Source organism: Podarcis cretensis (genome assembly GCF_951804945.1).
Source record: "Podarcis cretensis genome assembly, chromosome: 2".
Lineage (NCBI taxonomy): Eukaryota > Metazoa > Chordata > Lepidosauria > Squamata > Lacertidae > Podarcis > Podarcis cretensis.
In genome coordinates this window covers 7289577-7577934 of record NC_137171.1, presented here as the reverse complement: position 1 = coordinate 7577934, position 288358 = coordinate 7289577, and the positions used below count along the sequence as shown (strand labels likewise).

Below are 288358 nucleotides of genomic sequence, written 5' to 3'. Positions count from 1 at the left end.
TTAAAATGGTGTGGAAGGGGCGGAGACTCAGACGGGACTTCGCCGGTCTAGGCTTTAAGACGTAGAGCTGCGCGCTCCGGCTTTGAAATGGAAACTAAACCTCAATAAAGACTTTTGTACATAACGACAAAAGTCTAGGTCCTCTGTGAGCTGGGACCTAGAGGCAGCTCTGACAGCCACTGGGGCCCAGCCAGACGAGTCAGTGAAGCAGTCCCCAGGAATCTTACAGCCCACAGACCCCCCTCACGCCCAAACCAGTGGTGCAGCTCACTGCAGCACTCCAGCTTCCCAATGGGCTCACCATGGAAGTCCCTATTACCATTGACTCTGGTAGCAATGCAGACTTTATAGGAGTGGATTTCATCAAGCAACATAGCATAGCGCTCCTGCCTGCCACGATGCCCCTGAAAGTAGTGACAGTCGATGGAAGAGAATTGCTGGGGGGGCAGGTGGTACAGCAAACGCCGCCAATGGTGATGCGAATTGAAAATCACCGCGAAGTCATCAGTTTCAATGTCACCCACCTGTCAGACACGCCCATAGTATTGGGCATGAGCTGGTTGGACAGGCACAGCCCGGCATTGGCATGGTACCAGCGTAAATTGACCTTCTGCTCCTCCTACTGCACAGAACATTGCATCATGACTAACCAGGAGGACGAGGGGCAAGAGGATGACCCACAGCTACAACTGGGCATGCTGCAAGCGGTACCCGACAAGTACAAGGCGTTTTTGGAGGTCTTCTGCGAGAAGGAAGCGGACAAGCTGCCTCCCCACAGACCCTACGACTGCAAGATTGACCTCCTGCCGGGGGCGACGCTGCCGACGGGAAAACTGTATTCCATGTCTGAAGACGAACTGCAAGAGCTCAGGGAGTTCATAGATCACAACTTGAAGCGGGGATTCATCCGGGAATCCAAAGCAGTGGGGGGCAGTCCTGTCTTCTTCGTGAAGAAAAAAGACACGCCCCAGAAGAGGTTGGGAGTTGATTTCAGAATCTTAAACTCGAAAACCAAGCCCACGGCTTTCCCGATGCCCAAGATCGACGACTTGATCGCGACGGTGAGGAAGGGACGCATCTTCACCAAGTTGGATCTACGAGGGGCGTACAATCTTATACGCATGCGGGAGGGCGACGAGTGGAAGACGGCCATGTTTACGCCCTTGGGCATCTATGAATATAGGGTTATGCCGTTCGGTTTACAAAATGGCTCCCACTGCTTCCAAGCCTTCATGCATCACGTGTTAGCGGGGCTCCTCTACAAGAAGTGCGTCTGCTTCCTGGACGACATTCTGATCTTCTCGGAATCGCAGGAGGCTCACGAGAGAGATGTCAAGGAAGTCCTGCAAAGACTACGGGAGCACAGGCTTTACGCCAAACTGGAGAAGTGACAGTTCGACATGACGGAGGTGGATTTCCTAGGCTACAAGCTGTCCGACAAGGGAATCGCCATGGACAGCGCCAAGGTACGATCGGTACTGGACTGGAAAAGCCCGCGCAATCAGAAGGAGGTCCAGAAGTTTGTCGGCTTTGCCAACTTTTATCGCAAGTTTATCAAGGGTTTCGCTATGCAGACGGCGGCCATCACGGACACCCTCAGCTCCAAGAAGAAGTTCATCTGGACGGAGCAGGCGGAGCAGTCCTTTCAGAAACTCAAGCGTCTCTTCGCTTCCGAAGAACAACTGCTACATGTGAACCCCAGCAAACCCATGAGGGTTGAGACGGATGCCTCCGACAGAGCCGTGGGGGCAGTCCTGTTGCAGCAAGACCCGCAAGGGGATTGGAGGCCGTGCGCTTTCTACTCCAGGAAACTCAGCAAGTCGGAGCAGAACTACACCATCTGGGACAGAGAGTTGCTGGCCATTCATGCAGCCTTCAAGGCGTGGCGGCACTTCCTCATCGGAGCCAAACACACGGTGCAAGTTCGCACGGACCATAAGAACCTGGAATACTGGCGCACGGCGCGGTTCCTGAACCAGAGACACATCCGCTGGGCGGAGTTCTTTGCGGATTTCGACTTCAGGATAGAATATATCCCCGGAGACAACAACATCATGGCTGATGCGCTATCCAGGAAGCCGCAGTATCTGGAGGAAGAAGCACCGGTAGCGGCCAAACACATTTTCGCACCTAATGCGTGGGCATGCGCTTCGGCCACCGTGGACCTGGAAGCAATACGACGCGAGCTTCGAACGGATTCCTTCGCACGATCCAAGATGGAGGAGGTGTGCAGCGGCACAGCGAAGGACGACGAGTTCCAGATACGCGACGGACTGCTCCTCCGCAAAGGGGCCATCTACGTGCCGGGAGATGAACTCCGCGCGAGAGTACTGCAACAGCTACACGACGCACCCAGCGCCGGACATTTCGGCAAGGACAAGACAGTGGAATTAGTAACCAGAGACTTTTGGTGGCCCAAGATGCGGGGAGAAGTCGCGGATTACGTCACAAGGTGCGACACATGCCAGAGGGCCAAGCCTGTACACAGACCACCAGCGAGACTGTTGGAACCGCTACAGACCCCGTCAGAACCGTGGGAGAGGGTGGCCTTGGACTTTGTCACTGATCTGCCCAGCTCGAGGGGCAAAACAGCAGTACTCGTGGTGGTTGACATGTTCATCAAGATGGCGCACTTCATTCCTTGCGCGAAGGTGGCCACAGCGGAACAGACAGCCAAGCTGTTCATAGACCACGTGTTCAAGGTGCACGGCCTGCCACGGTCTATCCTGCCCGACAGGGGGCGCCAGTTCATCTCGAGTTTCTGGCAGAAGCTGATGGGGATCCTGAACGTCAAGGTCAACCTAGCGTCGGCGAGACACCCGCAGACCAACGGACAAGCGGAGAGGGTCAACGCCATCATGCAGCAGTACCTGAGATGCTACGCTAACCAGCAGCCCTCGACCTGGGTGGACTATCTACTGCTGGCCGAGTTTGCCTACAACAACACGAAACACGTGTCCACGGGGGTGACACCGTTTTTCGCCAACAATGGGCGACATCCCAGGACCTTCCTGGGTTTAGAGAAAGAGGGGGAGGGGGAGCCGCAGGGAGCAGAGGCATTGGCAGAGGAGTTACAGGAGGTCCATGAACAGCTCCGAAGGCAGTTGGAGCTAGCTAAACACGTGTACAAGATGCAGGCAGACAGACACAGGAGAGTTGGGGAGGACATACGGGTAGGGGACTGGGTCTGGTTAGCAGCCCAGGCAGTGCCGGCCAGATCCTTAGCTAAGAAGAAGCTCGGACACAAGCAGCTAGGCCCTTACCAAGTCGAGGCACAGATCAACCCAGTGGCCTTCCGGTTGACACTACCGGAGGGATCCAGAATGCACCCGGTCTTTCATAGATCGGTGCTCATGCCCTACAAGGCACCTCACAGGTTTCAGGCGCCAGGGACAGCTCCTAGTCCGCTTAGAGACGCACCCACGACAGGGGGGTCGCCGAGGGCGGGGCCGCTCAACGAGGTCACAGAGATTTTGGACTCGAGATGGGGGGAAGAGGGGGTTGAATATCTCCTCGCCAGGGAAGACACCCCGGCCAGCGCCAACAGGTGGGTACTGGACTATGCAGTGGAGGAGCAATGGCTCAAAGACGAATTCCATGCACTTTTCCCGCACAGACCCATGCCGGCAGATTATTTTGATGAATATCTTTTCACCCCCACACTCTCAGCCAGCACGTTTCAGGGGTTCTCATCAGCTGAGGAGACGGCGCCAGAGACTACCTCGCCGGAGGGGTCGATCTCAGGCTTTGGTACGGAACGCTCTTATTGGTGGGACACTCAACCCGAGGAGGAGTGGCGCAGGGAACTGCTAAGAGGGCCCTGGCACGCAGACTCCCCAGAGGAGATGGGGGGACAGGAGGGCATGGACGGGTTGGGGGAGGACCCTGGGTTCGAGCACACCGACAAAGAGATGGAAGCGGAGGAGATCGACGTCGATGTACCCGTTACGGACTGGCAGCACGCCAGGGGGGAAGAACTGTATCCGGCATGCACCCCCACAGCATTGGAGCAGCCGGAACCCACGCCAGAAGAGGGAGAGGGGGGAAGGGGGGCTTCGAGGGGGGGATGGATGTCAGGGACTCAGCGGGAGCGCAGGGAGGGGAGGAGATGGAGAGCGAGGGGGAGCAATCCGAGGGCAGCGTAGGAGAAGATGACAGCAGCCCGAGAGATTCCATGAGCCTCTCCAGCGAATCGGAAGATTCACAGAAGGGGGCGCCTATGGCCAGGGCAAGGGGGGACCCAAGGGGGACACCCCAGAAGCAAGGGGCCAGCGGGGACTCCCAGAGCAGCAGTTGGAAATCAGGACCAGCTTCCCCACCAGAGCGTAGTGGGGGGGAGGAGTCCCAGATATCAGGGCCAACGTATTCACCACCAGAGAGAGAAGATGAGTCAGGGTTGGCCACGCCTCCATCGGAGAGCGAGGGAACGGTCAAGAGGAAGGTTGCCGGCTGGGCGCGCGCGCCAAGTTCAAATGTACAGGCGAGCGGCACAGCAGGTAGCCCGGATAGGGAACCAGGTCCTAAAGCCCACCGGAAGGAGGGGGAAGAATCAGGGGGGTCAGCGTCAGAAGAGTCCAGAAAGGATGAAACCCCAGCGGGCAGGAGGGCCCAGAGGAGAAAGGAACTTAGGAAGAGGTGGAGCAAGGCGAGAGTCTTAAACTGGTGTGGAAGGGGCGGAGACTCAGACGGGACTTCGCCGGTCTAGGCTTTAAGACGTAGAGCTGCGCGCTCCGGCTTTGAAATGGAAACTAAACCTCAATAAAGACTTTTGTACATAACGACAGTCTGGCGTTGGTCCTCTGTGAGCTGGGACCTAGAGGCAGCTCTGACACCAAGGTACTATTTCTGGGTTAGCAGAGTCTGTAACCTGAAGCGTCTGTAACCTGAAGCATCTATAACCCGAGGTACCACTGTATAGGGAGGGTTTTTTATTTTTTTAAAAGGAATGTTTAATGTTTTCTTATGTTTTTATATATGTTGGAAGCTGCCCAGAGTGGCTGGAGCAACCCAGTAAGATGGGTGGGGTATAAATAGTAAAATTATCAGTATGGAATGGGATGTCCGTATTTTCATCTGAGAAATGTTGGAGAGGATGAGAGTGCACTTCTAGAGCAAGAAGACCAAACCCCGTCTTGGGCTCAAAGGGGAGAAACAAAGTGTATTGAACTGAACGTATAAATAACAGAACTTGTTAAACCATTGCCATCCTGAAAGGTAAATATTCATCTTGTATAAGGAGTTTACTTTATCGCTAAAGTCTGAGGGTGAAACTGCTGCATCACTCTGAATGACTCAAAAATAGACAACAATTTACAGGGGTGAAATAGAATGCAATAGTAGTATTTTTTTATGACACAGCAGTAGCTAAGTTATAATGCACTGTGCCTATACCTTTAATAAAATAAACTCCTAAATTTCCAACTTTGTTCTGGCAGCATTCAAGAGCAAAATGTTTTCTGGACTGTATAACTAATTAGCAGGTTAAAACTATAAACTGCAGGTTAATTGTTGAAATAAGTAAGTAAATAAGTAAAGCAAATCTTGTCGCAACATCAGTAGTACTTTTTACAGTATCCTAGCAAATGGTCAGGACCGGCCCTACTGTTAGGCAAATACTATGGCAACTGCCTCAGGCAGAAGATGTTAGGGGGAAGTGGTGGCCATCTGTCCCGGCTATTCCTCTCTGTTGGAGGACAGAGCTGTGTGGCTCAAAGGTTGTTCTTGTCTCTTCTAAGCTAGTCTGCTGCCCTCAGATGCAAGGGAGAAATGGGCTATGCTATCACCAGTGTCAAAGTAAGATTACACTGCCAATGGAACAACCCCCAGATTCCCAGCTTTCATTTTCTTTAAAGAATCCCCCCCCAAGCATTTGTAGAACCTGGGATATGAGGCAAAATGTACAGGAGCTATTCTTCTTTTCTCTTTCTCTCTCTCTCTCTTATCTTTCATCTGCTCCATCCTTTTGGTACTCCTCCCTGCAACCTGGAAAAATTTCTGCAGGATGCCCTGCAAGTGGGCCCCTTAGCCATAATGCTTCAATTTAGTTTTATGTTATTATATTATATTATGTTATAATTATATTTATTATATTTTTATCCTGTGTTTTAGGTGAAAATGGACTTCCAGTAATTAAAATTCAGTATGCAATGCCACATAAGGATGCGGGTGGCATTGTGGTCTAAATCACTGAGCCTCTTGGGCTTGCCAATCAGAAGGTTGGCGGTTCAAATCCCCGCGATGGGGTCCCATTGCTTTGTCCCAGCTCTTGCTGTTCGAAAGCAGTTTGAAAGCATGGCAGTGCAAGTAGATAAATAAGTACCTCTCTGGCGGCAAGGTAAATGGTGTTTCCGTGCGCTGCTCTGGTTTGCCAGAAGCGGCTTAGTCATGCTGGCCACATGGCCCGGAAGCTGTCTGTGGACAAATGCCGGCTCCTTGGCCTATAGAGCAAAATGAGCGCTGCAACCCCAGAGTTGTCCGCGACTGGACCTAATGGTCAGGGGTACCTTTACCTTTACCTTTACTTTTACCTATGCACTGCCACTGTCAAGCACCATCTAGGAATGCCAGCGGGGCACACTCAGGGCTCTGGTTTGCGTGCAGAATATAAGGCACACAAAGGGGAAGGCCAAGAATGTGAGTCTTGCAGCACTTTGAAGGCCAACGTATCATGGGCACAAGATTTGTAGTAGACTACATCACATGAATCCTACCACAATAAATATTTGTGGGTGTTCCACAAAAGCTTGTGCTCTTACAAATTTGTTAATATTTAAGGTGCTGCTACAGGGACGCGGGTGGCGCTGTGGGTAAAACCTCAGTGCCTAGGACTTGCCGATCACATGGTCGGTGGTTCGAATCCCCGCGGCGGGGTGAGCTCCCGTCGTTCGGTCCCAGCTCCTGCCCACCTAGCAGTTCGAAAGCATCCTTAAGTGCAAGTAGATAAATAGGTACCGCTTTATAGCGGGAAGGTAAACGGCATTTCCGTGTGCTGAGCTGGTGCAGGCCCGCCAGAGCAGCTTCATCACGCTGGCCACGTGACCCGGAAGTGTCTTCAGACAGCGCTGGCCCCCGGCCTCTTAAGCGAGATGGGCGCGCAACCCCAGAGTCGGTCACGACTGGCCCATACGGGCAGGGGTACCTTTACCTTTACTTTAAGGTGCTGCAAGACTTGTTGTTGCTACATAAAAGTGACATGCGGCTTCCCTGTGGGGGAGGAACAGAGGAGAAAGATCTGTCATGGATGCTTTAGTTGAGAGTTCTACATGGCAGGGGGTTCAACTAGATGATCCTTGGGATACCTTCCAACTGTACAATTCTATGAATCTTTGACATGCCCAAAGCTTGCACCTCGATGAAACTGGGTAGATCTCCTGCTAGTGTGCTTGCTGATGTGCATGTGGCTTGTGATTGTTTTTTTTAAGAGCACGACAATAAAACAGTAGTCTTCAGGGCTCAGCAGTTAAGGCAAATAAAATGCATGCTGAGCTGTATGACCCATTAAAGTTTTAAGAGCGATGAGAATAGTCCTGTAAGGCACAGGAATAGTCCTGTAAGGCACCTAGGAATACAGGAATAGTCCTGTAAGGCACAGGAATAGTCCTGTAAGGCACCTAGGCCATAATGCACACAACATATAAACGTGTATGTATTTTAAAGGAGAATCTGACAAGAAAGTGCAAAGAATAATGAAGGTTCTGCGTGAAACACACTCCAAATCCTGGGAAGTGTAGTTTTCCCTAGGAGAGCTACATTTCCCAGCAGCTTCAGTTCTCAGGATTCTTTGGAGGGGAATTGTTTTAAATATGTGGTGTGTCCACAGCCCCACAGCCAGCTGTTCAGGGAGGATTAAATATGTGCAAAGCCACTGTGTTGTTTTAAATGATTTTCATCAGACAAGCACTTTTAGTGTTTTGAATTGTCCTATTGCTTTATTTTTAAAAGGTATTCTTTCTTTAAAATTCTTTATTTTTAAAAGGTATTGAATTTTATCATTGCAAATCTCTTTGGGATGTCTTTGGATGCATGGAGTGATATATGCATACCTGATAAACTATCTAGCTGACTATGTGAAAGTCAGAGTGGAAGCAAGGGCGTCTTTCCCTTCTGATGTGCAACACTGTGGTTCCCCAAGCTGCTCTGCTGCTAATCGCTCCCTGGGCTGCTGTTAGTAACGCAGCAAAGTGGTGCATTTAAGTCTTAGAAGAGGATCATTCCCAGCTCTCCTCTGCATCACCTTCTCTCTTTCACCTCCCCTTTTGTTTGTTCACTGCGATTCTGGTCCTCCGCCGTTAAGCTGCATTCTGACGTTTGCTGGGTTTCTCCCTCTGTGTGTGACACTGCATCACACTCTGAAAGAGGCTACGTCAAAAGCTCGCACTGTCCTTCCTCAGAACCCCCACCTTTCTTTCTTGCATCTGCTTTTCTCAGCATCCCCCCCTGTTCAGCAGCTCAGGAATGGTAGATTCCCACCTCCACCACCAGAAGGGAGATGAGATCTAGATGTTGCTGGAATGTAAGAGCATCACCCGACCAGGCTGCAGAGGTTGAAGCGACACACCAGGGAAAGAGCCAGCAAATAATACGTAGCCAGTCAGCTGCTGAGCAGAGGGGAGAGAAATAGCTTTCCTCGCTCTCGCTTCCTGCGAAGTGCCATTCTCTCAAGCAGAGGAGCATCAGTCCATAGGAAAACATGACGCAGGGAAAGGTAGGTGGGGAGCAGAACCAAATATGCCTTGCTTAATTCTAATAAATCAGGCTGGCTTGTAGATGCTTGGCAGAATTAAGCGTGGTGTAAGGACAAATGCAATTGTGATGCTGAATTAATGCAACCTCACCATCTTTGTGTGTTTGTGTACGAGAGCAAATCATCCATCTGCTTGTTCTTTGCACCAAATCCCTGTTGCGAAAGAGAAAAAAGGGGGGTGGGGTGGGAAGAGGTTTATTGCATGTCACCGCAGGGCTAGTGACAGGATTGCTGTCAATCACCTCCACTTATCCCCTATCATCTCCCCTGGGATTTGTGTTGCTGCCAGCCCTTAAAAAGTGCTCTTGAACCCTTGCAAGAATAAGAAATCCTGTTCTTACTCATTGCCGGAGGTTGAACTGAAGGAGATTAAATTTCATCCATCACACCCTCCTGGCCCTGGCCTCCCCAACCCGCCCCTGTAAGAAATCAGTTGCCATGCAAAAGCAGCATCAGAGGGGCTTTAAATGCATGCTTTAGTTTTTAGCCCCCTGTAGGTGTTAGAACCCTGGACTTATGGCTGTGATGTAAGCAACAAATCTATGGCGGTTCAATTTTGGATGCTGCTGCAATCGCTTATGTCGTGTGTTCCATAATTCTGGGTCTCACCTGTGCGCAAAGGAAGTTATGTAATAGGGATGAGTTATCCCAAATGCTCCCTTGCTTGTGGAACTGGAATGTGGCCAGCAGGGTGTTGATGTCATGCAATGAGAGTCTACTCCCATGCCCATACTAGAGGATACGTATGAAATGCTAAATTTCTTGCACGAAGCTGGACCTAAGAAATCTCCTTTGCAAAGGTCCCCCCCTTCTCTTCTGCCCCCCCTCACCTTCTAGGCACTTGCTCCCTTTGAATTAGGTCACCTCAATCCAGATGGCACCACACTGACGCAACTCCTGGACAACTCCACACACCTCTGATTCATTTTGGCACTGCTGCTGATTGGCTCAGATTGTTCAGCTGCCATGTGTTGAGCTGTTATAATTATAGAAAGCTTTTGTGGGGTGGCTGCACTGCAAGGCGGCTCTTGCTGCTGTGAAACAGCCGGGGGGGGGGGGGTTTCATTAGCATTGTTTTTATGGAGCTGTGCTGTTGATTGTACAGGGTTGGAGTTGGGGACGCCAAATTGAGTGTCAGGCTACACCAGGACCTAAATCCTTTTGAGGTCAATAGGGCTTATTTTGAATCTGTTATTCAAGATAGTGGTGTCAAGTGATGCTGGATCACAGAGTGTGTTGCTTCTGTTGTTTTAAGTATTTTTAACTGCTGTGAGACATTAGGGAGGACATGTGTTTTTTGTTCAAGCCACAGAAGCAGAGGCATAATTTGAAATGCTATGGTAGCAGCAGGCTGGATTATCCTGCAGTCTACAGGGGGGCGGGGGAGCTTAGATGCTGCTGAACTACAACAGTGTTTCCCAACCTTGGGCCTCTAGCTGTTTTTGGACTACAACTCCCATCATCCCTAGCTAGCAACACCAGTGGTCAGGGATGATGGGAATGATAGTTCAAAAACAGCTGGAGGCCCAAGGTTGGGAAACACTGAACTACAACTCCATCAGACCCAGCCAACGTGGCCAATGGAAAGGGATGATGGGAGCTGCAGTTTGGCAACATCTGGAGGGCCACAGGTTCCCCACCTCTGGTCTACAGATTGAACCTCCTAGATGGCAAGGCTGAGCTTACAGTCTCACAAAAAGCTAGTGGATCAGTCTAGGGGCAAGGGTAGGCAAACTAAGGCCCGGGGGCCAGATCCAGCCCAATAGTCTCTAAATCCGGCCCGTGCACCATCCGGGAATCAGCATGTTTTTACATGAGTAGAATGTGTCCTTTTATTTAAAGTGCACCTCTGGGTTATTTGTGGGGCATGTTGTTGTTGTTGTTTAGTCGTGTCCAACTCTTTGTGACCCCATGGACCAGAGCACGCCAGGCACTCCTGTCTTCCACTGCCTCCCACAGTTTGGTCAAACTCGTGCTGGTAGCTTCGAGATCACTATCCAACCATCTCGTCCTCTTCTCCTTGTGCCCCCCATCTTTCCCAGCATCAGGGTCTTTTCCAGGGAGTCTTCTCTTCTCATGAGGTGGCCAAAGTATTGGGGCCTCAGCTTCAGGACCTGTCCTTCCAGTGAGCACTCAGGGCTGATTTCCTTAAGAATGGATAGGTTTGATGTTCTTGCAGTCCATGGGACTCTCAAGAGTCTCCTCCAGCACCATAATTCAAAAGCATCAATTCTTCAGCGATCAGCCTTCTTTATGGTCCAGCTTTCACTTCCATACATCACTACTGGGAAAACCATAGCTTTAACTATATGGACCTTTGTTGGCAAGGTGATGTCTCTACTTTTTAAGATGCTGTCTAGGAAGCAGGCGTCTTTTAATTTTGTGGCTGCTGTCACCATCTGCAGTGATCATGGAGCCCAAGAAAGTAAAATTTGTGGGGCATAGGAATTCATTAACCCCCCCCAAAATAGAGTCTGGCCCCCCACAAGGTCTGAGGGACAGGGGATCGCCCCCCTGCTGAAAAAGTTTGCTGACCCCTGGTCTAGGGAAATGGACACATCTACAAAACAAAATGGAATACAACAACTGTGGGGAACCCACTGAGGCCTTTGAGATGTCATTGGACTACAACTTCCATCAGCCACAGCCAGGGATGGTGGGAGTTGTTGTCCAGCAACATCTGGAGGATTTTGATATACTCACTTGATATACATGAGGAAACAATGGCTTTCATGAAAAACGTAATGAGGAGCCTTTTGCTATAACCCTACTAGTTCCTCTCTTGCTTCTTTAAAAGCACCACAAACTTGAGCTTCTGGGTCAGGGACTGGCTGGATGAAGAAGAGTGGTGGGAGGCTCCGGAAGAACCCCCATGGGAAACCACAGAGGAGGAAGGCTGTGAACCAGGGGACTTGTGGTGGGAGATGGAAGATGGGTCAGAGGAAGGAGGAGGGTGGGGTGATGTAGAAGCAACAGGCTTGAGGGCTAGAGAGGAGCCACAGGTAGAAAGCCATTCAAGGGCAGGGCAGGAAGCAGAGGGAAGAAATTCAGGTTCAGGACCTGAAGCAGAGGAGGAAGGGGACAGGAGCTATGGCAGCTTCACGGGAACTGACAGGTCCCACTGTATTAATCTCCCCTCCCACCCTTGTCTCCAAGGACACACAGAGCTTTGCATGTAGCCAAACAAAGAGCACACAGAGAACAAGAGGTTAAGGTTGTTTGGAAGACATACAGCTAATGAAGAGATTTGGGCTTGCCAATCAGAAGGTTGGTGGTTCGAATCCCCGCGATGGAGTGAGCTTCCATTGCTTGGTCCCTGCTCCTGCCAACCTAGCAGTTCGTAAGCACAAAGTGCAAGTTGATAAATAGGTACCACTCCGACGGGAAGGTAAATGGCATTTCCGTGTGCTGCTCTGGTTCGCCAGAAGCAGCTTAGTCATGCTGGCCACATGCTGTCTGCGGACAAACGCCAGCTCGCTCAGCCTATAGATCGAGATGAGCGCACAACCCCAGAGTCGGTCACGACTGGACCTAATGGTCAGGGGTCCCTTTACCTTTACCTTAGGAGGTGCAGACAGGCAGTCTTGGCCACTGTGCTCCTGGAGGCAAGCTGTGCCCTGTGGTGCTCTCTGGATGTACTGTATGCTGTTTATCCTAATAAAAAGCTAACTTTACTTCAAGTCTCTGAATCTCCGTGCTGACCTGCATATGAACCACCTCTGGCATTAAGGTTCCCTCTTATGAGTGTTGGCTAACATGCCATCATTGACAAGAGGTCTTAGGAAAAAATCATTTTCCAAGACCTTACTTGGTGTATATGAGAAATGAGCATGTCCTAAATCTGGGCAGTAGTCAATTTAGTTTACTCAAGGTGGAAAGACTCAGCATTTAGTTCAACCAAGGTTCACCACAGATCCATTGCCATTCTTACTGGACATGGGAAAGCTGAGAAGGTCAGACCATTCTCTGTATATATGCCCCACCTCTTCTAGGCTAAGAGGGCTGCTGAAGCTCCCTTGGCCATGTGTCCCCTTAAAAAAATACTGGAACTGGAACTTTGTTTTGGTTGCCTCCTCTTTGTCCCATATAAAACACATGAGGGTTTTTTATTTATTTTCTTAAAAATAAAAACAAAAAAATTAATGTTCAATTTCCTATTTTGCTCTGCAGCTCTCCGTGAATAACAAGCCTGCAGACTCTGAAGGGCAACAGGCAGATGCAGACAAAAAGGACAACACAAACGTACCATCAGCTCCTCCAACATACGAAGAGGCGACCTCAGCAGAAGGATTGAAATCAGGGGCATTCCCTCCACCTCTGAACGTTCCTCTCCATCCAGCTTGGGCGTATGTGGATCCCAGTGAGTTTCCGCTTTCTCTTAGAATACAACCCTATGAATTTAATCAGGCTCACTTTTGAGTAGATACACATAGTCTTGCACTGCTATTGACTTCTTACCCTGCATGAGTATTTGAGTATTTGTGGTGTCATTATGCAGTTATATGCAATTATTTCTTTATAAAAATATTCATATCTATCTATCATCTATCTATCTATCTATCTATCTATCTATCTATCTATCTATCTATCTATCTATAATTAAAATGTCTGCATTAATTCATAGCTTTGTGGATAAGTTGGGAGCTCCTCCACTGCTACCTTTGTGGAAACTCTATAAATTATGTACTAGTTGTTAAGAGAACTGGGAGATTTGATTTCTCACAGCTCCATATAAACTTGCCATTCTCGCTTGTTTCCCTGACTGAGGAGTCAAGAAGGGACAGTTTAATATCTTGTTGATATTTTGCTCTATGTTTGCTGGATTTTCTAAATTCTACAGACATTCTTTTTTACTCAGTTAACATATATGTTCTTTTTATTGCATCATCTATTTCATAAATGTGTATTTACCATGGAAAATGTTCGTGGTCATGTGCTTGCTGAAACATTACACTCAAACCAATTTAGGTTTTAAATGTTTTAAATGTTTGCAGTGAACATGACTTTGTGTTTGAAAGCTTGAAATCCTCATTGTGTGAATGTATTCCTGCAATGAAAATAAAAATAATGTCCAGTTTTAAAATTCCCTGCACAGTACAAAGGGAACTGAGTAGTATCTAGGAAAGTACAACAAGCTATAAATCAACAAAACTTGGTGGTGGTAGTGGGGGAGAAAAGTACATTTAAATTAAATTTTGGTTTGAAAATAAAGATTTAGGGGATGGATTGTAAGTAAAAATGAGCAGTCAAATCCAGATGGTTTTCCCCAGTTTGACAAAGGGACTCTGAGTAACTGTAGAGCACAGATAAAATCCACAGGTAACAAGAGATAATTTCCTTCCATGTGAAAAAGCAAGAATGAGTGATTCATTCCACTGGTTTTTGAAATTCACAATAGGAAACAGATTAAGGTCGAAATCCTAACCCCCACTTACCTGGAAGTATGCCTCATTGAAGTTTTGGGATTTACTTCTGAGTAGAACATGGTTAGGCTTGCAGTCAATGCATATAGGCTCCCTCTAGCAACAAACACTTCAGAAATTTAAAAAGCAGAGAGGTATCTATTGGGACACTGGCAATTCTACATCAGTGATATGTAAATAATGTATATTGCAAAACAATTTATGCATCTATATATGTATCATGCGAGCATGTTTAAAAAATATTTTCAGTTTCATGAGCTAAGATGAAAAGCATTTATATATATTTTTTATAATAATATTTATTAAGTTTTACAGAAAAAAGGTTTACAAAAACAGAAAAAACACATACACACACAAAAAGAAACAAAACCAAAACTTAAAAAGACAAATTAAAAAATCCCTTTTTCAAATATCATACCATTCCTTAACTTATTTTCATGACTTCCTCACATCTCCCTTTTTTGTATCCCATTTCAAAATTTAAACAGCAAATTCATATCTTCTTAATTTTACCCTTAGTTAATTATCCTCACGAATTTTAACTTCTAATCATATTTGCTAGAACTACTTCATTTCATTCCAACATCATTCGCATTCCAAAAATTTTGCAATGTTTCTGTAAATACATCTTAAATTTCTTCCAATCTTCTTCCACCGACTCTTCTCCCTGGTCTCGGATTCTGCCAGTCATTTCCGCCATCTCCATATACTCCATCAGTTGCATCTGCCAATCTTCCAGAGTGGAAATATCTTGTGTCTTCCAATGCTTTGCAATGAGGATCCTTGCTGCCGCTGTTGCATACATAAAAAAGGTTCTATCCTTTTTTAACACCAATTGGCCGACTATGCCCAGAAGAAAGGCCTCTGGTTTTTTAAGGAAAGTGTACTTAAGTACCTTTTTTAATTCGTTATATATCATCTCCCAGAAGGCCTTAATCCTTGGGCACGTCCACCAAAGGTGAAAGAATGTACCTTCAGCTTCTTTACATTTCCAGCATTTATTATCGGGCAAATGATAAATCTTAGCAAGCTTGACTGGGGTCATGTACCACCTATACATCATTTTCATGATATTCTCTCTAAGGGCATTATATGCCGTAAATTTAATCCCGGTGGTCCATAACTTCTCCCAGTCAGCAAACATAGTATTATATCCTATATCTTGTGCCCATTTTATCATAGCTGATTTTACCGTTTCTTCCTCCGTGTTCCATTTCAACAGCAAGTTATACATTTTTGACAATACCTTAGCATTGGGTTCTAACAATTCTGTCTCTAACTTTGATTTTTCCACCTGGAAGCCCACTTTCTTGTCTTGGTTATAAGCTTCTCTTATTTGAAAATAGTGTAGCCAGTCTCGCACCTTATCTTTAAGTTTAAGATGAAAAGCATTTATAGCAGGTTTCCTCAACCTCGGCCCTCCAGATGTTTTCCCTACAACTCTCATGATCCCTAGCTAGCAGGACCAGTGGTCAGGGATGATGGGAATTGTAGTCTCAAAACATTTGGAGGGCCGAGGTTGAGGAAGCCTGATTAATAGCAAGAGTCCGTGCTGCGATAGGGCTTGAATGGGTGGACAGAAGAAAATCTGTTTGATAGTTCATTTTCAATGGATTCCTTGGACATCCCTAACCATGCCCCAGGAAATCCTCAGTGAGGAACCAAAGGCCCCCACAGGGATGGGTGAGTTCATCTGCCACCTGAAGGTTCCAGTCCTGTGCCATCACAATGATGTCACCAAGGAGGGGCATGCAGCCTTTCAGAATGGTTACTCTCTCATTGATCTTCACATCTGCTTCTGGGTGCTGGAGCCTTCAGAGGACAATGGACATGTTTTTGCTACGTAAAAGCAGCAATAAGAAGAATACGCTAGAGAAATACAGTAAATGCGAATTTTCAGCTACTTAATTTATAGCTTAATGTTCCAATGGGTGTTGGGAGTTTAATACAAGGTCCAACTGAGTGACTATGAAAAGGTCTCAGTGAACGTTGGCTTTGGTTCAGGCGCTTATTCATTCATTGATTCATTCCCCTCCCATCACCCTAAGGTCCCAGGCTGGGTTACGTAACACAACAGTAAAGCACAATATTAAAATCAGTTTTAAACAATTTACAGTCACAAAAATAAGGTGGGTCCTAAAAATATACACCGTAAGTGTCCCCTGGGGCGACAGTGTCATTTGATTGTTCTTAATATGAATGCCCTGATTCCACAGGAGTTTGCTGCATAAAGCTTGCAACACAGTGGTGGAATCTAGTTACCAGCAAACCTGGGTTTAGGGTTGAATAGCGGGTGATAATTCAGAAAAGCAAAGGTATATTATTCACCTTTATCACATGTCTCATAATCCAGGCTCCCCCTCTCAAAGCACTCATTCTGGGTGACCAGCATTAAACCACTCCAACAATTCCAATATACACAGAGCTGGAACAAGGCATTTGGGTACTGGGGGCAAGCAACCAAACAGCAACCCCAATGGCTGTAAAATGATGTAGAACCATCATAATGTTAATAATCCGGATAATCCGAATGTTGCTGCTATTTTTGGTATCCCCAAATCAGGTGATTGAGATGGGCTGCCTCACTCTGCCTAATGCCAGGGGTGGCTTTGAGTAGCATTGTGATTAATGAATATTTTGTTTTGCTGCGGTGGGTTAGAAATCTAATGGACATCATTCTTTTTTATTTGACATGTTCTAATCTTCTTCCTGAACTATTGCAAGAGGCCAAGAGGCCTAGTTTCAATATTTCCCCTAATTGATTCTGACCGAAATGAACCCTATTTTGTGGATTGACTAACCGTAACCAAAGTATCCTATCGTTTTTTGAAGTCCCTTAGAATTAGGAATGTACGGCAACTCTAGGAAGGGGGTATTAATGGGAGGGAATTCTGTATGATACTTCCTCAAAAACTGCATCTCTTGAATCTCTGTGACGTTGGTGAAACATCATTAGGGAGAGACTGCCCGCAAGCTTGAAAGGGTGGTTTAGAATTAATAAGTCCCTAAGCTCCTTATGTGCAGCTCCCTTAAGACACTTAAACCTTGTTCATCTTTGCTTTCAGCCTGCTGCTTCACAACAGTTAAGTGCATCTGGAAATGAACTTGGGCTTAGTAACAAAGAGCAGCAAGTTGCAATAGCCTATATAAATTCACAGAGGGATTGCATCATGGGTTGTTGACCACTAAAAGCCTGTGCAATTAAATTTTTACAATTCTACATGCTTGACAATCCAGGCTCCCTCTCTCAAAAATCTGGCATCTTTTATGGAAGAGAAGGGACCAAATGTCCAGTTTCCTCCCTGCCAAAAGTAGGAGGCCCAGCCACACCCTCCTATACCTACTCTTGCAAGTCAACTTATACTATGCAGAGCAGATCATAACGTACTACAAGCATAAAGGCAACCTACACATGAAATAGAACCATATGGCCAATAGTTCCTAGGACACTACCACTTTAGACTGTGGGTGGTTGGGGACTGCATGTTTGAAGCTTCCTTGCAATTTAAGAGTCTTGATAGAAGTTCTGGACCAAATGATTCATATGGAAAGCTTGGTCCAGGACAGCAAGTGAACCACAGAAAGATGTAGCTCCAGGGAACAGCATCATGCTAGCAAAACTACAAGGTAGCGTAGAGCAGGTCTGAACAGAAGGTAGATTGCAAACTAATGGTATGGCTTACAGTATACCAGATGTATGGTATAATACTACTACTGGCATTATTTCTGGATGGCTTGCAGTAGATGGGCAAGGGTTTCCTACTCCCTTGGGGGACTCAGAGGAAATGGTGTGGCGGTGGGGAGCTACAGCTGCCTCACTCTGCCTAATATCATTTGCATTCTCTGCTGATCCATTTCTAAGTCCAGTTCAAAGTCCTGTTGGTGATGGTGAATGCCTTAAGGGGGCTGGATACAGTGGTGCCTCGCAAGACGAAAAGAATCCGTTCCGCGAGTCTTTTCGTCTTGCGTTTTTTTCGTCTTGTGAAGCAACCCTATTAGTGGCTTAGCGGATTAGCGCTATTAGCGGCTTAGCGGCTATTAGCGGCTTAGCGGCTTAGAAAAAGGGGGGGGAAAGCGAAAAAAATCGCAAGACTCGCAAGACGAAAAGCAAGCCCATAGGGAAATTTGTCTTGCGAAGCGCCTCGAAAAACGGAAAACCCTTTTCGTCTAGCGGGTTTTTCGTCTTGCGAGGCATTCATCTTGCGGGGCACCACTGTATCGTTTTTTTAAACGTAATGTCCAAACAAAAGCTTTTTGTGTTCCACGTATGTCTTAGCGAATACAAGTGTCAAACGTAACAACTTTAAGGAGCGGTACTTGCAAAAGATGAACTTTTCTTCGTAATGTTCCACATCTGCCTTTGCAAAGTAGTATGCACGTTGTGGGTATATTTGTTAGATGAATTTACGTAACTATCGATTTGACAGTGTTGTGTTGCTCTTGCTGAATCACATTGGAGTTTGCTGGTGGCTGTTTTATTTGTAGTGCTTGAATCTGAATTGTTGTTGTTTTCAAATGATGGATTGTTAGCTATCTTGGAGTCCTGTATGGATGAAAACATGGGGTAAAATAATTTGGCTAAATTGCAGAGCAGGGAGGGCTAGTGTGGTGCCCTCCAAGTGTTTGAGGCCAGCATAGTCAATGGTCAGGAATGATGAGAGCAATAACTGGAGAGCATCATACTGGATGCTTTGGCTATAGTGTAGCTACCTGGTTCAAATACATTTGTACAACACAGCAATAGAAAACAGAGTGAGCCTTGCACCAAACAAGCAAATCTTTTACCATTTTAAGACGAATAACGTTGGAACTTAGGCAATGCAGCAGCTTGAATTCAATGTTCTCATTGTGTAGTGGTGCCTTGGGTAAAGTACGAACTCTGTAAATGAAGCAAACTGTTGTATCTTGGCCAAATTTGTCCCAGGTGTGGATGGAGTTGTCATAATAGGTGATGTCAAGACAGTATAGTCTGAGACAATTAAACCAAGCGGAGGGATTTCTTCTGCATTAGGCGTAAAGGAGAAATATTCCCTGGGAGACCCACCTCATATGCTCACAAGAAGACTTAATGCTCTGTAATAGGAAAAGCCTCGGCCCCACAGCTGAAAGATAAAGGGCTAACCTGAGCCCTAATTGCAATATCTATATAGCCCATGATATGTATAGACACATATCATTTTGTAGCAAAATGTCTGTCCTGATTGGCTATGGTGGAGAAGAGGCAACTGTACTGCAGTATTTCCTGGAGGCAGTAAATTGTATCTCTGCATTTTCTGCACACATATATGTATTATTACCTGCTATCACTCAATGATAGGAGAAGGGATTTCAAAGGTAGAGTCACTGGAGTGCCTTTAATTTTATCAACCTGCCCATGTATTAAGATCTTTAGAGTAGTTATAGGCGGAATACAATATGTATACAGTGGTACCTTGGGTTAAGTACTTAATTCATTTTGGAGGTCCATTCTTAACCTGAAACTGTTCTTAACCTGAAGCACCACTTTAGCTAATGGAGCCTTCCGCTGCGCCGCTGCTGCACAATTTCTGTTCTCATCCTGTAGCAAAGTTCTTAACCCGAGGTACTATTTCTGGGTTAGTAGAGTCTGTAACCTGAAGCGTATGTAACCCAAGGTAAGTAAAGGTAAAGGTACCCCTGCCCGTACGGGCCAGTCGTGTCCGACTCTAGGGTTGCGCGCTCATCTCGCTTGAGAAGCCGGGAGCCGGCACCGTCCGAAGACACTTCCGGGTCACGTGGCCAGTGTGACGAAGCTGCAGCTGGTGAGCCAGCACCAGCGCTGCACACGGAAACGCCGTTTACCTTCCCGCTATAAAGCGGTACCTATTTATCTACTTGCACTTAGGGGTGCTTTCGAACTGCTAGGTGGGCAGGAGCTGGGACCGAACGACGGGAGCTCACCCAGCCGTGGGGATTCGAACCGCCGACCTTATAATCAGCAAGTCCTAGGCACTGAGGTTTAACCCACAGCGCCATCCGCGTCCCATGGTACCACTGTATTAAAAAGATAGTCCCTTTGCTGTGCTGGCACTTCAGCTATGGAATGCTCTCCTGTGGGAGGTATGCCTAGCATCAGTTCTATATTCTGTTTGGCACCTTAAAAAAAAAAAAAACCTTAAATAAATAAATATCAAAGACATTTTTAAATATTGTTGAATTTTTGGTCCTCTCAATTTTATTATAATTTTGTTGAATTTCTTTTGAGTTCATTTACACAATTTTAATACTGCACTGCATATTTCAAGTGTTTATCTATACTGCTCTGTAATCTACTTTTGGATGAAGGCATGGTTTATACATTCTTAAAATTAATAAGTATGTATTTTAATTTTTTTTTCTAATCTCCACCATTATTTTCAAAAGAGATATTGGGGTCATGGTGAATGACAATGCTCAGTGAATCTATCAGCTCAGCTCAATATATGATGGCAATTAAAAAAGGGAACTTCCATGCTGGATGTTAGAAGAAAAGGGTTTGAAAATAAAACGAACCACTATCATAATGGCATCATATAGATCTTTGGTGCAGTCACTTTTGGAATACAGTGTACTGTGCTGGTCATTCCATCTCAGAAAAGATTATTGTGAAGTTGGAAAGGGCCAAAGGACCTTCCTTATGAAAAAAAGACTAAAGTGTGTATTGTTTTCAGTTTAGAGGGGGGGAAATCACAAGGGGTACATGGTAGAGGTTTTTCACAGTGTAACAACACTGAATAGGTGTTGGTATCTTGTAGTTACCAACTACCAACTCTTTAAATGTGGGTTTCATTAACAATTATCCAGGGATAACAGCAAATCAGAATGTTTATTCAAGGAACAATGGAAAATTCACATTAAATCAAAGTCTGCGACAAATGAGATTTGAGCTAATGATCTCCTGAGACCATTCCCACAAAGGATAGGGGGGAAATCTAATCCAGTTCACATTAAAAAGCACACTTAGCTAATTCACACTTTCTGAAAACAACACTCAAACTAAAGCAGAGCCTGCCTTCAAAATTCGCACTTCTCTGAATTTTGCAGTGCAGTTGTCCAGCTAAGTAATGTGTACAAAAAGGCATACACTAGTGTAAAGTTTTTACACACACACACACACACCAAGCACATTTTGTTCAGAACTGGAAAGTCCTGTGAAATGTCCTCTTTCTTGAGACATTCACATGATCCTGAGAGTACAAAGTCTACCTGGGCTCCCCAGGCCCTGTGGCCTTTTGATCCTATTTTTTGTTTGTTTGGTAAGAACTGGAACATGCAATTTTCATTGTTTTGCTGGGTTTGCTACTCTCCCCCCCCTATATCTTTGATCTATGATACTGTCACCTGTGACATCTTTTTAAACTGTTCATCTTGAAGATGGTAACTTTCCATTCACTTCACCCTCAAAAGGGAATCAATATGTTGGCCTTTTCCCCCAGCCTGCAAAGAATTTGTTTTGTTCCCCATTAACCAAAGCCACAATCTAACCAAATACTCCAGCTTAATACACTGGCGCAGTTCACACATCATACATGTTTTCTATTAACATGTTCATCTAGGCCACTCTTATCCCTGCTAGCACATGGGAGAGACAAACCATGATCTCTAGCTTAGCATCACATCTAAAGCTAGAGATTTGACTTGCTTTGCTCAATGAAGAACAAAGTATTGTCTTCTCAGAGACAAATTTGGCAAAACGTGGGTGGATCTTTATCTGATCTACTGATACAGAATCCATGAAATATACAAGTCTCATTCAATGTTGCTGGCTAAATCCAGGGAACATAAATGTTAACCATTTTATAATGGTTAATGTTAACCATTTTATAATGTCTGAAGAAAGCTTACCGTATTTTTTGCTCCATAGGGCGCACCGGGCCATAGGGCGCACCTAGTTTTTAGGGGGGGAAATAAAGAAAAAAAATTATTTCCCCCCCCCAGCCCCAAAGAGCAAAGAAGCCAAGAGAGCGTGTGGGATCCATCCCGTTGGCTGTCTTGGCTTCCTCTTTAGCCACGTGCAACCTCTCCAGCCGGGAGAGGCTGTGCGTGGCTTTGGCAGAAGCCAAGACAGCAAGCGGGATGGATCCCACTCGCTCTCTTGGCTTCCCTTTTTAGCCGTGGGGCTGGGGCGGGGGAAGCCCGAGCTTCGCTTCACCTTCGCTGCTGCTATCCGCAAGCCCAGGGTGCACAGTGGCTGCAGGCTGCTATCCACAAGCCTTCGGAGCCCGGCGGGAACTCTCCAGGCTTCAGCAAAAGCCTGCATTCACTCCATAGGATGCACACACATTTCCCCTTCATTTTTGGAGGGGAAAAGTGCGTCCTATAGAGTGAAAAATATGGTATGTATCAACAAGATGTAAGTAAGTTTGGGGGTTTTGTCTATTTTTGTTTTGTTTTGCAAAGGCCTTTGGTTTTATGCCATAAAGTTCATTCATACCTGATCCTTTTTGTGTGGTAGCACATTCAAAAAAGGTAAAGGACCCTTGACAGTTAAGTCCAGTTGTGAACGACTCTGGGGTTGTGGCGCTCATCTCGCTTTACTGGCCGAGGGAGCCGATGTTTGTCTGCATACAGTTTTTCTGGGTCATGTGGCCAGCATGACTAAGCCGCTTCTGGTGAAACCAGAGCAGCGCATGGAAACACTGTTTACCTTCCCGCCAGAGTGGTACCTATTTATCTACTTGCATTTTGACGTGCTTTTGAACTGCTAGGTCGGCAGGAGCAGGGACCGAGCAATGGGAGCTCACCCCATCGTGGGGATTCGAACCGCTGACCTTCTGATCGGCAAGTCCTAGGCTCTGTGGTTTAACCCACAGCTTTCAAACTGCTAGGTTGGCAGGAGCTGGCATTGTGTTTTTGTTAATGGCAGTTGAATATGCAGATACTGACATAGAAAACATCATCTGACATGCTGCAAACTTTAGGGAAACTAGTGACAGAGTATCGTAGTGGTGTTAAAATGCCTGGAAGAATTTGTGCTGGTTTGAAGAGTCATGGGCCCTACTTGCCCCCATGAGAGCAGTGGGTCAAAACTTGACTTGTCTTACTTTCCATCCTTTTCAGGCTCCAGTCCCAACTATGGCAGTGGATTTTCAGGGGACACTGAGACACTCACAACTTTCAGCTGGGATGACCGCAGTGTACGCAGGGTGTTCATTAGGAAGGTAATGTCTGAAACAGTCAACCTTCCTCCATACTGTATGGAACAAGGGTGTCCAACATGCTTCTTGCTCTAGGCTCACTTATAAGAAGAAGAGGAGTTTGGACTTGATACCCTGCCTTTCACTCCCCTTAAGGAGTCTCAAAGCGGCTAACAATCTCCTTTCCCTTCCTCCCCCACAACAAACACTCTATGAGGTGAGGCTGAGAGACTTCAGAGAATACCCCAAGTTCACCCAGCAGCTGCATGTGGAGGAGCGGGGAAGCGAACCCGGTTCACCAGATTACGAGTCCACCACTCTTAACCACTACACCATGCTGGCTCTTATCCAGTTTCCCCCCCATCCAGTTACATGTGGGTGGGGGTGGAGACCTATGGGTATGATCCCATATAGGCCACAGGTGTGTGGTTTGTGCCACTGGTGTGTGTATGTGTGTCATGTGAACCCCCTTCAAGAAACATAGCTGATGGACAGGGCTATGCAGATTGCTTTGATTCTCAATGGCTCACATCCCACAAGGAAGGACTGTGTCAAACTATGGGCTGAATTCAACTAAGTTGTTGCACTATTGGAAACCAGCACAATTAGGCCCACTGTTGCAGCAGGATTTGCCCCCTCCCTGTGCAGTTGCTCAGGAGGTTCGGGAGAACCTCCACAATGGGCGGGAGGAGGAAGAGGGAGAATAATTTTTGCACTAATGGAACCTTAGCACAGTGTTGAATTCTACCTTTTGTTTCTAAGCATCAACCATGTTGATTTGATCCTTTCCCCCCAATTTTAGGTTTACAGCATCCTTTTGCTTCAGCTTCTTGTTACAGTTGCCATTGTGGCCCTCTTCACCTTCTGGTAAGTCTCTGGCCCACCAAGAAGCCTTTTGCTTTAGGTGCCTTTTCTGCTTTGGCTAATGTTTCCTAATGGTAGTACTGCTCCCGTATTATTTCTTCCTGTGCATGGGGAATAAAAGTAGCAAACTACAGTGGTGCCTCGCAAGACGAAAAGAATCCGTTCCGCGAGTCTCTTCGTCTTTTGGTTTTCTCGTCTTGCGAAGCAAGCCCATTAGCGGCTTAGCGGATTAGCGCTATTAGCAGCTTAGGGGCTTAGCGGATCAGCTGATAAGTGGCTTAGGGGCTTAGTGGATCAGCTGATAAGTGGCTTAGCGGATCAGCTGATAAGCGGCTTAGTGGATCAGCTGTTAAGCGGCTTAGCGGCTTAGCGGATCAGCTGATAAGCGGCTTAGCGTATCAGCTGTTAAACGGCTTAGGGGCTTAGCGGATCAGCTGATAAGCGGCTTAGCAGCTTAGAAAAAGGGGGGGAGGAAAAAACCCCCGCAGGAACTCGCAAGACATTTTCGTCTTGCGAAGCAAGCCCATAGGAAATTCGTTTTGCGAAGCACCTCCAAAATGGAAAACCCTTTTGTCTAGCGGGTTTTCCGTCTTGCGAGGCATTCGTCTTGCGGGGCACCACTGTATGCACGACTTTCTGACTTGTGGACTATCCTGCAAACGTCTAAGTCCGTGGACTTGCATTCAAGCTGACACACTTGATTGAAGATATATTATTTGTTTGTTTTACTTTGTGTCTGGAGCCTTAAAATTTATTATTAGCTGACCTCCACCAGAGCCAGGGCTTTTTCGGCTGTGGCCCTGATCTGGTGGAACGCTCTGTCACAAGTGACTAGCGCCCTGCGGGACTTGACATCTTTCCTCAGGGCCTGCAAGACAGAGCTGTTCCACCAGGCCTTTGGCCAAGGCACAGTCTGACCCCCTCCTTCGGCAATCTTCACAGAACTCTAAGCCAATGGTTGCCATTAATTTGATTTGAATTAATTTTATAATGAAATGATTTTAGAATGTTGTATTATTTTATTGTTGTTAGCTGCCCTGAGGAGAGCTTTGGCTGGGGAGGGTGGGATATAAATAAATAAATAATAATTATTTTAACTATTAAACAGAATGATAGCAGACTACAGGAAGATATTAATAGCTTCCCTCAAAATTCCTGGGATATTTTAACCAAAGAGGAGCATCCACAATGGCCTTGAACATTGCTTTCAGGAGCAGCCAGTGTGGTACCCACCAGATTCTGTCAGACTGCAACTCCCATTGGCCCCATACAGCATGACTAATTGCAAAGGATGATGGGAGTTGCAGTTCACATTTGGAGGGTACCATCTTGGCTACCCCTGCTCTAGGTGAGAATTGGTAGCACCTAGGGATGGATGGATCTGTCTGTAATGGGATATGGGGTTGCTTGTGCGTAAGCGCTGAACCGCTCCAAGTTGAGTAGTTGGCTTAAAACTTTCCCTGACCGGACAGCCCTGACTTCGTGGCTGTCTTAATCACTGGCAGAATCCGTCAGTGGGCGTTTCCTGAATTTCTTCCAACATAAAAGCTCCTTGACACTGAGTCTCCGCCTAGATTCCCTGCGTGAAAGCTTTCTGCGCAGAGTGGGCGTCCCAAGGGGAGGTCCTGAGCTCTCTGCACTGGTCTCGCTGGAAGCGTCCCTGAGCCTTCTCTCCGACGCCCCCTCCACCTCTCCTTCTTCATCGGAAGCTCTCCCTCTCCCCCTGCTGGTTCCCTCTCCAGCGTCGTCTGGGAGCCTTGCCACCACCCTAGGCTCCGATGGCAGTTCCCTGACACTGTCAGTTTCTGGTTCTCTCAGTTTCTCATTTCTCCAATCATAAATTCACATTATTCCTAACAAATATATTTTTGTATGCAGTTTTGACTAAGGTACATATTTTCTGCAGGCAATTTCTCCTAATATAATGCATTTTTGTATGTTACTTTCACGAACATATTCATTTTTTATGTACATTTTCCCATAATATATGCCTTCTTTTGTAAACATTGGGTGCTTGGAGACCTGCACTGCAAATTTTGCCTAAGTGCAAATTTCAATGGGCGACTTGTGTTTCGCTTCTCGTATTGTTTCAGAAAGTGTGGATTTGATCAATGCAGCTTTATATGCAAACTGAATTGAATTGCTCCTCCATCCTTAGTGGCAGCTCTGTTCAACAGCTATATGTTCCACCAATATGTATCAAGAATGACGGGAATCTCATACATTAGAGTCTGTGGAATCAGTGAAATTTGTTGAAAACATTCATAGCCTGTCTTTCTGTATGCTCAAGCTGGCTCACAAAACTAAGATAAAATAAAAAAAGAAAGATGGGTGGGTGTCCTTTGTGCTTTTGTGAAGGGAGCACCCCTGGCCTTCATACCATACTGTTCAGGGCCCATGAGGTGGGGTGAAGCAGCTGCCTCGGATGGCCAAAACCCAAGAGGTGGTGCCTCCGTGAGTGCTTCCTTGCCTCTGCCACTGGCTTCCGGTGAGACCTTGCTGAGATCTCACGAGATCTCGTGGAGTGCATGAGATCCCCCTGGAAACTGCTGCCACTGCTTCACAGCCACTGCTGTACCACCCTGGTAAGGGCAGCTTAAGCAGTGGGGCAGAGTGACAGCACAATGGCACATTCCCGTTTTGTCTCAGGCAGCAAAACCCCCTCCCTGGGCGAGATACATTGGAGATCACCCTCTCTTTGTCCCTAGCAGCTGTATCCGGAAGAAGAAAGCATTAGGACTCTGCAACACAGTTTGGTGCGCTTTTATTCATAGCCTCGGTTTTCAGCGGCCACCTGTCTGATGCTCAAATAGCAGAGGTGGTGGATGCAAAAGCTTACCTGCATCAAATTGCATGTCACATGAATAATACATTGGTATCGCTTGAGACTTTTCAAGCCATTTAATCACCTGGCTACAAAGCCAACAGCCATTTCCCTGGAGTAGAATCAAGCAAATAAATTGATGGCATTATGCTGATTGTGATGCCCTCTTCAATTATTTTTGAGGCTGTGTGGAAACTGAGAGCATTGACCCCACCCCACCCCTTTCCTCAAACACTGGGTGGTTTCAGCGGTGCTTGCTGTTTGCAGGGTCTTCTCAGTAAGTACATGAAGCACTTATTTTCTGCAAATCGGTGTATAGCTGCACAGAAAAAATGCCTCAGAATAAGCCCCTCCTAGCACTGTCGATAGACCATTCCTTTGCACTGATGCTGGGGTGAGTGACCCAGTTCTCCAGTGCTAACACAGCAGCAGCCTGTTACACAAGATACTAAGAACATTCTGACTAGATCCAGATCTGATACGGCCCTGTAACTAGACTCAACAACAGAGTGGCTTGCTTTTTTTGTTGTTTTGTTGGCCAACCTTCCTGAGGTCACATGGCAGCAGTGGGTGTGGCTAATCATATTCTCATGCAAACTGCTTACATGCATGTACACACAGTCAGATGCACACCCAGAACCCCTTTTTCAGGGAAACCATGCAGATCACCTGATACTGCAACCTCTCTGCTCATCAGATGATCGATCTGATGACTGGAAAGAGGATACTTTTCGTTCCCATCAGGGTGCTGGGCTCCACCCAGCCCAGCATTGTGTCTACTTTTATTTTTGTTTCGTTTTAACTTTCTAATACTGAATTCTAAATTTTTGTAACCTGCCCTGAGATCTGCGGGTGAAGGATGGATAACACATCTAACAACAACAACTTTTTAAATCTGATACTAAAATTGGTGGGGCCTTGGGAGAGCCAAAAAAATTGCTGGGAAGAGGGTGGTGGATCAGGCTCCTTCTAGTTGTCCGTATTATACACCAGCGTCAAGATTTAGCAGCAGAGGACACAATGTTACAGCCACAGTGTGGATGGGGAGGAGAGGGAGGCAAGAGGCAATGGTTGGGTGGAGGGTGTTTGGTTTGGTGTGCCTCCTACAGGCCATCGACAAGCAGTTGAGATGCCAGGATCACAGATGCTCTGCTCTCTTTGAATTGCTCTCATGTGCCTTGACTTTCTCTTTCTTTACTGCAGTGAACCAGTCAAAACATATATCCAAGCAAATCCAGCCTGGTACTGGGCTTCCTAGTAAGTACTGGCTTTATCTCAGAAATAAGCTTTATCTCTGTTTACGTTCTTATTTAATATATAAGGCAAGTTTAGTTATTTGTAGGCCCAGTACAAGAGTTATTGATGGAAAGGCTAACATCCAACTACATAGGAAAACAAAAGCAACCTTAAGAACAAGCTAAAGGTTAGAGTCTGGGCTCCAACCCATAATAACCCTGTTCAAAATGACCCTATGGCTTCAGTGACACTGGGAATAGTCACACAGCTGGGGCTCACCCAGTGAATGTGATGCTAGGCAGGAGAAAATGGAGGTTCATTTCATTTATAAATTCTCTAGAAAACCAAAGACCCGTTCAAAAGGTTTATACTAACTTGTGGATCATTTAATTGGGAACATGTGTTACAGATGTATACTGTTATTAGTTGTGGTGTATGTATGGTGTATGTATGGAGAGCGCAAAATATGATCTGAAACTCAACATCAAAAAAACGAAGATCATGGCCACTGGTCCCATCACCTCCTGGCAAATAAAAGGGGAAGAAATGGAGGCAGTGAGAGATTTTACTATCTTGGGCTCCATGATCACTGCAGATGGTGACAGCAGCCACGAAATTAAGAGACGCCTGCTTCTTGGGAGGAAAGCAATGACAAACCTAGACAGCATCTTAAAAAGTAGAGAAATCACCTTGCCAACAAAGGTTCGTATAGTAAAAGCTATGGTTTTCCCAGTAGTCATGTATGGAAGTGAGAGCTGGACCATAAAGAAGGCTGATCACCCAAGAATTGATGCTTTTGAATTATGGTGCTGGAGGAGACTCTTGAGAGTCCCATGGACTGCAAGAAGATCAAACCTATCCATTCTTAAGGAAATCAGCTGAGTTCTCACTGGAAGGACAGATTGTGAAGCTGAGGCTCCAATACTTTGGCCACCTCATGAGAAGAGAAGACTCCCTGGAAAAGACCCTGATGTTGGGAAAGATGGAGGACACAAGGAGAAGGGGACGACAGAGGACGAGATGGCTGGATAGTGTTCTCGAAGCTACCAGCATGAGTCTGACCAAACTGCGGGAGGCAGTGGAAGACAGGAGTGCCTGGCGTGCTCTGGTCCATGGGGTCACGAAGAGTCGGACACGACTAAATGACTAAACAACAACAACCTGTATGGCAGTGTTTTAGGAGGTCTTTGGGAAAATAAAATAAAGAGGAAAAAGAAATAGGCAAACACTGTCAGTCCTTTTTGGCCAAAAATGGGCAGTCAGGGGTGGAGCTTTCATTAAGCCCCATCCCATTTTAGTGGAGCACTGGAGATGAGGAGGAAGGAACCCCCTTAGTGTGCAGTGGGAAAGAGTACAGGGAGAGGAGGACCCTAGAGATCTTTTCCTCTACGACTGAGTCCCTGGGAGGAAAGAGTTGGGAGACAGCGGACCTAGAAGCAGACCCCTGACCTGCTGGGTTGGACCTACAATAAACAATGGTTTATTGAAACCTCAGAAGGCAGAGGGGTTCATCATTCCCTCCCCCCTCTCCATGATCAGCAAACAATGCAAAATAGCAGAGAAATGCAGGATCAGTGAGACAAAGTAAGGGAGATGGTGCAGGTGCATTGGCGGACGAAGGTGGGGGCAGGGTGGTGGTCCACCCCGGGTGCCTTCCGGGGGTGTGTGACATCACGGCCGTGGCTGCCCCCATGCCTGGGGCACTCAGTGCTTGCCAAGCACCCTGGGATGCTCGGCACTTGCTGCGCACACCCCCAATACGTGCCACGCCCCCTGGGATGCGTGCCATGCTCTCTGGGATGCACACCAGCCATGCCCCCAGATGTATGCCCCTCCCAGTGCCAAAGCAGGTAGCTTTGTCACTGTGCAGGTGTGCGCAGTTAATGCCAGCCTGGCTTTTCTTGGCACAGGACTAGAGAAGCAACAGGCAAGGTATAACCAAGGATGGGTAGTTGGAAAACACCGAAGAAAAGCTCTGGGGGGAGGGCTGTGTATCTTACCTAGGTGCAAATCTGCCCTCTGGGAGTGGAGGGTTGGAGGGAGTTTTATTCGTTGTTGCTATGCAAATCTGCTTAGGTTTGCAAAATAAATAAAATACGTTTTCATTTTAAAAGAATCAGATTTAAGGCGTGGGGCATGGCAACTGCAAGTACTTCCACCCCCTCCCCATGGCTGTTTTTATTTCCCAGCCTGACCACATGCCTCAGCCTCACTGTTGCAAATATAAGTGGAACCTGTCTTCTCAGTCACAAGCCATCTCCCCACCAGGCAGAAGGTGACAGTACGGCAAACAGTTTAGGGTTACACTCTACAGCCCTTCACATAGTGGAAAAATACTTGGAGAAGTTTTCCTCTCGCACAGACTCTCTGAAGGTTGACCTCCTGTTCCCTATTCAATCAGTTGTCTGGAGTCACTAATAATTCTCCACCAGGTTGAACTGGTTGATTGTGTGGACCATTCCCTCCCCCCCCCATCCCATTATGAAGGGTGTTTTCTGTTTCTGTTGTAGCCCTTAGCCCTCTGGGATGTAGGCTGGGGTTCAAGGTGGAACTTGAGAGGCTTGAGCTAAAGTGCCAAGTAAGTCACAGATCCTCTTCTTTCTCCCTATTAGACCACAGATGGGGAGCCTGTGGTTCTCCAGATGTTGTTGGACTGCAACTCCCATCAACCCCAGGCAGCATGGCCTAATGGTCAGGGGTGGGAGGCAGTTGTAGTCCAACATCTGCAAGGGTTCCCTATCCCTGCATTAACCAAACATCAAGAAGGGCCATAGCTCAGTGGTAGAACAAATGGTCCCAAGTTCAATACCCTGGTATCTCCAGGTAAGACCAGGAAAGCTAACATAAGAAGAGCCTGCTGGATCAGGCCAGTGACCCATCTTGTCAAGTATCCTGTTCTCACAGTGGCCAACCAGATGCCCTTAATGGGGAATCTGCAATCCCACCCCACTTGGTTCATCTCTCTCTCTCTCTCTCTCTCTCTCTCTCTCTCTCTCTCTCTCTCTCTTCCTCCCCACCCCTCTCATTGCAGTGCCGTCTTCTTTATTACCTACTTGATCCTGGCTTGCTGCTCTGGACCCAGGTAAAACTCTACTTTTAGTGCATTTGATAGAGAAAGGGGATTTGGGTTCTCTGTGCATCTCCCTTTTTGTCTTGTTTGTGGGAGAGATCTGCGTCACCTTGGAAGTTTGGATATTCTCATATCAGTACAAGCTTTTAGAAGACATCTGAAGGCAGCCCTGTTTAGGGAAGCTTTTAATGTTTAACAGACCACAGTATTTTAATACTTCTTTGGAAGCCACCCAGAGTGGCTGGGGAAACCCAGCCAGATGGGCGGGGTATAAATAATAAATTATTATTATTATTATTATTATTAGCTGGTCTTCTAGCTGTCACTCTGGTGTAGATCTTCACTCATGCCTTCTTCCCTGGCAGGGGTGGGTGGTGCTGATGCAAGTCAGAGATAATGGCTCATCAGTTTGCCTTGTGGTGCATGTAGTGAACTAGGCATCACTGGCCTGGATTCTGGTTTTGCACAGAGAGAACAGACCTTCTTTTCTGAATGAGGCATGCCACAGTGAGGAAAATGCTCTGCTATAGTTATGCATTGGAAAGAAGAGGAAGGGAGGAAGATCTGATTTCCTCCACTGAACATGCCAATGCTTTTCAGTATATTGATGTCCTTGGGTATTATTCCCTCCAAATCCCTCTTTCCATTCAGATCCTAGCTTCTGTGCCCTTTTAGCAGATACTATACTCACAAGGGACGTGGGTGGCGCTGTGGTCTAAACCACAGAGCCTAGGGCTTGCCAATCAGAAGGTCGGCGGTTCAAACCCCACGATGGGGTGAGCCTCCGTTGTTCGGTCCCTGCTTCTGCCTACCTAGCAGTTCGAAAGCACGTCAAAGTGCAAGTAGATAAATAGGTACCGCTCCAGTGGGAAGGGAAACGGCATTTCCATGCACTGCTCTGGTTCGCCAGAAGCGGCTTAGTCATGCTGTCCACATGACCAGGAAGCTGTACGCCGGCTCCCTCAGCCAGTAAAGCAAGATGAGTGCCACAACCCCAGAGTCGTCTGCGACTGGACTTAACTGTCAGGGGTCCTTTACCTTTTTATACTCGCAGCAGCAAAGGAGTGACATTGTTCATTCCCATGCCAAGAAATGCTTGCTTGATATAAACCACACCTTGCAAGCCACTGTTGAAAAGGCACATCTGAATAGGTGGCATAACCCTTAGTTAAGTTGAATCAGCAAGAGAAGCATTTGTGCTCCAGAGCATCTCTTGAGCGATAGTTACCCAGCAGAATTGTACGCATGTTATTGCCCTGCTGCTCTATCCGCCCTGCTTTAATTATCTGATTATGCAAGATGATGTTGTGCAATTTTCCTTCTAGTGGTTATGCTCTTTGAGTAACGACAGTGTTTTCTTGGCTCCCTTTCACTTAACCCACAGGAGGTACTTCCCATGGAACCTGATCCTCCTGAGCATCTTTGTAAGTAGTCTACCTGGGGCTGTGATTTGTGCTAAGCTAAGGGGGAATTTTAGGGATGCGGGTGGCGCTGTGGGTTAAATAGATAGATAGATTCTTTATTGTCATTACACAAGTGCAACATTGCACAAGTGCAACGAAATTGGATGCCATCCCTTAAAAACAACAAAAGCAAAACAACAACAACAACCAAACAAACCACATTCCAGCCACACCCACACCCACACCCATCAAACTCCCAGGTCACACTATCGAGTTACAGCATTTAAAAAGGCCACAGCTCTTGGATAGAAACTATTTTTCAGTCTATTTGTCCTTGACTTGATGTTTCTATATCTCCTGCCAGAAGGCAGTAGTGCAAACAGACTGTATCCCGGGTGAGATGCATCCTGCAGGATGTTGTTTGCTTTCCTAAGACAACGGGAACCGTACAGTTCTTCCAAAGATGGGAGAGGATGACCAATAATCCTTTGGGCTGTGGTTATGACCTTCTGGAGCACCTTCCTCTTCCTAGCTGTACAACTGGAGAACCAGGCACAAATACAGTATGTGAGAATGCTCTCTATGGAGCCTCGGTAGAAGGACACCAGCAGTCTCTCACTCAGATTGTTCTTCTTTAAAAGTCTGAGGAAATAAATTCTCTGCTGGGCCTTCTTCACCAGAGCAGTGGTATTTGCGCTCCAAGTCATGCCCTGATCGATAGTCACTCCCAAAAACCTGAATTCCGCCACCCTCTCCACCCGTTCCCCTTTGATATACAAGGGCTGAATGTCCGCCTTTTTTTTCCTGTAATCCACCACCACAGAGCCTAGAACTTGCCGATCAGAAGGTCAGTGATTCGAATCCCCACGACGGGGTGAGCTCCCGTTGCTCGGTCCCTGCTCCTGCCAACCTAGCAGTTCGAAAGCATGTCAAAGTGCAAGTAGATAAATAGGTACCACTCCGGCGGGAAGGTAAACGGCGTTTCTGTGTGTTGCTCTGGTTCGCCAGAAGCGGCTTAGTCATGCTGGCCACATGACCCAGAAGCTGTACGCTGGCTCCCTCGGCCGCAACCCCAGAGTCGTCCACGACTGGACCTAATGGTCAGGGGTCCCTTTACCTTTACCTTTAAGGGGGATTTTACAGGAGCATCGGACCGCATGTTCAACAGGAAGCCAAAGGAAGAATAAGGGCAGAAAAGGAAAGTGTTTATTGATGCAGCACATAGTTAAACTATGGAACACAATCCCACAGGAGGCAGTGATAGACACCAACACAAATGGCTTTAAAAGAGGATTGGACAAATTCATGGAGCTATTAGCCATGATGGCTGTGATCTGCCTCCATATTACGCCTCTGATTGCCAGTTGCTGGAAACCCAATGGAGGGGAAATGTTCTTGTGCTTGATTCCTGCTTGAAGGTTTTCCACAGGCATCTGGCTGGCCACTGTGAGAACACGATGATGATACACCATTGGCCTGATCCTGCAAGACTCTTCCTATGTTCTCACGTCACGTTCTTAAAGTTGTCTGTCCATTTCCAGTGGCTGAAAGCCAAAGTCTGAAACCATTGACTCTGTGAAGCAGCCTTGGCCAACCTGGAACCCTCCAAATGTTTTGGACTCCCAACTCCCATCGGCCCCCACCAATGGTCAGGAATGATGGGAGCTGTAGTCCAGCAATATCTTTGGATGATTAAGCACAAATCCCATCATCCCTGACCATTGACCGTGCTTTCTGGGCTGCTGGGAGTTGGAGTCCAACAATACCAGGAAGCCCCCAAATCAGAAAGGTGTAGACCAGGGGTAGTCAACCTTTTTATACCTACCACCCACTAATGCATCTTTCTTGATGGTGAAATTTCCTTACTGCCCACCAGTGCTCGATGGAAGGAGGATTCAGCTTGTACCGTAGAACCCCCCACTGCCCACCTAGAATCCTGAAACACCCACTAGTGGGCAGTAGGGACCAGGATGACAACCCCTGGTGTAGACAAAGGGTACTGTAATTTTTTTGGGGTAAAACAGTGCCTTAGTTAGAGTGCCCAGCAGCAAAGAAGGCTGGGGGGTCCTGCACCTTCAAGAGTTGAATAGATTGAAGGATTTTGGCAGCACAGCTTGCCATGCAGGGGTGAGGAAAAAATTGCACCATCTGAAATTCCCCCTGCAATGCAACTATTAAATGAATAGTTCTCTTTGGCTTTTGGCCTGTTTGTGACACCACAGAGGAAGAAACTACCCAATGTAAATCCATCCTTTATGTACTATTATTGCTTGGTGGGTCACAGGTTCTTTGAGTTTGTCTTCAGAAAGGACAAAGAGCATGCGCTTCTGGTGACATCTGGTTGCGCCTCTTTCCCTAACACTCAGCTCCAGCTTCTGAAGTTAACTAAGTGTCTTTCCTTCCACAGACTCTTTCCATGGCCTATCTGACTGGGATGCTCTCCAGGTAGGTTGGTCACAAGAAGAGACTGCATACTTGCCATATTTCTTCTATGTGGGAGATTTCATTCTTTGGCCTCACCCTCTGATGTTTCATTAGAAAGTCAGAGCATGCTTATTTACACACACCCCTCTCTATCCCAAAGTTGGCACGTTCCATTTTGCTGCTTGAGGTTCTCATATTGTTTTGGGTAATGCAGATTTGATAGATTCAGCTTCAAGCATGAACTGAATCATTTCCCCCCTCCATCTCTACTTGTGGCCCAAGTCATGTACATTTGTCATTCTCTGCCACCATGCTGTAACAATCTCATGCAGAGGTGCATCATGAATTTTCATTGTTTTATTTTTGTCTGATGGCCTGTCAGTGGTACTGGAAGGACAAAACAAAGGCATTAGTTGGTCACAGTATCTAGTAGAGCAATCAACACATTGCAGCAAGATATTCTGCTGTTGTAAATACTAAACAAAAGCCTAGTATGCCAATTTTGGCTGTTCTTGATTAAGGCTGCAGTCCTAACCCCAATTACCTCGGAGTAAGCACTGAATTAAATAGGACTTTCTTCTTCTGAGTAGTCGTGTTTAGGATTAGATTTCAATAGGTGCATTCTTCTTAGTTTTTATCACCACATTTGAAGATGGGGAAATACCTTTGGAAGCAATTGCTTTGCTGGGTGCAGGCTAAAGATTCACTTAGCTCAGCTCCATTTCTCCAGCCATGACCAACTTTATTATCATTAATTATATCTGTGTCTTTGGAAAGTTCACAAGGCAGGTGGGAAGGTGATGTTGGGCATCCCTGTTATGTTATTTCCAGCATGTGGTTCTCAGAGTCCCTGTCCAATGAGATTCCTCTGAGGTCAGCAACTGTGGCTCAGTGACATAGCACCTGCCTTTGCATGCAGAGGGATGCTAGGATCCCTTCTTGACCTCTCCAGTTAGAAAAGCTTGGGTGCCAGATCTGGGGAAGACCCAAGTCCTTGAATAAGCACCACTGGCTGCCATGTACAAGGCAGGTTTAGATGGACCAATTGTCTGACTTAGTATAAGGTAGCCTCATAATTGCATATGTAGAGGTTGTCAGGAGCTCATCCTACACTCGAGTAGGACCCTGGTAGCAACACATGCCTGACTGGCATGTTTTCTCTCTCCTGGTCGATCGTTCGGGAGCTTCAAAAGCTTTCTTCAGCCCGAACATCACAGCGACCGATGCCAACAGACATCGGCACACTTAGAGATCCGCAGAGTCTTCGCAGCTTGCGTAACAGACCTCAGCAACTCAGCATTTTGGCTAATCTACTTTATTTACATGTAAATACACACGGAGCACTGCAACATGGCTCCCTCTCTCTCTAGCATCAGACAGCAAAGAGAAAAAACAAGGGACAATAGTCCCACTTCACAGAACGCAGTAACACAAACATATTGTCTCCATCACTTTCTACTCTGTGGAGTCAAAACACACACCATCATGTGATAGACAAAAACCCCATGACTGCAATCATGGATCAGGAATTCTGACATCATTATGAGGTATCATTATGAGGCCTTATTCCTCAGAATGCGGAGAATTCAGATATTTTGACAACATCTGTTCCTTGTGCTCCTGAGCAACATATACAAGTTGGATTCCCTCTTCCTAATTAATGACTTTATCAGAATCCAAAGTTTCGAGTTAGTTTCTAAACCAAATGTGTCCCAGGCTTCTGAGAACTATAGCACATGTCCTTTCCGAAAGCGGATCTCTTAGTTTGGATCTCTAAAACCATTCCATTCCATTTTTCATTTTGCAGCTACTACAACACCAAGTCAGTCCTTCTGTGCCTGGGGATAACAGCTCTCGTATGCCTCTCTGTCACCTTATTCAGCTTCCAAACCAAGGTGAGTGAATGTGTCTTAGTAGGGTTGGGCATCCTAAATTTTGTCACTCCGTTTACAGGTGAAGGAGAAGTTGGGAGGATCATTCTGGCAATTTTCAGGTGGGTGGGGGCAAAACACGGCAAAAATAAGCTACAGTTACAATTAGTAAGTCCAGAGCCAGGAGCAGGTAGCTTTCATTCCCCACCTCAGATGTATTCCTAGAATAACACCACATGTTAACATAGTATTGTTCAAGGAGACATCTGGATATAAAAAATGGCAGCTACCTGTCACTGGAATGAGCACCATTGCCATTTCTACTGAGGAGAGGGCCACCACCAGCAAGATGCAGCAAAATGAAATGTTTAAAAAGGGAGCTGAGGTGGTTTTGGGGCACCTTCAGCCTCCGAGTTTGCTTATATTTTCCTTCCTTTCAATCCATTTTTCTATTGCGTTAAGCCTTTTTAGACATTACTGAGGACTGCCTTTTTTCATTCGTAATCTGCAAGTCACTCTGGGAATCTTAATGGTTGAAGAACAGAATTTTATGCTGTGAACCGCCCTGAGATCTATGAGTATAGGGCAGTATGCAACTTAAATCAGTCAATCAATCAATCAATCTCCATAAAACACGAACAGCCCATTGAAACTCTGAATTTTCTATAAACTGAAGTGACTGGGGCAAACACCAATATGAGATACATTATTTTCTAATTTGGAAGGGTCTGAGTTTGGATTGTATTGGGACGAGGCTTCCTGAAATCTCTTGAAAGCTCCCCAACACATGCCGAGGTGGATATTGCGGCTCATATAGTCAAAAAGCTAGATGTGATGGAGAGCTTGTCTAAGTCTAAGACAGTGTAAGTGAAGGGATCTCAAGGCATGAGATATAACTTGAGAAGGATGAGCGTCCATCTGCATACAAGATTCAGTAGCAATTGCCTGGCAAAGGCTGTATATGTTTGGTTATGTGAGTACCTCGTGCCATTCGTTGGGTGCCCTTGAATATACTCATTTGTGGCACACAGATATAGTGATAACCTTTTTCTTTCCTCCCACAGTATGATTTCACCTCCTGCCAGGGTGTGCTGTTCGTGATGCTGATGGTGCTGTTTTTTAGTGGGATCATCCTGGCCATTCTGCTTCCTTTCAAATATGTAAGTCTCATCTTGCTTCTACCAGCAAAAATATACGCACATGGGAATGTGTCATTTCACTGGGACAGTGAGATTCAGAGCACTCAAAATTGCTGAAAGCAGGAGTAGTCAACACGGTACCCACCCAGATGTTGCTGTACTAGAACTCCCATCATCCCTGACCACTGGCCATGCTAGCTGGGACTGATGGAAATTATAGCCCAATATCTTCTGGCGAACACCATGTTGGTTACCCCTGGTTTAAAGCTTAATCTACACGGAATCGCAGCATTGGGACAGGAGTCAAATGGGCTTTTAAGTCAACCCTCTGCTTGCTACCAGTTCTCTGCTGCCCAACCTTCAGAACCTAAACTACAAAGCAAAAACAGGAGAAAGTTGCATGGGCCTGTTTCAAGAAAGTGAAAAGGGATAGGTGAATCTGTCCTTTTTGGTTTCTCTCTGCTTCTCATTTTTCCAATGTTAAGTTCAGTTCTCCACATTTCTGCATCAGTGTGCAATGAAAAAGAAGAGGAAATCGTGGAAATTCATTGGCATTCTAGCCTAAACGTTTCCTAGCATGCACATTTTTGTATGCAATTTTGCCTAATTCACATGTTTTTCCTAGCCATTGTCACTACTTTAGTGCATTTTTAACATGTTGTTTTCAGTACTTAGTGTGTTTTATGCACACTAATGTACACATTTTTGGGGTTCCAGATTAAAGAGGTGTCAGTTTTGAATTTGGGGAAGTGCAAATTAGGTAGGTCTGCTTTAAAATGCAAACCAAAAAGAATTTCTCCTCCATCTGCACATGGGATGGAAAAACCAAATGGTATTCACCGCTTCCCCAAGATAGCATGGGCCATATGAGAAAATATTGCATGAAGGTGCATTATATAAGGCAAAATTGTGAATAAGAATGCATATGAATTTCCATGCAGACAATTTTAAAAAACACTCTCCCCCCCCCCCCGAAACTGATGCAGGCATTGAATAGCTGAACCTAAGACTGGGAAAATGAGAAACTAAGAAAAACAAAAATCGACAGATTTATCCATCTCTATTCTTAGGCAAAATTGTGACTGAGGTGGCTCTGGGCATTCCCCTTTCCTTTTGCAGCCTATGGAATCCTACCTGCAAGACCACTAAGCTAGACTGGCTCAAAAGTCTTCATTTTTGCCCTCACCTTTCTTTTCCAAACAAACACGTTCCCTCCTGCTAATTTCCTAATCCTTATCTCCATTTCTATTGTGGCACTGTGGTCTCCATTCCCACTCTCCCCTCCCCTCTCTGACACACACACACACAACTGCAAGGTTTGGCACCGGCTTGTGTTTACTGTTCCTGACCAGCAGTTGCTCACGAAGCAAAGACTGATTATGACAGGGAGGAGGAGAAATGGAGAAATGGGAAAGAGGGCAAAGATGCCAGAATCTCTCAATCATTCTCCATCAGGGAGTTTTCATTCTGCAGTTATCATGAGAGCCTGCTAGATATGGACAAAAGAAGGAGTGTTATCCTGGGTTTTGAAGCCCCCATTAATCACTGCGGACTTGGCTTGTTTGCTTGATTTCCAGGGTGGGCTGGGCTTTCCATGACCTCAAGTGGCTGGAACCATACTGAGTACCTGATTATCTTGCCTTAAAAGAACAATCAGTCCTTTGATTCACACCCTTCCATGATTCAGGCCTGAATAAGCCGAACGTCAACGCGTGTGAGAATGTTGTGCTTTGCAATAGAGAGCCCCAGATTTCTCATCCCTGAAGCAGGTTCTATGTGACACTATGTACTTCTCCATGGCAAACACCAAACAGGTCCGTCATGGCCTTGCTTTGATGTTGCTATTTTAATTTGGCATAGTGTTGGATGGTTATCTAAAACCTGACCCAGGTGAATACGTGTTTCCATCATCTTCCCCAGGTGATATTCAAAGTGTGGCGCTGTGGTGTAAACCACTGAGCCTCTTGGGCTTGCAAATTGAAAGTTCAGAGGTTCGAATCCCCATGATGGGGTGAGCTCCTGTTGCTCTGTCCCAGCTCCTGCCCACCTAGCAGTTCGAAAGCACACCAGTGCAAGTAGATAAATAGGTACCGCTGCAGCACGAGGGTAAACGACGTTTCCATGCGCTCTGGTTTCCGTCACGGTGTTCCATTGCAGCAGAAGCGGTTAGTCCTGCTGGCCACATGACTGGGAAAGCTGTCTGTGGACAAACGCTGGCTCCCTTGGCCTGAAAGCGAGATGAGCACCACAACCCCATAGTCGCCTTTGACTGGACTTAACCATCCAGGGGTCCTTTACCTTTATTCAACTAAATAGCTGTGCTTGTACAAGGATTGACATTAGTACAATGGAATTTTTCCACTTCTTTTTCCCCTGCATGTACCCCACACCATCCCCAAATCTATGATTGCTATATTTCAAAAAGTAGAAATCTTTTTTGGGGGGTGGGGGTGGGGCAGTCATTGTTACTACTCAAACACACACACTTCCTGGTTCTGTTGGCAAAAACCTGGATATTTTGCTGATTTTTTTTGAATTTTCCCCTGGACACTAATTTTGCTGTTGGAACCCCGGGAAAATCCAGACGTATGGCAACCCTACCCAAATCTGCTCCAGATGATTAGGGGAAACCCCAGAACAGGTTTGTTTGTTTTTTTTGAGGTGGGGTAGAATGGAGGGAATGTTCTGTTTTGTGCAAGGAGAAATCCTCATATTGACAGAACATTCTTGATATTATCAAGCTGGGTAGGAAATGTATAACACATTCCTGTCATACATTTATCTTAAATATTAACAGGGAGTAGAGAATAATGCTTCTATGTAGTTCAAGTTAACTGTTTCTGTCTGTCTGTCCGTCCGTCCGTCCCCCACAGACTGCAGTCCTAACCCTCATTTCTTGGGACTAAGTCCCATTGGATTCAGTAGGACTTACTTCAGAGTAGACATGGTTACGATTCTGTTGCTGACACACTACAGGAGTCCCTGCCAAAAAAGAGAGCTTTATTCAGCTTCCAGTTATCATCCAACACCCTTCATGCCATTATCAAGTGATGTTTGGTCCCAGCCTGTGCTTGGGAGCCTGTTTAATGAAATGAGAACAATGCAAAAGTAATTTCTCTTCCTTACACCTTGTTGGTTCATTTTCCATCTTCTTTCTGGAGGTGTCTCTTATTATTGTTGTTGTTACTATTTTACTTGGAGCCAACCTGTACCTTGAACCTCTGCTAAGAGAAGGGCCATAGCTCAGTGGTTAGAACATCTGATACCCATGTAGAAGATCTCTGGTTCAAGACCTGGTGTCTCTAGGGAAGGCTGGAAATGGAACCCAATAGAGCTGCTGCCAGCCAGTGCAATCAAAATTGATGGTTTCAGTCATTACAAGGCAGGAGCTTGTCCTACACTCGAGTAGGACCCTGGCAGAGACACATGCCCAACTGGCATGTTCTCTCCCTCCTGGTCGATCGTTCGGGAGCTTCAAAAGCTTTCTTCAGCCCGAACATCACAGCGACCGATGCCAACAGACATCAGCACACTTAGGGATCTGCAGAGTCTTCGCAGTTCGCGTAACAGACCTCAGCAACTCAGCATTTTGGCTAATCTACTTTATTTACATATAAACACACACGGAGCACTGCAACATGGCTCCCTCCCTCTCTAGCATCAGACAGCAAAGAGAAAAAACAAAGGACAATAGTCCCACTTCACGGAACACAGTAACACAAACATCCTGTCTCAGTCACTTCCCACTCTGTGAAGTCAAAAGATACACCCGTCATGTGAAAGACAACAATCCCATGACTGCAATCACGGAGCAGGAATTCTAACAGTTCTCAGGTTTCAATACCTGGCATCTTCAGGAAAGGCTGGAAATGGAACCCAGTAGAGCATCTTACTATGCACAAACATCCAGCCATTCATCCTCCCACGTGGATAGCATTGTTTACATCCTTCTGTCTTATGAGGCTGACCAATCTCTCTTGCCTCTTTCCATGTAGGTGCCGTGGCTCCAGGCCATTTATGCTGTGCTGGGTGCAATTGTATTTACAATGGTAAGTAAGCTGAGCTCAAGACAATTCTTTCCTCGACTCACTGCAACCAGATGTGAGAATTCACAGAGGTTAAAATATCAGCTGTGCTTTTCACTTGTAGCCATGCAGAAGATGCAAAAGATGTGGGGGAATGACACTGGGGAGAAAGTGCATCTTTTAAAACCACCACCACCAATTGAGTCCATATAAAACAATTAAAGGTCCAATGTGTTCAGTTTCTCTTGCTGTGCCATAGAAGAAGGTTGTCATCAACCAAAAGGCATTGGGTCATTTATTTATTTTTTGGTCTCCTAAAGACTCTTATTGTTTTATACAGAACCACCACCAGCCCAGGTCCATTTTAAGCCTTTGCTCCTTCCTTTGCTTCCTTTGATTTTGTGGGAGAAGAAGGCTCCCCTAATCCCACTCCTTCAAATACACAAGCTGAGTCTCTCCTTGTATTTCACGAATCTGTGCTTTATACAATCCAATCTGCAATCCAAGTCTACACTGTTCAGGATTTGGTCTCAGTTATGATGAGCAACACACCCACTTGTCTCAGTTCAGAATGGGAAAACCAAGCTATCCCCTTAGAGACCTTGGCTGTGGACACAGCATAGATTTAATGCAGATGATTTCCCCTCAAAGCATCATGGGAACTGAAATTTACTCCCAAAGAGCTGCAATCTCTAACCCCCTTAACAAACTACAGTTCCCGGGAGTCTTTGGGAGGGGTGCTAGGTGCTGTGTATGTACTTTAAACTTACCTTGCTATTGCTGCCTCACCATCAGAGTGCAGGGGTGAAAAGATAGGGGCAGATAAATCTGTCAATTTTGCTTTTTCTGGGGACTTTTTTCATATTTCCAATCTTCGGTTTGTATGTTACTTTCATTATTAGACACATTTTTTGCACAGTTTCCCTGAATATACTTTTTTTTTTAAAAAAAGGATTGCATCAGCTGAGAGTGTTGTTTATCTATCTCTTGCTATCTTTGCTCTCTCCCTTTTCACAGCTAATTGTCCTCAGGGCTTGAGGGGGGCAATTGGCCACTATATAAGTTAAGAAGCAGAGATAAGCAGTGGGCTCGGCCTACAACCCCTTGGGCTTGCATAGCATTCCCTGCAGCCTTTTCCGCCAGTCTCCCAGGGAGCTGCAGGAGTCTCAGAGTCTGACGCCTGTGCTATATATATATATATGCGCACGCATGAGAATGTATACAACATATGTGAATGTAGCCAGGCTCTAACTGTATGGTGGAAGTTGGTAAGAGGCGACAGCCATCCATCAGTGAGGGGAAACTCAAAGAGATGCTAGCAAGTAGGGACATTTGGCCTGGTGCACAAGGGCACCAGCGCCTGCATCTGAAGCTGGTGAGGCTGGGCATATATTGAGGGCACAGGGGCTTGGAAAGGCTCATCACTGATCCTGCCAAGCCCACCACCATTTTTTTTTTATAGAATATTTATTAAAGTTTTCAAAAAAATAATACAATGTAAAACAAATCAGAAAAAAACAACAAAAATACAAAAATACAAAAATGATTAAAAACAGATAGCGTTTTCATTACTTATTTTCTTTTAACTTATTTTCCAGACCTCCTCATACCTTCCATTCTTGTATTCTAATTCATAATGTTAGTTCAGCAAATCCTCACCATTAGTTATTACTTATTTCTAAGCCTTTTTTTCATATCTCTTAAACATTACAGCTGGAAACCACTTAATTTCTATCCAACATCATTCTAGCATTCATTAATTTTACAGTATTTCTGTAAGTAGACTTTAAATTTCTTCCAATCTTCTTCCGCCGACTCTTTTCCCTGGTCTCGGATTCTGCCGGTCATTTCTGCCAGTCCCATATAGTCCATCATCTTCATCTGCCATTCTTCCAGAGTGGGTAAATCTTGTGTCTTCCAGTATTTTGCAATCAGTATTCTTGCTGCTGTTGTAGCGTACATAAAAAAAGTTCTGTCCTTCTTTGGCACCAATTGGCCAACCACCATTTGGAGCCTCCCCACTACCAGAGCTGCAGCAGAGCATGGCTTCTTACCTCTGCCACCGTCACCAGCAGCTCCTCGTCTTGCCTCCCTTCTTTGCCGCAGGCATATGTATCTCACAGCAACGTAATAATAATAATAATAATAATAATAATAATAATAATAATAATTTATTATTTCTACCCTGCCCATCTGGCTGGGTTTCCCCAGCCACTCTGGGAGGCTTCCAACAAAAGATTAAAAATACATTAAAACATCAGTCATTAAAACTTCCCTAAACAGTGCTACCTTCAGATGTCTTCTAAATGTCATATAGTTGTTTATCTCTTTGACATCTGATGGAGGGCGTTCCACAGGGCGGGCGCCACTACCAAGAAGGTCCTCTGCCTGGTTCCCTGTAATTTCGCTTCTCGCAGTGAGGGAACCGCCAGAAGGTCCCTTGGCGCTGGACCTCAGTGTCCGGGCCGAACGATGGGGGTGGAGACCCTCCTTCAGGTATACTGGGTCGAGGCTGTTTAGGGTCTTAAAGGTCAGCACCTTTAAACTTTGGTAGACTGAATGGTGCAACTGCATGTACCTGTGTGTTAAAACTAATCATGTGGTTCTTCTTGCCTGAGCTACAGCATGAAGTCTTAGTGTATATCCTCAGAACATTGCTGCATGTCTCTTCCCATGTTAGAAATGTGTCTCATCAATGAAACTGTGTGCCACCTTCTCAAACTGCACGCAGAGTTCAGCCGGTGCTTAGCTCAGTGCATACAATAATTCAGTATATAGGAAGAAGGTCCCTGTACACTGTAGTATTCTCCTTAAACCTCCCTATCATTGACACCTCGGAAAGGCTTATTCCCTGACCATGGAAAAGTCGGTTTTGGATGTCACTCTGTGTGGCTGAACCTGCAGGCCAGATCAGGCCTTCCCCCAAACCATTTTTAGTCAGCCACCATGTTACCTTTCCAACATCAGGGAGAATATTGCCTCAGATATGCCTATTTCTAATGCAGTGCTGAATGTTGTTTGTCGAGGTCCCTAAGCCACTCCCCAATAATTCACACATCACACATCAATTTTGGTTTGGGTTTTTGGCACGATTTTGGCCACAACTTTATTTAAATACATCCAAGTGAGTGGTTGCTTAGGCATTGGTTCCGACTATCTGTCCTTGCCCCAGGGACAGAACTGACTTCTGGATTCCAGCGAAAGCCAATGCGGGAAACAAATTTTGGGGAGAAAATGAAGCTGGGCCTCAGTCCCTCACTTCTCACCCTCATGCTCCTGGTGGCTTGCACGGCCCAAGTCCGATGCCAGGGACAAGGACAAAAAGAATGGCAAGCCCCTGGATTCCTTTAACGGAATTCCCTTTCCGCACCACCATTGGAGGGGTAGGCACTTACCCCTCCACCAACCAATTTGAACCAATGCCTAACTGCCAACCTTACAAGTTGTGACAATTTGCTATGCAGTAGGCAAAAACCAAATGGCCCCAGCCAATCAGCCAAATGGACAAAATTCCAACCAGGCCCCTGCCTCAAAGCAGACGACCCCATGACAAGTATAGCAAGGTCAAGCGAACAACCCCCCCAATACAGGGAGGGTGGGCGAGTGATCCGGTGCAAGCAGCCGAGAGGACGCCCAAAGTTGGGCGTCCAGTATTTAACACCTCTGACCCCTCCTTCAAAATTGGCAACAAGGAATTCTCCCCAGCGACCCAAATTAACCAATTCACTGCCTGGGTCACTTCGCAAATCCGCCCAGCAACAATGGGGTGGCTTGTATCCCCCACCACAACACGTGCTCTCTGTTAGGGAGAACACGTTTTCTCCCATCCTGCTTTTAATCAAAAAGGTGTGCTTTCAGGGATGCCAACATGTTCCTTCAAACACCAACCTCTGGAGAAGTTTGCCATCTTCACTGACTAACTTTGGGATATTTGAAGCCTGTACTTAGGTATTTGCCCACTGGTAGGGAATATAGGTTAAGATATAGGCCAGTCTAAGGGAATGGCCCAGTGCCCTTGGCTAACCAGGTGATCCCGCCAGTGTTTCTGTAACCATGCTAACCTTAGTGGAACAAACCTGCCTGGAGATTCCGGTTCCCAACAAAAGAGGGTTGTTCTCCTGGAGCTTTCTAACAACTGCCCTTTGGACCTTTGATAACCCACAATTTATCATGAAACTAAACCACAAATCTGAACTGCAGTCCTTGGCAAGCATTTTAACCGGGCTCTGTGACGCAAGAAAAAATGGGACGCAAAGCGCTGTTTACATTAGAGTAGACATTTTGGGCTGAAGGTCACATTGCTTCTGAGCACCCTTTTCCAGGGGCCACAGGTGGGAAAAGCCAGAAGCAAAAGCGGGTGGGGGAACAAATGCAAAATTTGTCCCCACCCTTGAATTAAAAACCAAACATGTAGCATAGGGGAAGGTTGCGTGATGTTCCTTGTGTTCCTCCTTTGGGAAGAATGCAGTAGGCCACGTTGGTACATAGCTGTCAACTTACAGATTTGAAAATAAGGGAGCAGCAGCCTCGAAAATAAGGGATCAGCAGCCAAAATAAAGGATTTTCAGAACATAGGTATGTTCAACTTCTGAGCCCCTCCGAGCCAAAGGCAGAAAGCCTAGCCAGCAGCCAAACGAAGCCTCAAGCGGTGGTTCCCACAGCACAGCAAAGGGGATGCAGCAAGGAAAACCACCTTTACCTCTCCGCTGGGAAGCGCTGAGCAAAGGCGAGTCCCCAGGCAAAGCAGCCAATTTGATGCAAGCTCCACCCCCCAGTCATTCTTAAACTCCTTATTGGGTGAGCAACGCAGCCAAGCAACACAGTTGGACCCTCCCTCCTCCCTGGCCAGCAGGGAGGGAGGGAGAGGAGCTGCTTCCTTTGAAACCCGGGAACATCATCAATAAGGGACAGCAGTGGGACATGGCGCTGGGATAAGGGACTTTCCCACCAAATAAGGGACGGTTGACAGTTATGTGTTGGTAGGTCGTGGTGGTGGTTGTTTAAGCAGATAGTGGGATGCAGGGAAAATCTACTGGATTCTGTAGACCACTGTGAGCCTTTTAGTTCTTTTCTCCTGTTTCCATTCGCTCAGAGAGCCACAGGGACATGGGTATAGTGGAAATGCATTGAAGCATGCACATTTTCAGTTCTGTTTATGGATCTCTTTCCCCCTCTGTACAAGGCAGGAGAGTGAGGTGTTGCATGTGGGCAGCGAGATCTTGATTACACTGGCTCAGGCTGGCAATTCAGGCTGGCACCCACCCAGCAAGGATCCTCCCTCTTAATCCAAGCCATGGGAGCTGCCTTAGCTTTCCCGGTGAGGAGCAGAGCGAAGGAGGTTGAGGCTGGATATGGGTGTGGACTTGACCTACCAGCAGCAAGGGAGGTGGCTTAAGTATCATGCCAATACTGTTATCACCATAAGCTCTGAAGGTCAGAAAGGATGGGATGAAACTCAGTTCAGTCCCCATCTTCATCTGGGCCAACTCATTTGCCCTTTCCAAATCAATATACAAACCAAAACACCACCAGCCTTCAAATGTTGCCATTCTCCAACCCAGAATTGTGTACATCAGGAGAATATGCACATAAAAGTGTGTGTATTAGTAGGAGGAGTCGTTATATTTTTAGCCCTCCATTCCTCCCCCAAATGCTTTATCTTAGGGGAAATTGCTTGCCCAAATATGTTTAATGGGCAAGAGTTACATACAAAAATAATAAATAAACGTGTATTAAGGGGGAAATGTGGGCACAGTAAAATGCTAAGGACTTTTTTCATTTAAATGTAAACAGGCGTGGAAATGTGGCAAATTGGAATTGTAACAGAGAAAACAAGTGAAACTGATTTGACAGATTTCTCCAGAGAGGTTACCGGCACACTTAGCAATCCTATACTGCAATCCTATACTCGCTTCCCCTGGAGCAAGTCTCACTGAACTTAGGGGGACTCAGCGCTGAGCAGACATGTATAAAATGGCAGCACTGACCTTGGCCTGTGTTTGGTTTTCTCTCCTCAGTTCCTGGCCTTTGACACACAGCTCCTGATGGGAAACCGACGCTACGCTATGAGCCCAGAGGAATACATCTTTGGGGCTCTCAACATCTACCTAGACATCATCTACATATTCTCCTTTTTCCTGCAGATCTTTGGGTCTAGCCGAGAGTGAGCTTGGCAAAGCTGCTCGGGCTTGTGTCTGATTTATTATTATTATTATTAAAAAAAAGAAAGGAATATACATCGGATGGCACAACAAGAAAGAAAGGAGAGAGGAAAAAGTTATCCAACCTCTCTAGCCCTTTAGCAAGCTCCATTCCATCAGATGGGCCCCTGTCTACCCACCGGCCTCGTTGAGCTCCTGCAGCCTGTACATATATACATATAGATGCTGTTAAAACTTTTGTGACTCAAAAAGCAAACTGGGGTGTAAATGTACTTGCTCTGGCAACTGCCTTCAAGCTGTAAATTGAACCTGGAGTTGCAGGACCAGAATGGGCACTAGAGTGAAGGGGAGGGGGGCCATTTTTGCGTGTGTGGTTTCAATTGCTGAAGCAAAGCAATTGGGAATTCAGAAACGATCTTAATCAAGGTGGTCACAAATGTTTGTGAAAATCTACAGAATGGCTGATTTATTTATTTATTGGTGTTCTTCATGACAATTGTTGCGCAAGCCTCAAATTCAACTCCCGGCACACATTTAGGGCCAATCTGTTCATTTGCTTTCTAGCCACTAGACGCTTTTCCTCCGAAGAGCTCAGAGCAGCTTACAATGTCCATCTCACTTAGCTTCATTGGTAGAACTTCTTCACATGCCCTCATGCTCACTAGGATGTTTTGGGGGGTGGGGGTGGTTCCAGACTCTGATCCTCTTCTGCTCGGTTTTGAGTTTTAATTTGCTGATTTGAAGTTGCAGGGTTCAGTTCCAGTTCTTTTGCCCATTTTCTTGTTTGTTTGTTTCAGCACTATTTCCGGCATAGCAAGAGGAGCAGAATAAATGGTCACTGTGTTCCTGCTCAGTCAGTGATGGCATTTCTAGTCCCAACCACTAACAAGAGCAAACATGTCCTCAGATCTGGGATAATACCTCTTGCCGCCACTTTAATGCTGCGCTCCCATGCACCAATGACTTCACCTGTCTCTCCATCCCTTTCTTGGGATGTGGATGACATTAAGACTTCTTCCCATGAGTGGATCAGGGCTTGAAAGGAGAGGAGGCAGAGAGAAGGAGGGAGTGACAGAAGAATGCTTTCTGCTTTCATAAGTCTAGCTAAGCAAGTCTTTTCAGATTTAGAGAGGATGGCCACGGCATTTCTCATGGCCTAGCATTTCTTTGCCAATTGTTACAGACAGAAAGATGGAGAGAAACACACCCCAGCACTGAGAAATCCATGTGTAGGAGATTCCAGAAATCTAGACAGGAGCCTACCATTCTCATTTGTATTCAGATCACCTTTGCATTATGACACTGCATCTGTTTAGAAATATTGGGTGCATGAATGGAGGCCCCGTGTCGCCTCTAAATCTCATATATAGATAGATCCTTGCAAGTGAAGACATTCCAGCCTCTTAGCTAGATCCCTTCACCACCTCGGCTAGAATAGCTGCCTAAATTAAGCCTAAATTCCTGATTGGAGTTTGAGGTCATCCCTCTGCTGCCAGAAGTGGATGGGTCATAAGAAGAGTGCTGAGGTTGGGTTAAAGGGTTCAAGAATGAAAAAACTTCAGCACCACTGGACAAAGAATGTGAATAAATTCTAAAATCCCAAATTGACCAGATTGTGTGTGTGTGTTAAGGCAATGAGGTCATATCTAACCCCTGCCTAACCAATGGTGTATTTCTGCATCAGTTGATAACATACAATCACCCTGTGTAATTCAAAGTGTGCCCTGCATTCTTTGCATATATATAAAACTGCTGGCACAACCATGATGTAGGTGTTTGCACTTTGTTCACCTGTGTGATCTAATGAACTTTTACATTATTATTTGTGCATTCATGGCATTGATACCCTTCCTCCCCTGAACTCAGTGGTGCATGTGTGTGTGTGTGTGTGTCAAGATAAACTCTTTGTGAGATATATTTGTGAGATATATATATGGGATATATTAGAGCAATCTTCTGAAACCTGGCACCCTCTAATATGCCTATCAGCCCCAGCCAGATAGATTGGGTGTGCTCTCTCGGGCTGGTGGGAGTACTGGTCAAAACATCTGCAGGGCACCACGTTGGGGAAGGTTTGGTAGGACTGAGATGACAACTATTTACTCAGGGTCACCCAGGGAGTTTCACAGATGATAAAGAACCAAAACCCAGGTCTTCATGGTCCCACACTCTGTCCACCACCCCAGGCTGGATCTGTAGATAGTGATGCTATGTCATATGATGCTTTGTGTGTTTATCTCTTTATTGGTTTGTGGTGCTGTTATCCTTATTTTGATTCCTAGAAGCTCAGAGCACCTTACATGCAGCTCCCAGACAGTCTAACATCCAGCCAATCAACAAGCTGAGACCTGCTTTGATTTACAGCATAACAGCATTCTATGTCATCAGATGATTCAGTTATTAAAACAAGTGTATTCTGTCCCAGGGTGATTTTGTTCTGTTACAGCAAAGGTACAGGCAGAGGTGTAGATAGATCACCACCACCCTCAGATGGACTCTATTGCTTTAGTCCACCCGATTCTTGGATTACGTGGACATATAATGAAGGGGCTCCAGCCCACTCAGGCCTGTTTGGCCTAAAGGCTGATTCTGAGACCAGGAAAATCTCTTGTCTTCACGGTTTCCATGGGAAACTTCTTTCCACACTGATAGGGGAAGCACTCCACGGCAATCTGCTTTCTCCACTGGAAATCTCTCTAGGTTCCTGAAGAGGGCAGGAGAGGGCAGAGGAACTGGATTTGCACCCACTCCTTGGACTGGGCCAAGTCTGTTGTCTCCTGAGTCTCACAGTCATTTGTCAGTGTTGTCCAAAGAGCCTACAGGCAGGATGGCAGTTTCTTGACAGACTGGGGTCCGGGTGTTTTTGAGAAGCTTTTATTTGTTGACCAGCGATCACATTTCCTCAGAGCATGATCTCGGCCTGGAAAGGGCAGACAGATTGTCTCCTGCCCCATGCCCACCTCCTCCTCAGGCTGCAGCTTACATGAACTCCAGAGCATACCCGAGTATCTTTCCATCATTGCACGTGTGGTATTAATGGTCCCCATGTGGAAATCAACCAGTTATTTTCTAATGGTGGCCCCCAGGCTGCAACAGCCTCTAACTCTTATTTAAAAGATGATGCTTCCACCCGATAGGGGCGGCTTATCTGAAACCTGCCTGGGAATGCTGAGGAGTCTGCGTCACTCCGTTGCCTGTGGCATTTCTGACCAGTGGAGAAAGGGGAGGGGATCTGAGCAGGCCACTGCCAAGCCCTTTGCTCTGTATGTTATCCTCCTCTTCCTCTTCTTGCTGCTGTCCTCCCCTCTTAGCACTCAGATGTTTGCACAGTCATTGCACACAGATTCAGTTTACAAGCTGGTGGTGTCCCTGAGCGAGTGAGAGGAAAGTTACTGTGCACATGTGGAGTAGCACTGTCCTGTGCAAGGCACCTGCCTCCCTCCCTGCCTGCTTCTTCTATCAGAAGAGTTTTGCTCTCCCTGGTGCCTGATTTATGCAGTGAACTCTCTGATTTTGTACCCAGGCTGTAATGCAGAAGAGGAAAACAGGCCTTCTGTAAGAGGGGACAGATAGAAGATGGAGGTATACCCCCTGGTGAAAGTAAATGGACCTGGACAGATAGGAAATGCCACCATATTTTTCATTGTTACATATCTAGCAACTGTGAGAGGTGGGGACACAATAAATTAATGTATTGATTAAGCAAATAAATGGCCCATCAAGTTGGACATGTTGCTGTGGTTGTTGTGGGACGCCTGTCTAAGTCAACTGTTGCAGATGGCAGCCAGGCAAGTTGCTTTTTCAAAAGCTGGTCCCACCCCAGATCCGCAAGCCAAACATTGCTGCAAAGCCTTTAGACAGAGGCAGGGGATGCACCAAGCGCAAGAACTCAGGAGCTGCGATCTGCTTCATAGAAATGACTAGCTGCCATTTTCTCAATGCAGAGGGAAATCTGAGGCAGAAGAAGCTCACCACATGGTGAGCTAGCTTCCCAAGAAGTGGGTCTCTGCTAGAAAGGGCAAGGAAGCTTGACATGGTGGAAGCACACTGGCACAGTCAATCCAGCACTCGTGCTGGTGCATTTTCACTGTGTCGATATCCCTGCCTCTTTGCCACTTCTCCCCTTTCTCTCACTAAAAACAGTGGCCTACCTGCCAGAAAGCTAGCACAGCAAATCGGCCCTTTCTGGTGAGCTGCTTCTGAAATGAGGCCCATCCCTTACACCACTGAGGAGCTCCCTGCTTCTGAGAACTGAGATCACTCCTTCCTGCATTATTCCACCCACTTCATCTGCACCAGTCCATTCTGAGTAATGTTTATTGGTCACACTATAGAGGGAGGGAATGTTGGGAAATTGGCTTTTTCATGTAGTGTGATCCAGTGGCGTTGCAAGGTGGGGTGGTGGGGTGCCCCAGGTTCCATATCTGGGGGGGGGGGTGACAAGAAGGCACCCCGCGGGGTGCTTGCCCTGTTGCCCCAGCCTGGGTGTGGTGGCGCGAGCAGCCATCGTGCCGCCGCAGCTGCATGTGGAGGATCCTCTGTTTGTGGCTGCAGCCACGAGCAGAGGATTCCGCCACTGTCCGTACGGCGTCCGAGTGGTGCTGGCGGCAAACCGCTATATACAACACATGCACGATGTCGCACACATGAGCTGTATGTAGTGACGCCACACATGTGCTGTACATAGCTGTTTGCCCCTGGCGCCAGTGGCGTAGCGTGGGTTGTCAGCACCCGGGGCAAGGCAAGTAATTTGCACCCCCTAACCCATGGATTTGCGCCCCCTAACCCGTGGATTTGCGCCCCCTAACCCTAACCCCCAGATGTTGCGCCCAGTGCGGCCGGCCCCCCCTGCACCCCCCACGCTACGCCACTGCCTGGCGCAGCCCGAGTACCATACAGACGGTGGTGGGATCCCTCTGCCACTGGCAGGAGCTGCTTACGGCAAACCGGGACCCCCCTCCCTCCCTCCCTCCCTCCCCAGTTTGCTGTCTTTACAGCGAGCCAGGGAGGGCGGGAGGGGAATAGACGGGAGCCATGGCTCCCGAGAGGACAAGCTGCACAGCTTTGCCAGCGCCCCGGCATAGCTCCCCCCTTCCCCTGACGGCTCGGGGTACTTGGGAGTCATTGGGGTGGGGGCCCAGAGGCATAGGAAGGGGGGTGGACCACCCCTAGGTGTCATCACTGAGGGGGTGACATTCGGTTCCCACCCGCGACTCCCAAGCCTACCCTGAGCTGTTGATGGGGGGGGGTGTGACAAAAAAAATTCCACACCGGGTACCACTTGGGCTTGCTACGCCTCTGGTGTGATCACAACGTATACTCACTGAATGAATTGATTATTTGATTGATTATTTAATTTCTATACCGCTTAATGTACATCTCTAAGTGGTGTACAAAAGACAGAAGCAACAACAAACAACAGAAACATAATATTGCAAAAATACACTGTTACATATAAAAATGTTGCATTAATACAAAGGTACTAACATCAATTCATTTTCCTTCTGACCTACACCCTCCCCCTCAGCCCCCAGGTTCTCATGCAGGGTCCCTACAAACTTTCAGTTCACACACAAAAGTCTCACAATGAGAAGAGTTCCTGGAAAGAGCAGACACCACCCTAGTCTCTCACTTTAGCTTTGCTTGTTATGCGCAGGCCCGAAGTACTTCCTCAGGCTTCCCACAGCTGTGTCCCATTCAGCTGCACTCTCCATACCCAGTTCCAAGGTTTGTCGAGTCCCCTGGGGGGGTCCAATGAATAGCATAAACCTACTTAATGGGTGATGTTGAAAGTGGATGTGGTGAGAGGAGGCTACAAGACCAGCAGTACCTGCAAAAGAAGATCTCTGAAACCTTCCAGATGTTGAGACTCCAAATCCCATCATCCTGACCATTGGTCATGCTGGCTGGGGCTGATGGGGGTTGTAGTTCAACAATACATGGAGAACACTACATTGGCTACCCCTTTCCAACAGCATCTGGATGACTGCAAGTTTCCCATCCCTGTGCAGGAGATGTTTTTTATTTGCGTGGTCAGGCGGAGTCCCCAGATCCCGAGCGGTCCCCCCGTCATGTGGGATAACGACTCAAGACAACGTGCTATGGGATTAAATTGGCCACAACTTTATTAAATTTCAAATGTGGGTAGACTTTGGCTCAGGCATTGGGCGTTCTCCCTCCCCAGTCCCCAGCTGGGGACCTAGGGAGCATCAGGGTTATCCAGTGGGGAGGGGATGGGCCGGCTCTGGAGAACATATGTTCAAGCAGAGATAGCCGCCCCCATTACGCCGCCGCAGGGGAGAGCAATGACGACCTTTCGGCGTACGGTCAAAGCCTCCCTTCAGAAACCCCTTTAACGGGGAACCCTGGTATCGCCACTGCAAAGAGGAAGATGGACTAAAGGATTCCGCCCAAGGCCTGATACTGCCAAAGTTGTGACGTTTTGCTACGGGAAAGGCAAAACCTGCCAATGCAGGGGAATTCCTTTCCGGTCCTTTGACAGCGACCTTAACGTAGCAGCGCCCGCATACCTGTGAAGAAAAGTTAACCTTCAAAATAATGCATTAACTGAGGGTGGGTAGGGTGGAAGAAACTCTGGAGCCAAGTGAGGATTCCCAGGTAAGATCCTCTCTCTATTGTGTGGGCAGGTAATTCCTCCCCTACCTTGGCAACACTTCCCCCAGGTGGGATTGGACAGCTGACTGGGATAGGCGGAGACCTCCAGGTATCCCACCTGAGGGAAGGCAAAGCCAAGCCTATGCTGATGGAGCCGCTCCAGATCCAGGGGCTGCGCGCGTCCACGCAAAGGTCGCCCCCCGTTTTATGCGGGGAGCGGTCATTATACCACCCACTGGTGAATGCTTAGGCCTTTGCAGTCCACAGCAAGCAGGAAGGTTGCATATTTGTGCAGCCATAAACTGAGAGAGTGTCCTTGCATGAGATGGGACAACTGTCAGAATCAAAGGACGTTTAGTGAGCAGGAGGAACCTCACAGGGACACACTGAAATAGTAACAGAAGGGAATGCTAGTTCCACATGAAGGAGCTAGAGTTGCCAGGTTAGGAACATCCCAGTCTTTGAGATTTCAGGGCCTGACCTGAGGCATGAGGGGGCTGGTGATATCACGGGGGCAGGTCCTGGATACTGAGGCAACTGGGAGAGGGGAGTGAAGGAGAACAGACCCCCCCCCCAAGTATCTATGCTAAAATTTGCAGCTAGTTCCTAGTGGGTTGAAGCTTGCAAGCAGTATGCAAAGGCATCATCATCATCATCTAAACACTCTTACCTACCTGGGGAGGGTCAGGCAAACCTGGAGACTTCACATCAGACCTGGAAGTCTGACAACCCTAGAATAAGGTTACCAGATTTTTCCAATGAATCCGAGCACACTTTTCAACTTCAATGGATTTTGTATGGGGACTGATTTGTAAATCTGGGGACTGTCCCTGGGAAACGGGGACGTCTGGTAATCTTACCCTAGAAGGAACACAAGCAAGTGAATCTACATGGCTGACTCAGGCAGCGTTATTATTTTTTGGGTGTTGCCACGGAAGGTGGAAAAGGTTTCCCTACCTGGTACTACAGTGACCTGCGTGCTGCTTTGCCCAGGGCAATGGTATATTTGTGTGTGGGAGGATGAGGAAAGAAACGCTAGTGCTTTGGGGAAGGCCAGGAAGGGAAAGAAACACAAGAAGGGAATCCTTTCTTCCTCACACATCTTTAAAACTCCATGCGAGGGTCAGGCTGTCTTGACTCATGGAAGAGCGCCTCCCCTTGTCTGCAATTTGGGGTCATTTGCGAATAAAATCTCCTTAAGCCTCTTTGATTAGCAGCAGATCATAGCTGAGCTGTGTGAGGCCACTTCAAAAAGGTGTTGAAAGAACAACGTGGGGGATCTCCCTCCCCCTTTCCAGCATCATCTTAGGGACTTCATTTTAATAGATATGGTTTTTGACCGCTAGTCTCTTCTGAGAACAAGAGGAGCCAGTGGTCAGCTTTCGATTCCCATACTTTGCTCACCTCTCCCTTTTCCATGATCATCACTCTGGGACACAAACCATGTCACCAGGAAGAAGTTCAGGGCAATTTATCAATTAACAGCCCCCCACCCAACACAAAACTTTACCCACAGTATTTCCCCCTGAACTTTGCACCATTTTCTTCCATCCATCGTGTATCAGGGGGACATGGCATGGGAGGTGGGCCCATGTTCCCACTCCTTTCAGCCACACTTGAATTCACAGGTTCTATTTGTGTGTGTGGGGGGGGGGACGGACTCCTGGCATGCCGTTTCAGTAGGAGTGACTCACCTGGTGGGTAATGTGTAGGGGAAAAAACATGCAGTGCCCATAAAAATGTGCCCATTGGCAAAATCATTACAAATGTGTACTATGGAAAGTTGCTTTGCAGAAATGTATATATTATGCAAAATTCAGTGGGTAGAGCATGAGACTCTTAATCTCAAGAGTGCAGGTTTGAGCCCCACATTGGGGGGAAAGGATTCCTGTATTGCAGGGGGCTGGAACCTCATGGTCCCTTCCAACTCTACAATTCTATGATTCTACAAGTAGGTGCATAATGGGAGAAATTCGCAATAAGTGCAAATAAATTTTCAGGTTTTTTTATATTAAAAAAAAAAACCTCATGATGTGGAAATGTGGAGCACTGGATTTAAGATTGGAAAATAATAATACAAAACTGACAGATTTGCTCATCCCTAATCACTGCCACTTATTGTAGAGACATGTGTCTGTGTGGAGAGGGTAACAACGTTCAGATTCTTGGGTATTGAATTACAAGAGGATCTGTCCTGTAGTGTCAACACAAGGGGGCTTGTGAAGAAGGCGCAGCAGAGACTGTACTTTCTGAGAATCCTAAGGAAAAACCATCTTCCGCAGAAACTGCTGCTTGCCTTCTATCACTGTGCCATTGAGAGTGTGCTCACTTATGGCTTGTGTGTGTGGTACGGAAGCTGTACTACCCAGGACAGGATGGGGTTGTGCAGAGTTGTGAAGGCAGCAGAGAGCATTGTTGGCTGCCCACTCTCCACCTTAGAGCAGATCTATGCCACAAGGTGCCATAGGAAGGCACTGGACATAGTAAAAGATCCATCGCATCCTGGTCACTGTCTCTTCGAGCTCCTGCCGTCGGGACGGAGATACAGGACGATGAAGACAAGAATGAGCCATCTCAAGAACAGCTTCTTCTCCAGAGCAATCTCGGCCCTGAATGGGAAACCTGGACTTTGAAAGTCATCTAATCTTTCTTGCTGTATTATACTGTATTGTTTTAATTAGTGTTTTTATAGTTGTTCTGATTTTGTGTGGAGTGCCCTACCTGGGTGGATGGAGCAGCCAAGTAATTTTCGTTGTCCCCGAGAGGGGGCAATGACAATAAAGATTATTATTATTATTATTATTATTATTATTATTATTATTATTATACATGGAAATAGGAAGAGTGAATTGCATGTTATAAGGGGACATAAGCAGGGGCACTGAATTGGCACCAGCCCAGTCCAGACCCCACCACCACCTTGCCATTCCCAATATGGGATAGTGATGCCATGTTGGAAGGCTGTTGCAACAGCTGTGCCCTACTGTGTGAGTCACTCTTCCATCTCACAAGAAAAGAAGGCTGTGCCTGGAGGGAAAGAGGAGTATCTACCCAGAGAAAGGAAGAGCATATACCCAAACAGGATAACTGGGTGGGTTGAAGCCACAAAAAAGATTCAAGAGCTCCAAACCCAAAGGGCAATTCTCCAAGTCCATCAGAAAGAGCCACACCTCTAGCAAACAACATCCCTTGCATTCATGTTGCAGATGGAAAAAACCAGTTATGTGTGATCCCATGTCAGATTGCCACCCTGTATGGATAGGGAACAGGGAGAAACCAAACTGGGTGCTGGGGACAATCCCCAGAGGAGATACCTCTGGGATGAGGATGTCCTCCGGGAGCAGATTCTCAGAATCAAGGAAAGTCAAATGCCCCTCTAAGCACATCTTTATCTCCTCAGCCATCACACTTCTGTTGGAGATAGGGGCCATCAAACCAGTTTCTCTGGACCTCACCCTGCTCTAGGGTTTACCAAACTTTTGCTTTACAGCACCCAAGATGCCCGGGAACGTGCAAACAAATTTAGATGTGAAATGCTTCAGCTGGAGAATGTGGAAATGACATTCTGGAACTGGAATGTTTCATTTCATGGCAGCAGCCAGCAGCCACACAGAGTTTGTAGATCTCCCTGAAGCATTATCTAGCACTGTCAATTCACCCAACAGGCTGGAATCAGTGTTGTTTTGCTTGTGCCAGGAGGCACGTCTGACAACAAGAGTGTTTACAGGGGTGGCCAGGGGTGCTTATGGCTCATTTGGCATTTCAAAGATAGGGTGCAGGAGCTTTTTACTGCATCTCCCTGCCCCTAAAAGGAGCTGAGCATTTGCAAGCATGATAATCAAAACACTCTGAAATTTTTGAATTCTTTGATGCATGGGATGACAAGACCTACCTTTTATGAGTGAGAATATAAGATCTGGATTCAAAGTTCTGGAAGACCATGAGTCTCACCTAACAAAGATTGTGAAGGATGCTTCTGTCTTGCCAAAAGATGAGGTTCTACACAAAATCTCTCCTAAAAGCCATGGCAACTTCTTTTTCAAGAACAGAGAGGCCATCAATCTCACTTTCCAATAACCCTAGTGGTGATGATAGTTGTCACCATAGAAATGCCACTCTAGAAAATTATCTTGCCTGCCGATGGTCATGATGGATGTCAGTCTATTCAGCTAGGGGAGCAGGGAATAGAGGGCTCTTTTGCAGGGTTTATAAAGGTGGAACATATTACTACAGCATTGAGGACAATGGTAGCATGGCTCAGCAAGAAAGCTTTCAGTCAAATGGACACAGGCTACATTTAGCAACATTCAGATTTGCAGCTGGTTTAAAGGCAGCCCAAATGACTTTTGCCTTATGAAAACTTTTGCCTGAGCAAATTCTTTGCTTGGTACTGGTATTCACTGGCCAGTGAGGTGGATGCCTTAGGAGCAGGAACCATATTGAGCCAGTCTACATGTGTGTGAGACAGATATTTCTTCTTCTTCTTTCTTCTGCAAGAAAGAAGATTCCACCTAAACATTAGGAAGAACTTCCTGACAGTAAGAGCTGTTCGACAGTGGAATTTGCTGCCAAGGAGTGTGGTGGAGTCTCCTTCTTTGGAGGTCTTTAAGCAGAGGCTTGACAACCATATGTCAGGAGTGCTCTGATGGTGTTTCCTGCTTGGCAGGGGGTTGAACTCGATGGCCCTTGTGGTCTCTTCCAACTCTATGATTCTATGATTCTATGATTCCCATTAAGGCTGTTCTCAGAGTCATACAGATGTTAGAGAGCCAATGCAGTGTAGTGGTTAGAACATTGTTTCCCAAATCGGAAGATTGGGTTGATGCAATCTTAGGAAGATCAGATCCTAAGAGAAGAGGAGGAGGAATATTTGCCACCCACTTTGCTTCCAGCGTCTCTAGAAGCAGGGAGACAGGCAGACACAGAAACTGCACAGTTGAGAGGGGAGCTACCCAGCTTTGAGATAGTAGCTAAGCAACCAGAAGGGAGGGAGCAGCTGGGTGATACATCAATCGAGAGTGTGTGTGTGTGGGGGGGACACCCTCCCGGTGGGAAAACACCCTCCCTCCCCCCAAACTCGGAGGTCTGAGCGTGTCAGAGAACAAAGGAGATGCTGGGGAGGCACATCCCATTGGTGCGCTTCTTGCTGCAGAAATGGGGGGGGGGGAGAGTCAGAGTGAGCAACTGCTATCCTTGCAGAGATTTGCTGGTCTGTGTTCATTCTTATCGGTGAGCTACCAGAAAGGAGAGGGGAACTCCTGGACTTGACAGGTAGGATAGGAGAACTGTGTACACTTTGAGGTCCTTGAAGCCAGTAGTGGATATAAACGTATTAAATAAATGGTCACCCTGTAGGGCCCAGAAGACTATGATGGGAGTTCTTGTTATATATTAGTTCAGCATTCATTGTAGGGATTGGGGCCTTTTCCCAGGAGACCTGCATGGCCTATAGGTCTAGGAGTCAAAATAAATGCCTCCCTTCACTTACATGTGACGTTGACCTAGGTAACTGTCAGGGAACTGCCATTGGAGCCAGAGGCGGAGGGAAGGCTCCAGAGGGATGCCGGAGAGGGTCCCAGTAGGGAGAGAGGCAGCCCATCCGCTGGGGAAGGAAATCAGCGTAGCACCAGTGGAGGAGGGGGGCAGATGGGGAAATTGGAGAGAAGGCTCCAGGACTCCTCGCAGGAGACCAGCGGGGAGAGCACGGGTCCTCCGCTGCCCACACCCTCCCTGCGCAGAAGACTTCCGCGCAGGGAAAGTAGGAGGAGACTGGGTGTCAAAGAACTTCTTTGCTGGAAGAAGTTCAAGAAACACCCACTGACGGATTCTGCCAGCGATTGAGACAGCCACGGATGGGTGGCTGTCTGGACAGAAAGGGTTCACCCAGGTAACCCAGCAAGGTGTGGCGCCAACTTACGCACGAGCAACCCCCTAGAACCACTACAGTAACCAAGAGGAAGAGCTATCCTACTACTCAGGACTCTAGCCTCAGCACTCCTGAAAGTGTCCATTCAACAGTAAATCACTTAAGTGACTATGGTAGCCCGAGTCCCATTGACTCACACTTTGTCCATTGCCCATTCTTGCCCTTGCCTATTATCATGCTCATCTCCTTGTGCAACTGCTGGTTTGAGGAGATTGCAGCATCTGGTGTGCTGCAGAAGTTTGGGTGGGAGAGGGGCCTAGTGGACAGTAGGCAGGTGTGAATCAAACAGTTACTGCTACTTTTTGGCTTCTGTAATGAGCAAATGGGGAGGGGGCAGAAGGAACCAGAGCTCCGAGAAGCAGCAGCAGCATTTGGTCCCCTCCAGCACCCTCTTTTTCCCCTACTCATTTTTCTCTCCAGTGTCTGAAATGCTGGCCATACGAACCCTCTTCTGATTTGGAGAGCAGAAATGGAGCGGGGGTATTTCAACATTTATCACCGGCTCTTATTTCTTCATGAAGCAGGTGTTTGTGTGTGTGTAAAAAATCCAGTTAGCTAAATGTATATGATAATTTATTGCCCCCTTGTGTTTTTTCGTGAAACTGCAGGGCATCATATACTTTTGCCTGCATCCATCCTTTGATTGTTCCCATATTTGCTCCATCTGCATTAGCTTGTGTTGGTCTAGTGGCTGGCCAGAGTCTTGATGTTGTTTTCAATGGAGTCAGTAGTAAAAGGTCCAAGTGCTCAGCTATCACTGTGTTGAGAAGAGACAGTGGGGATGGTTTAACTGAGGGGTAGGAAGAAGCAGCAGTTTTGGACCTCTAGGTAGATCTCTTTGTGACTTGCAGTAGATCACCAAGGGTTTCTGACTCCCAACTGTATAATTGTAGCAAAACAAAGCAACCTTCCTCACCTAATTAGGCTGCTGAAATGAAGGAAAGCCAATCAGGAATAGACTTTCCTGTGAAAGGCTTTTGAGCTCAGTTCAGTTCTGATACTGACATCAAATTCCCAGGCTCTAAAGATGCTCAGGACTGCAAGAAGATCAAACCTCTCCATTCTTAAGGAAATCAGCCCCGAGTGCTCACTGGAAGGACAGATCCTGAAGCTGGGGCTCCAGTACTTTGGCCACCTCAGGAGAAGAGAAGACTCCCTGGAAAAGACCCTGATGTTGGGAAAGATGGAGGGCACAAGGAGAAGGGGATGACAGAGGACGAGATGGTTGGATAGTGTTCTCGAAGCTACCAGCATGAGTCTGACCAAACTGCGGGAGGCAGTGGAAGACAGGAGTGCCTGGTGTGCTCTGGTCCATGGGGTCACGAAGAGTCGGACACGACTAAACGACTAAACAACAACAACAACAAAGATGCTCAGAACCACCCTGCTCTTTCATTTCAACTTATTGTCTTTTGCACCTTGGTTCTGGTTGGTAGAGCTCGGGGTTCTACACACACACACACACACACACACACACATTGAAGTTTTCACTGTGGGCCAGCAGGGGGATACTGTAGATAGTTTTCACTCAGGTCCACATATGCAAATAAGGGATTGAAAGTGACGTTCAGTGATTGGATAGTTACAGAAAGTGGTTACTGTTGCGTTGTAGTGGACCTCAATATAAGCAGACTGGCTGAACCCTTCAGTTCAGTTCTGTTCTGGCCTGTGAATAAACAAGAGCTGTCTGAAGAATAACTGTGTTGTCTGATATGTTCACCCACAACTTTTATATATATATATATATATATGAAAACACAGAGCTGGTGAGATCACAGCTACCAACCACCAGAGGCCTACATTTGCATCTACTGTATACATAGGGTTGCCATATTCCCCAAAGTGAAAATGTGGACAAAATTGTTGAGCATTTTGGGAAAACATCTCCCCCCAAAAACAAAGGTTTTTGGCCTTCATTTTTTTTTAATTGATTACACACACACATACACACACACACACACACGTCATACATCCAGGTTTTCCCAGACATTTTCCCGATTTGGCGAAAATCCAATTTTTCCAGTTGAATTCCTGGAAGAATGGAAAACCCAGATGTATGGCAGCCCTATGTATACATATAAATTAGCAAATACAGTACTTACGCGCACCTCTGGTTCCTTTGGGATACGCACGCGGCAAACCCAGAAGTATTTTTCCGGGTTTCACTGCACACGCATGCATGCGCAGAAGCGCTCTACCGCGCCACGTGCATGCACAGAACAGGCGCCTCTGGTTGCGAAAACTTTGGGATCTGACCGAAGCTCCAGAATGGATGCCATCTGCAACTGTAGGTACCACTGTACCCTAACTCTTTTAAGTGCTTAGCAACACACTTGCCTGTTGGAGCCTTATGGTCCAAGCGTCAGTTCTACCTTTAGGTAGAATGAGGCAACTGCTTCAAAATAGCTAGTTTTGGGCCTCATGAATGGGAAGCAGAAAGCTTCTTGTTGTACCATTTTCACTGCCAGGGAAATGTGAGGCAATTGCAGGATTTTGTGCCTTAGGTGTCAAAATAACTTGCACGAGGGTTATGCATCCTGTCTAGACAAATCCCAGATCCAGAACCAATTTGGTTGGTTTTATCAAGGTCAGGTCAAGACAGCTCTGCATTGCCACAGATGAGGTCCACAGTGAGCCTTCAGAAGCTGTCAAAATGGTGTGTGGGGGTGGGGGGGAGGGGTAGTAAACATGCAGTCCAGAGGAGAGCAGGGAGAGAAAGAGGCGATGCAGCTGAGACTATCTGCTTACATCCTCTCCTCCAGCCTCACTTCCTGACCCATAGGCTGTGCAAGGACCCCAATTTGGTGCAGGATCCAGATCACATTCAGGAGGGCCCAGAATGATCTAGTCTTAATTGGGGTCAGATCAGGATTGTTGAATTGGGTTCCAAATCGGATTGAGTTTCTGTTGCTTGTCCTGTGTTTTTATATTTTATTATCCATTTCAATTGCGTCACATACAATCCAAAGCATAAGTCAAAACATGCAATACCAAGTTTATAAAGTCTCTCCTCTGTTTTTGTACAATACCATACTAGAAGCCATTCCCCATGCCCACTTTGATCACCATCCCCACTTCCACCAACCCCTTTCCCTTTCCCTTACTCCTTACTCTTTTCTAAAGCCCCCTTACTCTTTATGCATGCCTCCTCCCCAAGCTCGTCTCCTTAAAGGTAAAGGGACCCCTGACCATTAGGTCCAGTCGTGGCCGACTCTGGGGTTGTGGCACTCATCTTGCTTTATTGGCCGAGGGAGCTGGTGTACAGCTTCTGGGTCATGTGGCCAGCATGACTAAGCCGCTTCTGGCGAACCAGAGCAGTGCGCGGAAATGCCGTTTACCTTCCCGCCAGAGTGGTACCTATTTATCTACTTGCACTTTGACGTGCTTTTGAACTGCTAGGTTGGCAGGAGCAGGGACTGAGCAACGGGAGCTCACCCCGTCGCGGGGATTTGAACTGCCAACCTTCTGACCGGCAAGTCCTAGGCTCTGTGGTTTAACCCACAGTGCCACCCACATCCCTGCTCGTCTCCTTACTCCTTGCTAAACCTCCACAGCTCATCTGTGTCACAATGCTGTCCCCTTGCTCAACCTGCGGCACTGCTCCAAGCCCAGGGTGCTCACCCATCAGTGGCGTAGTGTGGGTTGTCAGCACCCGGGGCAAGGCAAGTAATTTGCGCCCCCTAACCTGTGGATTTGCACCCCCTAACCCGTGGATTTGCGCCCCTAACCCTAACCCCCAGATGTTGCGCCCGGTGCGGCCGGCCCCCCATGCACCCCCCACGCTACGCCACTTCACCCATGTCACCCTCCCACCACGCACACTCAACCCACCCAGCACCAGATGCCCAGCTCACTCACCCGCTTCAATCCCCCCCACTGGAATCCCAGCTTGCTCACCTGCCCCCCCACTTGCTTGCCCCTCCACTGTAAGGAAGTTTTAAACAAATAAGTGACTGACTGTAATGTTAGTATTAAGTATCCATGGAGGCATGTCAACTCCCGTCAATTGTACATTCCATTTTCTACTCCATCATCACCTAAAAAACCCTTTCCATGCTGGAGGAAATGTGACATTGCCTAAGGGTTTAATCAACACTGTATTTTGGCTCCTATCTCCTTCTCTGCATTCATGACTAATATAATAATTCCACACTGATGAAAATTAACTGTTTATATTTCCGGTCCACCTGCCAGCCCATTTGCAGGCAGTGACCTGCAGTCTATCTGCATCTTCACCGCTTGTGACTAACGTACGAAGCAAACAAAATAGATATTCAACACACCGTCATGTACCCTGCAGATACACAGAATGGTTGCTTCCTGTTTATGAAATTCATAATCTAGATGGACTGTGGTCTGAGGTCATGATCTTCTCAATGTATGATGTTAAAACAAAGAAATCCCTACAGCAACGTGCAGTCCAATCTTGAAGATGTCTTCTGCCAGCAAAGAAGCTGAGATCTACTTCTCAGGGACTTCATGGGCATCTGGGCTGGTCACTGTGAGAACAGGTTTGCTGGGCTAAGTGGACCACTAGCAACATCTTCTGATGTACCTCGGGGTTCCTGCTCCAAGTTCCCCAGTCATCAGACAAAGCAAGGTGGGCAGAAGACAGAAGGCCTTTTTTGTGATAGCTCCTCTGGTACTTCTGCACAGTTTCAGCCTCGCAACTGTTCTATTCCAGCCCCATTAAGGTAATCTGCAGAGATGCCAGTGACATTTAAAGCACAGTCAGTTTAATGCACATGACTCCCCCCGCAATGAATCCTGGGAACTGTAGTTCTACCCATAGAGCTAATTTGAATTACTGCTGTACCAAAAATTTCCCTTGTGTTTTCTTCAGAACATTCTTCATCAGTTAATGAGAACTGGGGACAATATCAGGGTTGTTTGTGACTGTCCTTTCTTTCATTTGAATCCTTGAATGAATAAAAGAGACAAGTATTGCAGGGAGAAGGGAAAGAGACAGAAATGGAGCAGAAAGAGGCTAACATCACTGGCATCTTCAGCCAGCATAAAGTCAAAATTTGCCACTTTCTCCAGGCTTTTGATACACTAAGATGATGTGGCAAACTGTGCTGCTGAAGCTTTTTGCTGCTGTTATTAGGGGTTATTTTGTGGACTTTAAAGAAAATGAAATGTGTGGATGGAATTCAACATTGCACCAAGGTGATCATCTCATCAGCACGATAATTTCTGTAGGTAAGACTGAACAATCTTCCCTCTCCTCCCAGACCCCCACGCTCTTCTGTGGGGTTCTTCCCTTGCAGAGCCACTTTGACCTTCTTCTTCAGTATCCTGTACATTTTTAATACGTTGCATATATTGGGATAACTGACAACTACTAAGCATGCTTTTCTTAATTAATTATTAATTATTATTATTAATATTAAAGAGAGGCAATGATACAAAGCTGCCTACATTTAGGTTCTGTCTGTCTGTATTGATTCCCCACCCATACCCTTAGACAACTTCAAAAAAAATAAATTCCTATGAGTTTGAGGAAGAGAAACTGGCTCCAACATCCTCCTCTCCTTTATAGGTAAAGGGACCCCGACCATTAGGTCCAGTCGTGGCCGACTCTGGGGTTGCGCTCATCTCGCTTTATTGGCCGAGGGAGCCGGCATACAGCTTCCGGGTCATGTGGCCAGCATGACTAAGTCGCTTCTGGCAAACTAGAGCAGTGCACAGAAACGCCGTTTACCTTCCCACCAGAGCGTTACCTATTTATCTACTTGCACTTTGATGTGCTTTCGAACTTCTAGGTTGGCAGGAGCAGGGACCGAGCAACAGGAGCTCACCCCGTCACGGGGATTCGAACTGCTGACCTTCTGATTAGCATGCCCTGGGCTCAGTGGTTTAACCCACAGTGCCACCCGCGTCCCATTATATTAAATGGCAAATTATGTCCTTGCATAGACATGCAAAATGCATAATATGGCAATGCAGACCTTTATATCCTTGGAGAAAATTTATCTTGTGCCACTTCCATCCATCCATCTCAATGAATATTTAATCTCTTTGACTAAACATTTGAAATGAATCATCTAGAACAGTTTGGTGCTTGATTTGCACCAAGTGGGATAACTATCAGTGCTTTTTTGGGGAGGGGGACGCATACCCCTAAACATTTTGTGAATCTTTGTACTTTTGTCCATTTACTGTATTTATTTCCCCCGATTTGAACTATAAAGTGGTGATTTTCTTGAGTCAAAATGAGAGCACCCCTAAACATTTTTTTAAAGAAAAAAAAGCACTGGGGATAACTATCAATGCTCAGGATCTTATCAAGGAAATTGCAGCAATTCAGTTCTCCACTAGGAGGCTGTCTTGTATTACCTTTTGCACGATCATATCAAGCGTTGTGTAAGTAGTGATACCTGCACTTTCAGCCTTTGACTCATCTACCAGAGAACCTCTGGGCATCTGCCAAGGAACCTCTGCCCATTGCAGGTAATTCTGGGGCATGTTCTAAGACAGACAAAGTTCACATGGAGCCTCTTGGTCAACTTAAAGGTAAAGGGACCCCTGACCATTAGGTCCAGTTGTGACCGACTCTGGGGTTGCGGCGCTCATCTCGCTTTATTGGCCGAGGGAGCTGGTGTACAGCTTCCGGGTCATGTGGCCAGCATGACCAAGCCGCTTCTGGCGAACCAGAGCGGCACACAGAAACGCCATTTACCTTCCCACTGGAGTGGTACCTATTTATCTACTTGCACTTTGACGTACTTTCGAACTGCTAGGTTGGCAGGAGCAGGGACCGAGCAACGGGAGCTCACTCCATTGTGGGGATTCGAAATGCCGACCTTCTGATCGGCAAGTCCTAGGCTCTGTGATTTAACCCACAACGCCACCCACATCCCATTGGTCAACCTACATCACAATTAAAACATGCATATAAATATTACTGTTTCAGGAGCAGGCCACTAAATAATCTTAAAAGGTAAAGGTAAAGGACCCCTGACAGTTAAGTCCAGTCGCAGATGACTCTGGGGTTGCAGTGCTCATCTCACTTTATAGGCCGAGGGAGCTGGTGTGTGTCCAGTCCGCAGACAGTTTTTCCGGGTCATGTGGCCAGCATGACTAAGCCGCTTCTGGCGAACCAGAGCAGTGCATGGAAACCCCGTTTACCTTTCCACCAGAGCGGTACCTATTTATCTACTTGCACTTTTTTTGGCGTGCTTTCGAACTGCTAGGTGGGCAGGAGCTGGGACTGAGCAAAGGGAGCGCACCCCGTCATGGGGATTCGAACCGCCGACCTTCTGATTGGTAAGCCCTAGATGCTCATTGGTTTAGACCACAGCGCCACCACGTCCCCGATGCACTGGGTGACCTGATCTTTTATTTCCCTTCTCTTTCCTCCCGCTCCCCTTTTATGAAGATTACCCGCTCTGAGACCCCACAGCTAATTCTCCCCTGGTCTCCTCACTGGCCCAAGTAGGACTAATTCAGCCAACTAGCCCTGGTGACTATCTAATGTTTATTGGATGGATTTCCCCCAAATTGATTTTTGAACTTTGAATTTTATTGTTATTCATGCTTTTGTACTGTACTTTATGCTGCTTCTATGTTGTATTACAATTAAGTGTTTTAAATTTGTTGTTAGCCGCCCTGAGCCCGGTTTTCTGAACCGAGAAGGGCGGGGTATAAATAAAAAATTATTTATTTATTTGTTTATTTATTTATTTATTTATTTGAAGGTGATTGGGCTGGATCCTGCCCCCGGGCCTTAGTTTGCCTACCCATGCCCTAGGTTGTAATATTATTATTGTGGGAGTGGGGCATGGACTTCTCTGTTTGTTTTTTTCAACACCATGAATAATTTCATACACCTCTATAATCTCCCCCTTTTAATTCTTATCTAACCTGCCTGAATTGATATTATCTCAGTTTTGCCTTTCCACTCCGTATCAGTCCCAGCACCCAATGGATTTATGGTATTGGAGAAAGCACAATATATGTCTCTCTTCTTATTTTCCTTTCGTACTCAAATTTCCAGATGGTGGCAGTAGCACACCGCAGATGAAAGGTGCTCGAAATTATTTCATCTAAGAAAAATATCAAAGGAGAAGTGAGAAGCCATTTCGCATCCATGCACTTCAATTTCTGAGAATCATCCAGAGAGTTTTGCAGTGAGGTGGCTGGTTTAGCTCCTGAGGTAAGAACTTTCTGAAGCAACAAGATTCCTTTCTTAGTGCAGTACTGCACTTAACAGGGTTTGGGGGCTTGTACATACCAGCACAGAGGGACGCAGGTGGCGCTGTGGGTTAAAGCCTCAGCGCCTAGGACTTGCCGATCGAAAGGTCGGCGGTTCGAATCCCTGCGGCAGGGTGCGCTCCCGCTGCTCGGTCCCAGCGCCTGCCAACCTAGCAGTTCGAAAGCACCTCCGGGTGCAAGTAGATAAATGGGGACCGCTTACCAGCGGGAAGGTAAACGGCGTTTCCGTGTGCGGCTCTGGCTCGCCAGAGCAGCGATGTCACGCTGGCCACGTGACCCGGAAGTGTCTCCGGACAGCGCTGGCCCCTGGCCTCTTAAGTGAGATGGGCGCACAACCCCAGAGTCTGTCAAGACTGGCCCGTACGGGCAGGGGTACCTTTACCTTTACCTTTTACATACCAGCACCCTGGGATTTGGAAAAGCTGGGGCCAGCCATTAGGCAGATGGAGGCAGCAACTTCCCCTGCAATGTTGTTTGCTTGTTGCTAGCCTGGGCTGTCCTTCTGTTTTGCCTTGTTGCCTGTTCTCAACAATTCACAGACAGCACCACTGGAGAAAACCCCGTACTGAGCAAGCAGGCAGAGAGGCAGGCAGCCCAGATCACACACTCCAGCAGCCATGACACAGGCTGCCACCGCCACTGTTCCACATCAGCACTTGTCTGGCCAGACAGTGCTCAGGGTACCAGGTGGAGCAGAGAATGAAGGGTAGCAGGCATTGGAAGAAGCAGGGGATTTGAATCAGTTCACTGACCTACCTATTTTGCGCTTTCCAATATGTCAAGCAAAATGCAGCCATCCTTTGAAATTTGCACTTCTCTGCATTTTGCAGTGCAGCCCTTCAGCCAAGTAAAAGGTAAAGGGACCCCTGACCATTAGGTCCAGTCGTGACCGGCTCTGGGGTTGCAGCGCTCATCTCGCTTTATTGGCCGAGGGAGCCGGCGTACAGCATGACTAAGCCGCTTCTGGCGAACCAGAGCAGTGCACAGAAATGCCGTTTACCTTCCCGCCGGAGCGGTACCTATTTTTCTACTTGCACTTTGACGTTCTTTCGAACTCCTAGGTTGGCAGGAGCAGGGACCGAGCAATGGGAGCTCACCCCGTCGCGGGGATTCGAACCGCCCACCTTCTGATCAGCTTAACCCACAGCGCCACCCGTGTCCCTTCAGCCAAGTAACATGTACCAAAATGGCAAAAAGTGTTAGACAAGCTCTGCTTTCTTGAATGCACTGTGCAAGGTTGGGGCAAAGGTCCAGGGAAGGGATATGCCACTCTCTCTCCTTACTCTCTCCTGGCTGCTGCCAAATCCTAGAAGTTCAAAGAACTAAAAATGCCACCTTGGCCAAAACTTTGTTCAGGGTGGGGACCAGCCATGCCCAGAGAACCCTCAACACATTGATGGAAGCCAGGAAAGCTGCCTGTATGGTCAGTATAAACTGCAGGAGAAAGGAGATAGAAAATACAACCAATATTTCCCAGTGGGAGAGGCGTTGGTGGGGGACATGTTGGTTCATTTCCTAAGGCTGGAAAAATCCAAAATCAGATGGCATAGATTCTCATATCCAAACCTGGTCAAGATCCAAGTGCATTATTTTATTCATTATCACATCCCTTCCTTGGGGCAATATAAATATAGGTGGAGTTGTCCCCTTTGATCTTCACAGCAACCCTGTTTTGTGCGTTTGATATGTTAGGGTTAGAAATGTTGACTGGCGCAAGATCACTCATTGCATTTCATGGCTGAGAAAGGATCTGAACTGAGGTTTCCCCTGTCCAAGTACAGCATGGTGTCCAGTACACCAGACCTCAGCTGCTCTCTAGCCACCACCATTTGTTATGCTCCTAATGCTCTCTGGGCCAGGGAAGGGAAGCTTGTCGTTCGACATCCTTGGTGGGGGTCCAAGGCTGAAAAACGGTGGTGCAGGAGATGCAGAACTTTGGTGGGAAGGGGGACAGGCAGTAAATCTAAGCCAAATCAAGCCCACTGAAGGTTCTTCCTGTGGCCACCCCTGAGAGGGAGTGAGAGGAGGAGCATCTGTGGCAACAAAGAACCAGTTTGGTGACATGGCTAGCATGTCAGACGAGGAGTGGGGAGATCCAGGTTCATGCTCCCTCATGGAGACAGCTTAGGCCAGTGACTCTCTCCCTCCCTCAACACAGACCACCTCACAAGGTTGTTGTGAGGATAAAATGTGGAGAGTACAGTGGTACCTCAAGTTAAGAACTTAATTCGTTCCAGAGGTCTGTTCTTAACCTGAAACTGTCCTTAACCTGAAGCACCACTTTAGCTGATGGGACCTCCTGCTGCTGCAGTGCCGCTGCTGCACAATTTCTGTTCTCATCCTGAAGCAAAGTTCTTAACCCGTGGTACTATTTCTGGGTTAGCGGAGTCTGTAACCTGAAGCGTCTGTAACCTGAAGCGAATGTAACCTGAGGTACCACTGTACTTACTGTCTGTCTTTGTATGTATGTATGTATATATGTATGTATGTATGCATGTATGTATGTATGTATGTATGTATGTAGCTCCTTGGAGGAAAAAGTGGGACATAAACATCTCATTCAACAATAGCAAACAAGAAAACCTTCCACCCATGACTCCATTCGTATAGACAGCCTCCTGAGAAATGGTGGCTGACCTGGGCAGTAGGAGGATAACATACAGGGCCTCTGCTGAGTCCAGAACAAGCACTGAGCCCAGTGGAATTTAATTATCATGGGTGTGGAGCAAAAAGCTTTTGGACCTCTCAAGCTGTAATCTTTTCCTCTTGTGCAATTACTGCACCCTAATCAGCAAGTGGCTTTCACAAAAGGCAACTTCGAAAAAATCCTGGAGAGCCATGGCCAGTCGGTGTAGACCATACTCAGCCAAATAGGCCCACAGTCTGATTTGGTATAAGGTGGTTTCCTATGTTCCTAGAACAGCAGCACATCTCCCCAGATAGTCTTGCTCCTCAATTTCTTCAGTGGGAACCACGGTATAAGAGATGACCAGCTTGCTTCCTCAGAACTGTCCTGTGGTGTTGCTACAATCCGATTCCACCCTAGCCATGGGTGTAGTCCTTCTCGAGTATGCACTTTTGCCAAGGTATAGCAAGGTTTTAAAACACTAGCAATCATCTCCGAGTGCCATTGATGACAGAGTTGTGACTCAGCCCTCTTCTCCCACAGGGAGTGCAGTTTGGCAGATTGACCCCAGGATGGTTGCAAAGCCCTTTGGGGGGAACTCAGATGAAAGGCACAGTGAGTTTCATTAAGTGCTTAGCTATTGACATTCGCGGTCATTTGGGTTAAAGACTATTTGCACCTACCATGCATTTAAGATAATTAAGCCTCACACCACGCACTGTGTGGCATGTAATTACCAGCTTGCTTTTTTTCTTTTTCTTTTAAGAGATGGGGAAAAAACCAAGGCAGAGGATGGTTGAGGCAACCAACTGCCCTCAAGGCCAATTGGGGATTGCTGGGCTTTTCCTAGTCCAGGGAAGCTGTGGTCCACAGTGTTGGACTCCAGCTTCCATAAGCCCCAGCCAATATGCCCAAAAGGCGGGTGATGGGAGTTGTAGTCCAGCAACATTCACAGGTTCCCCATTTCCGCCCTAGTTCTTCAGGTATGTTCCCTCCTAAACTTTCTTGGACCATGAACCACATTACCAAGTACATGATGAGGCCTCCTGTGACATCATTTGCCCTTCCTATCAAGCTGGAGGCACATGTTTCAATGGAAACAAGCCAAAGGGGCTGATTGTTCTAGAAACAGGAAGCATACTATGCTGTTCCAATGGATTCCTTCTCCAAATTCAAACTATAAGGTAGCTGGCTAGCCAGGGCTGACATTTGGCAGTGTGTGGGCACACAAGTCCTGTAATAAGTTGGGGTTCAATATATTGAGACAATAGATATTTGGTTTTATTAAGTAGGATTTACAACAAACACTAGTTTTCTGTTGGAGCTCTGTTGGAGCTCTATTAGCAAGCCAGACTCCACCCCCTCACACCATTCCCCAGGGATCATCTGTATTCTGCTCTGGTCAGACCTCACCTGGAGTACTGTGTCCAGTTCTGGGCACCACAGTTCAAGAAGGACACTGACAAACTGGAACATGTCCAGAGGAGGACAACCAAAATGGTCCAAGGCCTGGAAACGATGTCTTATGAGGAACGGCTAAGGGAGCTGGGCATGTTTAGCCTGGAGAAGAGGAGGTTAAGGGGTGATATGATAGCCATGTTCAAATATATAAAAGGATGTCACATAGAGGAGGGAGAAAGGTTCTTTTCTGCTGCTCCAGAGAAGCGGACACGGAGCAATGGTTCCAAACTACAAGAAAAAAGATTCCACCTAAACATTAGGAAGAACTTCCTGACAGTAAGAGCTGTTCGACAGTGGAATTTGCTGCCAAGGAGTGTGGTGGAGTCTCCTTCTTTGGAGGTCTTTAAGCAGAGGCTTGACAACCATATGTCAGGAGTGCTCTGATGGTGTTTCCTGCTTGGCAGGGGGTTGGACTCGATGGCCCTTGTGGTCTCTTCCAACTCTATGATTCTATGATTCTATGATCTCCAGACTCCCACCCCAATGTTTCTTTGTAAGGAAATGTCCACAACTTACTGCAATCACTACAAGTCCTATCTGCACAACAGTCCTAGCAGAACATGGGTGTACCAGGACAGGGTACACATCACAGTTTGTGGTGCTTTTACAACAACTGTGCAGCTTGCTAGACTGTCCTGCTTGTGCAGCTGGCCTTTGCAACAGCTTATGCCCATGAGCGCCACAAATTCCAACATTCCTAGTGCCCCATCATGTTTCTCTTTGTATGAGAAATCAAATGCAAAAGCCGTCCACTTATATACCAGCCGTTCATTCTTCCTCAGAACACATGATGCTATGTCAGCCTTAGCTTGGCTGGCCTATTGCATTTTGGTGCCTGAGATAGGATATCAAATGGAACAGCTTCCTAGATAAACTGGGCAGTCTTCCTTTGCAAGCCAGGATCTGCATAAAAGCATCACTCTGTTCGCTGCAAACCCCAAAACAACAGCTCCTTTTCACTGAGGTTAGAACAGGGGAACATCCTCATGGATTGTGTCCCATGGCTTAAATCTGCCCATCTGCCACAATGCCACCATTCACAGCGTCCCAAATTTGTCAGCTGAGGCAGTTGCTTCACTTCAAAATGTTGTTGTTGTTTAGTCGTGTCCGACTCTTCGTGACCTCATGAACCAGAGCACGCCAGGAGGCACTCTTCAATACAGGACTACTTCAGGATAGGAAACTGCAAGTCAACCCATTGGTTCATCTTACAATATTGTCTAAATGCTGGCTGGCAAAGGCTCTCTGGGTTTTCCAACTGAAAATGCCAGGGATTGAATTTGAGATCTTCTACATGTAGAAAATGTGTTCTATTTTTTTTTTTTTAATAATTTTTATTAACTGGCCAATCACATCAAATTAAATCACATCATATAAATTCCGAATTACAAAGCCAAATTTTTAAATTTTGTTGGGGGAACCCATACTTCAAGATCCAAAGGGGAATTCAGATCATCTTCTTATTACTGCGTTAATGTCCAAATCAGTCCCAATCAGTCCAAACAAAGTTCATAATTCTATCCAGTCTTATCTTGGTGTTGCCACATCATATCTTGTTCGTATAGTTTCTCTTTTTCCTTTACGATCTCTTCTGTTAGTCTCCTTAAGCCGATAGCAAGTGTAATAATCCTGTGTGGATTTCCCGTTCCTTCACTAAGTCCAGATGGTTTCCATATATCTCATTCGTAGATAACATCACTTTATCCATCGTAAATTTTGGCATTTGTCGCTCTTAAGTCCCACCGAGGAGTTGATTCACGATATGTAAACAACTCTATTTCTCTCTTTCTCCTCCCAGACCCAAGAGCTCCCACAATGCCTCACAAAATGGCGAACGGCATTTTTTCCTGACTGCGTCACTCCAAAACTCTTAGCTTTCCAGCTTCATCTTGAAACATTGCTTTGGATCGAAAGTTTATCTCCACACAGCCTTAAATCCACAGCTTAAGTCCTTAATTTCTGACTCATTAGGGGAGGGGGATTCTTGTTAAATCACATAAAAAGGTAGAGGCAGGTTTTCCCCCCCTCCCCCCTCAGTCATTACCGTATCTTGACGTTCTTCTCGTATTTTATTGTTGTCTTGTTATCAGAGATCTCTTCTGTCAGCAGTATTTACTCCTCTTTTTCCTTGATGTATGTGCAATTAATCATGTCCAAATTATTTCTTTTAAAGATCATTGCATCCAGCGGCGCGAATCGGGGACGGCGTCGAGGAGTGCCGAAAATCCCACAGGAGGGCTTTGTGCCTAGTGCCCCCACCCCCTCAAATTCGGGGGTGGTATAGGGCACAGCAGGCAAGGGCCGTCCCCCCCATAATCCTGGGGGGGGGGTTAAGGAGGCTAATTATCCCCATCATAGCCTCCAAATTACCTCGTGTGGGTCGGAGAGATGTTATTGTCAGCCATCTTCCGATGCGCCACCTAGTGGCCCCCCTAGAAAATGTTTTCTACCACCGAGCCACAACTCTTCCATTTTGTTTCATGGCTGAGCTGGTGGCCACCTCTGAGCTTGGAGGGACATTTTATCAGGAACACCACAAATGGGAAGGGCTTTCCTCAGGGCCAGCTCCAAGTCTGAAAGGGCGCTTAGAATGGGAGATGACTGTCTCCCCATCCATGGAGAGTCTCTTCTTCTTATTTATGCCTGTTGGATATCGGGTTAAAGTGGGTGGGCACATCTGAGGAAGAGGTGGATGGTTGGCAGTGACAGCATTCTTGTGGGCAAGCATTCTAATTACCCATAATGCTTAGGGCCAAATGCAATGCTATATGCAATATGGGGAAGGACTGAAAGGTGCAAGCTTGAACTTGCCCATCTAGGCACCAGAGTAGCAAAACCAAGGAAGACACGTTGCAGAATCCAGTGTTGGATTCCATTGTTAAAATCTCTAGGGTTCTCCTTCAGTACGAAACAGTCCTTTGGCTAATTTTTTCCACCTCACTGGGAAGAGAAAACTTGCCCTTGGTTGAGGCTGACAGATCTGCCCTGGCCTGGGGCCTTTCTGATGTCAGCATTGTTCCCTGAAAAAGGCACCGCCCAATGCTTCTCCTTTGTGCTCGCAGCATCCACAGTGTCTTGGGATGAGGAATTATAAAAACAAGGGGGCAGTGGCGGCTCCAGCCTGCTTCTGTACTCCACTCCACCCGTCCCCTACTTTATGTTCACAGGCCAAAGTCTCTTGGGGGCTTTCAAGAAGAGACAGGGCTCTATCATCAAGTGGGACCATTAATCTATTCAGATTGGATAAATCCAAAAGGTCCATTTCACCCTATTGTACAGACTCTACCTAGATAAGTAAAGTCATCCTAAGATCACAACCAAACTATACACCCAAACACTTTTAACAGCCATGGCTTCCCCCAAGGAATCATGGGAACTGGAATTTACTCCTCACGCAGCTGCAATTCACAGCACCATTAACAAACTACAGTTCCCATGATTCCTTGCTGGAATCCAGACGCTTTAAATGTATTGCCACAACCAGGTACCAGTTCAGAATTACCTTGAAAATTGACTGAAATTTCAAGTGAGTGGATAAGAATTGAGTTTGCCATTTTGCATTTCTGCGTCATAAAAAATAAGGGCATTGCTGTGAACGTGTAACATCCCTATCTTCACCCCAAGGACCTCGCCCTAAGTCATCTCCCCCCCCCCCCGCAACTCTACATTGCTGAAGGCTCTTTGTTTGCAATGTATTATATTGTACTGTACCAGTTCTATACCAGTTTTTATTGTTCCTTAGAAGGACAGATATAAATTTGGATACTCTTAATGATGTTGGGTATGTTTCAGTGGATTGTCTTAAAGTATCTGAGGAGTACACTGCCTTGGTAACTTTAAGTTTAATGTTGGCATAGAAATGATTTTAATAAATAAATAAATAGTGAAGAAATACTCATTTACTCTGCAATATTATGTCCCACCCTGGTTTCCTATATTCTTCAACAACAATGACAACAACGCACACACATGCGCCCAGCACACTATGCAGTGTCACACAGATTTTTACCCAAAGATTTTGCATGCACTTGTGCACACACAAAATGCCTATGTTATAAATCATTGGTTTTTCAGCTGGTGGGCCATGATTTACAGCTGGGTCCTACTCTTGAATTAAAATTGCATCACATCAGGGAGATCACCTTTTCTTTTCTTTTCTTTTTTTCTTTTCTTTTCTTTTCTTGGAAGGTGAATAGATGGCAAAAGAATAAATGAGAGAGAAAGGAGGAAGCTGGAAGTTTACTTTAAGTTGGGCCTGTGTTGCAGATTGTGATTGAAAGTCAACACTAAGAATTGTTGGAAGATGCGCTGGCCTCAGTGAAGCATATTTCACACTCCCAGCACCAATGTTTTCTGTCCTTTCTTGGGTTTTCCCTTTAAAACCCATTTGTTCATTTTCTTTCAGCACACAAACTAAGAAACTTCTACAAATATTTTCTATAGTAACCTATAGTAACGCTCTTCAGAACTGCTTTCTCGCATCCCCCCCCCCATCTTCCTTGGGCAGCTGAAGTCAGCACATCTTACAAAACCAGCCAAGGCAAGTCCTTGGAGGAAAAAATGCAAACACACACACACACAAAGCTGAGCAGCTACCAGCCAGGGCCTGTCACCTTGGCATGGAAAGTACAACCTTTCCCAGTGACAACATGGCTCAGAAATTCCAAGCAAGAGAGAACAGGGAGCAGCAAGGAGCTTGCTTTAACCACAAGGCAAGGTCCCCCCACCTTCCTGAACTGCTGGGTTCAGCCTTAGTTGGAAAAATGTGTCTCTTCTACACTAACCTTTTGGACAGAGGGTATGCAGCCTTTAGGCTGAAAAGGTTTCCCCACTCCTGCTCCTTTGAACGTTAATTATCTCCTGACCTCAGATGAGGTACACCAGAGAGGAAGACATGAATGAACTACAGTGGTACCTCAGGTTAAGTACTTAATTCGTTCCGGAGGTCCGTACTTAACCTGAAACTGTTCTTAACCTGAAGCACCACTTTAGCTAATGGGGCCTCCTGCTGCTGCCGCACTGCCAAAGCACGATTTCTGTTCTCATCCTGAAGTAAAGTTCTTAACCTGAAGCACTATTTCTGGGTTAGTGGAGTCTGTAACCTGAAGCGTATGTAACCTGAAGAGTATGTAATCTGAGGTACCACTGTAAAGGGGTTGAAAGCTGCATCAAACTGCCCATGCCCTGTAAAAAACCAAACAAACAGAACAACAAAAGCAACAGCAGCAAAGGATTCCCGCTGATTTAGTTCCACTTAATTTGCAATTCCAAAATCCTGCGAGAACAACTCCAGGTGGGACATTATGTACAAACTCCAGAGACTGGTGTCAACATTCATGCATGAAATATTTCTGGTTTCTGCAACTGATGAGAACAGTTTTCCCCCTCCCATGAGTGAAACTGAACAAGCTTTTTTAAAAAAACCACGCCTTGATTAAGAAGTCACAGGGTCACCAGAGGAGAAAATTGAGCTGTGTCTGGTTCTTGAGCTGCCAATTGGACAGACTTATGTGGAACTCTTGAACTGACCTTGCCAGAACCTTCCCAGACACTGAGCACTATGGAGAACACATTCTCTCCCCTCCCTTCCTACATGGAACCATTTCCCTTTCTTCATATTCGATCTGATCTCTGGAGAATACCAAAGGGCAGCTTCCATATATGCAGGCTCTACTATGAGACTATTTAAATTATGGGGAGGCAATGTGGTGTGTGTCCCCGCCCTCCCCTGATGATACTGGACTCCAGCTTACATCAGCACAGCCAATAGGCAGGGATCATAGGATTTGTAGTCCGTCAACATCTTGAAGACCCCATATTGTTTACTACTGATTTAAATTAGTGAGGGCTTGGCACCCCATGTAACTTTAGGTCAAGAACACTCGCAATATGATCTGACATCATCTGAGGCTACTGGTGCCTCCCACGCAGGAGTGGTGAAGAGGACTTTAGCCTGTGGTACTCAAGGAAGACGCGGGTGGTGCTGTGGGTTAAACCACAGAGCCTAGGACTTTCTGATCAGAAGGTCGGCGGTTTGAATCGCCGTGACGGGGTGAGCTCCTGTTGCTCGGTCCCTGCTTCTGCCAACCTAGGAGTTCGAAAGCACGTCAAAGTGCAAGTAGATAAATTGGTACCTCTCCGGTGGGAAGGTAAACGCCGTTTCTGTGCACTGCTCTGGTTCACCAGAAGCGGCTTAGTCATGCTGGCCACATGACCCGGAAGCTGTACACCGGCTCCCTTGGGCAATAAAGCGAGATGAGCACTGCAACCCCAGAGTCGGTCACGACTGGACCTAATGGTCAGGGGTCCCTTTACCTTTACTCAAGGAAGACAGAGCATCAACACTGGGAATGGAATCCTGCATTGTGGGGAATGCACTCAGGGAGAAAGAGCAGAGTTAGGGTGTTTCCATCTGTGAGCCAAAGCAAGTGACACCCTTTTTTTCTTTTCATCTATGAGGAGAACACTAAAGGGCTGCCTTGGCCTTTTGATGTGTCATGCGCAGGTTTTCCCCTCAGGGAATGGAGGGTGAACCTGTCATAGCTTGATGGATGTTCACTCAGCCACTGTTTTCCCAGCAGGATTTTTCAGCAGCTGTGCAGCTATCCTCACCCCAAGTTTATGCAATGTAGCATGGTCACCACTCTGCTGCTGTTTTTATTTTATTTTTATTTATAAAAAATGACTGGAAATTAAAAATAATTAAAAGTTTGCCCTTCCCTAAATGGCTAGTCAAAAGCCAATGATTGGCACACAAATGTTTGTTGCCTGACTGCAACATGAAGTGATAAGACTTGCCTGGAAGAGCCTCCACATCACCACCTAAGTTCACCTGAAACGCGACTCTTTCCCCTTGAAGCAGTTCACATTAACACAAATTGACCTCCGAGGCATTGAGTAGTAAGGCCTAGTCTAACCAAGCAGCAGAATACTATGGAAGAGTCCTAAGGTGGCAGAGGTGGCCAATGTCCATTCCTGTATTGCTCTCCCATGTGTGGTGGAGTGGTTAAGAGCGGTAGACTCGTAATCTGGTGAACCGGGTTCGCTTCCCCGCTCCTCCACATGCAGCTGCTGGGTGACCTTGGGCTAGTCACACTTCTCTGAAGCCTCTCAGCCTCACTCAACTCACAGAGTGTTTGTTGTGCAGGAGGAAGGGAAAGGAGATTGTTAACCGCTTTGAGACTCCTTAGGGTAGTGATAAAGTGGGGTATCAAATCCAAACCACTCCTCCTCCTCCTCCTCTTCTTCTTCTTCCAAGTTGGCTTGTTGGGAGTTGGGGGAGCTTAGCACTTTGAGGAGAGTGTCTATTCGAGCCCATTCCTTTCTGTGGAGCATTTTCACTTAGGGAATTGTGCTAAGATGTGATGCCTTTCCTTCTGTCTGGAATGATACAGTCCATTCTGCCTTCCTGGATGTCTCTCCCTCATTACCACTTCATTCTGCTGCATGAATAGCAGACCAGGCCCAAGTCACTGTAGGCCTTTTGTAGTATTCCAACTGCCACCAGTCAATAGGGATGGGTGAGTCTCTTGTTTTCAGTTTCTCTCCATTTCTAATTTTTCCAGACATAAGTTCAGTCCTCCACATTTCCACAACAGTTTGCTGGTTTTTGTGTGTGCCTAATATACATACTACATGGGTGGCGCTGTGGTCTAAACCACTGAGCCTCTCGGACTTGCTGATCAGAAAGGTGGCGGTTCCAATCCCCACAACGGGGTGAGCACCCATTGCTTGGTCCCAGCTCCTGCCAACCTAGCAGTTCGAAAGCACATCAAAATACAAGTAGATAAATAGGTACCACTCTGGTGGGAAGGTAAACGGCGTTTCCATGCGCCACACTGGCTTCGGTGTTCCGTTGCGCCAGAAGCAGCTTAGTCATGTTGGCCACATGACTTGGAAAAACTTTGTCCTTTACCTTTACTTTAATATACGTATATTTGCAAAGCCATTTCCCATAATATAATGCATTTTTGTATGCTGTTTCCACTACAGTATATGTATATGTACACTTTACAGTAGTATATGCATTTCATACAATTTTCATACAATTTTGTTCATACAATTTTGCACTGGAAAATTCAGAGAAGTGTGAATTTTGAAGGAGGGTTATGTTTTGATTTGTCTATTGTTTCAGAAAATGTGAATTAGATAAGTTTGTTTTTAAATGGGAAATGAATTTAGTTCTCCCACCCCATCTCTACCAGCTAATATTAGTGTTTATATTCAAAGAAATTATATTTAGAGTAGATCCACTGCAATTAATGAACCTATATTAGTCATGGCCATTATTTTCCATGGGTCTGTACTGAGTAGAGGTAATATGCAGTTCAACACAGTTTTTGTTTTTAAGTCCTCATGAAAATTCATAAGCATTTTAGTGGAAATTTCTCCTTCTCATCCTAATTATTATTGACATTTTTGTATGGCTGCTTCCTTAATATAATGGATGTCTGCATGTTATTTTCACTTATATATGTGTTTTTATGTACACTTTGCTCCAACATATGCAGTTTTGTTCACATTTCCAAGCTGGAGAACTGCATGAGAAAATTCAGACATGTGCAAATTTCGAAAGATAAGCATGTTCTGATGTGCATAATCTTTCCAGAAGTGCAGATTAGATAGGTGTAGTTGAAAATGCGAACCAGATCAAATTCCTCCCCAATCCCTGCAAAACCTCTAATGATCACTGAAATAATAATTTATGAGAATAATAATAATTTATTATTTATACCCTGCCCATCTGGCTGGGTTTCCCCAGCCACTCTGGGCGGCTTCCAACAAAATATTGAAATACAGTAGTCCATAAAACATTAAAAGCTTCCCTAAACAGGGCTGCCTTCAGATGTCTTCTAAAGCAATCATAGTTCTTCCTGAACTGTCACAAGTTCTCCAATTTCATTACGTTCTCCTGACTTAGAGGTATCTGAATATTTGCTCAAAACTCCATAGGAGAGAACTAGTGATTTAAAGCTGCAAAGTATAGAAACTTCAGCTCAAAACCTACACACATACAATTCTTTCCTTACTGGTAGGAGGAGAGGACAGAAGCACACTCCTTCACTACCACACAAGGGAGACAGGATGTTTGCAATACCAAAGTGTCTTACTCAGCACCTCTTAATCTCTCCTTCTCTCCCTTCACTTTTTTCTTTTTGTATTTCTTAAGCACTGGCTCTGTTTTAATTACTGGTATGGGGCTGTTGGAATCACACACTCCCTGATGCTATCATGAAAGAAAAAGTGTTTAGGAAAGCATTGCTTTGTGAGAGATGGTGGGGCGGGAGCCCATACACCCCCTGCTCTGATGTGCCACAAGTTTCCCCACCTCATTCCTTGCATGACTTGGCGTAGCTTAGAAATGCTGCTTTCTTTGCACATCTCAGTGTTCCATGCAAAGGCTACAAACAATGACACACAAAGGCAGAGAGAGGCAGAGAGAGAGAGAGAGAGGATGCAACAGCTCACGTCAGTTTCACATGAGTTCATTTTGTCATATGGTGGTTCCATTTAATGTGGTTATGACCTGTTTGACCTCTCTCAGAACTTGTGCGCATTTTTACCTGAAGTTGCTTCCAAATTCTACCAGCACTCAGCCGAGGCTTAGAGTCTCATGTCCTAATCCAAGAAACCAAATGTATTTATTCATTTTTTTCTAAAAAAAGTAAGATGCACCTCAAAAGCTCTCAGCGGGACAATTTATTTATTTACTACAGTGGTACCTCAGGTTAAGTACTTAATTCGTTTCGGAGGTCCGTACTTAAGCTAAAACTGTTCTTAACCTGAAGCACCACTTTAGCTAATGGGGCCTCCTGCTGCTGCTGTGCCACCGGAGCCCAATTTCTGTTCTTATCCTGAAGCAAAGTTCTTAACCTGAAGCACTATTTCTGGGTTAGCAGAGTCTGTGACCTGAAGCGTATGTAACCTGAGGTACCACTGTACAATTATATACCATCCTTCATCCAAGGGTGGTTTACATCATAAAAACACACAAATACACAGGTGGGGGTTTTTTGAGCACGAACTTAGGAGATCTGAGTTCTCTTACCTGTTTTAAATTAAATATTAATAATTTTTTGTCAGGGCCCCCCTGGAAGGATATACATTCAATGCCTGAGCCAAAAATCCACCTGTATCTGTAATCAATAAAGTTGTGGCCATTTCTAATCCAGATCATTGTCTGCTTGAGTTTATTAACCACATATTATATTTAGCCGCTGCCTGGAGGGTGGCAGCACTATGACTGGATCGACAATAAACAAACAAACATCATGGTGCATTCCCACATCTTCCCCCTCCCCAAATACTCAATAACAAACAAAACAATATTTGTGCTCGCCCTCCGCCACTGCTCAAGAGCTTAAAAGGCCATATCTTGTTTAATTAGTCAAAGGCCTGGGAGGAGAGGAATGTTTTGCTGAATCCAACACCCTGTTTCCAAAAGTGTACAGTGATGGTACAAAGGGTTTATAGGAATCCCCTCCCTTGTTCAACTAGGATACCTAAGGAAGGACTTTACAAAGCTCAGCAGCCGCCACGAGTGGGAGCAGAAAGAAGTGACTCACACATTCAAAAACCGGGTGTTGTCCAGATATTTTGAACTACAGTTCCTGACAGCTGTGCCAGAACAAACAACGGTGCTGGCTGGGGATGGTGGGAGGTGTAGTCCAAAATACGAGAGCTAGTGTGATGTAGTGGCTGGGCTGTTGGACTAGACCTGGGTGCCCAGGGTTCAAATTCCTGCTCAGCTATGAACTGTACTTGAGCTGGTCTCTCAGCGTAACCTATTTCACAGGGTTGTTGTGAGGCAGAGAACTACGTTCACCACCTGGAGCACCTTGGAGGAAAGGTGTAAGATAATTGTAAATAAATAGAACATCTGGAGAGCACCAGGATGGGGAAGGCTGCAAGAGAATAAAAATGTCTAGGTGCAGGATTCACACAGATAGGTATATTGCTATGTCTCAACACTAAGCAACTGAATAGTCATTCTGTATTCCCAAGAGTGCTTACTTGGGAGTAGACCCCATATCGCGGTGTGAGAATTAATTTTGAGCAAGCATGCATAGGCCTGAGCTACCACTGACTCATAGCTGAGTGTGAAAGTGAACTGTCTCTGCGGAAAATAATTGTGTGCGAGATGATAAGAGGTGTTTTTAAAAATCTGTCTGGGCCTGCAGTGGCTGTTTCACTTAGGCAGGTAAGGTAGCAAGGCTACACCTGTTGAATCACTGCCTCTGCTGTCAGGTCAAGGAGGAAGCATGGCGACTCTGCTGCAAGTCCTAAGTACATGACGCCCATGTTCTCTTTTAGTGGTGGGAGCAACTAAATACTGTAAAATTAACTGCCACAATTAGAAATGAAAAATGATTTAGAGAAGTTACAAATGGGTGTAAGCTAGCAATGCAATGTATTTGAAAAAGATCTAGCAGTTTTAGGAGATGGAAGAGATTGCATTTATTTTTAACATGAATAATATCCTTCTTGAAATGAAATGAGACCAATATTTAATAATGTAACAATTGATTACTCAGGAGTTCTTTTATGTGTATTATTTATGCTAGTTATTATCTGTATTCTTAGGTAATCTTAGTAGTTGTTGAAAAGCAGTCTACTCAGAAACACTAAACTGTACATGACAAAAAAGAAAAAAGAAAATGACACATGTCTCTTAATATTCACAAATGGCTCTGTATTCCTAAATTATTTGGGTGTAAAGTATATTAAGATTTTGTAAATATATATATTAAAAAATTACATGGCACTGAAGTACATGAGTGATCAACTCACTTAGGTGGCCTCTCTAGGATAAATAATTGCCCTCACCATTTTATGGTACAGAGGTTAGGAGGAAACTGAGTTCAGATTTGCCACGGTCCAGCTACAACGATACTTAAGATTTATTAATTTTTCAAGATTGTTTATAGTTTTAATTAGAATTGGGAGTGGGCTCCACTTTACTTGTAAGCCATCTAGAGTTTACCTAGATATGTAAATAAACAAGTCTCCAACATTCTGTCACACACCAGTGTGACCAAGAAACAGATCCTGGTTTGAGGCTTTGCAGATGAAGATGTGGGACTATGCAATGACAACAGATTCGATTTTGAACAGTTTGGGTTCTCGGGGAAGATACATGTTTTGACTCATCAGATACCATGAGACCAGTCTTGTCTCCCCTTTACTTCCCCCCATTAGTGAATGTCTGTCATTCACTTCTATTGGGAAGGCGGAGAAAAATTGATGCATTTGGGTCACTGTTGCAACAAAGGTGAAAAAATGGCCCTGAATCCCTGGCACTGGATGGCTCAGCTCTCAATGGCAGGGATATTGGGCGTGTGTGTGTGTCACACTATACAACTACACACACATTTACACCCCCTCTGCCCTTGGCATCATGGGTGTGAGGCCATACAGAAGAATCTTCTAGGTTTTACCTGCCTCCCACTATGCAAGTCAATGGAACAATGTCCCTTGCATGGGGAAGAACAAAGAGAGAAAGAACACAAGCAGACGCTGGGAGACTGGGGGCGCTCCCAATATTTTGAGACTGGCCACACCCCACAGCAGCCATTTTGTGACTAGACGTGTCCTCATGGCAGCCATGTTGTGATTGCACCCATGACACTTAAAAAAACCCCAAATGTGCCTAAGGGCCCCAAATGGGACCAACATTTATATAAAGACCACACATTTGTTAAGACCCAGGCTGTGGGAAATGCAGCTTTAATCTTCTAGCCTTCGATCCTACACAGCAAAAAGTTTCTGGGGAGACTCTGAGCTCTTCCATGGAAACCCAGGGTTGTCTCTCAGATTCTTGCACTACCCAGTGCCTTTTCCTGGTAGGCTATAATTTGGATGGGGAGTGCATGCCAGTGTCCCGCACAGCAAGGCAGGTTGCATAATAACCGGGAGTGCGGCTCTACGTGGGTAAAGGCGCTAGTGAAACCATGGAACCTTCTCTTCAGGTTTAGACATGCTCCTTAGTTGTTTGATGCCACTAATGAGTGTGAGGCATGCATAGGAAATTATGTATATACATACATAGACACACACATGAAGAGCTTCCCAACTTCATCTCTCTCTCCATCCAAGGAGGAAATCCTATCCACTTCGCTGGCCAGGGAGCAAGTACGTAAGATTGCAGGGGTGGCCAAGACAAATCTTACTCAACTAGGTGCCACTTCTTCTTCCATACTCACAATCACTACTGCAGATCAGAAGCACCCACCCCTGCAGGGCAGCAACCTGGCTACCTCAGTATACCGGGTTGGTCATCGTGAGAATTTGCACTGCAGGCTCCGCTGTCCGGATGCAGCTGGATGAGTGCTTTGGCCTGTCCATGTGCACAGGGGAATTTGAAAGTCCTGTGCAATGTGAGGAACAGGTGTCCTCCTGTATTTGTGTGTGACTGTGTGGGGGTGTAGTTTGTCTGCCTCAGCTTGTTCAACCTATCCAATCTGCATCAGCAAATAACTTGCACAGTGAACGCTGTCAACTTGCAGCAATATATGGGGCACTCGTGTAGGGAGAACCAAGGCACAGTGTTGGGGATTTTTCACCTTAGATACCCAAAGGTCTCGAGCAAGCTCCTCTGAATAGGTGTGCACAAGCATGCAAGCCCTAGGATGGGGGTCTCCCTCTTTTAATATCAAAAGAGGCCTCTCTCACTCTTTAAAAACTGGCTTTTCTTGCACTGGGTTAAGCAATTCAACAGGTAAAGGGACCCCTGACCATTAGGTCCAGTCGTGGCTGACCCTGGGGTTGCGGCGCTCATCTCGCTTTATTAGCCAAGGGAGCCGGCGTACAGCTTCCGGGTCATGTGGCCAGCATGTGGTGGGATCATGTGGCGAACCAGAGCAGTGCACAGAAACGCCGTTTACCTTCCCGCCAGAGTGGTACCTATTTATCTACTTGCACTTTGTTGTGCTTTCGAACTGCTAGGTTGGCAGGAGCTGGGACCGAGCAACGGGAGCTCACCCCGTCACGGGGATTCGAACTGCCGACCTTCTGATCGGCAAGTCCTAGGCTCTGTGGTTTAACCCACAGCGCCACCCACGTCCCTAAATCAACAGGTAGGGGTGGCAATTTGTTGACCAGTCGAAGCCATTCCTGGTGTGTGGCAGCTGCCACATGCTGACAGGTGAGAGCTGACTGCAGGGCGGGGACTCAAGGTGGACAACTACCCTAGAAGAAGCATGACATGTCCCACACCAGAGGTACTACCTAACACCCCATATGCCCCACCTTTGTGTAGTCGGTTTGCTTCCATGCATGCTTGTACACCCCTCTCTGTCTTCCAGCGAGGCAAGCAAGAGGCATTCTCAGCACTGAAGGACACATCCTAGGCAGCCCAAAACACTTGGTTTGAAGCTGCGGTAGCTGGTAGCGGCAGCAGCTGGCTAATGTGTGTGGCCTGCAAAGAGTCCCCTGGGCAGATAGAGAGGCTTGGGGGGCCATCCATGGGTCCTGAGGCTCCCCACCTCTGCACTAAAAGGCAGTGACTTTCTCCAGCACATTTCCTTGAACACGATGTGCTAGAGGTGTTCATGTTTTGGTAGTTGGGGTGGACATGCCTTATATTGAGGGTCGAGCTAGACAAGGAGCACATGATTTTAAAAATGTGCTCCACTGAAGCTATGGGACCTCAGAGCCTTTAAACTGCAGCTGCCAGAGATCAGACCATTAGCACATGAAAGCACATGAACTCTGGGCCTCCCTGCACTTGGCAGTGGAAGGAATTTCCTGCGGCTTGTCTTGCTTGCACGAGCCATTTTGAGCTCTTTACTGCACGAGCTTCTGTGCTCCCTGATCACTTGTCTGCACCCTTCTTTGCACTGCCTGTTGCTATCCTATGCACATGCATACAACGTTTGCCCGCCGGTTGTCTTGCATAAGAACTGGATGGGGCACACGAGCTAAGGGACCAAATTCCCTTTCCTGTTGCACATTCTCTTTGCACTGGTTGGAGAGGAGAAACTGTCCTTTGCGCTAGAGCTGCCTAGACCGATTTTCTTCATGGGCCTTCCCTCACCCCAACGCCCCCCCCCCAATCCCAGCTCCTGTGGGCAGCTCCCCACCCTGGGATTCCTCAGCAATGAGGTGGCTCCTTTCAGATATGTTTTCTCTCTCTTCCAAATCCCTGAATCAGAGGGTGTGTCTGCTAGGCTCACAAATACTCGCAGGCTCCAGCAGGAAGAGGGCAGAGTCTTTCCCATTGCTACACAGCAGAGGCAGCCTATACCTGGCCTCCTGCCACCTAGGCCCTTGCCAGATGAAGCAGCCAACTCTGAAGTGCTGGTTCTTTGTTCCACCCATTTTGATAGCGGAGTTCCTTTTAATCCCCTTCTTAGAGTCTCACAATTGCAGCCTTATTTCCCACAACCAGCTGCAGAAGGCGGGGGGAAATGGGGCAGAAAGCTTTTGAGTGTGCCATTTCTCTCTCCTTCCGTCTCGCCTGCCCTGCCCTTTGGGAGTGACTCACCCTTTTACCTGTCCTTCGGCCCTCAACAGTGCTCCTCCACCCTGGACTATGAAATACCACAGTCATGCACAATTGCTCACACAAGGCCTAGTATTTAACAAAGTTGCGGGGGGTGGGGGGTGGGAAGTTCGATTCAGTTCACATTTAAAGGTGAATGTACCTAATTTACCCTTTCTTTAACAATATGCCATCCAAAACTCAGCAACCCTCCAGAGTTCTCAGAATTTTGCAATGTGTTTCTCCAGCCAAGTAATGTGTCCCGAAATGCATATTCTAGGGTTAAGCATGCATTTTTAAAATGTGCATATACCTGAAAGCAGAAACAAAAAAAAAAAAGCATTATGTTATGGGGAATTGCTTTGCAGAAATGAGTAATTAGGAGAAATGAAGATGGATTTTTATGAGGCCTTAAAAACAAACAAAACACAAAAAATTGCAAACTGATGTGGAAGTAGTGAGAGCTGAACTTAAGACTGGAAAAATGAGAAACCTAAATGGACAGAATTGCCCATTCCTAGTGCTTCTGGTGGTGGCAGAAGGCTCACTGGTTTTATGTTAAGTGAACCAGGCCATCACAGACTGGGTTCTGGACTCTGTGGGTGCTCTTGCAGTGAGCTCAGTTATCCCCCCCCCCGCAACTTATTACAGGGAAGCCAAGCTACAAAGCTACCAAACCAGTGCATTCTATTCATTCTCCCCTCTTGCCCTTCTACCTTCTCAAAGAACTGGTTTGCAGTGATTTTTCCGCCTTTCAGCACATTTGCAGAACCAGCCTCTCAGGCATAGACTGGCAAAGCACCGAAGATGCCCATGGCGAGAGGAGTGGTCCATGGGGCAGTTAACAATCCACTCAACCTCAACACAAACACGATTCAACATGGATAGGGCTGCATTTCCTATTCCCAGCACTTCTACCATTTGCTGTCAAACCCACAGAGCCACTTACAAAAGGTTAATATCCTGCACATCAGCTGTGTGCGATAGGGAACTGGAGACTAGACTCAGCTCCCAGCTCACCCTACAAAATAGCTGCTTGGTGGTATTTTTAACTTTATTTATCTACCAGCTGCATTCTTACACCTAACCTGAGCTCAGGGCGTTGCACCACAAGGATTAGAACAACCAGATACAGTCATCGCATATAAATCCATGTAAGAAACTTAAACACAAAGTCTCCAGTAATTATAGGCATTCTCAAAATCATCACGGAAGCCTTTAGCTGGTTGTGTGCACCTCCTTTGGCTTGAAATGCAAACAATGAAATAATGCTTTCTTCTTTTCTCCAGCTCAGTCTGCTTCTAGACAAGCTGTTTACTGAGCATTCACCCTGATTTGCTTGCAGCGAGGTTAGACAGAATTGGCTAATTAATGAGCGTCCATTCAGATTTGTTTGTGGGCAGTTTAGAGAAAGTTGCACCAAACAAGTGTTGTTCCATGCTTTCCTGTCACTTTCCTTACCACAAGAAGTCCAGTGGGTGGGCGGTTGGAGAACAGGCTAGAATCTGCCAGTATGTGATTGAATCCCTCTGTAAAATAGTGAGAGGCTCCATTGGTTTGAAGGCCCAAAGTCACTTAAAGAAAGAATTAATCTCTCTCTTGGATACCTGTGAGGCTGCCACTCAGCGGGGGAAACTTCAGTTGCTTCAATAATAAAAAAAATGAAGCATCTAAGCCCCACCTGCACTTAAAGAATCCTGGGAATTTGTTAAGGGTACAGAGAGTTGCCAGGAGACCCTTCGTCCCCTCATAGAGATACAATTTTCAGAGTGGAAGAATGGCAGATGGAAGAATGGCAGATGCAGCTGATGGACTATATGCAACTGGCCGAGATGACTGGTAGAATTCGAGACCTGGGAGAAGAGAGGGTTGAAGAAGACTGGAAGAAATTCAAGATGTATCTACAAAAATATTGTAATTTGGTTGAATGTTAAGAAGGATGCTAGATCACAAATAATTGCCTACCATTGAATTAGATTCGAATTTGACGATAAGTGAGATTAAGGAAAATATAAATTTTTTGGAGAACTGATAGATTTTATTTAAATGAGCGGACATAAGATTGCAAATAAGTGGATAATTTGCTTGGAAAATTTTTTTTTTGTAAAGATATAAGTGGGAGCGGGAGACGTGAGGGAGTCCAAAGAAGTGATGAAATTATGTTACAATATATGTTATTTTGTTTATTAAGCATTTGTATTCAAAAAACTTTAATAAATATGTATTAAAAAAATAATAATAGTCAATCCTTCTTCCCAGGGAACTCCAGGAACTGTAGCTCTGTGAGGGCAACAGCTGCCTCCCGACAACTCTCAGCTCCCTTAATGAACTACACTTCCCATGATTCTTTGGGGGAAGCCGTGGCTGTCTAAAGTAGCATCATCCCACTTTAAATGTATAGTGCACATGGGGCCTAAGAAACTGGCCTGCTTAGGAACCCGAGAAGGCTTTCACTCCATTGTATGTGCAGCAGCAAACTAAATTTAAAGTCCGTGTCTAAGAAATCCATACTTTGTAGCAAGAAACCTCAACATTTGCACGCAGAATGACCCATGCAAGCCACAGCCACTTTTTACTTCGATGCCCAGGCATTTGATTTTTTGGTTTGTATAGGTTTGGGGTCCCGCCACATCCTGCAAAGACATTGTGTTGCTGCAGGAGGGACAGAATCATTCAGTGTCTTCAGGGGAATGTGAGGGAGCAGTAAGAGAGCACCATATGACCTCACCTCACCATCTAAATGTGAGGTTCCCCCCCCCCTTCTTCTTCCCGTTACTGTCCTGGTGTTTCTCAGTGCATTGTCAACAACATCACGAGGGCTTGGAACTTTAAAACCAAAAAGAAATTGAAATCAGGTTCTCATGAATGGGTGACAGTGGAAGAAAAGGGGAAAGGCAAGATGGCTGCACATCTGTCCTTGGAGCATAGTGTCCCAGAGCCACAGCTCTACTTGCCTGAGTGTTCCTTTGCTGCCTGTCCACAATTTTCAGGAGACCACTTGGTGGCGCTGTTGTTCTAGTTCACTTGAAGCTCTGAGGAGGACGTCAAGTATGCAATTAAAAGGACTCCACCCTTGTGAGAACAGCTTGTCCAATCTGTTTTATTATTGCATAGAGAGAAACGAAACTTAGCCACCCACCTTTTGTGAAGGTGCTGGTGGCGATCATTGGTTACCAGTAGACTTTTTGCCAGTACAGTGGTACCTCGGGTTACATACGCTTCAGGTTACAGACGCTTCAGGTTACAGACTCCGCTAACCCAGAAATAGTGTTTCAGGTTAAGAACTTTGCTTCAGGATGAGAACAGAAATCGTGCTCTGGTGGCGCGGCGGCAGCAGGAGGCCCCTTTTGCTAAAGTGGTGCTTCAGGTTAAGAACAGTTTCAGGTTAAGAATGGACCTCCAGAACGAATTAAGTACTTAACCCGAGGTACCACTATAGTACCAAAGGCAAATAAGAACCCCCCACCTCTTGCATAACAAGTTGGATTTGCTGCAATTCCCTTTTCTACACAATTCTTATAGGTGCAAGCCCTCTTTTTCATTTGGCCATCCATCTGACACTGGGTGCAAAGTTCTTTGAGGCCTTGCAGAATGCCTTTCTGTATGAATTGAGATACATGATGTGTGTGTTTGAGAGAAAGGTAGGCAGGCAGATTTCCCTCCAGGAAGTGATATTCCATGGCGTAATATGCACTAGGCATTTTCTATAAAACACACAAGTCCCTGCCCACAGACTCGCAAACTAAAAGCAACATTTAAGAACCTCTCCTTCCTAGGTTGTCAGACACATGTTCCTTCTGATCCAACCAAGGCTAGATAGCTTTGTAACTTGGAAGTTTAGCAGGGAAGCTATTAGCTGCCTGGAAATTCCCGGTCATGTTTGTTCAGGCACATGCCTTTCAGCTCTGCATGTGCACACATACATTTCCCAAATGGAAGACAAGAGTATACACACAGCCCCAAAAGCAAGACTCCATGATAGAAGTGGATAGAGCTGGAGATGGATTTTGCAGACCTGGTTTCAAATCTCATTTCTGCCATGGACTCATTGCATAGGCTTGGGCAAGTCCCTATAGGTCAGCCTCAGTTTCCTTTGTGTGAAGGGTTGTGTGGAAATGGAACGGAAATAGATCAGCCAGCTCATTTTCCCAGAGAGCTGCTCAGCTGATTTGTGGATCAGGAAGTGGAAGCAGCCACCAGGAAATCTGCAACATTTTGCAGCTTTAAAAGGGATGTACAATTATTGACACCGTGCTCTAATTTGGTGTGGGAGAGACCTATTGTGCAGTCTCCCAGAGCTACTGGGAAAGCTATAGGAGGGCATACATTAGGAGAAAGGGCGGACTTGCAGATTTCATCTAGGGGACGCCTACCATTCTGTACCCTCTCACTGAGCACTGTTATAGCATTGCTTTCCCCTTATCCCTGCCTCTAGGGTAGGGGTGAAGAATTTGTGGCTCTGCATAGGTTCTTGGACTTCAATTCCCATCAGCCTCAGCCAGTGCCCAGAACTTTTGAAAGAGGTGGTATGTCCATTGGCCTGTTGCAGCAGACTCTTCTAATATTCATATGTAAAGACACAGATTTCATGGGTAGTAGCTAAGAACACCGCAAAGATGACCTTTGAAGCACTCAGGGCATTAAAATATGTACTGAAGTGTTTAAAAAGAGAACAGAATGCTCAATGATGTTATTTTATGATTGTGCATTGGGGCCGCTGCACATGGTGTGACTGACACACTCTCTGTGGGGGTCAGCTGTGTGAAGTGGCTCACGCATGGATTATATGAATATTCTGCACATCATCACACACAACACAAAATTGGTGTGGCATAGCATGGGTGGTGCTGTGGTCTAAACCACTGAGCCTAGGGCTTGCCAATCGGAAGGTCAGTGGTTCTAATCCCCGCGATGGGGTGAGCTCCCGTTGCTTAGTCCCAGCTCCTGCCAACCTAGCAGTTTGAAAGCACGTCAAAGTGCAAGTAGATAAATAGGTACCACTCCGGCAGGAAGGTAAACGGTGTTTCCGTGTGCTACTCTGGTTTCGCCAGAAGCAGCTTAGTCATGCTGGCCACATGACCCGGAAAAACTGTTTGCGGACAAACACTCCCTCGGCCAGTAAAGCGAGATGACTGCCGCAACCTCAGAGTCATTCACAACTGGACTTAACTGTCAGGGGTCCTTTACCTTTACAGAGTGGTTGTGGTGGTGGGGAATTGCCTGATTGGTGTGGTGATTGTGGCAAGCCATTTCTCAAGAAGGACTCATCCTTTGATACATGGAAGAAATTGAAGCAGTCTCCATGTTGTAGCTGTGACACGAGCACCAGTTCATAGGCACTCAGGATATCAGGTATTCCACACACCTGAATAAGATAGTTCAGTTCTCACACTGCCCAGTAACATTGCAAAATGTCTGGGCAACTGTTACTCAAGGAATTGGTTTCGGTGGGATTCAAAAAAGAAAAAGAAAAATAGGCACCAGGCCTTGTGTGCTGAATTTCAGCCTTGCTCAAAAGCCACGGACTGAGCTGTTGGGAGTGGTTTTGGCTACCTCACCACCTCCAAGCCTGTGTGTGCTGCTGCCAATGCACCTGGTGAGCTCAAATAATTTTTTTTCTTTTAAGTCCTGGCAGATGTTGCAAGACTCGGTTGAGGTTGGAATGCTGGCATTCCTCTCCTGATTGGTCAGCCGATCAGCGAGAAGAGCAAGAGATGGCCTTATAAGGCAAACAAGAACACTTGCCGTACTTTGCCACACCTATGTAAGAGACTGGACTTGTCTGGAAAAATGGTAAACATTTCCTCTGTTGGGTGGAGCTGCTTTCTCTGTCTCTTCTAAAAAGATCTTTCCTTCTTTCTTTCTTTCTTTCTTTCTTTCTTTCTTTCTTTCATTCTGGAAAAGATCATATGCATGCAGGGGAAATCACAGCACACCTTACCTGCCAGAGAAATCTGATATGAAACATTTATGCCTTACCGTGTTAAATAAAGATCTCTGCTTTCCCCCTGTCCCCAGGACATTGAACCCCTGCACACTGCAGGAATCCCACCTCTTCTCCTGTTCTGATTTCTGCAGTGATGCATAAATATTAGCAATATAAATATTAGGGTTGGGGGGAGAAATTTGATCCAGTTCTAACTCAAAGGCAAACATACCCAATCCATGCTTTCTGAACCAATCCACAAAGTGAAATATAGACAGCCTTCAAAATTCACACGTCTCTGAATTTTGCAGGGTGGTTCGCCAGCCAAATAGTATGTACCAAAAATGCATATATTAGGTGAAAGTGTGGCTATAATTGCATATATTAGCAAAAATAACATACAAAAATGCATTATATTAGCTTTGCAAAATTTGCATGTTAGGAAAACATTCATTAAAGTTTCTCTATTAGGAGAAATTTGCAATGAAATGCTGATGAATTTTCATGAATATTTTTCTGATGTAGAGATGTGGAGAATTGAATTTAGGAGGGAAAAGTGAGAAAGAGAGAAATCAGAACTGACATAGTCACCTACTCCTAGCATTATCCCACTGTTTCCTGCAGCAACCATGTGAAATGTGAAAATAATATATGTTGATTTATCTGATTGGGCCAGGAGATACACGGGGAGTTTAAAAGTACATCAAGTTAAGACTTTAACATTCACTGCAAGAAAAATACACATAGCTTGACCTTTCCTACCCCTTCACTTACATGAGAATGCGATTGCACTTATTCTGAAGTCACCGAGATGCTGTCAAATTGTTTCTGATTGCTGGAAACTCTGTGAAATTGATTTAGCTTTCTCCTTGGCACATATTCTGTCTTTTGATCTGGACCACCAAGAACTTTTGTGATTCCCCATTAAAACTGTTTTATTTGTGGTGTTTTGTTTTTACCGCTTGTTCATCTAGGTCTTTTAAATCTAGTTTTAAGTAATTTTTAAGAGAATGTTGTAGTGATGTTGTAGCCACATTGGAGGTTCTCCCAAACCCTGCAGAGCCAATCTTTTAATCAAATAAATCAATAGCATTATTGGGCTTCAAAGCATTTTACAGACAGTTTTCTAATCACCTATAAACCATCAACTTCCTAAGGAAGGTCAGTGTTATTCTCCCCATTTTGCAGATGAGATGCTGAGGCAGGAAGGAAGTGTCTTATCTTGGCCCACCTAGACAGCCTATGGCTGAGGTGTGATTTGAAACCAGATCACCCTCTTTGCCACTAAAGTGCACCAGCTTCCCGTCTCAGGCAACAAGGAGGCAACAAGTCTTCCTAATTGGAATCCACGCAGTGCAAGACGATTCCTCCAGAAATGAATCATTCAGAGTCAGCTCCAGACAACTCCATCTTTGTCTTCAGATGCAACCAGGTGTGACTGGAGTGGATTCCTGTGAAGAGCTAGGATTGTTTAGATTGCTGACCAAACCCAATAGATGGGGAAAGCTCCTTAATTGACTCATTCCTTCTGCCAACAGGTCAAATGCTAACCACATCTTTACAAAGGACTAATTTATCATTACTAGAATCAAGTGGCAAAGATTTTCCCAGACTTTACAACCTCCTTGAAGGGCAATAGGGTTGGGTGCGGGTATTATTGCATTGAATGCTTTGAACGTATATATATTTGACTTTCTTCTATAATGTTTTATTTGATGTTTTTAAAATGAAATTGGACTAGATGACACTTGGGTTGCCTTCCAGCTCTTCAGTTTTATGATTCTATGATAAAGCAGTATAGAAGGCAAATGAATAATAATAATAAATAATAATATTGCACATATGAATATTCCTTCAAGGATAAAATTTTGCATTCCTATACATTTAGAACATTAGCATGTCTGGAAGAAAATTAGGGTTAGAACCCATCTCCATGGCATGCTCCTTATCTTCAAAGTATGACCCCTTGCCATCCCCAATCTGAAGTAGAGCATTTCAAGATTCTACCACATTATTTAGTGTGTAACATGTTGAGCATATTTTATTCCAAGGTTGGGAATCTTTGGCCTTGCAGATCTTGTTGGACTCCAGCTCTAGTCAGGCCCAGCCACCATGGACAATGGACAGGGATGACAGAGGTCATGTGGCCCAACAACTTGTAGAGGGTCTCAGGATCCCCGTCCCGTTCCTTCCTGTTAACACGCGTGACTATTCAAGTGCCATGAATGTGCTTTAAACATGTGGTGTGGAAGTAACCATTGCAGGTTAATGTTAATGTGCTTTGAAGATGGGGGATAGGGGTGAGGTCACAGCAGTCCAATATGAAATCTGAAAATTAATTCAAAAGGGATCCTAGGTAAAGGTAAAGGGACCCCTGACCATTAGGTCCAGTCGTGACTGACTTTATTGCTTTATTGGCTGAGGGAGCCGGTGTACAGCTTCCGGGTCATGTGGCCAGCATGACTAAGCCGCTTCTGGCGAACCAGAGCAGTGCACAGAAACGCAGTTTACCTTCCCGCCAGAGTGGTACCTATTTATCTACTTGCACTTTGACATGCTTTTGAACTGCTAGGTTGGCAGGAGCAGGGACAGAGCAATGGGAGCTCACCCCGTCGCGGGGATTCGAACCGCCGACCTTCTGATCAGCAAGTCCTAGGCTCTGTGGTTTAACCCACAGCGCCACCCACGTCCCTTAAAAGGGATCCTAGCTAGTACCAAAAAACACACTGGCCATGAATATTGTGTGTATGTGTTGGGGGTTTATTGCCTTGCTTTTGTTTTATTTTATATATTTTTCTGTTGGGAACCGCCCTGGGATCTTTGGATGAAGGCCTGTATACAGATTTAATAAACAACAACAACAATAATATTACAGGATGGTAGAAGAACTAGAAGCTCTCTTCTCAAGGCTTGGCCTCAATCTCAACCCTCTCTCTTCCCACACATTAAATCTTAGCTCTCAGCTCGGCTTGGCTCCTCAGCAAAGCTTTGCTTCCAAGGTACAGTAAGAAAGACAAACAATATGTAAACAAAAAAATAAAAGTGGGTCCCATGTTACGGACTGGGAGACAACATGGCTTATAGAGGAAGAAATGTTTCCTAAATCCTTTCACCAGCTCCACGAGGAAAGAAAGATGACAAAGCTCTTCCTCCCTATCCCCTGTGCTATGAAAGCATAATCCTGCTACGTTTTCCAGCATGAACATTTGGCAACTTGAGATGATAGACAGTCAGCTTGGAAATATCTCTATCCCCAGTGTAAGCAATGCAAAGACCAAACGTTGATGCATGACAGTAACCTTGGAAAGCTCTAGATGGCACCCTGAGTGCATGCTTAGAAGCAGAAGGAGGGGGTGGGGAAGGAAGAAAAAGCACACAGCTCTTGGGCCATGGAATTCAGGCATGATGAGTTAAACTGGAGTGTTGACTCCCCCAGCAACATAGCTGGAATTCTGGGCCTCTTCTGAGCTCTTCACAACAACACAGCGTCCCTTCCAGATAATTCTCTAGTAGGTGGTGATCAGTAATGATCATTTCCCTTAATGATTCCTCACTTGGCCTCATTCTGCTCACAGCGCTGGGAACAAAATTAAGGAGCGCATAGCTTCATCCTAGGAATGTAAGCAGGAACCAATTTCTTCCCTTGTCTTCCTCTAAAACCTACTTCGTTCATTTTGCTTTCCGGGATGGCCAAAATGCACATAATTAATTGTGTAATTAATTGCAGTGCATTCCAGTCAAGGGAGACATAAAAACAAAACAATCCACAATATAATTATAATGTTTGTGGACTAAAAAAACGCTTGCTTGATTGCTGCTTCTGACCTCAGACAAACATGCAAATTGCAGGAATTCCTGCTCCTGATAGAATTCTCCAGCTTCCATATATCATATCTTCTTCTGCACCCTCCTGTCTTGAAGGGGGCAGTTTGAGTACTGCTGTCTTCCCTTCTCCCACAGAAGTCAGTTTTTCTGAAATATTATTATTTTCTAGCTAAGAAGAAGAAGATGAAGAGTTTGGATTTGATATCCTGCTTTATCACTACCCTAAGGAGTCTCAAAGGACGCGGGTGGCGCTGTGGGTTAAACCACAGAGCCTAGGACTTGCCGATCAGAAGGTCGGCGGTTTGAATCCCCGCGACGGGGTGAGCTCCCATTGCTCGGTCCCTGCTCCTGCCAACCTAGCAGTTCGAAAGCATGTCAAAGTGCAAGTAGATAATAGGTACTGCTCCAGCGGGAAGGTAAACGGTGTTTCCGTGCGCTGCTCTGGGTCACCAGAAGTGGCTTAGTCATGCTGGCCACATGACCCGGAAGCTGTACGCCGGCTCCCTTGGGCAATAAAGCGAGATGAGCACTGCAACCCCAGAGTCGGTCATGACTGGACCTAATGGTCAGGGGTCCCTTTACCTTTAAGGAATCTCAAAGCGGCTAACATTCTCCTTTCCCTTCCTCCCCCACAACAAACACCCTGTGAGGTGAGTGGGGTTGAGAGACTAGCCCAAGGTCACCCAGCAGCTGCATGTGGAGGAGCGGAGACGCGAACCCAGTTCACCAGATTACGAGTCTACCGCTCTTAACCACTGCACCACACTATCTCTCACCACTCTAAGTGGTGGAGTGCATGCCCAAACCCCTAGGTTTAATCCATGCCATTTTCATGTAAAAGAATAAGGGTTCAGCTGATGAGATAGGCCTTGGAGAGCTTGTCAGAGCTGACAATACTGGGCCAGATGGAGAAATAAGTGGGACCTGGTAGAAGTCAGTTTTTTCTGGTGCTTCTCAACAGTAATGAGCTGGAGGGCAATTTTAAGGCAGACTTGGTGACCAGAAGGATTCTTTGCCTCCCGAGCTGGGTTTATTTCTGGTCTTGGAGCATTGGGGGGCTGGGGAGTAGATTGGGAAGAATGTGTGTGTGTTTTTAATGGGACATGGCTGGCAGAGCAAAGCTTAAGCATTCAATTTGCTCACCAATTTCTCCTTGCCAATGGACCCTTTCTCTCCTTCATTAGCCAGCTTCAGGACTGAGAGCACCGTGGCTCCTGCAGTCTCCCCGCCTTGCTTAAAATGAACTGCTTTGCAAATGCAGCCCTGCAGCCCTGCTCTCTACGTGTAAAGGTAAAGGGACCCCTGACCATTAGGACCAGTTGTGACTGACTCTGGGGTTGTGGCGCTCATCTTGCTCTATAGGCCGAGGGAGCCGGCGTTTGTCTGCAGACAGCTTCCGGGTCATGTGGCCAGCATGACTAAGCCGCTTCTGGCAAACCAAAACAGCACAGGGAAACGCCGTTTACCTTCCCGCCAGAGTGGTACCTATTTATCTACTTGCACTTTGACGTGCTTTCGAACTGCTGGGTTTGCAGGAGCAGGGACCGAGCAACAGGAGCTCACCCCGTCACGGGGATTTTAACTGCCGACCTTCTGATTGGCAAGCCCTGGGCTCTGTGGTTTAATGCACAGTGCCACCTGCATCCCTTGCTCTCTACGTGAAGGTTCCACCTATGATTTCAACCCCTTCACGTTGCACTACAGATGTAGAAAAAGCTCTTTGCTTTGGTCATTCCTCATGCCCATGCTGAGCCAGCAAGGAATATGATAGCAGCGATGGCACCTCTTAGCCCCACACCTTTTTAATCGCATTCAGGGCAACGAGTGAATACAGCGCCTGCTCACATCTCAGTTCCGTCCTAGCTGCCAGGTTGCTGTGGCCTGCCCAGCTTCTCTGTGTGGTAACAGCTAGGAGGTAAACAGTGACTCATACAGGCCTCAAGGACTGCTGGGAGCTGGAATGAGGAGAACATACCTGGACAGCTCATAGCAATGCTATGAGAAGCAGCCCTGAGTGCCTTGCTAGCAACCTGTCCCCCTTGTCTACAGCCAACTGCTATTTTTCATTTCAATATTGGCCCCAGTCCTGCCCTGCTAAACTAGTTCAAATATTTAGCTTGTCTATCTGGTGCCGAATTAAAACGTGTCCACTGCTCCCCCCCCCTTCCCAGTTTCCCAATAATTCACTGTTTGATTTGTGGAAGCATCACCAGCCCTCCCTCCCTCCCTCCCTCCCTCCCTCCCTCCCTCCCTCCCTCTCACTTCAGTTCCTCGGCCCCACCTCTCAGTCTACAGAGATGCTATTCAGAGCTTAGTCTCTAATCCTCTCGCTTTCATGCCCCTTTTCATTTCAGGAAGTGTCTCGGCAAGACAAGTCCTGCTTTGTTCGCCGTTGGAAGGGAGCAAATGCCCACTTCTCAAGGCTAGAGGGCACTGTAGATACGTGCGAATTTTCATTCCCATAGGCTGAGGTGTATGGCAGGGTGGGTGAGGAGAGGACTGGCACACTTTATACAGTGGTACCTCGGGTTAAGTACTTAATTCATTCCGGAGCTCTGTACTTAACCTGAAACTGTTCTTAACCTGAAGCACCACTTTAGCTAATGGGGCCTCCTGCTGCCGCCGGGCTGCCGGAGCACGATTTCTGTTCTCATCCTGAAGCAAAGTTCTTAACCTGAGGTACTATTTCTGGGTTAGCAGAGTCTGTAACCTGAAGCGTATGTAACCTGAAGCATATGTAACCTGAAGCGTATGTAACCCAAGGTACCACTGTATAATGTGTGGGGTGTGTGTGTGAACCTGTGGTAAAGGGAGCAGCAAGCGGTTACTTCAATGAGCACAGACTCCTGCTCTGCCTTCCCTTCTAATATTTTCTGTGTATGTTAGCATGGCAAATCTCCCCCAACTCTACAACCATTAAAGGTGAAAAAGCTTTGCCCTCTTTTGTACCTGGCACCCCTACTGTGCACCTCTCTGGACTTAGTTGTGTACAGCAAGGGGGAAACAAGCCAGGCAGAGGAAGCCCAGGAGAAATTTCTTCTGCTGGCTGATGCTTCTGCATGTCCAGACATCCACATTTTTTAATTTTATGAAGGGGTAGGGTGGTCTAAACCACAGAGCCCAGGGCTTGCCGATCAGAAGGTTGGCGGTTCGAATCCCTGCGATGGGGTGAGCTCCCGTTGCTCAGTCCCTGCTCCTGCCAACCTAGCAGTTCGAAAGCACGTCAAAGTGCAAGTAGATAAATAGGTACCACTCCGGCGGGAAGGTAAACGGCGTTTCCGTGCGCTGCTCTGGTTCTCCAGAAGCGGCTTAGTCATGTTGGCCACCTGACCTGGAAGCTGTACACTGGTTCCCTCAGCCAGTAAAGCGAGATGAGTGCCGCAACCTTATATTCGTTCGTGACTGGACCTAACAGTCAGGGGTCCCTTTAAATTTATCTTTAGGGTGGTCTTCTTCCTTGCAATATTCCTCAAGGAAAATATGAGCCCATAGGCTCCCCGCTTTGTTTGTTTGATCTGCCTGCTCTTGCATAACAAATGAATGAATGAAAAGTGTGTTAAAGGGAGACATTCTCAGTTGGGCCTCACCACCCTTTCATTCGTCTTGTGGCTAGGCTAGAAGTAGAAGAAGAAGAGTTTGGATTTGATATCCCGCTTTATCACTGCCCGAAGGAGTCTCAAAGCGGCTAACATTCTCCTTTCCCTTCCTCCCCCACAACAGACACTCTGTGAGGTGAGTGAGGCTGAGAGACTTCACAGAAGTGTGACTGGCCCAAGGTCACCCAGCAGCTGCATGTGGAGGAGCCAGGAAGCGAACCCGGCTCACCAGATTATGAGTCCCCAGCTCTTAACCACTACACCACACTGGCTCATGCGCGCACGCGCACGCGCACACACAAACACATGCACAAATACTCCATTCAAATCGGGCACACAGCAATAGGGTGACCCATACTGGCTTCCTGATGAAAATCACCCCTCTTCCTCAAGCTGCTATTTGCATTAGTAGGGAAAATGTATGGATGCAATTTTGGGATTGGGCTATTTATGTGTGCTGCTCTTATTATGCATTCCACCTAGGGTGCTTCTGGACAAGTATTTATTATGGGACGGGTGCTCCTTATGCCCACATTATTTTTTTGCAACATTTATACATTGTTGGCTTCAAAGTGCTGAACAGTAAAAGGTAAAGGGACCCCTGACCATTAGGTCCAGTCGTGACCGACTCTGGGATTACAATGCTCATCTTGCTTTATTGGCCGAGGGAGCCGGCGTACAGCTTCCGGGTCATCATCATCATCATCATCATCATCATAGTAATAACAATAATAAATTTTATTTATATCCCGCCCTCCCCAGCCGAAGCCGGGCTCAGGGTGGCTAAGAACCATAAAACAGTACAAAAGTACAACACAACACAACACTCTAAAATCATTCATTATAAAATTAATTAATTCATATGGCCAGCGTGACTAAGCCGCTTCTGGCGAACCAGAGCAGCGCATGGAAACACCGTTTACCTTCCTGCCGGAGCAGTACCTATTTATCTACTTGCACTTTGACATGCTTTCGAACTGCTAGGTTGGCAGGAGTAGGGACTGAGCAATGGGAGCTCACCCCATCGCAGGGATTCGAACCACTCACCTTCTGATCGGCAAGTCCCAAGTTCTGTGTTTTAACCCACAGCACCACCCGCGTGAACAGTACCCACCCTTTAATTCAGATTTCCCCTTTCTGGGGAAAAATCACTACATTTCAGTTTTACTTAAAAAAAAACCCCAACCCCCATTGCCAATGAACCATTTGTGATATTTCAGCAACTTGCCTGCATTATTCAATTTCCATCCAAAAATATTCACGTTCAGCTGGCCTAGAAACAGATAGATTGTAACCCTGTCAAGTGGGCTCTTTGGGTAAGGGAAAAGCCTGTATTCAATTATCTCTTTCTTTTGTGTGCAAGGCCCTACCCCTTGTGTACAGGCCAGACTACCCAGGGGTAGAGGGGTGCTTTTGATCCCACCACAACTGCTACCTCCAGGCATAATGCTTTATTTTTTCCTAGAAGTAAATGGTACCCATTCTATTGGAGGAAAATAAAGAGATATAGCTAAGTCAATGTTTGGTGGGATCCACTGCATGACTAAGGCTCCCCTCAGTCAACTATTGTTACCCACACACAGGCCTCTCTCAGACTTGGTTCCCCAGATGTTGTTGGACTACTACTCCCATCATCCCTGGCTACTGGTCCTGGCAGCTAAGGATGGTGGGAGTTGTAGTCCAACAGCATCTGGGGACCCAAGTTTGAGAAAGGCTGCCATATACGTTACTCCTTACAGGTCAGTGGCAACTATTGAATTATGTAGGAGAGAGTAAGCGGCAGAATTGAGTGTGCTTGTGAGAATGTTTAAACCTGCCCCTTTCTCCATCATTTGATGTCCCCAGTATCAATTTAGGGTAATTTCACTGCTCATCTAAACAACACAATTGTTTCTACATTTGCTGCTCTCCATCTACGTACCCAGTACTTTTCCGAGCACAATTCAAAGTGTTGGTGTTGACCTTTAAAGCCCTAAACGGCCTCGGCCCAGTATACCTGAAGGAGCATCTCCACCCCCATCGTTCTGCCCGGACGCTGAGGTCCAGCTCCGAGGGCCTTCTGGTGGTTCCCTCATTGCGAGAAGCAAAGCTACAGGGAACCAGGCAGAGGGCCTTCTCGGTAGTGGCGCCCGCCCTGTGGAATGCCCTCCCATCAGATGTCAAAGCGATAAACAACTACCTGACATTCAGGAGACATCTTAAGGCAGCCCTGTTCAGGGAAGTTTTCAATGTGTGACATTTTAGTGTATTTTTGGTCTCTGTGAAAGCTGCCCATAGTGGCTGGGGAAACCCAGCCAGATGGGCGGGGTACAAATAATAAATTATTATTATTATTATTATTATTATTATTATTATTATTATTATTTGCCAGTATAAAAAACCCTGATGTTTGCTATTAGGTACCAGCAGTATTTCTTTCTTGAACAACAGAAAGTTCCTTTCCTGCAAGCAGATGGCCCAAATCTCAAACAAAAAATAGATAATTAAAGGTCTAGGTGTCCTGTCTATGTATGTGAACTACTGCACGGCTCTCTTCCAAAAGGGGCTACAAGATCTCTTCCCAGAATGCTTCAAGGCAGCAGCTCAGGCTCACTTACCCTCCCTGAACAGAATGCAAACCATCCAGGGCTGGCTCAAAACTTTCCCCATAGTGACTAGAAGCATGAAGGGAATTCTTTGGTGAGTCACATCTGGAGAGCCTCTTACTGCTGTTTTGACGCACCTTGTTTGCCTCGCTATTTCCATTTGGAAATACTATCACAATGTTAATCTGTCAAAAGTTGTTTGCCCTGCAGACGAGTATCTGCATTTTATGGTGACTAAGAATACACATTGCGGTCGAATAACTAAAGCCTGATCCCTGGATGATGATGGTGTTTGTTTTCTAAAGACAGCCAAAAACTTGACATTTTGACTTTTCTCAGTTTACGTGGGATGAACTAGGGAAGCAAGGGAATGAGATGTTTTGCTTGCTACCTGCTTGGAGAAACTATTGAACAGGCAAAATGGCCATTATTATTCAGGGTGGTTAAATATGCACAATGGAAGGGTTTTCGTTTAGCAAGGACTCTTGGGAATTTATAGTGTTCTGTGTGGATATTCGATACGATATGATATCCTTATTGTCATTGTCCCTTGCGGAACAATGAAATTGAAAAACTACATAAAAACTACATAAAACTACATAAAAACTACATAAAACATTCAAAAACCCCTAAAAAAACTCTAAAACCCCATTTTAAAATACACTATACTACAGAGACCCCTTATGCTGCGTTTAGAACCAGAATTGCATTAGCGTAGAAACTGTTTTTCAGGCGGCTAGTCCTGGTCTTTATAACCCTATACCTTCTTCCAGAAGGCAGAAGCTGAAAGAGATCATTTCCGGGGTGCGTACTATCATGTGCTATCTCTGCTGCTTTCTTATGGCACCTGGCAGCATAGATTTGATCTAAGGTGGGAAGAGTGCACCCAATAATTCTCTCCGCAGTCTTTACAACCCTGGATAGCATTGTTTTTTCCCTGGCCGTGCAGCTCCCAAACCACACGCACAGACCGTAAGTTAGTACGCTCTCCACAGTGCAATGGTAGAATGCCATCAACAGGTCCTTTGAGAGATTGTTTTTCCGGAGGATTCTCAGAAAATATAACCTCTCCTGTGCTCTCTTCACCAGGTCTTTGCTGTTCTCTCCCCAGGTTAGGTCGTCTCTCAACTCCATTCCCAGAAATCGAAACACTGAGACCTGTTCCACGCACTTCCCCTCAATAATAAGTGGAAGTGCATCTCAGGAACATCACTGCCAGAGAGAATAGACAGTGGGTGGAAGGGCTGTAGGTCAAATAGTAGAGCATCTCCATTGAATGCAGAAAGTCTCAATTTCGATCCTCACCACCTCCAAGTATGGCTGGGAGTGTTTCTGGCCTGAAACCCTGCCTGTTAACTGTAGACAGTACAGTGGTACCTCGGGTTGAGTACTTAATTTGTTCCGGAGGTCCATTCTTAACCTGAAACTGTTCTTAACCTGAAGCACCACTTTAGCTAATGGGGCCTCCTCCTGCTGCTGTGCCCCCGGACCCCGATTTCTGTTCTCATCCTGAAGCAAAGTACTTAACCCGAGGTAATATTTCTGGGTTAGTGCAGTCTGTAACCTGAAGCGTCTGTAACCCGAGGTACCACTGTACATGGATCAATGGGCTGAGTTCCAATTCAGCATAAGGAATCTTCCTATGATCCTAAGAGGATGGCAGCACCCCTTTGCCCCCCGCCCCAAGTGCACTCCATACGAGTGAATAGAATTGTATATGGGAAGTGGTAACATTTCCCCCCACCTCAGTGGATTGAACTGTCAGGGGGTAAATTATATCCTAAATACAATAAAAAGGTAGAGGCCAGTGCCATGGAGAGAAACGCCCTATTGGGTGTCCTGTTGTGTAGATGCCTGATTATCGTCTTCCAAAGCAACTACTCTATTCCGAACTTAAAAATGGAAAGTGTAATGCTGGTGGTCAACAAAAGAGGTTTAAAGACTCTCTCAAGGCAAATCTTTAAAAAATGTAGTATAAACACCGACAACTGGGAAACACTGGCCTGTGAGTGCTCCAATGGAAGAACAGCCTTTACCAAAGATGTCATGGACTTTGAAGATGCTTGAACTCAGGATGAAAGGGAGAAACATGCTAAGAGGAAGGTATGCTTGGCAAACCCTCACCGTGATCAACTCGTGCCCAGAAACCTATGTCCCCACTGCGGAAGGATGTGCGGATCCAGAATTGGCCTCCATAGTCACTTACGGACTCACTGTTAAAACTGTGTTTATGGAAGACAATCTTACTCGGCTATGAGGGATCACCAAAGAAGAAGAAGATATTGAACATACATTTTGAATTTTGTGCATTTTAGCAAACATTCCAAGTGGTGATATTGTGCTGCCTTTCCCATGCTTCTTATCCTTGCTTTCACCCTTCGACAACTGGCTAGGAAGTTAGGACTTTTATGTGGACTTTATATGGTGTTGAGATATTTGATTGCAATAAATAGAGTAATAAATATAATTCAAGTAGGTGAGGGTCATGAGCCTCAGTAACTGATATTAGTTCCTTCCAGAGAAGTAGGCATGTGATCTTTTCAGAGTCTTATGCAAAAACATTGTATATTGTCTTCCGTGGAACACACACACACTTTATATGACCCTCCCTAATTTTAAAGTATCTGTTTTTTTCTTTAAAAAATTAAAAAGGGGATATTTGGCAAACCCAACACACAAGGATCTTTTGTATTAGGTAGTGCTGAAGTACTTTGTGAGCAGAACATAAAAGCTTAATGATAACTCGCTTTAGATATCCAAAGTGTGGGTTCTATGGAGCAGTCAGTGGGCCTGGAATTTTGCTGCTAAAATGTAAGAGCAGATGTTTGGTATAGGAATCAGGTATTTTTTGAGGAATGAATGACACTTCTCATACTTTGTTTTTAAATAGCTCAGTACTTTTATTAACACAGCCATGTTTTAATACAATGCAACAGAAATAAACAAAGAGGATCTTTTCTTCAACAGCATCATGCAACCTTATGGACCAGGCTTCCCAAGTAACTAATACCTTGCCACAGAAATTTATGCAAGTGAGAACAATGGGCAAAGAATCAGAAATCTCATCTGCTTTAAGTTGCCACTGTGATGGTTCTCAAACATAAAATTGTGATAAACCCCAGTCTGGCTGTAGATGAACAGATTTCACTGCACAGGTCAGTGGCTGTGAAATTTGAACTCCCCCGTGTGCTTTAAAAACTGCCAAGCACTGGAGGTCAACATCCTCTTTTTAGTAAGCTGTTGCATTTATCCAACTCCTCTTAGAGCAGAAAATATGCAATGAATGTATTAACTATGTTTCCCTTCCGCAACATGGCGTAAGATTGGTGTCTTCACTGACCTAGAAATTTTCCATTGGGGAAAATCAATTGTGGTCTCATTGGCCTGTTCACCTATATATTCCCATTATGGGCTGTGGCACAAAGCCTATCAAGATCCAGTACCAATAAGGTTGCAGGAGTGCAGGTTGATGGCAAAGTTTGACCCCAATGTGTAGAAATGCTCCCCTATAGGTTATATATTTAGTTGCAAACAAAGGAAAAACTAAGCATTAAGTTAAGAAGAACCAAAATAAGTTATACAAATATATGAGTAATGCTAATGGTATCATCTCAGCAAATACTAATAAATATCCTACGAGAATAGCACCTAACCTCAGATCTGCTATTTGTCTTTTACTTTAACAACTGACTTCCATATGCAATATGTACACCTGCAGCAAAACCCTCACCTGAGAAATAGGCCAATACAATTCAAGGCTCATGTCCTTGACCTGTGATCAAGGCAAACTTGAAAGGTCCCATTTTCTCTTTCTTTGGAGACAATCCTCACTTCACATTCCACAGTCAGTCCCCTGCCTTCTCTCTCTCTCTCTCTCTCTCTCTCTCTCTCTCTCTCTCTCTCTCCCTCCCCCTTGTAACTTTCCACATTGTTCTCAGTTTTCTTGGCATTATCTTCTGAGTTAGTAATCACTGCCTAGATATTTTCCTCCTTCACCAACTAGGCTTAACTATCATGTGCATATTGTTTTTAATTTGTTTGGGTTTTTTCTTTTTCTTTTTTTTTAAAAAAAGAATATATTCATCTATATTTGCAAGTGCAATCCTATGCATGCCTACTCATGAGTAAGTCCCACTGGGTCTTACTGCTAGGTAAGGTTGCACAGGATTCCAGGCTTAGTTATGATCAGCTTCCATCACCTTGTCTAATCCATAAGCAGAAATAGAGGGGCAATGGAATGGTGCCATTGTAGCAGCAGTGCAGCTGAAGTACACAATGAGGCTTAAGTTAATAGCTCAGTCTCTAATCACTGGACTCCACAGTCCCTGGATCTGAGTACACATGTTCAGCTCTACAACTTGCTGATACAGAAAAGAAACACTACACCAACACCTATCTATAGTCATTACACCAACACCTATCTAAGCTCATATAGACATGCAAAGTTCTGCCCACCTACCTACTCCATTGTTCCCTGAATCTACAAAATGATAGCATGTGACTATGTTTGGGTAGGCAGTTGGCCCAGAATGTATGCTAAAAATCACTGAGGTGCACCTACTTTTCTTTGCTTCATTTTCTTTTTGTCTGGCTCTTATGGTGCTCTCTCAAAGCAAATACAAATGAACAATTCATTACCAGCTACAGTGGTACCTCGGGTTACAAACACCTCGGGCTACAGACTCCGCTAACCTGGAAGTAGTACCTCGGTTAAGAACTTTGCCCAAGGGTGAGAACAGAAATTGCGTGCCGGCAGTGAGGCGGCAACTGGAGGCCCCATTAGCAAAAGTGGTACCTCAGGTTAAGAACAGTTTCAGGTTAAGAACGGACCTCTGGAACTAATTAAGTTTGTAACCAGAGATACCACCGTATTCCTAATGGTAGTATGGTTACAAACACTATTTTTGCATCATTTTGCATCTATTTTGCACCAGGAGTTTCATAGCATCTAACCTGGAGAATGTATATGATCACATTCTGCTTCAGGAGCATAAGGGAATAAGAGTTTGTGCTGTTGTCTCATGCAACTGGCAGGTACTCTGAAGAACTGGGATGGAAGAACTAAATTCTACATCCATTATAGACCGGGTCTTGTCCAGATGGGGACAAGTTAAGACCCCATGTGACATGTCCTTATCTGTATGCAAGAGTCGTGGAATAGCTCACATGCCAAAAACTGTAGACAGCTGAAGTAGATGAAGTGTAACATGGGCCTATTGAAAAAGCAAGTGTTTAACACAGTTTTAGCAAGACGAGGCCCAACCATGACCTGACTTGTGAGATACATATTTTAGTTTGCCAGAGCCTAATGGTGTCCCTAAAAGCAGCCAGAAGAGGAGCAGTGAAATGTCCCCACTGGTTGCACTTCACACACAAAATATCCCTTGCTGAGCACCACGTGTATTTCAAAAAGCCCAGAAATAATTTAATCTACATATTAATTTTTTTGAGTATAAGTAAAAGAAAGAAGGTGGAAAGGGCACTGTTTATAATACAAGTCAAAAGACTATTCCGTTGGCTTCTAGGTTCTTCCAATAGGTAATGCTAGTATTATAACTCCAATACTAGTTTTCCCTCACCACAGAGAATACTACTCTGTGAACTTGACCCCCACAAACCCTAAGAGACAAGAAAGGTTTCATTGCCACCTGTAGGAGTCCGATTTCCAACTGTTAACCTCAGTAATTTAAGGCTTAATGTGGATTTCCATCTGTGGACCATGAGTCAATGGATGGAATGAGGCTTCTAGAAGAAGGTATCTGGATCCCAGTCATGTGCTCCTGGGAAACTTACTCCATAGAGCCAGACTCAACATAGTAGCATATTTCACCAGCTGGAAGGTGGTGGTGCTCATCAGTGCTAAATTCATAGACCATACAGACAGGGATTCCAATTGCTGGTTCATCACTCTGGGATCTGGAAAGGCCTCTCTCCACCAAAGGTCCACTCTCTGGGAAGCCTTCATGTCCACCACTGTGGCTTATGCACAGGTTATCTACTAGGGCCTCTTCACTTCTGCCACTGTAGCTTCTAGAGAGACCAACTTCTGGCACATTTTCTTTTTCAGAGCTGTGGCTTCGAGACAGACTGCTTTCTGGAGCATTTTCACTTTCAGTTCTAGACAAATTAGGGGGTGAAATAACTGCACATCTATAGCTGTAGCTTCTAGAAACTGTGCCCTCTGGGATATTTTCAGTTTCCTTGCTGCTGCTTCTAGATAGACTAGCCTCTGAGGCACCTCTGCTAACTTCACTGGAGCTTCTATAAAAATCAGCTGGTTTAAAGCTCCCACTTTCTCCACTGTGGCTTCTAGAAAAGCTTAGCTCTATAGCATCTCCACTTCTTCTGTGAATCCAAATAGGAGTAGATGTCTCCACAGGGCTTCCACTCTCGCCGCTGTGACTTCTAGCAAAACTATCGCCTTTGGCTTCTGTACTTCTACAAAGACCAGACTCTAAGATAATGTTATGGGCCTCACTATAACTGTGATCATCTACCAACCTTCCACTTCTATCACTATGACTTTCTTTGCTTTCACTGCTGTGGTCTCTTGAAAGGCCATCACCTACAAATCTTCCACTGTTGCTGCTTTGGCTTCTGGAAAGACTACCCTCTGAGGTGCCTCTGCCTCCACTACTATGACTTCTAGAAGCACTACTTTCTATAAAGTTTGCATTAGTACCACTGGAGCATCTAGAAAGGTTGCCCTCTTGTGTACCTTCAGTGCGGGCTCTAGTAAAGACAGTGTCTGCAAAGCCTCCACTTCTGCTTCTAAAAGAACCACCCTGTGAGCCATCTCTGCTGGCCTTGCTGCTGCTTCTAGAAACTCCACCAACTGGAACACCACCATCTTCAGCGCTGTTGGTTCTGGAAACCTCAGACTCAGCAGAGCCTTCGCTGTCATGGGCTTCCTTTTCATCACTGTATCTTCTAGAAGGGCTGTTAACCGAGATGTAGCTGCTTGCCCCACTATGACTTCTAGATATGCTACCCACCGGGACTCCACTATCTTCAGCACTGTTGGTTCTAGAAACAGTAGGCTCGGCATACCCTTCATTTCCATGGCTAACATCAGTCTCGTTTCTAGAAAGGCTACCACCAGAGGCATAGCTGCTTGCCCTGCTATTGCTTCTAGATATGCCACCCACTGGGACTCCACCATCTTCAGCACTGTTGGTTCTAGAAACAATAGGCTCAGCATACTCTTCACTTCCATGGCTACTATCATTCTGGATTCTAGAAAGGCTACCACCAGAGGCATAGCTGCTTGCCCTACTATTGCTTCTAGATGTGCCACCCACTGGGACTCCACCATCTTCAGCACTGTTGGTTCTAGAAACAGTAGGCTCAGCATACCCTTCACTTCCATGGCTAACATCACTCTCGTTTCTAGAAGGGCTACCACCAGAGGCGTAGCTGCTTGCCCTGCTATTGTTTCTAGATATGCCACCCACTGGGACTCCACCATCTTCAGCACTGTTGGTTCTAGAAACAATAGGCTCAGCATACCCTTCATTTCCATGGCTACTATCATTCTGGATTCTAGAATGGCTACCACCAGAGGCATAGCTGCTTGCCCTGCTATTGCTTCTAGATATGCCACCCACTGGGACCCCACCGTCTTCAGCACTGTTCATTCTGTAAACACTAGGCTCAACACATGCTTCACTTCCATAGTTTCCATGGATTTCATTTTCATTACTTTCGCTTCTAGAAAGGCCACCTTCCACATAGGATGCACTGGTACCACTACAGCTTCTAGAAAAGCTGCCCCCTGAGACACCTTCACTCTCACCACTATGAGTTCTAGCAAAAACTTTATCTGCTAAGTCTCCACTTCTGCTGCTTTGGCTTCTAGAATAGTTGCCCGCTTGTACACTTTCACTTGCGCCACTGTTGGTTCTAGCGAATACACTGTCAGTCAAACCAACACTTCTGTTGCTTTGGCTTCTAGAGAGGTTGCCTTCTAGGTTATCTCCACTCCTGTTACTGTGACTTCTATAACTCCCACTTCCATGACCTTGACTTCTTGAAACACTGCTATTCATGGTGTCTTCAATGTCTGCAAAATTTCCACTTCTGCTACTGCTTCTAGAAGTACTACTCTCCAAAGTACCTTTGCGGATACTGCTATGACTTCTTGAAGCCTCTGAGATACCCTCTGAAGGACCTCCACTTCTATTGCTATGGCTTCTAGAGAAATCATCATTGGAAAACCCTCTGCTTCCACCACTGTGACTTCTAGAAAGTCCACTTTCCAAACTGCTTCTGCTACGGTTCATGTTATCTGTTGAAACTTCATTTGCTATGCTTGCCGCATGTGAGGTGGTTGTGATGTTGGTGTTTGATGAAGCTGTGAAGGAAAAACAGAGAGGATGGTTGCAGTTTTGGGAGGTTTCTCTTATACTTTTACTGTAAAGGTAAAGGGACCCCTGACAGTTAAGTCCAGTCACGAACAACTCTGGAGGTGCGGTGCTCATCTTGCTTTACAAGCCGAGGGAGCCGGCGTTTGTCTGCTCCACAGGCAGTTTTTCCGGGTCATGTGGCCAGCAGGACTAAGCCACATCTGGTACAATGGAACACCGACACCAGAGCAGCACATGGAAACGCCATTTACCTTCCCGCCGGAGCGGTACCTATTTATCTACTTGCACATTTTGGCGTGCTTTCAAACTGCTAGGTTGGCAGGAGCAGGGACTGATCAACGGGAGCTCACCCCGTCACGGGAATTTGAACCGCCAACCTTTTGATCGGCAAGCCTAAGGCTCAGTGGTTTAGACCACAGCACAACCTACGTCCCCGCACTTTTACTGTAGTGTTTCTCATTTTGAAGGACATTCCACTTAATGTATTTGAGTCTAAAGCATCCCTCTAGTGCTGGCTCCAGGGTTTTTATTTTTTTGGGGGGGAGGGTGCTTGGGCAAGAAGACCTTAGTAGGACCTCCCTGAGTGGGCTCACTACCTCCTTGTTACTGTCCCCACTTTCTTAACTGCTGTTCTTTTTCCATTTGGGCCCAGTCTAATCACCCACTCAGGTGGAGAGAGCAAGGCAGCTGCAGTGTGCTGCTTTATCTGCTCTATCTTGTCAATAATTGCATGCATCTAGAGGGCAGGTAAACAAGCAGTGACAGCGAGTGGGAGGAGCAACAGGGCCTGAATGCCTTAGGTGCTGATAGTGGGCCTCCTGCAAGGACCTGGACCTTGGGCAGGTGCCCAAAGTCCTTCTTGCTGCTGCTTCTTAGCTCAATCTCCTTTTCAGCTTTTAGAAGGTAAAGCTAAAGGTACCCCTGCCCATACGGGCCAGTCTTGACAGACTCTGGGGTTGTGCGCCCATCTCACTCAAGAGGCCAGGGGCCAGCGCTGTCCGGAGACACTTCCGGGTCACGTGGCCAGTGTGACAAAGCTGCATCTGGCGAGCCAGAGCTGCACACGGAAACGCCGTTTACCTTCCCGCTGGTAAGCGGTCCCTATTTATCTACTTGCACCCGGAGGTGCTTTCGAACTGCTAGGTTGGCAGGCGCTGGGACCGAGCAGCGGGAGCGCACCCCGCCGCAGGGATTCGAACTGCCGACCTTTCGATCGGCAAGTCCTAGGCGCTGAGGCTTTAACCCACAGCGCCACCTGCGTCCCTTTTAGAAAGACTTGGTCAAATGCTCTTCAGAATAATGAGCATAGCTGATAATCAATCAAACAACAACAAAAATAAACTTACAGTGCTTTGGCATGGAGTAGATTCTGCTAATGACAGCAGGCTGTGGGGACTCCATGCTGTGAAGGGAAAAGGTAATGAGGTAAGCTACAGAAGAAGAAAAACATCTAAAGAAGTAGAGTTCAACAGTTTGGTTAAAAAGTCTGGGATGTGAATAGGAGTCATCATTGCTACATGTGTAGAATGCTGGTGGATTAGGAACCCTCAGAGTTCCAAACACTTAGAAGCCTGTTTCTTATGTTACTCATGTGAAGGGGCTTCAGGTGTTACAAGGGCTGCAAAGCTGGGCTGCAAAGTTGTCCAGCCCTTAAGGTCATCCAGTGCCTTCACTGAGCCCCCAGTGTTCATGCATTTGAGCAAGGATATCTGATAGGTGAAGCCTGTTCAATCAGGGTTCCAAGCCAGGTAAAGGTCTACGCATGTAGGCTTCATCTTGACACTTGGAAGTTAAGTAAGGAAAAGATATAATATCAGGGTTGGGGGCATCAGCACAGCTCCAGTGCCCTGCAGCAAAGATACACATCCCTCCATATGGTTAATGCATTTCTTCTCTCTGTGTTGGAATTAATCTCTGAACCAGGCCTTGTATTTGGTTTGATGTTTTACAACATACCTTTTCAGAGGTATGACTTTAGGTAAGTAGCCCAGCATTGCTGGATCTCAGACCAGGATGTCTGTCATGTGCCAGAAACTGGAACCTATTATCTAAGTCCCTTAGCTCCTTAGGGGTGGCCGGGTGGCATTTAATTAAGGTTTACCCACTGAAATTAAGGGAATGAACTTAGTCATGCTTTTTTCATTTCAATGGGCCAACTCTGAATGCCATCCCTAGGCAAAAACTCCAGGTCAAGGAAAGCGCAGAACCTTCCTGCACTTTCCCGGGAGTACAGCTGTAGACATTTCTTGATTGTTTCCCTTCTTGAAAAACATCAAGCCTGAAATGTCATAAGATGTCAAACAGCTGAATATACAAATACTATCTGCAGGACATTCAGTCTCAAAGTTCCCAGAGGAGAATTTTGAACAGAAATGATTTTCAGCTCTGGCCTCTGTTCAAATGACACACATAGTGGCTTCCAATCAGTTTACACACCTGATTTCTTCCCCTTCCATCAGCTTCCGGTAGGTAAGAATCTCTATGTCCAGGGCCAGCTTGATATTCATCAGCTCTTGATACTCCTTGACAAGCTGAGCCAGGTCCTGCCTGGCATTGTGAAGAGCCTCCTCCAACTTAGCCAGTTTGGCTTTGGCATCATTGAGTGCAGATTCACCTTGCGCTCCAACCTCTTTGATGTTTTCCTCGAGACGCAGGCACTAGAATGAACAGAAGGCAACATGGAAGGTGATGAATGAGGGCACATGGCTTGGGAGTTCTCCATGCTCTCCTCTTGCTCACTGCCTTCTATTTGACCAAGTGAAATGCTGAATGGGTCACTCACAGGTATGTTCTCTCTGGAGATGGGCACTCCCGGGGGATGTTAGGTCCCTTGCAAGACTAGGGTCTGAAGTTACAACACTTCCCATGAGAGTGATGGAGAGATCGAGGAGGGTGGGAAGAGATGGACTTACCAGTCTGCTCTACCACTTGAAGCATTCTGTCAGTAACAAATCATGCTGTGAAATTTGAGAACAACCACTCCCAAACCATGCTGGAAAAGCAACAATATTGAGTTCCAGATAAACTGTTCATTCAGCATTCATCCTGGTTTGCTTGCTCAGAGCTTCTGTGGAGGTTAGACTATAGCTAGACTTTATTGAGCATTCATCCTCATTTGTGTGAAGGTTTGTTTGCATGCCATCCTGTTAATGATGCATTCATACCACACTTTTCAATGTATTTCTCCTGCTGCTTTCCTAATGGCAAAATCATTCCTGGTTGTTTTCAGTGAATTTGTTGCACCAGGGTGACAGAGCGCTTGAATCTACCTTAATTGCACAAACCTAAATTTCAAGTATGCACTTGAATCCCTCCAGCAATAGAGAGGCAGTCTGGAGACACCCATATATAATTTCATTTATTAACAATAACAAATTTGTCAGGCTCTGGGTCCCTCCAGACTGCCAGTATTTTGCAGGAGGGCTTCAAGTGCAAACCAGAACTTTGGGTTTAAGCATTTAAAGTGGATTAAAGGTCTCTGTCACCCTGTCACAACGAACCCACTTTGGAAAAACTTCAGAGTTTAATAAGGCTGGAAAGCAATGGAGAGATGCATTGAAATGTGTGAGGTGAAGGAATGACTCACAGGAAGAAGTGTAAACAAGAAAATTAAGGCAAATGCAGGGTGAATCCTCATAAGCGTGTAATTGCCCTGCAAACTAATTAGAAAGAATGCTTAATAAAGACCGAATATAGTCTAACCACTGTGTAAACTTTGTGCATGCAGATCAGAATGCCGAATAAATGGATCCTCAGGAAGAGCCTGCTTACAATAAATCAGATATGCGAAGTAGGTTAACAAAACATAGCAGGCAAAATGCTGTCCTTTGATCCTATTGTAACTAATGTTACTAATGTTCCTCCACACCACACACTTTCCCTGTCCTATGAGACAAAATCCCCACATTCCTGTAGTGCAGGGGTGCCCCGTCCTGTTTCACCACCTGAGGCAACCAGGAAGGTGAAACACAATTGCCACTATCCCCTCTCCCACCAAAGCTTCACTTCCTGGGGTCACACAGCTGTAGCTTTCATCAAGATCTCGCAAGAAGCCCACAATATCTTGCTGGAACCTGGAAGCCACAGCTGCTTCCCCTTGTGGCAGTGGGAGCTGAAGGTGTCCCCCACCTTCGGAGACGTAGCAGTGAGATCTTGCAAGGACCACCAGTGCTTCTCCTTGCTTCTCTGGCAGTGGTAGAGGTAGGTGAGATGCCTGCAGGGCTGCCTCCCCTTTGGATTCCATAACCCATGGGAACTGCCTTGGTCTACCTCAGGGGCAGGCCAGTCCTGGTGTAGTGTATAAGTTAGTTAAGGCCAGGAATGGGGAATAATGTTTAAGCCAGAGAATCCAGACACTGTTGGATTTCAACTCCCATCAGCCCTAGCCGTCAAGGGACGGTAGGAGTTCTTGGCCAACAACACCAGGAAGATCACAATTCCTCATCCTTGGCTCAGTTTTTGAGAAACCTTGGATTGAACCAGGGACATTCTGTATGTAAAAGATGTGCTCTAAGCTATGGCCCCTCTAGGATGAATACCGCCAAGACGACACCCCTGTTTTGCCTGCTGTCTTTCTTCATAGTTGCTGTAACATTCAACTGTTCCTATTGCATTAATTTCATCATGAATGTGGACAGGTCAAGCACTGCAGCCATAGGTAAAGGTAAAGGGACCCCTGATCATTAGGTCCAGTCGTGACCGACTCTGGGGTTGCGGCGCTCATCTCGCTTTATTGGCCGAGGGAGCCAGCGTACAGCTTCCGGGTCATGTGGCCAGCATGACTAAGCCACTTCTGGCGAACCAGAGCAGCGCACGGAAATGCCATTTACCTTCCCGCCGGAGCGGTACCTATTTATCTACTTGCACTTTGATTAATTGCTAGGTTGGCAGGAGCAGGGACTGAGCAACGGGAGCTCACCCCGTCACGGGGATTCGAACTGCCGACCTTCTGATCAGCAAGTCCTAGGCTCTGTGGTTTAACCCACAGTGCTACAGCCATATATACACCTAATTAGAATATAATATTAGAATAGCAAAAAGCATGCACTTTTATATTGTGTGTGTGTACAACATCTATGTGAAATCTTGATTTGGCATATGTCTTGAGTTTCCCCCCTCTCATTCTTGTTTTCCCACCTCCCAACAGCCACATCTTACTTGGCTTTTCAAGGACACAATGCAGGACCTCATTTTCTGGATCTGTATGTTCAACTCAGCAATCACCCTCCGGTCTTGAAGGAGATGGTCACCATACTTAGCAGACAGCACTTCTCTTTCATTCAGCTGGAGGAGAAAATGAAAATATATTACCCTCCTCTTAACAAAGCAACGCATGGGCACCAAGTAAGAGGATCAAGGAATGGAGGGGCCATAAACATGACACCTTTCTGAGAAAACCTGCAACAATGATTGTACTCATTACCGCTGGGACTTTCTGTGTAAAACTTCCTTCCTTTCTAAGAACTCTTGAGCCCTGGGGATTAGCACACACATATAGAATTACCCTTTTGACCAAAGTGGCAGCATCTAATCCTTCCCAACTGAATGATAAATCTGTTTTCTTCTTGTACATCCCCTTTCCCATTATTCATCCTTATTTTCTTCCCCTTTCCTTGCTGCTTCAGCATGCTTGATCTGGGTATTGCCATTAATGCCAAATTCCTGAGGTCTCTTTACTTCCTTCCCATCACTGGGAGATGACAATCAATTCTGCCCACCAAGGACGAATCAGGTCTACCCCTTTCCATTTATCTGTTGTTGCTACTTGTCCTGTCTGTATATTTTTGCAAGCTATGCAGTGCCATGGTGGAAATCAAGCAGCTGTCATTTTCCTAATTGCATATACTAAAAGAATAGCCCTGTCCATGGTCTATTCGGGTTGTGATTCAACACAGCCTAAATTCATGCTACTTTTCCAGGCTTTTAAGAAACATACTATATATGTATGTTTTACGAAGAGAGAACTATTGGGAGAAATATAGTCAGGCCAGCTGTAAAGCATCCAGCAAACTCCTCTGTGGATTAATATTTCAGAACAGATAATCATTCTGTGGGAATTAGACCAAAATCCCCCACTCTCTGGTCTACAACAGATATGTATGTATTAGTAGACTATCCCATCTCCAGACATTAGTCTGGGAGGTGCAGATCAGGTTGGTTCATATCAAGTTCTTCACCCATCCATTTCTGCATTATCTCTTTGAGCAGCTCTGGCATTTTAAGCCCTCCACCTTTGCTGTGTCTTTCCATTAGGACTGGTGTCACCATCAAGGGCTTGGGGGCAGTTCTCATTGGCAAGCAGGTGTGTACCTTGCTTCGTGTGAGTGCCTCTAATTCTTCCCAGCTCCTGATAGCCAGGTCTTCATACTGAGCTCTCACATCCTCCACGATCCGGTGAGGGTCAGGGTTGTATCGGTTGTTATCAATTCCCACCACGACAGAGATGTCCTTGATTTGTGACATCACCTCTTCAAGTTCCTAGGTACAGCAGAAAGAAGACCGGGCTTGAGTTGTTGCCATGCATATGCAAGGTCATGTAATTACCACTCGCAACAAAGGACTGGAAGCTCAGCTGTGCATGGATATAATATCAGTTAACATTACGTATCACTTATTCAAAACTTTTCACCGACATTATCTTAGCATAAGATAACCTTAGCGCAATGCCCAGAGAGAGGGCAAAGGAGGTCACACTTTTGCATAAAATGTGCACACACACATTATATGTGCAGAAGCAATAATCCACCTCCAGACTGGATTATTGTAACTCGCTCTACATGGGGCTGCCCTTGAGACTGACCCAGAAACTCCAGCGGGTGCAGAATGCCATGGCGAGACTCCTTATGGGGTCTTCGCTGTGAGATCACATTCCCCCGGTGCTATACCAGCTGCACTGGCTCCCGGTGGAGTATAGGATCAGGTTTAAGTTGCTGGTTTTAACCTTTAAAGCCTTATACGGCCTAGGACCCTCGTACCTACGGGACCGCCTCTCCTGGTATGTCCCACAGAGGAACTTACGGTCTGCAAATAAAAACACCCTGAAGGTCCCAGGCCACAGAGAGGTTAGGCTGGCCTCAACTAGAGCCAGGGCTTTCTCGGCTGCGGCTCCAATCTGGTGGAACGCTCTGTCACAAGAGACTAGGGCCCTGCGGGATTTGACATCTTTCTGCAGGGCCTGCAAGACAGAGCTGTTCCACCAGGCCTTTGGTCAGGGCGCAGCCTGACTCCCTCCTCTGGCAATCTGCACAGAATTTTGCTTAACGGTTGCCATCAATTTGATTTTAATTAATTTTTATAATGAAATGTTTTTAGAATGTTGGATTATTTGATTGTTGTTAGCCGCCCTGAGCCCAGCTTTGGCTGGGGAGGGCGGGATATAAATAAAATTTATTATTATTATTATTAGAAATAATGACTATAATTTAAACAGAAATATGATACATCTTACCACAGTGGGGAAGATGGTGTAAGGTGGAAAATATGTCCCTACACCTCAGTAATCCCTACAACAACTCTACAAGGCAGGTTAGTATCATACCACCCCCATTGGTCCATCTTGCTCAGAAATGTCTATGCTAACCAACATCAGCACACTGGGGTGTCAAGAAGGGGTGTTTCCTGTTGGGAGATAACGCTGAGGCCTTGTGCCTTTTCCCAATGCAGTGTCACCCGGGATTCTTCACTCTGGTCTCCCGTCACGCTGATGTGACCCATACCCTCCTGGGACATCAGCACATGACTGGCAGAGTCCAAAATAGAAGCGCTAGCCTTGAGGTGTAACATCTAATCCTTATTTAGTGTAATGAAATCAAACCTAACAGTACAAACGGTATAAAATAAACATGGCTCCTCTTTCTCTCTCTTCCTTGGAGAGAACGCTGAAACAAAACATCACTGTGAGAGAACAGTGGGAGGTAGGGAGCTAACAGCCTATCTCCCTTTCTGCTTATATAGCTCAAACAATCAGCAGCTGAAATGCATTACATACAGACATGTGATCCAACAATCCTATAACCGCAGCGTAGGGAGGGGTGAAATCCTAACATCCCATCTGGAAATGAACCCAAGACCTTTTGCATGAAAATATGAGCTCTGCCCATGAGCTATTCCCTATTTCCACCTAGATCCAAAACCAACCTTCCTTCCTTCCTTCCTTCCTTCCTTCCTTCCTTCCTTCCTTCTCTCTCTCTCTCTCTCTCTCTCTCTCTCTCTCTCTCTCTCTCTCTCATGTAGCAGCTCCCTGACCTCTGGCACATACCCACAGGATGACTGATGCTGTCATGATACAGAGGAAGGGTGCCCAGACTGCACCTAATAAAGATGGGATTCAGCTCAGTAACTCTCAAAGGCATCATAATCCCAGCTAGCAAACCACACACACATGCCTGCGTGGCTGAAGGGCAGGCAAGATCTAACTTGAAGGATTCTGAAGCCAGAACACTTTGGGTGTTTTTGTCCAGCTTCCTCCTCCTCCTCCTCCAACCTATGCCTGTCTCCAAACAACCTTGGTTTGTGACAGCCAATCTCCATTGGGCAAATGGATTCACTCCACCAGTCTCAGCCCTTTGGTTTTTCCTCACTTTTATGGGAAGTTTAAAACTGTTTCCACATGGAGGGTTGCAGTTTTGCTTGCCCTGACTCTTGCCTCACTGGGAAGGAACAAAGGCAGAGGCTGGAATCCATGGTTTGCCCACCTGTAGCAAAAAACTACTTGCCACCAAGCAGAGTTCTCAAATTACTGTCTCTTCCACATATACCTATTTCCTGAGTAAAGTAAACAAGAATTTTTGCACGCGGGTGGCACTGTGGATTAAACCATAGAGCCTAGGACTTGCCAATCAGAAGGTTGGCGGTTTGAATCCCCGCCATGGGGTGAGCTCCCATTGCTCGGTCCCTGCTCCTGCCAACCTAGCAGTTCGAAAGCATGCCAAAGTGCAGGTAGATCAATAGGTACCACTCTGGCGGGAAGGTAAACGGCATTTCCGTGCACTGCTCTGGTTCGCCAGAAGCAGCTTAGTCATGTTGGCCACATGACCCAGAAGCTGTACGCCGGCTCCCTCGGCCAATAAAGCGAGATGAGCGTCGCAACCCCAGAGTCAGCCATGACTGGACCTAATGGTCAGGGGTCCCTTTACCTTTACACCCTCATTTTAAAAGGAACTAAAGCCTAGAGGTATAGATGCAGAGAGAAGTATGTGTGCACAGTTCTGAAGCATTCACAGAAGAATGGCAACAGCCAGGATATGTTAACTCTATAGCAATTAAGGCTGGCAACTTTGGGGAGGGGCGAAGAGGCAGAGTCATGGCAGAAGGCGGAGCCAGGCAGATGGCTTTGTGATGAGCCGTTAGCCACTTCATTAATTTTATTTTTAAGGTAGTTGAATTTGCTGCTAAAGACCAACAGGGCTCCCCCTCTGTAAATTCATGAACTCTGACAAAGTGAAGGCTGAACAGAATATCCAGTTTTCAAGACACGTAGCTGAAGGTTCTATTTAAAGATTGGGTGGGGCAAATGTCTATCAGAACACAATATATAAACATATATGAGCAAACCAGATAGACATGTGTGCAGATTTTTATTTATAGAAGTATTAATACACCACCCTCTGATAAAACATCAAGGCAATGTATCTTTAAACCCCATTAAAACAATAATTAAAATGACTGGCTACTCAACAAAATGTTAAACAACTACATTTGCTTGACCCTTTTCATTCATACCCTGTTTTTCATGGCCCAGAATCTTCAATCTAGATACTGTAAGCACAAACAATGCCACCTTGACACAATTTTCCCTAATACATATATATATATATATATATATATATATATATATATGTAAGACAATGTTTGGTTAGATAACTGCATCACAAAATTTGGATAACTGCAAATGCTGAAAGATAGCTGTATTTTGGTTTGCATCAGTGGGGTGTGGTCAGTGGACTAGGGGAACTACGCTAGAGCCCTAAATGTTCCCCTGGTGCCTTCTTCCCAAAGCCCAAGAAGCTCACACATGACAAACTGGAACGTGTCCAGAGGAGGGCAACCAAAATGGTCAAAGGCCTGGAAACGATGCCTTATGAGGAACGGCTAAGGGAGCTGGGCATGTTTAGCCTGGAGAAGAGGAGGTTAAGGGGTGATATGATAGCCATGTTCAAATATATAAAAGGATGTCACATAGAGGAGGGAGAAAGGTTGTTTTCTGCTGCTCCAGAGAAGCGGACACGGAGCAATGGCTCCAAACTACAAGAAAGAAGATTCCACCTAAACATTAGGAAGAACTTCCTGACAGTAAGAGCTGTTTGACAGTGGAATTTGCTGCCAAGGAGTGTGGTGGAGTCTCCTTCTTTGGAGGTCTTTAAGCAGAGGCTTGACAACCATATGTCAGGAGTGCTCTGATGGTGTTTCCTGCTTGGCAGGGGGTTGGACTTGATGGCCCTTGTGGTCTCTTCCAACTCTATGATTCTATGATTCTATGATTCTATGTGACGTTACCCCACCATCACCTTCACAAGCTGGCGCCTCTGGCCATAACTGTTCCCCTAGGAAAAATTTCACCACAGGCCATCGATTTGCATATTGGTCTGGGAAGTGCAAATTTGGTAGATTTGCCTATAGAATGAACTGAATGGAACTTCTCTCCCACCTCAAGTGCTATGATATGTTTAGAAAAGTTATTTCCATAATGTCGGACAGAGAAACAGAAGAAAGGCTTGTGCAAAATTAACCAATAGCCGTGCAATGGAAAATAATAGAGGAACGTGGATTGAGACACACCCAGTGCTGGATTTATGTATAAGCTAAACAAGCTATAGCTTAGGGCACTTGCGGAGGAAGAGGAGTGGGGAGGAGCGTACCACCCCCGGCAGTGTGATCCCAGTGGGGTGCCATAGCAGCTGCCCCCCGCCCATGCTGGGCGCCGCGCCCCTTTGGGCGGCGCGCCATGCCTTGGGACACACGCCAGCCGCGCCCCCATCTGCTCTCCGCCCCCCGGTGCCAAAGCATGAAGCTCCGCCACTGGTGTAGGGCCTCACTCTCTTGGTGGCCCCCCCAAAAAATTAAAAAAAAACACACACCTGGATGTACATTTCCAAAATATAAGATAAAAAACAAATAAAATAAAACCCACATATAGCAGTGGTGTTTTGTGTTGTGTAGACTCCTATGATGTAAGTAATGGGCCCCGTCTGCTAGCCTGCTCCCTAAAATATCATTGGTTTGCTCATTTCTATATCAATTACTTTGATAAAATACATATTTTGTTATGTGCAAATGGCTTTATAAACCTATTAGGTCCATAAATTACCATATAGCATACATTCAACACAAAAAACAGCGACAATTTGTTGTTGACAAAGGACAGCTGGGCATAAAAAAAGGACCCATTACCTTCAGTAGCTTAGGGCCTCATCAAACCTAAATCCGGCCCTAGACACATCCGTACATTCCTACTCCTAACACTACTACAATCTAGGCTTGGCTATAACTCTGACATATCATCTGTTCACGCAGCACAGAGGTGAGGCTGTTTGCGTTTAAAATGTCTAGATTTCAGTGCTATTTAAAGCTGGGCATAATTATTTACTAAATTTGTATGCCACCCTCCCTCTGTAGATCTCACAGCAGTTATGAATGAAGCAGGTCAGACAACTGTGCACATGTCTGTTCACATATTGCTTCTGATAGCCATTTGTCTCTCCCAGTGTTTATCCAAAATATTCAGCTATGTGTCTTGGACACCGGAAATCCTATTCAGCCTCTACTTTGTCTTCTGAATTTTTGTCCTAGACACCGCCCACACATTTTCAAACTTACTTCAGTAACTTTAAGGTCTAGTAACCTGCTTGAAATAAGTGAAGCATCCTGAAGCTGAGGATCTGAGGGTGCTAAAATGTGTGTGGTGCAATTTGAGGGATAAGCAGGAGGGCAGCGAGTAGGGGAATCCACTGCTACAGTTATGATCTCTTACTGCTGGTGACATTTGCATTTGTAAATGGAAACTTCTGCAGGCTCTCTGCCTACCAAGACTGCTTGTGAAATACAAAGTAGGGAGGAAAAGGACCAGAGGCACAGGAAGATATAACACATCCATGGAAAGAGCCTACAAAAAGTACCGTATTTTTTGCTCTATAAGACGCACCTTTTCCCTCCTAAAAAAGGGGAAATGTGTGTGCGTCTTATGGAGCGAATGCAGGCTTGCACAGCTATCCCAGAAGCCAGAACAGCAAGAGGGATTGCTGTGCAGTGCTCCCTCTTGCTGTTCTAGCTTCTGGCTTAGCCGTGCTCTGTCCCTTCCCCCACCTCCCGGAAAATCCCCCAAGAGCCGCGCTCCCTTTCACGAGCCATGTGGAGTGTGTGTGCAGCTCTTGGGAGCTTTTCCCCGAGGAGGTGATGGGCTGCCCTTCTCCGTCCTTGGGGAAAAGCCTGCAAGCGCCACACACACGCTCCATGCGGCTGTATGCACACACACACGCTGTATGCATCCCAGGCTCTGCTCAGTGCTCCCTTTAAAGAATATTTTTTTTCTTGCATTCCCCCTCTAAAAACTAGGTGTGTTTTATGGTCAGGTGCGCCTTATGGAGCGAAAAATATGGTAATCTCTGCCAGTCCTAGCAACCATTACGGTCTCTACCTTCTGGCCGAAGCAACCAATGCACAAGAAAAATGGAAGCAAAGGAGACATGGTGACAAACTAGCTCTACTTTAATTAACAGGCCACTCCATTAATGTAATAACCTTATAGTCATTTTATGCTGATCGCTGGAGCACTGTCTGTGAAATGGGAGCAATAAATGGGAGTTCTAAACCTCAATGTGCATGATAAAGCTCAGGAAAGCTTTGAAACACCTCTTCCTTAATTTATTTGGCATCAGACAAAGCAGGGAAGGTCAAGTGACTTGAAGTGAGCCTACATTTTAATAGAGGGCAGGGCAAAGGCGCTATATCTGGCACAGGTAGAAGGAGGTAGATGAGGTCGGAATGATTGCAGAAAAGCTTGGTTTAAGAAAGAGGTATTGGAGCAGGATTCCAAGAGCAAAACAGAAATGGGTTTACAAATGAGAGTGAGAAAGATTGTCCTCAACAGAATGGGCTTTCCAAAGCAACTGGCAAGGCCGGGCCAGTCTCCACAACAGAGAGGAACTGTCATGCTAGATTGAGCCAAGCAGTTCAGCAGACTCTCCTTGCGGATAGCATATCTTGAATTCCTAAGGAAAAGTCACCGTCTGATTATGTATCTAGGCCAAATGCAATGAGGGCGATGTGGGCAGGAGAGTGAGTGCTGCTGGGGAATTCCTTCCTGAAGCAGCTGAAGATGTTTGTGTCTCAAACAAGTAGGGCTGTCATTGCACCCTGGTTGCAGATCCTGTGCCTGGGGGAGATTAGAGGTCTTGCTTCTCAGCTTGGGTCGTAACTGGTGTAATATGTTTTGGAAGGGTGGGCACATGTCACAGCTACATGCTCTATGTGTTTTGTCAAAGTAAATAAACCCCGATTATTATTTTTTTAAAAAATATATAATTTGCAGTTGTCTTCCTAATTTGTCTCTGGCCATCATTGAAGCTACTGTGCTGTTGTTGTTTTCAAAAAAGAGTTTGCCTTGTCTTGCAAGGCTGTTCTTAAGGGATCAGCCTTGGCTGAGAAAGTGTCACTTGGTGTGCTCTGATGCCTCAGACAGTGTTGTTGTAAGATCAAATTGCATGGTTCCCACCAATTATGATGTGGCAGCATTGTTCGCTTTGCACTGATTTTGTATGGAGAATGAGCTGTAACCCACAGGTGTCTCTGTGTTTTGCTTAAGAACTGAACAAGCACTAAGGAGAACCTTCACTGAATTAGGAACATACAGAAAACTGAATTCTCTCTGGAAATTCACCATTGACCAACAGTCCAATCTTTACGCAAGCAAAACACACCTGAAGCCCACCGTGCTCTTTCATGCTTCCTCTTACCTGTTCATAGATATTTTTCATCAACTCTGCTACAGCAAGAAGTCCACTCAGTTTCGCTTCAAGTTCAGTTTTGTGCAGGAAGCCGTTGTCCAGATCCTGTGTAGAACAGCAAGAGAAGAAGAGTTTGTGCTTTTTCATTTGAGTTGGAACTTCTGACCAAAAGTTAAGAGTGCCGCAACATATTGTTGGGGAGGGGGAGAAGTACCCTCTGCTGACCAATGCTTAAAGGTAAAGGGACCCCTGACCATTAGGTCCAGTCGTGACCGACTCTGGGGTTGCGTGCTCATCTCGCTCTATAGGCCGAGGGAGCTGGCGTTTGTCCGCAGACAGTTTTTCCGGGTCATGTGGCCAGCATGACTAAGCTGCTTCTGGTGAACCAGAGCAGCACACGGAAACACCGTTTACCTTCCCGCCGGAGCGGTCCCTATTTATCTACTTGCACTTTGACATGCTTTCGAACTGCTAGGTGGGCAGGAGCAGGGACTGAGCAACGGGAGCTCACCCCGTCACGGGGATTCGAACCGCCGACCTTCTGATTGGCAAGTCCTAGGCTCTGTGGTTTAACCCACAGTGCCACCCGCGTCCCTTGACCAATGCTTAGATGCTCTCTAAACATTCCCACCATAACTCTGACCTTCCCCATTCAGTCCCACAGGGATTGAATAATCATACACTGATACTCCTACATCCATATGTGCCGTTACAAAATGCAAGCTGCTTAAAAACATGCATCCATGCCAAAGATCAGTGGTTTTTAAAAAAACCTCCTGCTTTTCAGGAACACTTTCCATGTTGACTTCTTTGTTAATGAACCCTCTAACACATTTACTACTGCATCTCCAGGCAGTACATATTATTATGGGGCATGCTCAATTTGTATAAGGTGATGGCAAGCATATACAGTCTCACTGCTGCCACGTTTGAGCTGCGTCCAAAACTCACCCAGCCTTCTTCTGAAGCTGCACATGGAAGATTACAACATGTGTACAATCTACTTTCCAGGTTTGCTTTTCCTCTTCCACCTCCTCCTTGTTGGAAAACTTTTCGGAAGCTTTTGAGGAGGCCACCCAGATGCTGATGGACCACAATCCCCATCATCCCTGATCATTAACCATGTTGAATGGGGCTGATGGGAGTTGGAGTCCAACGGCATCCAGAGGGCCACAGGTTCCATATCCCTACTTTAGAGGAACTCCAAATTTCCTGTTTGGAAACCAAAATCACAGATTGAGGGTGTTCTGGTATGTGTACCTGCTCTCATTTAGGTTTGGGTTATACACTTCCCTTTTCGCTCCATGTCCCAAAATATATGTAAGATTTTATCACTCCTTTAGGGTTGCATCAAACAAAGTTGTTCCATTTGTACAAGGGCATCTGCAACAAACTTCCCTTCCCTCTCCTTTTCCTTATGCTGCCATTTGCTCTGGAGGGTTAGGGGCATGCACACCAACTTCTGGGACGCAGGTGGAGCTGTGGTCTAAACCACAGAGCCTAGGACGTGCCGATCAGAAGGTTGGCAGTTCGAATCCCTGCGATGTGGGTGAGCTCCCGTTGCTGGTCCCTGCTCCTGCCAACCTAGCAGTTTGAAAGCACGTCAAAGTGCAAGTAGATAAATAGGTACCGCTCCGGTGGGAAGGTAAACGGTGTTTCTGTGTGCTGCTCTTGTTTTGCCAGAAGCACCTTAGGCATGCTGGCCACATGACCCGGAAAAACTGTGGACAAACGCAGGCTCCCTCGGCCAGTAAAGCGAGATGAGCATCACAACCCCAGAGTCGTCCGCAACTGGACCTAATGGTCAGGGGTCCCTTCACCTTAACCTTTACACCAACTCCTAGGGGCTAAGGCAGTCCCCCCCCAAATGTATTTTTGATGAGACCAGACCCCCTCAATGTTCAGAGGACGTTCGGCTCTGCCCCCGGCCCTCAGGACATTGCACATGTGACATCAGGATGTCGATCAGACCCCTCAATCAACTTGCAAAGATGGTGCCTCTGGTTAGGGGGAACCCCATAAACAGATTTGGGAGGGATGGGGGGGAGAGGGAGGAAAATTTTTGTTGCACAAGGAGAAGTCATTGCCCAAATGGTATGACATTGTTGCATATAACTCTTCGTTCTGTTGGAAATTAGGTGGATCACAAAAGGAAGGAAGGTGGGCTGGTCCACAAATTACTCTTTGAATTAGAAGAAAAAAATTAGGCTGTTGAATGGCACCAGCAGAGTAAACAGAAAGGTAGTTGCAAGCTGGTTTCAATGCAGGATGAACACATGTAAAAGGAATTCGTAATTCATAGCAGCAGCAGTATATCACAGGGAATATTTTTTGACGCCCAGCTTTGTTTCGTACTTAAAGGTCCCCATAGCAATCACCTTCAATGAACATTCAAGGCTGTCCGTCAAGAGGTGGAGTGAGGCAACTTAGAAGTAACACAAGAGCGTCGTTATGCCTTAAGAACAGGAAAGGCTGGAAATTTCTGTTTGCACTTAAAACATCATGGAAATCTTGAACAAGTTTCTTATAATCATACAGGTTTGTCCCAGACATGCTTGTCTGACTGCCAGATGACAATGAGCAATTACAGGTTGTCTTGGTTCCAATGTTTTTAAAACCTCCTTTTCAGAAGAATAATTATAATCAAGGTCAGAGGCCAAAATTATTCGATACAATAATATGGCTGCTGCCCAAAATCATGATTCATTTACAGCAGTATCTAGAAATAACAAATGCTGTAAGGATTTGACAATTATTGCAGTCCAAGTTTCGCTTGTCCTGTAATAATAATAATAATAAATTTTATTTATATCCCGCCCTCCCCAGCCGAAGCCGGGCTCCAGGCGGCTAACAACACTAAAACAGTACAACATTATAAAACATTATAAAAATTAATTAAAATCAAAATTGATGGCAACCATAAACTAAAGTTTTGTAAAGATTGCCAAAGGAGGGAGTCAGGCTGCGCCCTGACCAAAGGCCAGGTGGAACAGCTCTGTCTTGCAGGCCCTGCGGAAAGATGTCAAGTCCTGCAGGGCCCTTGTCTCTTGTGACAGAGCGTTCCACCAGGTTGGAGCCGCAGCCGAAAAAGCCCTGGCTCTAGTTGAGGCCAGCCTAACCTCTCTGTGGCCTGGGACCTTCAAGGTGTTTTTATTTGAAGACCGTAAGTTCCTCTGTGGGGCATACCAGGAGAGGCAGTCCCGTAGGTACGAGGGCCCTAGGCCGTATAGGGCTTTGAAGGTTAAAACCAGCACCTTAAACCTGATCCTGTACTCCACCGGGAGCCAGTGCAGCTGGTATAGCACCGGATGAATGTGATCTCTAAGCGAAGACCCCGTAAGGAGTCTCGCTGCGGCATTCTGCACCCGCTGGAGTTTCTGGGTCAGTCTCAAGGGCAGCCCCATGTAGAGCGAGTTACAATAATCCAGTCTGGAGGTGACCGTCGCGTGGATCACAGTGGCTAGGTCAGGGCGAGAGAGGTAAGGAGCCAACTGCTTAGCTTGGCGGAGATGAAAAAATGCCGCCTTTGTTATAGCTGCAATCTGCGCCTCCATGGAGAGGGAGGTATCGAAGATTACACCCAAACTCTTCACGAACGGTGCTGGCACTAATTGCACCCCCGCAAGAGATGGGAGTTGCCCCCTCAGTCCCATGTCGTCCCGTCCCAGCCAGAGGACCTCTGTCTTCGAAGGATTTAACTTCAACCGGCTCCCACGTAACCATCCAGCCACAGCCTCCAAGCATCTGATCAGTGTGTCTGGGGCCGAGTCCGGGTGGCCGTCCATCAACAGATAGAGTTGGGTGTCATCAGCATACTGATGGCAACCCAGCCCAAAACTCCGGACAAGCTGGGCGAGGGGGCGCATAAAGATGTTATTGCAGCCAGGACATTGACAAAACTAACAAGTTGGATTAGAAAGTGCAAATCAATTTTGAAAATTAAAAAGCCAAAATGTCTAATTTTGAGAACTAAATTTTCAACCCTTCTTTCACTTTATTCATTTCAGTAATATTTTTTTCAGCATATATATTATATTAAAAAAGAGATGGTTGACACCTTTTTGAACTTCAACCCTTTTGGTTTAAATAAGCACTTTGTTTGTTTTTCATTTATTCCTAGTGGTCCAAATGGACCTATAATATTTTCAGGCAGACACAACTTAGTCAGGTCTAACCACACTATTTACATTTTTCTCCCTCTTTGTCTCTCTCTCATGCCTGTCTGTGTCCATTCTAAAGCAGACAATCTCATCAAGGGACAATTCTTGGGGTTCCTGGTTTAAACAAAAGAAGTGGCCCAACCCCCCAAAATGGAAAAGCCTTTAAAAGTTTTCTCTCTCTTCCATAACAGATTTTATGTAAACCTGCCAGTGATGCCGCTGTCATCGAGGGAGGTGGGTATAGGGCTGGGGACCAGCATTACCACTGCATGGATGTGAAACTGAAGAGTTTTGGGTCTACTTTACCTTTTTGAGTGTCATGAAGGTGAATTCCATCCCAGTGCGTTTGTTTATTTCTTCCTCATATCTAAAGGAAAGGAAGGATGGCTGGTATGAATGAAATGGCAAAAGGTATAATTTAAGCAGTGTATATAATTTAGGCTCTCAAGATCTGTTGGTTTATTTCTTCCGCATATCTAAAGGAAAAGAGGGATGACTGGTATGAACGGAATGGCAGAAGGTATAATTTAAACAGTGCATATAATTTAGCTGCTCTAGACTGATTTCCATTTTCTATTTAGGAAACAGAACCGGTGTTTCCCTTACATCCATCTCATCCCACTCACACGCCACACAAAAAGTCACGCCTGAGCTATCATCTCGTTAACTTGTGAATTATCATACCTCTTAGAGACATAATTTTGAATGATGGGCCTATTCTGCTGGATCCTGTACAGATAATGCTGTAATAAGAAATTGCCCCTGCCCTAAAGAGTCTGCAGAATGACTAGAAAATGTTTGGGAGGAGAAATAACGTGAGAAATAATAGCAGATGAAATAAGGGCACTGGGCGAGTGCAGAAGATGTAGGAAAATAATCTCTAATTAGTGTGTGGCTAGTCACGTCATCCCACTGCCTCAAAGAACAAAAAAGATTTCCTTCATCTGCACCACCTCATTTCCTTCTTCCCAAGCACAGTTCAAAACGATTGTGGCATGGTGGCTGGTGGCTGTAGGTCCTTTGTGGTCCTCTCCAACACCACACCGCAGTTCCTTATCACATCAGATCAGGGTTTCGCAAACTTGGGTCTCCAGCTGTTTTTGGACTACAACTCCCATCGTCCCAAGCTAGCAGGACCAATGGTCAAGGATGATGGGAACTGTAGTCCCAAAACAGCTGGAGACCCAAGTTTGGGAAACTCTGCATCAAATGCCCATTTCATATGGTTACTTTCCATGACGGTGCTTCTCCCTTACCTTATCTGCATCAAGAATGCTTATATTATATCCTATGGTATAAGAAACAGCATCTCCCACCCCCCTGCATAGTACAATAATTATAGTGTCTCAAAATGTGAACCAAGGGGCTCAACTAATTGAACCCTTTCTAGAGAACACCAAATACAGAGCAGACCCCTAGGGCAGCTGCTGCCATTTTATATTATTGTGATGGGAAAAGTTGCATTGTGTTGACTGGTGCTCAGCATCACCTGCTGCTTCCATCCTTTCTACAGGATGAGCCAACAGTGTGACGCGGCAGCTAAAAAAGCCAATTCAATTCTGGGCTGCATCAATAGGAGTATTGCATCTAGATCAAGGGAAGTAATAGTGCCACTGTATTCTGCTCTGGTCAGACCTCACCTGGAGTACTGTGTCCAGTTCTGGGCACCACAGTTCAAGAAGGACACGGACAAACTGGAACGTGTCCAGAGGAGGGCAACCAAAATGGTCAAAGGCCTGGAAATGATGCCTTATGAAGAACGGCTAAGGGAGCTGGGCATGTTTAGCCTGGAGAAGAGGAGGTTAAGGGGTGATATGATAGCCATGTTCAAATATATAAAAGGATGTCACATAGAGGAGGGAGAAAGGTTGTTTTCTGCTGCTCCAGAGAAGCGGACACGGAGCAATGGTTCCAAACTACAAGAAAGAAGATTCCACCTAAACATTAGGAAGAACTTCCTGACAGTAAGAGCTGTTCGACAGTGGAATTTGCTGCCAAGGAGTGTGGTGGAGTCTCCTTCTTTGGAGGTCTTTAAGCAGAGGCTTGACAACCATATGTCAGGAGTGCTCTGATGGTGTTTCCTGCTTGGCAGGGGGTTGGACTCGATGGCCCTTGTGGTCTCTTCCAACTCTATGATTCTATGATTCTACAGTGTGCAGCAGCAAATGTTAGAACTACAATGACTAAGGTCTCAAAGCCCTATATCTCCAATTTCATCTGCTCAACTTACATACAGCTTTGCCAAAGGATGACAATGCCAGCATCTCCAGGCTTAACAGAACTGGATGGACAGGGTGGTGCCCTCTTGTATCTAAGTTCCCAGAAGAGGCCCCATCACTGTAGGTGTTTTAAACAGGTTTGTTAAGGAGCTAAAGAAGATGGGATGGGAGTGAGGCAACTCCATTTTGTGATGTTGGCAGCCTGCAGTCATAAAGACGCTTGTGATCCATTTTCTTCTCAACAGGAAGTAATGGAATGTAGCCCTGGGTGGCATGCAGGTCCCACAGGGGCCCCTGAGGCAAGCTTTGAACACAATGGACTGCATTAATATCCCCTAACAACTCAGAATGCTTTCTCTTCAGTAATGCAATAGCTTGTTATTGTCTAAGTAATAAAAAGCAAGCCTTTCCTGAGATCAAATGAGAGTGGTGTTGAGGCATGGCTGGAGGGCTCCAGATGTTGTGTGTTATCGATACGACTGTGATACATTTTACTCCTGCCCTCCGCCTTTAGGTTTCTGGACAGAACCAGGAAACTACATTTAATTCTTTCCCCCTCTGCTCTTTAAATTACCATATTTTTCGCTCTATAACACGCACCCAACCATAACACGCACGTAGTTTTTAGAGGAGGAAAGTCCGTAGGCATGCCACCCGTAGGCATTCCCTCCATAACACGCACAGACATTTCCCCTTACTTTTTAGGAGGAAAAAAGTGAGTGTTGTGGTGCAAAAAATACGGTACTTTAAGATGTTGGTTTCAGTTTGCACCTTGTGCCTTAGCATTGCACAGTGCCTCACAGTAGGGTTCCCAGGCTGCAACCTGGAGAATAAGTCTCTCTCTTTAAACGTGCCAGACTGGGGGCAAAGTGGGGGCTGAACCTGAACACAAATAAGAAGAGCTCTGCTGAGATGGACTAGTCTGTCCCCTTCTGCATCCTGTTTCCAACCAAATGCCAATGGCAAACACAGAAGTTGGACAGAAGGACAATAGCTTTCTTCTGCTGTTGTTCTCCAGAAACTGGTATTCAGAGCAAGCAGGTTCTTGACTAGTAGCCACTGATAGCTTTATTCTCCATCAGACTGTCTAATCCTCTTTGAAAACCATCTATAACTTCTACACTAGGCATTTACTATGTAAAAGCCACACTTTGTTCACTGACGTTTCCCAGGGCATTTGTAGGACACCATCAACATCACCCTATGGTATTCTTCAGTTTCCCTCACGCTTCTCTCATTTCTTGCAGAAGACAGAAAATTTGGGTAGGGTAGTGGAACAATCTCCACAGGTCTGGTCACCTTATGCCCTTCATTAAAAGGGTTTTTTCTAATGTGTGCAGTGACCAGTGCTATTTTTCTGGATGAGGTGCTGGAGCTCAGTACAAACATCTCCCTTGTTCTCTTAGAATGGCAATGGTGCCCATCTGAGAGGTGCCAGAGCTAAGCTGCAGTGAAATCTGGCTGAAAAAAAGCCCTGGCAGTGACATATCAGAGCCTATCACCACGGAAGTACTTCGCTACTCATTACAGTGCTACCTTAATTTATTCCGGAGGTCCATTCTTAACCTGAAACTGTTCTTAACCTGAAGACCACTTTAGCTAATGGGGCCTCCCACTGCTGCTTCGCCGCCGCCACGCAATTTCTGTTCTCATCCTGAGGTAAAGTTCTTAACCCAAGGTACTACTTCCAGGTTAGCGGAGTCTGTAACCTGAAGTGTTTGTAATCTGAGGTGTTTGTAACCTGAGGTACCACTGTATTTTACAATGAAGTGCTTTGACAGAATTAGGCTGGGGCCATGGAAATGTTCACCCATTTTTCAGATCTGGTATAGGAGCCTTCAAGCAGGGGTAAGGGCACAAATTTAACAAGCAGAAATCCAGGCAAGGACAGAAGGACAGGCCTGGCCATTCAGAAGTTTCATACAGCTACCCATAATAGAAGCTGGTCTTGCAAACCTCTGTTCCAGAGATGGGGAAATTGTGGCCCTGCAGATGTTCTTGGACCAGAGCTCCCTTCATTACTGACCACTGGCCAGGCAGGCTGGGGTTGATAGGAGCTGGAGTCCAAGAACATTTGGTGATCAGACGTTCCATAACTCTACTGTACTTGAAGTGCGACCTGAACATGCAAGGTGACTTGCTGGGCTAAGTCAAACCCTGAAGCCCCTGAACCAGCAGTGCAGTCAACGCAGACACCATGACTCTGTATAAAAAAGCCCCAACGAACAGAAAGAGCCCGAGGCTGAGGGAAGAGAGCTCTCCCAATTCAGAATGGGTGATGACAGAACCTCCTCCCCACCCTGGGAGCTACCTCTTTCATAAGCCCCATTACAAGGATAGTGGCAGAAATGTTGGTTCTTCTGGTTCTTCTGCCCTTTGGCTGGAATGCTTGGCTTGTTGCCAGAGCACGCACGCTAAGCTTAATTGCAGCCTGCCTCCTGCATGCAACCCTGATCCCTCTTCATTCTCTTTTGCAACTCCTTCTGATACCTCCTGCCTTCAGCCCACCCTGAGAGAAGGCTTTATGTATTGCAAGGCCCTGACATACTTTACCCGAGGGAGGTAGGAGAGGAGCAAACAGGAGGCATGTCGGCCTTGATGGGGTTGCAGAGCAACCTGATCAAAGCCTGCCAAACCATCCACGTTCCTTTAACCAGGGCTGATTGTGTAGGAGTCCCTAGGATCAAGGAGTTGCATCCAGGAGTTGACTCATACGGACATGGAAGGTTCATTCCCAACTACAACAGCTGGAGATCCACACTGAGAATCACAAGTGCAGGGCAAGGAGGGTGGTGGTGGGGAATAATTGTAAAGTGCCCACCAGGTAAAAACCCATATTGTATACCTTATTTTTAAAATATTTTATTTTATTTATTATTACATTTCTATCCCATCTTTCATCCCATGGACTCAAGGCAGCATATATGGTTCTTCCCCACCTCATGTCATGCTAACAACAGCTTTGTGAGGTAGCTTAGGCTTCAAGACAGTAACCAGCCCAAGATCGCTGAGTGAGTTTTGTGGCTGAGTGGGGTTTTGAACCCTGGCTGCCCAGGCCCCAGTCCAGCACTCTAACCAGTATAGTGGTACCTCTGGTTAAGTACTTAATTCGTTCTGGAGGTCCGTTCTTAACTTGAAACTGTTCTTAACCTGAAGCACTACTTTAGCTATTGGGGCCTCCTTCTGCTGCCGCACCGCCACCGCACGATTTCTGTTCTCATCCTGAAGCAAAGTTCTTAACCCAAGGTATTATTTCTGGGTTAGCGGAGTCTGTAACCTGAAGCGTCTGTAACCTGAAGCGTATGCAACCTGAGGTACCACTGCACACCAGAGTGGCTCTCATGTTAGTGTCTGCACACAAGTGTGTTGACATTAGGCGTAGCCTAGTGGATGTTAGCACTTCCTGTCTGCTGCCTTTTCATATTTTCTCAGCATGGGCTCATTTGTGTTGTCAGAAAGAAGGGGTGGGAAAGCTGTGGCCCTCCAGATGTTTTAAACTGCAGCTCCCATCAACTCCATTGACCTTCTGCATTGCCAGTAGTCAGGGATAATGATGTTGCAGGCAGGAACATCTGGTGGTTCCCCACCCATGTCATGAAGGATGCCCAGAGCAACCTCTAACACATTTAAAATTAAACAACCAAAGATAGTGAATATAATGATCAAATCAACACACAAGACAGAAGCAGCCATTTTCAGTCCAAGACTGAAGTTTTCAGACTGTGTTCCAAGGAACCCTGGGGGCTAAGAGGTTTATTAATGAGAAGAGCAGCAATGGTGGACAACAGCTTGTGCACCTTTAACAATATATCCTTGCAATGTGCAAGCCGCCAAGAGTGGCTAGGGAAACCCAGGCAGATGGGTGGGGTATAAATAATAAAATTATGATGATGATGTGCCAGACATTTTGGCTATATTCTCAGTTCTTGTGGAACACATAGCTAAATATAATAGGTCAGGTGCGTTGATGCTTTGCACAAATTGTGGAATGCACCTAACAACATGCTCCCCAAACCTTTGCCATGTGCATCCACTTCTTGAAAGGCAAATTCATGTCAAGGATTCCTTAAGGGAAGAAGGTTTTGAAGCCCACTGATCTGATAGTTCCTGGAAATTCAATCATGCAATCATGAGGACATTATCACAGTTTTGCATTGCCACAGAGAAATAGAGCATCGAACATATCCTCCTAACAAGAGTTTGGATTCTCTTTCACTAGAAGATGGGGAACCATGACATATGTAAGCAGTATAAAATTTGCAATGTTACGTATATGTGATTCTGCAGAAGTAGCCATATCCAACTTACTGATTTTATACAATAATTGGTAAAAGTATTTGACACAATTCAAAAGGCTTGTGTACTTGGTGTAAGTGTGTGCCAAAGACACAAATATCATACCCTCCAACATTTCTCCAATGAAAATACGGACGTCCTATTCGTCCATCATCATCATCATCATCATCATCATCATATTTATACTCCACCCATCTAACTGGGATGCCCCAAGGCCTCTGGGCGGCAGCTTCCAACATATATAAAAACATCTCTGAGGCAAAGGCTCTGGGACATATCACACGGTGATCTCCGATCTCAGTCTCATGTTATCTGTGGCCCAATAGCAGTAGGAATTCACTATGGGCTCAATTTTCAGACACCTACATATCTTAGAAATCTGTCTATACCAACTTATCGGCATCTTTTTACCAAAGCCAGATTAAATGTATTTCCATCAGAAGTGCTAAATGGCAGACTGAGAGGCATCCCTTATCAGAATAGGCTCTGCGCATGCTCTCAGGACATCGATTGTATGAGGCATATCCTACTGCATTGCAGACAATATGAGCAAGCTAGGGATCTATTGATTAAACCCCGATTGGCAAATCGGCCGGGTAAATCTGAAGCCTACTATACTGCATATATTCTGGACGACAAGTCTAATGATATCACAGTGGCCGTGGCAAAGTTTTTTTCAGTAGTCATACGTATCACAGATCATCATACTCAAGACTAAACAAATATCGTCTTGGTCTTCCTCTCCCAGGGGGTTTTCTGTATGAATCTATATTTTATTCTGAATCTATGTTATGGGTCTTTGGACTGCAAGAAAGATTTATTGTATTATAGAAAAACATAATAAAACACTAAACATTAAAAAAACTTCCCTATACTGGACTACCTTCAGATGGCTTGGGGAGCTGGATAACGCCATACCCTCCAACATTTCTCTGATGAAAATAGGGGCTTCTTAAGGAAAAGCAGGACATTCTGGGATTATGTCAAAAACCAGGACAGCTTCTGTAAATCTGGGACTGTCCCTGGAAAATAGGGACTCTTGGAGGGTCTGAAATATCCTTTGCTTCAAAATATCTTAACAAATGTACTTGGAATACACTGACCTTTTGCAATCTACCTTTGACTGCAATAAGGAGACCACAATAAAATATTGCTCCACTACTGAAATCGGCCCCACTTTACTAAAATCTAAAATGGTATCCAGATTACTATGGAGACTCAGAATATGCTTTCTTTTGTGACAGTAGATTGGGGCCTTTGAACAATCCAGTAACAAGTCAAGCTGGTTTGTGCTGAAGTGCAGTGCTATATTAGGAGAAAGTCCCTTTAGCATGGCTTCAGGTTTTTGAGATAATTTTTTACAACAACGTTAATAAATGTGTAAAAGCAAAAGCACAGCTTTCAGAGTTAACACATTATATTTGAATACAGTGGCACTTTGGTTCTCAAACTCCTTGGTACTCAAACAACTTGGAACCCAAACACTGCAAACCTAGAAGCAGGTGTTCCAGTTTGCGAACTTTTTTCAGAAGCTGAACGTGCTCCGTTATGAGTGTTACGCTTCTGATTTGAGTGCCACACTTCCGTTTTGAGTGTTACGCTGAGGTCTGTCTTCTGTTTTTGCTATTTATTTTGCATTTTTGTTTTTGTGGCTCTTTTTCATTTTTGTGACTTTGTGGAACCCAGTTCAGCTACTGACTGATTGAGTGAGTGAGTGACTGCAGTACATTATTGCTTTAATTTTGTGTATCAATGGTCTTGTTAGTAAAATTCATGTTAAATTGCTGTTTTGGGGGTTGCTTTTAAAAGTCTGGAATGGATTAATCCATTTTGCATTACTTTCTATGGGAAAGCGTGCCTTGGTTTTGGAACGCTCTGGTTTTGGAATGGACTTCCGGAATGGATTAAGTTTGAGAACCAAGGTACTACTGTATATGGATTTGGTAAACTTGGAATATGTTGGCACCAACTGCAATAGCTGGAGACTGATCCAACAGATATCTACCTACAGTGGCATCTCTTGTTACATACAGGCTTCCAGATGATACCAAAGCCAACCAAATCTGGCTCTATGCTGATCGCAAAAAACCAAATCAGAGCAAGAGAAAAGCTTCCTGCCATCCCTCTGAGATGAACAGTTTAAATCCATTTCACAGGGCTGAACAACTGCCAAAATGGGAAAACGCACATTTTCCAAGTCTTTTTGCACAAAAAGCCTCCGTTTTAGTTCAGCTCTGTTTAGAAAAGGTGTATATTTCTTACAAGTAAAGTGTTTTTTTGGGGGGTATTTCTACTGATAGCACTATTTCTAGACCAAAAACCAAAACAGGAGCATACCGTATATTTCGCTCTATAAGACACACCCAACCATAAGAAGCGCTTAGTTTTAGAGAACGAGAACAAGAAAAAACTTCTCTCCCTCTCTGCACAGCGCCCCTTCAGTGAAGCGGCAGGAGAAATGGAGCCCCTTCCATTTCAGGGGAGGGGGAACATTCCTCCCATTGCCCTGAAAAGGCTTCACATGGCTATCCCTGAAGCCAGGAGAGCAAGAGGAATCGGTGCGCACCAATCCCTCTTGCTCTCCTGGCTTCAGGGATAGCTGCGCAGCCTGCATTCACTCCAAAAGACGCACACACATTTCCCCTTACTTTTTAGGAAGGGAAAAGTGTGTCTTATAGAGCAAAAAATACGGTAATTGGTGCAGCCCTACATGTAATGCAGCTTGGAATCAATATTATGCAAGGAATAAAGGAAGAAAAGAAGTAGAAAAGAGGAGAGGACTGTCTGAAAATGATTGTTGCATGCATATTATTGGCAATTGGTTTAATTGTGGAACATTTTATGCATCTAGTCCCAGCCTGCCACCAGCACCCACATATTTTCCTCACAGTGGAAGTGAGGAACAGGTTTAAATATTTAGATTTGCTGGACAGAGTGCCTGAAGAACTATGGGTGGAGGCTCGCAACATTATACAGGAGGCAGCAACTAAAACCATCCCAATGAAAAAGAAATGCAAGAAAGCAAAGTGGCTGTCCAATGAGGCCATACAAATAGCGGGGGAGAGAAGGCAAGCAAAATGCGAGGGAGATAGTGAAAGATACAGGAAATTGAATGCAGATTTCCAAAGAATAGCAAGGAGAGACAAGAAGGCCTTCTTAAACGAGCAATGCAAAGAAATAGAGGAAAACAACAGAATGGGAAGAACCAGAGATCTGTTCAAGAAAATCGGAAATATGAAAGGAACATTTCGTACAAAGATTACCATAATAAAGGACAAAAGTGGTAAGGACCTAACAGAAGCAGAAGACATCAAGAAGAGGTGGCAAGAATACAAAGAAGAATTATACCAGAAAGATATGGATGTCTCGTATACCCCAGGTAGTGTGATTGCTGACCTTGAGCCAGACATCCTGGAGAGTGAAGTCAAATGGGCCTTAGAAAGCACTGCAAATAACAAGGCCAGTGGAAGTGATGGTATTCCAGCTGAACTATTTAAAATTTTAAAAGATGATGCTGTTAAGGTGCTACACTCAATATGCCAGCCTTGAGAATACTTGCTTGCAAATAGGGCTTATGACAGAGATAGCTGCATCTATGTATCTTTTTATTTTTAAGACTATTCACAGGTAGGTATATTATTATTTATCCATTTTTATTTACAACTCCTATAACTGCTAGATCATCTATCATCTATATCTATCTATCATCTATCTATCTATCTATCTATCTATCTATCTATCAATGCTGGCGCAATGAGCTTGTGGCCATTGCTGTTGTGCTAGGATCCTACTATGCCTTATTTACAAAGCTACTGTACTACCAACCTTACTGTATGCTTGTGAAACATGGACCACTTATAAACACCATCTCCAACTCCTCAAAATATTGCATCAATGGCGTCTCCAGAATTGTTTACATATCACTTGGGAAGACAGGCAAACTATGCCAGTGTAGTGGAAGAAGCAAAGATCACCAGTGTCAAAGCAATAATTCTTCAACATCAACTGTGTTGGATTGGCCACATTGTTTGGATGCCCGATTATCATCTTCCAAAGCAACTGCTCTATTCTGAACTTAAAAATGGAAAGCGTAATGCTGGTGGTCAACAAAAGAGGTTTAAGACAAATCTTTAAAAATGTAGTATAAACACCAACAATTGGGAAACACTGGCCTGCGAGCGCTCCAATTGGACAACAGCCTATACCAAAGGTGTCATGGACTTTGAAGATGCTCAAACTCAGGAGGAAAGGGAGAAATATGCTAAGAGGAAGGCACATTTGGCAAACCCTTATCATGATCAACACCAGTCTGGAAACCTATGCCCCTACTGTGGAAGGACGTGTGGATCCAGAATTGGCCTCCACAGTCACTTACGGACTCACTGTTAAGGTGAAGTGATTGGTGAAGAAGAAGAAGAAGAAGTCTTCTGCAGTGCTTCAACAACACTGGCGCTGCTGAACTCTCACCACATTTTCTCCTCAACTCCTATGTTGTGCAACCATGCAAGTGCATGTTTTTTACTTTAGAGAATAAAAATATGTATTAGGGGCAGTGGTGGAAGGAGTCTTCTGTATGTCAACCAAAGGTTTGTTGGAGAATTCTTGCCTCTCAAGCACAGGACAGAATGGTTATCTTTCATTTTACAAGCCCTCTAGAAAATCTCTCTCTCTCTCTCTCTCTCTCTCTCTCTCTCTCTCTTTCTGTTATGACATCTCATCTCAATACAGGACGATCTGTACTGGATACAGCTGTGAAGTTTGAAGGTGTAATCTTTGAGGGGTGCACAGAATATGCAGAAAGATATGAATTAAGAGACAAGGAGGAGAGAGATGCTTTATAAATATGTCCACCAAACACTTGAAAGACCTAGAACAGGAGTGGAGAACCTGATCATGGCCCATGGACAGGGATGATGGGAGTTGTAGTCCAGCAATATCTGGAGGGCCACAAGTTCCCGATACCAGAGAAAGAAGAGAAGACTTACTTGTTACGGAAGGCGTCCATGGCATCCAGCACTTCATCAAGTTCTGAATCCAGCTGTTCTTTTTCTGCGTCAATTGATCGAACCTCTAGGTTCAGCCTGTTCATGTACTGGTCGTAGAGGAGTTTGATATCCAACTCAGAAAGGGAGTTGTCTTGTTCTTTCAAAAAGTTCCATCTCGTGAGAAGGACTTGGTTGTGCTGTTCTAGGCTCTGGACCTGTGAGGTTGTCAAGAAACGGAAAGATTAGACTACGGTGATCCTCTTGTCTACCTTTCATCACTAATACAGGAGTTACTATATCCAAAATAAGTCCTCAAAATTCTTATCCAGCCTTTTGATAAAGCAGCAACAGCAACCCCACTAACCCACATTTCACCTAAGTTTTGTTGCACAGTGCAAAACCATTACCCCAAATTATATCAATAACAAACATATGAAGACATCTGAAATTAACACCCTTCTATTGTGTGGGTTTGTTTATGTGTAAACTTTTGGACGCCATCCAGGACCAAATAGTCTCCTACCTGTAACGTAGCTATTTCATTTAAGTATATTGCATTGTACTGTACAGGCAGTGTTTTTCCCTTTTCTTTTCAGGGGGTACTCAAGGTTACACAGTACCGGCACTTTTTGGGGGTTGTTGTTGTTAAAAAGTGTGGCACCTATTTTTCTAGACCCCCCCCCCCCCCGCGCGCGTACACGTAATGTACATCCATTACAGAATGGCATATTTTCATTTTTTTGTTGTTTTTGTTTTATTTGCCCCAATCTTGGTATGGCTCACCCATCACACAAAATGGAGGCACGACCCTAACCTACAAAAAGAGCTATATGTGCTGCCACTGTTGCCTTCGCACTTGCTTTAGTTGCCCTTGAATACAAAGCCATCTGTTTGAAACCCTCTTGCAGACAGCAACCTGACAATATTCAAGATAAGGAACACTCAGACTGATTAACATTTGTGTATTTACTTAGATCTCTGCCTAGCACGCCACACTGCGAATATTTCCAGGACCATTTGTCTGTTTCAGTACAGTGTAACTTGCCTCAAAAGTTTCTGCAGTATCTGCATCAAATACTCTTTAAAGTAAAGATAAAGGCAGCTTGACTTCGTGTTTCATGAAGCACTTCCAAGAAACTTTAAAGCATTTTTCAGATTTTTCAAAAGGACTAATTAACGGCTTCTCCTTCCGTCGTGCAGCTCTCTCCACACAAATCCTGCAGCTGAGAACTGCCAAAGCCTCCATCACTGAGGTTTCGTTTCAAAATATGTAACGAGCATCTTACCCAAGAGGGTAGTACCAGAAGCCTCTGGGCAAGTTTCTGGATCAATATCTTTTGAAGGTGTAGGCACACTTTCCTCCACAGGTATGAGAACTATGCCAAGAGCCAAAGCCCTTTCTCTCATGTTGTTGTTGTTTTTAAACTCATCTCATTCTAGAACTGTACAGAATGGAAAGGAACCAGAAAGGAGGAGAGACCAGAGATCAATCCAGCTGATAATTTGTGTGAGAGAGCCAGTCACTTCTGGCCTCTGGCCACACAGTGACCTGAACTTTACTGTACCTTGCAACCAAGCTGAAATGTGCGGTAAACTTGATGGTATAGTAAAGCATGCCTCACTGTACAACAGGGTATTATAGGTGACTGTAGACAACCTACAATGAACTTTTACATGATTGCCACACCACAAATAGGTGTCCTAAGCCCTTCCAAAGTGCACAATGATAATAATCTGAATCCTGAAATACAAAATAATGGATAGTTCATGGACAGGAAAAAACACAACTTTCTCATCCTCTGAACCTCATCTGAAACTCAACTTTTCAAGAGTACAAAGTGAGGGGGTAAATACAAACATTAGATCCATGCTTCCTAGGTGAAAAACTTCTGGGAAATGATATATAATGAGATGAAAAAAATGTTGAAATATACATTTATAAAGAAACCATAAGCATTTCTACTGGGCATCGTAGGAAGTGATGTAAATAGAAAAGATTTTAAGCTGTTTTCATATGCAACGACGGCAGCAAGAATATTATTGGCACAAAAATGGAAGCAAGAAGAACTACCGACGAAAGAAGAATGGAGGATGAAATTGATGGACTATGCAGAATTAGATAAATTAACAGGAAGAATTCAAAATCTGTGGGACCAGAGATTCACAGAAGACTGGAGTACCGTATTTTTCGCCCGATAGGATGCACTTTTCCCCCTCCAAAAATGAAGGGGAAATGTGTGTGCATCCTATGGGGCGAATGCAGGCTTTCGCTGAAGCCTGGAGAGCGAGAGGGGTCGGTGCGCACAGACCCCTCTCACTCTCCAGGCTTCGCGGACCTCTCCGCAAGCAGCGGAGCGCTCCCGCTGCTTGCGGAGAGTTGCTTGCATGCCGAAGCCTGCGCGCAGGAGCGCTCCTGCTGCTTGCGGAGAGGTGCCTGCATGCCGAAGCCTGCGCGCGCTGAGCTCAGCGCGTCCAGGCTTCGCGGACCTCTCCGCAAGCGGCGGGAGCCAGCCCTGGGCTCCCACGGCTTGCAGAGAGCTGCCTGTTTGGGGACTGGGGTCGGGGGAAGCTCAGGCCTCCCCCGCCCCAGCCCCGCGCCTGGGGGAAAAATAATTTTCCCCCCTTTATTCCCCCCCCCAAAAAAACTAGGTGCGCCTTATGGGACGGTGCGTCCTATAGGGCGAAAAATGCGGTAAATTTACGGACTATTTGAAAAGTAATTGTGATGATCAGATTACGTTTGTAGGTTTGCAAGAAGTTTTGTGAGGTGAATTATTTGAAATATTGCAAAAATAGATAAAAGGGAGGATGGTTAGCTAAGATATTTAAAGGCAATATGAATTTAAGAAATGCAGAAGAAGTGATAAGAATGGTGGATCATCAGAGGTGCTGATGGAAGTCCAAAAAATAGATTGTATAAGATGTGAAGTTTTGTGGTATGTATTATAATTTATATGTTAAAAATTAATAAAAATTATTCAAAAGAAAAAAGATCCATGCTTCCTAGTGATCCATTGGGTTATCACAATTGGCTCTGCAATGCAAATTACATAAGATTGTATCCAGTGCTCATCCTGTTTAGAACAGACCCACTGAAATTAACAAGCACGGCTTACTTAGGCCCATTTATTAAAATTGGTCAGCTCTGAAGAGGTAGAGCATCTGCTTTGCAAGCAGAAGGTTCAGGTTCAATCCCCATCATCTCCAGGTGAGGCTGGGAGACAACCCTTTCTGAAATCTTGGAGAGGCCCTGCCAGGCAGTGTAGACAATACTGAGTTTGATGGACCAGTTTCCTGTGCTCCTGTATTTATAGAATTACAGTTGGATGCAACCCATAATTGTTGGTTGGGCTAGAGAATATAAAAGCCATGAACCAATATCAACTTGTGCATATCAAAGAAGATGTTATGGACAGGTACCCACAATTTCACTGGCCAGAGTACCAGAGATGAGCGCCCCCTTGGTCTCTGGCGAGGAGGAACAACACCCAGCAGCCACCCAAAGACTGTTTGCTGAAGAGAAGAAAATGATACAGGTGTTTCTTACTCTTTCTTCCTTTCTCCCAATAGCATTGTAAGGCAAGGGCAACTTAGCCTTCGCTCTGTACTTGCTCAAAGCTTGAGTAGGAAGAAGAGTTTGGCTAAGATAAGGAATTGGCATGAGGCTGAGGAACACTTGCTGTTTCTTCCTTCTCCAAACCTCTGAGCAAAGGGCTTGGTGGAGAGGTAAGGATGTTTATCTCTTGCGTGTATCAGATAAGGTACAGCAGGTGTTTCACTTTCTGCATCTTATCTTATGCAAATAAGATGCCTCTCTTCTTTGGGGTGGGGGCACAATTTCATTCCAGCCGTGCAAGTTTTCTTACCACTGCCACACAACTGCGGTTTTCAGTAATCCCATGCCGACGTCTTACAGCTGCTTCAGTCTACAGTATTACTTAGTCTGGGTTCAGATTTTGAAACCCACCACTGCAAAACAACCTAAATGGGGTTCACCGGTAGCATTAGATAAGCAGAATCCAGGCTGATTTCAGCACAGATCAGGGACTAGCAGTGGGTGTATCTGTCAATGTTGGTTTATCTCGGTTTCTCATGTATCCCGTCTTCAGTTCAGTTCCCCACATTTCCACATCAGTTTGAAAGTTTTTAAAATGAAAGATCCTTGTGAAAATTCACCAGCGTTTTAGAGTACATTTCTTCTAATATACACTTTTTTGCATGCAATTTCTCCCAATATAATGCATTTCTATAGACACCTTTTCACCTGATCCAGAAAAAATGTATACATTTCTCAGTTGGAGAACTAAGTCGTAAAATTCAGAAAAGTGAGAATTCGAAGGATTGTTTTATTTCCCTTCAGGTAGTTTCAGTTAGGTGGACTAACATGCAAACTCCAACTATTTTTTCTCCAACTGTATCAGTGACTCCTCTCCACAAACTGAAGTGAAAGGAAATTAGCAGAGAAGAAGAAGAAGAAGAAGAAGAAGAAGAAGAAGAAGAAGAAGAAGAGGGGGAGGAGTTTGGATTTGATTTCCTGCCTTTCACTCCCTTTAAGGAGTCTCAAAGCAGCTAACATTCTCCTTTCCCTTCCTCCCCCACAACAAACACTCTGTGAGGTGAATGGGGCTAAGAGACTTCAAAGAAGTGTGACTAGCCCAAGGTCACCCAGCAGCTGCATGTGGAGGAGCGGAGACGCGAACCTGCTTCCCCAGATTACAAGACTACCACTCTTAACCACTACACCACACTGGCAGAGGTGACATGGGCTTAGGTATCCATGACTGTGCATAGCTAAATCAAAATCCATTCACTGGGCCTCCTCAAAGAAGCTGCAGTTCTGCTCCATCAAACATCCTCCTTCTACTTTCCCCCTTTCTTCTCCAGGGAGAAAACGAAGAACCTAGTTTGTGAACATACTGCTACACAGCAAACAATAAAAATGTATTAAACAAGCCTCTATAAATAACAACCCACTGACAGTTCTTGCATTGAGTTCAACAGATGAAGATTTGAACAAGTTTACAATGAGTCAAGAAGGAAAATGGCAGTCCCTATAAATTCAGTGCAAGCTTCTCATCAAAACATGTCCACATTTCTTGATTATTGGCTTTGGCTCAAGCTGCTGTGCTAACAAGCCTGTCAACCTGTGTTTAGACAGTATTATCTTCCTAAAGAGCATCTGCTTCTCTTTATCCAAAGATTGCACATGATAGAGAATTCACCCCCTCTTTTGGCAACCTCTTCCTTACTTAATTACCACCATTGGTTCCTGCTTCCAATGTTTGTTTGGAACTGCCAATGAACAACCAAGGAGAGATGTCTGATAGCATTATTATACAGCACCTAGAGGCTCCAAAGGAGATGGTTGTCCTATTGAGCAATCTCTCGTACAGGCATAAAAGGAGCACAAGTTCAAAAACAGCTCCAGTTAAAGAGAGACACAAACTTGGAAGGAAATGGAGTACGTATATAGATCAGGAGAAAGAAAAAGGAGACACCTCCAATTCCAAAGTTAATTAATCTCTGCTTTGTGAATCCAGTCTATGATCATTATCATACAGCTAGCTGATTTATAGAAGATAAAATTCAGATTTTTCTGAGTTTCTAGCCAAAGAGTAGTGCATTCTGTGATGATTGAGCAGTGACATGCCCTTACTTAGGCAGTGTGACATTCTAACCCTTGCCCAAACTTGATGCATCACTGATCTGTTATGCTTTGGGTTTAACAGCCTTAATATATGGCCTGATTCTGGCACGAAAAACTCTCCCCAAATGCTTCTCTGAATACACATAGCTGCCTTGTATGACTCAGGCTGCTGGCCTGTCTAGCCTGCTGGTAGTCGATCTACAAGGCTCTCCAGCACTTCAGAGAAGGATGCTTTGAGTGTTGCCACCCAGTATGGCCGAGCAGTCTCTTTTCATACCAAACAGCCCTGCATTTCGAGGGGTGCCCAGGGAGATGCCCTCTTTCCATGTGGCCAATACTGGAAAAACAGGATGAGAAAAGGTGAGAAGATAAGTGGTCACCTTAATTTAAAGGCAAGCCACAAATGAATCCTCAAAGTGCCCTGGGTGGGAAACAACCCCATTTCAGTTGCATTTCCAGGGTCAAGGGACAGAAAAGGAAGCAGCATTGTTTCTTGGGAGCGTTTGAGGTTTCAGTCAGAAAGGAGATTCCACCTTTGAGGTTACAATCTGAAAGGAAGAATTTTCTGTTAGTAAGAGCTGCTAGACAGTGGAAGAGACTGCCTCAGAAGGTGTTGGGGTCTCTTTCATTGGAGGTTCTTAGGCAGAGGTTGGGTGGCCATCACCCTCAGGGTCTTCTTCCAACTCTAGAATTCTATGACAATTCACACAGTGTCGTGGCAAGCTGATAGTGGCAATGCTGCCCCAATGCATTTTGATGCTCTTGGCAAAGAACAAGAAGCCCCCCCCCACTCTCTGCTCCACATACAAAACCCAATAGGGCTACCACCTGAATCCCATTTCAACACTGGCAAAAGGGCAGGGCAGTCTGTTCCTGAGAGCAGCAGCTTATCTTACAGACTACTTGACCTACATGTCTCTGGTCCACAGCAGCTCCCTGGTGCTCCCTGTTCTCCAGCACCTGCTACCTAAGGCAGCTCCCTCACTCTGTCTAATGGTAGGCTGGTCCCTGGCTGAAGGCTTTCCTTTTGCTTAATTAAGTTTAAAAAGATAGACAGACACCCACCAGCCAACGTGTCTCATAGTACGATTCCTCCCTCCACCTGAAAGGAATCATGCAACCTATTTCTTCTTAATTCAATTTTTAAAGCAGCAGAAGGGATAACAGTGAGATGACTGACAATGAATAGAGGTACAAAGTAAAAGGGAAAGTGATTTTGGGGCAGGGTGGGGGACTAACTGGGATTTTAATTAATTAAAGGAGATTTGGGTAATCTGGAAAAGGAAATTAACGGGAGAATTTATTTGGGGAGATTTAGCTGGAATGCTCCAACTACCTCACAATTGCACTCATTTCACATGCTAGCAAGGTTATGCTTGAAATTCTACAAGGAAGGCTCAAGCAGTATGTGGAATGAAAACTCCCAGAAGTGCAAGCTGAATTTAGAAGAGGCAGAGGAACCAGAGACCAAATTGCAAACATGCGCTGGATTATGGAGAAAGCTAGAGAGTTCCAGAAAGAAATCTACTTCTGCTTCATTGACTATGCAAAAGACTTTGACTGTGTCGACCACAGCAAACTATGGCAAGTTCTTAAAGAAATGGGAGTGTCTGATCACCTCATCTGTCTCATGAGAAATCTCTATGTGGGACAAGAAGCTACAGTTAGAACTAGATATGGAACAACTGATTTGGTTCAAAATTGGGAAAGGAGTACGGCAAGGCTGTATATTGTCTCCCTACTTATTTAACTTAAATGCAGAATTCATCATGCGAAAGGCTGGGCTGGATGAATCCCTAGCCGGAATTAACTTTGCCGGAAGAAATATCAACAACCTCAAATATGCAGATGACACAACATTGATGGCAGAAAGTGAGGAGGAATTAAAGAACCTTTTAATGAGGGTGAAAGAGGAGAGCGCAAAATATACTTTGAAGCTCAACATCAAAAAAACGAAGATCATGGCCACTGGTCCCATCACCTCCTGGCAAATAGAAGGGGAAGAAATGGAGGCAGTAAGAGATTTTACTTTCTTGGGTTCCATGATCACTGCAGATGGTGACAGCAGCCACGAAATTAAAAGACGCCTGCTTCTTGGGAGAAAAGCAATGACAAACCTAGACAGCATCTTAAAAAGCAGAGACATCACCTTGCCAACAAAGGTCCGTATAGTTCAAGCTATGGTTTTCCCAGTAGTGATGTATGGAAGTGAGAGCTGGACCATCAAGAAGGCTGATCGCCGAAGAATTGATGCTTTTGAATTATGGTGCTGGAGGAGACTCTTGAGAGTCCCATGGACTGCAAGAAGATCAAACCTATCCATTCCTAAGGAAATCAGCCCTGAGTGCTCACTGGAAGGACAGATCGTGAAGCTGAGGCTCCAATACTTTGGCCACCTCATGAGAAGAGAAGACTCCCTGGAAAAAACCCAGATGTTGGGAAAGATGGAGGGCACAAGGAGAAGGGGACGGCAGAGGATGAGATGGTTGGATAGTGTTCTTGAAGCTACCAGCATGAGTTTGACCAAACTGTGGGAGGCAGTGGAAGACAGGAGTGCCTGGCGTGCTCTGGTCCATGAGGTCACGAAAAGTTGGACGTGACTAAACGACAAAACAACAACACAATCGGCTTACTTTCTCTGAAATGTAAGTAATTATTTGAAAATTTGCCTCTATACTTATAACCCTGCTACTGTTACATGAGGCTGGCAGAATTTCACCAACCATTTCTTTCCTATGAAGCTGGACTATCTCATAGCATAGCTAGTGCCCAGCCCTATTACGGCTGCAGAAGTGAAGTTGCTTGATGCCACACTGGAGACAGGAGAATTTTTTCAACACTGACATGCTGAGACTGGGCTTAAGTGCCAACCCCAAAGCGATTCTGTCTAGCACTGTGATACTGCAATGTAGCTGAAGGGCATCATGTACAGTTTTGCTGGTGCAGCAGTGCTGAGCGCTGGATTACAAAGTCATTTGTATCATGCCCATTTGGCAGGGGGGGGCAGAATTAGAATGAATAGTTTCTATGGTAATTTAAATGTGCAAAATTCATTACAATTCTTTTATCTCCTACAACAACTCCTGGTGGTGGGCATACTCATTTTATACATGGCGAACAGAGATTGAGAAAGACTGGCTTGCCAAAATAACCCAGGGCTCATCCCTCCCACTTCCCGAAACTTAAAGAATTCCAGCCAGGCACTTTTGCATAAAGACGTATGAACTGGCTGGTCTCAGATATAGCACACAAATCTTGATCATAAGAGGTGGAAAGTGGGCAGGGTGACTCCTCCAATCATAGAAATAGCTGTCCACTAAATCAGTGATTGGCTGGTTCTGCTGATTTGTTTCTGTTCTCCATGTGAGCACTTGTGTGCAAGAAATGATTATAGGAAGTGGCCTCCAGGGAAAGAGCTGCTACAATCTGAATTTAAGGACCCCAAACTACATGTTAGGCAGAATGTGCATCTTCTGCCAGTGAGAGCTACAGCTACACATCTCTTTCCTCTTATACTGCCCGTAAAATTTAAAGAAGATGCCTGACTCGATGGTGTCATGCTCAGTTTTCCTATCCACCCCCCTGCAAAAAAGGCAGCAGTTGATGAAGGGATGCTGTTCCACGGAAACTCTGAGCATCATCTATTGTGTTATGCATTTTCTAAAGATTACAGCAGATCACCCTTTTCCAGCATGGTTTCCTCCAGAAATTTTGGGTTACAACTCCCATCAGCCTTAGCCCAAAACATCTGGAGGGCACCAGGTTAACAAAAGTTGTAGTAGAAAGGCCCGGGAGGAAAGACTTTGATTGGCAGCTGCCTTACAGTCCTTATTGACATGTACTTTGACTTCCAGACCCACAAAAACAATGTGTGTTGCAGAGGATTCTGGTGAGGGTTGTACATGCAGGCTGGTGTCCAGACCTGCCCTGATGAGCTGTTATTGTACCCTAAAACATTCCCAGCACCCTCCCTTGTAGATTTATATTCCAGGGAAAGATCTGTGGTGGTGGGCAAGCTGCCTTTCAAGGACAGCTGTCAACCATTGTTCTTTTTTCATGGAGTAATCCCAGATACATCTCCATGGAACCAAGGACCAACACAATTTGACACCATTGAGGACGATCACCTTGGCTCCCAGTGTGCCTCCTGTTTCTTCAGGAATGAGTATAAAAATCCATATATGGTCAAAAAGCCAGATCAAAGTTCAGTTGCATTTGTCTCCAGTAGCTCACACAACAGAGAACATGCCTGCACATTTATCCATTTGCATGTCATAAACACTGGGTGTAGTATTCACATAACTGAGGAATAAACAGTGTCTCTTAAAATGAAATCACAGTGGTGCCTGTGTGTGTGTGTGTGATTTTTTTGGTTTTAAGATTGGCACTTGCTGCCTACATTAGACACTTCAGTGAAGCAACCCTTGAGGAGATTACCATCTGTTTACGGAACATGAGGGCTTTGCAGGAACCTGCCTTGGGTAGTTCAACTATTTCACTTTCAAAACAACCTTCTGCCTTGCCTATGAGGACTTAGTATACCACAGGAGAGAGGTGGTGGGGAGATAATTGTATGCTGCTGCAGTAACATTTCTTCTTCAAACTTCTAAAGGCTTGCATTCTGGTCAAATCTAAAGGACCTCTCCTGTGATCTATGAAAAGTACCCATGTGCTTTTCCCTGCTGAAAGAACCAAGGAAGATCACTTGGTGTTTTCCTAACTTCATAAGGCTATATGTGATGCCTGGCAAAGGACATTCCTGTCATCAGAGGTAAGGCCTTATACCTATTGTACACCTTGAGCAGAATGTGCTGGAAGATAGAGGTATTTGCATCAAAAGACCTTCTGCGCTTGCCAGTTCATTTCCATCCCCAGTTAAGGTCCTGGTTTGGGCCTTTAAAGCCTGAAACGGCATAGGTTTGAGTTTCTGAAATACCATCTTCACCTCCATGAAGCTGCCCCTCAACAAAGATTGTCACAGGCCCTTCTGTTCCAGATGCTGTTGCCCTCTGACATTAGGCAAATCATGGCTAACAGAGAGAGAAGGTGCCTTCTGGGTGATAGCACCAATATTGTGGAACTCCTTTCCTAGGTACTTACTATATTTTGGCATCAGATAATGGCTGTTCCATACTCTCAAGTACTAGAACCTGGGAAACCAGATTCTACGTTCAGCCATGAAGGTTCTAAGGTGACCTTGGGCCAGCTATCAGCTGTTCGACTAACCTATCTCACAGGGCTGCTGTGAGGGGGGAGGGACCTATGTATGCCACCCTTGGGCTTCTTGGAGGAAAAATGGAATATACATGCAATAAATAAATATTAAACATTTTGATTGAATGGTTTTTTGGGAGCTCATGGGTTTCATTCACCCACTGCCCCCTTTTTTTTTTTGCATTATTAGTGCATGGACTTTATTAATTTGCTGCTTCTGCTGTTTGTATCATGTTTTTAGTATTATAATTACAGTGGTATCTCTGGTTGCGAATGGGATCCATTCTGGAGCCCCGTTCGCAACATGAGCAGAACGCAACCTGCATTCACCACTTCTGCACATGTGCGTGATGTCATTTTGAGTGTCTGCGCATGCGCGAGCAGTGAAACCCAGAAGTAACCCTTTCCAGTACTTCCGGGTCGCCATGGGACGCAACCTGAAAAGATTTAACCTGAAACGTCTTTAACATGAGGTTTGACTGTATTATAGTCCTGAAGATTTTGTTAGGTGCCTAGAACAGTCTGCAGAAAAGCATGATGAACGAATGAATGAATGAAATCTTTTCTTAAATCCACTTCAGACAGTAGGGTGGTATGTAGGGGACATGTTTTTGAATGCTCCTCCCACCAACACAAATAAATAGCTCCCTCCATGAAGTAAACTAGGACATTAGGAATATTCTCTAGGATTTGTTAGTTTATTACATGTTTGGAACTTTTAACTTTGGAATGCATTTGAGAACATGGCACCCCTCCACATTCTGAAGTGGTGCAGTCTAGAATTCTGTTATCTTATATCTTCATGCCTCTTTTATTTCCAGTGGCAACAGTGAGGGATGAAGGGCTAGTTAGAGAGTAGGAAGGGATGACTGAATGGCAACTTTTGAGTCCTCTTTGCTCTTCTCTTCAAATTGTTCAGATGCTAATAGAGCAGCTGACAAGGTACAAACTATGAAGCTGAATCTATCCTGCTGACTGAAAACTTGTTTAATGGACATTACCTTCCCCAAGAACCCATAGTTGCATAGCTGCATGTTGGAGGGTATGTAGTTGCTGCAGCTCTGTGAATGGGATGGTTAGGATCTTTAACAGAATTCTCCTGAAACTACAATTCCCATAATTCTCTGGGAAGCTGTTCAACAGAGATCCCCAGAAGTGCATTTTTGTCACCCTGGGGGCCTTTCATGCGACTATTTTGAATGCACTAATAGACAGTTGTTATCATTCGTCACATAGGGACGCAGGTGGCGCTGTGGGTTAAAGCCTCAGCGCCTAGGACTTGCCGATCAAAAGGTCGGCAGTTCGAATCCCTGCGGCGGGGTGTGCTCCCGCTGCTCGGTCCCAGCGCCTGCCAACCTAGCAGTTCGAAAGCACCTCTGGGTGCAAGTAGATAAATAGGGACCGCTTACCAGCGGGAAGGTAAATGGCGTTTCCGTGTGCGGCTCTGGCTCGCCAGAGCAGCGATGTCACGCTGGCCACGTGACCCGGAAGTGTCTCCGGACAGCGCTGGCCCCTGGCCTCTTAAGTGAGATGGGTGCACAACCCCAGAGTCTGTCAAGACTGGCCCGTACGGGCAGGGGTACCTTTACCTTTACCTTTATCATTCGTCACATAAGACCTAGTCATCTCCTTTTAAGGAAAATGGTGGTTGCATCACATTTCATCTCTGCTCTGACTGAAATTTTACTCCATGCAACATGAATCATATCCAAAACATATATTTAAAGGGGAAAACACAGCTCTCAGGATTCTTTGATGGAAGCCATGGTATAAATGTGCTTTAAATGTGCATGTGACTCTGGTCACGTATTACATAATGCCTGCAACGTTACTTGTGAATAGTGAGTGACATAGCCACTCTCCTCATATGTCTGAAGGTTTGTGACCTTTTGTTCTGTTTGCAAATATTCCCTCCCACCCCATGCTTCCTCTTCTGTACCATCCCACTGTGGGTGTGTTTATGTAGCTCTTTTAAAAATTGTGGGTCACTTTTAAGGCTATGGAGGGACTGGAGCAACCCCCCTATGAGGAAAGCTTATGATGATTGGGCCTTCCTTAGTTCTGGGGGGCGGGGCAGGGAAAAGACAAGTAAAGGGGCACATTATCATAAAAATTATACATGCTATGAAGGAAGTGGATAGAGAGAAGTCTATCACCCCTCTCTCATAACATTAGAAGCACGGGATCTGGTGAAGGTCAATGGTGGGAGCTCAGGCAAAAGGAAGTACTTTTGCACAGAGTCTATAGTTAAACGATGGAATCCACTGCTACATGATGTGTCAAAGGCCACCAACTTTGACAGCTTCGGAAGAGGAATAAAAGGAAATCAAAGGCATGGGGAAAAAGGCTATCAGTGGCTACTTATGTTGGCTATGTTCTACCTCAACTGAATACCAGTTGCCAGGGGTCACAAGCAGGCAGGGTACTGTTGCACTCATGTTCTGCTTATGGGTCTCCCACAGGCCTCTGATTGGCTACTGTGAGAACAGATGCTAGACTAAATGAACCATCAGCCTGGACCAGCAGGGCTCTTGTTGATGCCTAGCCATTATCGCAAACCTAATTATATTCCTTTGAAGATATACGCTTTTAGTCTCCTAAACTGGAGAATCTATTTGTTCTTATTTTATTTATTAAGAAACCTGTAAACGGCAACCATCCACCCCCCATAAACACACAGGCCAAGGCTATCCCCACCTGTTACACCTTAGGACTGACAACAGTACTTCACAACTGCTGTTGACTTTGGACTAGTAAGACTAGAAATAAAATCTTGGAAGTTATATTGTGTGGCATTAGATACTGATAGTCTTTGGACTGCGCCAGAGCTGTCCTGGTACCTGAAGCAGAGAACTGAAATTACAGCAACATACACAGGTGATAACTTGCCACCCTACAATGGTACCCTAAAGCTGCCACCTGAATCAACCACCTAAAGCAGCTCTCTCACACTGCCTTGCACACTGGTCAATACAAAGAGAAGCGTCATCTTACCTTCCCATTCAAATAATAGTATACAATCTTACCTTTCCAATTAAGGCGGCGAATTGGTTATTGAGTGTCCTGATCTCATCTTTCTCCTTGGTCTTTATCTCCTGCAAGGAGGGATCTATATCCAGGTGTAGCGGTGTCAGAAGCCGTTTGTTGACCGAAACCTTTGGGTAAGAGCAGCGGCTGTGTCCGGTGAGGCTTGAAGAGCTGAAGTTGTTCCTGCTGGTGCTCACCCCCATGGTGGGGCTGTTGCAGGCCCCATACCTTGAAGAAGGGGAGCAAGAACGCTCTCTCCGCATGCTAAAAGAGCCTCCTGGCGAAGCGAAAGAGCTGCTGTTGCTACGGCTCCGGAAGTCCCTCGAGTGGCTAGTCATTGCGGCTACAAGGGGGCCAGATGAAGCAGTAGGTACTACTGAGAAAGAGAATAAGCACACCAGGGAGCAGAGCAGATTTCAATTCCTGTCTGCGCTGAGCTCAGTTTAGCTAATGAATTACAAACACCTGTTCTGCTATGTTCATAAAGTAAGGAGGGTGTGACTGTTGATGTAATCCAGATCAACCTGTTGGCTTTCTCTCTCCCCCCTCCCTTCCTCCTTCCCGCCTGCCTTTTGTAGTTTTGTTTGTGAGGTGAGCGCACATGCACAGGCACTTGTAGTTGAAAAAGAAAAAAAAACTCAAAGCAAAAATTACTCACTTTACAACCATCTAGATGCACACACACAGTGAGGGTGGAGAGGCTTCCTCAGTCTTAAATGGAAAAAGAGAGTTTTGGAAGGTTGACTGAAAGATCACACAGGAGCAACTGGCCGAGAGTAGAACATGCCAGGATGTTTTCTCAGTTATGACCCAAATCCCGAGTGAATCAAAAGAAACATGTGGTAAAACTATGCACTGATTAAGGAGTGATTTAGCATTTCCAGTTCATTCCTTTTCAGGCTGTTTGAATGCTAAGAGATATCACAAGGGCCTTCTATCTCCTTTTGTCTCGTAGTTAAAACAAGGCGGTTGTGAGTTCATTTTAAATGCAGCAAAGTGAAAAGTAAAGAAACATTCCATGCAAGGGTATGGATAATAACCAGTGCTTCCCCCCCCCCCCGGGGGGGCGCAGGGTTATGCATACCCCTAAACATTTTGTGAATCTAAGTTTTCTTCATTGAGGGGCAGTATTTTATTATGAGTAGGAAAATGAGAGTACCCCTAAACATTTTTTTAAGGGGGAAAAAGCACCGGTACTAGCACACAGCCACAAGCCAACATACACTAGGAGTGTTTGGGGAATTCAATCTTTGCAAATGCCAGTATAAGCTGGCCTGAGTCACACCACTTGGACTAATGTGCAGATTTTGCACTTTTCCGAGCACAATTCAAAGTGTTGGTGCTGACCTTTAAAGCCCTAAACGGTCTCGGTCCAGTATATCTGAAGGAGCGTCTCCACCCCCATCGTTCTGCCCGGACGCTGAGGTCCAGCGCCGAGGGCCTTCTGGCGGTTCCCTCATTGCGAGAAGCAAAGCTACAGGGAACCAGGCAGAGGGCCTTCTCTGTAGTGGCGCCCGCCCTGTGGAACGCCCTTCCAGCAGATGTCAAAGTGATAAACAACTACCTGACATTCAGAAGACATCTTAAGGCAGCCCTGTTCAGGGAAGTTTTTAACGTGTGATATTTTACTGTATTTTTGGTTTTTATGTAAGCCGCCCAGAGTGGCTGGGGAGGCCCAGCCAGATGGGCGGGGTATAAATAATATATTATTATTATTATTATTATTATTATTATTATTATTATTATTCCAAATATTGTGATGTATTTGTGGTTCAATTAAAGTGTCAAAAGGCATTTTTAAAAAATAGAAATATGATAAATATATATTAGATATATAGATATAAAATGCACATAGCAAAATGCAAAGGCAAACCAAGAGTACATATTCTATGTAATTCTTTGGCTTGTGTGACGCACTTGCCACAATGAGAAGGTGCTGATTTTTCTGGATGAAGATGCCATTTCCATCTCATGCATGTGATTTCAGCGGCCACAATCTGGCACACCTCTATGCCCACATCTCTTCCTGTTGAAATTAGGCGGTTTAAGTGGGTCTAACTCTGCACTGAGTTTGTGACCATAAGCAATTAAGTCATATCCTCCAACTAATGAAAGTAGGAACACCCGGTGCTATTTTTCTAGAAAAAGAGGTGCTGGAACTCACCAAGAACTCTTGTTCTCTTATAATGGCACCCACCTGAGAGGGGCCAGAATTGAGTTTCTGTGAGTTCCAGATGAAAAAAAAACAAAACCCTGGGGAAATCCGAATCCAAACCCTCCAACTTTTCTCAGATGAAAATAGGGGAAAGTGGGATATTCTGGGATTAAAACAGAAACCAGGACAGCTTCTGTAAATCCAGCATTGTCCCTGGAAAATAGAGACACTTGGAGGGTCTGTTAAATGCTTGAAGATTATTAAGGGGGACAGTCAATTACATGAAGGGTAGGCCCAACCAGAGCTACACTTTGTTGGAGAAGTTAATCTCATTCCGTCTAGCCCTTTGTAGTATAAGAAGTATATGTAATTATCTGTTTACATTCACTTCACTGCTGTGGTATTTAAGGGGAAATGTCTGCCAACACTTATGAAGTGGCTAGGAAATATTTAAGAGGAAAACAACTATTAGGCGCATTGCTGAGGAGGAGTGTGAACTGGTTCCTCAGTTGGACTGGCCTCAGTTTGGGATGTTCCAAATTAGTTTGGTAAATTCTTATGACACAGGACAAATATTATTTGCACTGCTTATTCCTCTGGGCACTGCCATTCCAGCCATTTATTTCATATTTGCAGTGTTTTAGGCATTTGTTTTTGTGTATCATCACAACATCCTGCTGGAATTGAACATATCCCAGTGCCCCCCACCCAGGCCTAGCATTACATGAGTTTCCCCCAAAGTGGGAAGAAAGTATAGTAATGACCAGTATGGTCACAAAAGTTGGCTGTTTCAAATCTGGTTCAAAGCAAAACTCATCAGTAAGGTTGGCGATTCGAATCCCCGCGACGGGATGAGCTCCTGTTGCTCGGTCCCTGCTCCTGCCAACCTAGAAGTTCGAAAGCTCAAAGTGCAAGTAGATACAGTGGTGCCTCGCAAGACGAAATTAATCCATTCCGTGAGGCTCTTCGTATAGCGGTTTTTTCGTCTTGCGAAGCAAGCCCATTGACAGCTTAGCGGATTAGCGCTATTAGCGGTTTAGCGGCTTTTAGTGATCAGCTGTTAAGTGGCTTATCAGCGGATCAGCTGATAAGCGGCTTAGCGGCTTAGGAAAAGGGGGGGGAAGGGGAAAAAACCCGCAGGAACTCACAAGACATTTCCGTCTTGCGAAGCAAGCCCATAGGGAAATTTGTTTTGCGAAGCGCCTCTAAAACGGAAAACCCTTTCATCTAGCGGGTTTCCATCTTGCGAGGCGTTCGTCTTGCGGGGCACCACTGTAAATAAGTACCACTCCGGCGGGAAGGTAAACAGCGTTTCCGTGCGCTGCTCTGGTTCGCCAGAAGCAGCTTAGTCATACTAGCCACATGACCCGGAAGCTGTACGCCGGCTCCCTCGGCCAATAAAGCAAGACGAGCACTGCAACCCCAGAGTGGTCAACGACTGGACCTAATGGTCAGGGGTCCCTTTATCTTTATCTTTATGTGATGCTTCTTGGCAGTGTGGCTTACTAGCATGCCTCTTCTGCCCCAGTTTGGTTCATCACTGTTTTATTTTCACGAGCAGCCGTAGTAAGTTGCCTTTTTTTTTGCTTTCACTTTAGACCAAGGGCCACTGAAAATACTGCTGCAAGCGGTAATCGAGGAGTTTCATCATGGTGACAATAAGAGAGCTTTGATTTCTTTGTTATGGCAGGGGGAATGACAAAAGAGTAGCCACATAAGTATTTGATTGTTTTGAGCATCAAGAGATGTCTACAGAAGGGCACAATCTAGCTTGATCCTCAGTTACCATACATATAGAGCAGGGGTCAGCAAACTTTTTCAGCAGGGGGCCGATCCTCTGCCCCTTAGATCTTGTGGGGGCCAGACTATATTTTGAAAAAAGGAGAAGAAAAAGAATGAATTCCTATGCCCCACAAATAACCCAGGGATGCATTTGAAATAAAACGACACATTCTACTCATGTAAAACCCGCTGATTCCCAGACCATCTGTGGGCCAGATTTAGAAGGCGATTGGGCCAGATCTGGCCTTCAGGCCTTAGTTTGCCTACCCATGATATAGAGAGAGAGAGTGTGAGAGAGAGTGCAGGTCTCCTGCAAGACTAAAAAGCCAAACCTATCAGATTTCAGTGCTGCTGCCCTAACCTTTGTTGATTGCATTGGAAAAGTATGCAAACCCTCACAGTTACCAAAGCTTCTTTTAAAAATTCTTACTAGCAAGCCAGGTCTCCCACACAACTGAAAAACCAATCTTAACGGTTTACGATTTTATTGCCTTTTCTACTATGACATAACAACAACAACAACAACAACAACAACAACAACGGTAGTATCCAACTAGCACATCCTATCAGTGCAAGGATTTCTATTTGTACAACAGAACTTGCCCTGTTTTCTTCTCCTGCCCCACACCTGCCCCACACCCTCCCCACATCTACTCTGGAAGCTAGGGAGAACTCTGAGAAGAGATTTAGGGAGCTCATTGGGGGAGGTGGGTTAGTTCCATTGTGCAAGCAGAAATCCTTGCGCTGACAGAACAGGGTGCTCGCACTACTTTGAATACAACCCTCAAGTGAAGTTCTGCAAGAGTTATTGTACAGCCAATCTGTACAACAGATTGTAGATGTATGTCAGCTTTTTTTAAGGAGCACAAGCCCTGTTACACTATGAAAACAAAATTTCAGGTGCTGTCATCCCACCATCCACAGGTGCTGCAGGAATTAGACATGTGGACAGATGGCGGCAATTGCACAACACTACATTTAATGTGGGTGTACAATTCCAAAACTCCTGCTGCACTTTGTGATTTCTGTGCATGTTCAGTAAGGTGAAGCAGGTGGAGAAACAGAAGGGTCTTCGCATATACAAAGTAAGCACATTTCAGTCATTTACCACCCAGTGGTCTGAATGGGATACAGAGGATGTTAATCCTTAGGGCCAAATTCAACTGATGGGTCATAGTGGTGGAAGCCAGCACAAGGACTTCCAATAGCACAGCCAGGCTCCCTCCCCACCCCACTCTTCCCCCCATGGCCTTCACATATTTCCTCAAACTAACTTGGGGCGTGTGTTTGGAGAACCAACAGAACAGCTTGCAGGGGAAGGAAAGGGGCATTCATTCCTTCTGGTAAGTGGAAATTCTGGTGCTGATGATTCCACCATAGCACCACGTTGAATTCCTCCCATAAAATTCAGAAGTGTGTGGAAGCTTCTCCCCCTATCCCAGATTCTGATTAAAGCAGAATGAGAAGGAAAATAAATTGGCACAACTCTTCCCTGTGAAAACGCCCTTTCAAAACTGGGCACATTATTTATTTTTTTGTCTTGCCAGTTTGAACTTGCAGAGAAAGGAGGGGATTATCTCTCTTTTTGCAAAACTATGGCCCAAAGCTGTCTTGAACCAATTATAATTAATACTCATTGTAAAGATCTGACTGAAGTTTGGCAGACCGATAGCTTTCCAAAGGCAAGCATGGTTAGCCATTTGTGGCTTGGCACCAGCAGAAGCCCGGCAAAGCAGCACTTATGAAACAAGGTCAGTAGGCCAAAGTGGCCAGGCCTCTTGTCCCATAATGGGTCCTTCAAACTGATAGCTCCAACAAGATGTTAATAAACAATATTGATTTTTAGTTTTCCCTCAAGAAAAACCCACTGCCCCTCCAGCTCACAAGGAGACCCTCCCTGGAGTTTGAAGAGGATGTCCTCTTTGGGCTCTGGGAAGGGTCTCTTTGTGAGCCTGAGGATTCCCCACTTACGCCCATTTCACTAATCTGTGTGGGTTCCTGGAACATAACACCCGTGCAAGTGGGGAGTCACCAGTATTGAGCTGCTAGTAGAGCCTGCCGAACCATGAGGTGGGGTGAGGCACTCGCTTCAAGCAAGAAGTGCAAGAGGTGGTGCCCAGCCTGATCCACTACTTCCAAGAGGGTGGCATTCCAATGAGTGGAAATGCCTTGCAGAATGCCCTGGCTCTCATTGAGTTTGGGCAAGAACTGGGATATTCCTGCAGTGGCAGAAGGGGGTGGTGGGTCATGGTGGTGCAGGGGCAGGAGGCAGCATGTTCCTGAAGAACTTACAGGGGATGGGGGTTGGTCAAGGATTTGGAAATGGTATAGGTGCAATATATTCTGAACAAAAGGCTAAACTAATTGTTAATAATGTGGTGACGGAGGAATTTAAGATAGAGAAAGGGACACGACAAGGTTGCCCAATTTCCCCATTGTTTTTTACATCGGTCCTGGAGGTCCTTTTAAATATGATTAGAAGGGACCAATTGGTTAAGGGTATACAAGTCGGAGCCAAACAGTACAAATTGAAAGCATTTGCAGATGACTTAGTATTGACATTACAGGAGCCAGAATCTAGTACTAAAAGAGTATTGGAACTGATTCAAGAATTTGATCAGGTTGCAGGATTTAAGTTGAATAAGTTAAAAACTAAGGGTTTAGAGAAAAACCTAACAGTGATCGAGAGAAAGAGGTTTCAGAAGGAGACAGGTTTAACATTGGTCAAGAAAGTGAAATACTTGGGGGTTAATATGACAGCTAAGAATGCGAATTTATTTAAGGATAATTATGAAAAATGCTGGACGGAAGTGAAAAAAGATTTAGAAATATGGTCAAATTTGAAGCTTTCATTGCTAGGCCGTATTGCTGCGATAAAAATGAATGTATTGCCAAGAATGTTGTTTTTGTTTCAAACACTGCAAATTTTGGATAAAATGGATTGCTTCAAGAAGTGGCAGAGAGATATTTCTAGATTTGTCTGGCAGGGCAAGAAGCCCAGAATAAAATTTAAAATACTAACGGATGCAAAAGAAAGAGGTGGATTTGACCTGCCAGACCTTAAACTTTATTATGAATCAGCCACATTTTGCTGGCTGAAAGAATGGCTGCTTCTTGAAAACACAGACATTTTGGACTTAGAAGGTTTCAGTAATGTATTTGGGTGGCATGCATATCTGTGGTATGACAAGGTCAAAGCACATAAAGCATTTAAAAAACATATTGTTAGGAAAGCATTGTTTAATGTCTGGATAAGATATAAAGACCTACTTGAAAATAAAACCCCAAGGTGGTTCCAGTTACAGATAGGTAGCCGTGTTGGTCTGCCATAGTCAAAACAAAATAAAAAAATTCCTTCCAGTAGCACCTTAAAGACCAACTAAGTTAGTTCTTGGTATGAGCTTTCGTGTGCATGCACACTTCTTCAGATACCCAAGGTGGTTGTCACCGATGGAAGTGAATGCTCTGAAAAAGCTCAATATGGAGGCCAAATGGCCGAAATATTGGGAAATTTTGGAACAAGAGGGAGATAAATTGAAATTGTATAGCTTTGAAAAACTAAAAGACAAAGTGCGAGATTGGCTTCACTATTATCAAATAATGGAGGCATACAAATTGGACAAGAAAACTGGCTTCCAGGTGGAAAAATCAAAATTGGAAACAGAACTGTTAGATCCCAAAACTAAGACTCTGTCAAGAATGTATAACTTGCTGTTGAAATGGAACACTCAGGACGAAATGGTGAAATCTGCTATGATAAAATGGGCATAAGATGTGGGACACAACATTATGTTGGCTGACTGGGAACAGTTATGGACCACAGATATGAAGTTTACGGCATGTAATGCCTTAAGAGAGAATATTATGAAAATGATATACAGGTGGTACATGACACCAGTCAAGCTCGCAAAAATATATCATTTGCCCGATAATAAATGTTGGAAATGTAAAGAGACTGAAGGTACATTCTTTCACCTTTGGTGGACGTGCCCAAGGATTAAGGCTTTCTGGGAGATGATCTATAATGAAATGAAAAAGGTATTTAAATATACCTTCCTGAAGAAACCAGAGGCCTTTCTCCTGGGCATGGTCAGCCAATTGGTGTCAAAGAAGGATAGAACTTTTTTTATGTATGCCACAACAGCAGCAAGAATACTCATCGCAAAGTAATGGAAGACACAAGATCTACCCACCCGGGAAGAATGGCAGATGAAGGTGATGGAGTACATGGAGCTGGCGGAAATGACTGGCAGAATCCGAGACCAGGGAGAAGAGTCGGTAGAAGAAGATTGGAAGAAATTTAAAGACTATCTACAGAAATATTGTAAAATTAAGGAATGTTAGAAGGATGTTGGAGTGAAGTTATGTGGTTTTAGCAGTAATGTTATAAAGGAGTATTTAAAGATGGATTGTTAACAGGTGAGAATGTAAAGTTATAATATATTAAGATAAATTATTAAGATAAAAGCAAAAATGGAAAGGATTTGCTGAAATAACTAATTGAACTAGAATACAAAAAAGGGAGGTGCGAGGAGGTCAGGGAAACAAGTAAATGAAAGTCAAGACATGGAAAGGTTGATTTGTTTTTAATTGTTTTTACTTTTTTGTATTTTGTATTTTTTGCTTTTTTTGCTTTTTTTATTCTTGTAACTTTTTTGAAACTTTAATAAATATTATCAAAAAAAAAAAAGAAAGAAAAGGAGGCAGCATGTTCCTGTTTCGCCTCAGGTGCCAAAACAGGATGAGCTACCCCTGGGGGCTAGGCTGGCTGGAGGTGGGTGAGAATGCCACTGTTGCCTCCTTCATTCTGTTCTATGAGTCAGCGCCTTTGGGGATTTTTCTTCTTAGTCTAAATCTCTCCGTTTCTCCTCTCAGTTCCCTCACTCCAAAATTCTCGTTCTTCTTTAGCTTCTCCTCTGGGCAGAAGGGGCTTTCTGTAGGGAACCAACATGGGGTAAATTTACTCCTTTCCAACTTCTACAACAAATCTTTCAAGTCTCCATTACCTCCTTTGCCTCTAATCCAATCTTTCTTCAATGCCTGACCCTCATACGTGAGTTTTCTCTTTGACTCTTGCTTTGTGGATAGGAGCATTAAAAATACTCTTCAGTCCTCTCATTATTTTGAAATGTTCTCATGATGCTCTTCTCATTCCATTCCTGGCCATAATGATCAGTGTGAGGCTTGTTAATATTGAGATAGGAATGAAGTTAGGCTTTTCATTATTGGATCCTTGTAGGGTGACCAAGATGACTCCCCTAGGCCTTTTCTCAACTTGCTCCATTTTCATAAGCTTCATTGTTGCAGCCAATACTCTATACTTTTCGATCTTATGCGTTCTATTTCCCACACTGTGTATAATACCTTCTGAAATTTCACAGATGAAAATCGCACTTGTAACATGCCTATTTTCACACTGGATCACTACCAGAATTTTCACCTCACAACTGCTTACGGATTGTTGAAGGTCTTTGCTGGCAGCTGTAAATCAATCACCTGCATTGATTTTAAAAGCAAACGGGGCATTTTGTTAAAGATATGATAGAAAACACACAGTTGTCCTACAAAATGGTATCAGCAGTTCAAAACAAATCTTACCAGATGCAGCATATGAAAAGGTAGGTGCTGTACTATGTGTGTTTGTGTTCATATCATAGGGTTGGAAGGGAACCTGAGGATCACCTAATCCAGGCATAGGCAAACTCCGGCCCTCCAGATGTTTAGGACTACAATTCCCATCATCCCTAGCTAACAGTGTTCAGGGATGATGGGAATTGTAGTCCCAAACATCTGGAGGGCCGGAGTTTGCCTATGCCTGATCTAATATAACTCTCTGCAATGCAGGAATATGCAGCTGTCCCATATGGGGACTGAACTTGCAAACTTGGCATTATCCGCGCCATGACCAAACCAAGAGAGCTGCATATGTGTGTTTTTACATACAAGTGTCCTACAACAGGAGTTACCAACCTCTTTGGACCATTGGGCACATTTGGGATTTTGAGAGAGGTCTGAGGGTATCATAAAATTTCACTGGTTAAACTGAACATAATCATAATCATAATCATAAATTATTATTTATATCCCACCCATCTAGCTGTGTTTCCCCAGCCACTCTGGGTGGCTCCCAGTAGAATAGTAAAAACACGATAAAACATCAAACATTAAAAATGTCCCTAAACAGGGATGCCTTCAAATGTCTTCTAAAAGTCAGATAGTTGTTTATTTCCTTGATATCTGAAGGGAGGGCCTTCCACAGGGCGGGTGCCACTACCAAGAAGGCCCTCTGCCTGGTTTCCTGTAACCTCATTTCTCACAGTGAGGCAACCGCCAGAAGGCCCTTGGCGCTGGACCTCAGTGTCCAGGCTGAGTGATGGGGTGGAGACGCTCCTTCAGGTATACTGGGCCAAGGCCGTTTAGGGCTTTAAAGGTCAGCACCAACACTTTGAATTGTGCTTGGAAATGTACTGGGAGCCAATGTAGGTCTTTCAGGACCGGGGTTGTATGGTCTCAGCGGCCACTCCCAATCACCAGTCTAACTGCCGCACTCTGGATTAGTTGTAGTTTCCGGGTCACCTTCAAAGGTAGCCCCACATAGAGCACATTGCAGTAGTCCAAGCAGGAGATAACTAGAGCATGCACCACTCTGGCAAGACAAACAAAGTCCACTGCTGAAAGGTACAAGCTATCACTACACATGCATATCTGTTTGTGTGAAAGAATATTCATTGATTTGTGCGGCTCAGCTGCTGCGTACACAGGTATATTGTCTGCACATTTATTGAATGTTATATTTGAATAACTTTGAGTATAAAGGTAAATGTAAAGGGACCCCTGACTATTAGGTCCAGTCGTGGCCGACTCTGGGGTTGCGGGGCTCATCTCGCTTTATTGGCCAAGGGAGCCGGCGTACAGCTTCTGGGTCATGTGGCCAGCATGACTAAGCTGCTTCTGGCGAACCAGAGCAGTGCACGGAAACACCGTTTACCTTCCCGCCAGAGCAGTACCTATTTATCTACTTGCACTTTGACGTGCTTTCAAACTGCTAGGTTGGCAGGAGCAGGGACCGAGCAACGGGAGCTCACCCCGTTGCGGGGATTTGAACCACCAACCTTCTGATTGGCAAGTCCTAGGCTCTGTGGTTTAACCCACAGCGCCACCCGCGTCCCTAACTTTGAGTATATACCTCAGCTATTTATGTTCACAAGTACGGAGACTGTACACTCGCCGGATATAATGTGTGGGCACCACCATAAACTCACTGTAATGATTACAAGCACAATTATCAAAATATTGGGGCTACCCTTGGTAAGTAGGCACAATGGGAGCAATCCTTTGTGGGTCCATACTCCCAAGAAGTCTCTGTTTTTAAATTTTAATTCATTCATTCAGATTGCTCCAGATATACTGTATGCATGATTTTCTGCAACATTTCCTCTTCCATTTCCCTTGAGTTCCTTTCAAGCCTTCCCATTCTCTCTTCAAGGCTGGGCTGTACTTCAAATTTCAGAAAATGTTTTATGGCAGGAAGATATTGACTCATACCTTATGGCAAACCTAGCCTGTCCTATAACTTCTCAAGGTGTTTTGTGGTAGGGGGAAAGGCAGGGCAATATGTTAGAGACATGGAATTTCCTGTTTTGTTTTGTTTTTAATTGTTTTCAGCCCTGATGCTTTGGGAGTGATAACTTCTTAAAAGGGTGTTTCCCCACCTTTCCTGTTTACACCGCCACCCCTATCTATCTGTGTCAGATATTCAGTGCAATTTGCAAAGGCATGAATGTCCTAGCCCTAATTGGCGACATTTGGTAAAAGGATGGAAGAGTCAGAAGCCAGGAAGGAGGGCCAGGAAGGAAAACTGGCATAGCGTCATTGTGTGTGGAAATCTAGAACTACCATCTAAAACAACCAGGGAATCTAAGTGCCCTGACTGCAGTGGAGCTGTCTCAGAACTATTGTGCAATGTGTATGTGCATCTCAATATGATTTATATACTGCTTTTCAACCACAGTGGTTCTCAAAGCAGTTCACAATAATATTTATAGCTGGATCATATTTCCCTCTCAATAACAGATTTGGAATGCATTGCAATTCACAAAGATCAATTTCTTCAAATATCCACCAGTGCAACCGAGATAACATGGTTAATGTTAACATGGTTAACATGGGGAAGAAATTCATTTTTGTTTGAATTTAAAAGAGAAAATATTTTAATTCACACTTCTGAGATCGATACATGAACCAAAATGCATCTGTCCTTCAAAATCCTTCCTTCCCTGAATTCTGCTATGTGGTTCTTCAACTAAAACAAAACATGCAGGTATTATGAGAAAAGTGTGCATTAAACTGCAGTGGAAATAACATGCAAAAATGCATTATATTATGAATGTGAATAGACTGATAAGATTCAATATTTCATCCCGGTCTAATTAATGTCATTATTGCTTTCCAATTTCTTTGGGAGATTATATGGGCTAAACTACCACAAACAAGCTGAAATCCTCCTAGAATATGAAACTTGTCACCAAAGGCAGCCAATCCTCTATTTAAAGATACCATAATTTTCTCACATTCTTGTGCTCCATTATTGGATTCTATTGCTGGTGGCAGGTTTCACATTCCAGGAGGATTTCAACTTGTTTGGAGATATTTCTGGGAAACACACAGAGGAAGCCACTAGTTTCTTCAGGTCCAACAGATCAATAATTATTTCTCGGCATCAACTCAACATTGGAAAATTCTAACTCGTGATGTATCAGACCTAGGCATAACAAAATAAGATGGGAGAGTCCAATCAATGCTTTGAAACCAGTAAGATATCCTCTTGGTAGTATATATGATGGTTTAGAGATCTTTAATAACACAAGCCTAAGAGGTTTACAAGCAAAAATAAAGAAGGTGATTTAAAGTCAGCTACAAGCCAAGTGCAAGTGACTAATAATTAGCTCGTGGGCTGCATGTGTGATAAGGATTATGTAATATATAATTTTTATTTGTTTTTGCACATGCTTCCAAATATAACATCCCATCTTATACAATATAACAAACCTTTGCTATCACAGCTCAGGACTTCCATCAAGCTCGATTAATGGTTTTCTAACTTTCTTTCTGATTTTGCATTTTATTTTAATGGTTATTGCTATAAAATCCCAATCCTAAATAAACTCCTTCTTAGTCCTTTTTCGCAACAATTCATGTAGTTCTTCTTACAAAACTTCTTGCAAGAAGTGTGATAAGGATTTTCAACAAGTCTGGGTTGATGCTACAGAGCAAGTTATAAAAAGGAGAAAGAAACAGTTTTGAGTATGAGGCCCAAGAAGAGTCACTGCAAGATGCAAAACAAAAATTCAAAGTGTAGGTTTCTACTATGCTGTTGAAGGGAGAGTTCAACAACTACAACAATATAATTTCCTAACTGACTTCCTTGTATACAGTATCAACAACAACAGAAATACTTAAGGCCTGCAACAATTTGGGGAAAAAATCATTGGTGTACACTGGAAACGAAGATATTGATGCTGAATATTTGTGCTGTGAACACAGTTTCTCAAAGCTCAGACATAAAAACCTATGCTCAACAAATGTTGCAAAAACCACTAGTGGGCTTGGCAACTGTATTAGCTGAACATGCTCAAGTATAAGCAGTTGACCTGAAGGAACCAGTGACAAAATTTGCAAGGGAAAAGGCATGCAAAGTGAGATTTTGACGTGCCTGAAATTGAAAATTTTAATTTCAACATGACAATTCACAAGATTATTCAAAATGATTTGTGTGCTAAAACATTTTCTTTTGTATTTGAGAAAGATAGTCAAATATTGTTTGTATAATGTATTCTTGCAACTTAAAATAAATTTAGCAATCTGCTTTTGAAAATTAAAGTTAATGGGGTCTTGGGGGGGGTGGGGAATGCAAGAAGTTAGCCTTGCTCAGGGTGCAAAATAGCCTGAAACCAGCATTGGAGGCAGCCTCACATAAAACACAGTCATTATAGTGGTCCAAATTGAATGTTACTACAGCATGAATTGCTGTGGTCGGGTCTGTATTATCCAAGAAGAGACTGCAAGCATGCCAGCCTAAACCTGCAAAAAGCGGTCCTAGCCACTGATGCCACATGTTGATTGTGCAGTTTTAAATGTGCATTCTGTAGATGACCTCCTTTGTAATGTTTTCTTTTGAAAACTTTCAGATAATATTTTAGTTTCCTGTTAATTAGGTTGCTTTGAATGTATACAGTGGTACCTTGGGTTACATATGCTTCAGGTTACATACGCTTCAGGTTACAGACTCTGCTAACCCAGAAATAGTACCTCGGGTTAAGAACTTTGCTTCAGGATGAGAACAGAAATTGGGCGGCAGCGGCACGACAGCAGCAGGAGGCCGCATTAGCTAAAGTGGTGCTTCAGGTTAAGAACAGTTTCAGGTTAAGAACAGATCTCCAGAACGAATTAAGTACGTAACCAGAGGTAACACTGTACTTTATATTTGGCTGTCTTGGGTAATATTTTATTCTGGATTGCATTATTTGCTGTTTTATTGTGTTGTAAACAGCTTTGAGATTTTTTTCCTTAAAAATTTAAAGTGGTATAGAATTGACATGTATAATAATAATAATAATAATAATAATAATAATAATAATAAGAATGGTGACATCATTGCATTTTCAAGTTTCTCTTTCATCACTTCCTTGGTTGCTGTGGAGGAGGTGGGGAAATTCAAAATGTGGTGATGTCATCATGTCACATGCCATATAATTCATTTTACTATATGGTACCAGAAAGAGGCTGGGGGGGAGGAGAGAGAGAGAGAGAGAGAGAGAGAGAGAGAGAGAGAGAGACTGCCACTTGTATCAGGAGCCCCAAAGTTCATGTAATGACTATTACTGGCCTTTGTCCCATTGAATTCAGGGTGACTTGCTTCCAAATCATAATGAACGGGATCAAGCGTTGTTTCTTTTAAATCTGTTTGACTTCATTTTCTTAAACTACTCAAGCATCCAACCTGCATTGCTCATAGGCCATCAGACATAACTAATGAATCACAGTCTTCCCTCCCCCCACTGTGTCTCTCTTGGAAGAATCCTATATTGAATCTGGCCAAACCTCAAAACATCTACACCCGCCGGTTTCACATGATGTAACTGAACGTGGGATTCATCTTGCCAACATTACATCACCTTGTTTGCTAACGATATGCTTTATTGTGGCTTCCCCCCCCCCCTGCCATGGTCTTACATGTTATAGCAGATACTATGAACAGTTGCTTTACTTTACAGTGGATAAGTCTCAGAGAAGTCTCTCGTTTATGAGAATACATAGATATTTATGAGGCTCTGGGTTGTACCTGCTTGCAGATCATATGTGTTTCAAGGTATCCGTCTTGAAACTTGCTGCACACAGACCAAAAATATGAGCTCATACTTTGCAATGATCCAACAAGCCCTGTTCAGATGTTATGCCAGAACAGTAATTAAAATCCATGCATACTCCCGTTCCTCTAACATCCCAGTCACTAACTACTCAGACCACAACTTTCTTATGTTCCGCTTTCAACCATTTCTAAAGGGGATTCCTTCCCATGTTAGCTTGAACACAACTAGAAGCCTTTATCAAGGGCTCAATTTCTGTGAAAGGCTCTGATTGCATACAAGTGAATACAGGTAGACAGGCTTCTTCAGAGGGTGGGGCCAGTACATATATAACTGTTTGAGGTGGGGCTGGCCCTATAGCCCCTACATGTGTGGATAAGGGCCACAGTGGAACTGAAAAGTCTCAATTTCTTTGAAAAGAGAGAACCCGTGTGATATGATGAGCAGCTGACGTCTTTCATGGGTCCTTTGAATTTAATTGGTTTGCTTTAATTCAGGGGTTGGCAACCTGTGGCCCATGGGCCACAAGCGGCCCACGGGGGCAGTTTAACTGGCCCACGAGCTGCCCCCAAACTGAGCTACCCGCTTGGCGAGTCCCTGTGTGCTGTGCTAAACCGGCGCGGTGCGGTGTGGGGACTCACTTCTGTGGCACCGGAAATCGCATCTGCGCACACCCAAGACGTCGGAACTTGTGTCTGCGCATGTCCAGACGCCAGAAATTGCTCGTGCGTGCATGATCTGGCCAGACCAGACCAGGCAGGTAAAACCTTGCCGACCACTGCTTTATTTTTTTTTTTAATAAATATTTATTAGCATTTCAATAATACACATAGACACACACACAAAAAAAGAAAAAATAACAAAAAATACAAGAATTTAGAAAAAGAAAACAATTAAAAACAAATGAAATTTCAATTGCTTATTTTCATATAACTTCTTTCTTAGACCTCCTCTCCCCTCCCCTTCTTGTATTCCAGTTCAAGTTATTAGTCCTGCAAATCCTTATTACTTAATTCTCAACCTTAAACTTAATAATTTTAACATACTGTAATTTTACCTTTCCTCATTCTTCCATAAAATTATTATTGCATTCCTCATTTTCATTTCATTTTAACCATTTTAGACACCAATTTTAGCTTATCTAGTCTTAAACATCTTATACATCATTTCTTATTCTTTAACATATTTCTTAAAGTCAATATTTCCCTTCCATGGCTTTCCCAACTTCCATACAAATATCAAAACAAATTAAAAGTAAGTAATTAATAATTCTGTACCCTTTGGATTACCAAACTCCAACCCCCCTTTCCCGGTTTGGTCCCCAATAAATGCTCATCAATCAATACTGTTTAACCTGGAGATCTCACGTCCGAGGCTCTCAAGTCACCCTCAGTTCCTCTCTGCCGGCCTCTTGGATAGTCCTTTAGGTTAAGCCCCAAGGCTCGAAGGGGCTCTGACCCAACAAGATCCATGATTTTTCCAGTTGGCCCTCCATGTTTAAGATTAATACTAATGAGGTGCTCCACTCTCAAATTTGCAATTTCCAACTCAGTCCAAACTTTCCACCTCAAATTTTTATTCTCCTTTGTTGTCTGCATGCCAGGCCCCAAACTGTAATTCTCCCTTGACATCTGCAAAATTACCAGTCCTCCTTCCTTTTCCTCAAGATCCACAGTCTCATGGCTCTCAAATTCCTCTTGTTGTTGATGTATATAAACTTCCTGCCTCCACTCCCTGTCAGCTTCAACAATGTTGTTTACTGCCAGGGCCAGAGTGTTCGCATTTGTAGTCAAAACATCTGTCTGATCTTGTAACTTTCCCAGGAGAGCCAGTATTTTGTTGAGTTTAGTCTGATTATTGCTTCTTTCAGCCATTTTTGCAGTGTCTCTCAGTTTAAAAACCAGTCAGTAAGTTAATTTGTAGCTGCTCTCCCTTATTTTCTAGAAGTTGCAACAAATATAGCCAGCAGATGCAACAAAGACAAAGTTCCCTTTATCCTTTCCTTTTGACAGCTATTTTGACAGCTGTCAAAATCTTCAATAGTTCCTCAGCAGGTTCTCTCACGGGGCGCCCCCAGGTTCTGGGGGGGTGAAACTTTAGCTCCAAACGTTAAGTTAATCCTCCAGTAAAGTTTATAGCGTCAAGCCGTGAAGGTTGTTTTTTTTTTTTATAAAAAAAAAGAGTTCTCTCGACCTTAAGTTGCAAGCTCTTTGCGTTAGAATATCTACTCAAAGGGGGGGGGGCGACTTCCTTTTTGACCCTTCCCCGCTCGTTCCCAATTCAGAAAAAATTTGTTTAAGATCCAAATTCCATATTTACTCACGGGTTCTTGTTTTTAAGTCCGAATGTTCCAAGGAAAAAGTCAGCGCTTCTCCGACAATGGCATGCGGCTTCGCTCCGCAGAAGGAGCAATCGACTCACAGCACCGCGCTGTCCCCCGTCCCGTTCCTGAGCCTTTAAAAAGGCTCCTTCGCGGTTTGGGGGGGGCGCAAATGGTGCCCGCCGAGTCACCACGTTCACAGGCATCAGCGCCTGTGATTTTTAAGGGTCCCCGCGTCGCCGGCGCGGACAAGACCCGATCCTGCGGAGCCGATTCCCTCCGGAGCTCGGAGGGAATCCGCCATTAATCGGCAGCGCTAACCCGGAAGTCCCGACCACTGCTTTAATTCATACAAGGTTTTTGTGGGAGTCATAAAGCCATGATAGAGGCTTGTATTGTGCCTGCTGACCTGTTGACCAGCACCTCTGTGCCTTACAATGTATTAGAATGTATTGACCCATTATGGAGTTGTGTTTCCTCTGGGCAGTGATTACCTTATATGGTGATGGGAGTGTAAAGCCATTACTAGGAGGTAACGTGAGAAACTGGCAGACCGGCCATGCAGGGAGAGGGGAACAAAGGATAATAAAATCGGAGGAGAGTGGCCGAAGGAGCTGCTTTTACCATCATGAAAATACTCGCTGCCTCATTGTGTCTTTTTTCTATGCTAAGCACCATCTAATGACGGCAGGATTTCTGTCAGGTTTTCACATTGTGGTTGGTTGTCATGTGATGTCAATAAAGCCTAAGGCAGAGGGACATGTCTATACAGTGGTACCTCGGGTTACAGACACTTCAGGTTACAGACGCTTCAGGTTACGGACTCCGCTAACCCAGAAATAGTACCTCGGGTTAAGAACTTTGCTTCAGGATGAGAACAGAAATTGTGCTCTGGCGGCACGGTGGCAGCAGGAGGCCCCATTAGCTAAAGTGGTGCTTCAGGTTAAGCAGTTTCAGGTTAAGAACGGACCTCCAGAACAAATTAAGTTCTTAACACGAGGTACCACTGTACCTTTATATAATGCATTGTGTTGATTTTGTATTGCTAAGTTGTAGGCACTAGGTGATAGGTTCTGGTACCACTTTCATCTTTCCCATCCATCAATTGAAAACTGAAGCTGCACCTGAGATGTTGCTTTTACAAAGGATAGTACATTTCCATTTCTGCATCATGGACACTCCTAGGGCTGTTTTACTGGCCTCTCAGCTACCTAGCACGTAGCAGGGTGAAACATTATTGCCAAGGGGGACTTCCGGGTTAGCGCCATCGGCAATGGCGGCGTTCCTCTGACTGAGAGGAACCCGCTCCGTGGAATTCGGGTCGTGCCGCCGCGGCGAAGGTGGAGACCCTTTAGAAATCCCAGGCGGATGAAGCCTGGGAACGTGGGATTCAGCTGACACCAGGAGCGCCCCCCTACCCACAGGGGAACCCCTTTTCGGGGGTTCCAAAGTGACGTGGGGTGAGCGGCACGGTGTTTTGAATCGACCACTATTTTTATGGAGTGAAGCCGCGTAGCCGTTGCTGGAGAGCGCTGACTTTTTCTTGTGGACAATTGGATTTCAAACAACAACCCGTGAGTAGAATGGAAATTGGATTTTTAAAGCATTTTTAAATTGGCACCGATCAGGGAAGGTCTAAACAGGAAGTCCGCCTCCTCTTTCTGTAAATAAACTGAAGCAAAGAACCTGTTAACTAAGGTCGTGGAGAGTCTTATGTAAAGGATTTAAATTCCACTGATTGAAACTACCATCAATATTCTTTTTGGAAGCAGGGGAGCCTGCAGGAGAAGGTTAAAATTCGGGAATTGAAGTGCCACTTCCCTAAACCCGGGAGTGGTCTGTGAGAGCCCGCTGACAGTGAATAGATAAATTTGATACAAAAGAAGGACTTTGTTTCTACTGTCCGTTTTTGTTACAACCTTACGTTTAAAAAGAAGGAAGGAACTGTTACAATTTAACGTATGTGACCTTTGGGTCTGTGCTGGAAGGAGTGAAAAGGAACTTGAATCCCTCTAGAGGGAGCTTTGGGATATTGTCGTAAGGAAGCAGCTGGGAAATTGCTTTTAAAGATAAAAGCCCTGAGAAACTAGTTTTTGACCTTGGACTGTTTAAGGATGGCGGCCGGGAAGGAAATCGAGTGTGAACTGAACAGGACATTTTATCTCTTGGGAAAGCTGCAAGACCAGATAAATGTTATGGCTACTAATGTTGTAATCTTGGGAACAAAAGTGGGTATTAGTAAAGAAGTTGACAAGAACTCGGCACAGGAACCTCTTCCAACTGAACAAATTGAAAAATTTGAGAAGGAGAATCATGCTGTGATTAAAGTGATGAAAGGGGGAGCCGTAACCCTACAGAGGCAAATGGTGGACTACAATTTGAGGCCTTACATGATGGCAACTAGGAGAAGCAAATTTTTGGAGATGGAAGCCTGGATTGGTCTGGAAAATGAAAGATGGAGAGATCACCCTATGTGGAGATCAAATGACCTTTGGGATACAAATCTGAGCCAGGTGGAGGTTGGAGCTTCGGGGGCCTTTGGATTTGAAAGGAGTGTGAAACAAGTTTTGGAATATCCTATAGGCCCTATTTTTAACTATGGAAGTTTGGCAGGAAGGAATATGGTTACTGTTGGGTTGGAGCTTCCCCGAGATCTGGGTTTCAACACCAAAGATTATCAAAAAGTCCGGCAGAGGGGACATGAAAGAGACTTAAGAGCCTCGGACTTAAGATCTCCGGGTTGATGGTTTTCTGAGATTGATGGAACTATTGCTAGGGGCCGAAACCGAGGAGGGGATCTGGTGGAAGAAAATTGGGATTTTAAAGTGTATATAATATAATTTGTTTTTTCTTTTCTTTTAATGAGAGATGGGAAAATCTTGGAATGGAATCTTTTTTGACCCTAGGGGAAACGTCTTAAGAATAAGTACAGATATATAAGTTTTAATGAGAAATAAGATTAAATAAAGTAAAAGTGGATGGTTATTTGGTGAAAGAAAGAATGGAAAATTATAGTATATTAAGATAAGATATAAGGATAAAAATAAGATGAAGGATTTGCTGAAATATCTATATGAATTAGAATACAAAGAGGGGAATTATAGTATGTTAAGATAAATTATTAGGATAAAAACAAAGTTGGAAGGATTTGCTGGAATATCTAATTGAATTAGAATACAAAAATGGGAGGCGTGAGGAAGTCAAGGAAATAAGTGAATGTAAGTAAGTGAGTTAAAGGTTTGACTTGTTTTTTACTTCTTTTTTCTGTTTTTTGATGATTTTTTTTTATATGTACTGCTTTTTCTTTTTTTTTCTTCGATTGTTTTCTTTTTCTTTTTTCTCTGTAACCTTTAAAATCTTAATAAAAATTCATTTTAAAAAAGAAAAGAAACATTATTGCCAAGAATGAGGTTGTGGTTTTATGTTTGCAAAGTATAAAACTGTTGATACAGCAGTAGACATAACTACTTGGTTTTGAATGGAACATCATTCAGTGGTCACTGAGGAATCATGGACCTAGGTGGCCACCTGCATCTTAAGAATCCCATTTAAATTAAATTAATAAGTTAATAGTGGAATCCTATGCATGATTACTCATAAGTAAGTGCCATTGTTCAGCTAAGAATGTATAGGAGTGCGAGCTTTCAAGTTCTCCTGAACTCTTCATCAGGTAAGATGTTACACAAGATGTTTCACGTCACCCCCTGTTTCGTGTGACTTCTTGCCTGATGAAGAGTTATGGAGAACTCAAAAGCTTGCTTCACTTTTCTGATGTTTTGGTTGGTCCACTCAGGGGATTTTGGAGTATTGATGTATTATTATTTATTTAGAGCAGTTGTACCCTGCTCTTCTGCCAAAGAGGCTCCAGAGTGGCTTACATGAAATCAAAACAAGGCACTCCATACCTGCAGGCTTATACTCAAATTAATAATAATAATAATAATAATAATAATAATAATAATAATACAACAACACTTAAGAGAAAGGGGACAAGGAGGGAAGGTGAAAATAAAGCTCAAAACTCAGGAACCAATTTCTAGACAGTTGTTCTTAAATCGATACCTGCATTGCAGGTTGATGACCCTCGTGGTCCCTTCCAATGCTACAATTCTCTGATCAGCTGGCACAGTTCAGAGGCAGGAGGTCCCTGATGGAGCTGGTCCTCCAGCAAAGTGGAGGCAACAAATCCTGCTTCCTATCTCTCCCACCAAGGCAGCCTGATGAAATGGTATACTGAGGACTACATTTCCATGACTAAAGGGACTTACTGTACATTGGTTTCTTCTCGCATTCCAGATTACCTACGTGGACCAGGATGTGAGACTATTATCAGGGTGATGTAGTTGTCAGCATGTTGGACTTAGGCTGAGGAGAGCTCAGTTTAAATCCCCATCGAGCCCTGAAGTGCACAGGGTGACTTCAGAAGAGCTTCTCTCTTGTTGTGAGAATAAAGTGGGACAACCCACTTTACCAGAACAAGCAGCCATTAGAAAGCCAGTGTAGTTCACTTGTTAGAGCAGGCATAGGCAACCTTCGGCCCTCCAGATGTTTTGGACTACAATTCCCAACATCCCTGACCACTGGTCCTCTTAGCTAGGGATCATGGGAGTTGTAGGCCAAAACATCTGGAGGGCTGAAGGTTGCCTATGCCTGTGTTAGAGTGTTGGTCTTCAACCAGGGAGACTTGGATTCACATCCCCATTCAAGTCACCAGGTTTTCTTGTGTCAATCACCGGTCACGGAGTCATTGTGAGGATTTATGACTGGAGCTGTGTGTGCTGCCCTGAACTTTTTGAAAGAAGGGTTGAATGAAAATTAGATAGAAAGAGAACACCATGTTCCTTTCCCGAGCTCATTAAGAATGGGAGATCGAGAGTGGTGTGTTTGCTTCCCATCTTACCACTGCCAAGCTCTTTTAATAAAAAAATAAAATAAAATAAGCCCTCTCAAATTGCCTCCTGCTCTAAGATTCTGGAGATATTGTCTGATGTGCTGAATCACAACACACCTGCAATGACTTCCTGCAGTGGTACAATTCACTGCAGCCACATCTGGTGCCACCTGCTGTCCAAGTCTGTCACAGGCACCAGGCTGTGTTTGGTTCATGATTAGCACATTGACGTACTGCAGTCTCTGTACAGCCATTTCTCAGAGTCAAGAACAGAATTGCCATCCTGGATGGAGATGAACAAGAGTCATTTGTCCAGTTACAAATAAATTGGTTCTAGAGTGATATGGGGATGCGGGTGGTGCTGTGGTCTAAACCACAGAGCCTAGGGCTTGCTGATCAGAAGGTTGGCGGTTCAAATCCCCGCAACGGGGTGAGCTCCCGTTGCTCGGTCCCTGCTCCTGCCAACCTAACAGTTTGAAAGCATGTCAAAGCGCTGCTCTGGTTCGCCAGAAGTGGCTTAGTCATGCTGGCCACATGACCCAGAAGCTGTACACTGGCTCCCTCAGCCAGTAAAGCGAGATGAGTGCTGCGACTCCAGAGTCATCCACGACTGGACTTAACAGTCAGGGGTCTCTTTACCTTTACCTTTAGAGTGATATGAGCAAAATTCTACAGTGAAAAAATACATGGCACACATCTAGCAATTCAAATAGTGTTTCATACTTTGTTCTGTTCAGACAAATCACATTTCCTCAAATCATTTTGAATAGGGTGGGGGCAAGGATGAGAGAAAACAATATAGGGAAATGAAGACTGTTCTAGGGTTGAAGACTATTATAGGGCTGGACAGCCTATAGGGGAGCACAACCTCTAGGGAAGCTTTGCTGACTGCAGTGTTCAGTGTTCCCTAGGATTGAGGAGTTCTGACACAATGCAGTTTTGTGAAATATGGGATAAAATGAATTTTCAGGTTCCAGAGGGAGGGAGGGATCACGTTGTTGTTGTTGTTTAAATATACCACCCTTCACCCAGAGATCACAGGGCAGTTTACAGCACAAAAAGACAAAATTAATAAAGGCATTTCCACCATAAATAATGCATTTTTGTATACATTTTTTAGAAATGGAATCTGCATCACAAAGTTTGTGGAGCCATATAACCAAACTATTTTTTAAAAAATAATAATTATTAAAATTTTAAATGTTACAAAAAGAAAAAAAGACAATTCCAAGTTAAACAAAAACTTAACAACACATCACAATAAAGAAAGAAGAGAATAGAAGAATTTTTTTTTATAAAAAACAGAAAAACAGAAAAATAGAAACAATTAAAAAACACAACGAACCTTCCCATAACTTATCTTTCATTTACTTGTTTCCTTGACCTCCTCGCACCTCCCTTTTTTGTATTCTAGTTTGGTTAGCTATTTCAGCAAATCCTTTCCATCTTTCCCAATTTTTATCCTATAATTTATCTTAATATAATGTAACTTTACCTTTCCTCCTTTCATCCATTAACAATCTATTTTTACTTAATCCTATATAATATTTCTGCTAAAGCCACATAACTTCATTCCAGCCTCCTTCTAACATTCCTTAATTTTACAATGTTTCTGTAAATAAACTTTAAATTTCTTCCAATCTTCTTCCACTGACTCTTCTCCCTGGTCTCGGATTCTGCCAATCATTTCTGCCAGTTCCATGAAGTCCATCACCTTCATCTGCCATTCTTCCTGGGTGGGTAGATCTTGTGTCTTCCAGTACTTTGCAATAAGTATTCTTGCTGCTGTTGTAGCATACATAAAGAAAGTTCTATCCTTCTTTGACACCAATTGGCCGACCATGCCCAGGAGAAAGGCCTCTGGTTTCTTCAGAAAGGTATATTTAAATACCTTTTTCATTTCATTGTAGATCATTTCCCAGAAAGTCTTAATCCTTGGGCATGTCCACCAAAGGTAAAAGAATGTGCCTTCAGTCTCTTTACATTTCCAACATTTATTATCGGGCAAATGCATATAATCAAACTATTAGCTGTGTTCTGATCCATGTTTAAGTCCAGCAACCGTGAACTGGGTTGCTTTAGAATCCAGAGTGAACACAGTTCCACTCCATCCTTGCGCTGATCCCATCTCCCTGCCAAAACTCCCCCTACCATCTTTTCTCAGAAGGAGCCAGACCCCTCCCCAGTCCATTTCATCCAATTATTTATTTTCTCACACACCACACCCTGAGTCTAGTAGGTACTGATAACCCTCTCCTCCAAATGTTTACACTGGTGTGTCCATATCAGTAGGATCTTTCCAGCAAACATGCAAGTCTGAACAGGGATAATCCTACCTATTCCTTATTTGCATCACTTCTGGCCCCCTTTTTTTCAGTCCCTGGCAGACCACCCATTCAAGGAGCAGCGTTCTCCACCTCATTCCTTCTAATTACTGCTATAATTGTTCTTTAGATAGTTAGGGAGGAACTGATGACACATGCAGAAGGGTGGATGTGGCTAAAGGAGAGTCATTTCCTTGGCTGGGAGCTAGGAGAGGATCAGGGCAGATTGAGGATGCATGTAATCTGTTGTGAATGAAGTGTGTGAAAGACAGTTTATTGCTACACACCAGGACTAAACAGTTTGTGGCTCAAGAAGACCAGCACTGTCCACCAGCCATATATCGTGCCATGCTAAGCATTTGACAACTTTCCTGTTTTGCAGTCCCAGGCAGGCAGCAAACCAGGAGGTTTAATAAGCCCCCAGTGGGCTGCTAAATAGGACAGGTGGGCATGTTTGGCTTGAAGGTTCATGAGTTAAACAGCAGTAAGAGAGAGGCCCAAATCAGAGTTGTGTTTATTATCTATCAAGTTAACATTTGAAAGAGGCTTAAGACGCTGAGATCTTCAAAAGGGAAAATGTTTTAAGGGCATGGGGTCATGAAGAGTTGGACACGACTAAGCAACTAAACAACAACAACATCTCCTTAAAGGGACACGGGTGGCACTGTGGGTTAAACCACTGAGCCTAGGGCTTGCCAATCAGAAGGTCGGCGGTTCGAATCCCCGCAACGGGGTGAGCTCCCGTTGTTTGGTCCCAGCTCCTGCCCACCTAGCAGTTTGAAAGCACGTCAAAGTGCAAGTAGATAAATAGGTACCGCACTGGCGGGAAGGTAAACGGCGTTTCCGTGCTCTGCTCTGGTTCGCCAGTAGCTGCTTAATAATGACCCGGAAGCTGTACGCCGGCTCCCTCGGCCAATAAAGCGAGATGAGCGCTGCAACCCCAGAGTCGGCCACGACTGGACCTAATGGTCAGGGGTCCCTTTACCTTTACCTCCTTAAAATGAACAACAGTTTGGTTGAGAGAGCACTCTTGCTTGAAATGAATTCACAAGCTACATTCCTAGGGAAAAGGGAGAGTGGAGACTTACTTAGAATAAATAAATATATCTCTTGGTATCAAGGCAGTGCAGAGGATGGCAGGATACACTCAGTTCCCACCTGCCAAACACAATTTGTTCCCTAGAAATTGTTCATTAGATGAGTATTCTCATAATGAGTTGACTATTTCCATTGATTCCTACTGAAAATTTTCTAATGCATTCCTGACCATGGAATTTTGACAGCACCAACCCCAAGCCATCACCCCACACAAAATCCCAGAAAAAATGCTCTCTGATTTGTCTGATCATTTCTCCTCCCTTCCTCCCTCTGTTCCTCAGCCAAAGGCAAACATGGAAGTAATAAATGCTCTCTGATTGGCTATCTGTGCTGTATATAGTGAGGTTTGGGTACTAATTCCTCGTGTTCGGGTAAATGAATTTTTGCATAGTGAATATTCGTAAAGTGGGACCTGTGTGTAGTTTAGTAAGTGTTCATGGAAAACAGTAGAAAGGGTCTCAAAGGCAATGCCAATTCTTGCATTATCCATAGAAATATCAAGTATTCAAAACATTCCCTGATAAAGCTAGTGAATTTTTGTGGGCCAGGGGAAGGTAATGTCGGCAGACAGAGCCCCTTTTTTTGTATCACCGTTTTTCACCTAAAAAGCATTTTAGAGGCGAATCAGAGATTTCTCCTTACGCAATACATCTGAGAACTTCCAAACGAAGCAAAAAAGGTTTTGTGAAAGTTCTGCAGTAATAAAAGTCCCACAAAATTCAAAAAGTCTTTGTTAGGATTTTAGCAAGAATTTTGCTTCGTCAGTGTCTGTATGTGCGAATAGATGTGTTCATCACCAGTTTATAACCACAGAAAAGCCTTCATAAGATTATCTAATCCATTTCAATTCATTTCCATAATCTGATTCATAATCTTTATAAAGTTTTCAAGCCCTGGGGCCAAATTAATTCTTGGCTAGCAATTTATGCCTTGAGCAACTCTGCAGAATACAAAGGCCTGTTAACTCTCAAGGGCGCCATTTCAGATTTCAAAGAAGGAGTTGGGAAGGCAAGAACTTCCAATAGAGAAAGGTGTCTAAGCCTACAATTGAATATATTCCAGATTAAAAGAAAGGAAAGAAGGAACAGTATATTTTTAAGAACATTTGTTACTTTTTAATACCTTAGAATAATATAGCAATGATAGCAACATCCCTAACTATGCTACATGAACCCTGGGAATTGTGGTACGTAACTATCTCAAACAGATGGATGCTTCCAGATAGTTGTGATTTTCAATTAGGATTCAATCAAATACTGGCATATTCAAGTTGAACAATTAAGGGTGATTTGAAACTCTTGAACAACAAGCCCACCCAACCACCTACACCCGAAAACAGGACGATTTGCAGTAAGGAAAGTGGTGGGAATGCACTGGGAAGTATGGAATAACATTTGCTTGACTCATCTAAACTCCCCATATACAATTCACAATAAATGCTCAATGTGTAGTCAAAGTTCTCTAAGATCCCCACAACCTTTCTGCAAAGAAATTGGGACGATTGCTCAGTTAACAAGTTGTCTGGATTCTAAAAGCTATCAGAGAATCCTTTGTAACCTGACATTATTTCCTTGTGGATTCCTGCAGGTCTTTGTGGGCAGCCAGGACAAATAAAAAGCCTTGGTGGCAGTTTACATTTGTAGTGTCAAAGCCACTTGAACATGAAGATTAGAACCAGCCAATTTTCACTACCAGAAGGGAGGCGATGTGGTGTGTATTTCTGTGATGGAGGCGTGTTGTTGCACTTTAAACTCCCACCCCACAATTCAGTCTCTGAGGTTCCAGTTTGAAATGGGAGACAACAAAGCAAAAGAAGGGCTTTTTAAAATGTCTTCCTATGGACTTCCGGAGGCGGCGCGTCCGGCAATGGCTGCCCTCTCCTAACCGGGAAGAGGGAGCTCCGCAGGAATGGGTCGTCCGCTACGGCGCAGCGGAGACCCACATCAGGAAACCACAGGTAGCGTAAGCCTGTGGCCGTGGGACTCGGCGGGCACCAGGAGCGCCCCCCCGAAACGCAGAAGGGACCCCGTAAGAGGTCCCGGAACGTGGAAGGGTTAGCGCGGTGCTGTGAGTCAATCGCTCTTTCTGCGGAGTGAAGCCGCGTAGCTGCTGTCGGCGAGCGCTGTCCTCTTTTCCTGGAATCATTCGGCTTGAAACCAACAACTCGTGAGTAAGATAAGAAAAGACAAGGTTTGGGACCAAAATTTTTGCTAATTCGGCTAAAAGCGAGAGACGTAACCAGGAAGTCCGTCTCTTGCCACTGCCTAAGATCTAAAGCAAAGGCTTTGATGTCTGGAGCCTTTGAAGAGGTGTCAAAAGACAATCAACTCTTACATCTATTTAGGCTACTTTAGGACTTAACTTTTTAAAGCTTTATTTTAATTCATGAACTGTGTGATACCTCCACTGTTGGATTTACAAATCGACAAAGAATCCCAGGCAGTCGGACTGCCTAGACACCAGAACTGTCAGATTGCAAGACTTTGATATTTTGTTGCTGGAGCCAGTATTAAGGTAAAGGTAAAGGTACCCCTGCCCATACGGGCCAGTCTTGACAGACTCTGGGGTTGTGCGCCCATCTCACTTAAGAGGCCAGGGGCCAGCGCTGTCCGGAGACACTTCCGGGTCACGTGGCCAGCGTGACATCGCTGCTCTGGCCAGAGCCAGAGCCAGAGCCAGAGCCGCACACGGAAACGCCGTTTACCTTCCCGCTGGTAAGCGGTCCCTATTTATCTACTTGCACCCGGAGGTGCTTTCGAACTGCTAGGTTGGCAGGCGCTGGGACCGAGCAGCGGGAGCGCACCCCGCCGCAGGGATTCGAACCGCCGACCTTTCGATCGGCAAGCCCTAGGCGCTGAGGCTTTAACCCACAGCGCCACCTGCGTCCCTTTGGAGCCAGTATTAGCTGAGCCTAAATGGAACTGTTGCTTTGAACTGTTACATCCTGCACTTATTGAGACATTGTTATATATTGAGACCAACTCTGCTAAATACAACTGCTGAAGGTTTTCAAGAAATTAAAGGCTGTTTGGACATTCTTTTTAAAGTATTGAAGTTTGGAAAATTTTAATAACTGATATTAATTAATTTGACTTCTTCCCTACAATACAAGTGGGCTCCCCCTAGAGGATTTTTGGATTTACAACTATACATGACTTTCCTTTTGGTTTCCTTTCCTCCTATTTGGTTGTTTATCTTATGGGCTTGTGGATTCCCATAAGAACATACTCAGTTTGACCTTGACTCGTAGACAGAAGTGGAATGAGCGGCACTGGGAGACAAACAAGAGCGGGTAGAGGAAAAAAGCAAACAACTTTGAATTTACTTTCCCAGCCGCGCAGATCATCTGTCCCTGATGTTTTGGAACTAGAAGAAAGTGAGCAGTTGTTGGGTGAAGATATGGCAGCAGGTGGAACTGCTTCAGTATTAGACAAAATACTTGAAAAATTGGAAGGCCTAGATAAAAAGGTGGGTGAACAAACGGCAAAGATTGACCAGACCAGAGATTCTGTTAACAAGTTAACTGAACAAGTTACTTCAAACGCTCAAGCAATTAGCAATTTATCTGAATCCACTGTAGAAAATCGGAAATTGGCAGAGGAAGCCATTCAGAAAACTGCGGTATTGGAGCAGGAGGTGAGACCACTCCATAAGCAGGTTGGGGAACAACAGGCCTACCTGTCTATGATTGAACTTCGGGCCAGGGAAAATAACCTAAAATTGAGGTTTATACCAGAACTTGAACATGAACAAGGGAACTTAACTGAGTTTTTAACAAAAGAATTTTCCAAGTGGTGGCCTTTGGAGGAGGAAAAGGACTTTAAAATTGTGACTGCTTTCAGGCTTGGGAAATTTACAAGGAAGGACAAGCCCAGAGACTGTTTGATTACCCTGAGATCCAAGGAGGAAAGGGACAAAATACTAGGACTACATTACGGAAAGTCACTTGAAATTTTGGACAAAAGAGCAGAGATTTACAAGGACATTCCTAAACAACTTTTGGATCTTAGATCCACCTACCTTGAATTAGTCAAGCTGTTGAGGAGCAACTTGATTATCTTTAGGTGAGAATTTCCACAAGGACTATCTTTTACGTTCAGGGGGAAGAAGGTGAAAATTAAAACAGCTGAAGACAGAGATAAATTTTTGAATACTTATGGAGAGGACCTTCAGAAAGGGATTGAAAGACCCTCAGGGGCTGGACCACAGCTTGTACCCACACCTACACCTCTGGGGTCTGTAGACCAGGATAAAAAGATACCACCACCAGAACAATAACAGATTTGACCAGGATGTCTCTGCAACTTCTGAGTTGGAACATAAATGGCGCCAACATCTCGGAGAAAAGGAGAAGGATATTTCATATTTTGAAAAAAGAACAATTGGACATTATTTGCTTGCAAGAAACACATGTGACTAGGCTACATAGAAAAGTGTTAATAAATAAAAGATTAGGCCAAGAATTTATCTCATCGGATCGAGTAAAGAAAAGAGGTGTGGTGATATATGCAAAAGAGAGCCTGTCACCAAAATTTTTATTTAAAGATGAACAAGGACGAATTTTGGCAATTGAGATCCAGACCCAAGGAGAAAAGTTTTTGTTATTAGGAATTTATGCGCCAAATGAGGGAAAATCGGAATTCTACAAGAAGCTGCACGAGATTATGCTGGACTATCTGGACTATGATAACATCATCACGATGGGAGATATGAATGGAGTGGTATCAACCAATATGGACAAGTCACATAGCCAAAATGTGACAAAAGACGGCAGACTACCGAAAACATTCTTTGAAATGACTGACAACATGGACTTGATTGACATTTGGAGAACAAAGAACCCTCTAGGAAGAGAAGGAACATTCTTTTCTGAAGCCCAACTGACATGGACAAGAATCGACCAAATTTGGATAACCAGAGGCCTGGCACCCAAGATAAAAAAAGTGGAAATCTGCCCAAAGACTTGCTCCGACCATAATGCGGTGAAGATGGATATGAGATTAATTCCAACTGGCTCCTTTAGATGGAGAATGAATGACAATTTGTTTAGAGATCAGGACATTATTAAAAAGGCCCAAAAAGCTTTGAAGGACTATTTTGAGATAAACCTGAACACTACGGTGGAAAAAAGAACTGTCTGGGACGCAAGTAAGGCGGTCATGAGGGGGTTTCTGATACAACAGAATACTATTAAGAAAAAAGTACAGAATGATAAGAAAGATAAGATCTTGGAGAAAATAAAAGAAGGTGAGAAGAAGTTAAGATCGAGACCGAAATCAAAGGAGATATTAAGAGAAATCAAACATTATCAAGCACAATATTCAAAACTGATAAACCAGGAAGTGGAATGGAAAGTTAAGTTAATGAAACAAAGATCCTTTGAATCGGCAAATAAATGTGGAAAGCTGCTAGCATGGCAGCTGAAAAAGAGACAAAAGCTGAACACAGTAACAAATTTAGAAATTGAGGGAAGAAATATTCAGAACCCAGTGGAAATCAGAAAGTGCTTCCAGAGATATTTCAAACAACTATATACTCAAGGGCCACAAAATGAATCAGAGATAGAACAGTTTCTAAAGAAGAATGGTTTACCAAAGTTGTCTCTGCGGAATAGAACAATCCTGAATTATAAAATAACACAATTAGAGATTGAGGAGGCCATTCAGAACATGCAACTGGGCAAGTCTCCAGGGCCAGATGGGCTTACCTCCAAATATTATAAGACATTGAAAGACTATTTGATACATCGATTAATGGAGGTTTGCAATGAAATTATGGAGGGGAAGAAGGCACCGGAGTCGTGGAAAGAAGCTTTCATCACATTGATACCCAAACTAGAAACGGAAAAGACACAACTTAAGAATTACCGCCCCATCTCCCTCCTAAATGTAGATTACAAAGTATTTGCAGACATTTTAGCAAGTAGATTTAAAAAAGTTTTAAATGAAGTAATTCACAAGGACCAGGCAGGCTTTCTCCCAGGTAGACATTTGTTTGCAAACACAAGGAACATTATTGATATTTTGGAACTCTTGCAAACAAACATTAATACAAAAGCAGTCTTGATATTTATAGACGCGGAGAAGGCCTTTGACAATATCTCCTGGAAGTTTATGAAGAAAAATTTGGAAGGAATGGGAGTGGGGCGGGGGTTTCACAATGGGATAGAGGCAATTTATTCAGAGCAAAAGGCAAAACTGATAGTCAACAATGTGGTGACAGAAGAGTTTAGAATTGAAAAAGGAACACGTCAAGGTTGCCCTATATCCCCTTTGTTATTTATATCGGTCCTAGAAGTGCTCTTGAATATGATCAGAGGAGACCGGTTGGTGGAAGGTATCCAGGTCGGAGTGAAACAATATAAACTGAAAGCATTTGCAGATGACCTAGTTTTGACCCTACAGGAGCCAGAGCCTAGTACTAAAAGGGTATTGCAACTGATTTATGAGTTTGGTCGAGTGGCGGGATTTAAACTTAATAAGCAAAAAACCAAGGTTTTAGAAAAAAATTTGACTTCTTCAGAATCAGAAAGGTTTCAGAAAGAGACAGAATTAAATGTGGTTAAAAAAGTAAGATACCTAGGGGTAAACATAACAGCGAAGAACAGGAATTTATTTAAAGACAATTATGAAAAATGTTGGTCTGAAATTAAAAGGGATCTAGATGTTTGGTCAAGATTGAAACTTTCCTTGACAGGACGTATTGCTGCTATTAAGATGAATGTATTGCCAAAAATGTTGTTTTTGTTTCAAACTTTGCAGATTGTGGACAAAATGGAGTGTTTTGGGAGGTGGCAGAGAGATATTTCAAAGTTTGTCTGGCAGGGCAAAAAGCCCAGAATTAAGTTTAAGATATTAACTGATGCTAAAGAAAGAGGGGGCTTTGCCCTGCCAGACCTAAAGTTGTATTATGAATCAGCAGCTTTCTGCTGGTTGAAAGACTGGCTACTTCTTGAGAACACTGATGTTTTAGATTTGGAAGGATTCAACAATGCGTTTGGTTGGCATGCATATCTGTGGTATGACAAGGCTAAAATACATAAGACTTTCAAGAACCATGTTGTCAGAAAAGCAGTATTTAATGTCTGGTTGAAATATAAAGACTTATTGGAAAACAAGACCCCAAGGTGGTTATCACCAATGGAGGCTAAGGCCCTGAAAAAACTCAATATGGAGGCCAAATGGCCGAAATATTGGGAAATAATAGAAAAAGATGGAGATAACTGGAGGTTGCAGAGTATGGAGAAAATAAAAGATAAAGTGCGAGATTGGCTACATTATGCTCAGATTAAAGAAGTTTTTAAGTTGGATAAAAAGATAGGATTCCAGGTGGAAAAATCAAAGTTAGAAACAGAACTGTTAGAACCCAGCTCTAAGATACTTTCAAGAATGTATAACTTGCTGTTAAAATGGAATACACAGGATGAAACGGTCAAATCAGCCATGATAAAATGGGCACAGGACATAGGGTATAACATCATGTTTGCTGACTGGGAAAAGTTATGGACCACAGGTTTGAGATTTACGGCATGTAATGCCTTGAAAGAAAACATTATGAAAATGATATACAGGTGGTACATGACTCCTGTCAAGCTTGCAAAGATATACCATGTGTTTGATAATAAATGTTGGAAGTGTAAAGAAGCTGAGGGAACATTCTTTCACCTCTGGTGGATTTGCCCTAGAGTGAAGGTTTTCTGGGAAATGATTTATAATGAACTGAAAAAGGTATTTAAGTATACCTTCCTTAAGAAACCAGAGGCCTTTCTCTTAGGCATTGTTGGTCAGAGCGTGCAAAAGAAGGATCAAATCTTTTTTATGTATGCTACAACAGCAGCAAGGATACTCATCGCTAAAAGCTGGAAAACTCAAGAATTACCCACACTGGAAGAATGGCAGATGCAACTGATATGGAACTGGCGGAGATGACTGGCAGAATCCGAGACCTGGGAGAAGAACTGGTGGAGGAAGACTGGAAGAAATTTAAGGACTATCTACAAAAATATTGTAAATTGTATGAAGGTTAAGAAAGATGTAAGATTAGCAAAAACATGGCTTCAACAAACTAGTTATAAAGAATATAAATTTAAATTTAATTGGAAGACGAAAAGATAAATTTTGGATAAGTAACATTTTATGATTAAGTTTCAATAAGAGTATGTTAAATCCCAAAATTTGAGATATTAATATTGGAAAATTATACTATATGAATTAAACCAAGTTAATAATTTGCTGGTAAAATTTATGAGTTTAGAAAGCAGGAACAAGGGTTGTGAGGAATTCCAAAGATGAGTATGAAATGTGGATATTGGAAAAGATTGTGTTATTATCTATGTATTTTATTGTTAAACTAAAATTTAATAAATATTATAAAAAAAATAAAAAAATGTCTTCCTATGTTTATTTCTTGCTGAAAAACCACATCTGAAAGCTACTCTTTTACCCATGTGGGGAAAATATAGAAGTATCCATATCTCTTTCATAGTAGGGGGGAAAGCAGCTGGGTATGTGTGCTTTCTCATAGGAAACATATTGCAAAGGGAAAGAGTTTTAGCACATGTCTTCCACTATGCTGGTCTTCTACTTCCAACTGCAGCCTTATCACTTCCGCTTAATTCAGGCATGTCCAAAGACCGTTTTGGGGGGCCCTAATCCGGCCCGATGGTCGATTTAATCTGGCCCCTGTGGCAGTATATGTCACATAAAAAAGCTCAAAAGCTCAAAAACTCTGGGGTTAAATCTGAAAAAAGCTCAGCAACTCTGGTTGGCCCACACGCATGTTCAGATCATCAAATCTGGTCCTCTTTGAAAAAAGTTTGGGCACCCCAAGTCTTAATTCAAGGGGGAAATGCTCTCAAATGAATCACAGAGCTACACCTGAACATATTGTTCTACTTTGAGGCTCAGCCATGGGTGAGTCCAGAGGAGAAGGGAGTTTCACCATTGTGGGTCAACCACAAAGAACAGCTGAGTTGTCAACATGTACTTTCTCAACTGACTGACTAGATCTTGATGGGAGATAGGATCAGAGGAGCACATTGCCTCAGGCTAAATGTGAGCATCCAGTGATCTCTCCATTCTGTAACCTAAAGCTGACAACCAAGACAGGGAATTGACCAACCACCTGGTGGCCATCATACGTATTTGTTGGTGGGTTGAGTCCTCATTTGTTCAGGAATGTCACAACAGTCTTTATTACAAATTCACCATATTTGTAAGGTACACAAGTAAATCGGTCCCATATGTGTTTAAGTGAAGTCTGCCTTTTCAACAGAAGTGCTTTATTCATGCATGTTTGCAGAGATACTTCCATGCATTCTGCTTGAGTTGTTGCAGTTGTGATGCTGGACTGGAGAGAGGGTAGAGGAAGGGAGGTTGCTGTTGCTTCTCTTGTTTTTCGTTCATCATTTTCTCTGTAGCAATCTATGGTGCAGCTCTTCAGCTGGTGGAAACTGGTGTAACTCTCTGAAAGATTGGTAAAGGTAAAGGTAAAGGGACCCCTGACCATTAGGTCCAGTCGTGACCGACTCTGGGGTTGCATGCTCATCTCGCTCTATAGGCCGAGGGAGCCGGCGTTTGTCCGCAGACAGCTTCCGGGTCATGTGGGCAGCATGACTAAGCTACTTCTGGCGAACCAGAGCAGCACACGGAAACACCATTTACCTTCCCGCCAGAGCGGTCCCTATTTACCTACTTGCACTTTGATGTGCTTTTGAACTTCTAGGTTGGCAGGAGCAGGGACCGAGCAACGGGAGCTCACCCCGTCGTGGGGATTCGAACCGCCGACCTTCTGATCGGCAAGTCCTAGGCTCTGTGGTTTAAACCACAGCGCCACCCACGTCCCCAAAGATTAGTAACAGGGGCTTTAATGTTACACAATATCAAAAACATTGCCATATGTCATTCTAATGGGCTGTGCCGTGCAGTGCTGTTTTCTAACAATCAACATCTAGATTTCTCAGGTGGGGTCCAAGCAGGGCATACATCCTTCTCCTTCGTCAAACACTGCCATCAGGTGATCAGTGATATACTGCCTGTCTCTGCAAATGGAGGTGGTGCTTTTGGCTATCACATTCATAAAAAGGTAAAGGACCCCTGACAGTTAAGTCCAGTCACGAACGACTCTGGGGTTGCGGCGCTCATCTTGCTTTAGTGGCTGAGGAAGCCGGTGTTTGTCCGCAGGCAGCTTCCAGGTCATGTGGCCAGCATGACTAAGCCACTTCTGGTGAACCAGAGCAGCACACGGAAACGCCGTTTACTGTCCCACCAGAGCGGTACCTATTTATCTACTTGCACTTTGATGTGCTTTCGAACTGCTAGGTTGGCAGGAGCTAGGGCCGAGAAACGGGAGCTCACCCTGTCGCGGGGATTCAAACCGCTGACCTTCCGATCAGCAAGCCCAAGAGGCTCAGTGGTTTAGACCACAGCGCCACCCGCCTCCCAAATTCATACACCTGTGTTATTTATGCACTCACCTAATCCTCTTCATCAAAAGCCTTTTTCCACTAGTGCATTCCAGACATATTGCTTCAGTGTGTTAAAAGTTGCTCTCTCTAGGCTTGGTGCAGAGAATTGACACTGAAATTCTGCATAAAGTGAAATCATAGGTAACTTTTACGGTTTCTCCTTCAATAAAAATTGGATTATTTTTTTTAGTAGAACTTCAGAGGAGGAGCATCCCACACATCAGTCGGCATCTTGACCCTTGTTAGCCTAAAGGATCGTTATACTGTTCTTTGTCTTTGTTAAGATACTTTGAAATGTTCAGAAAACAGAAAATGGAAGTGCCTCAGACTTCCTGCTTTTCTACCAACCTTTTCTGTAATGTCCAAAGTCGGAACTTTTTGTGGCTTTGGGGATTGCAGGGGACTTATACTACCTGCTTCTAGCATACTACTTGACTATAAAAATGCCAGAAATCTCTAGTGGTGTTTTTCTACAAAAGAAGCTTGCTTTGTTTTTCTAAAAAGGGAACTCACCCTGCAAAAATTCCCTCACTCTGAGAAATAAGAGTGCAAAACAATAACACCTTCTGGCAATTATGAATTCCATCATTTCATGTTGCATACATCACAATCTCCACCTTGCCAAACCCGTATTTGTAAATTGCAATTATGGACTTAGCATATATGTAATTTATGTGCATGATTGCAGGCAAGGGTATGTGCCATCCCAGTCATTCTCTTTGGGTAAAATCCCAACCTCTTTCCCAAGAGTTCAGGATAGATTTGCTTGCCCCAAATAGGTTTACAGTCTGTATTAGGTAGGAAAGGATGCAGGTAGCGCTGTGGTCTAAACCACTGAGCTTAGGGCTTGCCGATCGGAAGGTCGGTGGTTCAAATCCCCGCAACAGGGTGAACTCCCATGGCTCGGACCCAGCTCCTGCCAACCTAGGAGTTTGAAAGCACGCCAGTGCAAGTAGATAAATAGGTACTGCTGTGGTGGGAAGGTAAATGGCGTTTCCGTGCACTCTAGTTTCTGTCATGGTGTCCCACTGTGCCAGAAGCTGGCCACATCACCTGGAAAGCTGTCTGTGGACAAACGCCGGCATCCTTGGCCTGAAAGTGAGATGAGCACCACAACCCCATAAATGTCTTTGACTGGACTTAACTGTCTAGGGGTCCTTTACCTTTTACCTAGACAAAGTAGGGATGGGTCAGGAGAAGAGGTTAGCATGAGAAAGAGTTTCAGTGATGTAGAGAATCCAGTGGTCCAGCATAGCTGCTTCCGACTTCAGGGCATCTTGTGGTATGGGTTGCATTTAATGTTCTTTCAAAACTGAGGGATTCCGGGAGTCCGAGGAAGGAGGAAGAAAGACAGTGTTTGGGGACCCCATGGGAGTGAGTTTACTTGTCTATTAAAAAAATATATATTTGCCCCTCTTCCACCTTACCTCACACCATAAGACATTTTTCTTAAAAACACATACATCATAAAATAACAACATTGACATGAGTCAAGATAAATAAATAAAGCACCGACTTAAACTGTCCGGGCAAAGGAAACATTTTTCACCTAGCACTAAATAAGAATGGCATCAGGTCTGACTCCCTGTGAAGGGAATCTCACAAACGAAGCAGGACAACTGAGAAGGCCTCATCTCCCCTTAAAGGTAAAGGTAAAGGTAAAGGTAAAAGTAAAGGGACCCCTGACCATTAGGTCCAGTCGTGACCGACTCTCGGGTTGCGGCGCTCATCTCGCTTTATTGGCCGAGAGAGCCGGCGTACAGTTTCCGGGTCATGTGGCCAGCATGACTAAGCTGCTTCTGGCAAACCAGAGCAGTGCACGGAAATGCTGTTTACCTTCCCGCCGGAGCGGTACCTATTTATCTACTTGCACTTTGACGTGCTTTTGAACTGCTAGGTGGGCAGGAGCAGGGACCGAGCAATGGGAGCTCACCCCGTCGCGGGGATTTGAACTGCCGACCTTCTGATCGGCAAGCCCTAGGCTTTGTGGTTTAACCCACAGCACCACCCACTTCCCTCATCTCCCCTTACCACCTAATGCCAGACTGCAAGGGTCAGGGAGAGCATGTCTTCTGAGACCAATCCCAATGACCGGACAGGATTGTGATGGAGCAAACAGCCATGTAGATACCTTGCTCCCAAGCCACATTCTCATTGTTGATAAGCTGAGGTCACTTTTGCAACAACACCAATACAGGACCATCAGGAAAGTATTATTTTAGTCATCAGTTTGAAGGGCTGTCAGAGGACTATCCATTGTTCGAAGAGTTGTCTAATCTTAAGTCCACTTTAAAGGTAAAGACCCATAAGAAGGGGGGACAGGGGCCTTGAAGTTGCCCATCACCAGTTATTTAGCAAGTGGGCAGCAGGCTGAGTAGACACACACAGGTCACCTGCTCATAGTCTTCCCCACTATGGTGAGACATGCTGTATTTCTACTCCCCCTAATTTGCATGCAAACTTTCAAGCAACTCAGCATCCTCTTTTGTGATGTGTGAGTGGATACCCTACAAGAATGTAGCCCAAATGCCCCAAATCTTGTCCAGATAAGGAGGCAGGATGACACAGATGAGGATATAAGGAGTTGCAGGAGAGGTAGGCAGCAAAGACATTTTTGGCTTGCTTACCTCCAAGTGACAATTTTCAAAAGAAATGTTAGAATGGACCTACGTGGTGCCATGGGCAGTGGTACCTGAGCAGAAGTCTTTGGTCAACCAAATAAGCACAAAGTGCCAGGATAATAGCATGTATGTCATTCCTTGTCTGAATGAACACATGCAAAAGTGTCATGGACCAGAAATAGATGGAGCTGTCCATCTGTAATTGTTACCTCTCCCTTGAGTGGTTGAAAGTTCCAGGAGTGTTCTCTTATGGGCAGTGGCATAGCGTGGGTAGCCAGCACCCAGATTCATGTGGAGGGGGGGGAGGGAGGGAGTACACATGCACAGTCAACTGCTTAATGGTGTCTGCATCACCCAGGAGATCACAGCTGCAGAGATAAGAAAAGAAGAGTAATTCTGTTGTCTGGAGAGGTCATTTCCTGGTTTGCATGGAGAAGCCGTTTTCAGTGGAGCCCAGTGACAGAACCATGCCGCTGTATTGAGGCAGCACTGGGTGTTGAAATTTTGTACCCCTAACAAGAGCCCCTGGGCTCCTCCAATGCTACACTGCTGCTTATAGGACTTAATTTCTTGCAGTGAATGAGAGCACTAGAGACTTATGGTTCCTTTGTAATATCTGCGGAAAGTTGATCAATCAAAAAAGCTTATGTTATAACTTTTTTTTTAAAGGGAGCATGCACTTTTTAAGGGAGTATGTGTTTTTAAAAGGCATGGGCATGGTCCCACCTTGCTGTATTGAAGAGCCTCCTTTGCTTATGCGTAAGCAAGCAGAGTATTTTGGGAGCATATTATTTTCAAAAAGCACCAGCGTGAGCTCTGCAGACCTCACCCTTGGGTTGTTTCATCTTGAACTAGCCTGAACTGAACTCCCAGCTCTCTTGTCTGACTTATTGTCTATGTAAATTCAAGCTGCTTCCAGCTGTCTCACTGGGTCCTCGCTAATATCTGACGCGCGTGTTATTACAAAGGCTGGAGAGAAAGTGGAAGGACCATTATGCTCCCATTGTTTACCATCAGCTGCAGGGTTTTGCAATAACATTGTTGTTGTTGTTGTTTAGTCATTTAGCTGTGTCTAGGTTTGTCATTGCTTTTCTCCCAAGGAGCAGGCGTCTTTTAATTTCGTGACGGCTGTCACCATCTGCAGTGATCATGCAACCCAAGAAAGTAAAATCTCTCAGTGCCTCCATTTCTTCCCCTTCTATTTGCCAGGAGGTGATGGGACCAGTCAGTGGCGTAGCGTGGGTTGTCAGCACCCGGGGCAAGGCAAGTAATTTGCGCCCCCTAACCCGTGGATTTGCACCCCCTAACCCGTGGATTTGCGCCCCCTAACCCTAACCCCCAGATGTTGCGCCCGGTGCGGCCGGTCCCCCCTGTACCCCCCACGCTACACCACTGGGACCAGTGGCCATGATCTTCGTTTTTTTGATGTTGAGCTTCAGACCATATTTTGCGCTCTCCTCTTTCACCCTCATTAAAAGGTTCTTTAATTCCTCCTCACTTTCTGCCATCAAGGTTGTGTCATCTGCATATCTGATAAGCTAATTCACAATAATCTGGAAAACCAAACCCATAACAGTGTATTTGTGACAAGGATTACTCCCAAGGAGATGAAGAGTTGTAGAGTTGGAAGGAACCATAAGGGTCATCTAGTCCAACCTCCTGCATTGCAGGAATCTTGTTGTCTGCCATGGGGCTCGAACCTTTGACCCTGGGATTAAGAGTCTCATGCTTTACCAACTGAGGGTTTTGCCACCTCAACTACTGCTACAGAAGCCTAAGAGGAGGTTGATTATGTAAATAAAGAAGACTTCTGTTCTTATTCTACAGTGAAGGGAAACAACTGATCGCAGGTCAAACAAGCAGAGCTGTAAACAGAGACCAGATCTTCTGGTTTATTGCATTCCAGAGCCTCTCCCGCTGTACCACACACTGTGTTTGTTATGTCCCTACAATACCTGGGAAAACATTCCGAGATCCAAACGCCTCTGCATCCACCCCTTCGCACAGGAAAACCCACAGTGGAAACTTGCAGCACCCAAATGGCTGTGCTTCCAACTCCAAGGAAAAGAAACAAGCACACTCCTATAAAATAAAAATGAACACTGGGTAAATAAGAGCAGCATGGGGCCGGGTATGGCACAGACCTGGGTGCACCATTCCCACATTTGGAGTTTACTTTGGAGGAAAGGGTAGTACAGTCTTCTGATATTTCTATAATTGGGTATTTACAGATCAAGAAGATATTAAAGGGAGTGCCGGGGCAAGCACAAAGGCAACACCATCATCATGGGTCCTCTTGGTCCTTGAAATGCAAAAATACTGGCTCGAGTGCACAGGAGAAAGATTCCTGGGGTGACTGCATTGTATTCTGTTTCCTTATTCTGCCAAAGTGATAACCAACAAAGGAGCGGTTGCCTAGAGTTCTGGCTCAAAACCCCTTGATCCCTCCTGTCAAGGAGCCTTGGAGTTGTATTCAGTGCTAATCCTACTCAGGGTAGATCTGCTCAAGTTAATAGACATGGCTAACTTGAGTCCATTAATTTCAATAGGTCTACTCTGAACAGAGGGACGCGGGTGGCACTGTGGGTTAAACCACAGAGCCTAGGACTTGCCAATCAGAAGGTTGGCAGTTTGAATCCCTGCGACGGGGTGAGCTCCCGTTGCTCGGTCCCAGCTCCTGCCAACCTAGCAGTTCGAAAGCACATCAAAGTACAAGTAGATAAATAGGTACTGATCCAGCGGGAAGGTAAACGGTGTTTCCGTGCACTGCTCTGATTCGCCAGAAGCAGCTTAGTCATGCTGGCCACATGACCTGGAAGCTGTACGCTGGCTCCCTTGGCCAATAAAGCGGGATGAGTGCCGCAACCCCAGAGTCGGTCAAGACTGGACCTAATGGTCAGGGGTCCCTTTACCTTTACCTTACTCTGAACAGAATTTAATAGGCTGCAACCCTCGATGTTTTTGCAAACAGAAAAGGATTGTGGAGAAAACATGGGTGATGGAATTGTGTGGGGAAACACATTGTTCCTGTCTGCATATTCTACTGAACTGAAATGAGAGATGAAGGGATTCCCCCAATTTCATTCCTTTATTATTCTCTGGGTTTGCTCTGCCCAACAATTCTTGCCTCTAATTAGGAGACTTTCTGAAATTAATTCTGGCATGGCAGCGCACACACAGGGGTGGCTTTTGAACCCTAAGATCTGGAGTTTCCACCATCCATGTTTTAGCTAAGCACATTAAAACTTGACACAAAAACGAACCCTGATGTATCTATCACACGTGTAGCTGCATCAACATGCTTTGTGAAGTCCTTTGCTGATGTCATGTACTCATGGGGGAACACTATTCTTCTTTGATCTCTCAGTGGTCTCTGAGACCATTTGCGATGGCAGGGGTGTTAACTTGAATAAAATATAGGGGGGCAAGTAAGCCCCACCTTGCATAATCGATCACATGATGTGGTGCATGCACACCATTTGAATGGCAATGGTCCTCAACTTTGGGGGGCAGCCCCCTCAAATATTTTATGGGGGGAGTGGGAAGGGACCATGACCCCTAGGAGTTGGCTCCTATGTGCCATGGTATCCCGCTGCACAGACTTGTTGAGATGGACATTTGGGAATAATGTTTTACAATGGTTCCAATCCTATTTCTGGGGCCAGTGTCAGAGAATAACATTGTGAGGCTATCTTTTGGTCCCTTGGCAGTTCTGTGGCAGGGTGGGAAGGCAACAGGGTATTATCTTGTCCCCTAGCAAACTCATTATCCAAGTGTGGATTCTTGTGTCACAAAATCCCACCATCCACTTCCGAGAGGGGAGATATCAGCAGGCTTGTGGGACCCCTAATGTGTTTTAAACAGCATTAAATGTGTTTTAAACAGCATTAAATGTGTTTTAAACAGCATTAAATGTGTTTTAAACAGCATTAAAAAAAAAACTATTTAGAAAAAACCCTACATGCCAAACCCACCACCTCTACTAGTCCAATAAGAATTAAGCATGCACACTTGACGCACAGTGCTGACTGATTTTTTTACTTAGGGAGAGCAGGCGGAGAACAGTGCAAATGGAGGATCCTGGAACTCTGATCAGGAGCAAGTCATATTGCATCGTTTTGTTTCAGGTACCATTTTTATTTTTAAAGATTCATTTGTCCTTTACAGGTAAACGAAAGACGTTGGTACTAGAGACTAGTCATCTTTTCCTGCTTGCGAGGCAGAGAAACCTCTTCAGAGGTGGTCAAAGCAGAATGACAACACTATACCACTATATATTATTGTCTAACCATCTGTGGTTCCTTTTCAAGCAAGGAAGTCTCCATTTTGTTGCCCATCTCTGGATATGCTTCTGGGAGGGGAGTTTCCTCTGTGGGTGTCATTAGCTTCTGTTTTCAGAATTTGCTGCACAGGTAATGATGGTTTTCCTCTTAGTTGAGACATCTAGAGTCCCGGAGGCCTGTACATCCATATATTAGAATCAATTATCTCTAATTACTGCCCTTGCTATCTTAATAGTAACCACACACACAGAATTTCCTTCTCTGCCATAGTTCAACTTGTGTGGAGGAATATCACACCCACCTTGTCCAGGGAGAAATGTCATTCCTGTGAAGAATCCAGCAGGGATCCACCTGGATAATCTCACAAATTGCCCTGGATAGACACCAGACCAGATTTTCCCCATGACAAATAATTAGCTAATAGACTTCTGCAACGGATATGGAGATAATGAAACTTGCAGAAGACAGGGCTATCATCAACAACTATCCATTGTAGTTAATGCAATCTCTTTATTTAAAAGCAATATTCCAGTGAATGCCAGATTCCATGGACAAAAAGTGAAGGAGGGGCATCAGTTTCATGGTATGCATGTGACCCTTCCCATGTGATGTTGCTGGCCAGGAATGAAAACAAAAAGATTTGTACAACCTTTGGTCTAATGCACCAGGGCTGTTTTTTTATCCTGGGGTTTCCAGTGTGGTGTTCATGGGAACAATGCTCTCTGGTACCCACAAGGCCTCTCACGCCTTTGCATCAGGCATTGAGGATGGACACCTTTGTTGAAGAAGGAAGCTGAAAGAGTGATGCTCTTCCCAACCTCCTCTTTCAGCTCTGTGGGTTTGTCAAGGCTCAGATTGGCACTTGAGAAGCTGCCAGGCAGGGATGTTGACTTGGAAGAGAGAATGAAATGTTAGAGAAATAAAGATGGGGTGGAGAGATGCAGTGATGAGAGAATGGTGTGCCAAAGAGAAAGAGAAAGTACATATAAAAGTTATGTAATATTATGGGTTTGCAGGCGGGTAAGAATCCTCTAAAATTCCTGGGTGCCAGTTTCTCCCCATAATTTCTGAAATTCGTTAATGTGGGGTTTGAAGCCAAGCCAGCTTCCTCAGGAGAATGGCTTAGAGAGGTGCTATCAAAGAACAAAGGCAGTGCCCTTATCCTGACGAAAGGTGAGACATTCAGCGTCAGACAAGGAGGAGTGTGATAGTTAGCAGAAGACAATAGCAAAGCTGAGAGGAGGTTGCCAGGATAATAGTGTGAGTGTGAGTGTGACTGCCAGCACAGGAAAATAAGGTGTCCTTATACAACAAAAATTTTGGGAGCACTGGTTTCTGAGAAGGAGGAGCAGGAAGTGGGCAGAACGCCATGCTATGAGAGGAGCAACCAGAGTCATTCTTGGGGTGTGATGCTCTCCATACTAAGGCCCAGGTGTTAATGTGTATAAAACAAACCATATCTCTTAAAGACACTAGTCTCCGCTGTGCCTTGGTTTCCCAATGGAAACACAACCCTGGTTAAGTGGCAACACGCATGGAATCTTGCTACTGATGGCAGAGATTGCAGAGGCCTACAACAATAATCTATGATCAAATCACAAATCACACCTGTCTCCACTGACTGAACTAGCCTGCTGCATTTGAAGATAGTGGTAGCACAAAAGCATGGATCCAAGGCCTTGATCCTTAGGATTCCTCATAACTTTTATGGGTCCCCACAAAACTACCATCAAATCATAGGCTTCTGCTGGTGGTTATGTTGCCATCCTATGTAAAACTATAAAGCTTCATGCCTTGGATCAATGTTTTTGTGTTGCTGGGGTTTTTACTGTGCAGTCCACCACTGTAAATCTTCATGCTCCCAGAGCTGGCTTTTACCCAGTGTCTGGATTTACGATGTCTCTCTCACACCAAGACATGGCAAGCTGGCAGGTTTATTACTCTTAGATTTATTTAGTAATTACACAGCAGTTTCAGTCTGAGCCCCCCTGGCTCAATCCTCCCCTGATGAGGCAGTTGGATCCACTGGTTGACACTGCCGACGCCAGCAGGATATCCTCCACCGGTTGCCCCACCTCCTGCTAGGCTGGCCTTGTGGCTTTACTCTACTCTTCTGCCTACTACGAGGAGACTCAGGGGCAGGATGCTGCCCCTCCTCCTCCTCTTGAGCCGAATCTAACAGCGGCTGTTCCTTTTTTCTTTTCTTTTTACTGTTGCAGTTAAATTTATTAACATTCACCTAAACTGATTTATCTCTATCGGCACGTTTGCACTTTTTCTTATCCATATTACTTTTGAATGCTAGATGTTTACATGCGCTCCAGTTTTGAGGCAGATTGTTCTATTTCATTTTCTTTCTTTTTTCTTGTTTTTTAAATAAAAAATTCTTTATTGAAATTCATTAAGTCATTACAAATTTAACTGCACACATACACATACATACAAAAAAATATTCTTAAATTAATTTAACATAAACTGTTAATTTAACCTTCTAATTCCACTTAGATATCTTAGATAACAGCGGCTGTTCCTCTGAATCAGACTCTGCCTGCTCTGTGCTGTTTTGAGGATATATAGCCTGCATTCCCGAATGGGTGGGGCTGGCATCACTCTCAATGTGGGAAGGAATCAACCAACCCTCTATTCCCCTCAGCCTGCCCCCCTTCTTCTCTGGAGTCTTTGCTGTTGCTTTGGGAAGGGATGTTCCTGACATTCAGGCCCTTTGGAAAGGAAAATATTGGAGTGCTCTTTCTGTGTGTATGCATGTGTGGACATATGTGCACTTTGCCTATTGAGAATGGGGGAAAATTGACCCTGGAAAGGGATAAGAGGAGCATTCAGAGACATGGTGCCCAAAAGGTTGGCAACCCTAACTGCAGCACAGCACTCTCTCAACAGTATAGTAAAAAGGTAAAGAGACGCCTGACCATTAGGTCCAGTCGTGACCGACTCTGGGGTTGCGGCGCTCATCTCACTTTATTGGCTGAGGGAGCCGGCGTACAGCTTCTGGGTCATGTGGCCAGCATGACTAAGTTGCTTCTGGAGAACCAGAGCAGCGCACGGAAACGCTGTTTACCTTCCTGCCAGAGCAGTACCTATTTATCTACTTGCACTTTGACGTGCTTTCGATCTGCTAGGTTGGCAGGAGCAGGGACTGAGCAACGGGAGCTCACCCCGTCACGGGAATTCAAACCGCCGACCTTCTGATCGGCAAGTCCTAGGCTCTGTGGTTTAACCCACAGCGCCACCCGCGTCCCATATCAACAGTATAGTACCACCACTGTAAAGCCGGTTATAATGCAGAGGACTAGAACAGTCTTGCAACATCTTCTACTTAGGCTCTGCAGTCATTACTCCATAGCAGCAGCGCTCAGGTGTGATCTTCAGGCTCCCCTGCCATAGCATTGAGACACTGCAGCTCCACCTACAGACACCACAAAATTAAAGGGACAAAGTTTGCCACTGAACACAGCCAAGGAGGTGGGCTCACCTGGGCCATAAATAGACAATGTTAGAGTACTTGCACATCCACTAGAGATCTGAAATTTGGTACGCATATCGAACAAGAACCTGCAATGGGTAGGACGAAATGGTGTCCCTCTCCAAAATGAAAGACTCAAAATGTACCCCAAAATGGTTGTCACCTCCAGGTCCCTGGGAGACCTGAAAAGACTCTGCTTATTCAGGATACAGAATTACAGCCTAAATAAATTATTTCTTACTTCATCTTCATTCCTTTCCCAGTCCCCTTTATTGCCTGTTATTTTTTTAAAATCCATTATCTTTTTTCTTTTATTCCTTTTAAAAACAAATCACGTTAGAAAGGATTCCCAAACCCTATAAATAAAGGAAAGGCTAAGACTGGCTGCTATCCAAGATGACTTATCTAACATACTGTATTTTCCCCAGCAGTTTTCCACAGCACTCTGGGGTCACATATCTGCTAGTCATCTATGGCTTTTAAGTTCATGTTAAAGTCTTGGCTTTCATTTCAAAAGGAAAACATTTGTTGTTATAGATGTGGAGGAAAGCTTGGAAACAGAGGAGAAGCATGCTTTAGCATTTCTGGACATGTATTTCTTAACCACATCCAACATATCGTTTATCACTTTCTTTTTATAATAATTTTTATTAGTTTTCCAATTTTAAAACAAAACAACAGCAACAACATAAAAACATCAACAAATACAAACAAACACACAAATATACATTCTTAACCTCATTTTCATAAGCCTCCTTTCTCGGACTTCCCCATACCTCACCCTTTTTGCATCCTTATTTTGCAGTTTTTCAGCAACCCTTTTAGCCAATTAAATTTAAATTTGTTATCTTTCTCAATTTCACCTTAAATCCTCAAACATTTTCAGCTGCAATTCTGCATCTTCCTTCCCCTTGACATTTTAGCACTCATCAATATTGTAACAGTTCTTAAGATAAGCTTTGAACTTCTTCCAGTCTTCCTCCACCGTCTCCTTCTCTTGGTCACGGACTCTGCCAGTCATTTCTGCCAGTCCCATAAAGTCAATCACTTTTGTCTGCCATTCTTCCAGTGTGGGAAGTTCTTGTGTCTTCCAATACTTTGCTAGAAGGATCCTTGCTGCTGTAGTGGCGTACATAAAAAAAGTCCTATCCTTCCTTGACACCAATTGGCCGACCATGCCCAAGAGAAATGCCTCTGGTTTCTTGTGAAAGGTACATTTAAGTACCTTCTTAATTTCATTATAGATCATTTCCCAAAAGGCTTTAATCTTTGGGCAGGTCCACCAAAGGTGAAAGAAGGTACCTTCAGTCTCATTACATTTCCAGCATTTATTATTGGGCAGATGATAAATCTTCGCAAGCTTGACTGGGGTCATGTACCACCTATAAATCATTTTCATAATATTTTCTCTTAAGGCATTACATGCCGTGAATTTAATACCGGTGGTCCATAACTGTTCCCAGTCAGCAAACATAATGTCATGACCAATGTCCTGTGCCCATTTAATCATGGCTGATTTAACTGTCTCATCTATTGTATTCCACTTCAGCAACAGATTATACATTCTTGATACATTCTTAGTATTGGGTTCTAACAATTCTGTTTCCAATTTCGATTTCTCCACCTGGAAGCCAGTTTTCCTGTCTTGTTTAAAGGTTTCCATTATTTGGTAGTAATGGAGCCAATCTCGTACCTTGGGCTTTAATTTCTCAAAACTCTGTAGTTTAAACTCACCGCTTTCTTGTTCTAAAATTTCAGAGTATTTTGGCCATTTGGATTCCATGTTAAGTTTCTTCACCTCCTTAGCCTCCATAGGTGATAACCACCTAGGAGTTTTATTTTCCAACAAATCCTTGTATCGAATCCAAACATTATATAATGCTTTCCTAACAATATGGTTTTTAAAACCCTTATGAACTTTAACCTTGTCATACCATAAATATGCATGCCAGCCAAACCTATTATCAAATCCTTCCAAGTCCAGAATATCTGCATTCTCAAGAAGTAGCCAATCTTTCAACCAGCAGAAAGCTGCCGATTCATAGTACAGTCTCAAATCCGGCAGGGCAAACCCCCCTCTTTCTTTTGCATCAGTAAGTATCTTAAATTTTATTCTGGGCTTTTTGCCCTGCCAGATAAATTTAGATATATCTTTCTGCCACTTCTTGAAACAATCTAGTTTATCCACAATTTGTAATGTCTGAAACAAAAATAACATTCTAGGCAATACATTCATTTTGATCACTGCAATTCGGCCTAACAAGGAAAGTTTCAGATTCAACCATATTTCTAGATCTTTCTTTACCTCTGTCCAGCATTTATCATAATTGTCTTTAAATAAATTCACATTTTTAGATGTCATGTTAATCCCCAAATATTTTACTTTCTTTGCCACCATTAACCCAGTTTCGTTTTGGAATCTCTCTCTTTCAACATTTGTTAAGTTTTTTTCCAGAACTTTAGTTTTTTGTTTGTTCAACTTGAATCCTGCCACCTGACCAAAGAATTGAATTAACTCTAAAACTCTTTTTGTACTAGTGTCTGGCTCTTGTAAAGTCAATACTAGGTCATCTGCAAATGCCTTCAATTTATAGTGTTTAGCTCCGACCTGAACTCCTTTTACCAGCTGGTCCCCCCTAATCATGTTCAACAAAACCTCCAGGACTGATATAAAAAGTAATGGGGATATCGGGCACCCCTGCCGTGTCCCTTTTTCTATGGAAAGTTCATCAGTAACCACGTTATTTACAATTAGCTTAGCCTTTTGTTCAGAATATATTACACTTATACCATTTTCAAACCTTTGACCTACCCCCATCCCATGGAGATTCTTCTTCATGAACTTCCAAGAGATATTATCAAAGGCTTTCTCCGCGTCCACAAAGATTAGGACTGCCTTCATATTAATATTTACAGTTAGCAGTTCCATAATGTCAATTATGTTCCTTACATTATCTGATAAGTGTCTTCCTGGGAGAAAGCCTGCCTGGTCCTTATGAAGCTCTTCCATTAACACCCTCTTCAGTCTTTTTGCTAAAATGTCAGCAAATATTTTGTAATCCACATTAAGTAATGATATAGGGCGGTAGTTCTTGATCTGGTTTTTTTCAGTTTCAGTCTTTGGTATAAGTGTGATGAAAGCTTCTTTCCACGATTCAGGTGCCTTTTTCCCCTCTAATATTTCATTACAAACCTCGTTAAGCGGCTGTATTAACCATTCTTTCAATGCTTTATAATATCTGGAGGTTAGTCCATCTGGTCCTGGAGATTTCCCTAGTTGCATGTTTTGAATGGCACATATCGTTTATCACTTTCTGCACACAACTTTGAATAGATATTTGGCAGGGATTGTAAGTGTTCGAGTGTCCACAGAATTTTGTCTGGAGAAGGCCCTCTGCCTGGTTCCCTGTAACCTCACTTCTCACAGTGAGGAAGCTGGAGGTTCGGCTTCTGACAGTCATTCGAAAACTGGAACACTCATTTCCAGTTTTTGATCGTTCAGGAGCCGAAACGTACGAGTTTCAAGGCGTTCGGCTTCTGAGGTTCCACTGTATTGTGATGCAGCACCATGAATCCTCCAATGGGGGCTGTGCAATGACAGTCTTAGATTTCTATGTACAGTGGTACCTCTGGTTGCGAACACGATCCGTTCTGGAGCCCCGTTCGCAATCTGAAAGGAATGCAACCCGTGTCTGAGCATGCGCGGGTCGTGATTTGCCACTTCTGCGCATGCGCGTGACGTCATTTTGCACATTTGCACATGTGCGAGCGGCGAAACTCAGAAGTAACCCTTTCTGGGACTTTCGGGTCACCACGGAACGCAACCTGAAAAGACGTAACCTGAACCGAACGTAACAAGAGGTATGACTGTGTATAAGAATGAAACTTTTGCTAACTCCAGGGCAAAATTGGCAGTGAGCTGTGTCAAGCAGACACTAGCTTGGAAGTTGCAGGGCCAATAAGGCAATTTAAATAACGAGGGGAAGGCCACTCTCCCTCAGCCCACGTCCTAACTTCTTTCATTGGCTCTGTGACCCCCAAACTAGAGTCATATTGGCTGTCACTCTCATTTTGGGGTAAGATAATTTTAAAACCTAAAATGGTGGGCAGCCAGAGCATTCAGTTCCTCACATGTGACTCCTGCTGCACTGTGGTGGCGGCGTGGTATCTTTGGGGCACTTAGGGGGAAAGTTGGCCTAAGATGGATGCTCTGGGTTGCATGCGCACTGAATCTTTACTCTCTAGTCTTGCCCTAGAGCTAAAGAGGGGAGAGACGGAGGGAGGTCATGCCTACACCAGACATTTGCCTCAAAATATCCTGGAAAGTAGAGTCTGTGAAGGATGTTGGGAACTGTAGTTCTGGCGGCTGTCTTCTAATACGCTCAGCATGCATAACAAACTACAGTTCCCAGAATTCTTTAGTGTTAGCCATGACTGTTTAAGTTCTATAAGAGTGCTTTAAATGTATGTTGTGGGTGTGACAAAGGAAATAAATGGTTTCGAAAGAGACTGTGCCTATTTGGTATGACTCCTGCATAGTGTTGCCTGAGTCATGAATGAAAATTGCATAGAACAGTCCTTTACAAAGTTTGGTGCCTTCAGGGAACATTTTCTACACCAACTGGTCTGCCATTAACCTTTCAGTGTCTGCTATTGAACCTGTCAGTGTTGCAGAGGATTCTGGGACATATTTTAAGGTACACACTCAGTGCATGCCTGGCACGGTCTAGGCATGTGGGGCTTCACAAGTGATCCATGTGAAGTGAAAACAAGGCCTCAGGCACACCCTTTTCTCATTTCCATACCGTCCAACATTTCTCCTGTGAAAATAGGGACATCCCATTCCATAATGATAATTTTACTATTTATACCCTACACATCTGACTGGGTTGCCCCAGCTACTCTGGACAGCTTCCAGCACAAATAAAAATGTACTAAAACATTAAACATTTTTTAAAAACTTCCCTATACAGGACTACCTTCAGATGGCTCAGGGCCGGATAATTCCATACTCTCCAACATTTCTCCAATGAAAACAGGGACATCCTAAGGAAAAGTGGGACATTCCAGGATCAAATCAGAAACCAGGAAAGCTTCGCTAAATCAGAAATGTCCCTGGAAAATAGGGACATTTGGAGTGTCTGCATTTCAGAGGGATACGTCATAGTATGGAAAAGCTATCTATCTACAGATGATTATCTGCTATTACTGGGCTTCTCATTGAGGAACCCTGGACCTATGATAAGCTTTCAGAGTTCCCCTTAAGAGGTGTGGTTCTGAGACACAGGAATTTCTCTAGCTAAAGGCCTTGTTACTGGTTAATCACAGGAGTATCTTGGAGTGTTTGCTCATGTATGGCCAATAGAAAATCTTCAGTGACTTTCTGCCATAAACCAAGGGCTAAGCAATATGCCTTGTTTTTACAAGGTTGTAATCTTTGAGCATTGTTGCAGATGACGCTTGGCTATTTCACCGTTGGACACTGATTTACTACCAACAGTTTTTGCTCAGGCACCTTCCTTTCTTTGTTCTCAACACCTTACACTGCCTTTCTTAGGGAAAACACAATATAACAAAGCAGGTGTGCAAAGAAGCTTAGGGATTTAGCACATGCCAAAGGGCTACACCTACTGCCTAACCAGATTTTGCCCCCAGATAAAACTCTTGTTTTGCAGTGGAGCATAACAAAATTTGGGCTGTTTTGAATTGAGCTGTGTTAATGCAGAGAGCTGCAGGGACCAGACTTCAGCTTGCATGCCTTGGTGTTTTCTTTACCCAAAGTTGTATTCCTGCTCCTGTTTTCTTCCATCATCTCCTCCCAGAACCTTATGTTCATGGAAGGAAGGTAAAGGTAAAGGTAAAGGACCCCTGGACATTTAAGTCCAGTCAAAGGCGACTATAAGGTTACAGAGCTCATTTTACTTTCAGGCTGAGGGAGCTGGCGTTTGTCCACAGAAAGCTTTCCGGGTCATGTGGCCAGCAGGACTAAACCACTTCTGGTGCAACGGAACACAGTGACAGAAACCAGAGCAGACAGAAACGCCGTTTACCTTCCCACCACAGCAGTACCTATTTATCTACTTGCGCTGGTGTACTTTCGAACTGCTAGGTTGGCAGGAGCTGGGACAGAGCAACGGGAGCTCACCCCGTTGCGGGGATTCGAACCGTCAACCTTCCGATTGGCAAGCCCAAGAGGCTCAGTGATTTAGACCACAGGGCCACCCACATCCCTAAGAAGGAACTAGGACTACAGAGGCACCAGGGGGATTTGGGGAAATGACTTTGTACCTGTGACGTTGCAACATCCCAATGTCATGAACGTGATATCAGGACACCAGGAGGAGCTCGGGGTGGAGCTGAACATGACGGCCACATGGCTCAATGGCCAGCAACCACTGGAAGCATGCCAAGCTTGGCTCCACACTATGGCTCTTTGCTTTTAGGACATTGGGGACCACTGGCCCCTATCCCAAAAATATGGGGGGGGGGGCAAAAGGACATGGTCCCTGGGAGACAGTGCCGCTGCTCGGTTATGTATGAAGATACCACACTGTGGGGGAAAGCACACCTTTGCAAAAGACGTTCAAAAGGCTGCTCCTGTAGCTTTGACATCTTATCTAAGTAAGCATTACTCTCTGTCTTGCAGGAGGAAGAGGCCTACAAGGTCACATCTGTGGGGTGCTCTACTGCACAGCCGAGTTACCATGGCTTCTAAACAACACAGAGAAACATTGCTTCTGATAATGGCATTGGCCTGAGACTTCCCAGGGCAAATTCCTGTCTGATTTTTTAACCTACCCAAGTGAGACTGGCTTGATTTATGAGAGGAACGCATCGCTACCACATTCCACCTAAAGCAGGCACACATCAGCTCGACATGTCTCCAGATGGTCACTGTTTTGTGGGTGGGATTCAAGCTTATACCTGAAAGTTAGGTTTGCACAGTTAAAATAGATTATAGGGCTCATTTGAAAAGAGCTATTTTTGCGGTTTGGAAAGTGACAGGGAAATGCATTGAAAAGTATGGAATAAACAAACAGGAAGGCTTGTGAATTTCTGCACAAGCAAATTGGGATGAATGCAGACAAATGCTCGTTGTCATATAACCTCCCCAGAAACAAATCAGAATGAATGCACAATAAAGACCAGGTATAATCTCATCTCCGCCTGCGCGATGGTCAAGTAAATCAAGATGACTACTCAATAAACAGGTCATCTGGAGGCAGGAGCGGAGGAAGGGGGTGTGATGGGGGTGGGCTGCCTCCCCGGTGTCTTCGCTGAGGGGGGTGACACTTGGCGCGCCACTCGCCCGCGACTCCCAAGCCTACCCTGAGCCGTCTGGGTAAGGGGGGAGCTGCGCCGCTTTGCCAGTGGCATCCCTCCCTCCCCCTTGGTTTTGACAGCTCAGGGGAGGCCTGGGAGTCACGGGTGGGTGACGCACCAAATGTCCGCCATTGGTGGCTCACTCCGCCCCTGGCTGCAGGGCACATGCACTGCTCTGCACCTAGCAGGTACTCCGTGCCTGGGAGGGCACCCTCCATGCCCCACGCCCTTTGGGAGCGCGCTCCGCCCTGGGCAGTGCGGGCAAATGCTCTGCCACTGTCTGGAAGGACCCTTACCAAGGCAAAGGCAAGCCATGAGACGTATGTGTGGAAAAATTGCAGCATTTGAGACTTCTTCATTTAGATAAAAGGTGTGTAAGAGGTGACATGATGATGGAAGTTTATAGAAAGTAAATGGAGAAAAGTTTCTCTCTCAACGCTCAAATTTGTGAACATCCCATCAAGTAAAATGTTGGAAGCTTCAGGACAAATAGAAAGCACGTCTTCATATAGCACATAGTTAAGCTATGCGGCCACCCCCACAAGGAGCAGTGATGGCACAAACTTGGGTGTCTTTTAGAGAGGATCAGACAAATTCATAGAGGATGATCAATAGCTACAAACCATGATGGCTATGCTCTGCTTCCATGGTTGGGGGTATTAATGCTTCTGAATCCTAGTTTCTCGAAAATACAGGAGAGGAGAATGTTCTTGTGCCCAGGTTCTGTTTGCCACAGGCATCTGGTCAGCCACTGTGAGAAATAATAATAAAAATAATAATAGTTGTTCTTGTTGTTTAGTCGTGTCCGACTCTTCGTGACCCCATGGACCAGAGCACGCCAGGCACTCCTGCCTTCCACTGCCTCCCGCAGTTTGGTCAGACTCATGTTTGTAGCTTTGAGAACACTGTCCCACCATCTCGTCCTCTGTCGTCCCCTTCTCCTTGTGCTCTCCATCTTTCCCAACATCAGGGTCTTTTCCAGGGAGTCTTCTCTTCTCATGAGGTGGCCAAAGTATTGGAGTCTCAGCTTCAGGATCTGTCCTTCCAGTGAGCACTCAGGGCTGATTTCCTTAAGAATGGATAGGTTTGATCTTCTAGCAGTCCATGGGACTCTCAAGAGTCTCCTCCAGCGCCATAATTCAAAAGCATCAGTTCTTTGTCGATCAGCCTTCTTTATGGTCCAGCTCTCACTTCCATACATCACTACTGGGAAAACCATAGCTTGAACTATACGGACCTTTGTTGGCAAGGTGATGTCTCTGCTTTTTAAGATGCTGTCTAGGTTTGTCATTGCTTTTCTCCCAAGAAGCAGGTGTCTTTTAATTTCGTGGCTGCTGTCATCATCTGCAGTGATCATTGAGCCCAAGAAAGTAAAATCTCTCACTGCCTCTGTAATGGTTCTAGGGGGTTGCTCGTGCATAAGTTGGCGTCACACCTGGCTGGGTTACTTGGGTGAACCCTTTCTGTCCGGACAGCCACCCATCCGTGGCTGTCTCAATCGCTGGCAGAATCCGTCAGTGGGCGTTTCTTGAACTTCTTCCAGCAAAGAAGTTCTTTGACGCCCAGTCTCCTCCTACTCTCCCTGCGTGGAAGTCTTCTGCGCAGGGAGGGTGTGGGCAGCGGAGGACCCGTGCTCTCCCCACTGGTCTCTGGCGAGGAGTCCTGGAGCCTTCTCTCCGATTCCCCCATCTGCCCCCCTCCTCCACTGGTGCTACGCTGATTTCCTTCCCCAGCGGATGGGCTGCCTCTCTCCCTACTGGGACCCTCTCCGGCATCCCTCTGGAGCCTTCCCTCCGCCTCTGGCTCCGATGGCAGTTCCCTGACAGCCTCCATCATCATCATCATCATCATAACTCAAATCATAGAATCCTATAGTTCAAAGGGACTCTGAGGATCATGTAGTCCAGCCTCGTGCAATGCAGGGATATGCAGCTTTCCCTTACGGGGATCAAACCTGAAACCTTGGCACTATCAGCACCACGCTCCAAACAACTGAGCTATCCTTGTCAAATCAGCCAGCTCTAGAGTTTTCTTTAAATAGTTTGCCCTTGGAATTTCATATAACTTCCATCGTAGCACATAATGATGTCCCTTGGCACACGAGGGGGTGGGAAAGGACCTCTGCAAGATGAGGGGAAGGGTTAAACATGGTCCCACAACTCCTTTGCTTAAAAGCACAGAAACAAAGACTTGTATCAAAAGAAGCTGGCAACCCTAAGTGCATCAAAATTCCCCCTTGTCCCATTTTTACAGTCTAAGGACTCATCCATATTTCCGCTTATCTTCTGCTTAGAAATCATGAGCCCAAGTGCTTTTCCACTTGACCTGTGCTTTCTAGTCGTGGGTCCAAGAAGTTCTGCCTTTGTTCCACTGCTTTCTCCAAAAAAAATCTGTTCTTTAGTGCTACATCGGAACAAACGACAATCCACAGAACACCCACTTGCTGTTTATTCTGATTAAACGCTAAAGATTGGAATCTTTGGGGGAAGCCACATGATTTAAATGTGTATTGGATGTCCTTCAAATGTATGACATGAATCTGCCCTAATAACACAAAGTGAGAAGTTTGAGCTCATGGTGGTGATTACTGTATTATTAGAGTGATCATCTGCAGAAATCGTGCTCTGGCGGCACGGCGGCAGCAGGAGGCCCCATTAGCTAAAGTGGTGCTTCAGGTTAAGGACAGTTTCAGGTTAAGTACAGACCTCTGGAACGAATTAAGTACTTAACCTGAGGTACCACTGTACAGCTTGGAGGTTGGGACACTTATTTACATGTTGCAAATGGGAGATCTGGGACACATTTCTGGGATGTAAGCCTCAGAAAGTCTCCTGCAGGCTGAAAGCCCAGACATGAAAGGATGCAAGGCCCCCAGTTCAGCTGCACTAGAGCAGTTTGTTTGTTCCTCCTGTCTCAGTGTAGATCAGATACAAAGAGCTTCATTGTTCATGTTGGCTCTCACAGTCAGTGTACTACAGTAGACCGGGTGTTTACATTTGGGGATCTAAGTTCCAGTCTGACTTGGTGGAAAAGTGAAAATCTCTCAGCCTAGCCTGCAGCCATCAAAATGAAATAAAGAGATATTGACACCTGCCCATGGGATATAATAATAATAATAATAATAATAATAATAATAATAATACTAATAATAATAATAATAATTTATTTATACCCCGCCCTTCCCGGTTCAGAAAACCAGGCTCAGGGCAGCTAACAACAAATTTAAAACACTTAATTGATGCAACAAAAACAGCATAAAATACAGTATAAAACGTGAATAACAATAAATTCGGAATTCAAAAATCAATTTAGGGGGGAAATCCATCCCATAAACATTAGATGATCACCAGGGCTAGCTGGTTAAATTAGTCCTATTTGGGCCAGCGAGGAGACCAGGGGAGAATTAGCTGTGGGATCCCAGAGCGGGTAATCTTCATAAAAAGGGGAGGCGAGGGAAGGAAGGGTAATAAAAGATCAGGCTAAGTTCAAACTGAAAGCCAGGTGGAATAGCTCTTTCTTACAGGCCCAGCGGAAGGAAGTTAAATCCTGCAGGGCCCTGGTCTTGTGGGACAGAGCATTCCACCAGGTTGGACCCATCACTGAGAAGGCCCTGGCCCTGGTGGATGATAATCTGACTTCTTTAGTAACAACATCCAAATGGTTAACTGTGAAGACGGTAGATAAAAGAGTTGATGAGCTAAAGAAAACCCACCCTGGCTGTGATGCCACATGTACTCAGATTGCACCTATTGTCGCCCCATGTGTGCAAATTATCACTTATTTTTTACTTGGCTGCTTTCTAATATTCCCAGCTAGACAAGGTACTGTTAGCACCTTGTCTTGGGTCAGTTGCTTGCTCTTTTTCAGGCAGCAAAATGTCTTGGCTCAGCCCTGCTTAGAAGCAGAACCCAATGAGTTCAATGGCACTAAGTCTGAAATTCTAAGCTGACTTGCTGAGCCCTATTGAACACAGTAGTGTGTACCCCTGAGTGGGGTTGTGCAGCATGTCTGGGCCCAGGCAACAGAACAAGGTGATAAAAATCCAAAGGTGGAAGGCGTTATCATGTCAGAGTGAAGAGATAAGAATTTGCATTCCCTGGACATTCCCCAACATGAAAACAAGCAAACAATGGACTCCTTGTGCTTAGAAAAATAATGCAGCAGGGAGGCAGCAGAGAGAGAAAATGTCTCCCCAATTTGCTGATTTTCTACCTTGCTTGTTCCTAGTGGGAGGAGGCATTCAGGAAGATACCCTCCCCCTACTTGCTGGCCAAAGAGGGACATTCCAGAATTCCCCACGCCCTCCCACACCCTTCGGCCAGCTTCCTTCTGCTTCGGTGTGGACATTGCCTCTTACTTCCTGGTAACTGTGCTTGGAATGGTAACCCTGATATGAACTCTACAAGATAAGTGAATCCTCTTTTTAAAAATAATAATAATAATAAAGCCTCAGGAAAAATAGCACAGAAGTGAAATGTCAAATGTGAGGCAACATTTGAAGTACACCTCTCCCATCACATTTTGTTCATCTGTTTTTCTAGTCTCCCTCACCCACCCTGACTTTGTCTGCTTTTTAATCTTTTTTGCTCGCAGCAGGAGGTTGAAAAAAATGTGCGATAACTGCGGCACCCTTCCCTGACTCCCACACGAACATGGACAAATCGAGGAGGGAAGGGAGAATGTCCTAAGGCTATGGAAGTATTCAGAGTGCAACCTGCTCTCTCTCTGCAGCAACAAAGGGCGAAAGCCGCCTCTGTGCAAAGGTGGGGCGAGTGCAAGGTGCAGGGAGTGGAGCCGATAGGGTTTCTGTGGCTGTGTTTCTCCTGTGTATGCTCAGCAGGTTGAAGGCAAGGAGTGGGACGGCCGCCAGACACACCCAGTCCAGGCAGTAAAACGATCCCTGCTCTGCCCCCAAGCTCTTTCTAACGGATAAAAGGAGAGGAAGTGCCAGCCTGCAGGTTCAGAGGGACGCTTCTCTCTTTAACTCCTCCGAGCCTCACTTGCTGTTTCTTCCCACCCACCCCTCTCTCTCCAAAATAAGGAAAGCCCTGCTTGAATAGGCCATGTCGAAATTTGGTTACAGCTCCCGCTCAGCAGCTGGGTCCGGTGGGTTCACCCAGGTCAGAGTCAGCTCTGTCTCTTCATCTCGTGGAATCGGAGGCGGCGGCAGTTTTAGCAAGCCAGGGGGCTTTGGCAGCTCCAGCCTCTATAACTTGGGTTCTGGCGTCAGAAGGATTGCCCCCGCCAGCTCCTACAGCGTCCAGTCTTCCTACGGTGCCCTCGGTTCCAGCAGACATGGAGGGATGTATGGTGGAGGGTTTTCGCCCGCAGGCATTCAAGAGGTCACCATCAACCAGAACCTCTTGTCGCCCCTCAACCTGGAAATCGACCCCACCATCCAGAAGGTGCGCAAGGAGGAGAAGGAACAGATCAAGACCCTCAACAACAAGTTTGCATCCTTCATCGATAAGGTGAGCTATACGTAGCTTATTCTGATCCTTCTCTAGTGTCCCAGCAATCGATAGGAGCTTCTCTATAGGCCTCATGGGGTCATGGCTGAGCTTTGCTTAGAAGTGTGGTCTTTTGTTGTAAGCTCAACTGTGGCTCTGCTAGATATTTTATTTGAAGCAGCATCATGCCTTTGTTCTCTGCTTTTGATTTGTAACTCGATGACCAACATGACCCTGCCATTGCTTTCTTGGTGATCTTCCTTATTCACTGCCTGGTTAATAGCAGGGTGTGTTGGAGTCACAACTTCAACATGATGGCTTTTATTCCCTCATGTTGTGAAGACGGTGACCAGCACACCACACCCTGGGGAAAGTGGAATGAGAAGGGGATCCAAAGTAAAACATACATACAGTGATCTTTTGCTTGCTGCAGCTTCAGTTCTCTGAACCTGACATCTGAAATTAAGGCGGTTAAAGAATTTGCTAGGTTCAATCATATATTTTTTAAAAATATCAATGAATCTGAAGCTTCACCTCTTTTATTGATTGATCAATAAATCTCTGTTAAAGTGCACCACACTTTATAAGGTAAAAGAGGACAGATTGCAACCCCTATCATCCATTTATTTATTTTTAATAAATGTTTTATTACATCTGCTTCTAGCTCCTGGACCATTTTTTCCCCTTTTTAAGTTCTCTCAGATACCTGAGAGTATCTTATTTGTTACCCTGTGGTATATCTCAAGCATTCATTTGCCGTAACCTTCATGGCACATTGCAATAGAATTTGCATTACTTACACAAAAGGAAATGTTTTGAGTTTAATAGTCAGCCCACACTGACTTCCTGTGAAGTATTATGCCCACACACACACACACACATAATGAGCCCCAGTAACTTTGTGTATTCATATCCCTCCCCCATCGCAAGTGTGATGCAGTCAGCAGGCTGTGAGTTTAGGCAGGGGGTGGAATCACTGATCAGTCACAGCCTTAACTGGCTTGTTTTGAGGGGAAAATGCAGTAAAAGGTATAGTTAATCAATCTTGATGTAGATCAAAAGAAATCTAAATAAATATCGGAAGTCCAAAAGTTCTGCAAAACATGTACCTGTATCCAAGCTTCTACTATTTACACTGAGCTCTGGATCTTACTCACCTGATGAATGCTAATACTTGATATGAAAAATCTCCATTTTCAGCATAGTTTTACCCAGAGTGTTGCAGTTTTAGCTGTTCCTCTCCCACAAATAATCAGTGAATCTCCTTCCTCCCACGCCCTCATCTATCTACATTACTTGGAGGACTCCTTCCCCCAGCCCCATCTACCCTCACATCTAAATGCTGAGAGCCATGAAGGGCCATAATCTTCCACTGTTTTGTGGTATTTTGAGTCCTGCTGGCAGAATGACAGGCTTTATGGAATTTGCCTCGGGGGCTTTTTTCAGGTTCGATTCCTTGAGCAGCAAAACAAGATGCTGGAGACCAAGTGGAACCTCCTGCAGGAGCAGAAGACCACACGGAGCAACATCCCTGCCTTCTTTGAAGCCTACATCAGCAACCTGCGGAGGCAGCTGGATGCCCTGGTGAACGACAAGGGACGCCTGGAGGGAGAGCTGAAGAACATGCAGGATCTTGTTGAGGATTTCAAGAACAAGTAATGTATTCATAACGGTTTTTGCAGAGATGAGCAGGTTCAGGTGGCCCATTCACAAAGCATCACCTGGCTCTAAATGGGAGAGCTTAAAGCTTCGATCCTATGCACATTTCTTTTGAGAGCAAATCCCACTGGTTTCAGTGGGGCCAAGCAACCATAATCGTGCACTGTGAGCCTCTGCACGTCTACTCCAAAGTATCTCCCACTAGGCTTGTCAGGTGCAAAAAGAGAGGTCAGGATTCCTGCACTTTTAATAGTTAATACCAAAGAAAGAATTTCGGCAGATTTAGCTGGCAAGGCAAGCTACACCTGTTGAATACCCCTAGTCTAAGGGCACATACACAACATAAATTTAAAGCACATGGCTTTCCCCAGAGAATCCTGGGAGCTGTAATTTATCCCACAGAGCTCCAGTTCCCATCACTCTTAACAAACCACAGTTTCTAGGAGTAAGCCACATGCATTAAATGTGCATTATTTCTGTGGTGTGGATGTGACCTAATGCAATCTGCAAAGGTGTAGAAGCCATGTCTTCTTTCCCCCCTGGCTGCTGCAAGCCCCACTGAGCTTGCTAGGGGTTACTTCTAAGCAGGTGTATGCAGAGATACCCTGAGATGACTCTCATGCAGTTCACGGTGTGAGCATGCAAGTGTCTGCTCAAAACTACAAATTATTGAGTTCAATGGGACTTCCTCCCAGGTAAATGAGTGGAGAATTGCAACCACAGTATGAGGGTTTGCTGCATCTTCCAAAGCATGCAAAAGATGCATCAACTTTTTAAGAAATCCAATAAAGTATCCAATAAACCTAGCACAGGCATCATCAGGGATTCATAATCTTGGAGTATTTTCAAGGGCCCAGGTAAGTGCAGGGGTGGGGAACCTTTGGCCTGTCAGATGTTCCTGAACTACAGCTCCCATAATCCCTGTCTACTGGCCATGCTGGCTGGGGCTGATGGGAGCTGGAGTCCTGCAACATCTGGAGGGCCATGGGTTCCCCACCCTTGATTGAAAGCATCCAAGATCTGGTAGCCTTTTAGTGTCTGAATATATCTCGTTGTGATCCCCCTCCTTCCTGTATGGATGCCAGAAGCCTGCCTGCCTGCCTGGCACTGAGTTTCCCAAACTGAATATTGATGCAATGGTTTGATTGCAACCTTGTTAGACTCTTGGAAGCCACACACTGCATGGTCCCTTATTGTACCTGCTCCTTGGAGCAGGACCTCAGAGTGCATTCATGTGGACACATATTTTGCTTAAGATAAGGGTGTTAAATAAATGTCATATACTTAAAGGTATGGCAGAGGATAGCAGCAGAATGACTTTGCTTCAGCCAGTGCTGGGTACTTGCAGGACTCCAGTGTTTCTGAACTACATCATCCCTGACCATAGATCTTGTTGGCCAGAGTTATGGTTCATCAACATCTGGAGTTTGGAAAGGTTTACCACCTCAGTGTTTCTGTGTTCATGGGAATCCATGGTGGCTGCATCCACAGTTTTTATCTACATTAGTTCAAGGAAGAATGATTGAACAAACTTGTCCCCAACCTAGTTGAATTTTATTTATTTATTTTACTATAAAAATACTTATATACCACTCTACCACCAAAATGTATCAAAGCAGTTTACAAAAGCAATTTTTATTTTTATTTTTTTAAAAAAGAAAAGTATTAGAATGCAGTAATGTAATACATTGGCAATTACCACAAAAAGCACAAGGAAAACACTTGGGCTGTATAACACAAGGATCTGCAATCATTCAAGTATTGCTGGACTACAACTCCAATCAAACCTAATCATTGGCTAATGGCTATACTTCCTGGGGCTGATGTTGCTGAGTTGGGAGTCTTCTGGAGTCAATCTGGGATGGGCAGCAGGACTGTGCCGATAAAAACAGATTTGTGATATCAAATTGAGAGGTATTTCTTATAAGGAGACATGAGAGGACTTTACAGCCACATGAGAAGCAATAACATATTAGAGGAGAGACTTCAGATTGAGACTTACTCTTTTGTTAAAGTGCAAGAACATTAAACAGCAGCAGAAATGGTGTGGGCATGTGTCAAAAATTTAGAAAGAATATATGGTTTAATCCCAATGGGCCTGCATGCATGTCACATGAGACACCATTAAGCTCTCCTGATTTGCCTTTTAAATATCAAGCCTTAGGGCTGATTTCCTCATGCCGAAATAGTACCTGGGCGTGGCACAGCCCACCATGGACTTCAACATTTCAGGCTGTGGAGCGGAAATCACATGTCTGAATGATACCATCACCCATATGCTACCCTCACCCACACCTGTAGCTTTCTGTGCATGTAAAGCAGTCCTGCTGAGCTAGGTTAAAGCCTTCTTCTCTGATCCTGCTAGCTTTTTTGGCATGTGGCAGGAGAAAGAATTTCCAGCAGGTTTATGGGCTTAAACACCTCCATCTTCTAATAATTTCCTGGTATACATAACTTATTAGAGAGGTGCAGTGACCTTAAGGTTAAAAGCTTGCTCATGTCTACCCTAGCAGCAGTTTGAACAAGATTTGGCTTCTGGATTCATTTGTGGTCTGCAGATTGTTATGTGTGTGGTGGTGTTGTGATGGTGTTTTACTTCCTTTTGCATTATGTGCCTTTGGATTAGTTGCACAACTCTTCTGGGGCTGTTGTCACAGGCTCTCTCTCTCCCTCCCTCCCTCCCTCTCCCTCCCTCCCTCTGGTTTGGATTAGGAGGGTCAGGTGTCATCTGTGAGGTTGTGCATCAAAAGGTTTCCCTGCACAGTCACAACACAGGGTTGGGTTAGATAGCTTTTTACCCCTGCCCTTCCAGCTTGGTTGGTTTATTCCATCTGTAGCCGCCCCCATTATTTGTCCCCTCAAGGTGGGCTAAGCCAAGAGAGAGTAACTGGTCCCAGCTTGCCCAGCCAGCTTCAAGGTTGAGTGAGGTTTTTCGCTCAGCTCTCCCCAGACCATTCCCCAGCCCTCTTAACCACTATGCCGCACCCTGAATCTACAGAACTTAAACCAAGCTCCTGCTCTATCACATATCCAGTGTTTTAAAGCTTTAGTAAATCAAGTTTCAGCTGTTACGCTTTCACTGTGTACCCATATGCTGTGTTCTTGCACGGCCACGCAGTTAAAAAGCAATGTGTGTGCATCTCGTGTCCTCTAACAATTGAGATTAGCTGCTTTGTGCAATTAATTCAAAGAGGAAAATTCGAGTGAGTGAAAGGTAGCTCCCCCCCGGCTTTCCCTCTCCCTTGACAAAGAATTGCTACAAGGCTGGTGGGGGGGGCAGAGTTTAAACGTTGGGTCTGTCGACAAACTTTGCAGTTCACAAAGGAACACACCTGGTGTTATTAAAGAGTTCCATGGAGACAAGTGGAGCAAAGGTTGGCAGTTTGATCTTGTACAAGAGGTCCTTCATGCTCCTAGAGGAAGTCTCAGTGGGAACCAATTCCTCACCCTAACCCCCGCCCCACCTATAGTGCTTTAAAATATATATGAGTTGGCAAACTGGCTCAGACCGGAACGGAAAGCAAACAGTACTGATAAACCCCCAGGGTGTGACCCATAGAGGAGAAAAGTCAATAACTAGTAATCCTTCCCCAGGTGCAGCCGTATTATGCATAGCTAGGATAACTGGGGGGGGGGGGCGGGGTGCAGAGAGACAGCGACCCTGGGTAGGGCTTGGTTAGGGTTGCTATATTATTAATCATCTGAATTACTCCTTTGAAACAGCTGCCAATGCTTTACAATCAAAGGGCGTTTTCCTGAACCAAGGGCATATCTATAATGCATATTTAAACTGGTATAAAAGTCATTCTTTTTCAACAGTCAGCCCTGGGATACATAGTTCTGTGAGAAGGGCGTACTTGAAGATATGCAATGTAGAAAATTCTCAGCAAAACTACAGCTCCCACAATGTTTTGGGGGGAAGGAAGAGAGAGCTATGACAATGAACATCCTATAAGAGTGATATAGATTTGTGGAGTAGTTTTTTTTCTGAGATAAGTGAATTTGAAACAGTCTCATATTTTTTGCCTTGTGATTTCAAACAGGGATGATTCAAAGACCAATTGTGAGGACAACTTTAGCTGCGCTCAGGCTGCCAACAATATTCTTGGGGAAACATAGACATGGGTAATATCTAAAAAGACAGAGGAGTAATTTGAATCAGTTTAAGGTGAACTTCCCATATGTGTTGTTCACCAAATACAATGCAAACCAAAAGACAAAATTCACACTTCTCTGAATTTGGCAATGCTGTTCCCCTGCCAAGTTACATGTTCAAAAATGCACACACAAGTGTGCATAAAAATGAATGCATTTGTGAAAATAACATACAGAAATGTCTTGCATTTGGAAAAACTGCTCTGCAGAAAGGTGCCTCTTCGGAGAAATTCTCATGGAAATGCTGATGAATTTTTGTGAAGACTTTCTTTGGAAATGTGGAGAAACCAAAATTGACAGATTTGTCCATCTGCAGATGTGAGAGACCTAGGTTTTTCAAAGGGAAGAGCCTTTTGCTCTTCCTCTCCCCTGCAGCATTGAGCACCTTAGTCCACATGATGTGGGGAAGGTGGAATGTGCCCTGAGGAGAATTCAGGGGCTGCTTCTTCCACTGAGCGTGAAGCCAAGATTCAATCCATTTATTTTAGTACAATTTTATCACGCCTTATACTGAAGTTGCTCAGGGTAGCATTTCTTATCTTTCAGGGGTGGGCAGAGCATAAGATAGTGAGATCCACTCTGTTATTTGCTAGAGGGATAAGGAGCAAACACAGAATTAAGGAACAGGGTGCCCCTAAGCACATGATCCAGCCAGGAATAAGTTTTCAGGGGCAGAACTGGGTGTACAGTCTGCTGACTCACAAATCCACTCCTGGTTTTCCCCATAAGCTTTCTTCATTTCAGCAGCCTAATTCAGAAGAGCGTAGGTATGAGAGAGGGAGTTGCTATTGTTTTAGCAGCTGGTAGTAGAAACCCTTAGTGATCTGCTGGAAATCACTCAGAGATCTACCAGTAAGCCCCTGATCTACCTTCTGCCTCCCACAATCCCACCCTTGATCTCTGAACTCCATTCAAGTCTCAGTCACAGAATGCATATTAGGGTTGCCAGATTTTGATACCTGAGCAGGACCTGTGCTCAGCTGATCAGTGACCACATGGAAGAACATTTAGTTGTGAAAGTGCTGCTTCGTATTTCAAAGAAATCCTGTTCACCAGATCACTTGTGCGCATGCAGCATCTGTCAGCCTGTGGTCCAAGAGGGTGTTCTTCCTGTGATAGCCACAGTCTTGGATAGCTTTAAAGTGGGGTCAGACCAATTAATGGAGGAGAAGACTACTAGCCATGCTGCCTGTGTTCTTCTTCCACCACCAGAGACCCCTTTGCCTCTGAATGCCAGTTGCTGAGGAGCACCAGTGGGGAGAGAGGTGTTGTGATCATGTGCCTCTTGTGGACTTCTCATAGACATCTAGTTGGCCACTGTGAGACCAGGGTGCTGGACAAGAAGGGTCTTCGATCTGAAGCTCCTTTTACATTCTAAGCAATGTTGAAGAGTTGTTCTTGAGACTAATATGTGCCACACAAGCTCCTTCAGGGAAGGGCAAGGTATTTTAAAATCAAAAGGGGGGTGGGAATCTATGTGATCTATGCAGGCTCAATAGCCAAGGGTTCTAGGTTAGATTTGATATTATATATATATTGTGGAAATAATTTGCCAAAAACAAAAGTAGTAGTAGTAGTAGCAATTTATGAATTGCTTCCTGTGGGGCAACTCGAAGTGACTTACAAGACACTAAAAACATATATAAGGCAATTACATACATATAAAAAGTTAAAATATTGCATATATAAAATCTGTTATTTGCAAGAGGCCAGATAGGATAGCTCCTATCCTATCTCCACTGAGAAGGCTTGTTGAAAAAGGAAACTGTTCAACAAGCACCAACAAGGCAATAGAGAGGGAGATATGAAGTACTTTGAAGTCATGATGGCTGTGGAATAAAAGCAAAGTCCGTTTACGTGAATGCTGTAAATGACACAGAGGAAGGCCTGCCCTTAACTACACTAACTTTGCACAAAGGCCTTTGAACTCGCTCTCACTCTCTTGCCAATAACCTCATGAAAAGACACTGGCAGGCATCTGAAATGCAAATAGGAACAGCCCCACAAATGCAGCTCTGGCAGCACTGAAGGGGCAGAGAATATTATTGTTCTATCTTTTGCCTTTGGGGTTTTGCAACAGTATTGACCAATTATGGAAACTGAAATCCATTCCAGTCCTCTGGTATTTATGCTCAAGGGCCATTGCCAAACCAGTTATCCGTCTTCAAGAGTGGAAAGAAGGGAGGGGATGACTGTTTCTTCCTCTTTCTTTGAAACAGTGCCACATTCTTGACTCTTACATAGTTGAAGGTCAACTCTAATCCTTAGATGCTTCTCAGAAGGATGGTTGCCAGATTAGTTATGATCCATTTTGTACCTACTCAGTCTTGTGTTTGTCAGTGTGGAGTCTGAATAGTGTTTCTTCTTGGTTAAGAGCAGAATTGTGGCCGCTGCAAACCACAGCACTATTTTCATGTTTTTTTGCCCGTGTCAGGAAACTTAGGGTATCTAATTTTCACAAAGGTATTTTTTTTTTTATTGTTCATCATCACACTTTTTCCATTCCATTCCATCTTGCTCTTCCATCTTTTGCATTTCCTGCCATGCTCTGAAATTGGTCTAGCTATGCAAAAGTGTTTCTTAGAGCAACATCTTTCTCTCCCTCAATCTCTCTCTCTCTCTCTCTCCCCCCCCTCCATTCCCAAATCCAAAATAACTGGCTTCCTAGATTTAGGACACACCTTTGCAATTATGAACAGACCAGTTTTGCTCCTGAAAATGAAAAGTACAGATATTTGTTGTGTTCGTATTTGGCAAGTAGAACCAGAGAAAATAGAGGCTCCACTGAATGATTTTGACAGCCAAGTAGCAAAGGCTAAACCAGAAAGCTGTATTGATGTTGCATATTGCAGGTAATTGGTGCCTAGAATTTGTTTGATTTGACAAAGTGCCAAGACTGGTGGGCAGAGAAATTCAAAGGTGGTTTCACCCTCAGCCTTGCTGGACTCTCACAAGCAGGCTGGAGGTGCTCCTGCAATTCTCTATCCATTTCTCAGGGGTTTTCTTTTCTTTTCTTTTTTGTTTCATTGGGGATACCAGGAGGGAAATTCCCAAGAGAGCTTTAGACCAACTTGGTGGGAACAACCAAGCTGTTTCCAAATCTCCCCCACACCAACACATCCCTGAACCACACCTAGCACACATCCATTTTGGCCATACCAGTGTCAGAAATCTTACGTTTATTTGGGCCAGGTTGTTGCCAGTTTCCCTGGTGGCAGGGAGGCTGGATCAAACATCCAGGGCTCCGTCTTCAAGTTTGAAAAGGTGGAAAAGAATGCTCTCCCAGGAGCCACAGGATTGCACCCTTTAAACTCTGCAGCCCAACTTAATTAGTAGCTTTCAGGACTGGAGAATCTGATATGAAGGAATTTTTTACAAAGTACAGTTGTTTTTCTGTAAAGGGAGGAGAGGGAAAGAGAGAAAGTTGGTTGTCACTGAAAGGGAAGGGGGATGAAATATGGTTAATGGTCTTGATTTGCTCGAGAACAGAACTGCAATCTGGAGTTTGTGTGCCATGATTTTTGCCTTGTTAGTTCAGTTGGTTAGACTGTGGTGCTGATAACACCAGGGCTGCAGGTTCGACCCATGTATGCAAGAGCTGCATATTCCTGCATTGCAAGGGCTGGACTAGATGTTCCCCAGGGTCCCTTCCAACTCTACAGTTCTATGATTCTACTAACCTACACGTACATTTAAATGATGTATTTTAATTCCCTTTTTCTAACAGATACGAAGATGAAATCAACAAGCGCACAACAGCAGAAAATGACTTTGTTGTGCTCAAGAAGGTGAGAAACCATAACTGTTTTTTTACTCACAGTGTCACTGGTAATCATATGTGTTCTGACTCAAAACCTATGGTTGTGTGCCTTGATGGCCACACTCAAGATGCTAATACTGCAAGCTTTTCCAGTAGTATTTCTGCAGCTCTCTATGAATTGAGATCTGCTAAAGTGCAAGAGGTGGCAAAACTGTTTTGAGACAGTGCACTACAAAGTGGAGATGAGGGGTCACATAGCTAAATGCTGGTCCATATTGGAAAACCCCACAATGCACATAGAAAATTAGACTTGCCTTCTCCCTGATATGCTAGCTTCCCATACATAGGGTCTTCCTCTTGCCCCATGAGAAGCATTCAGTGATGTTATCCCCACCTGCAGTTTTTGTATCACCACGCCACTTGCTTTTTTTTTAGGAGCTAGAACTGAATGCAGCAAAGATTCTGAAAAAACAAACTTAACGAAGATCAGGCTTATGTTCATGGAAGGTGGGGGAGATGGGAAGGCAAGAGAATCATTTCTCAGAGTGATCAGTGTACTGCAGACTTCGACTTCTACTGGGGGAAGGATGATCTAACACCTTTGAAGATCATTTTCAGTAAAGAAAGAATTGTTGGGCACCTCTGATGCACTGAATCACACTGAATATTGCACACGCTTCCTTATTATTTGGGCTGGACACCCAAAGCACATTTTCCATTGTGTAGACATGGCCTTTCTCTTCCCTTTGTTTACAAATCAAACAGACAAGATAGACAAGGAGAATAATAAAAGACACACAAAGAGGGAAGGTGACTTACCCAAAGTCAAACAGGCTGTTGGCAATGTTGGAAACAAACTAGGGCATAGGCAGCCAACGTGGTGACTGTGGGCGCACATGTGCCCCCAGAGCCTTCCCTGGAGCCCAGTGTCTCCTCCTCCCACTGAAGTTAGTCTTGAAATTAACTGTTGTAACCGAAAGAATAGATGGCTGTGTGCTTGGTTGATGTGTGGTGTGGTGCCTAGGAGAATTTTTCCAGGTTGGAAATGCACCTACAGACCCAAAAAAAAGGTTGGCAACCCCTGGACTGCCTGCTGAGGGCCTGAAGGGCCCCACCCTTGCCTCTTTCCACCTGGCCTGGGGCGGGGCTTGACAGGCTTCACAAGGACTGCGGCTGCTTCTTAGCACCGAGAGCTCCTCTTTTAAACTGTTTTTAATTTTCATCTGTGTTGTTTTAAATGAGACCATCTTGGCTGTGAGCCCTGGAAGACCTGCACCCTGCCTTACTGGCCCTTTCCCATCTGGCCTGGGAGAGTGGAGTCCTGACTGCTACAAAAGCTGTGGCTGTTGAGCAGATTCCTGGGCTGGAGTATTGTTTACGGGGGGTTGAGAGAGCTATTGCTGTTATTGATATTATTGTTGGTATCTTTAATTTTAGATCTTATGATTTGTGTGGAAATTGTTTCCATTAGGTTGTGTATTTTTTTGATGTGTTTTATTGTTTATGACTTCTGCTATGTTTGCAATTATGTAGATCTTGTCATGTTGTAAGCCGCCTTGAGCATAGTTTCAACTATGGAAAGGTGACATACAAATAAAATGATGATGGTGGTGGTGATAGACTAGGACAGTTCATATTAAGAGCAGGGCACAATGGTTTTCAGTCCGAGGGTGATTAACTCTTGGTACATGGATGTGGAATTCTCCATCAGTTGCACAAGGTGACAATAGTTTTCTCTTCATCGTAGTCCTCACTCCAGTGAAATCTTATCCAGTGTACTTGGTTTTCTTTATTTTATGTATTTAAGGAAAACCATATACTTCAATAATACACAAGAATAATGAAAGACAAGCAGAATTAAAATTAAAAAAAAAACACAATACAAATGTGGGTTATTTTGTTCACAGTCCCTGTGAAAAACCATAATTATTTTATTTATAAATATCAGGACATTTTCCTTGAAGTATTATGACAGTCTCACTTAAAACTGAAAAGTTACTAATTCCTATTTTCCAGCAATTGCTATGGACCAGATTTGACGGTACCATAAATCCTTATTTGATCCCTCTAAATATTTTCTTGCAATAGCCATCCTGACAGCAAACAGTAATTAGAGAATCTATTCTTTATTCAAACCATCTGCATTTGGCCCCACCCCATATCCCCAGTCATGGTAACAAAGGGATTGGTATCAATTCTTGCTTTGTTATCAGATTAACTGCTAGGAACACCATCTCTCCCAAAACTGCCAATGGGTGACACTCCCACCATACATGTAAATATGTGCCTTTATGTTATGAAACTTGGTTTTCTGATTATGTTTTTAGGATGTTGACGCATCCTACATGAACAAGGTGGAGTTGGAGGCCAAGGTGGATGGAATGACTGATGAGATAAACTTCCTGAGGGCACTCTATGAAAATGTAAGTAAACTTCTCTATGCTCTTTCCACCATTTAGGATATCCTTTTCCAATCTGGTGCCCTCCAGATGTTGCTGGATTCCAACTCACATCAGCCTCCCAGCTAGCATGGCCAATGGTCAGGGGTGACAGGAGTTGTAGATCAAAATAGCTGGAGGGCACTAGGATGGCGAAGGTCTCTGCAGTTCTCCAGAGTTTCACACGGTAGCCTTTCCTAGCCCTGCCTGGAAGTACCATGGATTGAATGCTGGAAGCTTCTGCAGATGAAGCCTTCTCAAATTGAGGTCTTAAAATGGGAGGGAATATTTTTGCTCAGCCCTGACTTAAATATTCTAACATTGGTTAGGAAAAAGAAAAGAACATGGTTATGTTTGCATGCGTCCTTTCAAGGAACTAAATATACCCATCAATAAGGCATGAAAGAATGTTTGAAGACTTTAATTATGAAGGCGATCGATGCTCTTAAAGGCCAAATGCAAATGTAACAAGTAGACATTGTTTCCTTTTTGAACCATGAAGGTAAAACCTAAATGCCCCAGGTGGGTGGGTAGAAATTTTCAGCAGAAGTTTTGTTTGTTCTTCAAACAGCAGAAAACTCTTTTAGACTTGTGGTTAGGGGCCATGTTTCACAGGATCATGGTTGATCCCACCACTTGGATAGGAGGACCAATGTGCCATTGGCATGGGGCTGCATGCAAAGACACATGAAGGGTTAGGATTAAAAGGCTCTTGTGAACAGCAGCACTTTGTTCAAAATGAGAAATGATCAAGTCTAAAGAAATTTAGACTGGAAAATCCAGGTGCAATATGTGTTGCTATATAAGCCACTGAATGCAAATGATGGTTATTTGTTCTCTGTGATGAAAGCAACAAACATTGAAGGCATATCATTCTAGTCGTCCATATTTACTTTTTGTTGCGCTCACAACAAAAAAGTATTGTTAAGTAATGTATTGTAGCGAAGAAGACCATTAGCCCTTGCTTAGCATATCCGGTTGGTTTCCTCACATGTTTCTCATCTGCAGCAGATGAAAGTCAAAAGGAGTTTGCAGGTCTTGTTGGTTTAATGACTTAATATTGATATTCTTGTGGCAGGATGAACTCAGTATAGGCCACGTTGCAGGAACGGGGGGAGTTAATACCTCTTTTTTTAATAAAAAAAATTATTCATTTTCAAAACATTTTTATACAATCAATTCATATTTTATCACACATTCATCAATTTTTGACTTCCCTCAGTTTCTCTGCCAATCTTTCGTTTAAATTTATATTGTAAACGCATTTCTAAACTTAATATTGCCTTTAAAAATCACCTCTCCCTTCTTACTCTCTTTTTTACAATATTTCTTAATTTTTCACAGAGTCTCTTGAAAACCAACAAGCATTATCTGTACATCACATATGCTTTTCAGATATTCTGTAAATCTCCCCCAGTCCTCGATGAACTTTTGGTCTCTCTGGTATCAAATCTTCCCTGTTAGTTTGTCCAATTCTGCGTATTCAGTCAATTTCGTTCTCCATTCTTCCACCGTTGGAATTTCTTCCTGCTTCCATCTTTGCGCCAGAAGTATTCTTGCTGCTGGTACTGTGTATTGGAAAAGTTTACAATCTTTCTTATTAATTTCATTACCTACCAATCCTAGTAAGAAGGCCTCCGGTTTCTTAACAAACGTATATTTCAACATCTTTTTCAATTCATTGTATATCATTTCCCAGAAGCCTTTCACCCTTTTACACTCCCACCACATATGATAGAAAGTTCCTTCTTTTGGGGGAGATAATACCTCTGAGCCTGTACCAGTTGATAATTGAAACTGGTGTCTGGGCTTTAGTGGGACATTTGTCCCCATTATTCTCTGTGCATGCTAAGCCACATAACCAATAAAGATGCAATAATGGTTTATCTGGATATTATGCCCACCATTTTGCAGCAACTTTAAAATTTTGCGTGCAAGCAGCTATGTTAACCTTGTGGTGAACTGAACAGATGAATCAGTCAGTTATCACCACAGGCACCCCAAAAGGGAAGTTAAAGTTGGTGTGCTGAAATTGGCACATTTTGGGTTATAATTTGAACAAGAGGGTGTTCATGGTGTTGTTGGACTTCAACTCCCATCAACCTCAGTCAGCATGGCTAATGGTCAGGGATGATGGGAGTTGTAGCCCAACAACATCTGGAGGACCCACCTGTGCTTTAAGAGTTGGTTCCAGATTCTCCCCCAGGTGGAATCAGGATTACCCTGAAAAATGGTGGGCTCCAAATCTGCTCCAGGTATCATTCTGTGTCAATGAAACCTGGGTTAAATTAGCACACACTTTCACATGACCATTAATTCTGGCAAAAGTGGGGAACTATTCAGTGATTTGCAGGGGCAAGGAAACTGTAGTAGCAGTGCCCTTCCTCCCTTGCAATACGGCCACTAAAAAGAAATGCCCTTAAGACTTTAAATGCAAATTGAAAATAAGCCAAGGGAGTTGAAAATGATAGAGGATGGGATTCCCTTAACAAGTCCTGTCAGCAGAAGCTTTGTGTAAGGTCTTCTGCTTGCACAACAGGGCTTCTCCCCTCCCACTGCATACCTGCTGAAATTGCCTGCGGTGTGTGTGTCTCTCCCTCTACCCGCCAGACTTCAATTTTGTTACTCATAAACCCTAATGGTTCCTGATCTGAAGGAAAGGCAGGATGTTAAGAAGGATAACAGACAATGAATGCACGTCTCTTTAATTTTCCAGGAACTGCGTGAGCTGCAGAACCAGATCTCTGATACTTCTGTGGTGCTTCAGATGGACAACAACCGAAACCTGGACTTGGATAGCATCATTGCTGAAGTCAAAGCTCAATATGAAGAGATTGCCAATAAGAGCAGGATTGAGGCAGAAAGTTGGTATCAAAGCAAGGTGAGCCATGATGGCAAAGATGAACTCATTGGGAATCAACTGTTTGGGGATATGAATAATATCCTCCCATAATGAGTTGGTTACCAATTACAGTCTTGACTAATGAGAAGTCAATGACATTTCATATTGGCTGCATTCCCTGATTTGATCTTGTTGAGGAGCTGCCTTATCCGCAAAGGAGACCCCTCCCCCCGATGATCACGCCTACCTTTTAAAGCCTCCAGGATGAACAGCTCTTTGTTCATCTGTAACCGTTCTATAATGGAAGTGCATAGTTCCAAGCCCTCGATCTGCCCATTGTGATGTCATAGTTTCCACCTTAACCAATTGTTCCACATCCTCCTCCGCATTGTGTTATTGTGTGATGCCTGTTGGCTAATGCACTCAGGATACTTCACACAAATAATCAAAGAGACAGATGAACTGATCTTTGTAACAATGAAAGGGTAACGTCCTTTTTGTAATCTCTCTCTGTACTCATTTTCCTCTTTCCACAAACACATTAACTCTTCCTGAGTGCATACAATGGGTTGCATTCACTGCAGTAATAAGCAAAAAATTTCCATCAGTGCAAATTTCTCCTTGTGCAACAGAATGCGCTCTTCCTCTCCTCCCCCTGTGCCCACCCCCTAGACTTGGCAATGGTGCCAGGATAAATCCTCTTGCACTAGCACATTATTTAGTTAAATGCCGCCCTATAGGTACCATGTGTCTTTGGCACTGACCCAGTCACCAGAAAGAAGAGCCTGTGGTGAGGAAGGGAGACTGTTTTGCTGCAACAAATCCCACCTGCACCTTCAACAGCATCTCTCCTCTCTGTTAATCTCAGTATGAAGCCCTGCAAGCCAGTGCTGGGAAGCATGGCGATGACCTGCGGAACACGAAGAACGAGATTGCTGAGATCAACCGCACAATCCTGAGATTGCAGGCTGAGATTGAGAATGTGAAAAATCAGGTGAGTAGCTGGAAAGAACTCTTTGTGGGGTTTTCCGTGATACAACACACACACACTAACTTAAATGAATTATGGGGATGTCCCTGCATAGGCCAAACAGGCCTTCCTCCCCACACCTCTTGTGACTTTGTGCTTCTATAATTGCCAACTTGGTGTGTGTGTGTGTGTGTGTGTGTGTGTGTGAGAGAGAGAGAGAGAGAGAGAGAGAGAGAGAGAGAGAGAGAGAGAGTTAGTTCCCTTTCCTCCACCCCTGGAAGAAACTGATGCCCCCCTCAAGAACAGGGGTCAGCAAACTTTTTCAGCAGGGGCCAGTTTACCGTCCCTCAGACCTTGCGGGGGGCCGGACTATATTTTGAAAAAAGAAGAAGAATGAATTCCTATGCCCCACAAATAACCCAGAGATGCATTTTAAATAAAAGCACACATTCCACTCATGTAAAAACACCAGGCAGGCCCCACAAATAACCCAGAGATGCATTTTAAATAAAAGCACACATTCTGCTCATGTAAAAACACCCTGATTCCTGGACCGTCCATGGGCCGGATTTAGAAGGCGATTGGTCCAGATCCAGCCCCCGGGCCTTTGTTTGCCTACCCGTGCTCAAGAACTGTAATTTCAGTTTAAAGTTGTGGGTTTCTCATTAACAGGCATTGCATTGGCCACTATGTAAGGTAGCCTTTTGGCCTGATCCTGCAGGTCTCCTATGAATGTTGGTTCCATGACAGTTCTGGCCAGGAAGTTTACTACTCTTTCCTTCTGTCTTCTGTCAATCATTGGCAGTTCGCTGAGCGAATGACATGTTGGTTTTTTGTATTTTTTAAAAAGTACGGTAATTGTGCTGATGAGTACCCTCAAGGACTGGATATTTCATGATGAATTAACCAGAAAGCTTGCTTGCTCAAAAGCTGGGGAGATAAGCCATTGTGAATCACTCCCCATAGTGTTTGTTTGGCTTTAGGGCAGGGTGGCTCCAGCAAACATCCACACCAAAGCAAACAGTGAGACCCAATTCACCGCCTCTGAATAATGAATGGAAGCCCAGATGCTCAGCAGTATGCCCTTCCTCTCCTTTATATCTGCATTGCACGCTTTACATTGCATTACAGGAGAGTCTAGTACTGATAACAGAGCAATGGGAATGCAAGAAATAAATGAGTCATTGGCAGCAATGCAGTTGGCTAGTCATCTTAGTCTCAGGCATCTTTGCTTCCTACAAGCAGCAATCTGATTGTAAGCAGTTGTTGCAGCATGGATATGCACTCCCCTGCTGCAATATATATTGTTATGAACCAAGTATCCAAGTATCAAAAGTCAATTAAGTCAGGACTGTGTGAGGTGTTAGCCTGGGGTAATGAGCCATAACGGTAATGAACCAAACGGCCTCGGTCCAGTATACCTGAAGGAGCATCTCCACCCCCATCGTTCTACCCGGACACTGAGGTCCAGCACCGAGGGCCTTCTGGCGGTTCCCTCACTGCGAGAAGCCAAGTTACAGGGAACCAGGCAGAGGGCCTTCTCGGTATTGGCACCTTCCCTGTGGAACACCCTCCCATCAGATTTCAAAGAGAAGAACCGATACCAGACTTTTAGAAGACATCTGAAGGCAGCCCTGTTTAGGGAAGCTTTTAATGTTTGATGTATTACAGTATTTTAATATTTTTTGGGAAGCCGCCCAGAGTGACTGGGGAAGCCCAGCCAGATGGGTGGGGTATAAATAATAAATTATTATTGTTGTTATTATCAGGCTAAGTTCAAATTGAAAGCCAGGCGGAATAGCTCTGTCTTACAGAAGGAAGTTAAATCCTGATGGGCAGGGTATAAATAATAAATTATTATAATATTATTATTAGCACAACAAAGGAAAATTTTAGCAGGCAACAATAGGTGGGACCTATTTATCACAGATAAAGCCAAGAGCAATGTGGATTGGCAGTGCCAGATTTACATATAAGCTAAACAAGCTGTAGTTTAGGGCCCCACTCTCTTGCCCCCCCCCAAAAAAAAACTTAAAGGAAAAAAACCTGGATGTACATTTCCAAAATATAAGATAAAAAAACAAATAAAACCAACATACAGCAAGTGTTTTGTGTTGTGTAGTCTCCTATGATGTACATATTTTGTTATGTTCAAATGGCTTTATAGATATCTATTAGGTCCATAAATTACCATATAGCATATATTCAACACAAAAAACAGCGACAATTTGTTGTTGACAAAGGACAGCTGAACATATAAAGGGCCCCATTACATTCAGTAGCTTATGGCAGGCATAGGCAAACTTGGCCATCCAGATGTTTGGGGACTACAGTTCCCATAATCCCTGACCACTGGTCAGTGGCGTAGCGTGGGGGTGCAGGGGGGGGCCGTCCGCACCGGGCGCAACATCTGGGGGGCGCACTCGCACTCACAGCTCTCTGCCCCTACCTGGCTCCACGGGTTAGGGGGCGCAAATTACTTGCCTTGCCCCGGGTGCTGACAACCCACGCTACGCCGCTGCCACTGGTCCTGTTAGCTGCTCACTGCTGTGGAGACTGGAACAGGTGGCATGTAGCAATAGGAGGCCACTTTGCATTCTTATATGACAGGCCCATCTAGGCCAGTGCTTTCCATTCTGTCAGGTGGTTAGAGTGACCGTATGTCCCAAGTTGCAAAAGGCAGTCTTGTGTTTGGAGAACTGTACAACCCAAGTCAAGCTGAAAGAGAAGGAGCCCTGAACAGGGAGGGGACATGAAATTGCCCGCCCACAGTTAGTGCCAGGACAACAGGCTGAGCGGGCACACACTGGTAACCCAGCCACAGTCATCCCTACAATGGCGATCTGCATCCCTACAATGGTGAGCTATGCATACCAATTAGCACATGCCAAGGGTATTCCAATCCATGCGCTCTTTTCTCCTCGCTCTATGCAGAGGCTTGTGAGCCCACCCTACTGGCAGTGGTTCTCCAGGCTCTCAGGCAGAGGGTCCTTCTGGTTACCTGATTACAGTATTGACCATTTTGACTGGAGATGTCACTGGGGGTTGAACCTGGAAACTTTTGCATGCAATTCATGTTGTTGTTTTTTAGTAGTTTAGTCGTGTCCGACTCTTCGTGACCCCATGGACCAGAGTACGCCAGGCACTTCTGTCTTCCACTGCTTCCCGCAGTTTGGTCAAACTCCATCAAACAACCATCTTGTCCTCTGTTGTCCCCTTCTCCTTGTGCCCTCCATCTTGCCCAACATCAGGGTCTTTTCCAGGGATTCTTCTCTTCTCATGAGGTGGCCAAAGTATTGGAGCCTCAGCTTCAGGATCTGCCCTTCCAGTGAGCACTCAGGGCTGATTTCCTTCAGAATGGAGAGGTTTGATCTTCTTGCAGTCCATGGGACTCTCAAGAGTCTCCTCCAGCACCATAATTCAAAAGCATCAATTCGGCAATCAGCCTTCTTTATGGTCCAGTCCTCACTTCCATACATCACTACTGGGAAAACCATAGCTTTTACCTTTGCCATTTGGGCTGCTCTCTCTCCTTTGGGGCAGAAGGATGGAGAGGCAGAACTTCTAAACAATCTTATGCCTTGGTTTCCCCCCCAGCGTGCTAAACTCGATGCTGCCATTGCTGAGGCAGAGGAACGTGGGGAGATGGCTATCAAAGATGCCAAGGCCAAACTAGCAGAGCTGGAGGCTGCTCTTAACAAAGCCAAGCAAGAGATGGCCCGCCAGCTGAGGGAGTACCAGGAGCTGATGAACGTCAAGCTGGCCCTGGATATTGAGATTGCCACCTACAGGAAGCTGCTGGAAGGAGAGGAGAGCCGGTGAGTGCCAGATGCCATGCTCAAATCATCTAACCTCTTCACTAGGTTAGCCTCAATTGGGCTGCATCCAGTTAGCTCCTACTCAGCAGACCATTCAAATGAATTGATCTCAGTTAGTCACGATCATTCATGTTAATGTGTCTCCTCTGGGTATTACTGTTATGGGATAAAACCCATTGTTTATTTTAAAAGCAATAAGCTAAAGAGGTGTTCCCAAGCAGCAAATTTTTAAAATAGATAATTGCTTTTAAAGACATGTACTTTTAAAGCAGTGCAGGTGGTGTGCCCTGTAAGATCTTAGGAGGGGCATCACCCTATTTTAATGTCTTGCGTAGCCTTTCTAAGCTGCTGTCTGCTCTAGTGCATGCACACATCATCCAAAAGCAAATTTTGCTTCTTGCGTTCAAACTGCTGGTTTTACCCATTTGCAAATTCACACAAATGTGACTGATCAATTGATCCACGAAAAATCATAAAGTTGCCTGGCTGAGATCTCTTGATTTGGGACAAGACTGTTCTTTACCCCCTGTGCTTCCACAGTTCACATGCCACTAAGGCTTGTGCAAGCTGTTTCCAAACATGGCACACCTGATTTGTTATTACTTCAATTTTGCCTTTCCACTTGCAGGCCATTTGCCCAAGCTGGTTGGCACTGGAAAGAGAAGATTGGAGGGCTAAGTGGACTTGTAGCCTGGTCCAGCAGGGCGGTTCCAAATGGTTCCCCCCCCGGACTGGAACGTGTCCATTAATTATCAGTCGCTATTTACAGGCACACAGCTGTCTCTTCTGAATATTTTATATAGACAACCATTTATTTTGTGTTCCCTTTCTGTTGCCAAGATCTATAAACCTTCAGGCATTAAAAGTTAAGAACTAACTGGAGCTCTTGATTTCTTTTCTCAATAGGCTGGCTGGTGATGGAGCTGGTTCTATGAGCATGAGTAAGTTTGTTTTTCCCACCTCCTCTCTCCCTTCCTTTCCCCTTCTACCACAATTGTTCATAATAAAGGTAAAGGTAAAGGTACCCCTGCCCGTACGGGCCAGTCTTGACAGACTCTGGGGTTGTGCGCCCATCTCACTTAAGAGGCCAGGGGCCAGCGCTGTCCGGAGACACTTCCGGGTCACGTGGCCAGCGTGACATCGCTGCTCTGGCGAGCCAGAGCCACACACGGAAACGCCGTTTACCTTCCCGCTGGTAAGCGGTCCCTATTTATCTACTTGCACCCGGAGGTGCTTTCGAACTGCTAGGTTGGCAGGCGCTGGGACCGAGCAGCGGGAGCGCACCCCGCCGCAGGGATTCGAACCGCCGACCTTTCGATCGGCAAGCCCTAGGCCCTGAGGCTTTAACCCACAGCACCACCTGCGTCCCTTTTCTGGACTATTTGGCAAGCACAGCCTACTGTAAGCACTGCTTAGCAGATAGAGAAGAAGTGGAATCTTAATACATATGCAATATGTGTGTATTAATATGAATATACACAAATATAATGCAGCATCAGGTCTGACTCTTTTATACATATAACCATATAATTTTAATGCAAATTATTTTGTGTATAATTAAGTTGGGCAAACCAAACCAAAAATGCACAAAACATTTGGACATAAGCGGTTGCTCAATATAAGAATTGACTCAATGTGAGCAAAGCTTGATCTGGTCAGAACCACCAAATTCTGTGTATAAAACTATTTAAAATATATTCCTCCTCCATCATTAGAGGTTCTGCAGTTGCGGGGGAGATTCCCATCTTTGCTACCTGGTAGGAGTGTCAGTTGGATGAGGGTGGTGCTGTGGTCTAAACCACAGAGCCTAGGGCTTGCCAGTCAGAAGGTCGGCGGTTCAAATCCCCGCGACGGGGTGAGCTCCCATTGCTCAGTCCCTGCTCCTGCCAACCTAGCAGTTCGAAAGCACGTCAAAGTGCAAGTAGATAAATAAGTACTGCTCCGGCGGGAAGGTAAACGGCGTTTCCGTGCACCGCTCTGGTTCGCCAGAAGCGGCTTAGTCATGCTGGCCACATGACCCGGAAGCTGTCCGTGGACAAACACCAGCTCCCTCGGCCACTAAAGTGAAATGAGTGCCACAACCCCAGAGTCGTCCACGACTGGACCTAACGGTCAGGGGTACCTTTACCTTTAGGAATGCCAGTTGGGGTCTAGATTGCTATTGAAATGAATAGCATATAACCACAATCAGAAATGTTTGTAACGGGTAGTTGCTGCGGAGCCCTAGTTAATAAACCCATTCCATGTTATTGGAAACAGTCCCTTGTTATCAGTGGCATAGCGTGGGTTGTCAGCATCCGTGGCAAGGCAAGTAATTTGCGCCCCCTAACCCGTGGATTTGTGCCCCCTAACCCTAACCCCCAGATGCGGCCGGCCCCCCCTGCACCCCCCACGCTACGCCACTGCTTGTTATTGGAAATTCGTTTCCCCAAAAAGAGGCCACACTATTACTGTATCAAAGCTTAATACGCGGTTTCCCTGGTGTCCCACAGCTGTGCTCAACTCCAGTTCTGGTGGCTCCTATGGCAGCGGAGGTGGCTATGGTTTCGGAGGAGGAATCGGCTTGGGAAGTGGAATGGGCAGCGGCGGAGGCCTCAGCTTTTCCTCTGGAGGTGGCTCAGGTGGCGTGAAATCAACGTACAGCGTGACAACAAGCACATCCAGACGAAGTGTCAGAAACTAAGCTCAGAAAACCAAGGTCATCACTGCCTGAACACATCTCCATTCCCCCCACCCCTTCCCCCAGAACAGAGGTAGATAAAGTAAAGAAGAGATAGGGAAGATGGGATCATTATCTCCCAAGAACCAAACTGGCTGCTAAATCCAGCAGTAATGAATGAAATGGTGGTGCCATATTCTGCAAGTGCATTATCCCACCTACCAAATCGACAGCCTAAATCAGGAATGGGGAACTTCCAGCCAGATTTGGCCCATGAGACCCTTTCCCCGAAAATCATGTCCACCTGCCCTACATCAGACATCGTATGTGATGTCAGGTTTGGCCCAGGTAGCAACATGGCTGGCTCAGCTGCTCACAAAGCCTGTCTTTGCAGAAAGCAGGATTGAACTCCCCATATATCATTCCTGCTCGGTTCAAGTCTGCAAGAGGGTTCCCTATGGGCAACTCTCTTGGGCACCTGAACCCTGCATAAATCAGGACTGAATTGCCTGCTCATCAGCTGATGTGCAGGGAGTTCAATCCTGCTCTGTTGCTATAGCTTACCCCAAAGTTCCATGGACTAACTTTGACAAGGAACACCCACCTGTCAAAGTTGGCCTGTAGGATGGTGGGAGATAAAGATCTGGCCTGTTGAACCAAAATGGTTCTCCAGTCCTCTAGGTACTACAGCTCCCATCAGCCCCAGCAAGTATAGCCAATGAATTCTAGAGAGTTCCCCATTCCTGCACTTTTGAAACAAGTATACTTATAGTGCACTGCTATTATGGGGTGGCTCCACAGGTTCCCCATCCCTGGCTTAAATTGTGGTGCTGCTCCCATTGAGATCAAGGGGAGTTTCGCTGTTGGTTTAACTGAGAGCGAAGTATAATTGGAAAACAAAATTCCAAACTATACAGGCAATTTCCATGTCCTCTGTTTTGGATGCAGAAATCGATTCCCACCCTCTCCCAATTTTCTTAGGGAGGAAAATGTGGAAGTCACAAAAAATAAAATTCTTCTCTGAATGATATTCTGTTTCGTGATGGCTTTTTCCTCCTACTCCACATTGTAGTCACAACCACTTAAGAGTATCCAGTTCTCACATGGGGCCACATGTTCTCACATTCTGCTTTTTTAAAAAATCATGGATTTCAAGACACCATTTTAACTCTTTATATGTCACAGTTGAGCTATAACTTTAGTGAGTGCTTGTAGTGGGAAGGGGGGTAAGTGAGCAATCAGTTACCATATTTTCCTGTGTATAAGACTAGGTTTTCCCCCTAAAAAATAATGTCAAAAATTAGGGGGCATCTTATATTCTGGGCCATCTCCCCCCGTCAACTTAAATTTTAGTCTCCCAAAATAGGGGGCGTCTTATAGATGGAAAAATACGGTAACTTATTCAGAAATCTAGGATTGGAGAGCTGGAGCAATGACTTCACTGAGAAAACAACAGAAAGGTCTGTTTCTGAAATTCATTACAAGATGATTCACACAGCATTAGGTTGCATTACTTCCAGAATTTCCCGAACATATCCAGAATACTGCTGTCTCTAGCAGTGTCCGGGTGGAAATTACAAAAATGTCAGAGAAAATTCAGACTCCCAGCATCCCTGACCCCTGGGCAAGCTGCTTAGGGCTCATGCAAGTCCCAAACATCTGTGGCATACCATGTTCACTAACTGCACCAAACATTCAAAGAAGTCCAAGCAAAAAAGAATTATTGGTTTGCATGCTTAATATCTCCAGTTAAACAGGACCACTGGAGGATACCTGGCCTACCTGTGACATTTCATATATATCATTGCAGGAATCCTAACAACCCCTCTGCGAAATAGGCTAATATTATTATTTCCATATTTCAGAAGGAGGATTGAGGCTTGATTGAAGGTCAAAATAGTGCTTCGGATAGTGGGTGATAGGATAAAGTACCATATTTGCGTCCTATGGGGCGAATGCAGGCTTTCGCTGAAGCCTGAAGAGCGAGAGGGGTCGGTGCGCACTGACCCCTCTCGCTCTCCAGGCTTCAGGAGAGCCGCAGCGCCAGTCCCACAAGGTCGGGGGACAGCGGGGAGGCGGAACACCGCCATCCCGCTGTCTCCCAATGTGGTTTGGAAGCTGACGGGGAGATGCGTGCTTCTCCCCGCTGCCTGCCCCGCAAGCTCCGGGGACAGCTGGTAGGCGCAGCGCGTCCTCCCGCTGTCCCTGGACCTGGTCTGCAGGTGGGCGGTGGGGAGAAGAGCGCTGCTGGCCCCACAAGCGCCTGGGGGGGAAATAATTTTTTTCTTCTTTATTTCCCCCCAAAAAAACTTGGTGCGTCCTATGGGCCGGTGCGTCCTATGGGGCGAAAAATACGGTACGTTGTTTTGATAGGTGGGTTATGGGTATAATTAATAGGATAAGGACTGAGAATAGAAGGGCTAGAACTCCACCTAGTTTATTAGGGATTGAGCAAAGGATTGCATAAGCAAAGAGAAAGTATCACTCTGGTTTAATATGTGGTGGGGTAACTTGGGGGTTTGCAGGGGAGAAGTTTTCTGGGTCTCCTAGAAGATTTGGTAAAAAAAAGAGTTAGGAAAAGGAGGCATGATAATATTATTAAAGCACATAAAAGGTCTTTGTAGGAATAGTAGGGGTGAAATGGAATTTTATCTGTATTAGAGTTGAGACTTGTGGGGCTGTTTCAGCCTGTTTCGTGGAGAAAGAGTAAGTGGACTATGGAGGTACCCATAATAATAAAGAGCAGTATAAAGCATGGGTAGGCAAACTAAGGCCTGGGGGCCGGATCCGGCCCAATCGCCTTCTAAATCTGGCCCGCGGACAGTCCGGGAATCAGTGTGTTTTTACATGAGTAGAATGTGTGCTTTTATTTAAAATGCATCTCTGGGTTTTTTGTGGGGCATATGTTCATTATTTTTTTCAAAATATAGTCTGGCCCCCCACAAGGTCTGAGGGACAGTGGACCGGCCCCCTGCTGAAAAAGTTTGCTGACCCCTGGTATAAAGTGAAGGGTAAAGAATTGAGTTAAGGTTGCATTGTCTACTGCAGATCTGCCTCACACCCACTTACAGAGGCCGGGGTGGGGTGGGGTGTGGAGAGCAAGGCACAGCAAGCCCTGCATGGTGTCGGTGCAGTGTTAGAGCCAATCTGATGCTCCTGCCACTTTGCCCACACCACGCTGAACTCCTCACCCCTCTCGCTCTCCATAAGAGCCAGTGATGCTCAGCATCAGGAAGCCAGGCACTCAGCACCACTGCCAACCCTGACCCCTGGGCAAGCTGCTTAGGGCTCATGCAAGTCCCAAACATCTGTGGCATACCATGTTCACTAACTGCACCAAACATTCAAAGAAGTCCAAGCAAAAAAGAATTATTGGTTTGCATGCTTAATATCTCCAGTTAAACAGGACCACTGGAGGATACCTGGCTTACTTGTGACATTTCATATATATCATTGCAGGAATCCTTACAACCCCTCTGCGAAATAGGCTAATATTATTATTCCCATATTTCAGAAGGAGGATTGAGACAAGAAGGTAGTGGCTTGATTGAAGGTCAAAATAGTGCTTTGGATAGTGGGTGATAGGATCAAGTACGTTGTTTTGATAGGTGGGTTATGGGTAGGGTGGGGTGTGGAGGGCAAGGCACAGCAAGCCCTGCATGGTGTCAGTGCAGTGTTAGAGCCAATCTGATGCTCCTGCCACTTTGCCCACACCACACTGAACTCCTCACCCCTCTCGCTCTCCATAAGAGCCAGTGATGCTCAGCATCAGGAAGCCAGGCACTCAGCACCATTGCCAACCCCACCCCACCAACTGCGACTGCCCAATGGTCTGCTTATGAGCTTGCGGCTCATATCTGGGAATCTAATTGCAAGCCTTTGTTTGGCAAGTGGGGAGCCAATTACACTGGTACCTTCGTTCTCAAACGTAATCCGTTTAGGAAGTCCGTTCCAAAACCAAAGCGTTCCAAAACCAAGGCACACTTTCCCATAGAAAATAATACAAAATGGATTAATCTGTTCCAGACTTTTGAAAACAACCCCTAAAATAGCCATTTAACATGAATTTTACCATCTAACGAGACCATTGATCCATAAAATGAAAGCAATAAACAATGTACTGCCGTCACATAATCAATCAGTAGCTGAACTGGGTTCCACGCAGTCACAAAAACAAAACAAAAAGAGCTGCAGAAGCAAAAACGCAAAATGAATAGCAAAAACAGACAGACCTCAGTGTAACAATCAGATCAGAAGTGTGGCACTCAAAATGGAGCATGTTCAGCTTCTGAAAAAAGTTCGCAAACTGGAACACTTACTTCCTGGTTTGCAGTGTTTGGGTTCCAAGTTGTTTGCGTACCAAGCCGTTTGAGAACCAAGGTGCCACTGTAATATCAAACTAGCTACACAGTGTGAGAAGGATTACAGGCTGGAGCACACCAGCTATTATGTATATTAAACTTGTAAATTCAGAACTTTGCTTTGCAGGCTCTAACATGCTAGGATTACTTCACCATCCTTACCTATGCCTCTTGCCTCTACCTGGGGGCCTGGGGATGCGGGGAGAATCGTGCTGATACTACTGACAATGCAATTATTACATTTAAAACTTGTGGGAAAGCTGGGAAAGGCAAATGAGATAATTTTTGTTGTCATCCTGCTTCTGCTGCCCCCACACCCTTCTTGGATAATCATAGAAGGATCATAGAATCACAGAGTTGGAGTCCTCTAGCCCAACCCCATCCAAACACACAGTCCCCCATCCAATTTGAAACCATACTGGACCCTGCTTAGCTTTGCAAATGTAATAGCAGTTTTACTGCAGCACCACTAGTGCTAGTGGCACGTATGGAAGCGGAAGTAGCCCCAACACAGCTGTATGCCAGGATGCTGTAAGCAACTCCCGGCTGGTTGCCCAGGAAAGTATATAGACAAGGGAATGTTTCTTACCATCCTTTTTAATTTGATATTTACAGGGAGAGGCTATAGAAGCAAAACGGTTGCTTCTGTCTCATGGGTAGGTCTGCTCTAGCCATGCTATCTGGGGCTGATGGGAATTGTAGTCCAATTGGGCCAATTGGGCCTATTTACAGTGGTCATGCAACAAGGACTGGCCCCCTCCCAGTCCTTGTTGTATGCACTGGCATACGAAGGGGGGCAGGAGAGCACACTGCCCTAGGCACCATTTGGGGAAAGGGTGCCATCGCGGCCACACACACACCCCCGGGATGCACGGCACACGCCACACAACCCTGGATGTGCACCACACCCCCGCAGGTTATGCACCACGCCCCTGCGCTGCTCGCCATGCCTCCGTGGGTGCCACGCCCTGTACCGCTTGCCACGCGCCACACCCCCGGGACATGCGCCAGCCATGCCCCCACCTGTTCTCTGCTCCAGGGGCTGCAGCATGTTGCTCCTCCACTGGTTGCATGACCACTGTAAATGCCCATCAGAGAACTGGCTAGGTCTCACCCAACTATGATTTAGCAGCAAACTACAGTGGTACCTCGGGTTACAGATGCTTCAGGTTACAGATGCTTCAGGTTCAAGGGTTACAGACGCTTCAGGTTACAGGCGCTTCAAGGGATGCAGGTGGCACTGTGGGTTAAACCACAGAGTCTAGGACTTGCCAATCAGAAGGTCGGCGGTTCAAATTCCCACGACGGGGTGAGCTCCTGTTGCTCGGTCCCTGCTCCTGCCAACCTAGCAGTTTGAAAGCATGTCAAACTGCAAGTAGATAAATAGGTACCGCTCCGGCGGGAAGGTAAACGGCGTTTCCGTGCACTGCTCTGGTTCGCCAGAAGCATCTTAGTCATGCTGGCCACATGACCCGGAAGCTGTACGCCAACTCCCTTGGCCAATAAAGCGAGATGAGCGCCGCAACCCCAGAGTCAGTCACGACTGGACCTAATGGTCAGGGGTCCCTTTACCTTTTTACAGTGGTTCCTTGGGTTACATACGCTTCAGGTTACAGACTCCACTAACCCAGAAATAGTACCTCGGTTTGAGAACTTTGCTTCAGGATGAGAACAGAAATCGTGCTCTGGCGGCATGGCGGCAGCAGGAGGCCCCATTAGCTAAAGTGGCACTTCAGGTTAAGAACAGTTTCAGGTTAAGAACGGACCTCCAGAACGAATTAAGTTCTTAACCCGAGATACCACTGTACTCTTGAACAAAGGTTGGACATTCAGGGACAGCAAATTACTTTGGTGTCTCTGGTCTTGGGGAGGGAACCCAGGAGAGATAGCATGGATCATAGGTTTCAGCAGTGTCAGGAGTTGCTGAAAGATCATTTTTAGGGGCAGATGTGTCTATGGTCCTATTAGCAGCGCTCTTATGTCTAGAACCTGCCGCCTTCTTTGTGTTAACTCTACTAGTTCTGTGCTTGCCTTTCCCACCCATATTTGACAATCTCTGTTCCAAGACTGTGTGTGAGATTTGGATGAGAAAAGTTCCTAATTGCTGTATGTGCCAGCATAACTCTCTACTTAGTATCATAGCGTTGTCCTTACTTGTTTCCTTTGTGTTCTTGCCAAGAAAATCTGCAAGGCACCGGAGTCAAAAGAAAATGAGAAAATCCCTTGGAAAGCTGCTTCCTGTACCCGACGTGTTCTTCTTCCTCTCAGCCAGTTTCATTCCCATGATTTTAGCATAAGAGATCCTGATTTCATCCAATTGTGTAATTAGAAATGTTTACAAATTAACTATCACTCAGCCAGTCATTTTGGCTTCGGTATTTTGAGTCTGGGACTGGTAGATATTGTACACAACAAATTGTTCCACACATCGCAGTCTCCAAGCGATGAAAAGCTCCAGGCTCTCCAGCTTTTACCCAGGGTTCCCTTTCCTTGGAATGAAAGTCAACGGAGACTGTGGCATCTTCGGGATGTATCATTTTATTTACACATTAGGGGCTACCTCTCCTGCTTGCTCCACTCTAGTACAACCACTAGAGGTCACACCTCTAAATTTGGCCAGGCTTCAGAACACACAGGTGTTTTGTGATATTCATCTACAGACTTCAGCCAATGTCTGGTAAAATGGTGGCTGCCCTAGAATCTCATTTCGACAAGGGGTTAAAAAAAAAACCCCAGATATTTCCTCTGACAGTCATGAAATATTTTGCTTCCAGGACAAACTGCTCTGGATCAGCTCCAGAACATAAAACAATGTACATTATTTAGAAAGGGATATATTGCGAGCCTAGGACTTGCCGATCAGAAGGTTGGCGGTTCGAATTCCCGTGACGGGGTGAGCTCCCGTTGCTCGGTCCCTGATCCTGCAGTTCGAAAGCATGTCAAAGTGCAAGTAGATAAACAGGTACTGCTCCAGCGAGAAGGTAAATGGCGTTTCCGTGCGCTGCTCTGGTTCGCCAGAAGCGGCTTAGTCATGCTGGCCACATGACCCGGAAGCTGTACGCCGGCTCCCTCGGCCAATAAAGTGAGATGAGCGCCTCAACCCCAGAGTCGGTCACAACTGGACCTTATGGTCAGGGGTCCCTTTACCTTTACCTTTCTATTGCATTCAGTTTCCATTTGCATCTAATCTGACCTTTTCTCCTGTGAGGTCAGGCAGCATACATAGGAGTCATCAAAACAAGGACCCTGAGAGGTCAGTTGGATCTAGTGAAACTATTATTTGCTCAAGGCCAGCATATTTCAGCAACTGCTAAAGAAGAGGGATTAGCAAGGGTCTGGGCAGCCTGTAGCTTCCCAGATCTTAGTTATGTTGGCTGGAGCTGATGGGATCTCAATTTCAATCACATGTAGAAGTCCATAGGTTTTACAACTCTGGGTTAGATTTCCCCCAATTCTGCTTTTCTTTCTTCCTTGAATTCTTCACTTTGTCCTGTAAATTCAGATTTAACCAGGAAGAATTCTTAAAGTAATTCAGGAACTGATGCATGTGTGGTTTGCCACAGTGTTTGCTTGCTTCTCAGGTGGGATTCTGCACCTTCAATAGCTGTAGAACAGAGGGTATTTCAGCAGATGTAACTTACATAACCATCACATTTTGTATCTGGCTGTCATAGCTTTGCATTATTTCTCCCCTTTGCAATAGCATCAAAATCCTCATTGTACCACATTCTACTCATGCAGAAATTCATGCTTGCTTGCTTGCTTGCTTGCTTGCTAGTAATACCCCAAGCCAAAAAAAGAATTTCATCACATCAATGGGAGTTTTTGGCAGTGCTTTTTATCCAGGTTCACAAGCATACCTTAGGGCCCTTAGTCATCTTTTTTTCTAAACAAATCACACACACACACACACACACACACACACACACACACACTTAAATGCTTTATCCTTCCCTTTATAGGGACAATAGTGTGGCAATAATGAAGAGGGGGGAAACATGGAGTCCCTCAAACCATTTTTTATTTTTTTATTTTTTTATGCTCAGCACAATCCATTTATTAGAAACAGGATGGAAAACAAAATGCAGGCAGAAATGTATTATACAGAAGCACTTAGGGCAGTCAGTTGGAGGTAGAAGGGCACACTTGTCTCATTATGCACATTGCAGGGCAGAGATGGAGAACCTGTAGCCCTCGAATTGTTATTGGATGCCAATTCCCATCAGCCCCAGTGGGCAAAGACAGTGGGAGCTGTAGTCCAGCAACATCTGGAAGGCCATAAGTTTATCCATCCTTGTTATAGGGAATGAAAATTGATCATTCTTCTATGTTAATGCCAGCTGGAATATTTAGAAAAGAACATGTATGTTTTCTGTTGTCTTTGTCCATGGAGTTTTTTGTTTTGTTAAAGCTATGGTTTTCCCAGTAGTGATGTATGGAAGTGAGAGCTGGACTGTAAAGAAGGCTGATCTCTGAAGAATTGATGCTTTTGAATTATGGTGCTGGAGGAGACTCTTGAGAGTCCCATGAACTGCAAGATCAAGCCTATCCATTCTGAAGGAAATCAACTCTGAGTGGTCACTGGAAGGACAGATCCTGAAGCTTAGGTTCCAGTACTTTGGCCACATCATGAGAAGAGAAGACTCCCTGGAAAAGACCCTGATACTGGGAAAGATTGAGGGCACAAGGAGAAGGGGACAACAGAGGACAAGAAGGTTGGACAGTGTTCTCAAAGCTACCAACATGAGTTTGACCAAACTGCGGGAGGCAGTGGAAGACAGGAGTGCCTGGCGTGCTCTGGTCCATGGGGTCACAAAGAGTCGGACACGACTAAAAGACTAAACAACAACAACAATAGCATGTATGTTTTCACCCACACAGCAGTTTCTGGCCATCTTTATACTTAATCACAAGTATTATGTCCTGGAAAGACAAGCTCTTTGATCAGGTTTGGGCTTCAAGTGATTATTTTGGCTGGTAGGAGCGCAGAGACTGAAACCACACAGCCAGACTGACAGGTTGACGGAGGGAGACACTACCATCCAACAGCAAGAGGAGGGTGAAAATTGCAAAATAGCTCCCACTATCCATAGATGGTACAGCTGTGTTCTGTGGACCTAAGCCAATTTACTATAGCTACCAAGAAGACAAATTTGTGCTGCAACAGCCAAGTCATTAAGCAAAATTGGTAGTTCATACAGCTTGTAGAAATGTATGGTGGGAGCCATCACTTTAGTATTTCTGAATAAATATCAGATTGACAGCAGGGCATTTGTAACATCTGAAAAGGGGTTTGTTTGGCAAATCTGCTATTTGAGTATTTGCTATTGGTAGACAGTAATAGGGGGAGGTTGCCATTATTGGTCATCCGCTGTGTCAGCTGCCTGTTGCCCTTCCTAGTATCTTCGTCCGCAGTAGCCAGCAGGTGCTACAAACTTGATACTGGAGCCCCTGCCACTCCCACAACTAAAACCCCGTGGAGGGGGACACGGTTCTCCGCAAGGTGGGCCACAGGGAGGAACACACGTCACCCCATCCCTGCAAGGATACATGGCATCCACACACGAATCTCTGCCTGGCCCGCAGCTTGTCACTCGAGGGCCACAGGTTGTCGTGATCTTGCCGCGGGGCCCACACACAGGTCGTGGGTCGGTGTCGCACACAACTGCACCCTGGCTCCTTCGCACAGCTGGTGTGGAAGAGGGAGAAAAGCAACGTGGTAGTTAGAGGTCAAGTCACAAGAACATAAGAATAGCCTGCAGAATCCTGTTCTCACAGTGGCCAACCATATGCCTGACCTCAAGCAGGATCTGAGCACAAGAGCCCTCTCCCTTCCTTTGGCTCCCAGTTATTGTTATTCAGAAACATTACTGCCTCCAACTGTGGAGGCAGAGCATAACTTGTACAGCTAGTAGTCATTGATATCCCTATCCTCTATGAGTTTCTCCAATCCTCTTTTGAAGTCATCCAAGTTGGTGTCCATCACTCTCTTCCATGGAGTGAGTTCCATAACTGTGTGAACTCACAAAACTGTCAGGAGCAGACCAACAATAAATCACATGGCGTCAGTGAAGTTAACTCTTTATTCAAAGAAACAAGACAGCTCGAGAGACCAGGCCCAGTGAGCAGAGCAACGCTTCCTGGTAGATCTTACCCCAATGGGGCAGTTGTGAGGACTGAAGGTCCCACCACCTTCCTACAGTTCCTTAAGCCTCCTGCTCTCCTTGGTGCTTCCCAAGCAATCTGAGACTTTGCCTGTATTTGCTCTGCCTTCTTCATACCTCTATTGGTTCTAGGAGACCAGGGGGAGGGGATGTTAGGGCAGAGGTCAGGGCCCCCACATTTTGGAGTAACACCTAATGAATTTGATATTTAAGGGCGTGTATTTTGTATCTTCATATTTCTGAACCGCTCTAGGGTTTTCTTATGAAGTGGGACACAGAAGTGTCATAATGACTGTAAAATTTAAAAAATATGCACATTTCCCCTAACGTGGGGAGTCCTCCTAAGTACCAACTAAGGAGCCCCCATAAGACCACTATTCCGGAGTCTAAACCTATCTAATTGCACCACTGTCTGGCCTTCAACTCTCTGGCCTCACAGAATGCATTTTCTCATAGCTTGGGCCCCTGCCACTCCCCCCCCCCCCCAATGCTCATGATGAAAATATGGTCATATCTCACTTCTCTAATAACCATTATTCCCACTGTCACCCAAGAAGGGGGCCGTCAGAATACTTACAGATGTTCACGGCACATTCTCCCTCACCCAACCTAAAAAGCAAATCAGGGTATAAATAAAAATTATTGTTATTATTATAAATGGTAAATAAATGGGTTCTTTGCTAGGAAATCACCACCACTGCTATGCATCATTCATCGACTGAAAAATCTTGGCCTGATATCACACATGAAGGTTGTAGAATGGCCCTGCCCCCTTGTTTCTCATCTCATGACCTCTCTCTGGGGCTTTCTGACAATGGCCACCAATGATTCACCCATAGCTTCTTCCTATACCCTCTCAGGCACCATGGGGCAGAGCAGGGAGTGTTGTAGCTCAATGGGGAAGCACCTGCTTTGCTTGCAGAAGACCCCAGGTTCGAATCCTGTCGTCTACAGCTTGCCTTTCTTTTTCTTTTTTTAAAAAGATTGAGTAATAGATAATGGGGAAGATATCCTCCTCCTGAGGCTCTCAAGAGTAGGCAACGCTAGACTTGAGCAGACCAACAGTCTGATCTGGTATAAGGCAGTTGCTAAGTGCCACTGTCACTCTTCCTTGCTGGTTCCACTGGCAAGGAAGGATAATAACTGAACAATGTATCCTCTCCTAGTGTCTAGATCCATTTCTGCAAGGCTGAAGTTTCCCTAATGGGCCAGCCTCCACTTTTGGCAAGTGAAGTGATAGGAAAACTTAGCCTGCTGTACTTCTGCATTGCAGATTGCTGTTAAAGGAACTAAAACAACTTTTAAAAGCCTGCAACGATTTAGTCAAATCCACAAGGATTCAATAATGGTTTAGTGATTTCATCTGTTTCCTTCTCCTATGGAGACTTAACAGTGATAGCGAATAACTTCTATCCCATTGAGTTAAGCATGCCCCATACAACTATTCTTTACTGATGATATATATTTATTTACTGTACTTATATCAGTTGCCCAATAACATATGCTCTTTGAGCACCATGCATTACGCTCTTCCAGGTGCTTGATATCCTCCTTTTTGGAGTTGTGGGCGGGCACAAAAAACACACACAATGCATTTATCCAGCCTCATGTACACAATACATAGCTAGTGTGCTACTTTGTGCTTGGTGGGCTCTAGACTGTGCTGCCGTGCAGCTGGTGTGCTAATTCACCCAGTTCTATGGGGCTCACCTGCATTCCTCTCCTTCCAGCAGCTTCCTGTAGGTGGCAATCTCAATATCCAGGGCCAGCTTGACGTTCATCAGCTCCTGGTACTCTCGCAGCTGGCAGGCCATATCCTGCTTGGTCTTGTGCAAGGCATCTTCCAGCTCAGCCAACTTGCATTTGGCATCTTTCACAGCTATCTCCCCGCGCTCCTCAGCTGCAGCCACCTCCTCTTCCAGTTTTGCTTTCTGTGGTGGCAAAGGCAACAGCATCATAACAGCACATGAACTCAGCTATATTGGTCCCTGGACTGTGGTTTGCCTAGTTAATGTAATGTCTTATTTGTTGCAAACTCTAAAGAACTAGAAGGAGTGGTTTTGGGGGACACCAATAATTTCTCTGCATATTCCACAACAATTCAGGAGTTCCCCTGGAGATTTTGTGAGCTGGTGAAGTGATAGGTTAATTATTGCTTTGTATATTCTTTCCCACACTGTGATCTTTCCTTTTCAAAATGGTTAAACACAAGGGGGGGGGGGGGGAGCTTTGCTGGATCAGGCCACTGGTCCATCAATTCTAATGTCCTATTCTTTGGTATGCATAAAAACTGAATAAATCTCCCACCCCTTGCTCTGCCTCTCATCAAAGAACAATGGCTTAATTCAGAACTATGTTTCCTAACTATAATGATGATGATGATGATGATGATGATAATAATAATAATAATAATAATAATAATAACAACAACAATAATAATAATAATTTATTATTTATCCCCCTCCCATCTGGCTAAGTTTCCCCAGCCATTCTGGGCGGCTCCCAATCAAGTGTTAAAAATAATACAGCATTAAATATTAAAAACTTCCCTAAATAGGGCTCCCTTCAGATGTCTTTTAAAAATAGGATAGCTGCTTATTTCCTTGACGTCTGATGGGAGGGCGTTCCACAGGGTGGGTGCCACTACCGAGAAGGTCCCTCTGTCTGGTTCCCTGTAACCTCACTTCTCACAATGAGGGAACCGCCAGAAGGCCCTCAGCGCTGGATCTCAGTGTCCGGGGTGAACGATGGGGGTGGAGAACGCTCCTTCAGGTATCCTAGACCGAGGCCGTTTAGGGCTTTAAAGGTCAGCACCAACACTTTGAATTGTGCTTGGAAATGTACTGGGAGCCAATGCAGATCTCTCAGGACTGGTGTTATGTGGCCCTGGCAGCCACTCCCAGTCACTAGTCTAGCTGCCACATTCTGGATTAATTGCAGTTTACAGGTCACCTTCAAAGGTAGCCCCATGTAGAGCACATTGCAGTAGTCCAAGCGGGAGATAACTAGAGCATGCACCACTCTGGTGAGACAGTCTGCTTAACTAAGCTTAACACTCTTAGTTTCATTTAAGAGAATTCCCACCCCTACCCCTACCCCCATACTATTTATTCACATCAGATCTCCTACAATTTTACCTGGAATTGTTTTCAAGCAGTATTGAGGACTAAAAAATTGGAACTTTTTTTTTTAAAAAAGATGAGAGTAGCATTTGTTCCACATGCTGAACTCTGTACCCAGTAGTGATCTGTTGTGATCAAAGAAAATTCCTGCTCGACTGAACTTGAAGTCACTTGGTTCCTTGGTAAGCAGCTGTGATACTTCAATTGCACATTTCTAATTTGCAGCTAACCTCACAATTGTGACTTCCAAAAGTCAACACTGTCCCATCTTACCTGGGCTTTGACATTTGAAACTTCTGCCTCCAGCCTGTGGACCATCCGGGTCAGCTCACTAAGTTCTTCCTTGACGCTACGCAGGTTGTCACAGTGTTTGGCCGCAGTTGTTTTCAATTCTTGATACTAAGGCGAAAGAGAAGACGTGGGAACCACTGAAAGCCGGGTGTGGTGGGGGAAGTCACACAATCACCCCTCTGTTTCCCCTTCAGAAGCCCAGCGCTTACTGTGCAGCTGTAGCCAATGTATGTGGCCTCAGTGGGAAGAGATAGAGGCCAAGGAGAAGTGGATGGAAAGGCCCCACCCCAAAGCCCTCTAGAGAGGAGGCTGTGAATGAATATCAGGGCAAATAGCTTCAGCAAAGGGAGAGACTTCAAAACAATAGAAACTGAACAGCACCCCTAGAGCATTCTTTGACATCCACCCATCCTTGAGGGAACTCCCTTCTCTAGATTGCGTCCCATACCACGAACCACTTCTATTTATACCATCACTCATTTTCCTTGTCTTATCTCATGCTTCCCATCCACAGGAGAATCTGTTCTCCTTGCAGTGCCTCATTCTGCCAGGTCCCAATGCCCAATGGTTCCTCCCATCCACCAGTTGTTCTCCCTCCCCCTTCTTCTCCAGTTGATTGACACTGTACACATCTTTGCATGTGGGAAACACAGTTCTGTCTTAAACCCAGCAAAATGCAAAGGTCACAACTCTCCACTGCTGAAGGCAGAAATGTGGAAGCTGTATGTCCACTGTATGGCATCAGAGAAGTTCCCCCATTCCTGCCTTAAGGCATGCTAGATATTTCCACCACAGGGATCACCTGGCAATGGCACCAAGCTTCAGCCTCAGCCCGGCTCCGAGAGGCAATATCTTCATACCGACGCCGGAATTCCTCAATGACACAGTCCATGTTCAGGCCTCGGCTGTTGTCCATCTGCACTGTGACACAGGTGTCCGAAATGCAAGACTGCAGCTCGCGGATTTCCTGTCAGAGGGACAGAACACGGCCTGTCAATACTATGGAGTTTTACTTTCATGAAATTGCCTCCAGATGTGGCCTGCGCTTTTCAGAGAAGATGGAAGAATTCCTTTGAATATACCTGATTCCACACCCCACTTCATGTTCTCTAGCCAATGTGGGAGGATGCCTTTGGTGGCCTGTTTGGGACAGAGGTAGCCAACATCTTCTAGATGTTGCTGGACTCAGCCCTAGCTAGCAAGGCCTGGGAAGATGGGAGGTCAAGAACAACCGGCCAGAACCAGGCTGGTTTTGAATCTTCAGCTGCCCTGATAAGAGTTGATGGTGCTAAAGGTCAACCACCCATACTACCTTCCTATTATTCTGTGAGCATGATTTAAGGTGTGGGGGATTTGCACTAAAATGGCCTTAATGTCATGAGCTCAACCCAGTCTAGAATGCCCCCTCTTGCTCCTGCTCCTCTTTACCTTATAGTCTCCTCTAATCAATCACATTTTATTCCACACAAGATTATGAAGTTGTCCCATGAACCTCAACAGAAGACTCTGGGCTTAAGTCACCCACACCCACCATGCTGTTATCACCCACTGCTGCATCCGAATAGTTGGGGCCTCCACACAGCTGGTAAAATGCGGTCTTGACTATGCTACCACTCAGTGGATTTGTAGCTGGCTGACTGACCGAACCCAAAGGGTGCTCATCAATGGTTCCTCTTCATCCTGGAGAAGAGTGACTAGTGGGGTGCCACAGGGTTCTGTCTTGGGCCCAGTCTTATTCAACATCTTTATCAATGACTTGGATGATGGACTCAAGGGCATCCTGATCAAATTTGCAGATGACACCAAACTGGGAGGGGTGGCTAACACCCCAGAGGACAGGATCACACTTCAAAACGACCTTGACAGATTAGAGAACTGGGCCAAAACAAACAAGATGAATTTTAACAGGGAGAAATGTAAAGTATTGCACTTGGGCAAAAAAAATGAGAGGCACAAATACAAGATGGGTGACACCTGGCCTGAGAGCAGTACATGTGAAAAGGATCTAGGAGTCTTGGTTGACCACAAACTTGACATGAGCCAACAGTGTGACGCGGCAGCTAAAAAAGCCAATGCAATTCTGGGCTGCATCAATAGGAGTATAGCATCTAGATCAAGGGAAGTAATAGTGCCACTGTATTCTGCTCTGGTCAGACTTCACCTGGAGTACTGTGTCCAGTTCTGGGCACCACAGTTCAAGAAGGACACTGACAAACTGGAACATGTCCAGAGGAGGGCAACCAAAATGGTCAAAGGCCTGGAAACGATGCCTTATGAGGAATGGCTAAGGGAGCTGGGCATGTTTAGCCTGGAGAAGAGGAGGTTAAGGGGTGATATGACAGCCATGTTCAAATATATAAAAGGATGTCACATAGAGGAGGGAGAAAGGTTGTTTTCTGCTGCTCCAGAGAAGCGGACACGGAGCAATGGATCCAAACTACAAGAAAGAAGATTCCACCTAAACATTAGGAAGAACTTCCTGACAGTAAGAGCTGTTCGACAGTGGAATTTGCTGCCAAGGAGTGTGGTGGAGTCTCCTTCTTTGGAGGTCTTTAAGCAGAGGCTTGACAACCATATGTCAGGAGTGCTCTGATGGTGTTTCCTGCTTGGCAGGGGGTTGGACTCAATGGCCCTTGTGGTCTCTTCCAACTCTATGATTCTATGATTCTATGATTCTATGAAGAAATGTTTGATTTGCTTTGAGCTGGCAGTATTGTGGGCTGGTTGAATACCATGGGCAGTAATGGGTTAGGGTTAGTTGATGGTCTTGGCATCAAAAAGAATCCAAATGTTCTCTCAGCTACATGGAGGCTCACACCAAAGCTTCTGCTTTCTGCCTGAGAGGTCAAGAATATCTCTGTCTGATCTAGTTCTAACATGGTTTACTTTCTTAGCTCTTACCCCAATTCAAAAATCTTTGTGTTTGCCTTTTGGGCTACAACCTGTCAAAAGGGATAGGAGCTGTGGTCCAAAAACCCCACGGGTTTTCCATTTCTGTATGGAATGGGAGAGTGCCTTACCTCCTCAAAGGTAGCTCTGAAAAAGGAGATGTCTTTCCTCAAGGCGTCCACTTTAGTCTCCTTTTCTGACTTGTCCATGAAAACACAATCCACCTCCTATGGGAACATGAGAATGAAATGAAGAAATATTGATAAGAAGCCATGACTCTTAACAATTATCATTCAACATGCTAGGACAAGAATAGTGCTAAAACCCACTCGGGTCTAGAAACAAATGCCATATTTTGGAAGACTTGCCACTTGCCTTTTTAATAGTCACATACTCGTTTTCAGCACATGTGCGGCGGTGACACTCCTCTTCGAACCTGATGAGGTAAGTGAAACAGTTTGGCCCCACATCTGAATGTTTATTTTATTTATTATAAAACCATTTACAGACTGCTTGATATTTTAAAAACCTCTAAACCATTAACGGTATAAAACAAAAGAAGAATGTCATTAAAACAAAAATAAAACTGCAAATCAATAAAATAGCAGCACAAAAACAAGCATGCAAAAAGAAATGTAACAAAAATTCAGGGGATTTGGGCATCTGAAACAAGATCTTAAAAGTAAAGGGGAAACCCAGGCAAAGAGTGAAATGCAGTATTTTCCCTCTATAAGACGCCCCCATGTATAAGACGCCCCCTATTTTGGGGGACTCATATTTAAGAAAATTGGGGGAGATGGCCCCATGTATAAGACACCCCCTAATTTTTTACATTGTTTTAAAGGAAAAAATCCTAGTCTTATACACGGAAAAATACAGTATTTACAGGACTTTATTACAGGTGGTGCTTATCAGGTACTTGTGCATATCTCATCCAAAATTATTCTGCTCGTGTTCATTTTGGGATGACCTTGGAAGCCTGAATGAACTCTAGGCTTGACAAATCACAAAAGAGAGAGCTGGCCTATAGGGCTAGTCAGTGTAACACCCTGCAAATGCTGATGGGCTACAGCTCTCATCATCCCTGACCGGGACACGTGGGAGTTGGATTCCAACAACATCTGGAGAGCTACAGGTTCCCTGTCTCTGCCCCAGAACATTGGCACATGAGGCAGAATTGTGGCTTCTCTTGCCCATTCTGCCTTCCATCCCCTCCATGTCTTCTGTAATGATCAGGACTCCAGATGTGTCACACAGCTGGCAAGGAAGATTTCACACAAGGCCAGAAGAGGCATGACCAGAGGTAGCCACCATTTACTGATCTGCTGGTGGGCCACCATATGTAGCTTATGACTGCATTTGGACTGCACAGGTCTGGTTGGGGCTCTGCATTTCAGCATGTCCTTCTGCTAGTAGGTTGAGATGATGGATCTCACTCACTTTTTCCTGTTGCACTCCAGGGTGTCACTCCAGTTTTTCATTTCCGCCTGCAGCTGTGCCCTCTCACATTCCAAGCACTCCAGCTCTTTCTTCAGGTTGGCAATGTACTCATTAAACATGGGCTCCATGTTACTTTTGCAGCACTTCCTCTCTTGCAAGAAGTCCCATTTCGTCTTCAGCATCAGATTCTGCTGCTCTAAGAATCGGACCTGTCAATCAAAGGAAACAATAATTCCCCCCATCAGGACAGGAGTGTTTAATTTTAGGGCTGAATCAGAACTGATTCCAATATGAAAGGCAAAGAGGGTCATTCCAGGGGTCCAGGTGCGTGCTTGAGTCCCGTTAAGCTCAGTGGGTTTTGCAGAACTGTAAAGTTGCACTCACCTCACCATTGAAAGCATAAGAAAAGCCCTGCTGGTATAGAATGACTACATGCTCATTGCCAAACAAGAAGAAATGCATCACTAAATAAGGGACACCCATTTGCATAAAATGTGCATGTGCTGAGTTATAGGTATAGGTGCAAACTGAGAAACAATGACTATCATTTTAGTAGCAATACAACGGGTCTTCCCATAGAGGAGAAGACTGCGCCCCGCTGACTTGTGGGTCTGCTTGATCTGCTATCCCAGTGCTAATTGCTGAAGAGCAACCTGGGTCAGATCAAAGGCCTGTCTAATCTAGCAAGCTTAATTTAGCTACCATTATCCTCTGTATCAGGAATGGGGAGCCTGCAGCCCTCCAGATGTTGTACTCCAGCTCCTATCAGTCCCAGCCAGCCTGCTCAATAGTCAGGGATGATGGGAGCTGTAGTCCAGCATCTGGAGGACATCAGGCCCTCCAGCCCGACTATATGCAGAAGAATGTCAGAAGTGTCATGTTGGATGATCAGAACAAAGGCCTTTTTGGTCCAACATTTTGTTTCCTGATGACCAACTGGATGCCTCTGGGAAACCTACATGAGTGCAACGGCGCTCTATTTTCTCTCCTCCTTTTGAAAAGACATATTGATCAATCTCCAACAGCGCGTTTTGTGGCACTGTCTTCACAACACACAGAGGAAGTTGATGAGATGCCACCTGCCTCCTCCACCCCACTGCAAGTAACAGGCCAGCTTAGATTCAGATCATCTATGATGTGACTTTGGCTGCTTCTGAAATATATCCAAAGAGTGATGCTTGATCTTCCAATCTCAGGTATAAGCATTCTGTATACATTCCCTGCCAAACTCTTTGGAACATACCAGCCTTATGCAGAGTTAGACCATTTGTCAGGAGTGCGTGCAGGAGCCAGGCCCTGTGACTGGTAGGGCCTCGCAGGACTGGGGCCTTCCTGAGTTTGGCCTGGAAGGGCAAGGCACTGCCACACAGGTGAGGCTTGACAGAAGACGCATAGCACCTGGTGTCAAGGGCCAGGAGGGGTAATAAGACCAGCATTTCCCTCTGGCTCTTTGCCACAGCATCATGCTACCCACCTAGCTGTGCTTTGGCTTCCTGGCATCCTGGCTCTTGGACCCTTGGCTTCCTGACTCCTGGTTTCCTGACCCTTGGACCCTTGGCTTCCTGAATCCTGGTTTCCTGATTTGTGGGCTCTTGGCTTTCTGACCCCTGGACTGCTGACCCTGGACTGCTGATTCCTGATTCCTGATCTCTACCCCGGTCCCGACATACCAAGCCGGGACTCCGACTGCCTGTAACCCGGACCGTGACACCATTGGTACAGCTATGTCAGTATTGCAGTGTCTCTCTCCAAGGCAATGGACTTTCCTGTCCTATGTGGAGATGCCAGGGACTGAAGCTAGGACCGACCTTCTGCATGCAAAGCAGATGCTCTACCACTGAGCTATAGCCCTTCCATGACTCACCTTGTCAATGAAACAGGCAAACTTGCTGTTGAGGAACTGGAGTTCATTCTTCTCTTGGCATTTTGCTGCCTGGGCTGTGGCATCGATCCCCAGGTTGAGAGGTTGAAGCAGCGTCTCGTTGCAAGTGACGGGGGTGATGCCAGGTGAACAGGGTGGGCAGACTCCAGAGCGCCTGAAACCATAGCCGTATCCAGTACCACAATAGCCGTATCCAGTGCTGGCACCATGACAGCTGTATCCACACCGCGGAGGCAGGCAACTGTTGGCAGCCATCCTGGGGCCACATGAACCGGTGCCACCCAGGCTTCTGCTACTAAAATGACCCTCTCCTCCATAGCTGATCTCAGTGACCTTAGCAGAGCAGGAAGTGCTCACCCGGGAAGCATGACCTGCAGGATGCAGGACAGCTGAGCAGGAGCTGAAATTCCTGGGGCCACATGCAGAGTTTGAGTGGCAAGACATGGTTTTGTAGGAGAGCAGAAGTTGGAAGAAGAAAGGGGGAAGCGAAACTGCAACGCAAAAGAGGCAGAGGTAGTGTGGTTAACTGCGGTGAAATGCTCCCTTTATATCTGTTTGGGACAGCTGGGTTTGGCCAGCATTGAAATGGAAGAGAAAGCAAATTCTCTGACATTTATTAGCTTGGGACATTTAGGGAACCAACTCCCCATGTGCTCATCCACACTGTTTGGTGGCTGATCACCTGGTAGATGAAAAAGAGTTTCAGGGATTTCACAAAGGCCTTTTTTTTTTTTTTTACAGCATCTACAATGCTGTATTAAAGGGCTGATTCCACCTTCCCCTTTTTATACATGGAGGAAACTAGACTTGTAATTATGATGCAGATATCAAGAAGTTGGGATTTGAAGTTGACACCCCTTCCTGGTTTTGTCGGCAGTTGGCTGTGCGACCTCTGCATCTCAGTTTATAGACCTCTTAGCAAAGATAATGAGGGGGTTGGACTAGATGACCCTTGGGTCCCTTCCAGCTCTAAGGCTCTATGATCTCCACACACACCCAAAAATGTTGGGAGGCTTAATTATCAGCCGTGCTGCCTGGAGATGAAAGGTTGCTTTGATGTAGCAAAGTCATTGCTGCGCAACACAATGGGACCTTTTGCAAAATCTCTCTAAGCTGCTGAAGAAGCAGAGTCTTTGTGAAGTGGAAACAGAATTAGGAATGCAATGACAGGCATGGGTTTCACACAGTCTCCCTGAAAAATGCGGCCATCAACACATCATGCTGCAGACTTATGGGGTCACCCTCAGTGGAGACCCCTCTTCACCCCCAATAAGTAGCTGACAGATGTTGCCTTCACTGTATTAGTATCATCTCTTACTGTATGTAGCATTTAACTTCCTCCTGCCTCTCATTCCTCTTCAGCCTGGGGTCTAAATATGGGCCACCCTATGCTCTGCTTCAGGGACGTGGGTGGCGCTGTGGTCTAAACCACAGAGCCTAGGGCTTGCCAATCAGAGGGTCAGCGGTTCAAATCCCTGCAACGGGGTGAGCTCCTGTTGCTCGGTCCCAGCTCCTGCCCACCTAGCAGTTCGAAAGCACGTCAAGTGCAAGTAGATAAATAGGTACCACTCTGGTGGGAAGGTAAACGGTGTTTCCGTGCGCTGCTCTGGTTCACCAGAAGCGGCTTAGTCATGCTGGCCACATGACCCGGTAAAACTGTCTGCGGACAAATGTCGGCTCCCTTGGTCAGTAAAGTGAGATGAGCATCACAACTTCAGAGTTGTCCACGGCTGGACCTAATGGTCAGGAGTACGTTTACCTTTACCTTTTTGCTCTGCTTCACTGAAGCCAAATTCTACTACCCCTTCAGGATTATTTAAGCTGTGAGGGGGACTTGCCTTTCAGAAAGGAGTATAGGAGGTCTCTAGCATGTGGGCTTCAAGCACAGTTATTGGAGTTACTCCTTCCCAGGCTAAAGGGTGATGTGGGGTAGAACTGTCTCAGAGGGTACATGTGATCTCTGTGTCCCCACAGATCTCTCGATCTCTCTCTCTCTGTGTGTGGTAAAGTGGTAGCTGCCTGCCTGCCATACTCCTAAACCCTCTGGCCCTACTCCGCTGCTGGAAGTGTATGACATGCAGCCTGCCCTCTGTCCCAAGCTAAACAAGCTAGACTGCTGCCCTTAGGTGCTGAAGGGCCCTGCCCTGCCGTCAGTGTTGAAGTATGATCTGAAGGTCGGTCAGTCAGTCTGCTTGTGTGTGTAGAATAGGGTGGGTGCCTTTTCATCCTCCACTCCAAGCAGCAAAACGTCTTGGGTTGTGTTTGTGTATGTGCACTCTTAAGACCCAGTCGTCATAGCATAGTAGAACACCTGCTTTGCATGCAGAAGGTCTCAGGTTCCATCCCTGGCATCTCCAGTTAAAAGAATAAGGTTTCAGCTTATGGGAAAGATCTTTCAGCCCCAGGTCCTGGAGAGCCATGACAATACATGTCTAGATGGACTAACAGCATGACGCTATAGAAGGTTGCTTCCTATGTGCCTAATCCAACTGCATTAGAGCCTTTAAATTGCAAGAGGGAATAGCTCATCACCATTTAAAGGATGCCAAGTCAGACTGACCTTGGAAGATGCGCACATCCTGAAGCCAATTCCGTCCCTTCAACTGGAAGATGCTTTCAGGTTTCTCCTTATTGGTATATCAAGATTATTCACTTGCATCTGTTTTTATCTGAGCAATCTCTAATGACGTCCGTGTTTTAATCGCTAGATTAGTTGTAAAGAGAAGCCCCTTCACACGTTTCTGTGGTTGGGACCCCCCATTTGCACAGCCCTCCTGATAGTGTGAAGCCCCTCTGCATGAGTAATTGTACATGCATAGAGCACAGAGGCCAGGTACTGAGGCTTAGCCAGCTACGTGGCATCAGGGGTGGGGTTAGTGCAACAGTCCCATTCTTTGCTCTGTGCATGGACTGCATCTATGGCTATTGTTGGTCAAGGGGCTAGAGTTGCCTGTGAATTTCATGTAATTGGCAATTTGAGAAATTCACAGGAAATTCCAAAAATTCACAGGAAATTCCAAAAAAGCTTTAAAATGTTTCAATAACATTGCCATTGAATTTCAGGTAAAGCAAAACTCAAGCACACGAAAGCTTTGCGGGGATTTCAAGGCAAAGGAAGAAACATTATTAGAGACAGATGGATCTCCCTTTTCCAATCTTAAATTCTCTCCTCTCTGTTTCCACAGTAATCTTTGGATTTATTTATTTATTTTAATGCTCGTGAAAAATTGGCATCACTCTAGAGCACATTTTTCCTAATCCACGTATTTTTGCAAGCAATTTCCCTAATGCAATGCTATTTTCACTAATTACATCAATGTTTGTGTGCACTTTCCCTTAACATATATGCACATAGTTTCATTGGAGAACTGCTTTGTAAAACTCAGAGAAGTGTGCATTCCGATGGGTAGCTGTGTTTCGGTTCGTGTATTGGTTCGAGAAGCATGAATTGGGTAGTTTTTCATCAAAATGCAAACAAAATCAAATCTGTCTCCCATCCCTAAACATCAGCAAAATTTATAGGGGTCTTGTGTGCCTATATTTTTCATGTAGTCGTAAGCATAATAGTAGCACCTCTCTCCTAACTATTAATGCATGTGATCTTGAGCAAACCCTCTTAGTTTCCATTGTATTGTGAAGCTGCTCTTCTCTGAATGCTTCACACACCACAGAAATTTAGTACTGCTGGGCTAGCAAGCAAGTTTCTAACAATGGCTAGAGGTGTTGATGTTGCAAATGATACTGCCCTACTTAATGTTTCGCAATGATACTTGCACAATTTCAAGACATTAACATTGAAGTGCAGTTGTGATATGACACATTCACCATAAAAATACAGCCTATCATTTATTTCTCAGGGCAGTCCAAAAGGTGCCTGTACAATCAGAGTTGGGCTTCTGTTGATTGTGTGTGTGTGTGTGTGTACTCGAAATATATAATGGTTACTAGGGAGGAGTATATAAGCTCCCCTCCCCACCTCTTTGGATCAGGGATGGGAACATCTGGTCCTCCAGATGTTTCTGAAGAATAATTCTTTGAACCTTGGCCATGCTGGTTGGGATTCCAGCTGTTTCACTTGCAAATTTCCCAAATATATTGTACGTATGGCTGCTGCTGGCATCACATTAAAGGTAAAGGGTAAAGGGACCCCTGACCATTAGGTCCAGTCTGGGGTTGTGGTGCTCATCTCGCTTTATTGGCCAAGGGAGCTTGCGTTTGTCCGCAGACAGCTTCTGGGTCATGTGGCCAGCATGACTAAGGCGCTTCTGGCGAACCAGAGCAGCGCACGGCAACGCCGTTTACCTTCCCGCCGGAACGGTACCTATTTATCTACTTGCACTTTGATGTGCTTTCGAACTGCTAGGTTGGCAGGAGCTGGGACCGAGCAACAGGAGCTGACCCCGTCGCAGGGATTCGAACCACCGACCTTCTGATCGGCAAGTCCCAGGCTCTGTGGTTTAACCCACAGTACCACCCGCGTCCCTGGCTTCACATTAGGCATGGCCTAATGTAGTGCACATGGAATACTTCAGAGGTTGTCAGTCTCCAGCTCCCATCATCCTCGGCCATTTGCCAGGCTGCCTGGGGCTGACAAGAGTCACACAAACAACTGAAGGGCACCATATTAGCCATACCCATCTGCTACCTTTGCTCTGTGCTGAGATGGTTCATATCTGCACTCCAGATTGCTATTACTCATGTAAAAGCTGGACCTAGCGCTTAGGACATGCATGTGAGATTGCATGAATTCATCTCTGTGCTTGCCTGTGACATTAAGTGTGTGAATGCAAACAAGGAGCTCACTTTTTGTTACTTAAACAGCAAGCAACCTCGGGAAAATCTGAGCAGCCTTGAGACTATGGTTGGTGGGGATGGAGAAGGGGAAGGGTTAACTTTCTCCCTCCTACAGTTCTGACAAGAATAGCCAATCCAAAGGTACAGTTTGCGTTCCAAGGAACATTCCCTCCTTTGAGACCAATAGGAGCTTCCACTGATATACAGGAAAGAGCTTCTGAAATGTGATTTTTATCAGGACCATGGCAGGGAGAGGAAAAACTAATATTCTGCTCCCCAACCCATCCCCATGGTGCCAAGGTTGTTCAGGATTGCCTCAGGAAGATGGAGAGGAAGTTGGATTAGCTCTGCTGTTGTTACACATGGAACACAAGCCATTTGAAACTGGGTCATATTTGGGGGCTGGTTTTAAAGTAGTAGTGATTCCATTGTGGGGATGGGCCATCCGAAGAGGTGGTAACTAAAGCTACCCTAGTTGGAATGACATGTCGTCCACTTGGTGAGTGTACCAACCTAATATTTTACATTATGTACATGGCTGTATGCTGTGGGATAAGTTTCAGCTATGCAGGGCTAGCCCAAAACATTTTGGCACCTAAGCCGAGCAACAAAATGGCACCCCCCCTCCCCCAAAGAAGAAAGGGTAAGTGAAACTCTACGTCAGGAAAAAGAGGAGAATGCAGATCTACACCAGGATCTGCTGTCCCTATGGATCTGGCCACCTGATGTGGTCACCTCTCGTTACCTCCTGGGTGGCCCTGCAGCTATGTATAGGATAGTATTTGAATGGTTGGAAAGCCTTCCCATCTTGATGACCCTACAGTTCAGAGATAAAAACACACCCTTCTCAGTATCAGTGCCAAGCTGTTTCCCTCACCAGGGTGTGGTGTGGTGGATGGCACAAAGAGAAGACACAGATGAGGGAGGGAACCCATTCATTGAATGAGGAGCACCACATTGGAAAGGACACAGGGATGGAGAGAGTAGACCAGGGTCATCACAAGCTTGGATAATATATGCATGTGTGCATCTTGGAATTTACTAGCATGTTGCTTGGCAGTGGACCCATAAACTAAGTCCACTAGAAAGCAATGTCATTAAGGCAGGTATAGGCAAACTCTGCCCTCCAGATGTTTTGGGACTACAGCTCCCATCATCCCTGACCACTGGTCCTGTTAGCTAGGGGTGATGGGAGTTGTAGTCCCAAAACACCTGGAGGGCAGAGTTTGCCTATGCCTGCATTAAGGTGATGTTTTTGCAAGTAATCATTCAATCAAATAACAGAAGTGCATATGGGAACCAACTGCCTGTAGATTTATCAAATAGTCTTAAAACTGAAAAATGCTACCCATAATGTAGCTCAACCATAGCATTCATTCTCTGCTGCATGGTTAAAGCTAATCAGACTGGAGTCATTGCTTAGCTGAATTGATTTATTTAAAATTGAAGTTCACATGCACACACACAAAAGCAGAGGTTCACATTTTTAAAAAGCAACCCACCAGACGGTAAAAGGCATGCCCAAACCTGAAATACTTTCTTGTTGGGCTATTCTCTGCTAGCAGTCATGCAGTGCTAAAGCTCTGTCACTGAGATATAATTTGGCAGATACACAAGCAGCTGAAAAGCAACCCGACTCCCTTTCTCATTCACCAAAGACTGGTGTATTCAGCCTCATTTAGGCTGTCTGAATACCTTCACCTCTATCATTCACAGAAAGCACTTTGTCTTCTTTTGCAAACCGGTTTTGGTTATACATTCTTGGCTTGCACGAACACACAGCATTGTGCAAACCAGTGCCTAGATCGGGTATTTAAAAAGGGCTGGCAATGCAATTATGTGCATGTCTACTCAGAATCAAGCCCCACTGAATCCACTGAGGCTTACTCCCAGTCCCTGCCAAGGTAAATGTGTACAGGACTGCAGCCCAAGAAACATTCTTAGAAGATAGATGTCTCTGGCTATTAACCACGGAATCAAACTGCAAGTGCAGTATGTATTTAACTACTGCTGGACAAGCAATAAGGAAGGGCCATAAAATGTTTTGTAGCATCAACAAGACATTGCTGGAATCAAAATACCAGTCCATATCCCCACCTCCTTTCCAGGGAAAATACAGCAAGTTTTTTAAAAAAATCTAACCTATGACCCATTTGAGATACATATATATGATCATTTACAGTATTAAGTCCCTGTCTGGAAGCACCCAAAGTTTGTCTAAAGAAGCAATTTCGCAGGACAAAACCAAAGGAGAGAAGCAAGAAAGGGTGCAAAAGTCTGGGTATTTGCAGGTAAGAAATAGACTTTGAACACAATATTTTCAGCAGGAAGCTATGTACTTTTTTTTTTAATCATCAGAATACACAGCATTTCCAAATGAGATAAACCTTCCCTTTCACTGTAGGCGTTGGAACTTGCTTTTGTAATCAGTTACCCTGAGATGACAACATCCTCTTAAAATCAGTGTTTTGGGTGATCAAGGGGTTTAACTGGAGCTGAAGGAAAGCCCCTGGGGGCTCCTGCCTTACCTCCGTTTGATCTTAGAATAAGGGACCACAAAAATAGCAACAGTCTTTATCCTGGTTATGCAGAAGTTGGTTGATACTCAGAATTCACTGTGAATTGAAAGTGACATAAGATTAGGGAGCCAATAAAGGTGGGTGGACCTGTCCCCAAGGATTGTCCTGAAAAGTACAAGAATTGCTGAGTCAAGGTACAAATGCTGAATCAACAACTTCAGGCATGCAGAAACCCAAAGTCTAGATTTAACCTCTTGATGCGCAAGGAGAAGCCGCTGCTACATGTTTAACATTGGAGCTCTTCACACTCTGGGTGCTAAATCCTTCGGGAGGAGGGGTATGGCTGTCTCCACATGGAAGACCCGCATCTCCACAGGGACCCATGCCTCTTTTGAAACCTGCTGGGCTGCAGGGATCTCTTCCATTTGTCATAATGTGTCCACCTCTTCCGAGTCCACAGTGGTGGTCAGGATTGCACACAACGGCACCCTGGCTCCTCTGCACAGCTGTGGAGGGAAAGGGAAGGAAGGGACCACATGATGAGATACATAGAAACGGTCCACCCGAAACAGAAAGAAATGAATTAAATTAGCAATGGCATTTCTGGAGGCATCTCTTGGAGGTACTTACAGATGTTCACAGCACATTCTCCATCGCCCATCCTAGCAGGAATTAAATAGATTGAAATATACCATTAGCTGAATATTAGGCCTAAATCACCAACAATTTCATAGCTAGAAATAGGTTGTGCATGTATACGCACGCATATATATATATATATATATATATATATATATATATATATATCTATCTGTGTATGTATGTCTGTCTATATATCTATCCATCTGTCTGTATATCTATCTATCCATCTGTCTGGCTGTCTGACTGACAGACTGACTGTCTGTTTAGGTATGGCCCTTTAAAGAAGCAATCCAAACTACCCAGATAGGGGTACAACATACAGAAAAAACCACAACTTGGCAAAGGCCAGCATTAAACAGCACCCACAGCAGTAAATTCTCAATGAGAAAAGGTAAAAGGTAAAGGATCACTGGACGGTTATGTCCAGTCAAAGGTGACTACAGTGGTACCTCTGGATGCAAACAGGATCCGTTCCGGAGCCCCGTTCGCATGCTGAGTAGACCACAACCCTCGACTGCGCGTCTGCGCGTGCGCAGGTCACAATTCGCCGCTTCTGTGCACGCATGTGACATCATTTTGAGCATCTGTGCATGCGCGAGTGGCGAAACCCAGAAGTAACGTGCTCCATTACTTCTGGGTCGCCGCAGAGCACAACCCGAAAATACTTAACCTGGAGCTACTTCAACCTGAGGTATGGCGGTGTGGGGTTGCAGCGCTCAACTTGCTTTCAGGCCGAGGGAGTCTGCGTTTGTCCACAGACAGCTTTCCGGGTCATGCGGCCAGCGTGACTTAACCACTTCTGGTGCAACAGAACACAGTGATGGAAACCAGAGCACACGGAAACGCCGTTTACCTTCCCGCCGCAGCAGTACCTATTTATCTACTGGCACCTGGCGTGCTTTGGAACTGCTAGGTTGGCAGGAGCAGGGACAGAGCAATGGGAGCTCAGTGAGAAAGTCACCACCCAATTGCAGGTGGGGAAAAGTCAAACTAGCAGGTCCTTCATGTTGTGAATGCTACCTGTCACCACCTGGGGGTACATTTATCAGAAAATATTCTAGCTTGTAAAACTGGTGAGTTTAAATCCTCCTGTATTAAATTTTCTCACTGTGCTGATGTTTTTTTTAAGCATGTAAGAAAAATAAAATGAGAACCTGGCTTGGCACAAGACTTTACATTCATTCTTCCCTCCTTTATTCTGATCACTTGTGCATAGGAAAAAATGCACACAGAACATATATACTTTGTTGTGTTTGCTTCTATACTTTTTACGAAGCCCTTTGCACATGAATAAATGTCAAGGAACCTCTGTATCTACGCTAAGGAACTTCTGTATGTTGCAAAGGATTCTGGGGATTCTGTGGCATATTCTAGGTGTACATTCTAGGTGTTTGTGTGTTGCTACCATCTTAGATAGACTGAAAACATAGCCTACAGAACAGGTTCTCTGTTGCAGCTGCATATGGCAAAGGAGGATAAATGATGGAGAACAAGCTGTCTTCCAGTGAATTTTGAATCATTACTGATTTCCTTATGGACCTTTATATGTGCACTGCATGACGAACACTCTCATTGCCTTCTGATAGCTGCCTGCAAGGATTGGAATCTCCCTTGCTCCACACCATAATTATATGGCAGGGGTGGGGAGCCTGTGACTCTCCAGATGTTGCCGTGCTACAGCTCCTGGTTTTTGAGCTGAAAACTGTATCACAGGATTTGGAGAAAGCGTCAGATCTGAAGACTAATTACCGATACATCTCAAGCCAAGTATTAGTCTGGGAGATGTGAATTAAGTCAGTTCACTTAATGACCGCTCCCCGCTTAAAACGGGGGGCGCCCTTTGCATGGACGCGTGCAGCCCCTAGATCTGGAGCGGCTCCAACAGCATAGGCTTGGCTTTGCCTTCCCTCAAGTGGGATACCTGGAGGTCTCTGCCTACCTCAGTCAGTTGTCCAATCCCACCTGGGGGAAGCGTTGCCAAGGAGACCAGGCCAGGTAGGGGAGGGATTACCTGCCCACACAATAGAGGGAGGATCTTACCTGGGAATCCTCACTTGGCTCCAGAGCTTCTCCTACCCTACCCATCCTCAGTTAATGTCTTATTTTGCAGGTTAACTTTTCTTCACAGGTTTTGCAGGTTAACTTTTCTTCACAGGTATGCGGGCGCTGCTACGTTAAGGTCGCTGTTAAAGGGCCGGAAAGGAATTTCCCTGCATTGGCAGGTTTTGCCTTTCCTGTAGCAAAACGTCACAACTTTGGCGGTATCAGGCCTTGGGCGGAATCCTTTAGTCCATCTTCCTCTTTGCAGTGGCGATACCAGGGTTCCCTGTTAAAGGGGTTTCTGAAGGGAGGCTTTGACCGTACGCCGAAAGGTCGTCATTGCTCTCCCCTGCGGTGGCGGCGTAACGGGGTTGGCTATCTCTGCTTGACCATATGTTCTCCAGAGCCGGCCCATCCCCCCTCCCCCACTGGATAACCCTGATGCTCCCTAGGTCCCCGGCTGGGGACTGGGGAGGGAGAACACCCAATGCCTGAGCCAAGGTCTACCCACATTTGAAATTTAATAAAGTTGTGGCCAATTTAATCCCATAGCACATTGTCTTGAGTCATTATTCCACATGACGGGGGGGGGGGACACCGCGCGGGATCTGGGGACTCCATCTGTCCACGCAAAAATGTGGACCAAACAAAAACAATCTTCATCCCTATTTGTGATACAGTTCCCAGCCCCCCCCCCAAAAAAACCCCACACACAACAAGGTGCATTTTAAAAGCATAGGTTGAAATAAAATATATTTAGAAATCTGCATTTTGAAATAAAGTGATATAGGAATGTATGTTTGCAAATAAACCATGTTTACAAATATGTGTTCGTCTGGAGATTTCCTGTGCGGATCTTTTTTATGCAGATTAATTCAGAAACAACACAATAAGGGTATTCATGTGTTACATTCGACAACTGTACAGTTTGCAAACCTGTGTACACCACAGGTTGATTTGTATTATACAAATCAACAAATGTACACACTTAATATTGCAGTGAAACTTTGAAATTTGTTTTTCCGGGGGAGCTTTTCTAAAATAGACTTTCAAATGGGTCCAGAGGAGTCTCACCTGAACTCCTCTCCTTCCAGGAGTTTCCTGTAGGTGGCAATCTCGATATCCAGGGCCAACTTGAGGTTCATCAGTGCCTGGTACTCCCGTAGCTGGCAAGCCATGTCCTGCTTGGCCTTGTGCAGGGCCTCCTCCAGACCTGCCAGTTTGCATTTGGCATCCTTCACCGCCATCTCCCCACGTTCTTCAGCTCCAGCTACCTCCTCTTCCAGTTTGCAGCGCTGTCGGCACAGAACACACAGAGGGAAGGCGAGAGACAAAGAAAAGAGCACACGGCAACAAAGTTCTGTAGCATGAAGAGTCTAAGATGAATCTCCATTCTCCTTTGGTTTTCACATGACTATCAGATGGGTGGTGGCATGAGAAAAGTTCTTGAACAGCTTGTGAGTGGCTGTTCCCCAGGCTTGCACCACTCTACACTCAGGTCCAGTGGCACAGATTCAGGAGGCAAAGGAAGAGGGAAGAGGGCGAAGTTCCATTGCAGAGTGGAACTCCTTGCACTTAAGGGATGTGTTAGGTACAACCCAATGGACATCAAAGGGAACAAGATAGTTCTCATCTGGATGTTTTGGAGCACACATCCAACTCACTAAGGATTTCACATAATGAAACAAACCTTATCTCTTCTTCCAACACAGGCAGAATGGGTCTTGAATAACATATCCCCTTCTTAACATGACAATGTGTTAATCAGCCACAAGAACTGTTAATATTAGGTCCATCACCTTTATGACACTCCTCAACAATAGTGGTGTTCTTGTTGCAGCCAAGCTCCACTGGTCATTCTCACCTGGGATTTGACATTTGAGATTTCAGCCTGCAGTCGGTGAACCATCCGAGTCAGCTCACCAAGTTCATCCTTGAGATTGCGTAGATTGTCACAGTGTTTGGCAGCCGTTGTCCTCAGCTCCTGGTACTGCAAGGAGAGAAGTGATGTGGCTGAGCAAAATACCAATACATCTGAAACCCATATGGATAAGTTGAACCTGCTTGCCAAACACATACTCTCTCACTGAGCTATAGATGGTACCTATCACAGGCAAGTGTTCCTCTACACCAGCGATTCTCAACCTATGGGCCCCCAGATGTTGTTGGACTACAACTCCCATCATCCCTGAGCTCTGGCCTTGCTAGCTAGGGGTGATGGGAGTTGTAGTTCAACAGCATCTGGGGACCCACAGGTTGAGAAAGGCTGCTCTACACCCAGCTTCCTCCAACCTGAGGCCCTGTAGCTGTTGTTGCGACTACAGCTCCCATCATCCCTGACCATTGACCACATGGCTAGGGCTGAAGGGAGTTGGAGTCCAACAATATCTGGAGGGCACCAGGCTGAGGAAGGCTGGCCTGCATTATGGAACCAACGAGGAGAAGCTGGCAGAGGGGAGCTGTTTTAGGTGGTCATCCCATGGCATGCATACCAGGTGATTCCAGCCTTATTATGTGTGTCATCCAGAAAACTATTGTCGCTAGATGACCAATACACCAAGGTGGTGTAGTGGTTAAAGTGTCAGACTAGGACCTGGGCGGCCAGGGTTCAAATCTCCACTCAACTACGAAGCTCATTGGGTGACCTTGGGCCAGTCACTGACTCGCTGCCTAACCTACCTCACAGTTATTGTGGGGAAGACCTTGGAGAAAAGGGAGGGATATAAATGCAACAAACAACCAGGAGGAGGAGGAGGAGGAGGAGGAGGAGGAGGAGGAGGAGGAGGAGCTGGCCCATCTAGTCCAGCATCCTCTTGTCATCCACAAAGCCACTTCCGACATAAGGAGGAGGTGGTGTTGCGGGCTCACGCCCCCAACAATCGTGAGGGGCTGGCTGCAGCCCCGCGCTACCAGGGGAATCCTCGGGCTGCGTCAGCACCAGAGCCAGCCAATCAGCTGGCTCTGGGGGCGTGGCCTGGGTCATTTGAGGCTGGTGCGGCCCCGGGATCTCCCCTTTTCATCCCAGCTGCAGATTCGGTTTCCCACACCCACCCTTTAGGTTTTCCTTCTGACACTGCTATGGACTTCTGTTGGTCGCCATTAAGGGGCCTGGTAGGAATTTTTTCCACTTGGCAAATTGGCCATTTGGTTTTTTCCGCCTACCTCGTAGCAAATCGTCACAACATCTCTTGGTTATGGTGGTCAGGCATTGGTAGGGGTATTATTATGTAGATGTGTTGGGGGGGGGAGGAGCGCCATCACCTCCCTCAAATATTTAAGGGTAATCCGGTAAAGGATTCTGGGGGACGTTGCCTCGTCCGAAACCTATGGAGGCCAGGGCCTAAAGCACGCCCCCGAGGGTTGACCCCTGGGGGAGTTCCTAGCAATGTGCATCCCAGGGATCCCCCTGTTGGTGTTAAGCCTTTCCGGTTTTCATGCTAACAGGCTGAAGCTGGATAGTCTGATAGGACCAATGCCTAAAGCCAATACCGCTCTTACCTGTAACCAATAAAGTTGTGGCCAATTTTTGCCCATTAACCTTAATCAATGGTGTCCTGTGTCTTTATTTATTCCAATTGGGGGGAGGCGGGAATCGCCAACCAGAAACCTTTGGGAAACCTACAAGCAGGATTTGATCACAAAAGTACCGTATTTTTCGCCCCATAGGATGCACTTTTTCCCCTCCAAAAATGAAGGGGAAATGTGTGTGCGTCCTATGGGGCAAATGCAGGCTTTCGCTGAAGCCTGGAGAGTGAGAGGCATTGGTGCGCACCGACCCCTCTCGCTCTCCAGGCTTCAGGAAGCTATCCACAAGCCTTGCAAGCCCGGCGGGAGTTCCCGCGGGCTCACAAGGCTTGCGGGCAGCAGCCTGCAGCCCCGGCGAGTGTCCGCAAGCCTTGCGCGCCCGGTGGGAGGTCCCGCCGAGCGCGCGAGGCTTGGAGCGGCAGCCTGTCGCCTGAAGCACGGGGAACCCTCCGGAGGGCTCCCTGTGCTTCGGGCGAGTGTCCGCAAGCCTTGCGCGCCCGGTGGGAGGTCCCGCCGAGCACGCGAGGCTTGGGGCGGCAGCCTGTCGCCCGAAGCACGGGGAGCTCTCCGGAGGGCTCCCCGTGCTTCGGGTGACTGTCCGCAAGCCTTGCGCGCCTGGCGGGAGGTCCCGCCGAGCGCGCTAGGCTTGGGGCGGCAGCCTGCAGACCGAAGCATGCGGAGCCCTCCATGCTTCGGGCAGGTGGGGGGGAAAATAATTTTTTTTAATTCATTTCCCCCCCCCCCAAAAAAAAAACCAAGGTGCGTCCTATGGGCCAGTGCGCCCTATAGGACGAAAAATACGGTACTCTCCCTCTCCTGTGTGTTCCAGCAACTGGTATTAAGAAGCATTGCTGTCTCCAGCTATTTAGGTGGAACATAGTCGTAATGGCTAGTATGGGGTACACACACACAGACACACACACACAAAAAACATATATAATGGAGATGTTCAAGAAGACAGATCAATGAACCTGGCACTGGCACCAAGCCTCAGCCTCAGCTCGACTCCGGGAGGCAATGTCTTCGTACCGACGGTGGAACTCTTCAATGATGCAGCCCACATCCAGGCCTCGGCTGTTGTCCATTTTCACTGTGACACAAGTGTCTGAGATGCATGACTGCAACTCACATATTTCCTATGAATTACACAGAACACATTCAGCCTGTGGCTGTTGAATTTCCTTTTTTTAATGTCACAATCCTGAGTTGGATAGAATCATAGAGTTGGAAGAGACCACAAGGGCCATCGAGTCCAACCCCCTGCCAAGCAGGAAACACCATCAGAGCACTCCTGACATATGGTTGTCAAGCCTCTGCTTAAAGACCTCCAAAGAAGGAGACTCCACCACACTCCTTGGCAGCAAATTCCACTGTCAAACAGCTCTTACTCTCAGGAAGTTCTTCCTAATGTTTAGGTGGAATCTTCTTTCTTGTAGTTTGGATAGTAAACTATTTTAAAGGTAAAGGTACCCCTGCCCGTACGGGCCAGTCTTGACAGACTCTGGGGTTGTGCGCCCATCTTACTTAAGAGGCCAGGGGCCAGCGCTGTCCGGAGACACTTCCGGGTCACGTGGCCAGCGTGACATCGCTGCTCTGGCAAGCCAGAGCCGCACACGGAAACGCCGTTTACCTTCCCGCTGGTAAGCGGTCCCTATTTATCTACTTGCACCCGGAGGTGCTTTCGAACTGCTAGGTTGGCAGGCGCTGGGACCGAGCAGCGGGAGCACACCCCGCCGCAGGGATTCGAACTGCCGACCTTTCGATCGGCAAGTCCTAGGCGCTGAGGCTTTAACCCACAGCGCCACCTGCGTCCCTAGTAAACTATTTTACTTGGGATCAATTTTTTTAAGTCTAAAAAAGGATGCTTGTACCTAGACCTTAAACGCATTTACGTCTACATAAAGTGGTGTTCATGCATAATATTCAACAAGTATACAATCTGAGTGCCTGTGTACACAAATAGTTGAGGTGCACATTTAGGTGTGACAATGACTCTGTGTACATATCACTTGAGCTGTACAAGTCAAGAAGGGTACCTTTATTTCCACTTATTTCAGGGGCTCTTAGGATGACAGCCTAAATCTTAAATAAGAGGGGAGGGGAGCCTCTGACCTTCCAGACAGGACCATGGGAACCATTTTGTAATGACAACCAAGCAACATGATCAAATATAAACATTCCTTGTTACCTCTTCAAATGTATTTCTGTAAAAGCAGATGTCTTGCATTAAAGTTTCCACCTTGGCTTCTTTCTGTGATTTGTCCATGAAGACACAATCCACTTCCTAGGAGAAGACAAAAAGGCACAGTGCTGAAGCAGAGTTTCATCTCAGCTCCTACTATCTGGGTTGCCTAGACAGCTAGTTAGTGAGGAGTATTGTTGTACATCACTTGCATGTTAGAAGCTGATGTAACCGAGTGCTTTGTCAATAAAGAATTAAAAATCCAGTTGCTTATCCTCATTGTTCTGGTTGTGTTCAGGACATTTATGAATAATTTGCACTTTCATAAAAGCTTTATCTAGCTGGTATACAACATGCAAAGCTATAATAAAATCAGCAAAGGCATCCATGAAGACATTGTTAAAAATCAATAAAACATAAATAAATACTGGTCTGCTTGAAGTGTTTCAAGCCAGGTCTTTTGAGTCTTCACCTAGACCAGGGAAGGAGAACCTGAGGCCTTTCAGATGTTGCTGGACTCCAGCTACCATCAGCCCCAGGCAGCATATGATGGAAATTGTAGTCCCTCGTCACATGGAAAGCCACAGATTAATCTCTTTTGGTCAAGTCACTACACTGCATTGGTTCTCCAGAACAAAGTGATCATATTCTTGTGATACTTCTTCTTGACATCTGACCCATTCTGATACCATACCAACAAACCACCAATAATTCTCTCAAGGTCTTTAGCAGAAATATGGCCCATCACTTGCCTTCTTAAGTGCAACATATTCATTTTCAGCACAGGCCCTTCGACTGCATTCTTCCTCAAACCTGGGGAGGTTATAAAGACAGACTTCATGCATTAGTGACTAATAATTAATATCACCATGTTGAACCAGAAAGAAAGGAAGGCCTTTCTAAATAGAAGGTCATTATGTCCTCAAATGACTAGCCCAGTAGTGACTTGTTAAGGCTTGGGGTCTCGTTGAAATAGTCCACTTATGGGTAGGCTGGACCACTTCCTAACCAAAGCCGGCCCTAACATTAGGCAGAGTGGTGGCAATGGCAAGGAGTGGCAACAAGTTGTTGGAAGACAGAGCAGTGAGTTTTGTGTGATCTGCCCTGCACTGTCTAAGCTAGCCAGCTGTCCCATCACCAATGTTGAAATAAGATTCAACTGCCTGTCTGGCTGGTTTGTGTACACAAAATGGTGGTGGTGTCAGGAAGCCACCATCATTTCTTTGCATCGGGCAGCAAAATGTATTGGGCAGGCCCTGTTGTTCATATTCCAGGCACAGACTCCATGGCTCACATGACTCAAGGTGCCCCCGTCATGCAAAGGTCCCTGCATATAGAAAATGAGCAAGTTTTGCCCATGCAGCCAGTTGGGGAAAAGTGAGAAATGAATGAATGAATAAATGAATGAATGACAGGAGTTTGGGCCATTGATCATCATGACCCACTACCAGGTTGTGGCCTGGTCTGATGTGGGTCGCAACAGCAGCACAGCCACCATACAAATATCTATTGGCACTGGGTCACCCAGTGCATCGGGGACGCAGGTGGCACTGTGGTCTAAACCACTGAGCCTCTTGGGCTTGCCGATCAGAAGGTCGGCAGTTCAAATCCACATAATGGGATGAGCTCCTGTTGCTCGGTCCCTGCTCTTTTCAACCTAGCAGTTTGAAAGCACACCAAAAAGTGCAAGTAGATAAATAGGTACCGCTCTGGTGGGAAGGTAAACGGCGTTTCCGTGCGCTGCTCTGGTTTCGGTGTTCCATTGCACCAGAAGCGGCTTAGTCATGCTGGCCACATGACCCGGAAAAACTGTCTGAGGACAAACGCTGGCTCCCCTGGCCTGTAAAGCGAGATGAGCGTCGCAACCCCAGAGTCGTCTGCTACTGGACTTAACTGTCAGGGGTCCTTTACCTTTTTACCACCCAGTGCATGACTGGGTTAAAGGTGGGTGCCAGATCTGAAAAAGTTGAAGAGTTCTCAATGTGAGCATTGAGAGCATTGAGCCAACGGCCAACTGCTGCCAAGCAGTGCAACTCACACCACACAGCTTCCCACAAAGAATCCTCGGAGCTCAACCGTCACAGAGCTACAGTTCCCAGCACCCTTAACAAACAACCTCGAACCCAGATTTCCCACTTCATTGAGGAAAACATGGTGGGCCTAATGCAGAGAATAACCTGCAGAGAATAACCCTGTTATTCAGTCATGCTGCTGTTGTGACCCACCTCAGACCAGGCCACTTAGAAGAAAAATGCTGAACCCAGCCCTGGAGTTCACCTCTTCTTGTTCCCTTCCATGCATTCTCTCCAATTGTTCATTTCGACCTTCAGCTGATTCCTCTCCCATTCCAGGCACTCCAGCTCCTTCCTCAGCCTACTGATGTATTCGCTAAACAGGGGCTCCATGTGGCTTTTCTGGCGCTTCTTCTCCTTCAAGAAGTCCCACTTGGTCTTCAGCATCAGGTTGTGCTGCTCCAGGAACCGGACCTGAATGGAGAGCAAAAGCAGCTTAATGGGAGACCATTTTTGAAAAAACAAAAGGGTGGTGTATCGGTTGATCATGTTATTTATTCACATGCTGTGTAAGAAACTAGACAGCATCTTAAAAAGCAGAGACATCACCTTGCCAACAAAGGTCTGTATAGTCAAAGCTATAGGTTTCCCAGTAGTGATGTATGGAAGTGGGAGCTGGACCATAAAGAAGACTGATCACCAAAGAATTGATGCTTTTGAATTATGGTGCTGGAGGAGACTCTTGAGAGTCCCATGGACTGCAAGAAGATCAAACCTATCCATTCTGAAGGAAATCAGCCCTGAGTGCTCACGGGAAGGACAGATCCTGAAGCTGAGGCTCCAATACTTTGGCCACCTCATGAGAAGAGAAGATTCCCTGGAAAAGAGCCTGATGTTGGGAAAGATGGAGGGCACAAGGAGAAGGGGACGACAGAGGACGAGATGGTTGGACAGTGTTCTCGAAGCTACCAGCATGAGTTTGGCCAAACTGCGGGGGGCAGTGGAAGACAGGAGTGCCTGGCATTCTCTGGTCCATGGGGTCACGAAGAGTCGGACACAACTAAACGACTAAACAACAATGTAAGAAACTAAACTAGAGAAAGAATGCTTTTTTGGAACGTTCAACCATCCAAACCCCCATGCACTTTGAACTGGTCCCCCATGTGAACTGTGATACAGACACAGGAAGGTCCTACATGTACTTCAGTTGAGAAGGCAGGTATATGTGCTTCTGCTGATCTGCCTCCACAATACAAAATGTCTATAAGGGCATAGATTGGGGATGAGGATTCCCATGTCCTGGGGGAACCACATGTGACCTTCTGGAGTTCCCTATCTGGCCCTTGACAGTCCCCCAGGCCACATCCAATTCTGAGCCACACCAGCCTTTCTTTGCACTTCCCTTGCATGTTTTTGCCTGGCTGGAATATGTTCTCGAACTCTGATAATGCTGCTTGCTTGCCTGGGCAGAGGATAGAGAGGGGCGTGTGAGATACGAATAAACCAGGCTATGGCAAAAAAATTAAAATTCCTATTCCTTGCTCTGCCCACTTTTGCTCTAACCTTCACTAACAGGTGGTCCCCAGAAGGTTGCCCAGAAAGGAATGTGGCCCTTGAGCTGAAAAATGTCCTCACCCCTTGATTATGGTATCAGAGAGCATTATTTCCACTCTTTTTTGTACCATGTGACATAGAGGGCCACCCCGGCCATGCCTTTCTCCCATGTAGCTGATTTGGATGTATCAACAAGGAGGAAAGCACATGCAAAGGGATTTCACTGGGACTGAAACCCCCATATCAGTTTTGCAGAAAAGTTCTGCATGAGGACTATCCTATCTGCTATTGCAACGGATCCTTACATATGTTGTTTCTGTATCCATTACAACAACCCTGTAAGGAATATCCTTGCAGAGGGGAGCAGGGATTGACAATGAAAGAACACTTTCTCTAAGTTGAGAGAGGAAGAGGGGGTATTTAAATTCACAACGCCTATCCATTAGCTCCTATCTGCAGCCAGCAAGTTCCATGCTAATGCAGTGATCCGGGAGGGGGGAGGGGAATCATTTTGTATTTTTATTTCTTATGTCTGATTTCCCAAGCACATTCTGCTACATGTATAATATAAGTGTAAACATTAGTGCCTGGAATAGTATTTTGTGCTCTGGAAGGAAGAAAAGAAGGAAAATTCAAATAAACATTGACAGGGTTAGTTTCCTCAAAACATAATACACTGGAGGCTTATTGTGCTTTTACAATAAGTAAAATTGTTGCAAATGCATAGGGTACGTGACCATGCATTACGGGCGAATACAGAGAGCACCCATCTCTCCTTTCAAAAAGTGGGCAGTGTAGATTTAACATATAGATTAAGAGAACAAGAATAATGTATGTTTAAAGCAGACTGGAAAATGTTTACTGAATATATGGGTGAAAATTGTGTTCATTTAAAAAGGGTGGTAGCATTAAGATAAATTCAACAAATTCAAGTAATTTTTTAATGAAATGATTTTAAAATGTTGTCTTATTTTATTGTTGTTAGCCGCCCTGAGACTTTGGCTGGGGAGGGCGGGATATAAATAAAAAATTATTATTTATTATTATTAACAGTGTAAATAAGTTTTGATAGATGTAACAATGGATTACTGAATGGTTTCGTTCATGTGTTTGCAATAAGTTTTTCAAAAGCATCTTATAAATTCACTGTTCAGGGAGGATACTGGATTAGATGTGACTTGCCCAAGACAACAAACTGAATGCAAAGCATTCCCACAACCTCACTTGATTCCCAAGCCTCACTTGATCCCCACAACCATTTCTGCTTCAGAAGGCAAATGTGTCAGACTTGGGAACAAGTGATTTGGCTGAGACCACAAATTTCCAGCCTCTGCAAAACTAAACCATCAAAATATTCAAATCCCGAAACATTAAGTTCTGATAACCCAAGCCCCAAAACATTAAATTCCTTTCCATGTCTCCCCAAAAATCAATTCACCCCCCCTTCCCAAATTTTCTCAACAACAGCAGCAACAAAAAAGTGCCCTGCCCCACAAAAAGAGAGTGGTTCAGCTTCAGCAGGTTTTTAATTGCTGCTGGAAGTGTTTTCTTGCATTCTCTGGCATTTCCCAAACTGTTAATTTCCACATTATACTTGAGCATTCACATGATGTAAAAGCTACTTCTGGAGAGGTAATGGAATATAACTCATGTTTAGGGGTCATTTCTATGTTACATGAGGGACGCAGGGGGCGTTGTGGGTTAAACCACAGAGCCTAGGACTTGCCGATTAGAAGGTTGGCGGTTCGAATCCCCATGACGGGGTGAGCTCCCATTGCTCGGTCCCAGCTCCTGCCAACCTAGCAATTCGAAAGCACGTCCAAGTAAAAGTAGATAAATAGGTACCACTCTGGTGGGAAGGTAAACGGCGTTTCCGTGCGCTGCTCTGGTTCGCCAGAAGCGGCTTAGTCATGCTGGCCACATGACCTGTACGCCAGCTCCCTCGGCCAGTAAAGCAAGATGAGCGCCGCAACCCCAGAGTTGGTCACGAATGGACCTAATGGTCAGGGGTTCCTTTACCTTTGCTATGTTATAGGGAGCCCCTATGCAGCCCCCTTAACCTAAAAAATTGTGAAAGTGGTGAAATTTGGGGCAGTATACCAGCATACAGCTCTTTCCAGGCGAGGATCATGGGGAAACAAAATCACACATGTGCAGAAATTGTGGGAGAGTAGTGTGTCACTGGTGTGAGTGAAATTTAATGCAACACACTGGTATATAAGTAAGGGGGTGGAGAGAGACCATGGATCCATAATGCAACAGGCACTGGTGTGAAAGGAACATTAGCAAACCTGAGAGAAGAACTAGCATTATATCAGGAAAAGCAGCACAATATGTCCCACTGAATGAACCCACTGCTGGCTCTTTTGAAACTGTTTTTATTGTATGCTGTGAACAGTCCTGCAACTAAAAAATAAATAAAAATCAAAGAGCAATATGCAAAATGATCTCAGCAAAATAAAGAGAAAGAAAATTCCAATTTCGGGCAAATTTGCCCGATAATAAATTTTGGAAATGTAAAGAGACTGAAGGTACATTCTTTCACCTTTGGTGGACGTGCCCAAGGATTAAGGCTTTCTGGGAGATGATCTATAATGAAATGAAAAAGGTATTTAAATATACTTTCTTGAAGAAACCAGAGGCTTTTCTCCTGGGCATGGTCGGCCAATTGGTGCCAAAGAAGGATAGAACTTTCTTTATGTACGCTACAGCAGCAGCAAGAATACTCATTGCAAAGCATTGGAAGACACAAGACCTACCCACCTTGGAAGAATGGCAGATGCAAGTAATGGACTACATGGAATTGGCGGAAATGACTGGCAGAATCCGAGACCAGGGAGAAGAGTTGGTGGAAGAAGAATGGAAGAAATTTAAAATCTATCTACAGAAACACTGTAAAATTATTGAATGTTAATGACGTTGGAATGAAACGAAGTGGTTGTAGCAATAAGGCAACCTAAGAATATGCAAGAATGGATTGATATTAGACGAAAATTTGAAGTTATAATATGCGAGGATAAACAATTAAGGGTAAATTAAGAGGGTATGAATTTGCTGAACAAATTTTTAAATGGAATACAAAAAAGGGAGGTGTGAGGAAGTCATGAAAATAAGTAAATGAGTGGTAAGATATTAGAAAGAGGGATTTTTATTTTTTATTTTTATGTTAAATTCTGGTTTTTGTATTTTTCTTGTGTTTTTTGTTTACTGTTTTGTAACTTTTTTCTTGTTAAAAATTTAATAAATATTATTTTAAAAAGAAAGAAAAGAAAATTCCAATTTCTCCCTTCTTCCTCATGATTACTCTGCGACCTTCAGCATTCTCTATCTACACACAAATACAGAGCCAATGACCTGTGATTTTCACACTGTTAATGCTCGGGTCAAACAGAATTCCCCCTTTGTCTTCAACCACATACAATTATCTGACCACCGCTTGATCGGCTTGAAAGCCCATTCAGCTCAGCATCCTGTTTCCATAGTGGCTAACCAGACACCTCTTGGTAAAGGTAAAGGTACCCCTGCCCGTACGGGCCAGTCTTGAGAGACTCTGGGGTTGTGCGCCCATCTCACTTAAGAGGCCAGGGGCCAGCGCTGTCCGGAGACACTTCCGGGTCACGTGGCCAGCGTGACATCGCTGCTCTGGCCAGAGCCAGAGCCAGAGCCGCACACGGAAACGCCGTTTACCTTCCCGCTGGTAAGCGGTCCCTATTTATCTACTTGCACCCGGAGGTGCTTTCGAACTGCTAGGTTGGCAGGCGCTGGGACCGAGCAGCGGGAGCGCACCCCGCCGCAGGGATTCGAACCACCGACCTTTCGATCGGCAAGCCCTAAGCGCTGAGGCTTTAACCCACAGCGCCACCTGCGTCCCAACCAGACACCTCTTGTTGTTGTTGTTGTTTAGTCGTTTAGTCGTGTCCGACCAGAGAACGCCAGGCACTCCTGTCCTCCACTGCCCCCCGCAGCTTGGTCAGACTCAGGCTGGTAACCTCGAAAACACTATCCAACCATCTCGTCCTCTGTCGCCCCCTTCTCCTTGTGCCCTCCATCTTTCCCAACATCAGGGTCTTCTCCAGGGAGTCTTCTCTTCTCATGAGGTGGCCAAAGTACTGGAGCCTCAGCTTCACAATCTGTCCTTCCAGTGAGCACTCAGGGCTGATTTCCTTCAGAATGGAGAGGTTTGATCTTCTTGCAGTCCATGGGACTCTCAAGAGTCTCCTCCAGCACCATAATTCAAAAGCATCAATTCTTCGGCGATCAGCCTTCTTTATGGTCCAGCTCTCACTTCCATACCTCTTAGACACCTCTTAGAAGCCCACAAACATGCTATGAGTGCTACACCGCTCTCCCTACTTGTTCTTCTGGACAATTTCTAATCTGTATTTTTCTGTTGGCATTGGCATGCTGAATGGTTGCTTCAGGTGCGCACAGGTCATTCTTGATTCCACACCACATGGTTTCTAGAGCCACCAATCCAATAAGCTCTAAACAGACCAGAATGTAGTAGAAAAAGAAAAAAGAAAACTCCCAAACCTTCAGCAAATAAGCTATAGGAACTTGGGAAGCTGCCTTATGCTAAGTCAGACAACTGGTCAATCTAGCTTAGTACAGTGGTACCTCTGGTTACGTACTTAATTCGTTCTGGAGGTCCGTTCTTAACCTGAAACTGTTCTTAACCTGAAGCACCACTTTAGCAAACGGGGCCTCCTGCTGCCGCTGCGCCGCCGGACCATGATTTCTATTCTCATCCTGAAGCAAAGTTCTTAACCTGAGGTAATATTTCTGGGTTAGCGGAGTCTGTAACCTGAAGTGTATGTAACCTGAAGCATATGTAACCTGAAGCCCGAGGTGTAACACGAGGTACCACTGTATTGTTCCAGGCATGGCCAAACTTGGCCCTCCAGATGTTTGGGGACTACAGTGGTACCTCGGGTTACAAATGGTTCGAGTTACAAGTGCTTCAGGTTACAGACTCCGCTAACCCGGAAGTAGTACCTCGGGTCAAGAACTTTACCTAAGGATGAGAACAGAAATCGTGTGCTGGCAGCACAACGGCAGTGGGAGGCCCCATTAGCTAAAGTGATACCTCAGGTTAAGAACAGTTTCAGGTTAAGACCGGACCTCCAGAATAAATTAAGTTCTTAACCCGAGGTACCACTGTACAATTCCCATCATCCCTGACCACTGGTCCTGTTAGCTAGGGATGATGGGAGTGAAGGACCTGTTCCATATCTGCTATTGGGTCCCCGGAGCACAGAGTCACACAAAGTGGCAAACGACCTTGCAGGGGAGAACAGGATTTGCTTGAAATGCATATGCATAGCAAAGGTGTCTGCACACCCAACTCTGAGCGTGGCAGCTTTTTATACATTTGAAGAATACAATACCACCTGATTTCTTGTAAACCACCAGATTTCTGGGAAATCGAAAGTTATAGTAAGTTTCTATTTCCTTACATGGGCATATCCTGATTATGCTCGAGCATGAATCGCCCCCTCTTCCCTGCAATGACAGCAACGGACATTCCTGAGTCTTCTTTATCTCTTTACAACCTTGGATGCCAAGAGGCCCCACCAGCCTTGTTGTTCCTGACAGATCTAAAAAGGGAGGGGTTTTTTGAGATAGAATCTAAGAGGCTAAAAAGGTAAAGGTAAAGGTACCCCTGCCCGTACGGGCCAGTCTTGACAGACTCTGGGGTTGTGCGCCCATCTCACTTAAGAGGCCAGGGGCCAGCGCTGTCCGGAGACACTTCCGGGTCACGTGGCCAGCGTGACATCGCTGCTCTGGCGAGCCAGAGCCGCACACGGAAACACCGTTTACCTTCCCGCTGGTAAGTGGTCCCTATTTATCTACTTGCACCCGGAGGTGCTTTCGAACTGCTAGGTTGGCAGGCGCTGGGACCGAGCAGCGGGAGCGCACCCCGCCGCAGGGATTCGAACCGCCGACCTTTCGATTGGCAAGCCCTAGGCGCTGAGGCTTTAACCCACAGCGCCACCTGCGTCCCCCACAGCGCCACCTGCGTCCCTAGAAAAGCCTAAAACAGGTTTGATGAGCTCATATATATATGAGAGGAGAGAAGCAGGGTTTGATAATATATATAAAATAATATTCTTATGGCCCTTCAGGAGTTGTAGTCCCAAAACATCTGGAGGGCCAATTTGGCCATGCCTGGTTTACACTAACCACCACTAACTCTCCAGGGTTTCAAGTAGGGGATACTCCCAGTCCTATCTGGGGGTGCCGGGCATTAAATTTGGGGTCTTCTGCATGCAAAGCAGATGCTCAAACAGCAAACTGTGGCCCTTCCCATTTTATCCCCTTTTCTCCTGTCTACATTTGATTCCTAGGGTAATCTGTTTCCACACACCCCAGAAACTGGCCATTGAAACAAGCTGAAAAGGTGCTTCTCTTGCAGAGGAACCATTCAGCTGATTTGGATATCAGTACCAGCTGCTGCATGGACAGGGTACACCTCCCATATTCTTATGCAGCCATCTCTCTTGGTTTTCAAAACCCCAGCTTTCAAAATGTGTTTGGAACATGACTGAGTACAGTGGTGCCTTGCAAGACGAAATTAATCCGTTCCGTGAGTCTCTTCGTCTTGCGGTTTTTTCGTCTTGCGAAGCACAGCTATTAGCGGCTTAGTGGCTTAGCAGCTATTAGCGGCTTAGCGGCTTAGCGGCTATTAACGGCTTAGTGGCTTAGCGGCTTTAAGAAAAAGGAAACAAACTCGCAAGAACTCGCAAGACGTTTCGTCTTGCGAAGCAAGCCCATAGGGAAATTCGTCTTGCGGAACGACTGTGCTGATCCCGGGGGGAAGGTTACCATAGGCGTAGTCAAAGTCCGGTCCTGGGTCACTAGCCTGGAATCAGTCCACAAGGAGCGGGGCGAGGTCCGAAACAGGAAGCCGGGCGGGGACAGGAGCACTGGAGAGTCAGGTCTGGGTCCGGGCAGGAACAGGAACTCAACAACGACGTTGCTCCCACAACCTGGGACCGGGCCGACTGGCCTTTATCTTCTCTGAGGCCAGGGGCGGTCCTGGCCCCCAGGAGACCCGCCTCTCTTGGCCTTAAGGTAAGCACTCCTCCTGGGAGCAACCAGTTCCCTTTGCCTCTCTGCCCTGAGTCTCTGCAGTTCAGGAGAGGCTGAAGGGTTACTGAGCCCAGGGGGAGACTCACCTGCAGGCACTGAGTCCTCAACCACCTCTGGAGCCAGAGTGGGATCACCTGGTGCCTGCTCCTGAGGATCCGACACAGGTGCAGGCGCTTCAGCATCAAGGTCCTGCCCCAGTTCAGCCGGCCCTGGAGGCGGGGACTCCTGTGCAGGCTGGGATTCCTCTGGTTCAGCCTCTGAATCGGAATCCCAGGCCATCACAACGACTCAAAAAACGGAAAACTCTTTCGTCTTGCGCGTTTTTCGTCTTGCGAGGCATTCGTCTTGCGAGGTACCACTGCAACTTGCCAGTGAGGCCAAGAGAGCAGCTGGTGCCACCAGAGTAGGACTTCAGGGCACAGGCCAAAGGGCCCACTCAGCAGAATGAACACTCACACTTTACATTGTGGGTGCCCTTTGCGGGGTCTCACGCGGTGCTACAGTTCCCAGGGAACCTACTGGCAAACAGGGACTGGCCTGCCTCTCAGTGTTCTTTTTTGGAGGTTCATGCCCAGCCTCAGTAGTCAAGTTTCATTGCTGGGAAGTGGGGCCAGTCCCATATATATAAGGGGGTGGAGCTGACAGTATCCAGGCAGTTGGCTTAGGAGATTCACCCTTCCTGCCCTCCCTTAGTTTAATGTTTTCTTGTTTGCAGGTTAGCTTTTTCTTCCTGTTTAGCGGGCGCTGCTATGGTCTATGACTGGTTGCTGTTGAAGGACTGTGAAGAAATTTTTCTGCTTTGGCAGGTTTTGTCTTCCCAGTAGCAATTTGTCACAACTTTGGCAGTTATGGCCTTGGGTGGAATCCTTTAGTCTTTTCTTCCCTATAATGGGGGGGGGGCGTGAAGTGGGATTCACCCCCTGAGGCAGTGATTCCAGGGTCCCCTCTTAAAGGGGTTATATAATGGGTTTCACTGGCCATACACTGAAAGGCTGTCAGTGAACTACCCTGCGTACAGGGATATGGGCTGGGCTGCCTGCTACACTTGCATCTCACAGAGCACCCCCATATTGCATTTACCCTGATGTTTACCATATTCCAGTTCCCCCCCAGCTGCAGGGCTGGGAGGGATACAGGCCCAAGGCCTAAGCCGAGTTCTTCCTACATTCAGAAGTTTAATAAAGTTGTGGCCTAATTTTAATTCCATACAACATTGTCAGAGTCTTTATTCCTTCCTTTTGATCCCTGGGGGCTGGGGCTGTCGCCGCCTGGTCACGCAATGAGCAGGAGGGCCATCAAATGCCTCAGGGGTGGTGTACCAGATTTCAAAGTAAGTGAAGTATTCCATGTTGTCATCTAAAGGGGTTGCAGAGGACATAAGGCCATAACGTTCAGAGTCTAAGATTACTTAACTGCATTACTACCTTGGAGAGGAGCGAAGTCCGAAAATGAAACTCACACTGGCCACTTCTTCTATGTAATAGCAGCTGTTGTCCATGTGCTCTCAAAGTGAGTAAGGATGGGCAAACCAGTCCCTTCATGGTTTATGACACTTTTCCATGTGTTCAACCAGAAGTCTGCCCTCTTTCCACATGCCCCCCCCCCGCCCCACAACAGCCACATGAAAACCCACATTTAAATATGTATTTAAAAAACATTTTCTCTCCAAATATGCATCTCTAAACATTCTTTTCTTACAAAATACACATTTTTAAAATGTAATCCAAAACTTTTTTGCATAGGAAACTGGATCAGAACACTTGGACAACAAAGCCAGTGGACAACAAAGTTCCAATCTGCACATTGGTCCAAGAGATGCAGATCAGTTTAGTGTCAGCTGGGAAGGGAGGGGGACAGAGAAAGGGCCTGTTCTCTCCTGAAGATGCCATTGCATTCACAGGAGAATCGGAAGCAGCTGGCGTCTCTCTTTGGTGCGCAAAAATCTCCCATCTCTGACATTTCTTTGCACAAGTTCATATTTTCCTATTTCAGTTTGCTTTCTTTTAACTCACCTTGTCAATGAAACAGGCAAATTTGCTGTTCAGGCACTGGAGCTCGTTCTTCTCCTGGCATTTCATCGCTTGGGCGGCAGAGTTTATTTCCAGGTTGAGAGGCTGCAACAGAGACTCATTGCAAGTCACAGGAGTGATGAAGGGCGTCCCAGTTCCGCTGGCAATGGGTCGCCTAAGCCCATATGAGCCATAAGGACTGTGACTGAATCCAGTGCCAGAGTAGCCGACTCCCCGATGGCCATATCCATATCTAGCGGAGTGGTAGCCAGCGCTGGAATTTCTGGATCCTCTTGAGCTGATGCCACCCAAACTTCTGCTGCTAAAGTAACCAGCTGCCCTGAACCCAGAGCTGGATCCCTTTGAAGGGCTGGGAGAGCTGGTACGGTCTTTGCTCCCGATCGGCGGAAGGACATCTGAGCAGGAAGTAAAGCTGCTGGGTCCGTTTCCAGGGCTCGATGGAGAAGACATTGCTTCTGAAGTTCAATGCGTTCGAAAACGAGGAGAGTTAAAAATTGCAGGAAGGGCCCACACAAAACAGCCTGATCCACTCTGAAAAGAGCTTGGGCTTTATATCTCTTTGGAGAACTGGGTTTGGCAGTCTTATAATGGGGAGATCAGAACGTTTCCAGCATTTATGAGCTTGGAATGCTGTGCTTAATTAAAAAAAGCAAAGTGTGGCTTATTGAGCCTATAAAATATACACAGCTACTAGTCATTGTCCAGAATGCACCATCTACAAAGCTGTATTTTTCACTCTCCCTGGTTCTTGTTTTTTAGATTGTTAATGGCAGGGGTGCCAACTTGAATAAAATATTGGGAGGGGGCAAGTAAGCCCCGCCTTGTGTAATTGATCACAAAATGCTGCACGTGCACTCCAAAATGGCCATCAACTTTGGGGGCAGCCCCCTGTCTTCGTGTGTGTGTGTACCCTACATTCCCCCCCCTACAAAGCATGTGCTCAATGCAGCTTACAAATAAAAAGCAAACATAAAACAATGATGAGCCAACCATTAAAAGACTATTATTATTACTAATAATAATAATAAGTCATGCTCAAGATAGACCTATTGAAATCAATAGACCAATATTTCAATGGATCTATTCTGAGTATGACTAATTGAAAATAACAATAACACATGATAATATTGTTAAAATATGCAATAGCTTGTACAATATTATTTCCTGATATACCTACAGAATGAGTGAAAAGTCTCTAGCATCTCAAGGAATAAAAATTTCAACTTACACATTTCTTCAAATATTTTCCCGAATTCAAATACATTAAAATACAGCCAAACGCATCAATAAACACAGATAAAACTTGCATAGATTTAGAAAGATTTCCATAAATACATAAATTCACGTATATTTATGCTCTTCCCTGAATTATGAACACAAGGGGAAAGTGGACTGGCTCAATGAGAATTAGCCAATGGGTGTGGCAGGCAGGGACACTATGTTGCATGTCCAGCAGCAGCTGATGACTAGAGTTGCAAATCTACCAGATAACAAAAGGAGGTAATGCTGTGTGTGTTTTCTTCCACCCTT

General features: G+C 45.2%; 5 protein-coding genes and 1 long non-coding RNA gene across 7 annotated transcripts; 3 read left to right on the top strand and 3 right to left on the bottom strand.

Annotated features, from left to right (window-relative positions):
• Positions 1-8299: 8299 nt before the first annotated feature.
• FAIM2 (Fas apoptotic inhibitory molecule 2) lies at positions 8300-50139 on the top strand. The gene is made up of 12 exons (XM_079966887.1): positions 8300-8704; positions 12914-13103; positions 23224-23324; positions 24103-24167; positions 28192-28245; positions 31256-31306; positions 32679-32718; positions 35105-35142; positions 36929-37016; positions 38057-38152; positions 42127-42180; positions 48174-50139. The coding sequence occupies exons 1-12, from the start codon at positions 8690-8692 to the stop codon at positions 48321-48323; spliced, it is 942 nt and encodes a 313-aa protein (XP_079823013.1). The 5' UTR covers positions 8300-8689; the 3' UTR covers positions 48324-50139.
• A 57311-nt stretch (positions 50140-107450) lies between these two features.
• Positions 107451-157434, bottom strand: KRT80 (keratin 80). 2 transcript variants are annotated; one of them, XM_079966646.1, is made up of 9 exons: positions 156429-157425; positions 142542-142756; positions 131348-131408; positions 126891-126986; positions 119251-119418; positions 118099-118224; positions 115378-115598; positions 114288-114343; positions 107451-112928 (listed from the first exon to the last, which is right to left on the bottom strand). In XM_079966646.1, the coding sequence occupies exons 1-9, from the start codon at positions 156765-156767 to the stop codon at positions 110365-110367; spliced, it is 3846 nt and encodes a 1281-aa protein (XP_079822772.1). In that variant the 5' UTR covers positions 156768-157425; the 3' UTR covers positions 107451-110364. The 2 variants fall into 2 exon arrangements, with proteins under 2 accessions (XP_079822772.1, XP_079822773.1); XM_079966647.1 differs by lacking the exon at positions 107451-112928 and having other exon boundaries at positions 114247-114343; positions 156429-157434.
• LOC307210795 lies at positions 151495-209979 on the top strand. The gene is made up of 2 exons (XR_013836122.1): positions 151495-152959; positions 209862-209979. It is a non-coding gene; the product is annotated as an uncharacterized lncRNA (long non-coding RNA).
• Positions 209980-215340: 5361 nt separating this feature from the next.
• Positions 215341-239319, top strand: LOC307210671 (keratin, type II cytoskeletal cochleal-like). The gene is made up of 9 exons (XM_079966747.1): positions 215341-216009; positions 217435-217643; positions 225530-225590; positions 227890-227985; positions 230717-230881; positions 231711-231836; positions 235410-235630; positions 236537-236571; positions 238123-239319. Exons 1-9 carry the CDS (start codon positions 215602-215604, stop codon positions 238311-238313), a joined length of 1512 nt encoding a protein of 503 aa, XP_079822873.1. The 5' UTR covers positions 215341-215601; the 3' UTR covers positions 238314-239319.
• An 8727-nt stretch (positions 239320-248046) lies between these two features.
• On the bottom strand, positions 248047-258693 carry LOC307209794 (keratin, type II cuticular Hb3-like; the record flags this gene model as incomplete). The annotated part of the gene is made up of 10 exons (XM_079965161.1): positions 248047-248116; positions 248201-248339; positions 249392-249423; positions 250525-250745; positions 252210-252335; positions 253030-253194; positions 255248-255343; positions 255492-255552; positions 256557-256765; positions 258421-258693. The coding sequence occupies 10 exons, from the start codon at positions 258691-258693 to the stop codon at positions 248047-248049; spliced, it is 1392 nt and encodes a 463-aa protein (XP_079821287.1).
• A 7304-nt stretch (positions 258694-265997) lies between these two features.
• LOC307210180 (keratin, type II cuticular Hb5-like) lies at positions 265998-287278 on the bottom strand (the record flags this gene model as incomplete). Its single annotated transcript, XM_079965756.1, has 9 exons — positions 265998-266257; positions 266382-266413; positions 269508-269728; positions 270298-270423; positions 272930-273094; positions 274147-274242; positions 274893-274953; positions 276418-276626; positions 286811-287278. 9 exons carry the CDS (start codon positions 287276-287278, stop codon positions 265998-266000), a joined length of 1638 nt encoding a protein of 545 aa, XP_079821882.1.
• Between the last annotated feature and the right edge of the window lie 1080 nt (positions 287279-288358).

What these genes read in the sequence shown, in the direction of transcription:
- FAIM2 (XM_079966887.1), top strand. An exon ending in GTGGCCCTCTTCACCTTCTG is followed by an intron (nt 24,168 to 28,191) that starts GTAAGTCTCTGG and finishes TCTTTACTGCAG; the next exon opens with TGAACCAGTCAAAACATATA. An exon ending in CTGACTGGGATGCTCTCCAG is followed by an intron (nt 35,143 to 36,928) that starts GTAGGTTGGTCA and finishes TTCATTTTGCAG; the next exon opens with CTACTACAACACCAAGTCAG.
- KRT80 (XM_079966646.1), bottom strand. Translation starts at nt 156,767, where the DNA reads ATGACTAGCCACTCGAGGGACTTCCGGAGCCGTAGCAACAGCAGCTCT. An exon ending in TCGCCGCCTTAATTGGAAAG is followed by an intron (nt 142,757 to 156,428) that starts GTAAGATTGTAT and finishes ACAACCTCACAG; the next exon opens with GTCCAGAGCCTAGAACAGCA. An exon ending in CCTTCATGACACTCAAAAAG is followed by an intron (nt 126,987 to 131,347) that starts GTAAAGTAGACC and finishes TGTTCTACACAG; the next exon opens with GATCTGGACAACGGCTTCCT.
- LOC307210671 (XM_079966747.1), top strand. Translation starts at nt 215,602, where the DNA reads ATGTCGAAATTTGGTTACAGCTCCCGCTCAGCAGCTGGGTCCGGTGGG. An exon ending in AAAGTTGGTATCAAAGCAAG is followed by an intron (nt 230,882 to 231,710) that starts GTGAGCCATGAT and finishes TGTTAATCTCAG; the next exon opens with TATGAAGCCCTGCAAGCCAG. An exon ending in CTGGAAGGAGAGGAGAGCCG is followed by an intron (nt 235,631 to 236,536) that starts GTGAGTGCCAGA and finishes TTTTCTCAATAG; the next exon opens with GCTGGCTGGTGATGGAGCTG.